This window comes from Schistocerca nitens, chromosome 7 (genome assembly GCF_023898315.1).
Source record: "Schistocerca nitens isolate TAMUIC-IGC-003100 chromosome 7, iqSchNite1.1, whole genome shotgun sequence".
Classification (NCBI taxonomy): domain Eukaryota; kingdom Metazoa; phylum Arthropoda; class Insecta; order Orthoptera; family Acrididae; genus Schistocerca; species Schistocerca nitens.
Window position 1 is genome coordinate 369,835,820 of NC_064620.1, and position 288,358 is coordinate 370,124,177.

Consider the following 288,358-nt stretch of genomic DNA (forward strand, 5'->3'; position numbering starts at 1 on the left):
GCAAAGGAAGCAACTTGTCGCACAACAGAAGTCAACGTTTGAATCACGGGGATGAGCGCTAACAGAAGCAGCATGTTAAATACAAAGTTGATAGCAGTACTACAAGTAAGAAAAATAGACATATTGGAGGTTACCAATCCTGGCGACGAGTGACAGGGAGTGGGTGGCCCAACGGCCTGGCTGAGAACGCTATCTGAATACAAAAACATGGATTTTTAAGGAATCGTGGCGGTGCCTTACTGCTTTCCTTCCACCAATTCACCGGCACTTAACAAGCTTCAGGCGATCTGACGAGTCACTCTGCACCTGCAGGACGCCTCTTGCCAACCACACTTAGATTCCTCCCCTTCTCCTACTAGGTAGGTAGGAATTCTTCTGGACTTTACATTAGCAAACTCCAAGTTTGGTATCAACAGCTGTCAGCTGAAAGCTAAACATCACTACCACTCCTATCATGCCAGAAACGTTTTATGTGACTTGGCCTGCCTCAGTCCTGTGTGAACGCAGTGACGTTGCAGTTCTCAGGAGCAAGTGTGAAGCTTGCTGACTCTGCTACGACTTGCCGATTCGTCGCCAACTTCTACTCTGACGCCGTACAACTGCGTCTGGGAGGTGGATGGAGTTACCAGTGTCACTGAAGTGAAACTTTCCCCTGTTATAACTGCCCTGAGCGTCTGCTGTTCTCGGGGCTCCAGTGTTACTATCCAGCTCCAGTAACCTGAACGCTTTTGTCTGCCCTCTGCATTGTGTCACACATTTCCTGTCTTGGAGTATCTTAGTGGCTTCCAACAGCCTTACGCGTAGCAATAACAAATCATTACGTCGACAGTGTATGACAACAGGCTTGTTTGACTGGCGATAGAATGAGACGGAAATGATAATAAATATTAACGAACAGATATTTCAAGTAAGACGTTGCACATCACGAGAACCCTGCTAGTAAAAATTCGATAATCGTCTGTTAGGGGACAAAATTCGAATAGCCTTCCATCTCAATTAGTGGGAATAAAACTGCAGATAAAGTAAGACATAACAACTTGCACAGAGACGTAGAGTCATTTTTCCAATCCTGCATCTGCAATGGAACGTGAAGGAACCTTCCTACACGAGTGGTATACAGAAATATACCGCTGACACGCACTACATAAAAATTAACGGAGGAAAGGTATAGACAGCCGGTTATGTTGAATGGACTGTTAACGTCAAGAATGGTACATACTTCCTTTGAATATATGAATTTATTCTCATATAAGTTGACATACAATTAAAACATGATATTCAACTCTACACTGCCCAAAATGAATGAAACAGAATTTACGTAACATTTTTTTCATGTTTATTCCCAACAAAATTATGTATTAAAAGTCTTGTGATACGAATACGTTCATTTTGCATTACAGAAAATACAGTAGTTTACCAAAAATATGGGAACACGAAGAAAACAACACATTACTATGCCTGATACAGTTGACATTGAAAACAGCGTTCAGTCTCGGAATATACAGGGCCTGTGAGGTACACAAGGGAATCTTAATCCATTCCTCCTGCAAAACAGTGACAAGATCAGGCAAAGATGATGGAGGTGGACAGCGATCTCTCACCATTTTCTGCCAAGTAGACCACGAAAACTCAACAACATTGAGATCTGGTGACTGCAGTGATCAGAGAATATGCGTTAATTCATCGTCGTGTTCACAAAACCAGTCCTGGACGAATCGAGCTTTGTGAACAGGGGCCCTGTCATCTTGGAACACAGCGTCACCACTAGGGAACAAACACTGTAGCAAGAGATGGAGCCGGCCGCGGTGGCCGAGCGGTTCTAGGCGCTACAGTCTGGAACCGCGCGACCGCTACGGTCGCAGGTTCGAATCCTGCCTCGGTCATGGATGTGTGTGATGTTCTTAGGCTAGTTAGGTTTAAGTAATTCTAAGTTTTGGGGGACTGATGACCATATATAAGTTAAGTCCCATAGTGCTCAGACTCATTTGAACCATTTGAACCAAGGGATGGAACTATTCAGCCCAAGTGGTAACATAAGCCTTGGCAGCAAAGCGACCCTGCAGAGTAACCATGGGGCCGATGGAATACCCTGGTATGGCTGGCAAAATCGTCACGGAACCCCAGCAGTCTGAAAAAGTGTGCAAAAAGACTAATCTTGTCAAATAGAATTCTTCCACTGCTCCATACCCCAGGTATTCCTGTTACGAGCATTTGCATCACTAACGAGTGCTTGTGTAATCCCAGTTCGGTCTGTAATTTCCTGCTCACAGAGCCTTTGTATCGTTATGGTGCCGACAGAGTTCTCAAGATCGGCATTCAGTTCTGCACTGACTTTTGCAGCTGTGGCCCTCTTATCTTTCATCTAATCACGATCATTCAACAGACACATTCGTCCGCGTCGTGTCTTAGCAGATGATGTTTACCGCTTTCCGTATATACAGTATAAATCTTCGATGCTATCTTTTTTACTGTGTCGCCCATCATACCAGCACCAACAATTCGTCCGCGTTCGAATTCAATTATCTGCAACGTAATGCGTCCAGAAATATACAAAACACTGTTCTGATAACGACTGACACTTTCCATGTAATAGGGACATTGCGCTGGTGCAGTTCGTTCTCAAATATTACAGCGCCACCTGCTGTCTTAACTAGCATCAGCATTTACGTTCAAGCATGCATTTCTCGCGGTGTTTTCACATTTTTGTCCAGTCCCTGTAGACATTTTTCAGACGAAAATCTCAATAAGTTATCTAATTTTAACACTTTTCGTTAACTGCTACCCCGCGCATAACATTCGGGGGGACTATTTGTCTAGGAATAAACCTTACGATCCTCAGAATCCTACACGGCGTTTAAAAGAAGTGTCACACATTCCTACAGAAGGTACTGTTGGTTAAAATTAGAACGAAATTTCTTAGAGTGGTAGGTCTGGAAAGTAATTACTGTTGAATATGGACCAAACTATCCTATCATTCCCTACTGTCTGTTGCGCAGAACTAGACACCATAAGCTGTGCTGCATGTTGCTAGTGCTACCTCGCATCCTGACGCGTCCTTCAGCGCTTCTTCGAAGCGAATCACACACTCTTCCAATAACACCTTGTTCGGCTTGGATTGCGTCACACACTCTTTCAATTACACCTTGCTCGGTTCGGATTGCGTCACGCGCGTTGTTCACACGCACCTGTAACGACTGAACATTTTCGGCGCGTTGGGAATACACCAGTGCCTGTAAATGAGCACATAGCCAGAAATCCAACAGATCCAGGTGCGGGTAAAGGTGCAGCAGCATCTCCTCTACCAGTCCAGCGCCCATGAAACTACGAGGGACGATTGAAAAGTCCGTGCAAAGTCCGAGAGATGGCACCACCGGTGCGTATCGAGGTCATGTTTAGTTAGTAGCATCTTTGGAAAGAACGCACACCAAGTTTCAGCCATATTGGTCTATTTCTTTGTGTTTGGCATTCGTGTGAATCAAGGAAGTCGACTGATGTAAAAAAATGGACAAAGAAGAATTCCGTGTGGTGATTAAACATTACTTTAAGAAAGATAAAACACCTCAGGAGACTAAACAGAAGCTTCATAAACATTATGGTGACTCTGCACCCTCCATTATAACATTTTATAAGTGGTTTCAAAATGGGCACAAGTGATGCTGAACGTTCTGGACGCCCTGTGGAGGTTACGACTCCAGAAATCATTGATAAAATCCATGATACGGTGACTGAGAAAGCTATCCGCAAGATGGGTTCTGCGATTGCTCACGCTTGACCAAAAACGGAATTGCTGTTCAGGAAGAATCTGCAGGACTTTAAGTGTCGTTTCGTCACTGTGGATGAAACATGGATACATTACTATACGCCTGAGACCAAACAACAATCTAAACAATGGGTTACCAATGGAGAATCTGCACCAAAAAAGGGGAAGACCAGTCCTTCGGCCGGAAAGGTTATGGCGACTGTCTTTTGGGATTCGCAAGGGATAATCCTCATCGCCTATCCGGAAAAGAGTAAAACTATTGCAGGTGAATATTATTCATCGTTACTGGACCGTTTGAAATCTGAGCTGCAAGAAAAACGCCGGCGATTTGACCGCAAAAAAGTCCTTTTCCATCACGACAATGCACCAGCACACATCTCAGCAGTTGTGGTAGCAAAATTAATGGAAGTAGGTTTCCAACTCGTTCCACATCCCTCCTATTCTCCATACTTGTCTCCCTCGGACTACTATTTGTTCCCCAATTTGAAGAAATGGCTGGTGGGACAAAAATTTTATTAAAATGAGGAGGTGATTGCAGCAACTAATAGCTATTTTGGAGACTTGGACAATTCCTATTATTCGGAAGGGATCAACAAATTAGAACAGCGTTGGACAAAGTGTATAAATCTAAAAGGAGACTATGTCGAAAAATAAAAAAAAGTTTACCCCAAACACGTAGGTAGTTTTTATTTTTGCACGGACTTTTCAAACGCCCCTCGTATGTGATGAGGTTCTGTTGCACTATGAAATGGTGGCCCGTCGTGGATAAGCCAGTCGTTGCCTTTCTGCAAGGGTAATGTTCTCCAACAGCGCTGGTAATTCATCGCGAAGAAATCTGTAATCTGACTGATAAAGTGTTTGGCCGACAGTTCCTGCCCATATACCGATACTGAAGCGATCCTGATGCTTTACCACCATGATTACTCGATGATTTGCATCTGCCCATACGTGCGAATGGCGGTAATTTACTGTTCCGTCCCTTGTAACGGCCTACAAATGTTCAAATGTGTGTGAAATCTTATGGGACTTAACTGCTAAGGTCATCAGTCCCTAAGCTTACACACTACTTAACCTAAAGTCTCCTAAAGACAAACACACACACCCATGCCCGAGGGAGGATTCGAACCTCCGCCGGGAACAGCCTCACAGTCCATGACTGCAGCGCCCGAGACCGCTCGGCTAATCCCGCGCGGCTAACGGCCTACACCACCGAATGGTACACACAAATCGTCACAAGTAAAACGGATTGTATCTACATCTATATGGCGTGTGTCAGAACCCTCCAGTACACGGATTAAATATTACATTGAGTACTTAAGGGTATTCTTTGCATTGTGTAAGTGTCTGCAATTCTCTATGGAAATAAAACAAGCACTCAGATATTGATGGTAACAATCTGAGGGCGAAACATGGGAGCGCGATTCTAAGCACTGCTGTGAGACAAGAGTAAAATTTCAGTAGTGTTGGTCGAGAACTCGGTGACAGATGTGTCACGCTGCCCTCACTTCGGTGATGGCAAATCTTACGACACTCAAGGCCTGATTTCATTTACATGGCCAGGAGAGGTTTAGGTGGCTTAACTACGCTTGAAGATGGAATTCAAAGTAAAATTTTCAAGCATAGCGTATAGCGCAATTTCGGGGTTAGGCTCGTGATTGCTAGTCCGAGTTTGCAATAATCCCATATTTTGCATGTCAGTTAAAGAAGCCTCCTTATCCTCCAAATAATAATAATTATTCTTCACATCTAATTCATAAATATGCTGTAGTTACTAAGTGTTAATATAACTTTGAAACTGAAATAATTTGTAAATCTCGAACTCAGCTATTACTGATACTTACAAATTCACTGTCAGGCCGTTATTAATACTTGCCAAACTTTTATTGGTCATGATGATTTCTGAAGTTTGTAAATGGAGCTAATTTATGAAATCCCTTCTTACTTAATATTTAGTAGTTAATAGGACCCAAGCAAACTCCTTTTTATTATATTCATTCTTAGTAATAATAAGCTTTATCCGTTGCTGCTGCATGCTGCTGTTAATTGCTGTAAACCACTTGGAAAAAGGCAGTCATCTATAGAGATGAGTGCAAAACTTAGGGGCAAAACCAAGACACTGACACACTGCAACATGTCATGTACTCTAATCCAGGCCGGCCGTGGTGGCCGTGCGGTTCTAGGCGCTTCAGTCCGGAACCGCGCTACAGCTACGGTCGTAGGTTCGAATCCTGCCTCGGGCATGGATGTGTGTGATGTTCTTAGGCTAGTTAGGTTTAAGTAATTCTAAGTTTTGTGGGACTGATGACCTCAGATGTTAAGTCTCATAGTCCTCAGAGCCATTTGAACCATTTTGCGCAAACCGGATTCTGTATTACTTGTAAATTTTTATTCAGTTACGCAGTGAGATAACTTATCCAAATGTTAGTTTTAATTTTTTCATGTAACGATCTGTTGAGGGTGTAACCTCCCCACAAAATATATTAAATAAAAAATGAAAATGAGCCAAGTGTAACCTCCCAAAGAATAATAATTAAATGAATTTTAAATATTGTAACCTCTGAACAAAATTGGCTCCCATTTATTGTCTGTGTGCAGAAATACATTCACATTTAATGTTACCACAAAATTCTTTTCTCATTTTATGTCAAGTTCGAAACAGAAAAATTCCTAAACACCAAAAATAATAAAAAATTTAGTAACCTGATAAATTTTATGAGGACAGCAGCGCTGCCCTTCGGCCCTGTATTCTGAATAAAAAAAGCAAAAATTCTTACCTCAAAAAACTGCAATTATATCTGCTCTTAATTAGACATTTTTCGACACAGCTTCGTGCAATGCTGGCGTATATTTTTTTTGATTCTTGGAAGCAATGATAATGCATTGGAAAACTTCTTTAAATTGAAATGAATGCTTTTCTTTAAAAGAGTTACTTTATATTATAAAAATTATTATTGGGGCATTTTTTTTGAACAAATTAAATTACAATTAACATACATTATTAAATATGCGCAAGGCTGCTTCTTTACCTTCTACAACAATACTCATCATCCAGAATCCTGACCAGAGTCGCGAGCAGAGCACACAGCCGACGCATGCCGACACCCGCCGACTCACGCAGACTACACCAGACTACTACTGTCGACTCGCGCAGTCAAGCGCAGACAAGCGACAAGCAAAAACTAACGACAAACTACTCTCTGGTCAGAGATTCTGTCATGCCTCGCCCATCGCCGGCAAAGCATACGTCTTACATAACCCTCCACTGGCAGCGATGGTGAGTCAATTGGACTTACCATGAGCAACAAATTTTTCTTAATTAACTAAGTTTACAATCACAGAATATTTACATATATATAAGTGCAGAACATGAAATAAAATATAGTGCACACGCACTGAGTACAGAACATATCAAGCAAAGACAAAATGTATACACAATGAGTACAAATCAAATGACATAAAGTGCACACGCACTGTAAAACTATCTAGCATTTTTACAACAAATATACATATCAGGGAGTGAAATAAAGTGCACACGCACTGTAGAAGTCTTTAGCATTTTTACATATCATGGAGTAAAATAAAGTGCACACGCACTCTAGAAGTCTTTAGCATTTTTAGGACAACTGATCTTGTTAACAAATGAAATGAAGTGCACACGCACTGTATATGTCTTTATCATTTTACAAGAATTAGGAAAGGAATGGGAAGGATTGCGTCATGGTTGTAGCACTTTAGGTTGCACGCAGCTGCACTGAAAGTCCATATCTTTCTATAGAAGCACAACACCAAGTGAGACAATCTGAAGCTCTTTTCCTTGAAGTATTAATCAGTGTAGCCAAGACACTGAAATGTCGTAGTAATATTCCATGCTATCATTTTGGTAGTACACTAGGTACACCAAACAGTGGGACCATAATAACATCTCCATCGCTCAAGGTGGTGGACAGCATCTCGTGTCAACACCATGTTCTTGTAACGTACACCAACGTAGAATTAGTGCAAAAACCAAATATAGTGCTCCATGATCATGAGGATAGACAGGACAAACGGATATTGCAGTAATTTCTGGTAATTAGGTCAGAAGGTGAAGGACATTAAGTCACATAGTAGTCTTCATTGAGAATTACACTAGTCTAACAACTGATTTGAGTAATTGGTGGCACTCATCGCCCAGTTACTGAACATTTCTGTACCATGTATGTAGTATTAGAATAATGTTCATAAATTATCTGAATATAGTAATTATTGGCACTCATTGGCCAGATACAAAGCATTGTTTTATGCATTATTCAGAAGTCATCATTCAAAATAGGAGCTAATGAATGGCATAGTATTAACATAATTCACTTAGTTATAGTAGTCATTGGCACTCATTGGCCAGTTACAAAGCATTTTTTTATGCATTATTCAGAAGTGATCATTCAAAACAAGAGTCAATTATTGGCATAGCATTTATACATAATTCATCTAATTATAGTAATCATTGGCATCATAGGTCATCTCATTACAATAATCAGTGGCATTCATTGGCCAGTTACAATGCATTTTTTTAATGCATTATTCAGAAGTGATCATTCAAAACAAGAGTTAATTATCGGCATAGCATTTATACATAATTCATCTAATTATAGTAATCATTGGCGTCATAGGTCATCTTATTACAGTAATCAGTGGCATTCATTGGCCAGCTACAAAGCATTTTTTTATGCATTGTTCAGATGTGATCATTCAAAACAAGAGTTAATTATTGGCATAGCATTTATAGAGTATAACAAAAATATTATTTACAGAAATTATGCACATAGTATTTATGCATTATTACAAAGCATCATTCAGTATTATTCAGAAGTCATTATTGAAGTGACATACTATTCAGAGCTGATCAGTATTACTCAGAACTCTCTTAAACTGGTAGCATTATTTGGGACTGGTAATTCCCTTTTTTTTTAATTTTGCTAGCAATGCATTGCGTTGGGATCGATAATTAATTACTGGGGGATAACAATATTTGCTTTTGAGTTATTGCTGCAAATGAAGATGTGTAACGTCATTCGTCATGAGTCAGCTGTAGCAAGGTTATGAAACAAGTAGAGTATATGTGATCACATTCATAAATGACATAGGTTTAATGAACAACTGTTTATAGCACATTAATTTCATGAATAATTTCTCCAGCAAAATATACAAAATGGATTATTAAACTGAAAGAAGAAACGCATATTATGCTGAAAAGCAGTGAACTTCGAATTAACAGGTAGTGAAATGTGTATAAAAAATATATATGTTCTCTAGCTGCCCTTTCCAAAACCTTCAGTCATCATACCATGCAATATAAGACATACTGTCAAAACGAACTGCAACAAATACTTAAATAACTACATAGCATCTCTTAACTAACAGTAAATATATAAACTTCATCATTATTTTCATCTGAAAAGAAGAAACTTCATTATCCATATTATCATAACTCCATTATTATCATCACCTGTAAAGAAAAACTTCATTATCCACAGTAGCATATTCTTCATCATTATTTATCACCATTCATTATCATCTGCAAAAAAGTCACTTCATTATTCATTATACAACTATTCCTTATTTTTAGCATATTTCATCACTAAAACTAAGATGTGTAGTTCTGTCTGACAGCCTGCATCAATCGCCTCGTATTCTGAAAGAAAAAATTAGTTAAGACTGCTATCATACGATTTGTATAGTATATTCTTGTTAATGCTTGTTAATTCTGATCCATTTACTCTTCGTCACGAGGTATTGCATCTTCTTTCGTTCATTCCGAAGGTGAAATTCCCATTTCTGTTTAATTTATTTCGTTTACACGTTATTTCTTTCTGAAAATGATGAACAAAGATTAATGTCTTGCATTTAATTCATATGCCCATTAAATAAAAACTGGTTTATAGTAACATAATTGAGCATACAGCATAGCATGACAGAAAACGTAATATGTCAAAAACATCGACAGTGTTCAGAAGCAAAAATGTACACAGTGTATCACAATGTAGCAGCAAAAAAAAAAAAAAAAAGGTAAAGTAGTCACGATGTTGAGATATCATATGGCAAAAATGTTAAAGTCAACTGGTGTTTGTTATATCTTAACTATTTCATAGTGCATACAAACAAAACAGGAAAACAATCATACATACATAAAAAATGGAAAATATGCACGGTCTGATGTGTAACGACAAAAAAAGCGACCTGCTAACCTTACCTTGCCGGGCACTTGCCAAGAAAAATACGACAATCATCAGTAAGTAGTCACATAAATATAACTGCATAAGTGCTCAAAAAATGTGTAAGTTCATCTGGAAAAATATGCACGGTCTGATGTGTAACGACAAGGAAAGCGACCTGCTAACCTTACCTTGCCGGGCACTTGCCAAGAAAAAGTACGATAATCAATAGTAAGTGTTCATGTGGATATAATTGCATAAGTGGTCATAAAAAATTAGGAAATGGCATTACAGTGTGATAAATCATAAAGTATGTTCATTCAATAAAACGTTTGATGTTCGACATGTGGTGGTTCCCTTTGGTTTTTCTGGTTCTCAAAGTTTCGACGTGTACTACATTGGGGTGAGGAATGCTGCCAATCCAATATGGACCTGCGTATAGAAGCTCAAATTTACTGCATCTACTCTTTCCTCTGTTGGATAAATAGTGTGTAAGTACTAATATCTTCTGTCCAATGTAAAAGTCACGGCGTGTACAAACCTGTTTTTGCTGTCTTCTCCGACGCTCTGCGGCACGTTTCATGTTGTTCAGCGCAATGTCAATTATTTCATGGTGTCGTAGTCGACGAGATGTAGGAAAGGTTACTAATTCTTTAATTTTGTTAGGTGGTTCAACATTTTTCAGTATAACAGACGGAGATAGCATAGTAGATTCATTTGGTATGGAATTAATTACATCCTGGAATGAGAGTATGTATGTGTCCCAATCAATATGTTTTTTATGGCAGTATATTCTACACAGTTTACCAATTTCTTTCATTAATCGTTCACAAGGGTTCGAAGAAGCATGGTACCTAGATGTATAGATCGGAGAAATGTTTCTAGCTCGTAACATACGTGTCCATATAGCAGATCGAAACTGTGATCCATTGTCGGAAATTACTTTCAACACATGCCCTACATGAAATAGAAAATGTTTTACAAATGCTTTCGAAACAGTTTAGCAGTAGCTTTGCGTAACGGAGTGAAGGTAACAAATTTTGAAGTGAGTTCAACAGCGACAAAGATGTAGCAAAAACCTCTATTAGTTCTGGGAATCGGACCAAAAATGTCTACAGCGGCCATATGTCTCAATTTAACAGGTACAATGGGATGTAATGGAGGAATATGTGAAGTCGTATCTGATTTAGCTTTCTGGCAGATTTTACATGACGCTAAAACTCGGCGTATACGTTTCTCCATGTTGGTAAAATAACAGTTCTCTCTCAGTATAAGAAAACATTTTCTAGCTCCGTAATGTGCGTAACTTAAATGAGTATACCAGATTAATTTGTTAACAAGTTCGTCAGGAATGCATAATAACCAATTGTTGCTGTCAGGATGAGAGCGGCGAAACAGAATGTCATTGCGTACAGTGTAATGGTTTCTAATGGTAACATTATTCCTATCTTGCCAAAGGTGTTTAATTTCTTTCCATACGTTGTCTTTACTATGCTCCTGTGCTATGTCTTGTAATGACGACGAAATGAAATTTTCAAATGCAACTTGTTGAATGTACATGACGCTGAGATTTGCTTTGCAGAAGTTGGTTGCGATGTCTTGCAGATTGTTGTTAAGAGAACGGGATAGTGCGTCTGCTACAATATTTTGTGTACCGGGAATGTGAACAATTGTAAAATTAAATTCCTGCAAATAAAGTTTCCATCTGCTTAATCTGTCGTGTGTAAATTTAGCGGAAAGTAAAAATTGTAGCGCTCTATGATCTGTGTAAACGCTAGTGTGTCTTCCATAAAGAAAATGCCTAAATCTGGTAAACCCCCATACAACAAATAATGTTTCAAGTTCTGTAACAGAATAATTTCGTTCAGCAGGTGACAGAATGCGACTTGCAAAAGCGATATTTTTAATTACTGTACAACCATCTTCTTCAATTTCCTGAAAAATATGTACGCCTAAAGCGGTGTCAGAACTGTCGGTGGCAATGGAAAAATTTCTGGTAAGATCTGGGTGCGATAAAAGTGGTGCATTCAACAAGCATGTTTCAAATAACATTCTCGTGAACAAGATTCTGCGTGTCAAAATTATTGCTTGCGTTACTGGAACATGCAACCTGTACTGTGTCTAGTCAAATTCTATGTGACGTGTTATTATTTTCAGGAGGATGCTGTGGCATTTCCACTATTTGTACTGTTCTATTATTTCTTCCTGACGTCTTACGTTCTGGATGATACCTACTGTCTGGTTCATTCATGATAATATGTTGTTGCTAATGTTCTTGCTGCTGATAAGATAGACTGTTATTAAATGTACGCTGAAAATTGTGCTCATTATTTTTACGTCTGTCATGATAGTCATTTCTATACGGCGCATTGAAATAGTCTGTTTTCTGTACGTACTGATTCCCTTGTTGCTGTGCGTTACTATTTGTTGGAGCTGATGCTATACGTGTACGCGGCGAAACATTAAAGCTTGATTGACTTTGTAGACTGCATTGTTGGTTAGGTATGCTAACCGGTTGGTTTTGTTGCTGTTGCGGAGAAAAACCTCTATTATTACTAAAAATGTGGTTCCTGTTGCTGATAATTTTACACATACTGATGATTAAAATTTTGTCTGGTATTAAAGTTCTCATGGTTGTCATTTCTGGAGCGTCTAATGATAAATTGTCACTTTCGGTAAAACTTGTCTCATTGGGTTTTCTTTACTCATTCTTAATCCTAGATAGAGAGATAGTTGAAGAGCTGTTTTGATAGATATAAAGGATAGTAGAAGAGAAGGCAGCAGTGCAGAAAACTAAAGATGAAACGGCACTACTACGGCTCGGGGCCCTGTGCACGTTACGAGACATATTCATTAAAGCGTAATGAATCCCCTGAGGTCTATTACGCGCTGCAAATAAATTTTAGCTTTTGCGTTACAGGCAATGCCGGTGAAAATTCAAAAGTAAATTGTTGTATCCAGTCCAAAGCTAGTTTCTGCATTACACGCAATGGCGGTGAAAGTACAAAAATAAATCGACGTATCCAGTTCAAAGCGTGTACCTGCGCTCTGTCATTTTTAAATACCTTACATTTTTTTTACGGATAAAAATTGCTTATAATCAACGTTCTCGTCACTGAATGTGTGAACAGGTTCACGATTACATAAGAATCTGTTTGTCTGTATCTTTTCGGATTCTAAGTCACGTAGTGTCTGTAAATTACCTAAATTAAACTGGCTGTGTGAGTGTGTCAGATGTTCGGAATGTGGCGTATGCTGTGCCGTGTTAGAGGCTAAAACATTTTTCATTTCTGTTACTTTAATATGTTCGTCAATTTGGCTGATCTGCTGTTCACATTTCTTATCGACTTCCGTATCCAGAGCGTGTGAAAGTTCTGGTGACTTTAAATTAAACTCTTCGTGTAACTGTGTCGCATTTTCTGAACATTGTTCAGTGACTGCATTAATTTCATCTGTGAGTGATTCTGTTGTGCCTACACGTGTACTACTTAATTCTTGTACAACAGATGTAATTTCTTCATTACTGTTCCTAGCATGAGCCTTACTTTCCTCACAAAATTGTTCTTTCATGTCGTGACGTTGCACGGTAACGGCTGTAATCTGTTCACTAAGTTGTTTGTTCTGTTCGTTAAGGTTGTCGTGTTTTTCGTTCGACAGTTTGAAACTTTCATTAATTAGTTCATTAAGTTGTTTGCAATGGTTGTCGGACGGACTGTTTACAATTCTGAGAAAAAAATATTAAACACGAGGGAGATTAGAACCCGGTCGTCCCGCGTTGCAGTTCAACACCGCGACCAGATAACGATGACCCTGCAGCTATTTCTCATGCGCTCAATGTTGCTTGCACCGTTCACTGTTTCGAGTTTTCTTCTTTTTTCTCAGCTCAGCATACCTTCTTCCTGGTGGCTCTGAGCACTATGGGACTTAACAGCTATGGTCATCAGTCCCCTAGAACTTAGAACTACTTAAACCTAACTAACCTAAGGACAACACACAACACCCAGTCATCACGAAGAGAAAATCCCTGACCCCGCCGGGAATCGAACCCGGGACCCCGTGCTCGGGAAGCGAGAACGCTACCGCGAGACCACGAGCTGCGGACCCTTCTTCCTGTTCTCATGCTTCGTCTGTGTACAACTTTTGACAGGCTATGCCCTGGGCCATCTTATCACTAAACTTGAAGTGGGTGCGATAGGGAGGTTCCGTTTTAAGTTCAAATTGGTTCAAATGGCTCTGAGCACTATGGGACTTAAATTCTGAGGTCATCAGTCCCCTAGAACTTAGAACTACTTAAACCTAACTAACCTAAGGACATCACACACTTCCATGCCCTAGGCAAGATTCGAACCTGCGACCGTAGCGGTCGCGTGGTTCCAGACTGTAGCGCCTAGAACCGCTTGGCCACCCCTGCCGGCTCCGTTTTAAGTATGGAGGTATTGTGTCAGCATACTCTTAAAGGAACCTGACTGGTATACAATCCGGACTGGAGACCTTGCCCTTATTGTGTGATTTAAACTGCTTCGCTACACCGAGGATATCTACTTCAAAGGTACTCATGTTGGCAGTTGTTGTAGATTCGAATTATAGAATATTTACTTGGTCTTCTTCGGTGAAGGGGTTTCGGAAAACCGTGTTAAGTAACTCAGGTTTGGTGGCACTGACATCAGTGACATTATTATTGTAATTGAACAGTGAAGGTACTGAATGCATTTTGCAGGTGGTGTGCTTCATTCTCAACATGTATTGGTTTCCAGACGTAAGTATAGGAGATTTTTTTCTAGGTTTGGAAAGTAGTAATTCGTGTAGGAATATGGACACTTGAAAGTCTCTTCGGGATTGCTGCCGGATACTAAAATCAACTCGATTCAATATTTCGGCGATGCAATTGTTGGCCATCTTGAGAAGAATGCTGCTTCTGCTGCTGAGTCCCGTTGAGTTTTCGGCAGGACTCAGCAGCAGAAGCAGCATTCTTCTCAAGATGGTCAACAGTTGGATCGTCGAAATATTGAATCGAGTTGATTTTTGTATCCGGCAGCAAACCCGAAGAGACTTTCAAGACTTGTTACGCCGGGAAAGCGTACTGAGTCACATATGTGACACTTGTTTTTTAAATACCGTGTATAACAAAGGTAATGCGTTACGTCCACACGGGTACCGCTTTCAGTCACCTTTTAATATTAACAACAGCTTTATGAAGTTAGCTGTCAACAATGAATGATAGTTCAAAGAGCCGGACGGAGTGGCCGAGCGGTTCTAGGCGCTTCCGTCTGGAACCGCGCGACCGCTACGGTCGCAGGTTCGAATCCTGACTTGGGCATGGATGTGTGTGATGTCCTTTGGTTAGTTACGTTTCAGTAGTTCTAAGTTCTAGGGGACTGATGACCTCAGATGTTAAGTCCCATAGTGCTCAGAGCCATTTGAACCATTTTTTCTTTTTTTTGATAGTTCAAAGACATAAATATAAAGATATAAATATAATCTTACAAACATAAATACTTACGCCATACGTTATTTGTGCTCAGTAACGCAGAAAGTAATGAAGCACGCATCTAAATGGTGTAACATAATATTGAGTGATGAATTACATTTACATTCTGTTCGACTCAACAGAAGACTTTAACAGCATGTGATGCAGCACGGATGATTTTAGGATGTAGTGAAGTGTGCATAATTAGCCCTAAGAACTATTGTATCAGTCGTCAGCGTGTAGCGAAAATCCACCTGAAAGAAGTGTGATATAATGAATTTGTAACAAACGGATAAATTACACTAAAGAAGCGACAGGCGCGAGTAAGGTCCCTACAACTAGTTATAAACTACAATAAAGTTCACGTTTTGGAGATTTTAGTAAGCGTTAGTTTCCAGTGAGGACTCGGGCGAGCTTCAACTGTACTGCTGCGGACCGAGTAAGTGCGATATCCCGTATCTCCTTTTTTTCTCTTTTTATCGCTGGTTGGCCTCTTACATGACCTTGGTGATACGAGTTACCACAAGGAAGTCTTGCACAATCTGGCACTTAAAGAGCTTCAATCTTTAAACCTAATGCTGGCACATCCTGTGCCACCATGGCCCGTATCATAAGTATCATAATGCCTACATTCCTCTTTATCTTGCTTTCATCTGCACCGTTTATTGAGCCACTGCAGGTGCACAAATGACTGATAACGCGTAATCGTGCTCGGAGCAAAACGACACATGACGTAATACAGCGTGTGCGGCTCACTCAACATACATTTAAGATAATGGAATTTATAGTAACGTGAAGTAACTGGTAAACTGTAGTGTATTTGAAGATATGGAATATTACCAGGATGGGACGTAATCAATACGCTTTGCGGGTCAAATGGATCACTTATCTACCTTAGTCATTCGACCTTTTGTTGTGTGAGTGGACAAGAAAGCGACGTCAAGAAAGCGACGTCCACTGTGTCTTACGTTGTCTGCAAAATACGCCTTGAGGGTGGTAACAACAACAATATGTCGCTGAAGAGAACTTCATTAACTGCAGCAGATGAGAGTATGAGTGATGCTGCATTTATTGTTGAAATTCGCTGAATTCTACGTGTAAGGCTTTTTTCTGATCATCAAGTTTTGGTTTAATGGGACTTGCCACTAATCCCTCTCCTGTGGCAACCTCGTAATCTCAGAGTACCGCTTACTCCCAACGAGTTCCGTTATTTAATAAAGGAAAAGCAGTATATTGTCTCTGTTCTACAGAATTAATTGATTCAAGTTAATAATGCCTTCATCACACTATAAAAGACTGTCGACGCCAAACAAGTTGCAGTGTTTGTAAACAACATCAGAAAAAGATGTTAATCGTCTAGACTGAGGCACAAATTCACGCTAATTGCGATCTTTGAGGGTGTGGTGATAATGCAGTTTAAAACGTAAACAGATGAACAATAAATTAATATGAAGGGAGCAAACAGGACAAATATGAACAATAAACATGAAAGGCAGTGCCTATATAACAGTTTATATTAAATAAACAAGCCCAATAAAACGAAATAAAAATTTATACTTGACGAGACTACTTCAAGAGGCATTGCACGTGGAAAGTGATACAAAAACCAATTAAAATAAAGAATTAACAGCCGTAACAGCAGAATGTATGACGTACATAGGTAATCATAATCAAATAAAAAGAAATGAATAAATACACGAAAATGGAGGAATAGGAAGGAACAGCCAGTGTGGGCAGCAACGGAAAACTGAGTGGATTATGTAAAGCTTAGAAGAGGAGAAGTTAAAAACCATTCAAAAGGCGAGATCTCACAAAATATATTTTTTGTTCAAGACAGCCGGTTTCAACAGATTCAGCTATCATCGTCAGGCCTTAAACAATTTCTTTGTAATACAACATGTTCATTTTACGCTGAACCTCATGCACAAGATGTTAAGTGGATAAAACTCAACACATTATAAACGTTTATCATCACTAAAACATTTAAAAACACGCAGCACCTTCTCCAAAAGGCAATGTCCATATACATATTGCTCACAGATGCTTGTGACATGATACAAATATGGTACACATTAGCACATTTATTGTGTACCATATTTGTATCATGTAAGAAGCATCTGTGAGCAATAAGAGTATAGACGTGGCCTTTTGGACAATGTGCTGTGTGTTTTTAAATATTTTAGGTTGGCAAACGTTTATAACGTGCTGAGTTTCAAACACTTGGCATCTTGTGCATGAGGCTCAGCGTAAAATGAACAGGTTTCATTACAAAAAAATATGTTTAAGTTTTGACGATGACAGCTAAGACTGTTGAAGCCGGTTGTCTTGAATAAGAAATATATTTTGTGTGATCTTGGTTGTGAATGGTTTTTAACAAGTAAAACAGATCGCCCTTCAATACTGTCATAATGAGAAAATTTAAAGAGGGGAAGTATTAAGCTGTGTTTAGACATTTAAGACTAAATGAGGGCTGTGGAGTAGATGTTTGTTGATTTCAAGAGCTCCCAACACGTTGAGGTTCTGGCCTTTGTTTGCTAGGTGAAGGACATGGGGCTGTGGCTGGTAGTTGTGGCCCTCGCTCAGTACATGGTCAGCAAATGCGGAGTCATTCTTCTGCAACAGACGTAAATTTGCATTCATGTTCAGCCGACCTAACTGCTACATCTCTGCTTGAGTGACTAATATAAACCTTATCACAGTGAGGACAAGCAATTTTTGTATATACTACTGTTGACTAGTAATTGGGCTTTATCTTTGGTATCGAAAATACTCTGTACTGTCGTGTTCCTCAAATAGTAGGAAATCCTATAGTTTCAGGACTGCAGTACTTTTGCTACAATCTCTAATACCTCGCCTACGTATGGTATTGTACATCATTTGCTGCATACAGTGGAAAGGACAGCACAGGGAGCACACAGGAGAGGTATAATTTTCAATTTTGTTGTTTCCTATGCAAAATGTGGTCAGTCAAGACAGGCTGAGACAATAAATTTTATTGTGTCTAATTCTGCAGTGATATCTCCTTTGGACATGGGGACAGTTATGAGACAGTGTACCACTGAGTAGAGAGATGTATGCTTGGGTGTTTCTGGGAATTGTGAGCAAGACGTTATTACTGTGTCTATAGTTGCAGTTTTTCTGTAAATTTGGAAACAATGAGTCTGTGCACTGACGTCAGTGGTGAGATGTAGGGGGTTTATAGATTTGCTGCCAATGCCCATTGTGAACGTTAACTGCTTAAATTATGCAGAAATGTGATGAGTTGTTTTGTAATGCCTGTCAACACACATAGCACATCATATACATATCCGAAACAGTATTTCATATTTGCACTGAGAGTTTCTTTATTCAAAAGATGTTGATCAAATGGTCTATAACTATTTCAGCCAGAAGTGGACTTAGAGAGGAATCCATAGCTGAGCCATCTAACTATTTATACACGGTCTCTTGGAAACAGTTTTTTGCTAAGCATATCTCAGTTATTTATTGAATATATTCCAGTCTCTGTCTTCCCTTGCAGTTGCTGCACTCTACAGCTTTCTGAAGTACAATGGAAGATATTTCTTCATGTCTTAACACATATCCTATCATCCTGGTCTTTCATCCAGCAGAATTTCCCACATATTTCTTTCCACGCCGATTCTGCGGAGAACATATTCATTTCTTATCACTCCACCTAATTTTCAATGTCCTTCCATATCACTATCTCAAAAGCTTTCACTTCTTTTCCCTGAGCACCCAGACCTCCTGTACAGACCCATCTTTTGCTTTTCCCTATTTCTAGCTTTCCTACCACGTTCAAACTTCTAATCTTCCATGCTCCGATTCGTGGATTGTAACCCTTTCGTGGGTTACTCAGTCTTTTTGTCATGGTCATATTCCGCTTCGCAGTCCCCTCCCATAGAACTGAATGGGGGACTAATCGGGAATCTTTTACCAAAGAAGAAATCATCATGACATCTTTTTTTAAATTGCAGGTAACATGTCCCGTGGATACACATAATGCATTGATTTCTGTTGCTGTGTGTATATGCTGCCTTCGATCGCTGTTGGTTCTTCCGCCTTTTTAGGGGCAGTTTCCCACCACGTGTTACCCTGAACGTCTCATTGGATTCGCATTCGGGAGGACGACGGTTCAAAGTCGCGTTCGGACATTCTGATTTAGGTTTTCCGTGATTTCCCTGAATCGCTTCAGGCAAATGCCGGGATGGTTCCTTTGAAAAGGCACGGCCGATTTCCTTTCCCATCCTTCCCTCATCCGATGGGACTGACGACCTCACTGCTTGGTCCCTTCCTTCGAATCAACCAACCAACCTGAACGTCTCTCTCTTGTCTTTCACATTCTGCAGCGAGGCCACTGGCAGAACGAGGGAGACTTTTTATACCGGAAGCATTCAGTCACCATTACTGATGATTTTTATTCAAAGTTTATGCAGTGACTTCGTTCGAAACTGACGAATAATATGTGAGGGGCAGTCAAATCAAAACAAAACATATAGAACAAAAATTAAGTAAACTGTTTATTATTTCAAAAGTAAGCGCTATAACTTTAATACATGTATCCCACTCTGAGAGAAGACGGTCAATGCCTTCATGCAAAATCGTTTGCAGTTGCCTCCTCAACCATGATGGTACCCAGGCGTGCATCTCTTGTCCGAAGCAAATCGACGGCCGCATGTCTTTCTTCAGTGCTCCAAAACTATGGAAATCGCGTAACGTGAGATCCGGACTATGTAGAGGATATCAAAGGGCTTCCCAGCAAAACTTCCGCAACGTCCAACAGCGGCCCATATATTTCCATGGATGTTTCGACTATGCTCCAGAAATTTCGCTGAGAAGCCCTTACACATCCTTCATATAGTCCGTACCTCTTCCCACATGAGTTCCGTATGTTTTGAGCCCAGAAGGAAGACATTCGCGGCCGTCGATTTGCTTCAGACGAAGAGGTGCACGCCTAGATACCATCATGGTTCCTGAGGCAACAGCAAATGTTTTTGCATGAAGACAATGATTATCTTGTCTCGTTACGTTTTCCCACCTGTCTCGTTTTCATTTGACAACCTCTTATATACAATACGTATAAAACCAAGGCGGAACGGTAAGAAAAGAATCCAAGAACGAAAGGCTTGAATTAAAAACGGTTTGAGAGAGCCATAAAGTCTTCTCTGTTGTGCCGCAGGATTTCATTGGACTTCGGGGGTTGTGCAAGCGTAGTTCTCTCAGCCAAGTTCAAAAATGGTTCAAATGGCTCTGAGCACTATAGGACTTAACAGCTGTGGTCATCAGTCCCCTAGAACTTAGAAAAACTTAAACCTAACTAACCTAAGGACATCACACACATCCATGCCCGAGGCAGGATTCGAACCTGCGACCGTAGCAGTCGTGCGGTTCCAGACTGTAGCGCCTTTAACCGCTCGGCCACTCCGGCCGGCTCTCAGCCAAGTGCTTTGACTTATTAACATAAAACTTACAATATTTGAGCGCATGCATAGACAAACAAGACAAGTACAGATGTCTTCAAATTATTAGGCTAAAGACATATTTTCCAAAAAACTCCACATACAGATCATATTTGTAATTCAATACTTTGTATGCAAGGTTTTGTTCTTAATCAACATTTTTATCCTGTTTGGCATAGTCTTTATTAACTTTTCACATGACATTTTAACATCGTTGTCATGGTACCAGATTTTCTCTAGTTTCTTCATGAGATTTAGTTTGGTGGTTATTGTAAATTTCCTTATCCTCTGTTTCACAATGGCCCATAACTTTTCAGTTGGGTCCATATCAGGGCTATTCGCTGGCCAGGACAACACTTTCGGTTGCTTTTCTTCCAAGTACTTGAAACACTTTTGGTTTTGTGGCAAGGTGTCCCATCATGCATAAAAATGGCATCTTTATTAGGAAAACACTCATTTATTTGAGGGAAAAGTTCCTTTTAAAGGATTTCTTTATATTGTTCTTGACTCATTGCCCCTTCAATAATTTATAATCTAAATTGTTAAGGCTTTCGTGGCCACTTGTTGACAAATTGCCTGTTGGCCTCTGTCTCGGGTATTTCGGCCGACGTTCGCCTGATGATTTTTCTGACGTTTCGCCAGCACGAGTGAAGGAGAACACTGAGAGGAAGAAGGTATACGTGTTAAGACATAATGGTGTAACTCCCGTGGAACTAGAGGGAGCTGTAGAGGGTAAAATCTGCAGGAGAAGACAGAGATTGGTATACGTCCAACAAATGATTGTGGACATAAGACTATACCTTTCAACTGTTCTCAAACGCGTATTATATGTCGACGAATCCTATACTGAGTTAGCAATGACCAAATAAAGAGCGGTATAGAGTTGAATTCCTTCCCCAATCCTCCATCTCATCGTCGACGCGATGTAAGGCCTACGGTGCCTTTCTTCCGATGAAGGGATACATTCATGAAGAGCTGCCATATGAATGACTCACTGTGAAACATGCTCCCGATTACGTTGGGATGTCCAGTATCACACTCCAGAGCAGTTGTGGCACTCAAATGATGTTAGACATAATTACTGATCATAGCAGGCTCTTCGCTTCCGATATCTTTTCCTTGCAGCGAGTTTCCACTAGCATCACAAAGTTGAAATTTGTAACTACCTGATGTTTGGAGAGTCTCTGCTTTCATGACGAAAGAATTAACATCGTGTTTTTGCTGACGCATCGTGCAAATGTCATTAAAGCGTCGGTAGGCTGATAGGGGTAATTGTCTAGGGCCATACCGACATCGTGGGGACATAGGCCCCTGTCAAGGGTACAGGCAAAGGTGGGGAGCAAAAACAACCCGAACCATTGTATACGAAGGATGTTTAAAAAGTAACTGGTAAGTGTAAATGAGTTCTCATACGCCTATGCTATGAGAAACGGGCGTTAGCCTGCGTCTACAAGCGTACTCTATCGTGATAGTGTTAAGTATCTTTTCGCCCAAGTGGAGCTATAAAGAGAAATGATATTTTGGAAAAGACGTCTACCGCTAACATGGTATTTATGGTAAGTGTGCGCATGGTTCACATACTTGTTGCTTACACGGATCGCTGTTGAACACTATTGAATTTGTTGCTACTGCAGCACTGCGGCATTGTAGGATCTCAGAGGTCGGCGAATGGGTGTTGATTGATATAAGCTCTCTGACCTAAAAATTCTGATTTTTTGTCAATTTCTGAGGACTGGCATGAAAAGCGACGGAGTCGGTATGGGAAGCAACCGAAAAAAGCTGGAGCTGGTATGTAATTTACTTGTCCCTGCAGCCACTACTACAAGAGCATTCAATAAGTAACGCAACAAATCTCTTTTCTCGGCCAATTTCGGTTCAAAAATGCGGAATTTGCTGTGGGACATTGTGGAATACTCTCGCTTCAGCCCCTATAATTTCATGGAGTTCCAGTAGGTGGCGTCAGTATACGTAGCCTTCAAAACGGTGTCTATTCCGGAGGTGCGTTCCAAAAAGAGAGATGTCATTGAGTTCCTTCTGGAGGAGAACCAGAGAATCTCAGTTATCCGTAGCACCCCATCTTCAGGCCACAAGTGGACCAGCGGGACCATCCGACCGCCACGTCATCCTCAGTTGAGGATGCAGATTGGAGGGGCGTGGGGTCAGCGCACTGTTCTCCCGGTCGTTATGACGGTTTTCTTTGACCGGAGCCGCTACTATTCGGTCGAGTAGCTCCTCAGTTGGCATCACGAGGCTGAGTGCACCCCGAAAAATAACAACAGGTCATGGCAGCCTGGATGGTCACCCATCCAAGTGCCATCCACCCCCGACAGCGCTTAACTTCTGTGATCTCACGGGAACAGGTGTATCCACTGCGGCAAGGCCGTTGCCTCAGATATCCATGGGCGCTTGCAGAATGTCAGCGGAGACATGGCAGTAAACAAAAGCGCGGTGAGTCGTTGGACGAGCCGTCAGTCATCATCCCAACAGGGTCGCACAAAACTTCGTATCTTCCGCGTGCAAGCCAGCCGCACACAACTGTGCTACACTCAGGAAACTGAAGAAACGACTTCAGCGTGTTTGTCGCCACAGACAACGCAAAGCCTCACACAAGACTGCGCACCCTAGAGGAGCTCACAAAACTTCATTGGACTGCTCTTCCTCATCCACACTACACCCGGATCTCGCGCCTTCCGACCTGCATCTGTATGGCCCAATCATGGATGCAATTGGCGGGAAGCAAAAGTTGCATGATGGCGAGGTTGTTGATGTTGGTTCTGACGTCGACCGATAGAGTGGTACGATGGGGGCATACGGGCCCTCCTAGTATGGTGGCGTAAGGCCGTCGCACTGGACGAAGAATGTGTTGAAAAATAGGTTTTTTTAGCCAAAAGAGTTGGGAATAATAAGGAATCCTGAATAAAACCGACCTGGTTTCAAAGGAAAATGTGTTCCCTTACTTATTGAACGCCCCTCGTATGTCTGCTCCCAAGTTTCAGATGGTCCAATCTGCTGTATAAATGACAAAGAATTCAATAATAGTCCTTCTGCCGGTGATTAAAAATGTTACTGGAGGTGGAAGTCGTTGTGCCTATACCTTTTCATCTAAGCTGAATTATTCATGGAATCAAGAGCTCTCTGAAACCCGAAGTAGAAAGTTCCGAAATATTTAGGGAAGCATGGGACGTATATCGAAAAGACAAGATCAGACCCCATAGAAACGGAGTCTTCATTGCAGTCGAAGTAAATATAGTGTTTGTCGAGATTAAAACTGAGTCTGACAGTGAAGTTTTCTATACACGAGAAGAAGGCCTAGGTGAATTCAAGTCAATTATTGGATGTTCTTACCGGCCAACTGATTCCGCCGTAACTGTCAAGGAACACGATGTCTACATGGATGCCTGCATCTACTGCTTTCTGGGTCTCGTGGACGAACAGAGTGACCTGGGTTTGACACGAGCGCTGTTTGCGGAACCCATGTTGGTTCCTACAGAAGAGATCTTCGGTCTTCAGAAATGGCATAATACTCGAGGATAAAACACGTTCCAGAATTCTGCAGCTGAGCGACTTCGGGGGTATGGGCCTATTACCTTTGTGCGTCTGTTCGACGACTCACCTTAAAAACGGGAATAATTTGCGTTTTTTTCCAATCATCGGGAGACTTCGCTCCTCTGAAGATGTACTGTGAACGGCTGCTAGGAGACGAATAAGTTCTTTTGCATACTCTATGCAGAATCGTACTGCTGTCCCACCAGGTCTAGTGGCCTTCCCTATCTTAACCGATATACTGGTGTTTTTCTGTCCCAGGGTCCCATTTCTATATCAGCTGTGTTATTCAATGGTTGGTATGTAAATGAAAATGATAATCTTATTTTATTACAGTGAGTAATTACTAAATAATTTTTCTCCCGGCTAAAGATTTGCTCAAGTTGCTAAAGAACTCCAAGTTAACGTTGTGTTAAAGTGTTGTCTGTAAGTTGTGTAAGTGTCACAAAATCACAGTTCATACAACAGATTCTATACTACTATTGATTATGATGGAAACAGTTATCTTCAGCAAAATGATCATTAAAACCACCGAATATCAGCCGCGCACAACACTGACGTATGTTGCCTGAAACAATATTCTTCTCAACTGGTGCGTAATTAATTTCGGCTCCATACATCAGCAAGAAAAGTTTGTTATATGGATCGTGCTATGAGCACTGTTATTTAAAGAACCAATCTGATTCGAATTATTTTCATTGAAGTGAGTTCGGGACCATCGGTGCACATTTATTTTTACACATTTTTTTTACCTTCGGCATTTATGTCTGCAGAGTTGCGTAATTTGAATTTTCCGCTGAGATAATTGTTAAGATGCCGGCAGAAAATTGATAGAGACTTTCTATTGTTAGAGCAAATTTCCTTTTAACAGGATAAGTATTCGAAATGCTTATTAAACTTTTCTTTCATATTGTGCGCTATTTAGACTAATTTTCATCAAGCAAACTTTCGATACTTTCGTAATAAACACAGATAAAAACGCGATACAAATCGCTTTCATCAATGGCTGCGCTTCTTGCAGCGGAAAGAAATAACACAGATAATGCTTATTGAGAGAGGAATTAAAGTTATAAATAATTATTCACTCATATTTATAATAATAATGAACTCTGTTCTCAAGAAAAAATTAACAAATAATTACAATTTCTTAACAGGCCTCAGTTTGATATGCGTCTTGTGCCCGCAACTTACAAAAGCCAACCAACAGTAGGTAAAAACTAAGGAAGACAAACGCAGATCATAAAAGGAATTTACAATATCATTGTCTTTGTATGATACACATCGATATGTCCAATTACATCTTAAAATATTATATAAATAATTAATGTTTATCATCGTTTTATTTCACTGTTTTTTCATATGTCGGATAGATAATGTTTATAACTGTTAGAGGCATAATTTACTCTCGTCACACTGTAGCTAAAATTTTTCTCGTGGATGTTACATCACCTTCCCTCTTTTTCCCCAGAGGAGCGTTTGTTTTTACATTTTCTGCGATATAGACGGTTGCCGTGAGAGGAGCTGCACCCAGCAATTATTGAAAAGATGGCAGATCGTCTGACTATTCAACAGCGAGCACAGATAGCTGCACGTTCTGAAGTGTGCAATTCCGTCGTGCCGGCCGGTGTGGCCGAGCGGTTAAAGGCGCTACAGTCTGGAACCGCACGACCGCTACGGTCGCAGGTTCGAATCCTGCCTCGAGCATGGATGTGTGTGATGTCCTTAGGTTAGTTAGGTTTAAGTAGTTCTAAGTTCTAGGGGACTTATGACCACAGCAGTTGAGTCCCATAGTGCTCAGAGCCATTTGAGCTAATTCCGTCGTCCTGGCATACTGTGAATGGGAAGAATGCCACAATTCGTTCAGGGGCAACGAAGAATTGTCACAGAATTTTAAGAACAACAGGTTCTGTAAAAGATGCAAGAAAAACTGGGTGTGCATCCACGTCTCGATATGATGACAAAGTGGTGACTGTGCAGGAAGAGTTTACACGCAGCCCTTCGAAATCATCATATCAGACATCACGTGAAAGTGGATTTACGTGGTACGCAGTATGCTTCCTCTTCCATACAGAACAGAATTATCGAATCTCGAAACCTTATCACGTGTAAAAGCTGGCACCGGAAAAACTCGATCAGAGCGCTACCTGCAGATGCTTGAAAACTATGTGTGGCTCACAGTGTCTAAGGCGCTGCAGTCATGGACTGTGCAGCAGATCCTGGCGGAGGTTCGAGTCCTCCCTCGGGCATGGGTGTGTGTGTTTGTCCTTAGAATAATTTAGGTTAGGTAGTGTGTAAGCTTAGGGACTGCTGACCTTAGCAGTTAAGTCCCATAAGATTTCACACACATTTGAACATTTTGGCTCACACTGTCTGCAAGGGATAACATTGATGACATTATTTTTATGCAAGATGGCGCGCCACCTCACTTTGCAAATGTCACGCATGCACGTCTGATGACAAGTTTCCAGGACGTTGGCTCGGAAAACACAGACCTCATGAGTGGCCTGCAAGAAGTTGAGACCTGGCATCATGTGACATCTTTTTTATGGGACTGGGAAACCTCGCACGCTCAAGAATTGGATGCACAGATTCGGGACATTTTCAGAAATATCTCTTGCGACTTCCTCCAGAAGACTGTGGATTCCATACCCAGCCGTTTGAGACGACTGGTTGTCGTCACGGGCACCTATATTAAATTGCATTCTCATACAACAACGTATGCATGATATTAATTTCAATAAATTAGCGTTGTCAGTGATAAAATTATTCGTCTTTTTCGATACCGTAGAAACCCCCATGAACCACGGACGTTGCCATTGGTGGGGAGGCTTGCATGGCTCAGCAACACAAATAGCCATACCGTTGGTACAACTACAATGGAGGGGTATGTGTTGAGACAACGTGGGGTTCATGAAGAGGGCACTAACTTTTTCAGTAGTTGCAAGGGCAACAGTCTGGATGATTGATTGAACTGGCCTTGTAACATCAACCAAAACAGCATTGCTGGTCTGGTACTGGGAACAGCTGAAATTAAGAGGGGAACTGCAGCCATAATTTTTCCCGAGGGCTTGCAGCTTTACTGTATTAAATGATGATGGCGTCCTGTTGGGTAAAATATACCTGAAGTGAAATAGTCCCTCATTTGGATCTCCGGACAGGCGCTACTCATGAGGACGTCGTTATCAGGAGAAACCAAACTGGCGTTCTACGAATCAGAGTGTGGAATGTCAGATCCCTTAGTCGGGCAGTTATGTTACAAAAATGGATAGGTTAAAGTTAGATATAGTGAGGATTAGTGAAGTTCGACGGCAGGAGGAACAAGATTTCTGGTCAGTTGAATACAGTGTTATAAATACAAAATCAAATAGGAGTGATTCGGGAGTAGGTATAATAATGTGTGAAAAAAACAGGAGCGCGGATAAGCTACTACGAACAGCGTAGTGAACGCATTATTGTAGCCAAGACAGACACGAAACCCACGCCTACCACAGTAGTACAAATTTATATGCCAATTAGCTCTGTAGATGATGAAGAGATTGAAGAAATGTATGATGAGATAAAAGAAATTATTCAGACAGTTAAGGGAGACAAAAATTTAATAATCATTTGGGTTTTGGATGGGTTTGGGCGGATTCTCCATTTTGCCATCCACATTTCTAGTCTGTGTAGGTAGGTCTGTGTCTTTCGTTGTACGGTTGTCGTCTTCATTTCTGTACACCAGTAGGTGGTGTCGTCAGCGTAAAGTCCTACCGTTTCTGTAGGGGCAGTTGTCGTTGGTACGTCAGCCGTGTAAAGCGCGTACAGAAGCGGGCATTAGGATGCCCCCTCGTAGCACTCCTGCTTGTGTGTGAATTCTTGAGAGGAAGCGCCGCCGACATGTGCCTTGCACTTCCTGTTTGTAATGCATGCCGGCCGGGGTGGCCGAGCGGTTCTAGGCGCTACAGTCTGGTTGCAGACCGCCACGGTTGCAGGTTCGAATCCTGCCTCGGGCATGGATGTGTGTGATGTCCTTAGGTTAGTTAGGTTTAAGTAGTTCTAAGTTCTAGGGGACTGATAACCTCAGAAGTTAAGTCCCATAGTGCTCAGAACCATTTTTTTTTTGTAATGTATGCCAGTATTAGTCGTACAACCTTGGTCGGAAGGCCCAATTTGTCCAGTTTGTAGAGCAGTCCTGTGTGCCAGAGCTTGCTGAAGGCACGCTTTATGTCTAAGAAGACTGCGAGCGTACAGTGTCTTCTGTTAAAACCTTGCGTTATTCCGTTGGTCAGTCTGATTAACGGGTCGTTGGTGGAGTGATTTTGTCGGAAACCTGATTGTGTCAAGGGGAGGATTTCTTTGCGTTCTACGTACGTTTTTATGCGGTCAGTTAGTATCCTTTCGTATGTTTTTCCTATGACGTCGAGTAGAGATGTTGGTCTGTAGGATCTTGGGTCAGTCTTTTGTTTGTCAGTTTTTGGTAACATTATTGTTTTGCTAGTTTTCCAGCTGGTCGGTAGCGTTTCGTTTGTGAGACAGTAGTTGTAGATGAGGGAGAGGATGGGTCTCAGGAGGTGGGTTGGGGCTTTCTGGATGGTTATACGTCTTATGTCATTCTGTCCAGGGGCTGTGTTATGTTCTGAGTAAATGGCATTAATGATTTCTGTATTGGTGATCTCTGCAGTCAGTGTGTTTTCGTCTTCTGTCTCTGTCTTTGGGGTGTTTAGGGTGAGAGGTGGCATGAGCCCCCTCTCATATTTCTATCTTACGTTTCTCCTCTCTAGTTGCATGCGGTGGAGGGTTGCTTTTCCTTAACACGCGTACTTCCCACGCAGCGTCTCTCGTCACCCGGGTGGGCCGGTGACAGGCGGGCTCTGTGGAACTGGAGAGAGTTAAGCCGACGTGTGTGAGGCAGTCGAGTGAATGCTTTTCAGACGCCGACATTGTCAAGAGACACGCCCGCTGGGGTGTGAAGTAGCGGCTGGGCTAGAGGTTCCGTTACTTCAGAGAAACTTTGCGAAAACACTTTCTGGCGGGCTACCAGCGAGGCGTGGGAATGACTTGTGTACCCACGCAGTTGTGGCGGGAAAATTCCCGCACTTTCTGCAAAATCAGCACAGAAATTGGCGCCAAGAATCTCCATTGGTGGAATGGTAGTGCTCCGGCAATGGAGTGGAATTTCCGCCGGTTTTCGAGTTGCTGATTGGAACGTAACCACGGCCACTGTCGTGGGGGCGGGAATGTTCGGTGTTCGGCCTGTACGGGTGCTCTGGGTAGTCGGCAGTCGCCTTTCGGACGAGGACGTCGGAGCAACCAGCCCTCGCCTGCGGTACGCCAGATCGTGTTCTGGGAGATAAGAAGACTGTTGGTAATGTACGTCCGCAGCACCGGCAGATAGGGATTTTCCTAGGTGATAATCAGAGCTCAGCAGAGCGCGCCTGTTCATCCTTTTCTAACTTTGTTCAGTTTCGAGTAGCAGCAATTACTATTGGGTTAGCTGTGTGTCTCTCTTGAGATTTGAGTGGAAAGGAATTGGCTCCACATACCACTACGTCTTAAACCTCACGATCTAAGTTAGGGACAACTTCACCTTTATAGTGTTTGTATGAATCTCCAATTTTAGCCAATTTGATGTTTTATAAATATTTCCTGTATCTCTTTTACTATTCTGCGTTTAATCTTAATAAATCATATTGTTATTTTGGACAGAACTTTCTTTCTGTTAATCAATAGAGCAACCCTATCATTCCTCACTATGCTAATGAAACCTTTGTTTATTTAACTTATTTATCAAATTAAATTATTGCAGGTGCCAAACTCTCTTCTACTCCACTAGCAGGGTTGATTAGAGTCAGTTCGCGTATTTGTTTTATCCTTGTGCAACAGCAAAAGTCGGAGTTAGAATAGGGGGGGCTTAGAGCATGATTTACACATGTGGATTCTAGTAGAATTTAGTGATAAATACACTACTAGCCCCGGCACCTCGCATAATATGGCGACCCTGCCAGGATCTTTCCTGTGAATCTCTGATAAACAAACAGGATTCTTAGTAGGAACATTCAATTTTTTTTCTCTCTATTTTTTTTAATGATTAATACCCAAGTTTTTTTTGGTAGTTCCGCGTTTAGTTTTAAGTAGCGGCGCATGTTTACTGTTTTTGTTTTCAGCGTATATATTTGTTTGTTTGTTCATTGTTTTATATGTTTCTTTGATGTGGTGTCCGTACCACTTCACACTTTGTCGAATTTGTGTGCGGTTTCTGTACCACAACAAATCGTGCGTATAATTACAGCGTTGGAGCGGCGTTGTTGAAATTTTATGTTTATGTGTAAAAATATATGGAGTAGATTAATTTTATTGTGCATTTTAGATAAATTTGTTTTTCATGAATGATAACGAGAAGTAAGGCACGACTATTATCGAGCGCAGCTAAAACAAAAGAGGATAGCATAATGGATAAGGGGCAGCTTACTGACGGGAATAGGTTCGGAGATGACATGGGCACATTTTTAGCAGGGCAGGACGCCAGGGTCATTGATGAGGAAGGTGATTTGGACGCGATCTCAGAGCAGCGTTGCGGCCGTGATTATGATAGTGAAGTAGAGGATGAAACAGAGACAGGCACACAGGTCGAGACGGTAGCAGAAATTTATAATCAAACGAACGAGAGCAGACAGGGGCTAGCTCGGCCACGTCAGAGCTCTAGCGCCCAGGTGTCCAGAGTTACATCTCCCACGTTTGAAGAGGATCAAAAAGATGACGTAAACCCAATACTGAGCTTCCTACGATCCATGAAAGAAGAAGATGAGAAACAGCGTAAGAAGGACACTCAGACTATAATTTCGCATATAGGGGAAATTCGTGGGGAATTATTAACAATAAAGAAAGAATGTGGAGAAGCAAAACAAATGTCAATGGTAGCACAAAAAGTAGCAGGCCTAGCCAAAACTGCAGCAACAGGGGCAATGAAAATCGCAAGAGTAACTCTTAAACTCGCAGGGCGCTTGCGACGTGCGACACAAGTCCACTCGAAATCCCTAGCGGCCTTAAAGACTCAAGGTAATATTGCGGTTACGAACATCACGAAACGAATGAAAGAAGTAGAGAGTCGGATAGCAAAACTAGAGCGAAATGGGCACACGAGCACTGCGCGTTCGGATACCAATGATGGAGCACACAGGATTGTGTCTCCGAGGAAAAGCCCGCCGTGCTCTAGCCCAGTGACAGCGTGCGGAACAAACAATGCACACGCAGAAACAGCGAGTAATAGCTCCAATAATTGCAGCCCACTTAGAAGAGTGAATGCTGAATGCCACTTCCACTGTGATACAGACGTAGCACATCACAGTTATCAGCAAGATAGATCAGGACACTCCGCAGACGTGCAAGTATCGGAAACGTCTGACAACACCAGTGCGAGGATCGGACAGAATTTTGATCACAATCACTTCCTGTCGATACTCAAATTCCAGAAGTTCAAAGATAATGGAGGGTCGATGCATCCGAAGAGCTGGGTGATGCAATTTACTAATTCATTACCGTCGTCATGGCCAACCCAGGCCAAATTAGAATTCATGTGTGGACACATCGAAGGCCAAGCCGCGGAAAAGATGCGGGGCGTGGCAGCGACGTGTCGGACTTATCAGGAATTTGTTGGTGCATTCCTGCGGACCTACTGGTCAAAGGAAACGCAAGACAGGATTAAAGAGGAAATAATATTTTGTCCTGAACTGGAAGTGTCCGGGCATAAGAGCGCAACCAAATTTTTTGATGATTTACTCAAGAAGAATCAGTTTTTAGATAGTCCATACAGCAACGGAGAAATTATTAAATTTTGCTTTTCGAAATTGCCAGTTAGGTATCAACAGACACTTGTCGGGAAGTGTGGATCTGACATAGATGCATTCAAGAGTCTACTGCGCGAACTCGAAGTAGTCTTCGATAAACAAGACGCAAAGGACAGGAAGAAGGCGCAAAATAACAAATACCACGGGCCAGCAAGGGAAGACGACAACAGATCGCATAATCGCACTGGTCAGTTAGGAAACCAGGGTTACCGAGATCAAGGTTACGCTATTCAAGGTTATGGAAACCAGAGACACGGAAACCAGAACGTCAGGGAACAGGGTCAATCCAGACAAGCAATCTGGGACAGGAGGAATGACGAACGGCAAAGCGACCGTAATTGGAGGGAGCGAAATCAAGGACAACAGGAGAGCCAGGAGATTGAAATTAGACCTCCAAATCCTAATGCACGTCAGAGGAGGGGGAGTCTAAGAAGGGATTGACGCTAGTCCATAGGACTCCACCACTTCTCTCACATAAAGGAGTTCGTAGAATAGTAGTAGTGTAAGAAATGTACATAGTAGAATAGGCAAAGATATGAACCTTTTTTTCGGGGAACAATAACCGTTGCATTAATAGATTAAGATTGCTAAAGTGTTAACACGCTGCGTTGTCTTGCATAAGAATTTACTGCTGCTATCCTCTTTTTGTTTATGTTTGCGATCTCCAATGTCGATGGAGTAGGAGACACTACCTTTTCATGAGCAATGTTTTTGTCCTTTCCTATCTGGTGTCCATGTTAAGGGATAAGGATGAGTGACGAGACGTCGCACAAACGGGCGCATACAAGAACGTGCTCTTAGAAGCGTTCTGAGAGGTCGTGATACGCTCCATAGCGGCCACAACCAGTTCGTGAGACGTTCATACCAATGCTTGCAGGCACGCGTCAGTGCACTGCACGATTGTGGTATATTGCGCGATTTCGAGGGTGAATATGGGCAGTATAGTTTTTGCAGAGCTGCGCCGGTATCGTTGTCTTGCAAGTCGGGGTGAACCTGTGAGCATTTGACTCTAATGGTGCCCTAGACGAGAGAAATGAGGGCATAAAAGCCTACCATGCTAATGTGCTGGTTGGGGATTTAGCGTGCTGCTCGTTTTTGTCACAGATGAATCACCAAGGAATTGTACTTGGATATTCGTGACATACTGTGTAGCTGGCGTGTGTTGGGTGTCTGAATCCTCAACAGGAACCAGTCCTGGCTTGGTCATATTACATTGCTTCTGGAAAGGTGTACTTCGATCGCGAAAACCGCTTCACACAGAGAAGGAAGTTGCAACTATAAATTTATTGTCGTGTATAGCCATGGCTAACCCAGTCTCCGGAGTTTCAGTGAGGCGTAATGAAAACTCGGAGGTCATGTCGTACGGCGCGCACATCACTGTCGTCAATAGCGGCGAGCAGCAAGACATCTCAGCGTAACAGGAACTATGTAAGGGTATTGTATAAGGTAAATAAATAAAAAAATAAATAAATAAATAAATAAAATAAAATAAATAAATAAATAAATAAAAGGGAAAGTACGATACTAGGATAAGTTAAACTGTAGGATTTAACAATAACTAGATTAATATTGTGGGGGTTTTCTACCACAAGTGTGGCGCGCGCCTGTTGAGTTGCTATTTTTCAGGTCACCAAACCACAGACCCGAGATGGAGGGACGACGGGCGAGCGAAAGTAGCGTAGTTGCATGTTCTTTATAGCACAGTAAAACTTAGACCTGCATAACAACATAATTTAATTAAAAGACGTAGAATGTAGATCGTTGGGATATGGTAGTTAATTCTTGAAGCATGTCTACTGTCGATCTATATAATTAATAGTAATATTAGTGCGGGCCCGCACATTTAGTTGTTCATCCATTACAAAGCATCAGTTATCACACACCATGTACTTACTGAGATCGGTCTCTACACGTATATCAAAATAAATTATTTCCATGTCTAGATTAGATGTTATAATGATTGCCATAGATTAATAACTATAAAAGTAAAATAAGAGTGTCTGAAATGACAGACCATCAATGTTTCATTAGGTAAATTTATTATAACATAGAAGGTCATGGGAAAAAGTTAGGCATAAGACTTTTGTAAGAATTGTACAGATGACGAGGAACGTGGCAATGCAGAGGCCAGCCAGCGCAAAAACAAGAGGTCTTCGGCTACCTGCTAGAGGGCGAGCGTCCCATCCTACACGCTGACAGTCACCCGGCTGCCTACCTGAGGGATTACACGGGACCCTTGCCCCGCCACAAGCGAAAGTGGGGCTGGCCGTTGACCCTGACACACGACAGCCTGCTAGCTCTCCGGACGCGGCAGCCGCTTGGAGGGATTCCCTGCGGCAGACCACGTTGTCGTGAGTACACGAAGAAGATCACATATCGTGTCAGAACCTGCGCCTCATGTGCCTCAGGACAGAAAGGGACGCTCTATACTCACCTGTTTGGGTTTTTACAACTCACTAGCATTGGCCGATCTGCATACACAAAGCAGTATCGTGCCACACTAACAAATGTATGGTCTCATGTCTTACTTCTCCTCTCTATTAGAGAGCAGTTTTTAACAATAGTCGCTCCTAGTTCGATCCTGTATGGATGACCTCACACACTTGTGGAGTCACTCCACGTGCCATCATCCCTCGTCGAACTGCAATATTGGGAAACATAAAGTTCTGTCCAGCGAGAGAAGAGACCTAGACTAGTGATGTATCCCAACGAGTAGACCTCAGAGACAATTAATCGACGTGAGGAGAGCCTATCACTGTGTCTTCCTACCATACGGCCGTGATCATATGCGTGGGTCTGACTACAATCTCAACAGCGTACTGCAGACACTCCAGAACTCCCTATTGCTGTTGCCACAACGTAGCAACTACAACCGACGTTTAGCCTTATGTGATGTCAGTACAGTGGAATCAGTGAAGTGCCACGGATATTTCTAACAATGTGATTTAGTGCCTCATTCTCAGCACAGTTGTGAACTTTGTGCAATGTGCACGCACAATTTGATGCCCCATGAACCTTGTTTTTTTTGTTTTTCTTAAATTTCTTTCTCTTATGTTGTTTCTGTAATGTATGTTATACCTTGTATGCGTTTGTGTTTTACACTGTAGTTCTTATTACAGATTACTGTATTGTTCTCCACATCATGTTTTTTTTGTATTTTGTGTTTATTGTTGTGTGTATGCTAACAGTGTGCCTGAAGTCCCCATAAACTGAAGCAGATACCACCACTGTCATTGTGAATGGACCATCAGTTCAGGGAACATTTTGTAAAGGTTATTCTTGCTGCAGGGAGACAGAATGAATCGGAGGTTGTAACTAGATTCTGAAAACTCACAAAGAGATTGTTAACTTAAATATTATCATGTGTGAGTGAGGTCAGGTTAGTTTAATGATTAAAATTGTTGTAACATCTTAGGCATTTAATTGCGGAGCACTCCAACTCTGATTGTAAAGAATAAACTGCTCCATATTTGGCTCAGATGCCCGGGCCATGTTTAGAGCGTGAATGTCTGCGTGAATCGGTGTTTGGAAGGGGCTCCCTGGGTATGGATGTGTGATGTGAGTGTTAGTGTTCCATATTAAGAAGGTGAAGTTGGCTACATCATAAATAATCCTCCCTCTATGAGTTGCATTTTTCAGTTGCAATGATCTTTTTTATAGAGTGCGGTATGTGGAGTCACTTTGTAAGATTGTTCTTGGGCGATTGACTCACTACCTTGCTCCTAAGTGAGCCAACCGCTCACCAATTACAATCTAAAATGGCGTAGGGGCAATGAGAGGTGGCATGAGCCCCCTCTCATATTTCTATCTTACGTTTCTCCTCTCTAGCTGCATGCGGTGGAGGGTTGCTTTTCCTTAACACGCGTACTTCCCACGCAGCGTCTCTCGTCACCCGGGTGGGCCGGTGACAGGCGGGCTCTGTGGAACTGGAGAGAGTTAAGCCGACGTGTGTGAGGCAGTCGAGTGAATGCTTTTCAGACGCCGACATTGTCAAGAGACACGCCCGCTGGGGTGTGAAGTAGCGGCTGGGCTAGAGGTTCCGTTACTTCAGAGAAACTTTGCGAAAACACTTTCTGGCGGGCTACCAGCGAGGCGTGGGAATGACTTGTGTACCCACGCAGTTGTGGCGGGAAAATTCCCGCACTTTCTGCAAAATCAGCACAGAAATTGGCGCCAAGAATCTCCATTGGTGGAATGGTAGTGCTCCGGCAATGGAGTGGAATTTCCGCCGGTTTTCGAGTTGCTGATTGGAACGTAACCACGGCCACTGTCGTGGGGGCGGGAATGTTCGGTGTTCGGCCTGTACGGGTGCTCTGGGTAGTCGGCAGTCGCCTTTCGGACGAGGACGTCGGAGCAACCAGCCCTCGCCTGCGGTACGCCAGATCGTGTTCTGGGAGATAAGAAGACTGTTGGTAATGTACGTCCGCAGCACCGGCAGATAGGGATTTTCCTAGGTGATAATCAGAGCTCAGCAGAGCGCGCCTGTTCATCCTTTTCTAACTTTGTTCAGTTTCGAGTAGCAGCAATTACTATTGGGTTAGCTGTGTGTCTCTCTTGAGATTTGAGTGGAAAGGAATTGGCTCCACATACCACTACGTCTTAAACCTCACGATCTAAGTTAGGGACAACTTCACCTTTATAGTGTTTGTATGATTCTCCAATTTTAGCCAATTTGATGTTTTATAAATATTTCCTGTATCTCTTTTACTATTCTGCGTTTAATCTTAATAAATCATATTGTTATTTTGGACAGAACTTTCTTTCTGTTAATCAATAGAGCAACCCTATCATTCCTCACTATGCTAATGAAACCTTTGTTTATTTAACTTATTTATCAAATTAAATTATTGCAGGTGCCAAACTCTCTTCTACTCCACTAGCAGGGTTGATTAGAGTCAGTTCGCGTATTTGTTTTATCCTTGTGCAACAGCAAAAGTCGGAGTTAGAATAGGGGGGGCTTAGAGCATGATTTACACATGTGGATTCTAGTAGAATTTAGTGATAAATACACTACTAGCCCCGGCACCTCGCAAGGGTTATGGTTAGTTGTTGCTCGACGTGTTGTCTGAAGTTGTCGAATTTAGCGTCTTGTGCCGGCCGAAGTGGCCGCGCGGTTCTGGCGCTGCAGTCTGGAACCGCGAGACCGCTACGGTCGCAGGTTCGAATCCTGCCTCGGGCATGGATGTGTGTCATGTCCTTAGGTTAGTTAGGTTTAACTAGTTCTAAGTTCTAGGGGACTAATGACCTCAGCAGTTGAGTCCCATAGTGCTCAGAGCCATTTGAACCATAGCGTCTTGTGGGAAAGAGTATAGGCCCCTACTTGCTGTAGTACTTGTCTAAATGCCTCGGCTTGTTCTGCTTTGTCTGTTGTTGGCTCGTTGTCCACTAGTAGTGTGGTGTTTGTTGACTGTTGTTGTCCCGTTAGTGTTTCAAAGCGTTGCCAGAATTTCCATCCGTCCCTGTAGTTTAGTCTTCTACATGTTTCGTCCCACTATCTTTGTCGGCATTCAAATATGGTTCTTTTAATTCTGGCATTCAGTCTGTTCCATTGTCTTTTCAGTTCTGGGTTGTTGTCGTGTCTGAATTGTCTGTGGAGTTGTTTTTCTTTTTGTCGTATTAGGTTGAGGGCTTCCTGGGGGAGCCGAGCTCGCTGTCGCAGACTGGCGCACCAACGTCGGAGGGCTTCTCCGCGGTCATTTCCGGTGCGGTTCTCCTCTTGCTACCTGCGGCGGTCGTTCGTTGCAGCACAGGAAGCCAGGATCCGTTTACCTTGAGGCTTTCCTCTCTCTTGTAGAAGCTGCTCTCGTGTTTGTGTATTTCTACAGCTTTTCTGAACAAGCGGGTGTGATAGTAATCTGGTGTGTTGCAGACTTGCACCAGTGTACTCTTTCAGAGGTTATTGTGAGCGGTCATGACTACGGCCGTGTTGAAAGGGAGCAGGCAAGCTTCTCAGTCCCAAGTCTCCTACCGTTAATATTGTTCTTGCCTCTAAATAAAACTGTAACTTGATATTTCGAGTGTGCTTTTCTGCTGATAATTTTAAATCTGTTTTGAAAAGGCTTTTAGGAATAAAATTCACATTTGTTAAATTGTGACTTGATATTTCGAGCGTGTTTTTCTGCTTATAATTTTAAATCTGTTTTGAAAGAGCTTTTACGAAAAAATTCACATTTGTTAAAGGTAATTTTCTATCGGTTACTTCATGGCAACTACTTCCACGCTCATCTAGTGTGATTAAATGTGTCAATGTTCTTGATGAATCGCCAGTAAAGAAAGTAAATTCTTTAAGAAAAGAAGGATCCGTTTACCTTGAGGCTTTCCTTTTTCTTGTTGAAGCTGCTCTCGTGTTTGTGTATTTCTACAGCTTCTCTGAAAAAGCGGGTGTGACAGTTCTATAGTTCTTCTCTACAGCCAGAACTTCCGTGTCGGCGAATTTTACTACGTGATCGGTCTCAATAGCATGTGCTCTGCCACGACCTATTTCTCCACCTGCCCCAACCTGCAATGTCGCTTATGTTCTATGATCCTGGTGTTGATTAATCTTGCAGTCATTCCAACATAAACTTTACCGCGTGTGTATATTCCCGACATTACAAGTGGGCCCCTTTTCTCCTTTGCCGATGTGATAGACTCATCTTCTTTGTCGGTTCGTAAATAGCCTTTACGCAGTGTTTGCGCAATATACGGCCGATTCCGTCCGTCACTCTGGGAACGTATGGCAGAAAGGCCGTACCCGATTTTTTTTGTTTGTCACTTCGCCGATCGTTTGTTATACTTCTAATATCACTTGTGGAGTACCCATTGTTCCTTCCAGGTGTTGCATTTCGCGTCTCAGGTGCTGTGGCTCACATATTCGTCTTGCCCGCGCTACGAGCGAATTAATCATGCCTCTCTTCTAGCTTGGGTGATGATTTGATAGTTTGTGCAGGTATCGGTCCGCGTGTGCCGGTTTTCAATAGAGGCTGTGTCCTTGTTTTTCTTCATCCCTTACGATCAGCACATGGCACGTTTTTTTAAATTTTTTCTATGTGATAAACTCCGACGTGTAAGTTCTGGCTGTAGAGAAGAGGTGTCACACCCGTTTGTTCAGAGAAGCTATAGAAATACACAAACACAAACACGGGAATGTCTCCAACAAGAAAGAAGAAAGCCTCAAGATAAAGGGACCCTGGCTTCCAATGCTGCAGCGAATGACCGTCACAGGTAGCAAGAGAGCCACACCCGGAGTGACCGCGGAGGAGCCCTTGGACATTGGCGCGTCAGGTACACACAGTCTGCGATGCAAGCTCGGCTCCAGTTCATTACCAGCAATGGAGGGTGAAACTTAGACAATGCCAGCCACTCGTGCTGGCGAAACGGCAGAAAAGTCATCAGATGGACGTCGTCCGAAGAACCCGAGACAGAAGCCAACAGACAATTTGCCTACGACTTTTCTTAGAAGATAGGTTAAAGAAACTAAGATGGGTGAAGCAGAGAGGATATAAAATGTAGACTGGCGATGACAAGGAAAGCGTTTCTGAAGAAGAGAAATTTGTTAACATCGATGACAGATTTAAGTGTCAGGACGTCTTTTTTGAAAGTATTTGTATGGAGTGTAGCCATGTATGGAAGTGAAACGTGGCGATAAACAGTTTGGACAAGAAGAAAGTAGAAGCTTCTGATATGTGGTGCTACATAAGATTGATGAAGATTAGATGGGTAGATCAGGTAACTACTGAAGGTCCCTTAGTATTTCACTCACACGGAACTAATGAAGACGTACTAAGAAGAATTGAGGGAAAAAAGCAATTTGCGGCATAACTTGGTTAGAAGAAGGGACCGGTTGGTAGGACACGTTCTGAGGCATCAAAGAATCACCAATTTAGTATTGGAGGGAAGCATGGAGGGTAAAAATCGTAGAGGAACACCAAGAGATGAATACACTATGCAGTTTCAGAAGGATGTAGGCTGCAGTAGGTACTGGGAGATGAAGAAGCTAGCACGGGATAGAGTAGCATGGAGAGCTGCATCAAACCAGTCTTTGGACTGAAGATCACAACAACAACACCTATGAACCAGGTGTGAGAGATGCAGTAGCACAAAATTCACCCAAGTCCACCACAAATGAGTCATTTTCTTCCATTGGAGTCCAAGTATCCCATAAAGGCTATTTGGTATTAGAATTGGTTTTATATTAACTAATTTAAGATGAATAATAAATTAGGTCAGTCGCTTAATTGTCCCTTCTCGCTCCTATTAATAATAAAAACTTACTGTAACCATAATTTTCAATTTATCAAAATAAATTATGTTCATATAATGAATGACACATGGCAGAAATTAATTATTTTTTAATGCTTTAAAATAAAAAATAAATAAATGAAATGGATATTTACCGTTTGTTGCCTAGACGTTTCTTGCTTCAGCAAGAAATCAGAATATTATGTCGCTAACAGAAAATGAAAATGGTGCGAAATGTCAACAACAGCACAACTACTAAGTCTAATCAGCCACTAAATATGTCTGTGTTCAAGAAAATAATAGTTAATCTAAATTATATTATAATCACATGTTTCACACATAAAAGAAATTTTACTGAATTTTGTACCTATTCATCCCAATGTCACTTTTCACCTCATTCTACGGTGCCTAGTTACTTTCAAGACACCTGGTACTTCGGCCTTTTTGTATCATTCTCTGTTGCAGTGCCCCTACGGACACAGAGTATCTGAACAGATGGCTTCGGTCCGGTTACTGGTTTAACGTAGACCAAAACTTAGGATTTTCTGTCAAATTGCTACACACAGATTTACTTTCGAACTTGTTGAATGCTTCGCGAATGGCTCTCCTTATGCTGATTTTAATTTTTGTTCGTATGTGGGGTTCTAGACCGTTTAAATTTGCAGTGAAGCTGTCTTTGCTTGTGGTGCAGTTTTCTGACATGACTGTCAAACCGCGGCAGGTCTTGCCATTCCACAGAACGTATCTGTCTGCTGTACATTGGACAATGGTCTTGAACTTCTGTCTATTGATGTTCAGCGTTGTTAGTGCTAGAGATGATATTTTCGTGCTGATCGCTCAGGTGATTTGAAATCTGTTTCTCGTCGCTCTTGCTAAGATGCTAGATCTTCTTACCTTTCTTTGTATTGCTATTTGTAACTGTACTCCGTCATGCTGTAAAAGCCTTGTTGTTGTTGAGGTCTTCAGTAGAGAAACTGGTTTGATGCAGCTCTCCATGCTACTCGGTCCTGTGCCAAACTTCTTCTTCTCCGAGTAACTACTACAACCTACATCCTTCTGAATTTCCTTAGTGTATTCGTCTCTTGTTCTCCCTCTACGATTTTTACCCTCCACACTTTCCTCCAATACTAAATTGGTGGTTCCTTGATGTCTCAGAACGTGTCCTACCAGTTGATCCCTTCTTTTAGTCAGGTTGTGCCACAGATTCCTCATCTCCCCAATTCTGTTTTGCACCTCCTCATTAGTTACGTGGATACCAATCTAATCGTCAGCATTCTTCTGTAGCACCACATTTCGAAAGCTTCTATTCTCTCCTTGTCCAAACTATTTATCGTCCACGTTTCGCTTCCATACATGGCCACACTCTATACAAATACTTACAGAAACGACTTCCTGACACTTATATCTATACTCGTTGTTAACAAATTTCTCTTCTTCTGAAACGCTTTCCTTGCCAGAGCCAGTCTACAGTTTATATTTTCTCTTCTTCGACCATCGTCAGTTGTTCCCCAGACAGCAAAACTTATCCACTACTTTCAGTGACTCATTTCCTAATCTAATTCCCTCACAATCACGTGATTTAATTAGATTACATTCCATTATCCTCGTTTTGCTTTTGTTGATGTTCATCTTATATCCTCCTTTCAAGACACTGTTCATTCTGTTCAACTGCTCTTCCAGATCCTTCGCTGTCTCTGCCAGAATTACAATGTTTTTACTTCTTCTCCATGGATTTCAATTCCTATTCCAAATTTTTCTTCTGTTTCCTTTACTGCTTGTTCAGTATATAGACTGAATAACATCGAGGTTATGCTGCAACCCTGTCTCACTCCCTTCCCAACCACTGCTTCCCTTTCATGCTCCTCGACTCTTATAAAAGACATCTGGTTTCTTTACAAGTTGTAAATAGTCTTTACCTCCCTGTGTTTCACCCCTGCCACCTTCAGAATTTGAACGAGACTATTCCAGTCAACATTGTCAAAAGTTCTCTCTAAGTCTTTCCTTAATATTTCTTCTAAGATAAGTCGTAGGGTCAGTATTGCCTCGCCTGTCCAACATTTCGACGGAATCCAAACTGATCTTCCCCAAGGTCGGCTTCTACCAGTTTTTCCATTCGTCTGTAAAGAATTCGCGTTAGTATTTTGCAGTTGTGACTTATTAAACTGATAGTTCGGTAATTTTCACATCTGTCAACACCTGCTTTCTTTGGGATTGGAATTATTAAATTCTTCTTGAAGTCTGAGGGTATTTCGCCTGTCTCATACATTTTGCTCTCCAGATGGTAGAGTTTTATCAGGACTGGCTCTCCCAAGGCCGTCAGTAGTTCTAATGGAATGTTGTCTGCTCCCAGGGCCTTGTTTCGACTCAGGTCTTTCAGTGCTCTGTCAAACTCTTCACGCAGTATCATATCTCCCATTTCATCTTCATCTACATCCATTCCGTTTCCATAATATTGTCCTCAAGTACATCGCCCTTGTATAGACCATCTATATACTCGTTCCACCTTTCTGCTTTCCCTTCTTTGCTTAGGACTGGTTTTCCATCTGCACTCTTGATATTCATACAGGTTACTTGCAGCCGCTTGCAGTACCAGCACTCCAATGATGTTTTGGTTGATGTTACAAGGCCAGTTCAATCAGTCACCCAGATAGTTCGAGTAAAATGAAACCGCGCGGAAGCACGTACCGCTTTCCGCCTGGCTACAACCACACTCTGTCGGTCCAGAACACAACGTCCTCAAGGGAAGACTCTGTCACTATTACCAACATGACAACCCAGGATTTCTCTTTATAGCGCAGTTTGCAAGGGAGAAAGTGGTAAAATTCTTGGAAATCGCCCACTGTGTGATCCTTGGATGTCTGAAGGTTGGCACACCAATTGCTATCTCGCCGCTCATAGGCGAAAACAAAAATGGCGGAGAAGCGTAAAACGGCAGAGTCGCATACTTCAGTGTCTGGGGGGGGGGGGGGGGGGAGATTCGACACGATAGTGTCCTGCCTGCGAAGTGCCCGCTCTGTCCTGCCGGCAAAGAAAAAGGATCACAGGCATCCTGTGCGTTTCTAGAATTTTGTGGCCTTTGAAAAGCTTAGGGAAAGTGCCCTGTACTCCAAAGCGACCAGGCCTTCCAGGCACAATGCTGACTCGCGCGAACTGTTACACACAAGAAAAAATTGTAACTTGGTTCCTACTACCACTACATGTATTTGTTTCCCCAGCACAGTTAAGGAAACATAGATATTTTTAAACACAATAAAGATCGCGTAACGACATGTAACAGAACAGTTATGTTACACTATTTATTATTATTACTATTAATTCCTTGCTCTGTGTACGTAATTTGGAGCGTAATGGTTATACTATCTATCAACATTTGTAGAATGTTGTAACTCAGTGTTCGTAAGTTCAAATGGCTCTGAGCACTATAGGACTCAACATCTGAGGTCATCAGTCCCCTAGAACTTAGAACTACTTAAACCTAACTAACCTAAGGACATCACACACATCCATGCCCGAGGCAGGATTCGAACCTGCGACCGTAGCGGTCGCGTGGTTCCAGACTGAAGCGCCTAGAACCGCTCGGCCACCAGCGGCCGGCTCTTCGTAAGTGCAATGTGCAATAAAAGATATGTGTATCGTACAAGCCTGGTAACTGTGAAGCCACTAGTTCGATTTTCGTTAGCAGCAACATTATTTTCCTTTTATTTCACTCCTATATTTATTATCAATTCTAAAAAAAAAATGTTCAAATGTGTGTGAAATCTTATGGGACTTAACTGCTAAGGTCATCAGTCCCTAAGCTTACACACTACTTAACCTAAATTATCCTAAGGACAAACACACACGCCCATGCCCGAGGGAGGACTCGAGCCTCCGCCGGGATCAGCCGCACAGTCCATGAGTACAGCGCCTTCGACCGCTCGGCTCAATTCTAAATGCTGAATAACCAATATTGAAAAATAGTTTTAATAAACATAATATCTTTTTCTTTTAATTACTAGTCATATGAAAGGAAATTAAAATTTCATATAGACGTGCAAATCGCCTTATTTTTAAATAAGAAAAATTAGTTATTTATGGGTATCGATAATATTTTTCTGTCGCTGCCGCGTGTAGAAAACTATTTTGTTTTCTGTTTGACATTGCAAAGATGGAGCTCGCCATAGACGTCGGGAATGAAGTTGCGCATCATGCAGCCTATTGCGTATAGTTTGAGTCGTAACACGACGTCCTGTGGCTGCACGAAAAGCGTTATTCAACATGGTGGCGTTGCTGTCAGGGTTCCTCCTAGCTATAATCAGTAGGTAGCGGTCATCCACGGCAGTAATAGCTCTTGGGCGGCCTGAGCGAGGCATGTCATCGACAGTTCCTGTCTCTCTGTATCTCCTCCATGTCCGAACAACATCGCTTTGGTTCACTCGGAGACGCCCGGACACTTCCCTTGTTGAGAGCCTTTCCAGGCACAAAGTAACGATGCGGACGCGATTGAACCGCAGTATTGACCGTCTCGGCATGGTTGAACTACAGACAACACGAGCCGTGTACCTCCTTGCTCATGGGATGACTGAAACTGATCGGCTGTCGGACCGCCTCCGTCTAATAGGCGCTGCTCATCCATGGTTGCTTACATCTTTGGGCGGGTTTAGTGACATCTCTGAATAGTCAGAGAGACTGTGTCTGTGACATAATATCCACAGTCAACGTCTATCTTCAGGAGTTCTGGGAATTGGCTTGAGCAAAACCTTTTTTGATGTGTGTATATTGTATTTATTAAAGAACTTGGTACCTAGATAAACGTCCGGCTTAGAAATGAACGTTGTGTCAAAATTTCAAAGCAGTTCATGAAGAATTTTCGAAAATTAGACTTCGAAGAAACGATCATCTTCGTTAATACTTATATAGAAAACGTAGATGTTCCTAATCGCAAATCTCCGAATGTTTTGAACGAATGCTTTGAAATTTTAACGGAAAGGTGCACTGGAATACTCATGTGTTTTTATATATACCTGTTTTTTTATTAATATATATAATTTTTTATAAATTTAATAATAGGGAAACACTGTTACAGAAACCTCAGAAGGTTCCATAAATATTAAAGAAATAGTGGTACCTAAAAACACGCCTGTAGTAGAATGCAACGTTTTGTCAAAATCTCACAGCAATCGGCCAAGGACTTTCGGAGATATACGATTTTGAACAAATGGACATTTAAATTTTTATTTATATAGATTATCAGCATCAGTAACAATCACTAGTTGTTTACGTAGAAAATGTTAGGAAGTTTATCAATCATTCACCACAATGTTGGCATTACGACAACACAACAAACTTTGAGCTTCGCTAAATAAATGACGTGGACAATGACCGGAAAGTATTCGAAAAAGCGAGAAGCAGTACGATGTGTTACGGTAGATTTTCTAGCGTCTAGACGCAGTCGGCGTTTACACATGATCCACTCGGTAACTATGAGTAGGATACGATAATATTTTCGATTTTCGACTTAATTATGTTCGTTAATATCAGAACCGTATTTCATTAAAATTCACGGAGCTTATTTCTACGTCTACATCTAGTTGATTACTTTACAGCTCTCGCCTGTCTGCCACAGGGTTCACAGAAACACTTTCAGATCTTTTCTCGGCCGTTCCAGTCTCGATTAGCACTTGGAGAAAACGAAGACACAGTTCTTTTCATGTGAGCACTGATTTATCTTATTTTATTGCGATGGTCAATTCCCCCCTTCGGAGGACAAAGTTAGTAATTGAAATTGCGTAAAAAGATCTCTCTGCAACGTAAAACGCTTGTTTGAGTTACTGTTACCACAATTCACGTATCATATCTCTGACACTATCTTCTGTTTTTCCTGATAATACGAAACGAGCTGCCATTCTTTGAACTTTCTGGATGTCTTCTCTTAGTCGTAATAAGTAAGGATGACATATAGAGCAGCAACAATCCAGACGAAGGCGAACAAGCGTAATGTAGACAGTCTCTTTAGTAAACTTGTTGCATATTTTGAGCGTTCTGCCAATAAAACACTATCTTTTTCTTTCAACTTATCCAAAAATTTTCTATGCGATGGTTCCAGTTTAAGTTGTCCCTAACTGTAATCCCTAGATATTTAGCTGAAATGACAGCCTTTCCGTTGCTGTGATTTATAACTTACCGACATTTAACGGATTTTTTAGTACTCACGAGAAGAACGTCACACATTTCATTGTTTAAGGTACACTGTCATTTTCGCAGATATCTTGTCTAAATTTGTTTTGATTTTCTGAAGCTGTTACTAGACGGTAAACGACAGTATCATCTGTAATTAATCTACAAGGAGGAGGAGGAGATTAGTGTTTAACGTCCCGTCGACAACGAAGTCATTAGAGACGGAGCACAAGCTCGGATTAGGGAAGGATAGGGAAGGAAATCGGCCGTGCTCTTTCGAAGGAAAAATCCCGGCATTTGCCTGAAGCGATTTAGGGAAATCACGGAAAACCTAAATCAGGATGGCCGGACGCGGGTTTGAACCGTCGTCCTTCCGCATGCGAGTCCAGTGTGCTGACCACTGCACCACCTCTCTCGGTAATCTGCAAGGGCTGCTCAGATTGTGTCCTAAAATATCTATATACATTAAGAATAACAGAAGCCCTGTAACACATTCTTAGGGAGCCCCACACATCGCTTCTGAGTCACTCGATGACTTCCTAGTAGTTACTACGGATTGTGACCGTTCTGACAGGAAATCGTGGAATCCATCGCACAGCTGTGGCGATACTCCTTGGGCACACTAATTAGAAGTCGCTTTTGAAGAACGGTGTCAAAAGCCTTAAGCGGCTCCGGAACGCCCTATACTTGCAATGTTAAAATAACGCTTATAAATTACATCTTTCCTCACAAAGTATTTGAGGTAGGAAGTTGAACTTTTTACAGATTATTTATTGGAATATGGGCTACAACTTAACACAGGGATTTTACAAAATTTTAGTTCAGTTATTAAAGATGATTTTTTTTCAATTGTAATGAAAATTCACAACATTTTTTTGCAATTTTTTATTTATATATTCAAAAATATACATTTTTTTGGAAAAAGGCTGTGTTAAATTATGCAGAAGGTATTGTGTAACATTTACTGAAAGTTTGAAACAAATATGTTTGGAAGATCCTTAGAAAACATGTAATTAGTATGAGAAAATAAAAGTTTTGGGAATCGAGCGACAAAGATTGGATTAACTTTTTAGTGCATTCCAGGTCCATAGGATGGATTATCTTCATCCTCTGCAAACTCCTCCTGTTTACTCTTGCTTGTATTTCTTGACTCTTTACAGCCCTGTCTGCAGCCCGAAGGCGTTCGTTGTCTAAAGCAAGCATCGCTCGTTGTTGTCTTCGTAGATTTTGCTACCATTTTCTTCAGTTGCAGTTACTGCAACACTGTTCCAAAAGGTGGTCATGTATGAACACTTATCACATTTCAGTTGTATTTCACTAGCAAGTCCTACGTGCTTTATTATGGAGAGTTCCAGACCAACTTCACTACAATGAATACATCTTACACAGTTTGAAAAAATTCCTTTGAGAACCGACATATCAAATATTTCATTCACATCCGATTCGCCCATGAAACATTCATAGTTTTCACTCATTGAACCAAGCTTCTTCTGTGAAGTATTTTCTTTCCCACTTTGACTGCTATGGGCAGGTGTACTTGAGAGGTTAGGTTCGCTCACTTGGTTATCGTCTTTATTGTTTACAGTAATAACACATACCTTTGGCTTTCCAACATTTCTCCTTTTCTTAAAAGCCTTCAGAGGATTTCTAATAACTTTACTTTTACTCATTATTATACTTCAGCAAAACAGACTCAAGAAACAGAATTAATTACGAATATTTTCGAGATAACGACAGAGTAAATAAACATGAAACAATCGACAATCACACCAGCGATATATATTGAACCATCACAGGTTAGCCACAACACATACTTTATCTCACATCACTAAAATGTACCTGATGAACACGGACGTTAATAATAACACCATTTGACAGCAGTTTAACAGCGCCACAGTGGGTCACGCCCATGTAGAACACATTTCAAAAAAAATTTAAAAATAGTTGTAGTCTTCGGAATTGAATAAATTATATATCTATTAAAAGGTAATAGTCTGCAGATTCAGAAAACGCAAAAAAGTAAAAATTGAACTTTTCATGATTTTGAGCCTTTCCAGAGCCCCTTAAGGAAATCTCAAAATATGGAATCAACTTGAGATCTCCTGTCAATTGCACCCATTACATCGTGATGAAGGGCTGATTAAGTTTCACAAGTACGTTATTTCCCGCATCCGTACTGGTAATCTGCCAATAGATCGTTTCCTTCGAGGTATTTTACAATGTTCTAACACATTGTATGTTACAAAGTCCTATGCAGATCCATGCCAATTTGCAATAATATCAGTGTGACAGTAAGCCTGCTTTGGATTTATTAATGGCAGCTACCAGCAATCCTATGATACGTCACACATCATCAGTTCACAGGACGATATCGCTATTGACTGCGAGAACACCATTAGAGCAGGTAGGGGACTTGCATATTCAGGAGATCAATGCAAGGAGTGACTAACATCATCTCGCCTACGTCAGTACAACGGATTTGTCCGAAATGGCCGTACTTTACCACGGTCCCTGCTAAAGAGTGATTTCTAATTAGAAATTGCGAGACTCCGTCCCCTCACCTAGGCTTTACACAAGACTGATATGAACGACCTAATTACGGCAACTGATCACTCATAAGGAGCCAGTGCTGATTAATATACGCAACGGAATTTAATTAACACGATCTGGTACAGGGGGGCCCTAAACGCAGTATCCTGTATGGTCTTATTGGGTCTTCTATCACTCCTTTTTGTGACATGGGATTTACTGTCCGTGAAAGTAAAATCATAGAGTGCAATAGATTCAGATTTTATTTTAGAAACAAAACATTCAAACTTTCAAGGACTGAACATTCATTGTTCATAATCTCACTTCCAATAGTATATGGCTGGTCACACTAGTGACTGTTTATAATTGTGAACAAGACTCAAGAGTTGTACGAGGATGTAAAATTGGTTATGATGATTCGCTATCATGAGTGTAGAATCACGAAGTCGTATGGTAGACATGCTGTGAAGCTGAGTGCGAATGAATACAAACATCCTGTTGGGGCAGAGCGACTGCTAGAGAGTCCATCGCTTCCATCCCTATCAGCGTCCGCCCCGATAGCTGAATGGTCAGCGTGGCGGAATGCCGCCCTAAGGGGCCCGGGTTCGATTCCCGGCTGGGTCATGGATTTTCTCCACTCAGGGACTGGGTGTTGTGTTGTCTTCATCATCATTTCATCCCCACCCGGCACGCAGGTCGCCCAATGTGGCCTCGAATGTAATAAGACCTGTGCCCAGGCGGCCGGACCTGCCCCGTAAGGGACCTCCCCGCAAATGACGCCAAACGCTCATTTCCATCCCTATCAGCAACTTGTCATGCTGGTGCTGCAGTGTAATCTCGCCGTGAGCTCCGATGGTCGAACCACTGGTCAGACATGTGATCCTCTAAAACTGTGTAGAAATGTGGCAGTTTTTCACTCTCAGAGAGCTTTAGCGAGTAGTGTGTGTCATGTAAACAGCGCCGAGAGACGGCTTGCTGGCAGTGTCCGAAGTATGGTAAGATCTCAGATAGTCGCTCGCTACGAGTTTAGTCCTCCAGAAACTATAGAGACATCGTCGTGAGAGCTGAGTGTACCTTGAGAGTGCTGAGCGGCAATATTATGTTCGAGATTTGTGTCTCATTTCACAGTTTGTACACTACCCACACTAGTATCCACTAACAGGCAGTTTTGGATCAAAGTATGAAGAGTATTTCTTCCAGCTCCTTCGTGTCATTCTCGTATAATTTCGATATTGTGGATTTTCAAAATGGTTCAAATGGCTCCGAGCACTATGGGACTTAACTGCTGAGGTTATCAGTCCCCTAGTACTTAGAACTGCTTAAACCTAACTAACGTAAGGACATCACACACATCCATGCCCGAGGCAGGATTCGAACCTGCGACCGTAGCGGTCGCGCGGTTCCAGACTGTAGCGCCTAGAACCGCTAGGCCACTCCGGCCGGCATTGTGGATTTTCAATCGCAAGCTCTACAATGAGATTCTTGCATGCTCCAAAATCGTCTTTCCGGCTAATCCACTCTCTTATCCAACACGAACACGTTCGTCTACGTTTCTTCTTTACCACTAAAAGTATTAAAGTGGAGTTGCAGTTGCAGCCCAACGCTCTTGCATCACAGCCTCTTCCTTCACGCACTGAACTACGATAGAAAAATCTCGCGGAGAGTGATCTCTCAGCTCTCACAGATACTCTCACCCTGCTGTGTGTAATTGCTTCCAACATCTGCTCTCTTAAGACTTCCAGGCACTTGCAGAAAGTACTTGGAAGGAACTATCAGACAGTAACTTTCAGCGAGTACTATCTGAGAGTACCAAACTGCCTGACGCCAAAACATCTCACTAGTATCCCAGCCCTAAGTCCGTCAGACTCTGAGCCTCCAGGTCCTATGCTTTGAATGCCAATCTGAATGTTTCCTACGCCGTGGCCTTAGCCCAGATAGTTGGTACTCGACAGCCCGAGCGCGAACCCGAATGTCTAGAAAGTTTCACTTCCTCACATCTAGCGACAGTTCTTAGCGCACCAGGAATGTGCTAGTCAATCTCCCGTTTTCCCGTCAACATCGGTCAATGTCATAATTTTATAATGTATTCCAACTTGAGGGTAATTACCCCCTGAGGGGTAAAATGAAATTTTCTGTGGGATAAAAACTAAACGATTCGATTATGTTTCAATCACGAAACTAAATTATTTTCAAAGGATCATTACTATTATCTCAATTTTGCAAGACTTTAACATTGCTTTTATAAGTTATCGATAGTTAATTTTTCTCAGTTAGCAGTTTTAATAAGATGGAGGTTACAGCTTCCTCACATAATCCACCCACTAAGAAAATGTCTTCTCCAACTTCTAGAAACTATCTGCAGTAGTCAAGAAATAGCTTCACTACTCGCTTCGAAACAGATAAGGCTACTGGGGACACCACTTCAATTCTGATAACAAATTGATAAGCAAAATAATTAAATTGAACAATTAATTACCCCCATACCACGCCCACCCCCCTTCCCCAGAGGACATTATGTGTTTTCGTCAGACTACACGTGGGTCCCAGCCCCTTTCCCCTCCCCGTCATAGGCTGCAATTATGAATTTTGGTGGTAATTTCGAATTTTTTTCCCAGGACTGTGCTGATGTCTCATCACCCACTCCCACCCCCACCCCCAACCGGAAATTGGCGAGAAATTAAAATATCGGTGCCCTTTCTGGGACTCAAACCCTGGCCCTCCCTTCCACAGACACCTTGAACACAAAATTCCTAGCAATTCCGCTAGGAATTTACAATTGGATTGCTAGTACTATCACATTTAGAATGTATGGCCAGAAAATCACGGAAGTGCAAACATCTTGTATCTCTAGAGTATAAAAGGATGCATGACAGCCGCAACCGATCAGTCTTCTGTGGTAGTTGAAAGCGTCAACACGGATTTCTCCACAGTGCTTAACGTGCCTCAATTATTAGGGAGGAGGATGAGACCAACCGACGAACGCTTTGGTTTATTGTTACTACTGGAGAACCTGGAAATCTTGTTTCTGACATTGCCAACATAAATTATACCGAAAATGATACGCTCCTAAGCAAGAAGAATTTAAATGTACTTACTTCTATTACCGAAACGTTTTGCGATAGCATTATGGTACTTAAAATCTGTCAGGAGCAGTTGGAGAAGTAAGGATCTGTAATGTTACAAAAAGGAGATGTGTGGCTCATTGAAGTATTATCTACGTAGTAAGCTCTCCAAGTTCGTCACTGCAAGACCTGCTGTCAAGACAAAGCTACTATTTCTCCTACGTGGAAGCGACAGTGTGACAGCAAGAGGAATAGTGGATAAAATCAGCAAGAAAGCCCTGGAAATCATTTCGAAGAAATATAAAAATACTGTGGCTATATCATATAAAGTGAATTTAGCCGGTGTTAAATTGGATGTTCTAATGGAAGAGTTGCCTGGAATATTGCAGCAGTTCCTTGTAGACGATTATGGCCTTCTGAATTTAGACATAATCCAAGAATTTTACGGAATTTTTAATAAAATCCAGATGTGCAACTACCCACGACTTCTGCTTGGGTGGAGACCGCCATGGAAGCAGCGGACAGCTGGAATGGGCTGTTTAATGTGGACGAGCTCGAATTGTAAAGATTTATAACAAATTTATAAGTCTACTCACAAGTCCAGGAATAAACAAAGTTATCAGTAACGGTCTTACAGATTTTATAAAGTGTCAGACACGTGACTAAGATAAACTTTTACATCTTCTTTGGGTAAGGAGCATAGCAGTACAAGGCTGCAGGCTACAATATACAACTATATGTTCAATTACGCCTTTAAGTGCAGTCAATTTAGTGTGTGTATAAAAAGGAAAACTGAAAATGGAAGATATCGAGGCCAAAAAACGAAAACTGAAGTATATGGCGAAGACAGCTGTCATAAAGGAAGAACTTAAACTGCAGGCAAGGCTTACATACTGCTTTCAACACAGTGTGTGTGGCGAAATCTGGCCACCACTGAGGAATGTAAAATATCTGCATTTACTGCTAATGGAATGGTAAGTGGCATTATGTTGGAGTCCTCGCGGAAAAGGATGTATTGGAGCACGCGTACTACGTTAAAGGATACACAAAAAACCTCTTTATAAAGCACAGTTCCCACCTGGATCTGCTTAAAAAGGATGGTTACGTTGTATCTATGTGTGCTGGACTGGATGCTGTGCATTTAGCAACAGAACAACCGTTTGCTTAAAACCGACGGCATAAGGATATTTTATGACCACTCATTTGCGAAAGTTGTAAACATGAAGTTCTATACGGAAATTCCACAAAACTGTGCGGCAGAAGATCTGGTAGCATACAACCAGGAATGTGTGGAGTGTTATAACAACAGTATTATGCAAGAACTAAGAGGTAAGATTCGAGAACATTCCTTCTTTGTACCTGTCAAATTACTGGATGGAGAAAGAGTTAGAAGAGTCCAATGTAGATTTAAAGTATAAGATAAAAAATAAGGTAGATGTTATAAAAACCACATCAATCAAAAATAAAGAAAGCACTTTTTTCTGTTTAGAAATGTACGTGTAGAAGCTAATGAAGATTTTGTACAAGAATATTTGCTTTCTAGTTCTCTCTACACTACCACAAAATACAAAGAAAAATACTGGTATTTACGAATATCTGCCTGTAAGGAATATGGGTAGTTGGGCGACCTAATAATTGAAACTAGGTAGTTGAAGGCAAGGTAACCCTTGTTTCTTACCTATATGAGCCAATGGCGTGAAAGATTGTATTCTGTAATCTTATTTCACATGTCTGAAATGTTTGTAATACACTTGTGCATGACAGTTTATTTACAGACACTGATTTGAACGCCAGAGATGCTTCCAGGTCTTGTATTTTGTCCATCAAGCTGAAAGAAATGCTTAACATAGATGTTTTTTCTTCAGAGTTTAAATTCACGCTTTTTTTTACTCTGATGACGGTTTCGAAATAATGACGACATTCTGGGGTGATCGGTAATTTTCGCATCAAAATAGTGGAAGTTTTTTCCCGATTTTATGCAGGGTGTACATGTCTCTGCTGATCATCTGGAATCGGCGGCGGTGCACTTCGTTGGATGTCGCAAAATAATGAGATATGAATTGTGTCCTGCAGTTGAACGTAAAAACTATACCGATTTTGCTCATAAAACTATAAGAAAATAGACTGTGCATGTTTTAGTGGAAAGGAGACATTTTTACCATCGTGATAGTGTTTTCCTTTATAACAGATGCTTGATTATAGAAGATGCACTGATATTATGTACAAAGTTACAATGCAATGCTCAGAATGGCGTGCTGACTGGGCTACTAGAGGCGCGGTGGCCGAGTTCCATTGGAGGTCGCAGCTGTCCTTTTAGACAAACAACCCACAATCAGGATAGCCCTCATTTATCACGGTTTTTTTCTGAGGGATGCCGGAGTTGCACTCTATAGTATGTGTGGCTTTTGTTGGCGTCGATAACGCTGACCGCCCAGCCACATGGTCACGGGGATGTATTGCACTGAACTGTACTGAAGACACTGCAGTGGATGGTTGCTCTGGGGTCTGCAATGGTTTTAGGCAGAAGGCCTCCTGTTTTCCAGGCAGCCGACTTCTGAAAAAGCGATTTGGAGATATCTCCGGAATTTAGTTGTTTTTCCAGAGGGGCCCAGTCGGTCTGAGAAATAAGTTTAAGAGATGGCAGAAAGCATTCTCTTCTTCTTGCCTTTTGTCTATCTGTGACTGATATCCGTAAACTAGCGACAGTATATCAATGTCACCAGAAGGATCCCCTTATGCACCACCAGCAGCAAGATTGAACAGGCATCTATCCCTGCCTACAGCGAGGAGAGGTACGGAGGGAGGGATGAGGTGTGGAACGGAGTAAGATTCACTCTAAACTTGTTAGTTCGTGAGCGCCCATCGAGGAGGACACAGCTGCAAGTTTTTGCGATAGTTGTGCTATTGTTGTTGTTGTTGTGGTCTTCAGTCCTGAGACTGGTTTGATGCAGCTCTCCATGCTACTCTATCCTGTACAAGCCTCTTCATCTCCCAGTACCTTCATCCTTCCTTTTTAAATTTTCTAACCTACCTACCCGATTAAGGGATCTGACATTCCACTCTCCGATCCGTAGAACGCCAGTTTTCTTTCTCCTGATAACGACATCCTCTTGTTATCCCCGCCCGGAGATCCCAATGGGGGACTATTTTACCTCCGGAATATTTTACCCAAGAGGACGCCATCATCATTTAACCATACAGTAAAGCTGCATGCCCCCGGGGAAAATTACGGCAGTACTTTCCCCTTGCTTTCAGCCGTTCGCAGTACCAGCACAGCAAGGCCGTTTTGGTTAGTGTTACAAGGACAGATCAGTCAATCATCCAGACTTTTGCCCTTGCAACTACTGAAAAGGCTGCTGCCTCTCTTCAGGAAAGTGTTGTGTTATTATGACGATTTTTTCCCACTCACTAGTGCATATGCTGCATTATGATCTATTCATTACAAGTGCTGGTTTTTTTCACTATAATTTCGATGTGTAATGATGCATTTTTCATCAGTTTTGGTATCATGTATTGGTCTCGATTAAATGGGCTGCAGAGTGATTGTCGAGCAGGTGTCTGTAGCGAGCTCTGACGTCAAATGGTAATAGATACAGTCCTCAGCTGTGTGCCTACAAGTAATAACTCCTCTCTGTCCAACACCAGCATCTCATCAGTTGAAGATGTTTCCCGTCAAACAGAATAAAGATAGTACCTTACGCCCCAGCCTTTTTCCCGCCAGCTTGTAGGCGAAGGGTAGAGTTCGAGTGTGCCTGTCACTAGTTTCGAGTGGTACTGGGAAATTTTTTCCCAACAGGATAACACCAGTTGTATGATATCGTCAACTTTTGAGCTGTATTGCGATTTTAGGCACTCCTTGTGTAATACTACGCATAAAGTTGTGTAATTAAGTCCAATCTTTATGATTAATTACGTAGTTAGGACCGATCTTTACTTTATTTTCCAGACCAAAATAAATAAAGTACACTAACCTAACCTTTCTCTCCTGCATCTGGACAGTTTCTGTGTGTTGGGGGGGGTGCACTTGGGCTTTCCATGCAGAAGGACCAGGTTTCGAGTCCCAGAAAGGGCACCACCATTTTTTAATTTCCCACCAATGACTAGTGCCTCTCGTGGTATAATTACGTTAGGGATGGTGCACTTGGGCTTTCCATTCAGGAGGACCAGGATTTGAGTCCCAGAAAGGGAACCGTCATTTTTAATTGTGTACCAGCTGCCAGGTGGGAAGCACAGCCCTCTGACAGAGAAATTTCCACCAAAATTCGAATTTCCCGCCGAAATTTGAAATTCCCGCAAAAAATCTATATCCCTCCAATAGTGTAGGTGAGGGAGGGGAAGGCGGAGGGATGGGGAGGGGGCTGGGACCCACGTGCAGGCTGACGGAAACACATGACACCATCTCAGGGTGGGCGAGGGTCTGGTTGGGGGGTAATTAATTGATCAATTTAATTAATTCGCATTTCAATTTGATGTCAAAAGTATTTCAGCACTGCCACTACCCGACTACTCGCACGCACACACACACACACACACACACACACACACACACACACACACACACACAGTCAGACACACACATACACTAAATATCATTCATCTTTCATCATTTAAAAAATAGAAGTGTTCTGGGAAAAGTCTTTCATTCTACAGTTTCGTTAGGCGCTAAAGTTGGTGATATTGTGTGTGTATGTGGCGGGGGGGGGGGGGGGGGACAAAGGGGGACAGGGGTACTAGCTAGTGTCTGATTGCACTCAGGAGAAGTGGTCTAAGAAAGGTTGGGAACCACTGCTGTAGGGCACTCTGGATCACAACAGCGATATGTGAGCGACTGTTATCCTGTTGGAAAAGAGCCCTGGAATGTTGTTCACATATGGCAGCAAAGCAAGTCGAATAACCAGACTGACATACAAATTTGCCGTCAGGGCGCTTGGGATAACCACCTGCTGTCATACGAAATCGCATTCCACACCGTAAGTCTAGATTTCGGTCCAGTATGTCTAACGCACAGGCTGGGTGCAGGACCTCAACTGGCGTCTTCCTAACCGACAAACGGCCATCACTGGCACCGAGGCAGAACCAGCTTTCATCAGAAAACACGACCTCCAGCTCGCCCTCCAACGAGCTCTCGCTTGACATCACTGAAGTCCCAAATGGGGGTGGTTTGGGCTCGGGGGAATGATGCACGGTACAGGGCGTCTGTCTCGGAGTGTCCTTGAAGTAAACGATTTGTAACAAACAGTTTGTTGTGTCACTGTGGTGCTAACTGCTGCTGCAGACGCAATATGCGCCACAAGCATACGTCGAGCACGGTGGTCTTCCCTCGCAGTAGTGCCATGTGGCCGTCTGAAGCCCAGTCTTCTTGCGACCGTACATTGTCGTGACCACTGCTGGCAACGACCGTGTACAGTGGAAACATTCGTGCCACGTCTTTCTGCGATACTGCAGAAGGAACATCCAGCTTCTTGTAGCCTATTACACGACATCGTTTAAACTCACAAGGGGAGGCCGCCAATTGTGAAATTCAGATTCGATTCATACTGCGCATAATAAAAGCTCATGGCCAGAGGTGTAATGTGGCAAAGCACCAAGACGCACTTCTCAGCCGTTGTCGAGAAAATCGACAGTTAAAAGAAACCGCTGCGGTGAAATACCCTCTACGTTTAATACTTTTCTACAGCGTCGTGGCGCAGCGGTAAGCGCTCGAGTTCGTAATCCGAAGGTCACCAGATCGAATCTCGCGCCATGCAACTTTTTTTTTTAGTATTTGTTTTTTGTAATTCAAATGTGTGTATACACACACACACACACACACACACATATATATATATATATATATATATATATATATATATAATTCCCGGCAATCTGTTGCAACAATTATGCATATAATAAGTTGTTGAAAGTCGTTTGTCGTGGAAAAACTGGCGACTTCGAACATCATTACGTTTTCCGCAAACAAAGTTGTATTTCATAAATGTTATTAATTGTCCTCATAATGTTAACCACGTATAGTTAACGGAAGACGTAGAAACGATATTCCGAAACGAATACGTATAGCGTAAGTCAAACGTTCGAATTAGAACAGAGACCCCACGAACACAAATTTGCTGTGGCAGGTATGAAATATAAACTCCGTTACTCGCTTGGCCGAGCGGTTCTGGCGCTACAGTCTAGAACCGCGCGACCGCTACGGTCGCAGGTTCGAATCCTGCCTCGTGCATGGATGTGTGTGTTGTCCTTAGGTTAGTTAGGTTTAAGTAGTTCTAAGTTCTAGGGGACTTATGACCTCAGTAGTTGAGTCCCATAGTGCTCAGAGCCATTTCGTTACTCGCTCGTTACACTTGAAGCACAGATGTTGAATGGGCCGAAACGAGCCGCCGCATAACAGCGTAGTTTCCTGCTAACTTCGAAAGAAGGTAGATGCGGTCCCTAGCGCAACTTATAACATCGTCGAAAATCGGTGCGGACGTGAGAGCTTTGGTACTCCCTGTTAAACAAACGGAAAAATGGAGGCGGTACAATTGGAGAGCGATCCGCCTTCACCAACATGCATAAGCAATTCATAAATAGTATATGTATATTTGAATTTCAAAAAACTAATAATAAAAAAAATTGCATGGCGCGAGATTCGATCCGGCGACCTTTGGATTACGAACCCCAGCGCTTACCTCTGCGCCACGACGCTGTAGAAGATTATTAATCGTAGAGAGTATTTCACTGCAGCGCTTTCGTTTAACTGTCGATTTTCTCGACAACGGCTGAGAAGTGCATCTTGGTGCTTTGCCACATTACACCTCTGGCCATGAGCTTTTATTATGCAGTATGAATCGAATCTGAATTTCACAATTGGCGGCCTCCCCTTGTCAGTGAGGTATTAATAATGGCATCTTTGCCGCCTTAAAGGCATTATTGACTAACGTCAATACACCACGCCCTATCTCAAAGGTAACTAACACTCAAAACCATTACATCGTGTATTTAAATCAAATCTGACCTGCATCCTGCTTCTAACACCACTCTTATGTGACTGGCATGAAATTTTAGTAGTCATCTTTCAGATGTAGAAATATGCCTACCAGCTTTCGTTTTCCTTCTTGGTGTTGCGATATTTTTTCCCGTCACTGTATCTGTCTCCAGGCACCTCAACGTGGCGTAACCGGGTCGGCCAAGTGTGGAACGACACACCGTGATGTAACCCGGTGGCCGGGTCCCAACGATACTGTCTATCTCTGCACGAAGCACGTTTGAGTCGGTGCCTGTCCTTGTAGCACGTCGCGATCAGATGCTTTGCAGGTAGTCAGCGAACACCCGCCACGGCAACAGAAGAAATGGAATGCTACACGGAAGCACCGTCATTCTATACAGACAATATTCCTCACTCATGCCCAGCACCAGAGATCGTGTTCATTAGTTACACCGTAGTAATCATAATCATGAAAGCAGGAGAACTATCGGAAAAACCAAAAGTGAACCATCTAAATGGATTTGCTCGCGTTTTCATATGTGCTAATAATTAACTCTTATTGTATCAACATCGAAATTTAAAGGCTGTGGTGACTGAAACTGGTACAGTTAACCGTTCTTTGCAGCCGCCATGCCAAAAGTGAAATTGGTATCTGGAAGCTCATTATCCGCTAATTGGCTGTACATGTGAAAAAGTTATACTGTTGTGACATTATTTTTAATTTTTCTTACACTACTGGCCATTAAAATTGCTACACCAAGAACGGGTATTCATTGGACAAATATATTATACTAGAACTGACATGTGATTACATTTTCACGCAATTTGCGTGCATAGATGCTGAGAATCTATACCCAGAACTACCACCTCAGGCCGTAATAACGGCCTTGATACGCCTGGGCATTGAGCCAAACAGAGATTGGATGGCGTGTACAGGTACAGCTGCCCATGCAGCTTCAACACGGTACCACAGTTCATCAAGAGTAGTCACTGGCATATTGTGACGAGCCAGTTGCTCGGCAACCATTAACCAGAAGTTTTCAATTGGTGAGAGATCTGGAGAATGTGCTGACCAGGGCAGCAGTCGAACATTTTCTGTATCCAGAAAGGCCCGTACAGGACCTGCAACATGCGGTAGTGCATTATCCTGCTGAAATGTAGGGTTTCGCAGGGATCAAATGAAGGGTAGAGCCACGGGTCGTAACACACCTGCAATGTAACGTCCACTGTTCAAAGTACTGTCAATGCGAACAAGAGGCGACCGAGACGTGTAACCAGTGGTACCCCATACCATCAGGCCTGGTGATACGCCAGTATGGCGATGACGAATAACGCTTCCAATGTGCGTTCACCGCGATATCGCCAAACTCGGATCCGACCATCATGATACTGTAACAGAACCTGGATTCATCCGAAAAAAATGACGTTTTGCCATTCGTGCACCCAGGTTCGTCGTTGAGTACACCATCGCAGGCGCTCCTGTCTGTGATGCAGCATCAAGGGTAACCGCAGCCATGGTCCGCGAGCTGATAGTCCATGCTGCTGCAAACGTCGTCGAACTGTTCGTGCAGATGGTTGTTGTCTTGCAAACGTCCCCATCTGTTGACTCAGGGATCGAGACGTAGCTGCACGATCCGTTACAGCCATGCAGATAAGATGCCTGTCATCTCGACTGCTAGTGATACGAGGCCGTTTGGATCCAGCACGGCGTTCCGTATTACCCTCCTGAATCCACCGATTCCATATTCTGCTAACAGTCATTGGATCTTGACCAACGCGAGCAGCAATTTCTCGATGCGATAAACCGCAATCGCTATACGCTACAATCCGCCCTTTATCAAACTCGGAAACGTGATGGTACGCATTTCTCCTCCTTACACGAGGCATCACAACAACGTTTCACCAGGCAACGCCGGTCAACTGCTGTTTGTGTATGAGAAATCGGTTGGAAACTTTCTTCATGTCAGCACGTCGTAGGTGTCGCCACCGGCGCCAACCTTGTGTGAATGCTCTGAAAATCATTTGCATATCACAGCTTCTTCTTCATGTCGGTTAAATTTCGCGTCTGTAGCACGTCATCTTCGTGGTGTAGCAATTTTAATGGCCAATAGTGTACTTTTAGGTCGATTTGAAAAGTCCCCTTAGAAAACTTAATGAATTACTGTGCTGCTAAACCCCTTACGTTATTTGGTTTTCAAACAGTTGATCAGAACTGAATGTACTCAAACATCTCTGTCTTTACTTATTCTGATCAACACTAAACTGACACACAATATTTTTGGCGCAACGCTATCTGACTTTCAAAAATCCCTACAAAAGAATGGCCCTGACTAACATTAACCTACACGTTTCACAAATCACTTACCTCACAAAAATCCTCGTTACTCGAACTACTGCAACACAGCGAGCGTCAATACTGCTAGCTAAATAAGAGGTTCTAACTACTGAAGGCACTAACTACTGATAGGCATAGTTAGCAAATGAAAGATTTTGATAGAGAACAAGCAATGTATTTACCTTAATAGTGTTCAAAAGTCGTAATGTATATATCAGTCCATGATATCCAATATTACAAATTTACTCTTTCTGATGGACACACGTCCAGATCGTCCGCTCTCAAAATACCGCCATCTCTCTCCCCACATCCACCACTGCTGGCGGCTCACCTCCAACTGCGCAACGCTATGCGCTGTTAACAGCCAACTGCCCAACACTACAATGACGAATATTACTCCAACAATGCAAACCAACCACAGCCTTCACACAGCACAGTCAGTGATTTTCATATAGAGCGCTACGTGGCGTTACCAATAAAAAAAAAACCTAAACAGCCTACTTACAAATTGTAGCTGAGCTATTACAATAATGTGCGAAGGTATTTCAAAAATTAAGTAAATTTTGTTGAATGATGCACTACACTTTAAAGTGACATACATACGTGATACTGCCGGCCGTTGTGGCCGAGCGGTTCTAGGCGCTTCAGTCTGGAACCGCGCGACCGCTATGGTCGCAGGTTTGAATCCTGCCTCGGGAATGGATGTGTGTGATGTCCTTAGGTTAGATGGTTTAAGTAGTTCTAAGTTCTAGGGGACTGATGACCTCAGATTTTAAGGCCCATAGTGCTCAGAACCATATGAACCATTTTGAACCATACGTGATACTATTTTTCAACACAATAACCAAGTCTCTGTAAACAACGATCAGAACGTTCTATCGATCGCTCAATTCCTAAACGATAGAAATCCGCTCCTCGGTCACTCGAGAACCGTTATGTGAACGTCCACATCGTCGAAATTTTTTTTTCACCCCCTCCCTTCCCCCTGTCCCAGCTGTTCTTTCAGCTTGCCGAAAAGATGGAAATCGCATAGCGCAACATTTGGACAATATGGTGCATACTTCAACCTCCTATCCAAAGTGTTGAAGCAAAGTTAGCGTTGTGCGCGCCTGCAGGGTGATGCATTGTCGTGCAGGTGAAGAATGCGTTTGCTTAATTTTCCACGCCCTTTATTCTTTGTTGTGTTGTGCAGAGATATAAATGTTTCATATTGAAGGTTGTGCCCTTTGTCATCAACCATGTGTACACAATCCTCCATAGTCGAGAAAACGGTGGCCATTACTTTCCCTGCCAAATACAAAGAACAGCTATACGTCTTCAGAGGCCTGATAGGCTACCTGTCAAAGATATCGAGCATGCTATTGTATCTTCCTGATGCTTGAAGGAGGCAATGTGTCAAGAAAGGATTGGACCATTATCTGTTAAATTTTTCGTATGTTTAGTCCTAATGTCGTTCATCAATTTGTATACTGGGAAGTAGTGCGAGCTTATGCACTGACGAAAAAAAATCGCAGTACGAAAAAATAACTAATGCAGAGTAATGATATTTCGGGACTACATTTGTCTAGGTAACATATTTAAATGATTAACATTCCAATATCACAGGTTAATGTAAGCATAAATGTAAAAATGGGTCTGAAACCGCGCGACCACTATGGTCTCAGGTTCAAATCCTGCCTCGGGCATGGATGTGTGTGATGTTCTTAGGTTAGTTAGGTTTAATTAGTTCTAAGTTGTAGGGGACTGATGACCTCAGCTGTTAAGTCCCATAGTGCTCAGAGCCATTTGAACCAATTTTTGTGAAATGGCTCTGAACACTATGGGACTTAACATCGGAGGTCATCAATCCCCTACAACTTAGAACTACTTAAACCTAACTAACCTAAGGACATCACACACATACATGCCCTGAGGCAGGATTCGAACCTGCGACTGTAGCGATAAATGTAAAATTCTGGTGCAATAATAACCGGTGTAACCGCCAGAATGTTGAATGCAAGCATACAAACGTGCATGCATTTGCTGTACAAGTGCCAGATGTCAGCTTGTGGAATGCAGTCCCATGGTTGTTGCACTTGGTCGGTCAATACAGGGATGGTTAATGCTGGTTGTGGATGATGCTGGAGTTGTCTGCGAATGTCCCATATGTGCTCGATTGGAGACAGATCTGGTGTTCGCGCAGGCAGAGGCAACAGGTCGACACTTTGTAGAGCATACTGGGTACAACAGCAGTACGTGTGTGTGCGTTATCCTATTGGGGAAAAAAAAACATGGATTGCTGTTCATGAATGGCAACACAGCAGATCGAATCAGAACATCGACGAACAAATTTGCAGTCAAGGTGCATGGGGTAACCAGAGAGTACTCCTGCTGCCATACGAAAACGCACTACACAGCATAATTCCAGATGTGGGTCCAGTTTGTCTATCATGCAGACAGGTTTGTTGCCAGAACTCAACATACCATCTAACCAACACAAGGCCATCACTGGCAGCGAGACAGAACCAGCTGTCATCGAAAATATAAAAGACTTTCACTCTTCCCTGAAATGAGATTTCGGTTGACACCAATGAAGTCGCAAATAGCGGTGGTTTGGGGTCAGTGGAATACACGGCACAGAGCGTCTGTCTAGGAGCTGTCCTTGAAGTAAACGATTTGAAACATTTCGTTGTGTCACTGTGGTGCCGACTGCTGCTCAGATTCCTACTACAGATGCAGTGCTACGCGCCAAAGCCATATGTTGGACACGATGGTCTCCTCTCTCGGCAGTGCCACGCGGCCGTCCGAAACCCGGGCTTCTTGACACCGTACATTCCCGCGACCTCCGCCGCCAGTAATCATGTACGGTGGCTATATCCGTGCCAAGTCTTTCTGCGATAGCGCAGAAGGAACACCCAGTTTCTCGTAACCCTAAAGCACGACCCCGTGCAAACTCTGTCAGACTCGTAAACTGACATACGGCAGGGAGAGCGGCGTGCTGACCACATGCCCCTCCATCTCCGCATCCAGTGAGGCCTGTAGTCTGAGGATGACGCGGCGGCCGGTCGGTACCATTGGGTCTTTCAAGCCCTGTTCGGACGGAGTTTAAGTTGGAACTGTGTGAGGTGTTGATAATGCTTTGTCTTCTTAAAGGCATTCTTAATTAACATCAACTCACCACATCGAGCTTCAAAAACAATTAACGCTCACAACCGTTACAGCATGTACAGGAAGCAAACCTGATTGGCATCTTCATAACAGCGTTACTAACGCCACTATTATGCAACTGGTGCGATATTCTAATAGATATCATCTATCAGTTGTATTAACACAGCTACCAACTTTTGTTTACGACACACAACTTTTCTGTGTTGCGATCTTTTTTTCCGTCATCGTATGTTGACCACTTGTTCAAGACGTCTTTTCCAGTAACGACTCCTTGAATTGGGATAAATAACTGTTATATTTTATTTCGGTTTGTACACGCTGCGGAAGACTGTAGTTTTAACGGAATATCTGGTAATGGCTGGAATCGATATTCTGGGATAATGGGCTACACTACTACGCACCGTATGTCTATAGTTTCAGTTATTAAATTGGATATTTATATCACGAACAACGATATTGACAGTTGTTTTGTAAACTGTCTAAAGATGTATGAGGGGCAGTCAAATGAAAACCGAACGCCAACCACAACGGGATCACGGAATGGTTCTAATCAAAAGTAATCAAAATGGTTCTGAGCACTATGCGACTGAACTTCTGAGGTCATCAGTCGACTAGAACTTAGAACTAATTAAACCTAACTAACCTAAGGACATCACATACATCCATGCCCGAGGCAGGATTCGAACCTGCGACCGTAGCGGTCACGCGGTTCCAGACTGGAGCGCCTAGAATCGCACGGCCACACCGGCCGGCCAAAGGTAATCACTTCAACCGTTAATACATTTATTCCACAGGGAGACGAGATGTCTTTGCAATGTTGATAAAAGGAAAGTGTTTTGTGAACAGCTAAATAACGAAACAATTGTTTGAGCAATTAACGACACAATTCGATTTCTGAGTGGTAGACAGCAGCTGCTTTCGAATGATACAGTGCGTGGGGTGAGGTCTTCCATGACAATCGCTTCGACTTGTACGAAAATACGTACGAATTTTCCGGTTCAGCCAGGTTTTACAATATAATAACTGAGTAAAACCTGAAATGGTCGTAACATTGTTAGTGCATTTAAGAGAATAGATGTTTGTTGATTTCTACAGTAATAACAATTCTAAAATACACTCAGACAAAAAAAAGACACATCACAGAGGAATTATCGGAACGGGATGGAAATCGGTTGATGTGATGTACTGGTAGATGCAAATGAATGATTACAGTTTCAGAACAATTGGATTATTTATTCAAGAGAATGAGCTTCACAAATAGAGCAAGTCGTTGGTCCACCTCTGGCCCTTATGTAAGCAATTAATTGGGTGTTGCTGGACGTCCTTCTGACGAATATCGTGTCAAATTCTGTCCAATTGACGCTTTAAATCGCCAAAATTCCGAGCTGGCTGTAGGGCACTGCCCATAATGAACCAAACGCTCTCAATCACGCAGATATCCGGCGACATTCCTAGCCAAGATAGGAATCACTAAGACAAGTCCTAGAAACTCCTGTTGTGTGCGGGCGGGTATTATCTTGCTGAAATATAAGCCCAGGATGACTTCCAATGAAGGGCAACAAATCGAGGCATAGAATATCGTCGATGTATCGCTTTGCTGTTAAGGGTGCCGCGGATGATAACCTAAGGAGTCTCGCTATGAAAAGAAATGGCAAAATGGCAATCCAGAACTTCGCTACTGGTTGTCGGCCGTAGGGCGGGCGACAGTCAGGTTGGTATCGCACCACTGTCTGGGGCGTCTCCAGACACGTCTTCGGCCTGGAGTCACATTGACTGGAGTAGAATTATCTTCAGTGGTGAGTTTCGCTTTCAACTGAGCGCCGACGACCAACGAAGACGTGTCTGGAAACGCCCTGGACAGCGATGGAATACCAACCTGACTGACGCCTGACATACGGCGCAGCAGCCAGGAGTGATGGCAGGGGGAGCCCTTTGGTTGTCATCCGAGCCACCCTTACAGCACAGCGGCACATCGACGACCTTTTGCGCCCCTTTTTGCTGCCTTTCATGGGAAGTCAACCTGGGCTTACATTTCAGCAAGATAATGCCCGACCACGCAGGGTGAGAGTTTCTGTTTCTTATCTTCGTGTTCCCCAGACCCTATCTTGGCCAGCAAATCAATGGGTCTCTCCTCAATTGAGAGCATCTGGAGCATTACAGGCAGGGCCGTCCAACCATCTCGGGATACTGACGACCTAAGGCGTCAGTTGACCCGCATTTGGCACGATATTCCTCAGTAGGATATCAAATAACTATCAATACAAACCCAAATAACTGCTTATATAAGGGCCACAGATGGACCAGTGCCTTGTTGACTTGCTCAACTTGCGAAGTTCTTTCTCTCGAGTTTTATAATGAAAATGTGATTATTTGCTTGTACATGTACTTCTCATCTACTGATTTCTACATCTAAATCATGCTCCGAAAGCCACCTAATGGTGTGTGGCGGAGGGTACTTTCGATACCACTATCTGAGCCCTCCAACCCTGTTCCAGTCGCGAATAGTGCGTGGAAAGAATGATTGTCGGTAAGCCTCTGTATTGGCTCTAATTTCTCGAATTTTCTCCTCGTGCTCAATACGTGAGATGTACGTGGGGGGAAGTAATATGTTGTCCGACTCCTCCTGAAAAGTGCTGTCCTGAAACTTCAATAGTAACTCTCTCCGTGACACACTACGCCTTTTTTGTAACGTCTGCCAGTGGAGTTTGTTTACCATCTCCGTAACGCTCTCTCGCCAGCTAAACGATCCCGTGACGAAAAGCGCCGCTCTTCTTTGGATCTTCTCTACCTCCTCTATCAGTCCTGCCTGATAGGGATCCCAGATAGATGAACAATACTCAAGAATCGGGCAAACAAGCGCCTTATAAGCCACTTCTTTCGTGGATGAGTTACATTTCCTTAAGGTTCTTCCCATGAATCTGGGTCTGGTGTCTGCTTTTCCTATCTGTTTTATGAGGTCATTACACTTAAGGTCGCTCTGGATAGTTACGCCTAGATATTTTGCGGCAGACGCTGTCTCCAGCTGTTTGCCATCAATAGGATAGCTGTACAGTAGTGGATTTCTTTTCCTATGTATGCGCAATATGCTACATTTATTTACGTTCAGGATCAACTGCCAGAGCCTGCATCATTCATCAATTCTCTGCAGGTCGTTCTGCAAATTCTTAGTCTCTTCTGGCTTTGCTACTTTAGTATAGGCAACTGCATCATTTGCGAATAGCCTTAAAGAGCATCCAGCGCTCTCTACTAGATCATATATATATATATATATATATATATATATATATATATATATATATATATATATTGTAAGCAGCAACGGTCCTCTCACACTACTCCGGATATTACCTTTACATGTGTCGAATTCCGTTAAGAGCGACGTGTTGAGTTCTATCTGCAAGAAAGTCTTGAATCCAATCGCAGGTCTCCTCCTATACTCCGTAAGCTCGTATTTTTTTCATTAAACGGCAATGCGGGACGATGTCAAATGCCTTACTGAAATCAAGGAACACGGCATCAGCCTGAGCACCGTTGTCCACTGCGCTGTGGATCTCATCCATTTCGACGTTCGCACGACGATTGAAAAGAGGGACAGTGTTACGATCTTCTGCGGCGAAACTACTTCGGAAGACCGAATTCAGTATTTCGTCCTTCTCTGTGTTATGTTCCGCTTCGGTGTCGGTATGGTCGCTGAGACCCATTTGATTTTGACCCACCTGCTGATTTTACATATGACCAAAATCTCTTAGGGTTTTTGCTCAGGTCGGTTGATAACGTCTTACTTTCAAAATCATTGAAGGCTTCTCTCATTTCCTTACGCTCATTCTCGCTTCGTTCAGCTTTGCTTTGTCGGCTAGGTTTTTACTTTTCTTGAATCTGTGATGAATTGTTCTTTATTTACGTCGCGCTTTTCTAACATGGCTATTACACCATGGTGAATCTTTCCCATCCCTTAAAACCTTACTCGGAACATATTTTTCTAGGTCATATTTAACGATGCCTTTGAATTTTTTCCACTTGTTCTCCACGTCTTCGTCCTCATCACCAAATATTTGATACTGACTGCTGAGGTATTCTGAATTTGTATCCTGTCACCCATGCTGAGCAAATATATTTTCCTACCTTTCTTAACATTCCTTGTAGAACCCCATACGGATAATTCCTTCGCGTTGCTTCGTTTTTATTTTATTTTCTTGTTCTTCGCGGATGGATCACTTAGGACCACGCGTAATCAACATTTGTTGGCCTTCCTTTTCGCCCAGTATTCCTTCATACACAACGAATGGGCTAGCTTTCGTTGCGTAGACCACGTATGTCTGTCCTCTTCCTCAAAACCCCGTGTGTTTGTGATTTTTCTGATTTCATTTCTGTCATGTAGATTTGGAGATCATAATTCTCCCAGGTCTTTTTCAATCTGTTTGTGCCAGTTCGGTCTTGTACTTTTGTTCTTTAGAAATGTATGGATTTTGTGCGTTAACCTCTTTGAGTCCATTCTTTCTAAATGCCCCATGAATTGGATTCTTCTCATGCGCGTTGTGTCTGTTATTTTGGAGATATTTTTATATATTTCTGCTTTGGGTTTTGGATAATGCACACCATCTTTAGTTCTTGGTCCTAGGATTTTCCTCATTATTTTACGTTATTTCACTTCCAATTCCCCTTTTAGTGTTCTGTGTTGAAGATTTAGTGTCTCAGATGCGTAGAGAGCTTCAGGTTTAATTACTGTTGTGTAATGTGGTATTTTGCAATACGACGAGAGACTCTTAGTGGTAAACGCTTTTTGTTAAATGAAACGCAGTCTCCATTTTCTGGGCTCTTGATGTGACAGATTTCTTTTTATTACATTTTTGTGCAATCCATTCACCTAAATATTTAAATTCTTTTACTCGAGAGAAGTAGTTGTTACCAGTTTTGAGATCAGAAGATGCATCTTTGATGTCAGACAAAAAGTTTGTTTATTCAAATGAAATTTCTGATCCTATTTTTGCTGCCTGCTCTTTTAATAATTCTAGCTGTTTCTGTGCATCCGTAATGTCGGGCGATCAGAGCCAAGTCGTCAGCAAATGCTAAACAGTGTAATTCTCTACCCTTATGTTTTGGTCCCACTCTGTGTGCTGGTGCACCTGATGTTCTCCATTCTCGAACAACTTTTTCAAGAGAACAATTGAAGAACACCGGGGGCAGTCCATCCCCTTGTCGTAATCCTGTGTCTGTTTCAATTCTGTGCTCAATTCTCCCATAAATTTTACCTTGGATTTGGTCTCCGTGAGTATTTCTTTTATTATTTTTGTTGTCTTTTGATCTAGTCCGAATTCTGCTAACACTTCAAAAACGGATTCTCGGTCTATACTATCATATCCTTTTTCAAAGTCGATAAACGTGATGACATAACTTTTGTTTGAAGTGCTATGCAAATATTTCATCGAGTTTTTCTAGTTAAAGATTTGTTCTACGCATGATCGACCTTTCCTGAATCCACCTTGGTATTCACCTAGTTTTGAATCCAGCTGAGGTTCTGCTCGGTTTAGTAGGGCTTTAGACAGAATTTTGTATGTTATTGACAATAAAGAGATTCCACGATATTTGTTGGGGTCTGTTTTACTTCCTGTTTTGTACAGAGGATGATTGCTGTCTTCCAATCTGTGGGGATTTTTTTCAGTTTTCCAGATTTCATCTATAATTTCTTTGAGTTTTGCAATAAGATTTTCTCCTGCATTTTTCCATAATGCTGCGATGATTTGGTCTTCTCCTGATGCTTTGTTATTTTTCAGTGACTGAATAATCTCTTTAATCTCCTGTAAACTTGGTGGCTTTGAGCCTGGGTTTCGTTGTGTATGACGGAACTCAAATTTTTCTGCAGGCTTTCCACAATTCAGTAATTTAGAAAAGTATTTTGCAAGAATTTCACAGCTTTCGGTGTTGGTATGGGCAATTTCCCCATGTTCATTTCGGAATTGGAGTGATGAAGGAGAGTACTTTGTTAATTTTTGTTTGAATACTCTGTAGAAATTTCTGGAATTGTTTTTCTTGAAATAATTTTCTGTGTCTTGCAATTTTTTATCTTCATGTTGTTTACGGACTGTTCGTATTGCTTTTGTGGCTGTTTTACTGGTATCTTTGAGATCTTCCAGGGTATTCTGATTTTTGTTGCAAAAAAATTTTTCCACGCCTGTTGTCTGAGATTTATCAGTTGCTCACACTCACGTGTCCAGCATGGGTGTTTACGTGTTCTTGTTTGCGATGCTACAGTTTCAGCGGCTTTTAAAAGTCCTACTTGCAGTTGTTGTCAATTTTGTTTCTTTTATAAAATCTTCATTACCATTTCATCTTTTGTACATCATACTTACGGTGTGGAGATTTCTTAGTGAAAATTCTTTTTTCTGCAATGACATCTAGGGAGAATTTTGTTGGGTAATGGTCGGAATGTAGGTCTAGTCCGTTAAGGACTTTAAGTGCCATGATTTCTACTGTATTTACGTGGGAGATCATTACCTGATCCAACTGATATTCACCTAGTAATGGATTAGGTGAGATCCAAGTTTTGGCTTTAGAGGTTCTTTTCTTGAAAAATAGGTCGTGGTTTTTGCAGACCATTTACCTACCCAATATCGATATTTCTTTTCTTTACCAATTTGTGCATTGAAATCGCCCATAAGGATTTTGACATGGTTATCTGGGATATTTAGGATAATATTATCTAATTGGTTCCAGAATTCTTCTACTTCTTCTACTTTGTTTTTGTTAGTGATGTTAGTTGGTGCATGTCCGTCGATTAGAGCGTGTATCTTATTAGCTGACTTTATTGTCATCGTAGAGAGCCGACCCGAGTAAGATTTGAAAGTCGTGACTGAATCAAGTATTGATGTTTCTACTATAAATCCAGTTCCAAATTGTGGACAATTTGCCATGCCTCGTTTTCCAGGTTTTCCTTTGTATATCCTGTATCCTTCTGAATCAAAAGGATTTTCATTTGTATATCATGATTTCTGAAATGCGATAATTTTGATTTTACATTCTCTGGATTTGTCCAGGATGTTTTCTACTTTTCCCATTTTTAAGGGAGAATTTACATTAAATTTCATTAGCCAAATTCTCGATTTTGGTTTGATTTTGTTATTACGGGGTTTTGAGGCACTCCGAATTACCTCCACGCACACTTCTGTGGTCTCCACAGAATCCGAAAAGACCACGTGCGGCTTTTCAACCGTGGGATTTGAACCACTGGGGTAATTTGTCTTTGAAGGTGTTGTATCCATGTTGATGTATTTGGATTGTTTTTGTGACTGAAATTGAGATTTCAGTCTGGTTAAGCTCAGAGATCCACTTCTGAGTTTTATAGATCAGCCGCCACTAACATGTGGAACAGACGCTCTATGGGTACCGCCAGTAACCTGTGGGCCGGCCGAAGTGGCCGCGCGGTTCTGGCGCTGCAGTCTGGAGCCGCGAGACCGCTACTGTCGCAGGTTCGAATCCTGCCTCGGGCATGGATGTGTGTGATGTCCTTAGGTTAGTTAGGTTTAACTAGTTCTAAGTTCTAGGGGACTAACGACCTCAGCAGTTGAGTCCCATAGTGCTCAGAGCCATTTGAACCATTTAGTAACCTGTGGAGCTGGCGTGCCCTTTGTCCGAATAACTTTGAACGATAGCTTTTATAGTATCCCAAAAAGCAAGGTCGCCTCTTCCGCCAGTTCCGCCGTACCGATGATCTTCATCTCCGCCTTCACTGCCGTTGAGGTCTTCACCGTGTCCCTGGCAAAGGGCCCTCGCGAGGTACTATCACCCGGGCCATTTATTTTATTTCATTTTATTTTGACTCTGTGTGCACATTACCAAGTGTGAATTAGCATGATCAGACATGTTAGGTGGGAACAGAGTCGACATAACTCTTCAGTTCGTGCTAGAGAAAAGTTCACTGGTCGACTGCAACACACTCGTAGACAGAGTCGACAGAGGGCAGACTTATCACCAGCCGCGTTGATAAGAGTGCTGCCAGGTGGCATACCTAAGACGGCCACACATGCCCAGTGAGATTCTCCAGCCTCCTGCTATCAGACCATAACTCAGTCCGTTATCGGTGGGTCCGTTCACTTGAGCGTTTCGAACGGAAATGTAGGAAACCAAGGAGTATTCGGAAAATCGACAAACAGGGCTCAAATAATGGAAACGGAGGTGATTAAAACTGTGCATATAGTTTGTAGTGGAATGAATCAACGCAATAGAAAAGATCGTTGGAATATAGCAATGCTTTAGATGAGGTGATGGAATTTGACATTTTATTTTATCCGGAACAGGAAGAGAATAGCATGGGCATACTTTTGAGGTCCAAAACGGAGACAGAACGTGGCGTAAATCAAGTGTATTGTGAGTTCTCATAAGGTAGGATTCAGTAAAGGCAAATTTTGTTCAGGTGGTGTTTCATTAGAAAGGAATATCTGTGAAGGCAGTGCAGATACGATCTTGTCGGCAGTATATAATTAATCGCCGGTAAAAAGGCAGTTGTTTGGATGAATTGTATATTGTGACAGCGGATGTTAGTGAAGGTGTTTGTAGATATGTTTATGTTATATCGGCATGTAATGAATTGTTAAAGGGAGATGAAGATGATCTTGTAAGTGTTCTAGTTAATCCTTTCGTGGTCACATTTTTCTGAGCTTATTACAGGTGAGAGTTTGTGGTTCAGTGACATGCTATGAACCACCTATGCCATACCACGCATCTACATCTACATTTACGTGATTACTCTGCTATTCACAATAAAGTGCTCTACGCAAAATATTATCTATGTGATCGTTCCAATTTAGGTTATTCGTAATTGTAATCCGTAAGTATTCTGTTGAATTTACAGCCTTAAGATTTGTGTGACTTATCGCGTAATCGAAATTTAGCAGATTTCTTTTAGTACTCATGTGCCACTTTTCGCACTTCAAAAATGGCTCTGAGCACTATGGGACTCAACTGCTGTGGTCATCAGTCCCCTAGAACTTAGAACTACTTAAACCTAACTAACCTAAGGACACCACACACATCCATGCCCGAGGCAGGATTCGAACCTGCGACCGTAGCAGTCGCACGGTTCCGGACTGCGCGCCTAGAACCGCGAGACCACCGCGGCCGGCTTTTTCGCACTATACAGATATTTATCTAAATCATTTTGCAATTCGTTTTGGTCATCTGATGACTTTACAAGACAGTAAATGACAGCATCGTCTGCAAACAATCTAATAGGGCTACTCAGATTGTTTCCTATGTCGTTAATATAGATCAGGAATAACAGAGGGCCTATAACACTTCCCTGGAGAACACCAGATATTACTTCTGTTTTGCTCGATGACTTTCCGTCTCTTACAACGAACTGTGACCTTTCTGACAGGAAATCACAAATCTAGTCGCACAACTGAGGCGATATTCCATAGACACGCAGTTTAGTTAGAAGACGCTTGTGAGGAACCGTGACGAAAGACTTCTGGAAATCTGAAAATATGGAATCAATTTGAGATCCCCTTCATGAGTATAAAGAGCTAGTTGTGTTTCACCAGAACGATGTTTTCTGAATCCGTGCTGACTATGTGTTAATAAATCGTTTTCTTCGTGGTAATTCATAATGTTCGAACACAGTTAATGTTCCAAAACACTACTGCAAATCGCCGTTAGTGGTATGGATCTGCAATTCAGCGAATTATTCCTATTTCCCTTTTTGGGTTTTGGTGTGACTTGAGCAATTTTCCAGTATTTAGATATGGAACTTTCTATGAGCGAGCGGTTGTACATAACTGTTAAATATGGAGCTATTGTATCAGCATACTCTGAAAGTAACTTGACTCGTATACAACCTGGACCGGAGGCCTTGTCGTTATTAAGTGATTTAAGCTGCTTCGCTACACCGAGGATATCTACTTCTATGTTTATCGAATGGTTCAAATGGCTCTGAGCATCATAGGACTAAACTTCTAAGGTCATCAGTCCCCTAGAACTTAGCACTACTTAAACCTAACTAACCTAAGGACATCACACACATACATGCCCGAGGCAAGGCCGTAGCAGTCGCGCGGTTCCAGTCTGTAGGATTCGAATTCAGTAATACAGGGTGTTTCAAAATAAATATATGGGTTTTAAGGCTTTGTAGCATTTATTACAGTCAACTTACAGTGTCAAATAATACGTCAAATGGAAAACAAACTCAAACAGTTTTTCTTGAAGTGTTCATTGTGAGCACATTCGTCACATATCGAGCTGATAGGCGAGTTCTTTCCAAACCTTGATCAACATGTCTGGAGTAATTGTTGCAACAATGCTGTTTATAAAGTCGTGTAGAATAGCTGGTGGCGGAGACATATAAACACGGTCCTTTCTGAACCCCCGAAGGTAAAAATTGCATGGCATCAGACTGCATGTAAAAGGCCAATCCAGTGGTTGGGTTTAGCGTCTTTTAACCACTCGCGTACTGAGTTCACGAGGTGGCGCACCATCTTGCTGCCAAATAAAGTTCTGTTGTTCAACTTCTTCCAGTTGAGGAGGCAAGAAACACCAGATACAGTCGCTTCGCTGAAAAGGAAGGGCCCCTAAACTTTTCACCGGGATATGGCACACAAAACATTCACTTCACATTATGTGTGTACACATTTCAGCTTTGGCGAAATGTCTATTCATCAATGTAGACGACACGATCCAGAAAATCTTTATCGTCTTGCAGCAACATTTCGTTTGCAAAGTTGGAACGCAAACCGTACTCGGTAGGCGTTAAAGCTTGTAACAACTGCAAACGACAAAAACATGGTTGTAAACATCTCCTTCAAAGGCTCAACACAGACGTTACTAGAGTTGATAATTCACGACTAGCCTTCCGAACTCATTTCTTGGGGCTACGCCAACTCGTTCTTTTGTCACTCTTGGTCGTTCCCTTTGCTCGCAGCTGTACAAACAAAACTGTCTGAGTTCCTGTTTAATCTGATGTATTGTTATAATTATAAGCTGAATTTAATAAATGTTACAAAATCTTAAAACCCGTATATTCATTTTGAAACACCCCGTATTTACTTCGTCTTCTTTGGTGAAGGAGTTTCGGAAAATCGTGTTTAATAACTCTGCTTTAGTACCACTGTCATCAGTGACTTCACCCCGTTTGTGTTGATTGCGTCTGCAAAAACAAAAAAAATTTAGGCACCCATGTTTTTTTAAAATTTAAGGGGGGCGGTGGCTTCCCATGGACAAGAATTTTTTTATTGTTAATATTGACACTGAAAAACAAAATAAAAATATACATCATTCGTAGATTATCTTTTACTCACAAAATATTAACAAAAATTCAGTTACTGGATGTTATGGGAACAGTCTGAAACATGGATCTACACACAAAGCAGCATTGCAATTTGAGCATATTACTATCGTTCTTTTTTCTTCTTTTCTTGTACTGCACATAGACGACGTCTATACTTCACAATTTTCTTCGGCAGATGTTCACCCACATTTGAAAATCTGAGTTCATCAGGAACACCAATGCTGTCTGCTTTTTTTTTTTTTTTTTTAATGAGTATAGGTGGACGTCCACGTCGTTTCCGTGATGAGAATCCTGACAGTAATTCTCTTACCAACTGTAAACGGAGTGTTAGCTGCTCTCCATTTCCTCTGACTGCCGTGTGCATTATAAATGCATTCGCAATGGCAGCATCAAATAGAAAAGAAAAAATTCTGTGCCACCATTTTAGCTATCGCCGTCCAACTTCATATCGTTCTCACGTCTGGTCAAAGAGATCCACACCGCCCATTGCACTGTTGTACAAACGTATGACAGTTGGACAAGCAATGCTACATATGGAACCATCTCTTACTTTTCTGGAAACGAATGTTATATCCTTCGATGATGTTACTGTAGACAAAACTGTCACTGCCTTTGTGTCTTACCACTTTATCGCAAAGACTGAAGTTTTTATCTGCGCCTTAGACTCGCCTCGTGGAAATTTGTCATTTTTCTTCATCATTTCTTGAACACCTTTTCTGTTGACTCTGACAGTCCCTACAGAATATATTCCATTATCCAGAAGTGTTTTCATTAGCGCTTACAATGTGAAATAGTTGTCAAATGCAACAATAAGTGTGCTGTTTTTAAAGATGTACACAAATCAAGTACAACCCTTTCCCCAAGAGGAATGTTTGCAATATTATCTTCCCCTTTTCCACAATAGACCTGGAACTTCAGTAGACAGCCTGTCTTAGCATCAGCCAGGCACCAGACCTTGTACCCTCTTTTTATAGGCTTCGTGGGCATATATTGTTTTATGCTCGATCTTCCCTTGAAAGATATCATAGCTTCATCAACAGATAATCTGCCTGAATGATTATATGCCTCTAAGAAATTAGCATTTAGGGCATCAGTCAAGGACATCACTTCACATAGCTTATCATATCCATAAACACCCTTCCCCCTGCCTTCAAATTATCGTTCAGATGAAGGTTTTCTAAAATTTTTTGAACCGTTTTGGAGTCACCAGTTTCGACACTGATTCAACATGCAGAAGGGTAACTGAACTCCAGAAATTTGATAAATGTGGCAATTTATGGATGCCCCTAATGATAAGCAACCCAATAAATGCTTTTATTTCATAGTCTGTCGTGTCCACCCAGTTCAATGTTCTTACAAGTATTTCAGAGCTCCGTCGAAAATTGTGTCGTGCTTGAGATGCATACAAGTTTGTTTGTTCGAAAATATACTGAACGATATTTTCATTGAAGATCTCAAGAAAATACTCATATGGACGATTCGTTTTAGAGAATGCTTTCTTTGGCAATGCTAAGCTTTTTCTAACAGAATCTAAGTCTAAACACTGAGGCAGTGTTTCATCCCAATCAGTTTCAGTACTGTCATCACTACCACTCAAAGCTGGAAATTTTTTCAACTGTGTGGAAGAACTTGCAGAGACTGAACACCCTCCATGGTCTGAAACATTCTCTCCTACTAAAGGCACTTCTTGTTGAAAAGTAAAAAAAATGGTTCAAATGGCTCTGAGCACTAGGGGACTTAACTTCTGAGGTCATCAGTCCCCTAGAACTTAGAACTACTTAAACCTAACTAACCTAAGGACATTACACACATCCATGCCGAAGGCAGGATTCGAACCTGCGACCGTAGCGGTCGGGCGGTTCCAGACCGTAGCGCCTAGATCCACTCGGCCACAACGGCCGGCTGTTGAAAAGTAGCAGTTGAAATAGTGTCTGATTTACTGTCGGAAACTGACTCATCTAAAGAAGTAAGAAGAGATATTCTAGCACGTCTTCCTCTCTGGTAAAGTAATTCTGCAATGAGAAATACCTTAGCTAAGTGAATATGCCTAATAACACGTCAGTAAACAGGCCTAATGTCTACACTAAAAGTTTGAAACAGTGCCAGACGTATGACCAACTTGGGTCGTGGGAGCAAATATTCCCACAAGTTTACAACATATTTTTGATGTGTTAGAATCGACTAGAAAATTTCTCTCATTAGTTAATATGAAGACAATTGCATAAAATATCGAGTAAGTACCGCAGAGTTACTTACAAATGCCATTGTCTGAAGATATACAAACAAAATCACGAAATTACATCAAAATGACCTCTACTTGCCACTAGATTGAGCACAACAGACATATAACACACTGTCAGTTGTTGCCAGAACGACTGCTGGCAGCTGCGGGGATTTTCATATGTTTCTAATTCTAGTCTACAGATGGCAGCATCAGATAGACGTGGGAATGTCAAGTCCTTTGGCCCTTGGAGGACGTCAAAGTATTTGGGAGATTTATTCCCACTGCCCATGAAAGGTTTAAGCGTGAGAGTGTTGGAGCTATTGAAATCGTTAGGCTGGAAGAAGGAATAAGTGTGCCTATTTCCAAAGAGGAAGGTGAGCTGATGGCTCTTGACGCAGACGTCAACTCTAAGTGAACGTTGGAAGTGGGTGATTATAGGGTGGTTGAATGCAGGTCGTGTTCTGCAAAGTAGAAAGAATCCATTGCTGATTTCTGGAAGATGAGAGATGAAATGGCAAGGGAGCTTGAAAGGTGAGAAGATGATACGGGGCCGAAGAACACACTGAGCAGCCAGAACATTATGACCAGCACCTAATAGCGGTATGTCCACCTTTGGCGCGGATAACAGCGGCGAAGCGTCGTGGCATGAAAGCCGTGAGGCCTTGTTAGGTCGCTGGAGTGAGATGGCACACAGAGGTCATCTGATTTCCGTAAATTCCCGGAAGAGGGGTGATGAGCCCTGACGCCACATTCAGTCACCTCCCAAATGAGTTCGACTGGATTCAGATCTGACGAGTTGAGGGAGCCAGCACATCAGTTGGAAACCGCCACTGTGTTCCTCGAACCACTGCATCAGGCTCTTGGCCACGTGGCAAGACGCATTATCTTTTTGCAAGATGCCACTGCCGTCGGGAAATATGATCGTCATGAAGGGGTGTACGTCGTCTGCAAGCAGTGTACGATACCCTTTGGCCGTCACGGTGCCTTGCACGACTTCCTCCGCTGGACCCATGGATGCAAACGTGAATGTTCCCCAGAGAATAATGGACCTGCCGCCAGCTTGTCTCTGTCCCGCAGTACAGTTGTCAAGAGCTGTTCCATTGTACGACGATGGATTTGCACCCCCCCCCCCCCCCCCCCCGCCCAAAGGCATGATGATGAAGGCATCGGGATTCATCAGACCATGCAGGTATTTTTCTCTGCGCCAACGTCCAGTGCTGAAGGTCACGTGCAAATTTCGGTCGTAGTTGCCGAGGTCGTGGCGTCAACATTGGCACATGGATGTGTCGTCGGCTGCGGAGGCCCAACGTTAGAAGTTTCCGATACACTGTGTGTTCAGACACACTTGTACACTGCCCAGCATTAAAGTCTGATGTTAGTTCTGCCACAGTTCGCCGCCTGTCCTGTTTTACCAGTCTGCCCAGCCTACGGCGTCCGACATCTGTAATGTGGGGTGGCCGCCCAATGGCGCGATGTCTGGTCGTGCTTTCACCTTGGTTTCACCAAGTGTTGAAGACACTGCCCACAGCACTCCTCGAACACACGACAAGCTGTGTCGAGCCTCCGGATCGTCACAATCTGCCCTCTGTCAAACTCAGATAGATCGCTCGCCTTCCCCATCCTGCACACGGATAGCACGCTCACTGATACTCCATACACCGTTCTTGTGTCTGATTAGCAGTCATTCCTCACCAGGTGACGCAGCTGTTGCCTGGACGTATTGATCAGTGTATATTTTCAATGTTCTTAAGGAAAATGGTGATGTTGAAGAATTATCTGTCAACGTATGTTATTAATGCTGAAAATACAGGAAGAGAGACAGTAGTCATTATGACGAGACAGAAATGTTTACGGAGGAAAGAAACTAGAAGTATACAATCAATCGTAGAAACCAATATTTCTGAAGAAAGGGAGCGTGCACTTCTCAATTCCAAATGTGGTATTCCATAAGCATTTAAAAAATTGTTAGTGTGAATATACGAACTCATTGTGTGCTAGGAACCAGGCCCGGAATTTGAGCCGGTGAAAAAGTGGAAAAAGGTGATATTCAAAAGATGGAAAAAGATAGGAAATCGTTTGTGGCGCAGTAGCTTGTTATGAGTTGGATCGTGATGTTTGAAGTGTAAAAATAAGAACAATAACGTACTTGAACACAAAATGAATAAAATTTTGGTGGGATATTTTATGTTTAGTAATATTACGAAAACTGATAATACTGCAAGGTTCAAAAATAATAAAATGACACACAAAACTGTGTATGGAGGTAGCGAAAACAGTCCGCATATTTTTATTTACGAAGGCCAACAGACCGTGATGTGTTGTTTGTTAGTTATAAAAGTAAAGTTTAAATTATTGTGCAGAGTATAAGCAAATGTTCGAGGGCAGTTTTATTGGAGTAACTTTACTTGATCACGAGTATTATATTATAAAGTGTTTTACGCAAAAACGTATGAAAAAAAAAATGGTTCAAATGGCTCTGAGCACTATGGGACTTAACATCTGTGGTCATCAGTCCCCTAGAACTTAGAACTACTTAAACCTAACTAACCTAAGGACATCACACACATCCATGCCCGAGGCAGGATTCGAACCTGCGACCGTAGAAGTCGCGCGGTTCCGGACTGCGCGCCTAGAACCGCTAGACCACCGCGGCCGGCAAAAGTATGAAAGTTAACACGGGAATAGCTATAATGCATAATATTCGAAGGGGAAGTTGTTTTGGGGGTAAAAAATTAATTGTATCGATGAGAGTACGTACAGATCTGTTAGAGAACATAGTGAGAAGAATCCTGGACAAAATCATATATTTAAAGTTTTGATGGTAATCGTTGGAAAATTTCTTGCCAGCTACATCTGACGGGTTCCTCTGGCAGAAAGTCATATACTTTAGTGGAAGCGTGGAAGGAATGTTGGAAGAAGTCTCGCAATAAATCAAGGGTATTTTGCCAATGTATTAGGCCAGAATTCATTGCTATTTATCCTGTGGATGTATCTAGTTGGGGATGGCGTTCAGAATCTGTTCTATGGGGATTCGTTGTAGAAAATCGTGACTGGGAGCTGTACCATAGTTTTCACTCTTCACTCCTGATGGTTGCTGTGAATCGACACATATACGGGTGTAGTACCTGTCTGCTAGATCCATGGAAATCGATAATATCTTCTGGAGCACTAACGATAATGAACGCTACTGACCAGTGCAAGCGTGTAAAAGTGCCTGGTCTGTTGTGTGTGACTAATACAATGGCACCATTTGCAACATAATGGAAGACGACTACCTCCAAATACTTAATAATTCTGTAATAATTCGATGTCTCACCGTAGCAGAAATCCAATCACATAATCGCAGCCACGTCACTGAGATGCATTTGTTAAGACTTTAATAATGAAACTGTCACAGAAGGTACACAGTAAACATATGCTCATACAGTAACTACTGAAAAATATTACATTGAACAATTCATGTGATTGTAACAAATAAGGTGTTGGATGATAGCCTAACACAACAACTGTCATCACAGAGAATGAACACTTCCGCACATACTTTATCTGTGGCATTAATATGTAGTTTAAACATTTTTATTATGTAAATATCTCGCTGCTTGCAGAGACGGTTTCAGGCAAGGAATATCAGAGGACTCTATAATTAAATTTGCGAAAAGGCAGTTGGAAAATGTTACTCAGTCCCGGGTAGTTTATTGAGTACCTCGTTAGCCAACTGAGATATTTTCGATAAATGTTTCTGAACAAATTCTAGAGTGAAGCAAAATAAACGCGACTTCAGAATGGATTCTTAAACGTATCGTTTTACAGGAACAGCGTTGCTTCACTGCGGGAATGTTATGTGCGTGGCTGGCATAATTAACGCATCACAAACCGGCGGTTGGGCATGTTGTTTGTTGTAGTTGTTGTGGTCTTCAGTCCTGCGATTGGTTTGATGCAGCTCTCCATGCTACCCTATCCTGTGCAAGCATCTTCATCTCCCAGTACTTACTGCAACCTACATCCTTCTGAATCTGCTTAGTGTATTCATCTCTTGGTCTCCCTCTACGATTTTTACCCTCCACGCTGCCCTCCAATGCGAAATTTGTGATACATTGATGCCTCAGAACATGTCCGACCAACCGGTCCCTTCTTCTCGCCAAGTTGTGCCACAAACTCCTCTTCTGCACAATTCTATTCAGTACCTAATCATTAGTTAAGTGATCTACCCATCTAATCTTCAGCATTCTTCTGTAGAACCACATTTCGAAAGCTTCTATTCTCTTCTTGTCCAAACTACACTCCTGGAAATTGAAATAAGAACACCGTGAATTCATTGTCCCAGGAAGGGGAAACTTTTATTGACACATTCCTGGGGTCAGATACATCACATGATCACACTGACAGAACCACAGGCACATAGACACAGGCAACAGAGCATGCACAATGTCGGCACTAGTACAGTGTATATCCACCTTTCGCAGCAATGCAGGCTGCTATTCTCCCATGGAGACGATCGTAGAGATGCTGGATGTAGTCCTGTGGAACGGCTTGCCATGCCATTTCCACCTGGCGCCTCAGTTGGACCAGCGTTCGTGCTGGACGTGCAGACCGCGTGAGACGACGCTTCATCCAGTCCCAAACATGCTCAATGGGGGACAGATCCGGAGATCTTGCTGGCCAGGGTAGTTGACTTACACCTTCTAGAGCACGTTGGGTGGCACGGGATACATGCGGACGTGCATTGTCCTGTTGGAACAGCAAGTTCCCTTGCCGGTCTAGGAATGGTAGAACGATGGGATCGATGACGGTTTGGATGTACCGTGCACTATTCAGTGTCCCCTCGACGATCACCAGTGGTGTACGGCCAGTGTAGGAGATCGCTCCCCACACCATGATGCCGGGTGTTGGCCCTGTGTGCCTCGGTCGTATGCAGTCCTGATTGTGGCGCTCACCTGCACGGCGCCAAACACGCATACGACCATCATTGGCACCAAGGCAGAAGCGACTCTCATCGCTGAAGACGACACGTCTCCATTCGTCCCTCCATTCACGCCTGTCGCGACACCACTGGAGGCGGGCTGCACGATGTTGGGGCGTGAGCGGAAGACGGCCTAACGGTGTGCGGGACCGTAGCCCAGCTTCATGGAGACGGTTGCGAATGGTCCTCGCCGATACCCCAGGAGCAACAGTGTCCCTAATTTGCTGGGAAGTGGCGGTGCGGTCCCCTACGGCACTGCGTAGGATCCTACGGTCTTGGCGTGCATCCGTGCGTCGCTGCGGTCCGGTCCCAGGTCGACGGGCACGTGCACCTTCCGCCGACCACTGGCGACAACATCGATGTACTGTGGAGACCTCACGCCCCACGTGTTGAGCAATTCGGCGGTACGTCCACCCGGCCTCCCGCATGCCCACTATACGCCCTCGCTCAAAGTCCGTCAACTGCACATACGGTTCACGTCCACGCTGTCGCGGCATGCTACCAGTGTTAAAGACTGCGATGGAGCTCCGTATGCCACGGCAAACTGGCTGACACTGACGGCGGCGGTGCACAAATGCTGCGCAGCTAGCGCCATTCGACGGCCAACACCGCGGTTCCTGGTGTGTCCGCAGTGCCGTGCGTGTGATCATTGCTTGTACAGCCCTCTCGCAGTGTCCGGAGCAAGTATGGTGGGTCTGACACACCGGTGTCAATGTGTTCTTTTTTCCATTTCCAGGAGTGTATTTATCGTCCATATTTCACTTCCATACATGGGAATATTAATGGAAATTACGACTCCAGAAACGGTTGCCGGATGTTCTACACTGGGGCCTGGTATATAGTCTAAGCAATTCAACAGGGGAATTTTTAAACTTCATTTGGAAGCTGACAAAGGCAGTAAAATAGAAGCCACAAAATGTTACTAACCGACAGGGAAATGGGAACCAGATCATAAATTGGGATAACTATCATGAATGTAATCACAATAACAATTTTCGTAGAAATAAAAATGGTAACAATTATCAGAGGGGTAATACTCATAACGGAAATTTTCGAAATCAAATGGTTTGAGGGACTGACAAGTAGCGGACGGCAGAATCGAGACAAGAGGCCAGAGAACTAGGGTCAGCTGTATCTCAGGTCTGGGTTTAGCTGAAAAGAAAAACAAAGAAAAGAGGCAGTAAAATGGATGCAATATGTAGTATTTATGAAATATCGATACATCTAAATTTATTCCCGAAATATCGATACATGTCGTAAGTACTACTAGCCACATACATCGATATATCTACACCGAAATAATAATACGGAGAGCCGATATTTTTATTTTATGATATTTTTTCGCAATTTTCGGTAGATATTAAAAATTCTCTTTTTGAAATAGTAGTAGAGAGGATATACAATGTAGACTGGAAATGGCAAGGATAGCGTTTCTGAAGAAGAGAACTTTGGTAACATCGAGTATTGATTTAAGTGTCAGGAAGTCGTTTCTGAAAGTATTTGTTTGGAGTGTAGCCATGTATGGAAGTGAAACATGGACGATAAATAGTTTAGACAAGAAGAGAATATAAGCTTTCGAAATGTGGTGCTACAGAAGAATGCAGAAGATTAGATGGGTAGATCACATAACTGATGAGGAGGTATTGAATAGAATTGGGGAGAAGAGGAGTTAGTGGCACAACTTCACGAATTTAGTACTGGAGGGCAGCATGGAGGGTAAAAATCGTAGAGGGAGACCAAGAGATGAATACACTAAGTGGATTCAGAAGGATGTAAGCTGCAGCAGGTACTGGGAGATGAACAGGCTTGCACAGGATAGAGTAACTTGGAGAGCTGCATCAAGCCAGTCTCAGGACTGAAGACCACAACAACAACAACAACAACAGTAGAAGAAAATTTTATTTTCATTTGTCAGGGAGTTTACAACTTTTTGATAGTTTATAACGTGCAGTCTTCCTCTTTGTGTGAAGCAAGTATAAGTTTCACAAAGAAAAAGTCTAATTAGACTGGGGGGAGGGGAAGGGGGGTTGGCGGTGTGATTAGAATTAGCCCCATGTGAAGAAATATCACACCCGTTGCGTTAAAAAAAAAGCAACTAGTGTGCTATTTCTTCAGTTCTTCAAATACAGTTGCTGATAACGATGGACAAAAATCTTGAGAGGTGGCATGAGCCCCCTCTCATATTTCTATCTTACGATTCTCCTCTCTAGTTGCATGCGGTGGAGGGTTGCTTTTCCTTAACACGCGTACTTCCCACGCAGCGTCTCTCGTCACCCGGGTGGGCCGGTGACAGGCGGGCTCTGTGGAACAGGAGAGAGTTAAGCCGACGTGTGTGAGGCAGTCGAGTGAATGCTTTTCAGACGCCGACATTGTCAAGAGACACGCCCGCTGGGGTGTGAAGTAGCGGCTGGGCTAGAGGTTCCGTTACTTCAGAGAAACCTTGCGAAAACACTTTCTGGCGGGCTACCAGCGAGGCGTGGGAATGACTTGTGTACCCACGCAGTTGTGGCGGGAAAATTCCCGCACTTTCTGCAAAATCAGCACAGAAATTGGCGCCAAGAATCTCCATTGGTGGAATGGTAGTGCTCCGGCAATGGAGTGGAATTTCCGCCGGTTTTCGAGTTGCTGATTGGAACGTAACCACGGCCACTGTCGTGGGGGCGGGAATGTTCGGTGTTCGGCCTGTGCGGGTGCTCTGGGTAGTCGGCAGTCGCCTTTAGGTCGAGGACGTGGGAGCAACCAGCCCTCGCCTGCGGTACGCCAGATCGTGTTCTGGGAGATAAGAAGACTGTTGGTAATGTACGTCCGCAGCACCGGCAGATAGGGATTTTCCTAGGTGATAATCAGAGCTCAGCAGAGCGCGCCTGTTCATCCTTTTCTAACTTTGTTCAGTTTCGAGTAGCAGCAATTACTATTGGGTTAGCTGTGTGTCTCTCTTGAGATTTGAGTGGAAAGGAATTGGCTCCACATACCACTTAGTCTTAAACCTCACGATCTAAGTTAGGGACAACTTCACCTTTACTGTGTTTGTATGAATCTCCAATTTTAGCCAATTTGATGTTTTACATTTCCTGTGTCTCTTCTACTATTCTGCGTTTAATCTTAATAAATCATATTGTTATTTTGGACAGAACTTTCTTTCTGTTAATCAATAGAGCAACCCTATCATTCCTCACTATGCTAATGAAACCTTTGTTTATTTAACTTATTTATCAAATTAAATTATTGCAGGTGCCAAACTCTCTTCTACTCCACTAGCGGGGTTGATTAGAGTCAGTTCGCGTATTTGTTTTATCCTTGTGCAACAGCAAAAGTCGGAGTTAGAATAGGGGGGGCTTAGAGCATGATTTACACATGTGGATTCTAGTAGAATTTAGTGATAAATACACTACTAGCCCCGGCACCTCGCATAATATGGCGACCCTTGGCCTCGGATCTTTCCTGTGAATCTCTGATAAACAAACAGGATTCTTAGTAGGAACATTCAATTTTTTTTCTCTCTATTTTTTTTAATGATTAATACCCAAGTTTTTTTTGGTAGTTCCGCGTTTAGTTTTAAGTAGCGGCGCATGACTACAGTTTTTGTTTTCAGTGTATATATTTTTTTTGTTCATTGTTTTTTTTTGTGTTTCGCTGATGTGGTGTCTGTACCGCATCGCACTTTGTCGGATTTGTGTGCGGTTTATGTACCACATCAAATTGTGTTTGTGATTACAGCGTTGGAACAGCGTTGTTGAAATTTTATGTTTATGTGTAAAAAAAAATATGGAGTAGATTAATTTTATTGTGCATTTTAGATGAATTTGTTTTTATGAATGATAACGAGAAGTAAGGCACGACTATTATCGGGCGAAGCTAAAACAAAAGAGGATAGCATAATGGATAAGGGGCAGTTTACTGACGGGAATAGGTTCGGAGATGAGATGGGCACATTTTTAGCAGGACAGGACGCCAGGGGCATTGATGAGGAAGGTGATTTGGACGCGATCTCAGAGCAGCGTTGCGGCCGTGATTATGATAGTGAAGTAGAGGATGAAACAGAGACAGGCACACAGGTCGAGACGGTAGCAGAAGTTTATAGTCAAACGAACGAGTGCAGACAGAGGCCAGCTCGGTCACGTCAGAGCTCTAGCGCCCAGGTGTCCAGAGTTACATCGCCCATGTTTGAAGAGGATCAAGAAGATGACGTAAACCCAATACTGAGCTTCCTACGATCAATGAAAGAAGAAGCTGACGAACAACGTAAGAAGGAGAAGGAAGAAGCTGACGAACAGCGTAAGAGGGAGAAGGAAGAAGAGGAGAAACAACGTAAGAAGGAGAAGGAAGAAGCTGACGAACAGCGTAAGAGGGAGAAGGAAGAAGAGGAGAAACAACGTAAGAAGGAGAAGGAAGAAGCTGACGAACAGCGTAAGAAGGAGAAGGAAGAAGAGGAGAAACAACGTAAGAAGGAGAAGGAAGAAGCTGACGAACAGCGTAAGAGGGAGAAGGAAGAAGAGGAGAAACAACGTAAGAAGGAGAAGGAAGAAGCTGACGAACAGTGTAAGAAGGAGAAGGAAGAAGAGGAGAAACAACGTAAGAAGGAGAAGGAAGAAGCTGACGAACAGCGTAAGAAGGAGAAGGAAGAAGAGGAGAAACAACGTAAGAAGGAGAAGGAAGAAGAGGAGAAACAACGTAAGAAGGAGAAGGAAGAAGCTGACGAACAGCGTAAGAAGGACACGGAGGCAATAATTTCGCATATAGGGGAAATTCGTGGGGAATTATTAACAATAAAGAAAGAATGTGGAGAAGCAAAACAAATGTCAACGGTAGCACAAAAAGTAGCAGGCCTTGCCAAAACTGCAGCAACAGGGGCAATGAAAGTCGCGGAAGCAACTTCTAAACTCGCAGGGCGCTTGCGACGTACAACACAATCCCACTCAAAATCCCTAGCATTCTTAAAAACTCAAGGTAATATCGCGGTTGCGAACTCCACGAAACGAATGGAAAAAGTAGAGAGTCGGATAGCAAAACTAGAGCAAAACGGGCACACGAGCACTGCGCGTTCGGATACCCATGATGGAGTACACAGAATTGTGTCTCCGAGGAAAAGCCCGCCGTGCTCTAGCCCAGTGACAGAGTGCGGAACTAACAATGCACACGCAGAAACAGCAAGTAATAGCTCCAATAATTATAGCCCACTTAGGAGAGTGAATTCTGAGTGCCACTTCCACTGTGATACAGAGGTTGCACATCACAGTTATCAGCAAGATAGAACAGGACACTCAGCAGACGTGCAAGTATCGGAAACGAGTGACAGCACCAGTGCGAGGATCAGACAGGATTTTGATCACAATCACTTCCTGTCGATACTGAAATTCCAGAAGTTCAAAGAAAATGGAGGGTCGATGCATCCGAAGAGCTGGGTGATGCAGTTTACAAATTCATTACCGGCATCATGGCCAACCCAGGCAAAATTAGAATTCATGTGTGGACACATCGAAGGCCAAGCCGCGGAAAAGATGCGGGGTGTGGCAGTGACGTGTCGGACTTATCAGGAATTTGTTGGTGCATTCCTGCGGACCTACTGGTCAAAGGAGACGCAAGATAGGATTAAAGAGGAAATAATATTTTGTCCTGAACTGGAAGTGTCCGGGCATAGGAGCGCAACCAAATTTCTTGATGATTTACTCAAGAAGAATCAATTTTTAGATAGTCCATATAGTAACGGAGAAATCATTAAATTTTGCTTTTCCAAATTGCCAGTTAGGTACCAACAGACACTTGTCGGCAAGTGTGGAGCTGACATAGAAGCATTCAAGATTCTATTGCGCGAACTCGAAGTAGTCTTTGATAAACAAGACGCAAAGGACAGGAAGAAGGGGCAAAGTAACAAATACCACCGGCCAGGAACAGAAGACGACAGCAGATTGCATAATCGCACTGGTCAGTTAGGAAACCAGGGTTACGGAAGTCAAGGTTACGCTATTCAAGGTTATGGAAACCAAAGACACGGAAACCAGAACGTCAGGGAGCAGGGTCAATCTAGACAAGGAATCTGGGATAGAAGGAATAACGAACGGCAAAGCGACCGTAATTGGAGAGAGCGAAACCAAGGACAACGGTGGAACCAGGAGATTGAAACCAGACCCGCAAATCCTAATGCACGTCAGAGGAGGGGGAGCCTAACTAGGGATTGACGCCAGACTAGTGCGAACACAGGCCGCCGGAATTTCGCACGTAATCTCGGACCTGGCCAACTACGGATGATACATTACGAAGATTTATCAGAAATCCTGCTCGAGGAACATAAAGCAACTCCTCGACATGATCGGCAGCCTCTTATCACAGTAGCAATAGCTGAAAAGAGTCTGAATGCGATAATAGATAGTGGAAGCTACATAACAGCAATATCTGAGGCAGCATACAAGAGGTGCTCTCAAGAGATGGACTGGCCTGTCCTATCGGTTAAGAAAACCAAAATAAAAGGGGCATTAGCGGGTAAATGTACGGAGGTCACCCAACAAACAAGACTGGAATTCTCCTGCCAAGGACACAAAATAGAGTCTAACTTCTGGATCGTGCCAAATCTGGCGATCGACATGATAATAGGAACGGACTTCCTAAATGAACATGAAGCGATAGTTGATCTAGGACGAGGTGAAGTGGTTTTGAGGAAAGGGAATCCCGTCCACATTAAGTTCGACGATCAGCTGATCCCAGCTCAACTACCGTCTAACTGTGTTCGGATAAACTATGCGTGTCTGAAAGACAGAAAGGAAGAACAGGACGACGTTGCGGATAGGGGAGAGGACACGGATGAGAATGAAGTCGGAATAATGGGAGAAATAAAGGAGAAAATAGGAGAAAAAGTGGAAGCAATAAAGAATATAAGGGGCGAACACCGCAAAGAACTTCATAAATTACTAGTAGAACATGCGGAGGTCTTCCTTCCCAAGACAGGATCAATAAAGAACTTCCAATATGAATTTCGTGTACGTCCGCACAACCAGTTTCGTGTGCCACCCTATCCAATCCCCTTGGCATATCGACAGAAAGTAGCAGCTGAAATTACGCGAATGCTGAGTGAAGGAATAATAGAACCTACGGCTTCAGCCTATAATAACCCGTTAAGAGTAGTCGAGAAGGCAGATGGTAGTATTCGTTTAGTCTTGGACTCGCGACAAATTAATACCATAATAGAACCCGAAACAGACAGACCGGAACGATTAGAGGAACTCTTACAAAACTTCCATGGAATATCAATCTTCTCATCAGTTGATCTAAAATCGAGTTTCTGGCAGATCGAGCTCCATCCAAATTGCAGACAGTACACAGCCTTTTTAGCATTTGGAAGATGTTACCGGTTTCGTCGTCTACCATTTGGTTTGAACGTTTCATCTGCCGCATTCATTCGGGGGCTGGACGGCATACTAAGCGATAATTTGAAACGTCATGTCACCAGCTATGTGGACGATTTGCTGATCGCGGAGAAATCTTGGGGAGAGCACAATGCGGTCCTCGGTGAACTCCTAGCGACATTCAAGGAATACGGTGTGACTATCAATATCGAAAAATCGAATTTTGGGACGTCCTCTGTGAAATTTCTAGGACATATCATCACGGGTGAGGGCATTGCGCCAAATCCCGAAAAGATCGAAGCGATTGAAAAGTTTCCCATTCCTACGACAAAGAAGCAGTTAAGGGGGTTCTTGGGGATCATAAATTTTTACAACCGCTTTATACATGTCAAAACTCAGAGCAGTCCTCGGTTGCATCAACTTACAGGAAAGAAGATTCCTTGGGAATGGGATGAGGCGGCCGAATCCGAATGGAAAACATTAAAATTCGCATTATTACAAGCACCCATCCTATCACACCCTAATTTAGCTGAAGAGCTTTGCATAGTAACGGACAGTTCATACTCCGGTCTGGGTGTCATGGTGTTCCAAGACTATGTACATGAAGGAAACAGGGTGTGGAAGACAATTGCGTTTGCTAGCAGAGTACTAGCCAAGAGTGAGAGGAATTACTCAGTAACCGAGTTAGAGGCGCTGGCTATTGTATGGGCGTTTGAAAAATTCAGATACCTTCTGTTTGGTCGCAAGACGAGGGTCTACACAGACCACAAGGCACTCGAGTTCTTGATGACTGCAAAGCTTAATCACAGGCGGCTCATTAGGTGGGCATCGTATCTACAGCAGTACAATTTTTCGATAGAATATATCCCCGGCAGTCAGAACATCATTGCAGACGCCTTATCACGGTCACCGATCGGATTTGAGCACAACATGGAAGAAGATCTGGAGGAAAATCACTACTGCCTTTACTATATGCAGAAAGTAGCCTTTGAAAATTTTATTACCTGTAGTATGCAGGACATCAAGGAGGAGCAAGACAAGGACCCTGCCCTGGTGTTATTGAAACAGAAATGGATAGACAGAAGACACGCCACCATCAGGCAGTTCTACCTCTTGCGGAAAGGCATAATTTTCCACCGAAATTATACCAATGACACTGAATGGGGGGTATGCATCCCTGAACACCTAATAAACAAGGTTATATGGCATACTCACCTCAGCTATGGACACTTCGGACCACGCAAGTGCAATCTCAAGCTAAGGACCATGTGTTACTTTCGAAACATGGAGCGTCGAATTCGGAGGGTACTGTCGGTGTGTAAAGACTGCCAAAAGGCTAAGCACACTACTGTGAGCATGCAGGCACCATTATACCCAATCGTACCGACCAAATTAAGACAATTAGCAGCAACAGATTTGATGGGACCTTTGCCAAGAACAAGAAGAGGATATACTTACGTATTAGTGTTTGTTGAACTAACGTCCAAATACGTTACCTTTACGCCACTGAAGAGGGCGACAGGACGAACTGTATCACGAGCCCTCATCCGGGATTTCCTACCACAGGTTGGTCATGTGAGTAGAATCATTTCTGATAACGGGCCACAGTTTAAGTCAAAAACATGGAAGGAGACGTTGCGTCGATGTAAAATTGATCCCATTTTTATATCTTCACACCATCCGAGCTCGAATGCTGCAGAACGGGTTATCAAAGAACTCGGAAACTTGTGCCGGTTGTACTGTAACAAACAGCACACGACATGGGACGTTTTCCTTAAAGACTTCCAGGAGGTGATCAATGAGGCACCCCATGGGATAACAAAATTGGCACCCATTACAGTACTGAAAAACCGGATTCCTAAGGACTTGATAACCAAGGTCGTAAACTTCCCACCAAGGGCGCGAACGCAGCACCAAGCCATAGTGGATTTGGCTCTCAAGAGGATACGGGCTGCAGCAGAGGTCAGGAAGAGACGTGCCGACAGGGGAGCTCGTCTACGACACTTCCAAATTGGACAAAAGGTGCTCGTTAAGTCTTTCCGACTTTCGAACAAACAAAAAATGAAATGCCAAAAATTCTATTCTGTTTACAACGGCCCGTACCGTATAAGGAGAGCAGCTCACCACAATGCTTATGAATTGGAGACGCTGAAAGGAAAGAAGTCCATAGGACTCCACCACATATCTCACATAAAGGAGTTCGTAGAATAGTAGTAGTGTAAGAAATGTACATAGTAGAATAGGCAAATATATGAACCTTTGTTCGGGGAACAATAATCGTTACATTAATAGATTAAGATTGCTAAAGTATTAACACGCTGCGTTGTCTTGCATAAGAATTTACTGCTGCTATCCTCTTTTTGTTTATGTTTGCGATCTCCAATGTCAATGGAGTAGGAGACACTACCTTTTCATGAGCAATGTTTTTGTCCTTTCCTATCTGGTGTCCATGTTAAGGGATAAGGATGAGTGACGAGACGTCGCACAAACGGGCGCATACAAGAACGTGCTCTTAGAAGCGTTCTGAGAGGTCGTGATACGCTCCATAGCGGCCACAACCAGTTCGTGAGACGTTCATACCAATGCTTGCAGGCACGCGTCAGTGCACTGCACGATTGTGGTATATTGCGCGATTTCGAGGGTGAATATGGGCAGTATAGTTTTTGCAGAGCTGCGCCGGTATCGTTGTCTTGCAAGTCGGGGTGAACCTGTGAGCATTTGACTCTAATGGTGCCCTAGACGAGAGAAATGAGGGCATAAAAGCCTACCATGTTAATGTGCTGGTTGGGGATTTAGCGTGCTGCTCGTTTTTGTCACAGATGAATCACCAAGGAATTGTACTTGGATATTCGTGACATACTGTGTAGCTGGCGTGTGTTGGGTGTCTGAATCCTCAACAGGAACCAGTCCTGGCTTGGTCATATTACATTGCTTCTGGAAAGGTGTACTTCGATCGCGAAAACCGCTTCACATAGAGAAGGAAGTTGCAACTATAAATTTATTGTCGTGTATAGCCATGGCTAACCCAGTCTCTGGAGTTTCAGTGAGGCGTAATGAAAACTCGGAGGTCATGTCGTACGGCGCGCACATCACTGTCGTCAATAGCGGCGAGCAGCAAGACATCTCAGCGTAACAGGAACTATGTAAGGGTATTGTATAAGGTAAATAAAAAAATAAATAAATAAATAAATAAATAAATAAATAAAATAAAATAAATAAATAAATAAATAAAAGGGAAAGTACGATACTAGGATAAGTTAAACTGTAGGATTTAACAATAACTAGATTAATATTGTGGGGGTTTTCTACCACAAGTGTGGCGCGCGCCTGTTGAGTTGCTATTTTTCAGGTCACCAAACCACAGACCCGAGATGGAGGGACGACGGGCGAGCGAAAGTAGCGTAGTTGCATGTTCTTTATAGCACAGTAAAACTTAGACCTGCATAACAACATAATTTAATTAAAAGACGTAGAATGTAGATCGTTGGGATATGGTAGTTAATTCTGGAAGCATGTCTACTGTCGATCTATATAATTAATAGTAATATTAGTGCGGGCCCGCACATTTAGTTGTTCATCCATTACAAAGCATCAGTTATCACACACCATGTACATACTGAGATCGGTCTCTACACATATATCAAAATAAATTATTTCCATGTCTAGATTAGATGTTATAATGATTGCCATAGATTAATAACTATAAAAGTAAAATAAGAGTGTCTGAAATGACAGACCATCAATGTTTCATTATGTAAATTTATTATAACATAGAAGGTCATGGGAAAAAGTTAGGCATAAGACTTTTGTAAGAATTGTACAGATGACGAGGAACGTGGCAATGCAGAGGCCAGCCAGCGCAAAAACAAGAGGTCTTCGGCTACCTGCTAGAGGGCGAGCGTCCCGTCCTACACGCTGACAGTCACCCGGCTGCCTACCTGAGGGATTACACGGGACCCTCGCCCCGCCACAAGCGAAAGTGGGGCTGGCCGTTGACCCTGACACGCGACAGCCTGCTAGCTCTCCGGACGCGGCAGCCGCTTGGAGGGATTCCCTGCGGCAGACCACGTTGTCGTGAGTACACGAAGAAGATCACATATCGTGTCAGAACCTGCGCCTCATGTGCCTCAGGACAGAAAGGGACGCTCTATACTCACCTGTTTGGGTTTTTACAACTCACTAGCATTGGCCGATCTGCATACACAAAGCAGTATCGTGCCACACCAACAAATGTATGGTCTCATGTCTTACTTCTCCTCTCTATTAGAGAGCAGTTTTTAACAATAGTCGCTCCTAGTTCGATCCTGTATGGATGACCTCACACACTTGTGGAGTCACTCCACGTGCCATCATCCCTCGTCGAACTGCAATATTGGGAAACGTAAAGTTCTGTCCAGCGAGAGAAGAGACCTAGACTAGTGATGTATCCCAACAAGGAGATCTCAGAGACAATTAATCGACGTGAGGAGAACCTATCACTGTGTCTTCCTACCGTACTGCCGTGATCATATGCGTGGGTCTGACTACAATCTCAACAGCGTACTGCAGACACTCCAGAACTCCCTATTGCTGTTGCCACAACGTAGCAACTACAACCGACGTTTAGCCTTATATGATGTCAGTACAGTGGAATCAGTGAAGTGCCACGGATATTTCTAACAATGTGACTTAGTGCCTCATTCTCAGCACAGTCGTGAACTTTGTGCAATGTGCACGCACAATTTGATGCCCCATGAACCTTGTTTTTTTTGTTTTTCTTAAATTTCTTTCTCTTATGTTGTTTCTGTAATGTATGTTATACCTTGTATGCGTTTGTGTTTTACACTGTAATTCTTATTACAGATTACTGTATTGTTCTCCACATCATGTTTTTTTTGTATTTTGTGTTTATTGTTGTGTGTATGCTAACAGTGTGCCTGAAGTCCCCATAAACTGAAGCAGATACCACCACTGTCATTGTGAATGGACCATCAGTTCAGGGAACATTTTGTAAAGGTTATTCTTGCTGCAGGGAGACAGAATGAATCGGAGGTTGTAACTAGATTCTGAAAACTCACAAAGAGATTGTTAACTTAAATATTATCATGTGTGAATGAGGTCAGGTTAGTTTAATGATTAAAATTGTTGTAACATCTTGGGCATTTAATTGCGGAGCACTCCAACTCTGATTGTAAAGAATAAACTGCTCCATATTTGGCTCAGATGCCCGGGCCATGTTTAGAGCATGAATGTCTGCGTGAATCGGTGTTTGGAAGGGGCTCCCTGGGTATGGATGTGTGATGTGAGTGTTAGTGTTCCATATTAAGAAGGTGAAGTTGGCTACATCATAAATAATCCTCCCTCTATGAGTTGCATTTTTCAGTTGCAATGATCTTTTTTATAGAGTGCGGTATGTGGAGTCACTTTGTAAGATTGTTCTTGGGCGATTGACTCACTACCTTGCTCCTAAGTGAGCCAACCGCTCACCAATTACAATCTAAAATGGCGTAGGGGCAATGAGAGGTGGCATGAGCCCCCTCTCATATTTCTATCTTACGATTCTCCTCTCTAGTTGCATGCGGTGGAGGGTTGCTTTTCCTTAACACGCGTACTTCCCACGCAGCGTCTCTCGTCACCCGGGTGGGCCGGTGACAGGCGGGCTCTGTGGAACAGGAGAGAGTTAAGCCGACGTGTGTGAGGCAGTCGAGTGAATGCTTTTCAGACGCCGACATTGTCAAGAGACACGCCCGCTGGGGTGTGAAGTAGCGGCTGGGCTAGAGGTTCCGTTACTTCAGAGAAACCTTGCGAAAACACTTTCTGGCGGGCTACCAGCGAGGCGTGGGAATGACTTGTGTACCCACGCAGTTGTGGCGGGAAAATTCCCGCACTTTCTGCAAAATCAGCACAGAAATTGGCGCCAAGAATCTCCATTGGTGGAATGGTAGTGCTCCGGCAATGGAGTGGAATTTCCGCCGGTTTTCGAGTTGCTGATTGGAACGTAACCACGGCCACTGTCGTGGGGGCGGGAATGTTCGGTGTTCGGCCTGTGCGGGTGCTCTGGGTAGTCGGCAGTCGCCTTTAGGTCGAGGACGTGGGAGCAACCAGCCCTCGCCTGCGGTACGCCAGATCGTGTTCTGGGAGATAAGAAGACTGTTGGTAATGTACGTCCGCAGCACCGGCAGATAGGGATTTTCCTAGGTGATAATCAGAGCTCAGCAGAGCGCGCCTGTTCATCCTTTTCTAACTTTGTTCAGTTTCGAGTAGCAGCAATTACTATTGGGTTAGCTGTGTGTCTCTCTTGAGATTTGAGTGGAAAGGAATTGGCTCCACATACCACTTAGTCTTAAACCTCACGATCTAAGTTAGGGACAACTTCACCTTTACTGTGTTTGTATGAATCTCCAATTTTAGCCAATTTGATGTTTTACATTTCCTGTGTCTCTTCTACTATTCTGCGTTTAATCTTAATAAATCATATTGTTATTTTGGACAGAACTTTCTTTCTGTTAATCAATAGAGCAACCCTATCATTCCTCACTATGCTAATGAAACCTTTGTTTATTTAACTTATTTATCAAATTAAATTATTGCAGGTGCCAAACTCTCTTCTACTCCACTAGCGGGGTTGATTAGAGTCAGTTCGCGTATTTGTTTTATCCTTGTGCAACAGCAAAAGTCGGAGTTAGAATAGGGGGGGCTTAGAGCATGATTTACACATGTGGATTCTAGTAGAATTTAGTGATAAATACACTACTAGCCCCGGCACCTCGCAATCTAAATGACAAGACTGGTCATTGTGGTGGGCGGAGACATGTGAGGGGAAGTGGTGACGTAATCGGCGCTCGGCGCTACCAACAGAAACTGCAACGTTCAACTTCACCACGCAATTTTGACCCTACAACTGCTTGGTCGCTGGCAATGGCAGAACTGAAAAACACTGGGAAGTCGACATGAAGTGTTCCGGACAATTTCGATATGTGGAGAAACCGAACGGCAGGTACCTTTTATTGTGCCACCTACATGCACTTACCATTGGTAGCAAAGTGGTTATCGCCAAGTGTGAACGTGCAACGCTTTTCTTTCAGTTCTTGCTCTAAGAAGGGCAGGCACACTGCTAGCCTGTTGATGTACAGAATATTTAATAACAAATCATTACTTAGATATACAGCTCTAAAATAGGAATTATATTTACAATGTGCGGCCGATAAAAATGGAAATGAGCGTATGGCATCGTTGGCGGGGAGGTCCCTATTCGGGGAAATCCGGCCGCCAAGTGCAAGTCTTTATTTCGTTCGACGCCACGTTGGGCGACTTGCGGATGAGGATGAAATGATGATGAAGACCACACATCACCCAGTCCCCGAGCGAAGAAAATCTCCAACTCGGCCGGGAATCGAACCTGGGCCCTCTTGCAGGGGAGGCGAGCACGTTGTCACCCAGCTAAGTAGGCGGACTGTGCAGCCGATATTTTTATACAACGGTACGTCGATATTTTCTGCATAGACATATCGACACATTTTTCCAATGTGTCGAGAGCCGATAACGATACAGTTTTAAACATCGATATATCGTATTCACGATATTTTTAAAAATATCAATAGCCCTAATATGTAACAAATCCAAGAGAATTCGAAAAATTGGCAAAATGGGCTCAAATAATGAAAATGGAGATGATTAAAAGTGCATTTAAAATTTGGAGCAATGTGAAGTAACACGAAAGAAGAGAGTGCGCTAATGAAGAGGAAATGAGCTAGATATTTTGTTTTATTCGGAACAGAGTAGGGTGTGCAAAATTCTGGGGACGACTCCTTTTGTTCAAACGGGGACAGAAGTAGACCCAGACGTGGCGGAATTAGAACGTCTTGTGAATTCTGATAAGACGCGATTGAGTAGACGCAAATCTATTTGTGAAGGTGGTGGTTTGTTAGAAAGGAGTATCTGTGAAGGCGGCAGTAGATATTGTACATAGCAATGGAAATAAGAGGAAATGTATTTGATGAATTTTATAGTGTTTATGTTTTATCAGCAGAAGTAAGCAATGAATTATTAAAGAGAGAAGAGAATGATGTTTTAAGTGATGTAATTAAGTGCGAGGATATTGCAGCTGCTGAAGTCGATACCTTGCAAGAAGGAATCAATGTATTTATTTCTAAATGGCTTATTTATGGGAGAAGAAAAGAGATGAAGTGGCAACTGAGCTTTAAGGGCGAGAAGATGATACAAAGCGAAGAATGTATTAGTTGACGTGTTTAAAGGATATGGTGATTTGAAGAATTGTCTGTAATCAATATGTGTGTTATTAATACTGAAAATACAGGAAGAGAGGCAGCACTCAGTATGGTGAGAGTGAAATGTCTGGGAAGCGAAAATTTGAAAGTATGCGGCCAGTCATAGAAATCAATGTTTGTGAAGAAAGGAAACGTGCATTTCTCAATTTAAAACGTGGCTACCAGCAGGTGAAAAAGCGGAAATAGTGATACTCAGAAGATACATTGGAGAGAAAAGTGTTTTGAACGGCAACAGTGGTGCTGTAGTTTTTTGTGAGATGAATCGTGATTTATGAGGTGTAAAAATAGGTATTATCATACCAGAATGAGATTTTCACTCTGCAGCGGAGTGTGCGCTGATATGAAACTTCCTGGCAGATTAAAACTGTGTGCCGGACCGAGACTCGAACTCGGTAGAGTTGTAGAGCACTTGCCCGCGAAAAGCAAAGGTCCCGAGTTCGAGTCTCGGTCCGGCACACAGTTTTAATCTGCCAGGAAGTTTCAGGTATTATCATAAATGTATAAGGTATAAAATTTTCGTGCGCATTTCCTGTTTTGTTATATTGTGATAACTGGTAGTACTACAAGGTACGAAAATAATAAGGAGGCACGGAAAATTGGTGGCACACATAGCGAAAACAATCGGCGCATTTTTTACTCATGGGCATCGACAGATCGTGAAATTTCATCTGTCATAAAAGAAAAGTTTAATTCTGTGTGGAATGTAAGTAAACGTTTGAGAGCAATTTTATTGAAGTAACTTTAATTAATAATGTGTATTGTTTTGTAAGGTGTTTTTAATATACGGGGTGAATCACGTGAAACATAACACTCCTTTTATTTCGTGAACGTTTCCACCTATCGAAACGAGGTTTTCGGCAAGTGATACGGGCGTGTACTTCGCTATGTGATGAAGTATCTTAACTCCTGTATCTATCGAGATATTGAAGCAAGTATGATTTTTTAAATGTAATGATATACTTTTTTAGCGGCACCCAAAAGAGCTTGTCAAGACGAGTACAGCGCTACAATACTTGTTAATGATGAAGTTGAAACTCTTTGCAAAAGAATCCGAGAAATGTACTAAAATTGGAAATAATGTGGCCAGATCAGGTATTGTCGCGTAAACAATGCCAAACAGAGTAGTTACATCCAGCAATACAGGCATAAGCTACTACGATAAAAATTCATTTCTTATACGAGATAGATACAGGGTTAGCTATGATTTTTGTTTATGAGACTACGGCATGTGTCAGCTTCTGACGCATCTGATGGGGGCAGAGCCCTCATGCGAGGCCCCGTTGTTCTATGCATCAACACAGGCCTAAGCTACTAAGATAAAACCTCGTTTCCTACACGAGACAGATAGAGGGTCAGCTGTGATTTTTGCGTATGCAACTGTGAAACAGGCATGTCCTAGCTTCTGCCGCATCAGATGATGCTTTCGAGGCTTTTCTGGAAAAGACTACAGTATCGTCCGAGTGCTTGCTTGTCAAAATCGAAACAGGAATGTCGGTCACTTAGACTTCCCAATGATATACAGTCCTGTTCAAGGGAAAAGAAAACTGCTGTATTAACTTTCTTATATTTGGAAAAAAAAACTGTTTTGTCTTTGCCTGGAGACGCCCGAACGATTCTTAAAGTAAACTACCTGCTGCTCGACGAATGTGTCTGTAAATATTACTCGAAACTGTAATTAGACGGCATACGCTTTAAATAAACTAAACAGTTTATTCAGAATGTCTACGACGTGCAACCACTCGCCGTATAGAAGTAGCAGGTGTAACTTGTCCTCACTAGTCTACATGTCTGCGTGCAAGGAATGCTGAAGCAGAAATGACCTGCTGTCAGACGACAGGAAGGAAAAAGGAAGGAAGAAAGATTGGGTTTAACGTCCCGTCGATATCGAGATCATTAGAGACGGAGAACAAGCTTAGACTGTGGCAAGGATGGGGAAGGAAATCGGCCGTACCTTTTGACAGGAACCACCCCGGCGTTTGCCTGGAGTGATTTAGGGAAATCACAGAAAACCTAAATCTGGACGGTCGGACGGGGTTTCGAACCGTTGCAATGTAAACGTGCGAAACTGCGGTTAGACGACTGGCAATAATGTTAAGTAAAACAACAGAGTACATATTTGAGGGCAAAATTTCAGTGGTTAAATGCATTATTACTACCCGTGATCTAATTCCTTGCCATCGCAAAAGCTTACATTTAAAATGACCAAGTTTAGAATTCAAACTGATGCTAAGTTCTTTAACATCCGATTGCTTACGTTTAATCTGGCATTGAATTAACTTGCCACGTTTTTTTTTGTAGGTAACCTTATATTTATTGCGTCTTTACGTATGTTAGGTTAAGTGCACGTCGTACCAAGCGACTTTCGTGGTGCTTCATACACCACTACAACATTATTACATACAACTGATCTTACGCAAAGAGAGGGTACATTTAGTTTTAAGTCAAATGTACCAATTTAGCTATCTGAATGCCACATTAAATGGAGGCGGGTAACGTTACTCATACGCTTGCGAGATATGAGCCAGATAACACGTTTAGAGACGTAGAATTTAAGTTTCATTTGGTTAAGAGGGCCGAGGCGAGAAATGATGGTTAGGGCTTTCGTGGCAGGCCACGTGCTCGTCAACAAATGAGTGACTAATCGGCGGTTTTTCTCCAAAAACAGGAAGTGGCTGGGTGACAGCAAGCCTGGTCTGGCGTGTCTTACTTGTACAATAGCGGCATTTACAACGTGATGGAAGATGGCTACTAGAAAATGCTTCATAATTCTGTAATAATTCACCGTCTAATCGTAGCAAAATCCCATCATATTAGCGTACCACGGGCACTGAGTGCATTTAGGTGACAGTTATTGAACTATATGAAATAAAATCGTCATAACTTCTGAATGGTTTGGGTTTGGACGTCCAAACTGCAAAGTGCAGGATGGGAATTCGTATGTGCATGCTTGGTTTGGTTTAGCGACGAATGACACTTTCAAAAAATGGCTCAAATGGCATTGAGCACTATGGGACTCAACTTCTGAGGTCATCAGTCCCCTAGAACTTACAACTACCTAAACCTAACTAACCTAAGGACATCACACACTTCCATGCCCGAGGCAGGATTCGAACCTGCGACCGTTGCGGTCGCACGGTTCCAGACTGCAGCGCCTAGAACTGCTCGGCCACTCCGGCCGGCAAGGCCACTTTCATTTGGGTGCGTTCGTCAATAAGCAAAACTGGCGCATTTGGGGGACGGAGAACCCACATTTTGCGATCGAGAAGTCTCTTCACCTTCAACGGGTGACTGCGTTGTGTGGAACGTACAGTCACGGAATAATCGGTGCGATATTCCTTGATGGCACGGTGACTAACGGACGATACGTGAAGGTTTTGGAAGAAGATTTCATCCCCATTTCCAAAGGGACCTGATTTCGACAAGATGTGGTTCATGCAAGACGGAGCTCGACCCCATCGATGTCCTGGAGGAGCACTTCGGAGACCGCATTCTTCCTCTGGGGTATCCAGTGGCCACTGGCATGGGCCTCGATTGGTCGCTATATTCTCCTGATCTGAACATATGCGACTCTTTTTTGTGGGACTCTTTTACCGACAAGGTGTACAGAAATCACCCAAAAACCATTGCTGAGCTGAAAACAGCGATTCAGGAGGTCATCGACAGCATCGATGTTCCGACACTTCAGCGGGTCTCGCAGAATTTCGTTATTCGTCTGCGCCACATCATCGTCCATGATAGCAGGCATATTGAACATGTCATAGCCTAAATCCGAGTATCTGTAGTGACAGTTACATGATGAATAAAGTGTGTGCACACTGCAGTTTGTAACTAATTCACTTTTTTCATATAGTTCAATAATTGTCATCCTGTATTACGACTTTAATATTAAAATTTTCACAGAAACTCCAGAAGTTTGGTGATCACACTAAATGAATTCTCTTATAATAATCACTAAAATGATTAAGTATTGAAGAAAACATATGATTGTAAGAAACAAGCTCAACAGCTATCAACACAGACACACATTTCCACATTATTTATTTATTGCGTTATTACGTAGTTTAAATATTTTCAGTACATAAAAGTGCCAGATCATCATTGATCATATCTCTCCATGCGTAACCACGCTGCATTTGTCTAGTTTATTAATCGTTTTCCGATTTATTTAACTAAACCTTAATTTGGCCAGTATTAAAAACACTAGTAGCATAGAAATGATAAGTTATTCGTAACATTTGATACCATCAATAGTCTGAGTCTGAAAAGGTGCATTACTTGAGAAGACGAAGTTTATTATTTCGTATATTTTAATGCATATTCTTTGTTATTTGTCCTAGGCATGAATAAACTAGATCCATGATTAATTATTTATGACTAAATTTTTATGTCTGCAATATAGTGTTTGGTCTCAACAGAACCAGAAGAGATAGATCTTTTATTTAAGTCATATATCTGATTTGTATTTCTGTTGTTATGTAAATGGTGGTCCAGTTTTTTGTACTTTTAAGTAAGTTTTTGGATTTTGCGTTTCGGAAATTGTAATGAGCCAAATGAAAGCCTGGTCCTTACAAGCTAGTTTGTCACTTCAACATGTTCCAAAATACTGGTGTTATTGTAAAAATATTTTATTTAATACGCTTGTTAGTAACGGATATCTTATTTATAACATGTTTATAGGAACCAGGGGAAATTGACGTGATTTCTGTACTCTGTGTCTGTAAATCGCTCAAAAGAGGAAAGGCCGCTGGACCTGATGGGATACCAGTTCGATTTGACACAGAGTACGCGAAGGAACTTGGCCCCTTTCTTGCAGCGGTGTACCGTAGGTCTCTAGAAGTTTCCAAGAAGGGACGTCGAACAGATGTGCAGAACTATAGACCTATATCTCTAACGTCGATCAGTTGTAGAATTTTGGAACATGTATTATGTTCGAGTATAATGACTTTTCTCGAGACTAGAAATCTACTCTGTAGGAATCAGCATGGGTTTCGAAAAAGACGATCGTGTGAAGCCCAGCTCGCGCTATTCGTCCACGAGACTCAGAGGGCCATAGACCCTTCAAAACATTGTAAAAATATTTTATTTAATACGCTTGTTAGTAACGGATATCTTATTTACAACAGGTAGATGCCGTGTTTCTTGACTTTCGCAAGGCGTTCGATACAGTTCCCCACAGTCGTTTAATGAACAAAGTAAGAGCATATGGACTATCAGACCAATTGTGTGCTTGGATTGAAGAGTTCCTAGATAACAGAACGCAGCATGTCATTCTCAATGGAGAGAAGCCTTCAGAAGTAAGAGTGATTTCAGGTGTGCCGTAGGGGAGTGTCGTAGGACTGTTGCTATTCACAGTATACATAAATGACCTTGTGGATGACATCGGAAGTTCACTGAGGCTTTTTGTGGATGATGCTTTGGTATATCGAGAGGTTGTAAGAATGGAAAATTGTATTGAAATGCAGGAGGATCTGCAGCGAATTGACGCATGGTGCAGGGAATGGCAATTGAATCTCAATGTAGACAAGTGTAATCTGCTGCGCATACATAGAAAGAAAGATCCCTTATCATTTAGCTACAACATAGCAGGTCAGCAACTGGAAGCAGTTAATTCCATGAATTATCTGCGAGTACTCATTAGGAGTGATTTAAAATGGAATGATCATATAAAGTTGATCATCCGTAAAGCAGATGTCAGACTGAGATTCATTGGAGGAATCCTAAGGAAATGCAATCCGAAAACAAAGGAAGTAGGTTACAGTACGCTTGTTCGCCCACTGCTTGAATACTGCTCAGCAGTGTGAGATCTGTACCAGATAGGGTTGATAGAAGAGATAGAGAAGATCCAACGGAGAGCAGCGCGCTTCGTTACAGGATCATTTAGTAATCGCTAAAGCGTTACGGAGATGATAGATAAACTCCAGTGGAAGACTCTGCAGGAGAGACGCTAAGTAGCTCGGTACGGGGTTTTGTTGAAGTTTCGAGAACATACGTTCACCGAGGAGTCAAGCAGTATATTACTCCCTCCTACGTATATCTCGCGAAGAGACCATGAGGATAAAATCAGACAGATTAGAGCCCACACAGAGCATACCGACAGTGTTCTTTCCACGAACAATACGAGACTGGAATAGAAGGGAGAACCGATAGAGGTGCTCAAGGTACCCTCCGCCAAAGACCGTCAGGTAGCTTGCGGATTATGGATGTAGATGTAGATGTAGTAGTGTTGCTTTAAACTGAATAAACCAGTGGTTATTTGTTAGAAGGAAAACAGACCCGTGTTCTAAAAAACTAAAATTTGGATCCCTATCTACCCATACCTTACCCCTAAAATAAACCTACTAAAGATAGGAACGTCTGTATATGGCAGTGTAATGAGAAAAGTTATGATGAAACCAAAGGAAAAAGAACTGCTGGAAAATATCTGAAAGTTTCTGTCTGTAAGAACAGTAAATATACTTTTTTTATTTTTCTCAAATACAGAAAAATACCTTGCATTTATGATAATTATATTCATAAATACCAGCAAAGGTATAGTTGATTCACGATGAGAGAAATCTTAACTTTAAATAACAAAACTTGTAGCTTTACGTATCAAATAGCATGAGGTCAAATAATCTAAAGTAATAACCAAAAAAGGAAAATCACATTAGTATTAATATTTTTTAAAGAAAGGAACAACTGGAACAATACAACTTTTTTCAGACCTATATGTGTGAGGATAAGGAACGTAGCAATAATTACTAAGATAGTGGCAGATATTGTTGTTCACTGTGGCGGGTACAAGGAACACGTCTGCTCGATAATGGTGTATTTATTTCATTCAAAGAAACAAACTGCGTTTAAACATAGGAAAAAACTAAGATATTCCTTTGAGACGGGGAGTAAGCTGCGACTACAAAGCAATTACATCTACGTACCACCTACAAGGCAGTGAAAACAATCATTCTGTTTAATTGCTAATAAAAGTTGACCTGTAAAAGATACTATTGTGGTGTGTTAACGAGAGCTCTGATTATCTGTTGTAACATACTATACCAATAATTAAGCGGAAAGATACTCACGTTAAACCCTAGGTGGAAGAAAATATATTTATTTTGTTGTAGTGAGAGGTGGCATGAGCCCCCTCTCATATTTCTGTCTTACTCTGAGTAATTCGGTTTTCCTCTCTAATTGCGTTCGGTGAAAAGTTGCTATTCCTTCACACACGGACTTCCCACGCAGTGTCTCTCGTCACCTGGGTGGTCCGGTGACAGGCGGGTTCTGCTGATCTTGAAAGGGTTAAGCCGACGGGTATGAGGGAGTCGAGTGGATGCTTTCCAGACACTGGCATTGTCATAAGAGCAGCGGCGACACGCCCACAGGGGCCTGACGGAGCGGCTGGGCTAGAGATTCCGTTACTTCGCAGAAACTTAGTGAAAACACTTTCCGGGCAAATTCTCGCGTTTTCTGCAAAATCATAACTGTGATTGGCTTGCTCAGGGGATAGCTCCGTGACATAGCAAAATCGGCGTAGAAATTGGCGCCAAGGATCTCCATTCGTGGAATAGTAGTGCGCCGACAATAGAGTGGAATTTTCCGCCGGTTTTCGAGTTACTGATTGGAACGTTTAACCACGACCACTGTCGTGGGGGCGGGAATGTGCTGTGTTCGGCTTGTACAGGTGCTCTTGAGTGAGTCAGCTCTCGCCTTTCGGTCGGGGTAGGTTACAAGACTGAGCTCTCGCTGCTCTGGACAGCCTGCCTTCCGTTAGCTCTCTAATACACTTTCATTTAATTGTAACAGTTTGACGAAGTTGCTGAAGTTTCGACTTCAACATAACTTTCCGAGTACAGTTGGCAATTGAGCGTTCTGCGTATAAGCGGCCTATGTTGTCCGTCTTGAGCAGTTTTGGCTAAAGTTGACTGTATCGGAATTACTGTGTGACTTCGCTTGTTAAAATCAGTCACTGTACCGTCAGTGATTGTGTGGCGGGCCTTCTTCGTCTCCCTCAGAAGCGCATTTGTATTGCTAGGAAGTCTTTAAAAAAATGGCTCTGAGCACTATGGGACTTAACAGCTATGGTCATCAGTCCCCTAGAACTTAGAACTACTTAAACCTAACTAACCGAAGGACATCACACAGCACCCAGTAGGAAGTCTTTAGTCTGGAACAACCAGACCAGGATAATTTGTTTCAGGCTATACTCGTGACATTATCATCACCATGATGGGACGTCGAAGCAACCAGCCATCGCCTCCGGTACGCCAGATCATGTCCTTGCAGTTAAGAAGACAGCTTGGTAATGTATGTCCGCAGCACCGGCAGATTAGGGAATTTTGCTCTGCGATAATCAGAGCTCAGCAGAGCGCGCCTGTTCATCTTTTCTAACTTTGTTCTGTCTTGGGTGTTCATTGTCTGAGTTCTCACTACTGTAGCAGCAATTAATGTTGGGTTGGCTGGGTGTTTCTCGTAAGATTTGAGTTTCAAGGAATTGGCTCCACATACCACTTGGTCATAAATGTGACAGTCTAGTTTATGGACAACCTCACCTTCACAGCATTTATTTGAGTATCCAATTTGATGTATTGTAAATGTTTCATGTGTTTTGTTTATTATTTTGAGTGTAGTCATAATAAATTAAATTGTTATTTTGGACAGAACTTTCATTCTGTTAATCGGTAGAGCAACCCTTTCATTTCTCACTACATTCAAGAAACTTTCCTTTATCTAATTAATTTATATCAAATTAAATTATTGCAGGTGTCAAACTCTTTTCTACTACACTTGCAGGGTCGATTACAGTCAGTTCGCGTTTCTTCTTAATCCATTTGCAACAGCAAAAGTCGGAGTTAGAAAAGGGGGGGCTTAGAGCATCATTTCCATATGAAAATTCTAGAAGAATTTAGTGTTAAATACACTGCTAGCCCCGCCACCTCGCAGTAGTATACCTTTATGAGTGTATAGTGCATACCTGTTTTTGGTTTCACCAGCTGAAGACACTGCAGAGCTATAAATACAAAATCCAAGTATCTAAAATTAGAGTGGATGTTGAATTTTTTTTTTCCTTCCGAGTCGAGCAAATAGTACACGTGAAATAAAGCGTATGTTGGTATTTTCTCACTTACAAAACAACGACGGTTAACGAGTCGCTAATACTTATATGAAATGTGTAATAATCTAAAGTTCAGATAGATAATAACCAAACTATTTTTGGAATTTTATTTTTACTGTGAATAGACAGCAGCTACTCTCTCGTGTGACTATACTACAGTATTCTGGCTAAAACATACAGAATTTAATAAAACGTAAAGAACCTAGTCCTGAATCGAGATATACAGACAGTCCGTTGGGGGAATAATCTGTTACTCTTTCTTGAACTAGTGCTAATCCCTGTTTCTCGGTATTCTGAGCTGTGTATTTTGCTAAGTGTGATAGGCTACCGAGAAACAATTCACTCGGAGCTAAAAAAATAGCTGGAGACAACCCACTTGTCCTCTACTAAATAAACAAACTTTGAGTGAATGTTGAAAGCAAATACCTCCTAGACACAGGGCCAACGGTGTGCGGAAACTCATTTTATCTTAGTGGTCAGCTCATCTGGACCTAGGGGAGGGGGAGGGGAGGTTGTCTCTTTTGTCAACAGTGCAGAAGATACACTGAGACTTAGTAGCCATGTAACAAGGCATTTCTTTTCCAAAACAGTGTACTAACTTTTCGACCAATATTGGTAGTGTGAGCATAGCAACATTGTCCGCTATCACGACATTCCACCCAGGTAAGGCACAGACACGATGTTTATATACATATTCCACGACTTCTAAAATAACAAAATTTTAAAATAAAATTAAATAATATTATTAAAACAGTCTCCTGCATCATTTTCACTTTCTGGCTTCTTCGCATAACTAGCAATCCTTTGAATCGATTAAAAGCAGGTGGATCACATGGTGTCCATTCTAATCTCAGTTTCATACATCAACTCATCGATTTTGTCAACTGGAAAATCGACAATTTCTGATTTCAGTTGTATTTGATTTATGTAGGATATTTACCCAATTATTTGAATTTTGAAAATGGCAACTTTCTTATAATCTATATACACTTGTAGTTAATGGAAATGAGTAAGTGTCATGAGAAAGAGAGTTTTGATTACAAACGTCGTATGAGATTTCATTTTAAAAAGTTCTGCTATAATTTTTATTAGTTTTTCTAAAACTTGGTTATTATGGGGCACGGACGTAACCAGTGGGAGGGTCTACATAAACCACATTCGCATCCTGCCCTGCGGCACCAACGTTTCAATTCAATATCAGCAAGATGTGGGGCGGAACGTGTGAGGGATACTGACTAGTAGTTGGTATAACCAGAAACATTTCGTGTGAAACTTCAAAACTATTTCGCGGTTCACGTCATTGCCAATGAATAACTGGTCACCACCTCTTGACCATTATAAATAACTGGTTTCCACATGCTGACAAATTAACTGTTACTGTTTTAATTTACAAAATCCGTCAGTTCGAATTTTGGGAATTTTTTTCCACCTGTACTAATAACTGGAGAACAGCTTTATTTTCAAAATGATTCGCTGCCATGTCGTGGTAAGTGTGAAGATGTGTCAGAACAGTGAGTTCTGCATGTCAGTACATCTACATCTACATCTCATAACGACGATTTAAGACACACAGGTTTTCTCTGGATTATACACTAACGGAAAAAAATGAAAGTTTCAGCCATATTGGTCTATTTATTTGTGTTTGGCATTCGTGTGAATCAAGGTAGTCGAGTGAATGTCAAAAAATGGCCGAAAAAGAATTTCGTGTGCTGATTAAACATTACTTTATGAAAGGCAAAACGCCTCAGGAGACTAAAGAGAAGCTTGATAAACATTATGGTGAATCTGCACCTTCGATTAGAACAGTTTGTAAGTGGTTTCAAACTTTTCGGGGTGGCCATACGGGCACAAATGATACTGAACATTCTGGACGCCCTGTGGAGGTTACGACTCCAGAAATCATTGATAAAATCCATGATATGGTGATGGATGACAGAAGAGTTAAGGTGCGTGAGATTGCTAGTGCTGTGGGCATCTCGAATGAACGGGTACATAATATTTTGCGTAAACATTTGGACACGAGAAAGCTATCTGCAAGATGGGTTCCGCGATTGCTCACGCTTGACCAAAAACGGAATCGTGTGAAGTGTTGCAAGGATGGTTTGCAGCTGTTCACGAAGATTCCACAGGACTTTAAGCGTCGTTTCGTCACTGTGGATGAAACATGGATGCATTACTATACTCCTGATATCAAACAACAATCTAAACAATAGGTTATCAAGGTAGAAACTGCACCAAAAAAGGCGAAGCCCATTCCTTCGGCTGGAAAGGTTATGGCGACTGTCTTTTGAGATTCGCAAGGGATAATCCTCATCGGTTATTTGGAAAAGGGTAAAACCATTACATTCCCGGGGGGGTCAGGGATCTTCTCTGCCTCGTGATGGCTGGGTGTTGTGTGCTGTACTTAGGTTAGTTAGGTTTAAGTAGTTCTAAGTTCTAGGGGACTGATGACCATAGATGTTGAGTCCCATAGTGCTCAGAGCCATTTGAACCATTTTTTAAAACCATTACAGGTGCATATTATTCATCGTTATAGGACCATTTGAAAACTGAGCTGCAAGAAAAGCCGACGATTGGACCGCAAAAAAGTCCTTTTCCATCAGTTGTGGTCGCAAAATTAATGGAAATAGGATTCCAACTCGTTTCACATCCCCCCTATTCTTCAGCATTGGCTCCCTCGGACTTCTATTTGTTCCCCAATTTCAAGAAATGGTTGGCGCGACAAAGATTTTATTCAAATGAGGAGGTGATTGCAGTTACTAATGGCTATTTTGCAGACTTGGACAATTCCTATTTATTCGGAAGGGATCAACAAATTAGAACAGCGTTGGACGAAGTGTGTAAAAGGAGACTATGCCGAAAAATAACAAATGTTTAGCCCAAACACGTAAGTAATTTTTATGTTTGCACGAACTTTTCAAACGCCCTGTCGTGGGATACGTTATGACACTCCTGCTCGACCTGTTCACGCAGTCATGTAAGAGTTGTTGATTGACGAGTCACACAAGTCATTTCTCGTCCTATCATATCCCACACGTGCTCGATTGGAGACAAGTCTAGAGATCGTGCCGGCCCAGGTAGTTGCTGCACCTCTTGCAGAGCACGTTGTGTTTCACTGGTAGTGTGTGATCGAGCATTATTCTGTTGGAACAACGCATCACCTTCCTGTTGCAAGTTTGGCAAAAGAACGAGTCGAACAACATTCTGCACGCAATGAGCGGTAGTTAGCGTCCCCTCTAGAAACACCAGAGGTGAACTAGAGTTGTAGCTTATCACGTCCCAGACCAAAAGGCCTGAGGTGGGACCATCACATCTCGGACGAATGCAATCTACGAGACAGCGCCCACCAGATCTACGTCGTACGCGCAAACGATCATCAATAGAATGCAAGCAGAACATGGTTTCATCGCTGAAGGTTCTGTGGCGATGCTATGGCGTGAATGGAAAACGGGTTAGAGGTGTGTGTACCCATAGTCCCCCTTTTAATAATCGGTTTGCAACAGTTCGTGTTGACATGTTTGGGCTCACAAGGCCTCTTACCTGTGCTGTGGTAGCTGTACGATCTGCCACTGCTGCTCTTACAATAGGGCGCTCCTGGTGGGCTTCCGTGCTACGTCGACGTCCGTAACCTCGTCTATGGGTGTGAGAATTTTCACTTGACCACTGATACGAACGACGTTGCACAATCGATTCAGCACGTCCAACTTGTGTGGCAGCTCTCTGAAAGGACTGTCCCGCCACTCGGTAGGCCACAATTTTGCCCCTTTCAAACTCGCTCAGTTGGCTGTAGGAAGCACGAGTGCGCTCTCCTTGGTATGGTTGCCTGCTTGCTTCACACGTTTGTAACACACTGAACGTTCTGGCTGTGAGCTTCCCTATTAAACGATAGATACAGATGGCGCTCTGGTAGCTATGCCACTACACTACCTGTTGGCGGACGACGCTGAAACCATTATCAGTACATCTACTGAAACTTTCTGGCAGATTAAAACTGTGTGCCGGACCGAGACTCGAACTCGGGACCTTTGCCTTTCGCGGGCAAGTGCACTACAACAATTGTGGACGGGTCGTGAGTCGTGCTTGGGTAACTCTGTTGGTAGAGCACTTGCTCACGAAAGGCAAGTCCCGAGTTCGAGTCTCGGTCCAGCACACAGTTTTAATCTGCCAGGAAGATTCATATCAGCGCACACTCCGCTGCACACTCCGCAATATCCTTTCTTCCAGGAGTGCTACTTCTGCAAGGTTCGCAGAAGAGCTTCTCTGAAGTTTGGAAAGTAGGAGACGAGGTACTGGCAGAATTGAAGCTGTGAGGACGGATCCTGAGTCGTGCTTAGGTAGCTCAGTTTGTAAATTACTTGTCCGCGAAAGGCAAAGGTCCCGTGTTGGAGTCTCGGTCCGGCACACAGTTTTAATCTGCCAGGAAGTTTCATACCAGCGCACACTCAGCTGCAGAGTGAAAATCTCATTCAGTGTATCTACTGTTCCCCAAGTGGAATATGCTGTCATCGGATCAAAAGCGACGTCGTCCTTCCACGTGTACTATTTTTTTTTCTGCCAGTTTAGTTTCGATACACATCTCCTGCTTCTAATCTGCAAAAAATTATACACAAAATCAAACTAAATCGTGATTTCCTGGAATTCTAACGTTTTTTCGAGAGCCCGTGTTACGTAGTCTAATGCTTCTTCATGCTATATTTACGGTGTTCGGAAACGCCCTATTAGAGCCCCACCGGTCAAACTGGAAATATATTCGAAATTGTGAGGATCTGATGTCACTGGTTTTGGTAAAATTTAAGTTGTTTTTACGTAAGTTTCCTTGCCAAACTGTATTTCAGCTCAACTGCGCCATCGTCACATGTTCTGACACATGGCCTCACAAGAAAACCAACGAAGTAGCAACATGCTTTTTTACAAAAATCGGCTCAAACCGATGCTATAACTTAATCTACAAACTCGGTTGCCGTAGGAGCACCAAAAATTAAATTGATTTTGGACATTTTCTCTTGAGTTAAACGTCGCATAAATTAGTTTTATTCGTGTGCAAGGGGATATACTTATATGCTGCTGTTGTCGGGGCGGTAAGATTTCAAGTGTACTATCACTGAAGAATGAACTGCATCCAGCTTTGTTATTGAATGATTTCCTTCAGAGTAAGTAGTTTCGGGTTTAGGTCCAGCGTCACACAGGCAGCGAGGATTTCTAAGTGTTATTCCGGTCGCGGGGATAAATTACAGTGGTAAGGAACATGCAAATAGTACCGACAGACGACGCTAGATGCGGGACTAGGGATAGTTCGAGAATTTGACTGAGTCGTGATTGCGATTTTCTTAGTTTTGCTGTGCAACAATCCGTGTTTCAGTTATTAAGATCCCTAGTGCGTTAACAAAACTTATGGCAAAATTTGTGTAGGGATGATGGGTATACGTTGGTGTGTGCGCACCAAGGTATTTAGCGCCAGTAGCACAATTTTATGACAGGAGCGATTGTATAATCTTGAGTTGTTAGGCCGCATCATATTCCTCTTCAAACTTCAATGTTCGACGTTTCGATCCCTCTATTGGGATTCTTCTTCAGGGTTCCAATCGTGGCCCTCGATGACTAAACTCTGTCGCAAGACAGTGTCGCATTCATCTGTAAAGGGTTGTTTTGCCACATTATTCCGAAGAAATGACGTTATTGGGTAAAAGTCTTCAGGCTCCTGTTGGCTAAATATTGAAATTAGATGTTAAAAAGAGGAGGAATCCAAAATGTTGTGCCGTGTCGGTCGTTTGCTGGTAGCTGTGTATGTTCCTCGCTCGCCGTGACTGGGTGTTTACTTCCGTGATATCGGGTAGCCACGAATGCGGAAATCTGTATCCGGCATCGCTGTTGAAACTGTACTCATATCTCGATGCTTCAGCTGCTTCACAGACTTTTCTTCTATAAACATTACTTTCTCTGGCTATTATTTGTATATTCTTAAAACCCATTAACTGGTTACATTTTTCGCGATGCTCCGCTGCCGCTCGTTTAACGTCTAGCGTTAAACGTTTGTTGCGTATGTGTTCTTTCATGCGTTCTTTTCTTGTACTTCCAGTTTCACCAATATATACTTTGCCATAACCACACGTCAGTCCATATACTCCCGTAGTGTGAAGGCGCCAGCCATGTCCTTTGTAGGTCGAAGAAGTCTTTTATCTAGAGCTGACTGAAAAATAATGTACTCCTTATATCACTTTTACGAAGGATTCGGCCTAAGCGGTAGCTTACTATCGAAAACAATGGTCAGGGAAGACTATACTTAGGGAATAGTGGTGACACGAGTTTGGTAATTATTTTCGTAAGATCTACGGAAACGTGTGCACCGTTCCGTCTCTGACAATAATGGAATTCTGATTGAAAACACAAAGAAACATAAATGAGAACAAAAATTAATTACTGTTCCTACGAATTGTAAACAAATCAATTCTCAACTATCTGACTGCGAGATTTAAGAAAAAAGTGCTCTAAAGTCTCTTATAAACTGTTCTGCAATGTACCTGCGCGAAACGGACAACTTACTTCGTGTTGCCGCTGCAACTGAGTGATCAGCAACACGCTACAATATTTCAAAAGTAATACTGCGATTCATGCAGAGTGCTATCCATGGACTAATTGCAACAATCACCGTCATATTTTTATACATCGAAGTTGAATGATCAGGAGGGGTTTGGCCAACTAACCGTAAACGGCGTAAAGGAAAATGAAAGAGACCAATAAAGTCTACAGCCTATTATACTTGCAATATATTATTTATACTCTAATAAACTTTACATAGACTTTTAACTATTCCACAATGTCCAAACTCAATAAACACATTTCTGCCTACAACAAAGATACAAGTATTACTCACGATACATGCATACTCAAAACTGACAAAATCCCTCCACTGCACAAGCTACTAACAACTATGTGCAGCGAAAAGACAGATTACCAAAAAATCTGTGGTGCTGTACCAGTTCGAAAACAGGGTCACGATGCAACCTCATACCTGTCCACGCCACTCGGGCAGTTGTGTGTGGTAAATTCGAGGTCACTATGTAACCTTGATAACAAGTTAAGGCCCCCCTTCATCCACCCACGCCTGTAGGCAAATTGATGACATAAAAACGGCGGAAAATGAAAGTCTCGCATTCACTGTGCCAGTACGAGGACACAATTCAGAGTCATCCTCTGTCTTTGATCTATGCCAATAAGATTACACATTTACACAGCCCCCGTTCACCCCAGTGATCTATGGCCCATGGTTAGACTTGTAAGACTACTGTAGGCTGCCATAGACTATCTTAGGTAAGTGTAGACAATATTAGTTTTTCTAGTAGCTTTGGTTAATTAATTAAGATCGCAACTGCATTGCTTATATGTTAGGTGTGTTGCATACCTGTCAGGCGTTAACTCATTTTGATCGCTTTGGTTGCATATGCGATCAGTAACGTAGTACATTCCCCTAGAAATCGGAAGAGGTGAATTGTGTAGAAGCTGAGGGGGATATATAAACGTTCGCGTAACCTATGGAACATTTTTGTTCTGTATAGTTATCCTATAGACAGATACGAAGCCCACACCCATCACAGCCGTGCAAGTTTATATGCCACCTAGCTCCACAGATGACGAAGAGATTGAAGAAGTACACGATGAAACAACAGAAATTGTTCAGATAGTTAAGGGAGAAAATTTAATAATCATGTGGGACTTGAATTCGATAGCAAAAAAGGAAGAGAAGGGAAAATAGTAAGTGAATATGGACGGAGGGAAAGGACTGAAAGAGGAAGCCTCCTGGTGGAATTTTGCACAAAGCGTAATTTAATCATAGTTAATATTTGGTTCAAGAATCATGAAGGAATGTTGTATATGTGGAAGAGACCTGGAGACACTGGAAGGTTTCAGACTGATTTTATAATGGTAAGACAGAGATAACAGAACCAGATTTTAACCTTTACATGGTCAGAAATGGACACTGACCACAATTTATTGGTTATGAACTGTAGATTAAAACTAAAGAAACTGCAACAAGGCAGGACTAAGGAGATGCGCCTGGATAAACTGAAAGAACCACAGATCGTACAGATTTTCAGAGAGTGCATTAGGGACCAATTGACAAGAACAGGGGAAAGGAATACTGTAGAAGAAGAATGGGTAGCTTTGAGAGATGAAATACTGAAGGCAGCGGAGGATGAAGGAGATAAAAAGATGAGGGCTAGTAGAAATCCTTCAGTAACACAAGAGATACTGAATTTATCTGATGAAAGGAGAAAACATGAAAATTCCGCAAATGAAGAAGGCAACAGGAATACAGACGTCTCAAAAATGCTATTGCCTGGGAGTGCAAAATGGGTAAACAGGAATGGCCAGAGGACAAATGTAAGGATTTATAAGTACACTCCTGGAAATTGAAATAAGAACACCGTGAATTCATTGTCCCAGGAAGGGGAAACTTTATTGACACATTCCTGGGGTCAGATACATCACATGATCACACTGACAGAACCACAGGCACATAGACACAGGCAACAGAGCATGCACAATGTCGGCACTAGTACAGTGTATATCCACCTTTCGCAGCAATGCAGGCTGCTATTCTCCCATGGAGACGATCGTAGAGATGCTGGATGTAGTCCTGTGGAACGGCTTGCCATGCCATTTCCACCTGGCGCCTCAGTTGGACCAGCGTTCGTGCTGGACGTGCAGACCGCGTGAGACGACGCTTCATCCAGTCCCAAACATGCTCAATGGGGGACAGATCCGGAGATCTTGCTGGCCAGGGTAGTTGACTTACACCTTCTAGAGCACGTTGGGTGGCACGGGATACATGCGGACGTGCATTGTCCTGTTGGAACAGCAAGTTCCCTTGCCGGTCTAGGAATGGTAGAACGATGGGTTCGATGACGGTTTGGATGTACTGTGCACTATTCAGTGTCCCCTCGACGATCACCAGTGATGTACGGCCAGTGTAGGAGATCGCTCCCCACACCATGATGCCGGGTGTTGGCCCTGTGTGCCTCGGTCGTATGCAGTCCTGATTGTGGCGCTCACCTGCACGGCGCCAAACACGCATACGACCATCATTGGCACCAAGGCAGAAGCGACTCTCATCGCTGAAGACGACACGTCTCCATTCGTCCCTCCATTCACGCCTGTCGCGACACCACTGGAGGCGGGCTGCACGATGTTGGGGCGTGAGCGGAAGACGGCCTAACGGTGTGCGGGACCGTAGCCCAGCTTCATGGAGACGGTTGCGAATGGTCCTCGCCGATACCCCAGGAGCAACAGTGTCCCTAATTTGCTGGGAAGTGGCGGTGCGGTCCCCTACGGCACTGCGTAGGATCCTACGGTCTTGGCGTGCATCCGTGCGTCGCTGCGGTCCGGTCCCAGGTCGACGGGCACGTGCACCTTCCGCCGACCACTGGCGACAACATCGATGTACTGTGGAGACCTCACGCCCCACGTGTTGAGCAATTCGGCGGTACGTCCACCCGGCCTCCCGCATGCCCACTATACGCCCTCGCTCAAAGTCCGTCAACTGCACATACGGTTCACGTCCACGCTGTCGCGGCTTGCTACCAGTGTTAAAGACTGCGATGGAGCTCCGTATGCCACGGCAAACTGGCTGACACTGACGGCGGCGGTGCACAAATGCTGCGCAGCTAGCGCCATTCGACGGCCAACACCGCGGTTCCTGGTGTGTCCGCTGTGCCGTGCGTGTGATCATTGCTTGTACAGCCCTCTCGCAGTGTCCGGAGCAAGTATGGTGGGTCTGACACACCGGAGTCAATGTGTTCTTTTTTCCATTTCCAGGAGTGTATATATTACTCGGGGAAAGATAGATGCCGCCTACATAAACGTTAATGAGACCTTTGGAGAAAAGAGAACCACCTGTAAGAATAAGAAGAGCTCAGAAGGAAACCAGTCCTACGCAAAGAAGAGAAATCAGAACTCTGAAACAAGTGTATAGAGGGTCTACACAAGGGAGATGTAACAAGTTCGTTTGCGCGGCCATCCTCCGCAGCAAGCACAGCAACATCTGTTTTCTAAATAAAAGCACCTTTTCTTGCTGCACTGTAATTTATTTTTCCCAGACGCGTTTCGTCTTTTTTACTCTAAGGCATCTTCAGTGTGATCTAGAACGATAGAGTTTTGTTTTGATATGTGTTATTTTTAGATTATCAAACAGTCACGTCGCGTTTTTTTATGTAAATAAGTAATTACATACAGTTTGTTGGCATCTGCGTTTCTTCTCATCTGATCTGGAGGTCGCACTACCACTTCATTTCCGAAACATAAGCACATTTTTATATTCCGAACTTTTTCATTCCCACTGTTCACCATGTTTACGCTTTTTTTTTTTTTTAGTACTATTACTCTTTTACCACTGTTTATATAGATATTAGTTCGAAAACTGTACTTCTAAAGACATAAATATTGTGAGTTCATTATGTGTTTCCTCTTGTTTGGTTTGTTTACCTACATGTTGTCAGCCCAACGAAGTATATGTTCAAAACTAACATCTATTCATGATGTTTATATCTGTGTGTGTGTGTGTGTGTGTGTGTGTGTGTGTGTGTGTGTGTGTGTGTGTGTGTGTGTGCTGTCAGAGAGTGGTTGAAAGCCATGGTGATCAGGTGATTTGGGTTTGGGTTTAAAAGTTCTGTGGAGGGGTTCACGGACAAGTGAATGGAAAGGTGTCGGATGGTATTATTGTTGTGATAATCCTCTTTCGGAGTGTTACCTATTATTTCATCTATTCGTGTAAACAATGAATTCTTTGGCATGTGTACTTGATCATTCAACAGGGTTTTCGTCTCTGTTTTCGTTTTCTGTGTGTGGTAATTTTCTTGCAAGGTTAGGAGGTGTTTTCTTTGTTGATTCTAATTAATTCATGTTTTCTTCTGTAGTGGTCGGTTTGTGATTATGTTCTGTTAGGTGTTGTGCAAATATGGAACGGTTTGTCCAGTACTTCCAATCCCTCATGTGTTCTTTGTACCTGACATCAAATGTTCTGTCTGTTTGTCCTCTGTACCTGCCATCACAAGTGTTACACGATAGTTGATATGTATCTGCTTTTTTGTCTGTTTTGGGGTGTATTTTTGTTATTGTGTATGCTATGTATTTTTCTATTGTGTATGCTATGTTTATTCCATGTGTTTTGAAAATGTTGGTGATGTTTAAGTGTGAGTTTGTGTTTGTATGTCATTGTGTACCATCTTGTGTTTTCTTTCACTTCTTTCACATTTTTCTGATTATTCTGTAAAGTCGTTACGATCCTGTTTGTTTGGTTCTGTCGTGCTGTTGTCTGTGGTTTGTTGCTTTCACCTTCTATTTTATTTTTAATTTTGTTGTTCAGCATTGTGACTATGTTATTATCGTAACCATTGTTTTGAGCTATCTGCATTATTATGTCAAGTTCTTTTTCGTAGTTTTCTTTGGTGAGTGGCACTGTGTTGAGTCTATTGAGCATGTGTACTTGAGGACAATTTTATGGAAATGGAGGAGGACGTAGATGAAGCTGAGATGGGAGACATGAACTGCGTGAAGAATTTGATAGAGCACTGAAAGACCCAAGTCGAAACAAAGCCCTGGGAGTAGACAACCTTCGGTTACAACTACTGATAGCCTTGGGAGAGCCAGTCACGAGAAAACTCTTCCATCTGCTGAGCAAGTTGTATGAGACAGGCGAAATACCCTCAGACTTCAAGAAGAATGTAATAGTTCCAATATCAAAGAAAGCAAGTGCTCACAGATGTGAAAATTACCGAACAATCAGTTTCATAAGTGACGGTTGCAAAATACTACCACATATTCTTTACAGAAGAATGTAAAAATTGGCAGAAGTCGACCATGAGGAAGATAAATTTGGATTCCGGCGTCATGTAAGAACAGTGAGGCAATACTGGTCCTACGACTTCTCATAGAAAGTAGTTTAAGAAGAGACAAACCTACGTTTATAGCTGTTGTAGACTTAGAGAAAGCTTCTGACAATGTTGTCTGGAATACTCACTTTCAAATTCTGAAGGTGGCTGGGGTAAAATACATGGAGCGAAAGGCTATTTACAATCTGTACAGAAACTAGATGGCAGTTATAAGAGTCGAGGGGCGAGAAAGGGGAAATAGTGACTGAAAAGGGAGTGAGGCAGGGTTGTAGCTTATCCCCGATATTATTCAATCTGTGCATTGAGCGAGCAGTAACGAAAACAAAAGAAAAATTGGTTGCAAGAATTAAAGTCCACGAAGAAAAAATGAAAACATTGAGGTTTGCCGATAACACTGTAATTCTGTCAGAGACAGTAATGGACATGGAAGAGCAGTTGAACGGAATGAACACCGTCTTGAAAGGAGCAAATAAGATGAACATCAACAAAAGCAAAACGTGGATAATGGAATGTAGTCGAATTAAATCAGATGATGCTGAGGGAATTAGATTGGGAAATGAGACACTTGAAGTAGTAGATGAGTTTTTCAATCGGGGCAGCAAAATAACTGATGATGTTCACAGTAGAGAGGGTACAATATGTAGACTGGCAAGAAAAGCATTTCTGAAAAAGATAAATTTGCTAATATAGAGCATAGATATAAGTCGTTTCTAAAAGTATTTGTATGGAGTTTGGCCATGCATGGAAGTGAAACATGGACGATTTATTTATTTAATCGTATGGCTGGGGCCCCCGTCGGGCAGACCGTTCGCCGGGTGCCGGTCTTTCAGTTTGACGCCACTTCGGCGACCTGTAGTCGATGAGGATGATAGGATGATGATGAGGACAGCAAAACACCCAGTTCCTGGGCGGAGAAAATTCCCCGACCCAGCCGGGAATCGAACCCAGGCCCAGAGGATTGACAATCCGTCACGCTGATCATTCAGCTACCGGGGGCGGACGACAGGGATGATAAACAGTTTAGACAAGAACAGAATAGAAGGTTTTGAAATGTGGTGCTACAGAACAACGCTGTAAATGATCACGTAACTAATGAGGAGGTACTGAATAGAGCTGGGGAGAAAAGAAATTTGTAGCACAACCTGAATAAAAGAAGGGATCAGTTGGTAGGACACATTGTGAGACATCAAGGGATCACCAATTTAGTACTGGAGAGAAGCATGAGGGATACAAATCGTAGGAGAGGCCAAGAGGTGAACACGGCGACGAGATTGAGAAGGATGTAGGTTACAGTAGTTACTCAGAGATGCCGAGGAATGCGCAGGATAGAGTAGAACGGAGAGCTGTATCATACCAATCTTCAGGCAGAAGACCACAACAACAGAAACGTAGTTAACCTCCTGTCTGTTATCTAAAAATAAACAGTATTTATAGCAAAATTGAAACTGTCAATGTTTAATTCTCGTTTTATTCGAAAATTGTTGATTTGTAACGTGAAACAGAGGGGTGTTGTAAAAATAAAAGAAAAACAACAGATTTATCATATCGCTCAAGAAAACGCAATTTCCTTAAAAATGGTAAAATTTTGAAAAAAGTAGAATATAAATGTATCAAACATTGTTGAGGTTATATAAAACATTTTCTGTTATTGCTAAGCAACTTTCGCACTTATCAGTAACAACAGGAAACTCTTGCCCTTGATCAGGATGAAGGAAGTTTTGTTGAGTACAAAATAACAACAATAATTATATTGATTTTTCGTGCTTGTGCATGTGAACTTCACTTGTACCAAAAGTAATTATTTTGTTTTCATAAAAGCGCATCTAGTTTTTATTAGCTGTAAAATAAATTTATAATTTTTATGAATACAAAATACACGAAGAACTAACACTGAACGATGTGTGGCTCTACACAGCTGCAAAACAAACAAGGGAACAAACAAAAAACAAAGAGAAATCGTCGGCTCTCATTTCCTGTCCCACACATTCTTTTATGTTTCTTTCCCCATTAAAGCTACCATTCACTTCGTCATTTACGTACTATACCAAAACTACCGAACCATAGTTTCGGTAGAGCGCAACTCTACCCATGGTGTACCACTGCTGCTTCGGCGCGGGTTTTCGATAGTGCCATTTTGCCACATGCGGTAGTATACTTCAACCATGGCATCACAGACTTAGCCGTTTCGGAAATGCTTCCACCCTCTGCCCGAAAGCCAATGATCGTGCCCTGTTGGATGTCACATAAATCGCACCGTTTCCGCATTACCATAAAGACTGCATTGTCCCCCCCACCCCCCTCCCTTCTACACAGTTTTTATACCTTCGAAATATGCTATTTCTGAAATATGCTTTAGACAACCGATTCATTTCTGTTTCCATTATTCTTTATCCGGTCTATGAGTTTTTAACGAGCTAGTGGTCTTAGTTGTCTGGTGCTTCAATCTCCTCCGTTGCCCTGCGCTTGTAGTCCAATCCTCTCACCCATAAAATAGAACTGGTACTGCTATCACATTACAGAATTTTACTACTGTCTCTTCCCTAAATTTTTTCAGTGTAGTACGGTTTGCAGTACCTACCAGCTGTTGAAATTTTTGCGGTGTGTATTCTTGATCATTGTATATAATATGAGACCTCATACCCCAGTTATTTGTAAGCATTTAATTTTCTAGTGGTTTATCATCAATTATTATTTCTGCTCTTAAATGTTCCTTTTCATGCAATGTCGTTATCTCAGTTTTATATCTGAACATTTTCATATTACAGTCATTTACTACTTGGTGCAAGGGCCAAACTGCCCTCTGTAACTTATCTTCCGAGTGTGCTAAGATTATTTGGCAATCTGCAAACAGGAGTGTATTTATAACTTCATTATTAAGTTTATAATGGGGCAGCACTTTATTCTTTCATGTCTTTAAGGTGTCATCTATGTATAATATTAAATAAGGTGGGTGATGAAGAACATCCTCGTCTCACTCATTCCTGAAATGGTTCTTGCAGACGGACTTCCGTTTTCTAATTTGATTTTGTTGTGTATGCACATACTTAGTATTACACTTATTAGATGCCGAGGTATACCACTCTTTTCTAAAATATACCTTCGTTTATCTCTGTTAACTTTCTGAAAAGCTTTCTCAGAGTCGCTAAAGGTGATGGATGTGGGATGACTGTATTCTCTGCGTGTATCGATAATTTGTCAGACTGAAAAAACGCACTCCAGGCAAGATCTTCCCACCCGAAACCGATTCTGTTCTTCAGTAAGAGATGTTTCTGAAAGCATCTTTGTTCTGTTTATTATCAGTTTCTCATATATCTCATATCCAGAGTTTAAAAGACTAAGACCTCATAACTGCCGCACATCTGGCAATCCCTTTTGGTATAACAACTGCAGTTTGCGTATCTTCTGGTATATTGCAGTATTTCCAACAAGTATTTACGCAATTTAATAGCTTTAAAATTTATGATTCTGAAGCATATGTAAACAATTATACATTGAGCTTGTCTTCCCCTGACGACTGGATGTCTTTGACACATTCTTTAGTTCTTCCACTGACATAATATCAAAATGCTTGTCACTAACTCCAGTTTTCACATTGTCCTCGCCTCCTGACCATAACAAATTTTTTTAAAAAGTATTCTTTATTCAAGCGTATGAACACCGATAGCTGTGTTTTGTCTCTGCGCTGACTAAACCATTTCAGTAAGAATTCTTCAAGATGCGGTAACCTCACCTGGTCTGCTTTCCCATATTTACGATACTTTTCAGCAATCTTTTCTTTCTGCTTCAGGATTGCCACCAGCGTAGATGACGGGAATCCTAAAACGTTTATTTACATTCTACTTTTTCCACTCCCCATCCCACGGATTCAATAACCGCTTCTTTTCTGCGAAAATCGAATACTTTTACTTCCTTGAAGCCATTACCACAACTTATTTATATACTGCGCCAAGTTTCTCATTGGTGAGAAAATAATGGAATGTTGCGAAAAGTTGCATGGCGAAACAGTTATCTGAACAACTGACGAAATCATATTACTTATCCATTGCTAGATTCCAGCTGATTTGAATTATAGGGTATTTTTGCTGACCTTGCCTTGAAAATCGCTTAAATTTATGAGCTGTACTAGAACACAACGGACTGACAACAAGTATGATTTATGGAGAAATTCGATTTAAGGTGTACTGTGAATACACGAAAGAGGTATGCGCCTATTTTTTTCCGTAATTTGAAGGTTGTATCGGTGCCATCCACAGTTTTGCATTGTCTTGGATAAAACAGATGACTCATTAAAATCATCCATTAAGAGAGAGATGAACTATACATTTGCGACACAGTTTAGGACTGTCAGGGAAATCTCATCCGTAAGACACTCTCCCGATGTTTCTCAAAGGCATTTACTCCGAATGCGGAAAGGAAGGAATGCCCCCAGCTACCTACAGCTACAGCTTTACCAACGCCCATTGGCCGAGCGGTTCTAGGTGCTACAGTCTGGAACGGCGCGACCGCTACGGTCGCAGGTTCGAATCCTGCCTCGGGCATGGATGTGTGTGCTGTCCTTAGGTTAGTTAGGTTTAAGTAGTTCTAAGTTCTAGGGGACTGGTGACCTCAGAAGTTAAGTCCCATAGTGCTCAGAGCCATTGAACCATTTCGTTGAGTTGAAGGAATCGTTAAGTGTGATGATCAACTGTAATCTCTGACGACTGAGGTAAGTCAATCTACTAGTTCCTTCATTATATTGCTGAAAGTGACAGTAGTAGTATTACGATTTCATTTTTTATCATATTCACTTTAAACCACACTCGTCATTTGTCGTCTAAGTTTTTACCGCCACGTTCGTCATTTGTCATTTGAGTTGACAAACGCAAAGCGATATCCAAACCTGCCGCCTCAACAGTCGAATGTTCGATATAATCGCTCACATTGTGGCCAAGGCCTCTTATAAATTACCAGATCCTGGAACTACTGTACGTAGAATTTCAGCATCCACCAAAGTCAGCCGTCCAGCATTTTGTAGGTCGTAATAGCAAAGCGCTTGCAGAAGTGCTGTGTTTCACAGTACCAAGAGTAACAAGTGCTCATAGCTATTAAGGTATGTATTTTAGAGTCAATGTTTCCTGACACTTTGTTCCCTGTTTTGGTTCATACTACAACCTCTTAAACTATGAATTTTTAAAACTACATTTATATAAACCTAGCACGTTTCAGCGCCTTTGTGCCATCGTCAACAGGTATTCTTTATTCAGTTCTTAATTTTTTTCTAAACTTTTAGGTTACATAGGACACTTTGTACATTACTATATACTGGTAGCTTCTCACAGCTAGCAATTATATAATTATTTCTCAACTCAACATCCCTTTTTCTCAACACATACTAATCGTGCAGGTGTGAAATGGCTCTCTAACCGGCTTCTGACGCTGCGTACCAATTTTACGCAGAAACTTACTATTAATGGAAAATTTTAACATAAAAGAGACTTCTAACTATCATAGACAAAAGGGCGCCATGGATGCCCAGATTCATGCCCACATTTTACAAAGCTACTTTATTAATCACGAATATGGGAATCCCTTTTCACATTATCTTATTACAAATACAATTCTGTTTGTTGTAAAGTATTTATTAACTGAATAATTTGTATACAGCATTTTCATAGATAATAACCGTGACGAGTGCGGCAGTCCATTATATCTGCCCGTCGTACAAGGCGACGTTTTTAAACGAATATACTTTCCGAAACGACAAACATATTTGTCATCGTCGCCTCGAACTGTGATCTACCCGTTGCTACTATAGCCTAGCGGCTTACTGTAACTGGAAATGTTTGTCTAGTTAAAGTTATATAGTCTATGGGTCGTACTGTCAGTCCCTGCTCTCTGCTCGTAGTAAAAGACGAGACAAACAGTCCGAATACAAAACACGCTTTTGGTCACACGGAAGTATCATAAATTCATGATTATTATTTCAAGTCGCGCATTTTTAAAGATGTTTTCTCTTCATTCCCCCAGTGACTACACTTATCCCAAATGGTGCCATTACATTTAAAACTATAAAAGTGTGGAAGTTTCACACGGGTCCCCTGGTATGGAGTAATGTAGAGCCCTGCATAACCCAACACCGTAGAAAAACTTAAGAACTGAATGAAGATTACCCAGTGTCGATGGCACGAATGTGCTGAAACATGCTGGGTTCATACAGGGTGTTACAAAAAGGTACGGCCGAACTTTCTGGAAACATTCCTCACACACAAATAAAGAAAAGATGTTATGTGGACATGTGTCTGGAAACGCTTAATTTCCATGTTAGAGCTCGTTTTAGTTTCGTCAGTATGTTGTATCACGTTGGAATGAAGCCTCACCCGTAAAAAGAACATTTGCACTGAAATGAGGATCGACACATTGTTGGATGAACGATTCGCAGAAGTGTACCCGTGGAGACCAATCAGCTGCTGATAGTGCCTGCACACGCCGTACATGGTACGGAAACAACTGGTTCTCCCGTAGCACTCTCCATACAGTGAAGTGGTCAACGTTACTTTGTACAGCAGCAACTTCTCTGACGCTGACATTAGGGTTATCGTCAACTGCACGAAGAATTGCCTCGTCTATTGCAGGTGTCCTCGTCGTTCTAGGTCTTCCCCAGTCGCGAGTCATAGGCTGGAATGTTCCGTGCTCCCTAAGACGCCGATCAATTGCTTCGAACGTCTTCCTGTCGGGACACCTTCGTTCTGGAAATCTGTCTCGATACAAACGTACCGCGCCACGGCTATTGCCCCGTGCTAATGCATACATCAAATGGGCATCTGCCAACTCCGCATTTGGAAACATTGCACTGACTGCAAAACCACGTTCGTGATGAACACTAACCTGTTGATGCTACGTACTGATGTGCTTGATGCTAGTACTGTAGAGCAATGAGTCGCATGTCAACACAAGCACCGAAGTCAACATTACCTTCCTTCAATTGGGCCAACTGGCGGTGAATCGAGTCAGTACAGTACATACTGACGAAACTAAAATGAGCTCTAACATGGAAATTAAACGTTTCCGGACACATGTCCACATAACATCTTTTCTTTATTTGTTTGTGAGGAATGTTTCCTGAAAGTTTGGCCGTACCTTTTTGTAACACCCTGTATATAAAATACAGATGTTTACACAACAGCAGAACCTGAAATCCAATAATTTTATCTGCAAACACGTCCACTTCAAGAGCTCCAAAACCAAATTATGGATAATGAGATGCTACGACAATTTTGTACTGGGAGGGGGGAGAGGGAGGGTGATGGTGAGTGAAACGCTTACAAGACTCGGGCTGTTTGGAAGAGAAATAAATGAACGGAGAATTTCCCTAGCCCTTTTCTCGCCAAAAAAAGAAGGACTTTATAAAGATTCACTGAGGGGGAAGAAAGACGTGAGGGTGCGAAGGCTGCTGCAGCCGGCGCCGGCTCTAGGCGACCTCCAGGGATGAAAGTTTCTTCCTCCCCACTATCGACCAGCGCGGGGAGCTGCGCCATTGGCTGGCATCGGCGATCCCCTTAGCTCCGCCGGATGGAAGGAAGGAGCAGAGGATACGAAAGAACGGGCAGAGCGCGAAGCGAAGAGAAGACTCAAAGGGCTTTATCGAGTTGAAGTTGAAAGATTGCTCTCGTCTCCAAGCAATTCCAATTCATTTTGTTACATTGCTATAAAAAAAGAGGGGGGAACAGAATTGGGCCGGCGAGGGTATATGCCCGCACTGTCGGAAAATTAATGGTGCCATAAAGGGGCGCCTCGGCCGTTACCTAGCAACAGGCGCTGAACTCACATCGAACAGGGGGACTGGCGCGCCCTCTCTCCAGGCAAATAGCTGCTCCATTCCTGATACCAACGGACCTCCACCTCAAAGGTACGACTAATTAGAACTCCGGCAAATGTTTCAGTCACTTATTTACAGAAAACAGTTGTGTGCCACACTCGAAGGACCTTCTATAGTTTTTCATTATTCACATCTCTAGGATTTATTTCCCTGCACGGTACGCGTAGGTAATTTCCAAGAATGATTGCCTATCGAAGTCGCGGGGTCCAAACGATACATATCGAACATTCGATCGTAAATCGTTCATGCGACTCTGGTGGCAGGCGTTGTGATCAATTATTTGTGATCGTCATTTTTATCTCTTTTCCGTCATTCCCTTAGTTGCTCTAAATTACATATCTCTGTGAATTATTTGTGAGTTGGTAGGGAATCCCAGACGATTTGTGTCGTTTGTGAGTCTGGTGTTCTTGGACATTTCGTGGGCGGATCCTCTCACATGTAAAAATGTAAGTCCATGTTTATCCAGTGTAGAAAATTGTTCGACTTTTTGTCGCAAATATGGAGTACTAACAGACGAGGAAAGAAGGCACTATGTAGAATGTGGTGGTGCGAAGTGTCTAAAATATCGTAAGAACAGTTTCTATGCTGAAAAACCGTTTACAATATCATTGCGGATAGTGCGGAAAACGAACGAGTACCAGGAAGAAAACATGGTTTGACTCTTCCAAATTATCCATTCAGTCCACAGTAATGGACTTCCACGTGATGACAACATCGACGACGAGTAGGGAAGTCGTCTCCTTTGCAATTACAAGTATTTTTGTAACGGTCTTCTATTGTTGTTGATGTAGCGACCACTGTAAACTTACCCATAACGCCTGCCACCAGGGTCGCATGATCGATTTACGATCGCACGTCCGTATGTATCGTTTGGACCCCCCGACTTCGATAGGCAATCTTTCTTAGAAATTACCGTAATTTCTTCGAAACTCAGTACGGATTCAGGAAAGATCAGTTGTGTGGACTCACTGATTTCTTTATTCATGTACGACGTGTTGCAAACAGGAGACGTCGGCGAACAAGAAGAGTCCGTCTACCAAGATTTACGAAAGGCGTTCGACACTGTACCACACGGTCCCGTGGCGTTTTCACAGATATGCGACTACCTTCAAGAATTTTTTCGGATGTTCAGCAGAAGCGAAAGTGATATCGGATGAATCTCAAGAGAGCTAACAAAACGTGGTCCTATAATGTCCTCAATATACAAAAACTATTTATCAATTAGGAACAGAAACACTGTCAGATTGTTCGATGGAGTTACTGTTGTCTAAAGCAAACTTTAGTTGTTGCACGACCGGAAGAAAACACAGAAAAACTTGGACGAAATTTCTTCTTGGTGTAATGAATAGCAGACAATTCTCTTTAAATATGGATAATTGTTTTTTTGTGACTTTGTCCCGTATCGGCGCCGATTCGGGATGGTTATTGGCGTATTTGGTATGGTTAATTTTAAGGAGTGGCCGGATGCTAGTTCTGTCGCCACCCTGTTACCAACAGAAATTGAATATGTATACCCCAGCTGCCTGCGTGTAGTGTTATTCATGGGAAAGTGAGCGAAAGTTTCCTAAATGTCTGCGAATCGTGTAACCGAGGCAGGACTTCAGTAACAGTCCGGTATTCACCTAGTGGGCTGAGGGAAACCGCCTAAAAACTACATGCAGGCTGGCTGGCACACCGACTCTCGTGGTTAAACGGCCGGACGGATTTGATCTGGGGGCGGCAGAGCTCCCTGTTACGGAAATGGCGCGTTAATACGTAAGACTATCCGGGCGGGTTCTCTTTAAAGGTGGATAAATGCAAGATAGAACAAACAACGAAGGGGAAAGAACCGTATAATATATGATTACAAGGGCAGTAGTCAACATATGGAGCCAGTCAAATCGTTTAAATATTTAGGAGCAATACTAAGAAGTGATGTGAAACACGAAAGTGTTGCAGGGTTCCGGGAAAATTCAGTGCATCTATAAAGGGAATCGATATAAGACACTGTGACCGCTTGTAGAAACTTGTTCCAACATTTGGAGTCCTTTTGAAGGAAGCAAGACAGCAGACTTCGAACCGATCGAGGGATGTGGTGCTATACCCCAACAGGTCGACATAGTCTCTACAAATAGGTGAAACCGATGCTCCGAGACTTCATAACAGGCGACGTTGTTCTCATGAAACCATGTTGGATAAATTTAGAGATTCGGTATTCGAAGAAGTCTGTACGACATTCTTGATAGCAACATCGTTTATATCGCGAAGACATCGCGAGAATAAGTTAAGAGGTAGTAGGGCTCGTAAAAAGAGGCATATTATTGTAATTTTTCACTCGCTCAATACGCGAATGGTACAGGGCGTACTAATATTAGTACGAAGTACTTTTTGCTATACGCTGCACAGTCCCTTGTAGTGTACACTGGGTGATTCCGTGATGATGTTACAGACTTTCAGATGATGGAGAAGGGTAAATGTATCAATCTGGGTTCAGGGACACTGGTCCGGAAACGACCGAGTCAAAAATTAGAAACAAAAATCGTGTTCATACCTCTGACAGTGGAATTCATGCACCGGTACTGTTGTTGCTAAAACTGTAGGTTAGACAACTTTCAGAGGTGGTAGTATGGACCAAAACGAGGAAACAGTGTATAGTAAACAAGGCCTCTAATATGCGTACCTTAAGAGCTTTGAGCGATTGTTCATCCTCGATACTGTATAAGGCATCTCTTTTACTGCAAGCTCTTTGGTTTCCATGTTTTTAGAGGGGGTAGTATGTACCAAAACAAGTAAAAAATATTCAGTCAAAATATTCAGTCAATATGCGCATAGCTTAAGACCTATGTGCACTTGTTCAGTAGAAGACAATTGTTCCATAGTATCGAAGATGAACATGTGCTCATAGCGCTTAAAGTATGCACTTTAGAGCTTATGTTCGCTAGATATTTTTTCCTTGTTTTGGTCCACACTACCACCTTGGAAGTTTCCTACCTTGCAGTCTTAGCAACAAGAGTATCGGTACTTGTATTCCACCATCAGAGATACGACAGCGATTTTCGCTTATAAACTTCGACTCGGTTGTTTCCTGTCCAGTGTCCTTGAACGCAGATTGATACATCTACCCTTCCCCTTCATCCCAGAAAGTTTGTAACATCATCACGGAATCATCCTTAATATGCCTATGCACTTCTAATCGTGCCAAGTTCGCATCCCACTGCTCCGAGGTTCTGTATCCTAACATTCTTTCATACGGCCCGTCACTGACAGAACTAAAACATTCACTTACGAGGTTTGTTCCATAAGTAATGGGAATTTTGAACTTTAGCCTGTTATACTAGTCCGAGTCGCAAGATTGTTTCATTGTTGAACTGGTAAACTTCTCTGAAAAGTATCAACGTTAGCCATGTGTCAGGTGACAAAGGTCTTATATGTGTTTTGGGATTGTGTCCATTATTTATTTAGCAGAAAAATTTAACGACTAATTTGCATCAAATGTTGCTATAAAAAAGGAATAAATTGCAGCAAAGCCCTAGAAACACGAGGGCTATTCAGAAAATAGGGAGCGTTTCCGCCTGACGCCTCTTGGAGCGCGTCGATCGCGTATCTTTTGGCATATGTGTGCTCGGCAGCTCAGTCGGCATCCATCCGTGACAGCGGGAACGTCTCTGCGCATTTGGTTTTTTCGATATTCGAATTTGAAATGTGCACTGCAATCGAAAATCCGGCCAGATGTGATGTGCGGTCTGTGATACGGTTTTTGTTTTTTGGCAAAAAACCTAAAACCCATAGAAATTTTTCGTGGACTGTGGGAAGTGTACGGAAACAACCTAATGAGTGGATATTCCGTCCGGAAATGGTGCTTCGGTTTAAAAATGGCCGAACCAACGTTCATGATGAAGAGAAGAGTGGACGCCCGAGCATTGTGACTGACGATCTTGTCGCTAAAGTAGATGAAACCATTCGTGAAAGCCATCGCTTCACAATAACGGAGCTTTCGCTTTCTTTTCCACAAGTTTCACGAACTTTGTTGTTTGAAATTGTCACTCAAAAGCTAGGCTTCCACAAATTTTGTGCATGATGGGTGCCCAAAATGCTTATAGAGCACCATAATGAACAGTGAATGGGGGCAACGTTGACATCTCTGGAGGCGTACCACAAACATGGTGATTCATTACTGGATCGAATCGTAACCGGTGTCGAGACTTGGGTGAAACACGTCAATTGCGAGACAAAATTACCGTCCATGGAGTTGGGGCACACTAGGTTCCCCCCAAAAAACCAAGAAAATGTTTGCAAACCTTGTCAGCAAGGAAGCTGATGGCGACAGTGTTTTGGTATGGGCAACGTGTGCTTCTTATTGATTTTCTCGGACGGGGAGCAACCATAAATTCTGCCCGATACTGTCAAACTTTCCACAGCCTTAGAAGAGCAGTTCAAAACAAACGCCGAGGAAAGCTTACGTCCAAAATTTTGTTTTTGCCCGACAATGCCCGTCCTCACACGGCAAACCGTACTAAAGAACACCTTAATTCATTCAAACGGGAAATTTTCCCTCATCCGCCCTACAGCCCCGATCTTGCACCAAGCTACTTCCGCTTGTTTCCCAAGATGAAGAACTGGCTTGCAACGCAGCGCTTTGATGACGACGCGGAACTCCAGGCGGCGTGACTCACTGGCTGAAGTCTCAGGCGGCAGAATTTTACGACGAAGGACTTTCAAAGCTTGTCCACCGCTATGATGAGTGCCTCAATGTGTTTGGTGACTATGTGCAGAAGTAGTATGTCAGTCGCTCTTTCAGATGTCTATAATAAAATGTATTTCTTGTGCTTAGTTTTCTTTTAATGCCAAAGTGTTCCCTACTTTCTGACTAGCCGTCGTACTATTGTTTTTGATGAGTCTACTACGACTAAAAGAAGGGCTTACGAATGGTATAAGCGTTTCGAAGATAGCCAATAAGACGTTGTAGGTGACGACGCCCAGGAACACATTCAACCAATGAAATCTTGGAAAAAGTGAAAGACATTATTATGAACTTTCGCTGAATCGCAATCAGAGCTGTCGCTGTCGATGATGGAGTTTCAGTTGGCTCCCGCCATGAATTTTTTTGAATTTTCTGGGTTCCACAATTGTTGAATTTCGAACAAAAATAGTCACTGTGTTCTTCGATTTTAACGACGTAGTATACCATGAACGAATAATCAATAAGGTCTCGTACTTTGAAGTTAAATGTCGTTTGTGGGAAGCAATCAGACGAAAACACATGGGTTTATAGTGAAATAGTTCGTGGCTTTTTCACCACGATTCTGTTGTTGTCAACAACCTACTCCTCGTGTAAGGACCGCGTAAGCACGGTTAGAGAAGCGACGGCTCGTACGGTAGGGTATAGATACTCCCTTTTGTGTTACACACCCGCTTATCCTTCACTGGCTGTGCGTGAACTTTTGGCCAAAAACTATAGTTTACTGATTCTATATCTACCACATACATCAGATATGATGCCTTGTGACTTTTTTCTGTTCCCAAAACTAAAGAAAATATTAAAGGGCCGTCAATTTACAAGCATTAATTTCATCAAAGAGCTAAAAGCTGTTCCAAACATTTAGTTCCAGAAGTGTTTGGGAGAACATACACTCCTGGAAATTGAAATAAGAACACCGTGAATTCATTGTCCCAGGAAGGGGAAACTTTATTGACACATTCCTGGGGTCAGATACATCACATGATCACACTGACAGAACCACAGGCACATAGACACAGGCAACAGAGCATGCACAATGTCGGCACTAGTACAGTGAATATCCACCTTTCGCAGCAATGCAGGCTGCTATTCTCCCATGGAGACGATCGTAGAGATGCTGGATGTAGTCCTGTGGAACGGCTTGCCATGCCATTTCCACCTGGCGCCTCAGTTGGACCAGCGTTCGTGCTGGACGTGCAGACCGCGTGAGACGACGCTTCATCCAGTCCCAAACATGCTCAATGGGGGACAGATCCGGAGATCTTGCTGGCCAGGGTAGTTGACTTACACCTTCTAGAGCACGTTGGGTGGCACGGGATACGTGCGGACGTGCATTGTCCTGTTGGAACAGCAAGTTCCCTTGCCGGTCTAGGAATGGTAGAACGATGGGTTCGATGACGGTTTGGATGTACCGTGCACTATTCAGTGTCCCCTCGACGATCACCAGTGGTGTACGGCCAGTGTAGGAGATCGCTCCCCACACCATGATGCCGGGTGTTGGCCCTGTGTGCCTCGGTCGTATGCAGTCCTGATTGTGGCGCTCACCTGCACGGCGCCAAACACGCATACGACCATCATTGGCACCAAGGCAGAAGCGACTCTCATCGCTGAAGACGACACGTCTCCATTCGTCCCTCCATTCACGCCTGTCGCGACACCACTGGAGGCGGGCTGCACGATGTTGGGGCGTGAGCGGAAGACGGCCTAACGGTGTGCGGGACCGTAGCCCAGCTTCATGGAGACGGTTGCGAATGGTCCTCGCCGATACCCCAGGAGCAACAGTGTCCCTAATTTGCTGGGAAGTGGCGGTGCGGTCCCCTACGGCACTGCGTAGGATCCTACGGTCTTGGCGTGCATCCGTGCGTCGCTGTGGTCCGGTCCCAGGTCGACGGGCACGTGCACCTTCCGCCGACCACTGGCGACAACATCGATGTACTGTGGAGACCTCACGCCCCACGTGTTGAGCAATTCGGCGGTACGTCCACCCGGCCTCCCGCATGCCCACTATACGCCCTCGCTCAAAGTCCGTCAACTGCACATACGGTTCACGTCCACGCTGTCGCGGCATGCTACCAGTGTTAAAGACTGCGATGGAGCTCCGTATGCCACGGCAAACTGGCTGACACTGACGGCGGCGGTGCACAAATGCTGCTCAGCTAGCGCTATTCGACGGCCAACACCGCGGTTCCTGGTGTGTCCGCTGTGCCGTGCGTGTGATCATTGCTTGTACAGCCCTCTCGCAGTGTCCGGAGCAAGTATGGTGGGTCTGACACACCGGTGTCAATGTGTTCTTTTTTCCATTTCCAGGAGTGTACATTGCGACTTCAATAATCGGTTGAAAATCGAGTGACCGAGTTTGGTCCTCGTTGTCTGTGCTAGGGATGATGCAATCTTCACCTAATATTGATCACTCTTTAGATAAAAATATAAAATAATGAACTTGCCTCCAATATATTAATCCAATAAACAGATTAATGTGAGCTTGATTGTAGGTTGATCTAATCTAAGTAATGCTCCCCATCTACAACTACTTAATAAAGAATTTTTGTTGTTCATAAAATTCTCACAGTAATTCGTGGGCTGGTGATAAGTTATTAGGTGATTCAGCAAAATGAAATTAGCTGCAGATGCCAGTATAGTGGTTAGCAAACACACTACATAATAATAAAATAAATAAAATATTTGGAAAACACAGATGGTGTTCACAGTTAAAAATTAATCGAAACTTAACTCCACACTAACAAAAACAAACAGAAGCGTAATCGACACGTGATGTATACATTCTAAGTGCCTTTGAAAAATAATCAAAGTCTCCGCTGGCAAATTCAGTTAAAATCAGACTCAGTGCAACCAATTCAGAATCCAAATTAACTACAAACGTAAAATTACGAGTTCCACTGGAATCCGGTGAAGATAAAACAGAGTCCTAACCTCTGCAGAATAACTCAAAGTCCCTAATGAACATCCACAAAATATTTTAGAGTGTCCCGAATAACTCTGAGAAAAATTTCTCTCGCTGAAAAGCGTGCTGCTGGATTACCTGGCAGACCAGCATAGATCTTGCCTCTTCAAATCCAACCCGAATGGTGCTAAAGGGGAAGATTGCCGCCGTCCTTTTAAGGCCTCAGCTCCCCCCTCCATAGAAATATCCTGCATCCATGTCACTTAATGACTTCATATTATCACCAGCCTCATTTACAACTTTCTGAAAATAAATTTATCAGAAATATGACTGCTGTGTGCTAAAATTCTACACAAAATTATTAACTCACACGCAATTATTGTTGCAGCGCTAAGATAAGTTCATGATTAATGTGCCATCAGTTATTGCATTATGAATATGACTGTATTCCTCCTCTTTCTACTGTCACAAACAAAATTAATACACTTTTTGATTTTCAGCATGCTGGGTTAATACCAGGACAGCAACTTGTGTTAGGCAGTTTGATGTAGAAAACATCCAAACCTCCGAAATTCAGTTCTTTTTATTTAATTGATTACCGGTTTCGGGTGTCAGAAGCCATTCTGAAATCATGCAAACGGAATAATGTGTATTCTGTGACAGCAGAAATGTTGGTCCTGTCAATTGTCACCGAAAAACTTGATTTAGACAGAAGTGTGTACAGTATTAACATTGTTTGCGTACTATCAAGGAATACACTTTTTTCTGTTTGGATGAAGTGAGAATGCGTTCTGATACCCAAAACCGTTCAAAAGTTGCATGAAAAGAAATGAATTTCGCAACTTTGTTTTCTGCATCAAAAATTAATGTAGCTGTAATTGTTTTTGAATTATGGCCAAAACTAAGCCTATTAATAAATAATTAATGAAGAACAACAAAAACATGTCTTAAGAACTAAACGTTGTATCAGATGTATTACATCTGCCAACACCCATTGCACTGCTAATTGTGTAGTTCTCTAATATTAACTGTGATGCTAATATTTAATTAAAGTTTAATTGTATAGTGCTTCACAGGTTAATTAATTGCTCACAAGACATATAAGCAATGCAGTCGATGCGCTATAATTTGATCAGGGCTTGATCTCTTTTGCATCATAAATATTGTAAATGTTATTAATTCCAGTTAGATTAATCTCCTCGGCACTGTGAATTCCGCCCCACATCAGTTAAAAAACATATCTGCATATCAGCATAATCGTGTTCAGATCCTCTTTAATCTGACACATCTTACTCCTCTCTGAGAGATAAAATAAAACAATTATCTGCGTCAATCACTCTTTTTATTTCATCCCACGACGCGTTTCGGGAGTTTGCACTGTCATCTTCTGGTGGGACAATGATGTTATGTTACATTTTTGTTATCTAGATGACCGCTACAGTCCCAGGTACGAATCCTGCCTCGGGAATGGATGTGTGTGATATCCTTAGGTTAGTTAGGTTTAAGTAGTTCTAAGTTCTAGGGGACTGATGACCTCAGAAGTTAAGTCCCATAGTGCTCAGAGCCATTTGAACCATTTTTTGTTATCTAGATGCAAAAAACATGGGTAGAACACACCAAATCAAAAATCTGAGACAGTGTCAATGAACTCCTTTAAGAGCTTCGCAGGCATACTAGATGATGTACTATATAACTCTTCTCACTTTGCACTCCCTGAGTGACCTAAATAAGATATAATTCCGAAAGCGCCATACAGAAAGAAAAAGAATTAGATTATTTGATACTAAGACTGCAAGTTTTTTTATATATTTTTATTTTATCGTTGTTTATTTCTTTACTGTTGGGTATTTGCAATAGTAATACTTTTAACAAGTTGTTGTAAAGAATAAAACGATTTTAATATATACACAATGTAAGGTTGTAATGGATGATCACTGGATCATTGAGGCAAGGCCTATATCTTTACATCGTTATAATCTTTGGTTTGTTTATTGTTTCAGGTTCTGTCAGACAAGGTAAGTTAAAAACTTGTATTTACGATGAACCGCAAGGTTCTGTGCGCTGAACAGGTTGTAAGTAACTCTATAACCGTTTAAAAATTGTAGTATTAGTACCATATTACACTAACAAATGCCTGTTATAACTTTCTGTAGCAAAATGAAAGCACAACCAACAACTTGTAGAATCCGGCTAGTAAAAATTTAACCTATCGTTGTTCCACCTGATGATGAGAGTGTAAACTGTCGAAACGCGTCGTGGGACGAAATAAAAAGAGTGACAGACGCAGGTAATTGTTTTATTTGAGGTCTTGTCATAAACAGTCGCAGGTCCTTATAACAGTCCACCATGGACGACATTAGGTCACTCCTCTGTACTTGTAACAAACTGCGTTGTAGGTGTGCAAAGGTGTCAAATATGAATCACGTCTTTGTGCTCGTGGACGGCAGAATTGACGTCACGTCCGCTCGTCTGCGTTTGACAGAAGGACATGGCCGGCCCGGCAGCTGCCACGCCAGTCAGCCAGGCTTCTTGGCAGGCCACCAACACGCCAATCACCCTGGCTGGAGCCGTGCCTGCCCCGCCTCCTCACGGCACAGCGCGTTCAAACCGAACGTCGCTTGCGACCAAACTCAGTCTAAAAAATGGTTCAAATGGCTCTGAGCACTATGGGACTCAACTGCTGTGGTCATTAGTCCCCTAGAACTTAGAACTACTTAAACCTAACTAACCTAAGGACATCACACACATCCATGCCCGAGGCAGGATTCGAACCTGCGACCGTAGCAGTCGCACGGTTCCGGACTGCGCGCCTAGAACCGCGAGACCACCGCGGCCGGCAAAACTCAGTCTCCCGCGCTTATACACTCCTGGAAATTGAAATAAGAACACCGTGAATTCATTGTCCCAGGAAGGGGAAACTTTATTGACACATTCCTGGGGTCAGATACATCACATGATCACACTGACAGAACCACAGGCACATAGACACAGGCAACAGAGCATGCACAATGTCGGCACTAGTACAGTGTATATCCACCTTTCGCAGCAATGCAGGCTGCTATTCTCCCATGGAGACGATCGTAGAGATGCTGGATGTAGTCCTGTGGAACGGCTTGTCATGCCATTTCCACCTGGCGCCTCAGTTGGACCAGCGTTCATGCCGAACGTGCAGACCTCGTGAGACGACGCTTCATCCAGTCCCAAACATGCTCAATGGGGGACAGATCCGGAGATCTTGCTGGCCAGGGTAGTTGACTTACACCTTCTAGAGCACGTTGGGTGGCACGGGATACATGCGGACGTGCATTGTCCTGTTGGAACAGCAAGTTCCCTTGCCGGTCTAGGAATGGTAGAACGATGGGTTCGATGACGGTTTGGATGTACCGTGCACTATTCAGTGTCCCCTCGACGATCACCAGTGGTGTACGGCCAGTGTAGGAGATCGCTCCCCACACCATGATGCCGGGTGTTGGCCCTGTGTGCCTCGGTCGTATGCAGTCCTGATTGTGGCGCTCACCTGCACGGCGCCAAACACGCATACGACCATCATTGGCACCAAGGCAGAAGCGACTCTCATCGCTGAAGACGACACGTCTCCATTCGTCCCTCCATTCACGCCTGTCGCGACACCACTGGAGGCGGGCTGCACGATGTTGGGGCGTGAGCGGAAGACGGCCTAACGGTGTGCGGGACCGTAGCCCAGCTTCATGGAGACGGTTGCGAATGGTCCTCGCCGATACCCCAGGAGCAACAGTGTCCCTAATTTGCTGGGAAGTGGCGGTGCGGTCCCCTACGGCACTGCGTAGGATCCTACGGTCTTGGCGTGCATCCGTGCGTCGCTGCGGTCCGGTCCCAGGTCGACGGGCACGTGCACCTTCCGCCGACCACTGGCGACAACATCGATGTACTGTGGAGACCTCACGCCCCACGTGTTGAGCAATTCGGCGGTACGTCCACCCGGCCTCCCGCATGTCCACTATACGCCCTCGCTCAAAGTCCGTCAACTGCACATACGGTTCACGTCCACGCTGTCGCGGCATGCTACCAGTGTTAAAGACTGCGATGGAGCTCCGTATGCCACGGCAAACTGGCTGACACTGACGGCGGCGGTGCACAAATGCTGCGCAGCTAGCGCCATTCGACGGCCAACACCGCGGTTCCTGGTGTGTCCGCTGTGCCGTGCGTGTGATCATTGCTTGTACAACCCTCTCGCAGTGTCCGGAGCAAGTATGGTGGGTCTGACACACCGGTGTCAATGTGTTCTTTTTTCCATTTCCAGGAGTGTATATAGTACGGCATGTCACAACTACTTACTCTGTTTCCATTACTGCACAGTTCCGGCTGTGCAGGACGCTCATACAAACGTTTTAAAACGGTTTCACGCCTGAATCTATCCAGTAGTGCAAACAAAATAACAGATATTTTGGATAAAATATTTTTGGGTATTGGGTCGCGTCATTGTAACTACTAAAACAACTAAACTGCGCATGTTTCGACCGACTTGCTGCCGTCCTCTTCAGGGCGGTTCGCTGCCGTATACCAGTGAATGTCTTCTTTCATATACCTCCATTTTCGATTCTCTGGTGGCTACCGACAGCACATATCTGAGATATCAATGAACAGTTTGAAGAGGTTGTTATGGAGGGGGTGGCTGTACGGTAGAATACTGCCTCTGCTACATCTACATCTACATCTACATACTCCGCAAGCACCTGACGGTGTGTGGCGGAGGGTAAATGAGTATCTCTATCGGTTCTCGCTTCTATTCCAGTCTCGTATTGTTCGTGGGAAGAAAAATTGTCGGTATGCTTCTGTGTGGGCTCTAATCTCTCTGATTTTATCCTCATGGTCTCTTCGCGAGATATACGTAGGAGGGGGCAATATACTGCTTGACTCCTCGGTGAAAGAATGTTCTTGAAACCTCAACAAAAGTCCGTACCGAGTTACTGAGCGTCTCTACTGCAGAGTTTTCCACTGGAGTTTATCTGTCATCTCGGTAACGCTTTCGCGATTACTAAATGATCCTGTAACGAAGCGCGCTGCTCTCCCTTGGATCTTCTTTATCTCTTCTATCAACCGTATCTCGTACGGATCCCACACCGGTGAGCAGTATTCAAGCAGTGAGCGAACAAGTGTACTGTAACCTACTTCCTTTCTTTTCGGACTGCATTTCCTTAGGATTCTTCCAATGAATCTCAGTCTGGCATCTGCTTTACCGACGATTAATTTTATGTGGTCATTCCATTTTAAATCACTCCTAATACTAACTCTCAGATAATTTATGGAATTAACTGCTATATTGTAGCTAAATGATAAAGGATTTTTCTTTCTATGTATTCGCTGCACATTACGCTTGTCTACATTGAGATTCATTTGCCATTCTCTGCACCATGCGCCATTTCGTTGCAGATCCTCCTGCATTTCAGTACAATTTTCCATTGTTACAACCTGTCGATATACTACAGCATCATCCGCAAAAAGCCTAAGTGAACTTCCGATGTTATCCACAAGGTCATTTATATATACTGTGAATAGCAGCGGTCCTACGACACTCCCCTATGGCACATCTGAAATCACCCTTACTTCGGAAGACTTCTCTCCATTGAGAATGACATGCTGTGTTCTGTTATCTAGGAACTCTTAAATCCAATCACACAATTGGTCTGGTAGTCCATATACTCTTACTTTGTTCATTAAACGACTGTGGGGAACTGTATCAAACGCCTTGCGGAAGTCAAGAAACATGGCATCTACCTGGGAACCCGTGTCTATTGCCATCTGAGTCTCGTGGACGAATAGCGCGAGCTGGGTTTCACACGTTCGTCTCTTTCGAAACCCATGCTGATTCCTACAGAGTAGATTTCTCGTCTCCAGAAAAGTCATTATACTCGAACATAATACGTGTTCCAAAATTGTACAACTGATCGACGTTAGAGATATAGGTCTATAGCTCTGCACATCTGTTCGACGTCCCTGGGATTGGAGGCAACTCTAGTAGGTGACTGGTAGAAAGTAGCGTATCGGTTGTCTGTTGCCTGTGCCACTGTGGTCACGTGGCTGCAATCCCTGGTTGGTAACTGGAAGGCAGCTTGTATCCAGGGGGTAGTGTTTTCCTGCGGCGGGGTGTTAAACCCGCACGGCAATTCTCTCGTCGCCGCTGGCTGGCGAACACATACAATCCGTAGAGTTGGAATCCTTGTTACCAAGCCATAGATAACCTGTTAGGACGTTTATATATTTCAATAGCCTTTCTTCTTTTGCGTGGCTGCATCTACGGCTTCCAAGCAAAGAGACAAGGTTCTTGAAAACTGATAGGACGGGTACATTCCTGGAGTGTTCTGCTGCAACTGATTTGTTGTTCTGTCCCAATCGTACGTAATGTTCATTTTCGGAAATGCGGGTGCTAATGGGTCTCCAGATTTCTCTAATGTAGATTTGGCCGAATTCACACCTAAGTTCGTAGACACCTTCAGTGTGGAAAGCTTTCACGGGACCCTTAGTAGCCCTGAACAAATCTCTGATCTTGCGTCCACTCTGACACAGAACCTTACCAACACGGTCGCTGACGCCTCTCACATAAGGTGTGCGAGCAACAGAAAGAGTATCTCCTGTACTTTTGTTTCTTTTGTTTTCGCTGCACCTCATAGCTTGTTGTATATCTCTGTTGTATCCATTCGCACGATATGTTGTCTTGAACCCGTTCAGCTCATGTTGTATGTGGCTGGCCTCATTAATCCAATGAGCTCGGAATGTCAGCGTACGTAGCACAGTGTTATTTTGTGCTGAATGGAAGTATGAATCCGCGTGTAGGTACACTATGTGATCAAAACTATCCGGACACCCCCAGAAACATTCATTTGTCATATTAGGTTCATTGTGCTGCCACCTACTGCGAAGTACTCCATATCAGCAACCTCAGTAGTCATTAGACATCGTGAGAGAGAAGAATGGGGCGCTCCGCGGAACTCACGGACTTCGAAAGTGGTCAGGTGACCGGGCGTCAGTTGGAAAATTTGGAACTGTGGTAAGATCTTATGGGACCAAACTGCTTAGGTCATCGGTCCCTAAGCTTACACACTATTTAATCTAACTTAAACTGACTTACACTAAGGACAACACACACACCCATGCCCGAGGGAGGACTCGAACTTCCGACGGAGGGAGCCGCGCGGACCGTGACGAGACGCCTCAGACAACGCGCCTACCCCGCGCGGCTGGTCTCAAATGTGTCATTCGTCTGTACGCGAGATTTGCACACTCCTAAACATCCCTAGGTACACTGTTTCCGACGTGATAGTGAAGTGGAAACGTGAAGGGACGCGTACAGCACAAAAGCGTACAGACCGACCTCGTCTGTAGTCTGACAGAAACCGCCGACAGTTGAAGAGGGTCATAATGTGTAATAAGCAGACATCTGTCTAGACCATCACACAGGAATTCCAAACTGTATCAGGCTCCACTGCAAGTACTTTGACAGTTAGGCGGGCGGTGAAAAAACTTGGATTTCATGGTCGAGCGGCTGCTCAAAAAGCACACATCACGCCGGTAAATGCCAAACGACGCCTCGATTGGTGTAAGGAGCGTAAACATTGGACGGTTGAACAGTGGAAAAACGTTGTGTGACGAATCACGGTACACAGTGTGGCGATGCGATGGCATGGCGAATGCCCGGTGAACGTCATGTGCCAGCTTGTTTAGTGCCAACAGTACAATTCGGAGTGCCAACAGTACAATTCGGAGTCGGTAGTCTTATGGTGTGGTCATGTTTTTCATGGAGGGGGCTTGCACTCCTTGTTGTTTTACGTGTTACTATCACAGCAAGCAATTCGGAGATGGTGATTGCATCTTTCAACACGATTCAGCACCTGTTCATAATGCACGGCCTGTGGCGGAGTGGTTACACGACAATAACATTCCTGTAATGGACTGGCCTGCACAGAGTGCTGACCTGAAACCTACGGAACACCTTTTGGATATTTTGGATCGCCGACTTCATGCCAGGCCTCACCGACCGACATCGATACCTCTCTTCAGTGCTGCATTCCGCAAGAAACGTTCCAGAACCTGATTGAACGCATGCCTGCGAGAGTGGAGGCTGTCATCGAGGCTAAGGGTGGGCCAAAACCATATTGAATTCCAGCATTACCGATGGAGTACGCCACTAACTTGTAAGTCATTTTCATCCAGGTGTCCGGATACTTTTGATCACATAGTGTACGTACAGTTGCACGTCGGCTTCCTGTAGACTTCGGACCTAGTTTGCCGCTAGATGTTCTGTAGACCTCCCGATCCAGAAAAGGAATTGCTCTGTTGTTTTCCGCTTCTAGCGTAAACTGCATTTTCTTGTGTAAGCTGTTGAGGTGCTCACGAATCTACGTAGTTCTGCTGCCCCATGCGGAAATTGACGAACGAGTAGCGCACTTACCTCAGCCAGCAGCTTCGGTGCAGTGGCGTGGAATTTAGCACTTTTGTTCGAAGGCTTCCATGAATATGTCAGCTGCTATAGCTGAGAGGGGGAGCCCATGGCCATAACAGAATGCTTTAGGTCAATGACATCCAGTCTGGCGGAAAGTTACAATTCAGACAAGCTGTCGTAGCTGTGTGTGCTGCTGTATTTGTTTCCTAGCTTAGCTACATCTATATACACTCCTGGAAATGGAAAAAAGAACACATTGACACCGGTGTGTCAGACCCACCATACTTGCTCCGGACACTGCGAGAGGGCTGTACAAGCAATGATCACACGCACGGCACAGCGGACACACCAGGAACCGCGGTGTTGGCCGTCGAATGGCGCTAGCTGCGCAGCATTTGTGCACCGCCGCCGTCAGTGTCAGCCAGTTTGCCGTGGCATACGGAGCTCCATCGCAGTCTTTAACACTGGTAGCATGCCGCGACAGCGTGGACGTGAACCGTATGTGCAGTTGACGGACTTTGAGCGAGGGCGTATAGTGGGCATGCGGGAGGCCGGGTGGACGTACCGCCGAATTGCTCAACACGTGGGGCGTGAGGTCTCCACAGTACATCGATGTTGTCGCCAGTGGTCGGCGGAAGGTGCACGTGCCCGTCGACCTGGGACCGGACCGCAGCGACGCACGGATGCACGCCAAGACCGTAGGATCCTACGCAGTGCCGTAGGGGACCGCACCGCCACTTCCCAGCAAATTAGGGACACTGTTGCTCCTGGGGTATCGGCGAGGACCATTCGCAACCGTCTCCATGAAGCTGGGCTACGGTCCCGCACACCGTTAGGCCGTCTTCCGCTCACGCCCCAACATCGTGCAGCCCGCCTCCAGTGGTGTCGCGACAGGCGTGAATGGAGGGACGAATGGAGACGTGTCGTCTTCAGCGATGAGAGTCGCTTCTGCCTTGGTGCCAATGATGGTCGTATGCGTGTTTGGCGCCGTGCAGGTGAGCGCCACAATCAGGACTGCATACGACCGAGGCACACAGGGCCAACACCCGGCATCATGGTGTGGGGAGCGATCTCCTACACTGGCCGTACACCACTGGTGATCGTCGAGGGGACACTGTATAGTGCACGGTACATCCAAACCGTCATCGAACTCATCGTTCTACCATTCCTAGACCGGCAAGGGAACTTGCTGTTCCAACAGGACAATGCACGTCCGCATGTATCCCGTGCCACCCAACGTGCTCTAGAAGGTGTAAGTCAACTACCCTGGCCAGCACGATCTCCGGATCTGTCCCCCATTGAGCATGTTTGGGACTGGATGAAGCGTCGTCTCACGCGGTCTGCACGTCCAGCACGAACGCTGGTCCAACTGAGGCGCCAGGTGGAAATGGCATGGCAAGCCGTTCCACAGGACTACATCCAGCATCTCTACGATCGTCTCCATGGGAGAATAGCAGCCTGCATTGCTGCGAAAGGTGGATATACACTGTACTAGTGCCGACATTGTGCATGCTCTGTTGCCTGTGTCTATGTGCCTGTGGTTTTGTCAGTGTGATCATTTGATGTATCTGACCCCAGGAATGTGTCAATAAAGTTTCCCCTTCCTGGGACAATGAATTCACGGTGTTCTTATTTCAATTTGGTTCAAATGGTTCAAATGGCTCTGAGCACTATGGGACTCAACTGCTGTGGTCATAAGTCCCCTAGAACTTGGAACTACTTAAACCTAACTAACCTAAGGACAGCACACAACACCCAACCACCACGAGGCAGAGAAAATCCCTGACCCCGCCGGGAATCGAACCCGGGAACACGGGCGTGGGAAGCGAGAACGCTACCGCACGACCACGAGATGCTGGCTATTTCAATTTCCAGGAGTGTATATTCTCCATACGGCGCATGGCGAAGGGCACCTTGTACCACTATTACCCATTCTCTTTAGTGTTCCATTCGCAAATGCAATGAGGTGAAAATGAGTTTCCATATGTTTCTACACAAACCATTTCTTTTACCAAGTAAAGCGGCGTAGTGGTTAGCGCACTGGGCTCACGTTCAGGAAGACAATGGTTCAAATTCCCGTCTGGCCATCCAGATTTACGTTTTTCGTGATTTTCGAACGTCGCTCTAGGGAAATGTTGGTCTGATTTCTTTGAAGAGGATACAGCCTATTTCCTTCCCCATCCTTCTGTAATCCGAGCTTGTGTCCATCTCTAATGACGCTGTCGACTTCATGTTAATCTTCCTTCCTTTTGATTGCCCTTATCTTGTCTTCACTAAATCTAGGTCGGCAGTGGTAGAATCGTTCGTTTTTCTAAATTTTCTCATCACTATTTCGCGTTTTGTGTTCACAGATCAGTTCTGTAACACTCGCTTGTTGATCGACCCTACTGGTAGAAAGCTATAAGTATGCCTTCACATTGCTTTGGTGTCTTCTTTTAATCTGACCTGGTGGGGATCCCAAACACTCGAGCAGTACTCGGGAAAGTGGTCACACTAGTGTTTATGTACGGTGTCCTCCTCCCCCAGAAATGTTTCAACTCCCTCGAGGGACTGTAGAAGGTGTCTTGAGGAACAAATCGAGAATAGGAACCCATATCCGGAAACGTCATCCAACAACGCTACAGAGCATCGAAATTATAGGTGCCAGCTCCTGCCACCAGGCCACCCCTTCGGCAGCAAACGTGACTTTTCACGCTGACGGACCATAGGCGGAACGTCTCGCAATGTTGTTTATCATCCAGTGATCGCAACTGATTGCCACGATGAGATGCTCTGTTGGCTTGGCGGAGGACGGTTTCGAACACAGGTTTTCATCCACAGTTTATGTTTCTCCTGGATCCCTCCAAATTTTCCACTGTTTTTGGTATGCAGGAGAAAAATAAACTACAGATGGAAAACCGTGTCCGATACCGTTATCCTCTGAGGCAACAGAGCATCTCATTCATAGGAGACAAGGCCTGTCTGTGCAGCACATGGCTCCATTTTCTCCACTGGCGATCGTGGAAATCAGTCGCGATCACCGAATAACAAACATCATTGTGAGATGTCCTGCCTACGGTTCGTCAGCGTGCCAAGTCACGTTGCTGCCGAAGGGGTGTCCTAGTTGCAGACAGCGGCACCAATAAAGTCGACCGCTTTTCCTAGAACCAACCTTACATGCTCGCTCCATTTCATGTGGATCTGAAAGTGTTACTAGTGGATATTTAATTGATGTGACTCTGTCAAGCAGTATTCGAACGTTACAGGATTGTTTTTCTTACTCATCAGCATTAGCCCCCAATTTTGCACATCTGTAGCAAGTTGCCATTCTCCACACCATGCAGACACTCTATCCACTTGATTATGTATGCATTTACAGTCACTGAATGACGATACGCTCCTCTACACTATAGCATCCTCAGCAAACAGTCACAGATTGCTTCTCACGCCATCCAGCAGATCGTTTAGGCATGTAGAGAACAAATGCAGACCTTTCCCACTTACCTAGTCCACTAGTCCACTCTAACACTGCACTTCAGGAACACCCACAATCCAGGACAAGGTACTGAGTACTACTTAAGAAGCTTTCGAGCCATTCACATATTGGGGAACCTATTCCAAATGCTAGGATTTGCGTGAATAGTCTGTGAAATTATAACATATTTTAAGTGATAACCCAGGAAAATTAAGCCCAAAGACAGTTGTTGATGTCATGACCTTCATTTGAAAATGGTTCAAATGGCTCTGAGCACTATGGGACTCAACATCTTAGGTCATAAGTCCCCTAGAACTGAGAACTACTTGAACCTAACTAACCTAAGGACATCACACACACCCATGCCCGAGGCAGGATTCGAACCTGCGACCGTAGCAGTCCCGCGGTTCCGGACTGCAGCGCCAGAACCGCTAGCTTCATTTGACATTGCACGGTTATCCAGAACTCTCACTATATTACCATGTACCGGTAGCTTGTCATCTGCAACTAAATGATGGTATTGTGAATTTGGACGGCAGGTTGACACAGCACTTTATATTTAAACTATTTGTGTCAAGATATTGCACGCCTATATTTATTGTTACTTATGTTATTGTAGCGTAAAGTCAAGTGCTGGCATACCAGTCAGGAATGACAAAGCAGAGAAGGCTGTGAGAAGAAGTCAGCCAATAGCACACTGACCGACCGCTTCCAGGACGACAACGCGACAGCAGCGGCCCCTACGTGAAGAGTACATAAGCGCCACGACCGACTAGTGACGGCCCAGCTGAATAGCAGCTTCAAGATTAGGCACTTGTATAGCAGCGTGAACTCTAGTCACTTCGCTTGTACTCTCTATGTAGCACAGACTTGGGACTGTTTGTACTGAAGAAGATTTATTATTTTGTATGTCGCCCTTTGCGTGCGACACATCTGTGTGTTTGCCAAAGTGAAGTATTGTAGTTTTCTTTTTGTAATGAAAGTCATTAATACCATTTGTTTGAATGTTAGTCTAGCAAACAGACGATGCAGGTTTCCTAGACACCACAACTTATGTCTATCCTTGGAAAATTATTTTACAATTGCTTTCTCATCAGTTACTGAGAACCACACGCAATGCTGCTCATATTTTGCATAATTTCAAATGGTGATCTTTTTTTGTCAGTCATTAATTAATGTTTTTGAAAGGATTGTTGCAAGAATTGTGACCATAACACTTTTCGCTTTGCCAAAACGGAGTTGGAAAGGACCCCCCACCCCACCCCACCCCTCCCCCAAAAAACGGTAACACACACACACACACACACACACACACAAAGACATTACACAACACAGAACAACACAACACAAAGTCTATGATCACATGCAAGAGACGAAAGATCGACAACATACACACATAAAACTATACAACACACACTCACCTGCAATAACAAAATAGTTCATAGAATAGGCAGCATATTAAAGGAACACAGATTTCAAATAGGCTACAGGACCGATAACACAACACAGAAGAAACTCAGAACATAGGAAAGACCCACAGATAAATTCAACAGATCGGGCGTATATCAACTCAAATGCAACAGTTGTCAGTCATATACATAGGACAGACATACAGGAGCTTTAAAACGAGATACTGCCAATACATCAGAGCTCTAAAAAGTTACAGCTCCAATAGCACATCTACTGACCACCTAAAGGGCCAGAAGTACCTATCTGAAATAGAAACAAATTTAAAAGTTCTAGCGTCCAGCCATAACCTACAACATAAACTAACAAAAGAAGAAAACTTCCATATACATAAGGCTTTAGCAGAAGGAAAAGAAACCAAAAATGAATACCCTACACTATGCAAATGTGCACCATTCCACGCATTAGAAGAACTTTATAGGTAAGACGACACAAACAGCAAAAAAGACACACACACACAGAGACAGAGAGAGAGACAGAAAGTCAACAAAATTCAGATTTGGTCACAAACTCATTTGAGCAGAAGTGAACCCCAACTGGGACTGGGTACACAATAGCAATGTTTACATCGTGTCTCAACAAAATTCTACAAAAAATGTATATTTGTGTGCGGTTCTCAGCAATTCAAGAGAACGCAAATGAAAAAGGATTTGCGAAAGAGTAACTTCAGTAATAGCAAAATAGGCGCAAAATATCGCGACACAACAAACATACTTTTAGATATACGGGTACACTAAGTTGACGAAAGTAATGGGATAGCAATATCCACATTTACAGAAGGCGGTAGTATTGCGTATACAAGGTATAAAAGGGGCTGTGCATTGGTGAAACTGTCACTTGTACTCAGGTGATTCATGTGAAGAGGTTTGCGACGTGATTATGCCCGCACGACGGGAAGTAACAGACTTTGATCGCGGAATGGTAGTTGGAGCTGGACGCATGCCACATTCCATTTCGGAAATCGTTAGGGAATTCAGTGTTCGGAGATCCACGGTATCAAGAGCGTGGCGAGAATACCAAATTTCAGGCATTACCTCTCACTACACACAACGCCGTGGCCGACGGCCTTCACTTGACCGAGAGCACCGGCGTTTACGTAGAGTTTCAGTGCTAACAGAAGAGCAACGCTGCGTCAAATAATCGCAGAAATCACCGTTCGACGTACGACGAACGTATACGTTAGAACAGTGCGCCGAAATTTGGCGTTAATGGGCTATGGGAGCAGACGATCGACGTCGGTGCCTTTGCTAACAGCACGACATCGTCTGCAGCGCCTTTACATCTACATCTACATCTACATTTATACTCCGCAAGCCACCCAGCGGTGTGTGGCGGAGGGCACTTTACGTGCCACTGTCATTACCTCCCTTTCCTGTTCCAGTCGCGTATGGTTCGCGGGAAGAACGACTGTCTGAAAGCCTCCGTGCGCGCTCTAATCTCTCTAATTTTACATTCGTGATCTCCTCGGGAGGTATAAGTAGGGGGAAGCAATATATTCGATACCTCATCCAGAAACGCACCCTCTCGAAACCTGGCGAGCAAGCTACACCGCGATGCAGAGCGCCTCTCTTGCAGAATCTGCCACTTGAGTTTGCTAAACATCTCCGTAACGCTATCACGGTTACCAAATAACCCTGTGACGAACGCGCCGCTCTTCTTTGGATCTTCTCTATCTCCTCCGTCAACCCGATCTGGTACGGATCCCACACTGTTGAGCAATACTCAAGTATAGGTCGAACGAGTGTTTTGTAAACCACCTCCTTTGTTGATGGACTACATTTTCTAAGGACTCTCCCAATGAATCTCAACCTGGCACCCACCCGCCTTACCAACAATTAATTTTATATGATCATTCCACTTCAAATCGTTCCGCACGCATACTCCCAGATATTTTACAGAAGTAACTGCTACCAGTTTTTGTTCCGCTATCATATAATCATACAATAAAGGATCCTTGTTTCTATGTATTCGCAATACATTACATTTGTCTATGTTAAGGGTCAGTTGCCACTCCCTGCACCAAGTGCCTATCCGCTGCAGATCTTCCTGCATTTCGCTACAATTTTCTAATGCTGCAACTTCTCTGTATACTACAGCATCATCCGCGGAAAGCCGGGCTCGTGACCGTATCAGTTGGATGTAGACGACTGGAAAACCGTGGCCTGGTCAGACGAGTCTCGATTTCAGTTGGTAACAGCTGACGGTAGGGTTCGAGTGTGGCGTAGGCCTCACGAAGCCGTGGACCCAAGAACACTTTCGCAGTTATGGACGTCTGTAGAGGCAGCATGGCTCAAATATTTTTACTCCCAACGACTTCTTGTGTCCATGCCAGGTCAAGTTGCTGCACTACGCCGATCAAAAGGAGGACCGACACGATACTACGAGGTATCCCATGACTTCCGTCACCTCAGTGTGAAGTGATGTGTTAACTCGCCAATAAGATTCACATTAAGTTCATTCAGCTCCAGATGTATAGGGGGTCCTACAAAACAAAGCAACGTAAAATTAAGGCAGTCATAACAACAAATAAAAACCATCTTTAGTTATCACTTCATGTATTTCACAGATTTGAATAAAGAAAACTTACTGATTATGGCACGAAGTTGCACGAACGTACTTGTGTTTTTCCATAACGGGTGGGAATTGTATCCAATATTTTTTATCCGTAAACACGGACACTGCAAGAGCAGCAAATATAGATGATGAATAAATCTAATGGTACACACGTTCTCCGCATGGTATTATAAGAGAGTGGCGGGGAGTACCCTCTACCTGCAGTAGTCATTCCCTTTCCTGTTCCGCTGTAAATGCAACGAGCTGATTCGTAGACAGAAGTTCTTCTCGCTCAAAAAGTTTTATTATACTCGAATTTCGGATGTGCTCAAGAACTTCGCCACAAACTGGCGCAAAGGATGTTGTTCATTAATTTTGTGGGTCAGTTTTTTTTACCTTTATTATACACGCGAGTCACTTTCGCAGTTTTCCAGACTGTGGCCGAGCGGTTCTAGGCGCTTCAGTCTGGAACCGCACGACCGCTACGGTCGCAGGTTCGGATCCTGCCTCGGACATGGATGTGTGTGATGTCCTTAGGTTAGTTAGGTTTAAGTAGTTCTAAGTTCTAGGGGACTGATGACCTCAGATGTTAAGTCCCACAGTGCTCAGAGCCATTTGAACCCAACGCGAGCAGCAATTTCTTGAAACGATAAACCGCAATCGCTATACGCTACAATCCGACCTTTAAGTCGCAGCGCCGGTCAACTGCTGTTTGTGTATGAGAAATTGGTTGGAAACTTTCCTAATGTCAGCACGTTGTAGGTGTCGCCACCGGCGCCAACCTTGTGTGAATGCTCTGAAAAGCTAAACATTTGCATATCACAGCATCTTCTTCCTGTCGGTTAAATTTCGCGTCTGTAGCACATCTTCGTGGTGTAGCAGTTTTAATGGCCAGTAGTGTAATTCTCCGAACATCGCCTCATTCAATTCGACTATATTCCATTACCCCTGCTTTTCTGTTGCTCATATTCATCTCATAACTTCTTTTCAAGACGCTTTCTGTGCCGTTCTACTGATCTTCCAGGCCCTTTTAATAAAAGTTTTGTAGGAGGGCCATCCCTATAACGTCCGCATATGAAGTAACGATAATACATAGATACCCTTTCATTATTCAGAAAGGTGTCGACGCAATTGCAGGTCCTGTAAAGTCTTGTTCCAGATTACGGAATGGCACCCTGTTGTTAGAAACAAACAGTGCCCTCCAGGCACAAAAATTGCTGCGTACTTCTCTGCTCCACACCTTCCCTGTCCGGGTGGAACCGCACCGTACCTTAAATTCGTCGCGTGGAGTCGTTTATACACGCTCCCTCGATGGATTGTCTGACGAAGAAATTCAGCACTACCTGTCTGACCAGGACGTAACAGCTGTTCATAGAGTTACGAAAAGGGTTGACACGAACATCATTCCAACCCGCACTGTCTTCTTGACATTTGACAAACTCCCATCGAAAATCAAAGCAGGCTATGAGATAATTTCCGTTCGCCCTTACGTCCCAAACCCTACGCGTTGCTATCGATGTCAGCGGTTCAATCACACCAGCCAGTCCTGTTCCAATCCGGCCAAATGTGTTACGTGTGGCAAGGATGCCCATGAGGGTGCTTGTCCACCTCCATCCCCTCGCTGCATCAACTGTATGGGTGACCACGCTGCTTCCTCTCGAGATTGCCCCGTTTTTAAGGACGAAAAGCTCATCCAGGAAATTAGAGTGAAGGAAAAGGTGTCGACCTTTGCTGCTCGAAAATTATTCGCCAGTCGACAGCCCACCGTGCCTCAGACAGGCAAATACAGCACTGTCCTTGCTTCTCCTCGGCCAACAAAGGAGGCGGCCACGCAGACTTGCGACCTCACCTTTAGTGCCACGGTCGTCAGATCGGCCAGCGAAAAGATCGCCCGTTCAACCTCACCACTTTCGCCTGCCCACTCTATGGCTCACCCTTCGTCGGGTTCTGCTAAATCTCGAGCCCAAAAGTCAGACACCAAGTCTTCGAAAAAAGAGCATACTCGTGAAGAGTTTTTACGTACCGCAATTTCCCAACCATCGGTTCCTCCTTCATCTAAACATCATACTTCCAAGAAGGCTACAAAGAAACCCAGTTCCTCTCCTTCTCCGCCAAGGCGTGTCCCATCTACAGCGCCACCTGGCGGAAATCGCCCTCGGCCGTCTTCTGTGTCGCCGAGGCGCACTGCTGGTGGCCGGTCAACCGGCCGATTGCTGGTGGCAGGAGCTGCTCCTGACCAACCTATGGATCTTCTGCCTTCGGCTGAATGCCATTCCATGCTGTCGGTCGCAAGCTCTGAGCAGTCGTTGAGTTGACAGCACCCTTGGTCACAATCCTCCATTTTCTGTTCACCCTATGTCCATTATCCACTGGAATATCCGCGGCATTCGAGCCAATCGGGATGAATTGTCGATCCTCTTACGATCCTACTCGCCGGTCATCTTCTGTCTTCAGGAAACAAAGCTGTGTCCCCATGACCGCTTTGTTCTCCCTCATTTTCAGTCCGTCCGATATGACCTCCCCTCTGTTGAAGGCACTCCAGCCCATGGAGGACTCATGATTCTTCTCCATGATACTCTCCATTATCTCCCAATTCCCTTAAAGAGTTCCTTCCAAGCTGTCGCCGTCCGTCTTTCCCTTTCCGGATACACGTTCTCTCTTTGTACTGTATACATTCCATCGTCCACACCAATGGCACGAGCTGATCTCCTTCATCTTCTTGGTCAGCTTCCACCCCCCTATTTGCTGGTTGGGGACTTCAATGCCCACCACCCGCTTTGGGGATCTCCACATCCTTGTCCACGTGGCTCCCTATTGCTAGACGTCTTCCACCAAGCGGATCTAGTTTGCCTCAACACTGGGGTCCCCACATTTTTGTCTGCCTCCACGACAAATTTATCTCATTTGGACCTTGCGATCGGTACTGTTCCGCTCGCTCGGCGCTTCGAATGGTTCGCCCTTGATGATACACACGCGAGTGACCACTTCCCATGTGTCCTTAGACTGCAGCCTCAACTGCCATATATGCGCCCGCGACGCTGGAAGTTTGCCCAAGCTGATTGGACACTTTTTTCGTCTCTAGCGACATTCGATGACCGTCGCTTTCCCAGCGTCGACGATGAGGTCACACATATTACCGACGTTATTCTTACAGCTGCGGAACGTTCAATACCACGCACCTCCGAATTGTCCAGGCGCCCCCCAGTTCCTTGGTGGAACGAGGCATGCCGTGACGCAATACGTGAGCGGCGACGTGCTCTTCGCATTTTCCGTCACCATCCTACTTTGGCCAACTGTATCCGCTATAAGCAGCTCCGTGCGCGATGCCGTCGCGTCATCCGCGATAGCAAGAAGGCAAGCTGGAAATTCTTTATTAGCTCATTTAACACCTTCACTCCCTCCTCGGAAGTTTGGAGTCGGCTTAGACGGTTCTCAGGTGCGCCTAGTTTCTCCCCGGTCTCTGGGCTCACTGTCGCGCATGATACCTTAGTGGACCCCGTCGCAATTTCTAACTCACTGGGTCAGCACTTTGCTGAGATTTCGAGCTCTTCAAATTACCCGCCAGCGTTTCTCCCGAAGAAACGTGCAGCGGAAGTGCGACATCTTGCTTTCTCCTCTCAAAATCACGAAAGCTACAATACTGTTTTCTCCATGCGGGAACTCCAATATGCCCTCTCTTCTTCTCGCTCCTCCGCCCCAGGACCGGATGGTATCCATGTCCAAATGTTGCTGCATTTATCAACCCATAGTCTGCGTTACCTCCTTCGCCTTTATAATCGAATTTGGACCGACAGTACTTTTCCCAGACGATGGCGGGAAGCTATCGTCGTTCCCGTTCCGAAACCTGGAAAGGACAAACATCTCCCCTCTAGCTATCGCCCCATTTCTCTCACGAGTAGTGTCTGTAAGGTTTTGGAGCGTATGGTGAATTACCGGTTAGCTTGGTGGCTGGAATCCCGCAGTCTTTTAACACCTGCCCAATGCGGATTCCGAAAGCATCGTTCTGCAGTTGACCATCTTGTTGCTCTCTCCACTTATATCATGAACAATTTTCTCCGGAAACGCCAAACGGTAGCAATATTTTTTGATCTGGAGAGAGCATACGATACCTGTTGGAGGACAGGCATCCTCCGCACACTGTTCTCTTGGGGCTTTCGAGGCCGGCTGCCCCTTTTTCTTCGCGAATTTATGGCAGAGCGCACATTTAGGGTGCGGGTGAACACTACTCTCTCCCGCACTTTCTCCCAAGAAAACGGGGTACCCCAGGGCTCCGTGCTGAGTGTTGTACTGTTTGCCATCGCTATAAATCCAATTATGGATTGTCTCCTTCCTGATGTCTCGGGCTCCCTCTTTGTGGACGATTTTGCGATCTACTACAGCTCTCAACGGACCAGCCTTCTTGAACGACGTCTTCAAGGATGTCTCGATCGCCTCCACTCTTGGAGCATCGAAACCGGCTTCCGTTTCTCTCCCAGTAAGACCGTTTGTGTTAATTTTTGGCGACGTAAGGAGTTTCTTCCGCCCTCCTTACATCTAGGTCCTGTCAACCTTCCGTTTTCAGACGTCGCTAAATTCTTGGGTCTTATGTTTGACAGAAAACTGTGCTGGTCCTCCCACGTTTCCTATCTTTCGGCTCGCTGTCTGCGATCGCTTAACACCCTCCGTGTCCTGAATGGTACCTCCTGGGGAGCGGACCGAGTGGTACTTCTCCGCCTCTATCGCGCCTTAGTGCGCTCGAAATTGGATTATGGAAGCATAGTCTACTCCTCTGCTCGGCCGTCTATTCTTCGGCGTCTCGACTATCCACCACCGTGGATTACGTTTAGTGTCTGGAGCTTTTTACACTAACCCTGTGGAAAGCCTTTATGCTGAGACTGCTGAACCTCCGCTGTCCAATAGGCGAGCAGTCCTTCTGAGTCGTTATGCTAGCCATCTGTCTTCCATGCCTGCTAATCCAGCCCATGACCTTTTTTTCGACGCCTCCTTTGATGTAGGGTATGCAGGCCGCTCCTCCTCCCTACTACCCCCGGGAGTCCGCTTCCGTCAACTGCTCCATTCTCTTTCCTTCCGCTTTCCTAAAACCTTCTTGACAACTTGGGGTACAGCACCGCCTTGGCTCCGTCCCCGGATCTGCCTGCTCCGTGACCTTTGTCGATTTCCCAAGGATGGTACCCCTACAGTTGTTTATCGTCGGGCATTTGCTGCTCTATGTGCACAAATGACGGACGCCACATTTATTTACACCGACGGCTCGAAAACATCGTTAGGTGTAGGGAGTGCCTATATTGTTGGCGACACCCCAAATCAATTTCGGCTTCCCGACCAGTGTTCGGTGTATACTGCGGAGCTTTACGCTGTTCTCCAGGCTGTCCACTACATCCGCCGCCATCGGCGGATACAGTACGTTATCTGCTCAGATTCTCTCAGCTCTCTCCTCAGTCTCCAAGCTCTTTATCCTGTGCACCCTCTGGTGCACCGGATTCAGGACTGTCTGCGCTTGCTCCACCTGGGGGGGCGTCTCAGTGGCGTTCCTCTGGCTCCCGGGACACGTTGGTATCTATGGAAATGAGGCGGCCGATATTGCAGCCAAGGCTGCAGTCTCTCTTCCTCGGCCAGCTATTCCATCGATTCCTTTCTGCGATCTACGGAGCGTTTTATGTCGTCGTGTTGTTCATTTATGGCACGCGCATTGGTCAACACTTCCCAATAATAAATTGCGGGAAGTGAAAGCTGTTCCTTGCGCTTGGACTTCTTCCTCCCGAACGCGTCGTCGGGAGGAGGTAATTTTAACTAGACTCCGGATAGGGCACTGTCTTTTTAGCCATCGACATCTTTTAAGCGGCGATCCTCCCCCACTCTGTCCCCACTGCTCTCAGCTGTGGACGGTAAGACACCTTTTAATTGAATGCCCCTATTTTAATCCGTTACGCGCCCGTCTACAGCTATCGCCTGATCTATCGTCGATTTTAGCAGATGACACGCGCTCAGCCGACCGCGTTCTCCAGTTTATTAGTGCCAGTGAAATAACGTCAGTCATTTGAAGCTTTTTTTGGGGACAACCAACCCCTTTCTGTAGTGGATTTTTAAGCCTTCCTTCTGCTTTTAGTTTCTCCAATTTTATGACTTTGTTCCCATTGCTGCTGGTTTTCAATTTCGGTTTTTTTTACTGTTTCCTAAGTCACGGGCTGGGCGCTAATGACCATAGCAATTTTGTGCCCTAAAACCAAAACAAACAAACAAACAAACAGACGCAGATGAACGATTGTACAAATTCAGTTAATTTAAGTAGATTGACTTTTCGTAAGTCTCAGAGAGCTCCAAGAAAATTTTTCTTTCTGTTTTACTCGAAATGAAAAGGAAAATATTTACACAGTTAACGAAGAGAGACTATGTCGTTTTATAGGTGTGTATGTCTGTGTGTGCGTTTGCATGTGTGTTAGCTGGTGCGTGTTAGAGCTGTCGTGTGTGCTTGTGAAACAACGTAAGATAAAAAGTTGTGCCAGGCACCGCCTTCATTCATGTTTTTGATGCACCGTCTCTTATCGATCCGTCATCCAATTATTTTATCCATCATGTATTCACTCGAAAGCTGTTCTCTTAACGTCGCTCCACCTCAGTACACAGCACCCTCGCAGATGGATTTTACTCCCTTACTTTATTGTTGCGTTTGTTTTGTTGCCTCGTCCGCTCATCGCACGTGGAAGGCGGCTGTCTTTCTCTCCTGAAGCAACAGGATACGTGTTTGTCGAACGCACGGCAAACTACGAGCCGGCTCTGTTCCTCTTCCACCCTCCCACACCTACCCAGTTGTCACTATGTCTCACGTCCCTTGACAGCAAAATCATTACGGGGGATCTAACCGGCAGTGGGGAGCAAGGTGAACTGGGGAGCCGCAGCAGCCTGGCAAGTGGAAAGGCGAAAACTGAGAGCGGGTCCAGTGTATAACAGACTGGTCACTATTCTCTTAAGTTTTAGTTCGTGGCTCTTGCCTCTGAGGTAGTTACATTGTCGAGAATTGACTTCAGTTCTCAGTTTTCGGTTCTCGCTTCTTACAAGGGAACCTCCCCATCGCACCCCCCTCAGATTTAGTTATAAGTTGGCACAGTGGATAGGCCTTGAAAAACTGAACACAGATCAGTCGAGAAAACAGGAAGAAGTTGTGTGGGACTATGAAAAAACTAAGCAAAATATACAAACTGAGTATTCTATGTGCAAGATATGCCACAACATTGACAATGTGAACTCGGGAGCGCCGTGGTTCCGTGGCTAGCGTGAGTAACTGCGGAACGAAAGGTTCTTGGTTCAAGTCGTCCCTCAACCGAAAATTTTACATTCTTTATTTTCGCAAAGTTATGATCTGTCCGTTCGTCCATTGACGTCTGTGTTCACTGTAATAAGTTTAGTGTCTGTGTTTTGCGACCACACCGCAAAACCGTGCGATTAGTAGACGAAAGGACGTGCCTCTCCAATGGGAACCGAAAACATTTGATCGCAAGGTCATAGGTCAACCGATTCCTCCACAGGAAAACACGTCTGATATATTCTATACGACACTGGTGACGGCATGTGCGTCACATGACAGGAATATGTTGTCGACACACCTAACTTGTACACTTGGTGAATGGGCAAAAAGATTCTTCTACCTTGCCCAATTTAGGTTTTGTTGTGGATGTGATAATCACTCCCAAAAAAGTGTGAAAACATAAGAGTTTGTCACATTAACTGCAACAAATGAATGTAACAGTTTCACAGTCGAACAGTTTTCCCTGTGCTCTGTCAAAACATATGTTTTTAACGTTTTCAAATTTTTCCGTGTGTAGACCGTCAAATCCTGCATATGTCCAAGCAAATCTGAACATCTCCTGGAATTTTGGAGAGCGAAGTTGATAATTGTCTGAAAACAAAAAATTAACTGGATGTTGCCTATGTTACACATGGACTACTCATTTGTATATTTTGCTTATTTTTTCATAGTTCCACACAACTTCTTCCTGTTTTCTCGATTGATCTGTGTTCAGTTTTTCAAGGCCTATCCACTGCACCAACTTATAACTAATTCTGAGGGGGGTGCGATGGGGAGGTTCCCTTGTTAGTTCTCACTTTCAGTTATCCATCGGGTTTGTATTCGTTTCCGTTGACCAATGCGAGACCAAAGTTCTCTGTTTTCGGATATGAATTTCCTTTTGTCCTTGCTGCTGCTTACTACAGGATATCTGTCAATGACACTGATTTGTACACTTACTATACAAAGTAGAGCGTTGTGCTGAGAGAGATGTAAAAATATGTAATGTACAGGCGAGTCAAAATTATTTGAACTCTCTTTGACAGAACGCATTTACCCAGCGTTTGCGTTACACCGAGTCTCATCTTGAACACTAGCACGAGTAATGCACTCAAAGCAATGTTCAACAGAACAATTTAGAGCCCGAACGCACATTTCTGGGGAAATGTTGGATGTCACACCTTTTATTCTGTCACTGAGTTCTTCGAAGTCCTTCATTTTTGTACTACACATGCGCTCCTTTATCGTACCCCATAACTAGAAGACACAGGGTGTGAGATCCGAAGATTGGGGAGGCCTTAACAACAGTCTGTCGCCACTAATCCAACGGTTTGAAAACATTTGATCAGGACAATCACGAACGGAACGAGCAAAATGGAGCGGTATACCATCATGTTGGAAATAACCTTCTTGTGTGAGTTGTGGGGGCATGTTATCAATGGCAGACTCTTTCAGAATTTGTAAGTAGTAACGTGCATTCACCGTTGGGTTTGTAAACGAAGATGGGCCAAGTACACCAGTAGCAGTCACGGCACACCACACATTTATATTCGAAGATGCCCGTTCATGCTCGTGGATTTTCAGTATCCCAGAAAATTATGTTATGATGATTAACACGACCACTCGTATGGCAAATATGAAGATGTTACCTGTTCTTTCGGAATGTCCGAAAGAACAGATATCATCTTCATATAGTTAAGGCTAACCGGCCATTGACCTTCTTCTTCTGTGCGGATGCACACGTATTGCCCGAACTCTTACGGGACTCGGTAAGATTGTCTGCCGCGAGTAATGAGTGTAATGGGCAGGGGCATTACGAATGTAGTGTATGGACATTAAGTTGGGAATGTGGGTCTATGGCTAAAAATGGTTCAAATGGCTCTGAGCACTATGGGACTCAACTACTGAGGTCATTAGTCCCCTAGAACTTAGAACTAGTTAAACCTAACTAACCTAAGGACATCACAAACATCCATGCCCGAGGCAGGATTCGAACCTGCGACCGCAGCGGTCTTGCGGTTCCAGACTGCAGCGCCTTTAACCGCACGGCCACTTCGGCCGGCCATGTGGGTCTCACGGGGAGCGTGCAACGGATAAATCCCTGCAGTCACACTATGCTCTGTGCCCTCGGTCGCTCAGATGAATAGAGTGTCTGCCATGTAAGCAGGAGATTCCAGGTTCGAGTCCCGATCGGGGCACACATTTTCAGCTGTCCCCGTTGATGTATATCAACGCCTGTCGACAGCGTAGGGTCTTGATTTAATAATTATTTCACTCCTATGGCAGATAGCTTCGTCATAGCTTCGCCACTGGAAATCATTTACCTGACAATGCCCGGCTACATCCGTGCCGTTTCTGCCAGATCTCGCAGCATTCTACTTGTACCTGTTATAACACCCCAACAACCCACTTAAAGTCAATTAAGACAGAATATCATAATATGAAGTAGGGAAGAGTTATCTTGGCAAATACGACATCTTTGCCGATAAGCTAACACCAAGAAGTTTTGATAACAACAACATTATACATCACTGAGAGTTGTTGTTATGAAAAGAGGAGGAAGAAACCTCAGATTTAATTAATGGACAAATATCCAAGTGATAATTGCAATTAATATCTAGAAAGCTAACTCCAAGGTGATGTTAGTCAGAGATAACTTTTATGTGGAAGAGAGTTGTAAGCGCAACGAAGAAATTCAATGCGCCTACAATACTCTTTCACAGAAGAAGTCGCTTGCTGGCTCTCGTCCTGTAAAGACGTGCGAGAAAATTCTTGTCTTAGTTATTGAGAGCGCGGAACGCGACGAGATTGTTTTGCGTTCAGAAGTGTTTCTTGCGTGACGTGATTCACTAACTTCGGAAACTGATTTTCTAACCAGAAACAGGAACTGATGGACGCGTTTAACCGTGCATAACGGGTTAATTGAACTTTATTGACGAAACTAGTGAATATTGGAGTTGACTTTCAAATAGTTGGAACTAAAAGAAGTGTGGATAGTATATCAAAGGACTACACTCAATTAGTCTCGAGTAGGACACAATTACACGACTTCACGAAGATAACACAATTACGCTGAAGAGTCAAGTTGTCGTAATTGTCAAGTAACTTAATTTTAATAGAACTGACTTTACCAACCAACTGCGTGTACATGTGGTGCGAAAGTTATAAAGTATTTAGTGGCCAAGGAACAATGAACTGTTCGTTCCAAGTGAAATATCAATGATTAAGTGATTTCATCAATGATAGTTAACCAGCGACTGTTCAGCAGGGATAATTTAATCTGAATATCAAAGTACCTACTTCATTAATTGAAAAGAGAACGTTTGAACTATTTTTTTTTTTTTTTTTTTTTTTTTTTACTTTACGGCGTAGGTTCACTCAGACGTGATCAAAGAGTATCTGTGGATCTCGCTTCATACAGGTTCAACAACTCCATAGCAACGAGCTAACAACGTACGAGAGGACTGATAATTACAATGTTTCCTCGCAATTGGTGGAGTGTACGATGCGGTTGAGATAAGATTTAACAACTACTGCATATCCGGGCAATGAATAATTCAATCGTAAATCAGAAGAAGCATCCATTGTACGAGTTCGCATTTCTGCCTCCCGTTCACCAACGGGGACCTACGTCATCGCGCATCGTGTCTCAACTCCACTGCGAGAGCTGTGGCAGCAGCTGCTCTACGGCGTCGACAATATCAACACGCGGTTGGAGTGCGGGGACGCCACACACTGTTTCTGCTGAGAAGTCAAACCTTGATCGATTTGTAGGTGATATGGTGGCATGCCAAGGTCCTTGGACAGAATTCGTTCACTGTTATCTGTGGAATCCGCGTTTCCACACTGCAACGTCTTTTCGATTTCGATGAACTACGCAGTAAGGCTCAAGCACTATAACAACGTTCAGTTCACTTGTACTAGTTCCAGGCGCCTCGCATTTCCATGATAATTGTCTGCTACTGATCCAGTTGCCACAGATTTCTGGGGTCTAGTGAACCAGGGGATACAACCCGTCGGCTTTGACCAATGACGTCATACATTAGTCATAGATAGTAATGTCTTCACTTCGAGGCATAGATAATAAAACAGTTGTGTGTTCCGGATAAGCGCTATCATTGTACATTAAAATTATTTGCAATGATATTGAGGTAATTTGGAGTATTAGTTTGTTATTGTAGCATAATTTATACTGTCTTATTTTCGTTTATAGGAATGGATTTGTCTGTTTGTGGGTATGTAATTTTCGTTACTGTCTCTCTAGGCCAGCTTCGGTTTTTCCTCGATATTTCCGTGTGGTAAGTTCACTTTTCCATTTGCTTCTTTCACTGTATTTCACTATTTTGACACATTTCACTGTCTTAGTCCACCAATATGTGAAGTATGTAATAGAAATTTCTCAGCTGTCGATCTTCTTTCGTTTCCCAGCACTAGTATCAGTACGACATTTTCGAATGTGTACTTGCTATATCACAGGCGAAACCCCTTGACACAACTAAAATTTGTATCCCGTCCTTCACTTCGCCTTTACACAGACGACACAACTAAAATTTGTATCCCGTCCTTCACTTCGCCTTCACACCGACTCTATATATGTCAGTTGGCGAGCAAGATACAAAGGTTGCGTATAGCTATATAGCTCAAGTAACGAATGGGATACTATTCGCGTCCAAGGCAACAAGAAAACTGTAACCCATAGTGAAGTACGGGATACAAATTCTACATGTGTCGTCTTCTTGTCTCCGTGTACAGTTGTGGTACAGGTTGCAAATGTAACTTACGCCTATTTCCACCTTTTCGTTACCAGTGTACATATATAGAGGTCAACGGAAGTCTGGTATACATATATTACATACGTAGGTCCTTCTGCCATCAGTAGTACTGATATGTACGTAAGAAAGGACTGTTAGTAATAGCGGAGACGAAATAAAAAACACATCTACAATTTCTATCCCGTGTTCCACTTACGGTTTACTGAAGCGGAGGATACATCGTTCAAGTGAAGAACAGGACAGTAATGCTAGTGAAAACGGAGAAATGGACTTAACGACAAACTCGTATTCCGTACTGTACTTAACCAACACACTTCGAGTGATCTTTTAATTTGTATCTGGTGTTTCATTTACGGTTTAGTGAAGCAGGGGATACATTGTTCAGGTGAACAACAGGACAGCAATGCTAGCTGAAACCAAGAAATCGACATACGCTGAAGTTGTATCCCGTACTGCAGTTATGCAATACAGTTCTAAAGTGTTTCGAGATTCAACTGACATACATGTAACGTGATGTATTCTTTGCTAGTAATATATTTCATTCATTTCTTTCCGTTGTATTTTGCGGAGAAATACTAAGATACAAACACGCGATATCGTTAACGTGAAAATACTTCTGGCTTTTATATATGTGAAGTACAGTTTTTCTCTCTTGCACTCCTTTGTTTCTCAACATTCTTCTCAGCTCTTTCATCTTTGTAATACATGGTCTCTGGCCAATTCTGACGTCATTGGTCAAAGCTGACCGGTTGTATCCCCTGCTAAACTAGACCCCTGGTAAATGCGATAAACGACTCAGTGGCCGTCTGTCTGGAAACCGTTCTGCAGACCTTCGACGTACTTCTGTCGCAGACTGCACAACTTCCATTAAGCTTGCAAACACTCTTGTTAGAAAGCATCGCTCCTGCGAAACGCAACTCGCCCTTTTTTCACAAGATATCTTGCGAAGCATGGATGAAGGGTATCAGACGGATGCCATTCCTCGACTTCGGAAAGCGTTTGACTCGGTGCCCCACTGCAGACTCCCAACTAAGGTACGAGCATATGGGACTGGATCCCAAATATGTGAGTGGCTCGAAGACTTCTTAAGTAATAGAACCCAGTACGTTGCCCTCGATGGTAAGTGTTCATCGGAGGTGAGGGTATCATCTGGAGCGCCCCAGGGAAGTGTGGTAGGTCCGCTGTTGTTTTCTATCTACATAAATGATCTTTTGGATAGGGTGGATAGCAATGTGCGGTAGGTTTGATCATCAAGCGAGTGTTACGGAAATGCTTCAGGAACTCGGGTGGGAGTCTCTCGAGGAAAGGAGGCGTTCTTTTCGTGAATCGCTACTGTGGAAATTTAGAGAACCAGCATTTGAGGCTGACTGCAGTACAATTTTACTGCCGCCAACTTACATTTCGCGGAAAGACCACAAAGATAAGATAAGAGACATTAGGGTTCGTACAGAGGCATATAGGCAGTCATTTTTCCCTCGTTCTGTTTTGGAGTGGAACAGGGAGAGAAGATGCTAGTTGTGGTACGAGGTACCTCCGCCACGCACCGTATGGTAGATTGCGGAGTATGTATGTAGATGTAGATGTAGACTCCTTCAATATGAGCCTGCAGCCGTGGGTACTAACAACCTGGAATAGAAAACGAAAAAAAATGGCTCTGAGCACTATGGGACTTAACATCTATGGTCATCAGTCCCCTAGAACTTAGAACTACTTAAACCTAACTAACCTAAGGACATCACACAACACACAGTCATTACGAGGCAGAGAAAATCCCTGACCCCGCCGGGAATCGAACCCGGGAACCCGGGCTAAAACGAAACAAAATTAAGATTGTTCACATAATTTTGACTCACCCTGTACTATATTTGCAGTAACAACCACGTACCAATACCTTACGAAATGTTCTGTTAACTTTCAGAAGTACTAGGAAATCAATTACTGATGAAAATTTTGAGGTTTTTTTATGTTTAATAGTATGGGAAGCGGCAATACTTGTGACCGCCGCTCGGAAAATACGGTGACAGGGAACGTCGCTGTGGATGGTTTGCTGTCTGCCAAGGCGTGGTAAGCCGTCAAAGATAGTTGGCTTCTGTGGCTTCGAGGTAGCCTCAGGAACCATTATAGCGGAAGGTGTGTGTTCGAATCATGTTCACAAGTGAGTTTTAATATGTGGGCCATTCCATGAAAAGTGAACCCTAGAAGGTTAAATTTGAAATTTAGATATCAAACTGTATTCTTTTGAGCCGTCCATAGTGGCCGTGCGGTTCTAGGCTCTACAGTGGGGAACAGCGTGACCGCTACGGTCGCAGGTTCGAATCCTGCCTCGGGCATGGATGTGTGTGATGTCCTTAGGTTAGCTAGGTTTAAGTAGTTCTAAGTTCAAGGAGGCTGATGACCTCATAAGTTAAGTCCCATAGTGCTCTGAGCCATTTGATTTGTATTCTTTTGACACAGAAAATGTCCCTCTTTCATAGAATGAATGGAATTTGGTTGACAATACTGCAATTACATAGTCAAATAGTCAGAAAAACAAGATGGTTAACACTGCCTGAAGGAGATTTATTTTCTTGTCGTTTAGTAGATGATCATTTACAGGATAAGTTTTGGGCCTTTTTTATTAGTTTGTTTTATTAGTTTTGTTTCTAAGTAAAGCTTGAAGGGTTCGTCATCAATGTTAGACATTTATATGATGACATAAACACGCAAATAAATGTATGACTATTTTAAGTAGAAGTAATTTTTTGTCCCGTTCCATCACAAAATCCTGTATTTATTTTCACAAGCTGCGACATGGTTGCGAATAAAATAGTTACCCGAATATAGAATAAATTTCCTTTACTTTACGTCTACCGTCACAAATTTTTCGGCATCAGACCACCGGTTTCGGTCTACAATGACCATCTCCAGGTATGCAGCAAAATATGGAAAAACATAAAAAAACTGGAAGATTGTATGCAGCTTAAAACAATAAAATAGACCATTATAAAAAGTACTACTAACATACATGTGCATTTGTGCGCTTCAAGTGTGAAGAAGCATGTCTGTTTTATAAAAACCTGTCCTAATGTACTGGAGCCATAGCGGCATCGTCAAATGATAAACACAAAATCAGCACCAGCATCGTCAAATATATATAAATAACGGCATATGCAAGAGTCCCTGGTAGAATTTTGCACAGAGCAGAACTTAATCATAGCTAACACTTGGTTCAAGAATCATGAAAGAAGGTTGTATACATGGAAGAACCCTGGAGATACTAGAAGGTTTCAGATAGATTATATAATGGTAAGACAGAGACTTAGAACCAGGTTTTAAATTGTAAGACATTTCCAGGGGCAGATGTGGACTCTGACCACAACCTATCGGTTATGAACTGTAGACTAAAACTGAAGAAACTGCAAAAAGGTGGGAATTTAAGGAGATGGGACCTGGATAAACTGAAAGAACCAGAGGTTGTACAGAGTTTCAGGGAGAGCATAAGGGAATGGGGGAAAGAAGTACAGTAGAAGAAGAATGGGTAGCTTTGAGGGATGAAATAGTGAAGGCAGCAGAGGATCAAGTAGGTAAAAAGATGAGGGCTAGTAGAAATCCTTGGGTAACAGAAGAGATACTGAATTTAATTGGTGGAAAGGAGAAAATACAAAAACGCAGTAAATGAAGCAGGCAAAAAGGAATAGAAACGTCTCAAAAATGAGATCGACAGGAAGTGCAAAATGGCTAAGCAGGGATGGCTAGAGGACAAATGTAAGGATGTAGAGGCTTATCTCACTAGGGGTAAGATAGATACTGCCTACAGGAAAATTAAAGAGACCTTTGGAGATAAGAGAACGACTTGTATGAATATCAAGAGCTCAGATGGAAACCCAGTTCTAAGAAAGGAAGGGAGAGCAGAAAGGTGGAAGGAGTATATAGAGGGTCTATACAAGGGCGAAGTACTTGAGGACAATATTATGGAAATGGAAGAGGGTGTAGATGAAGATGAAATGGGAGATATGATACTGCGTGAGGAGTTTGACAGGGCACTGAAAGACCTGAGTCGAAACAAGGCCCCAGGAGTAGACAACATTCCATTACAACTACTGACGGCCTTGGGAGAGCCTGTCCTGACAAAACTCTACCATCTGGTGAGCAAGATGTATGAGACAGGCGGAATACCCTCAGACTTCAAGAAGAATATAATAATTCTAATCCCAAAGAAAGCAGGTGTTGACAGATGTGAAAATTACCGAACTATCAGTTTAATGTCACAGCTGCAAAATACTAACGCGAATTCTTTACAGACGAATGGAAAAACTGGTAGAAGCGGACCTCGGGGAAGATCAGTTTGGATTCCGTAGAAATGTTGGAACACGTGAGGCAATACTGACCCTACGACTTATCTTAGAAGAAAGATTAAGGAAAGGCAAACCTACGTTTCTGGCATTTGTAGGCTTAGAGAAAGCTTTTGACAATGTTGACTGGAATACTCTCTTTCAACTTGTAACATCCACGTGATAAATTTTTGGTTACAGTGCGACGAGAGGAAATTATGCCTCTAACAGTTATAATCATTATGTATTCGACGTATGAAAAAACACTGAAAACTTATAAATATTAATTATTTATATAATATTCTATGATGTAATTAGACATATACTGTAGATGTGTATCATACAAAGACAATGATAATTATAAATTCCTTTTATGATATGCGTTTGTCTTCCTTTGTTTTTGCCTTTTGTTGGTTGGCTTTTGCAAGTTGCGGACGCATATCAAACTGAGGTCTGTTAAGAAATTGTAATTATTTGTTAATTATTACTTGAAAATAGAGTTCATTATTATTATAAACATGAGTGAATCATTATTTGTAACTTTAATTCCTCTCTCAGTAAACTTTATCTGTACTAATTATTTCTTTCCGTTGCAAGGAGCGCAGCCATTGATGATAGCGATTTGTATCGTGTTTTTGTCTGTGTTTTCCTTAGAAACAAATCAAATGTTTGCTTGATGAAGTCTAAATAGTGCACAATACGAAAGTAGATTTTATAGCCTTTAATAAGCATTTTAAATATTTACTTATTTGCTCTAACAATAGAAAGTCTCTATCAATTGTCTGCCGCCATCTTAACAATTATCTCAGCGGCAAATTCAAATTCGAATTACGCAACTGTGCAGCCATAAATGCCGAACGTAATACAAATGTGTGAAAATACATGTGCACCGGTGGTCCCGAACTCATTTTAATGAAAATAATCCGAATCAGATTGGTTCTTTAAAAACAGTGCTCATAGCACGATCCTTATAAGAAACATTTCTAGCTGGTGTATGGAGCCGAAATTAATTACGCACAAGTTGCGAAGAATATTGTTTCAGGTAAGATACGTCAGTGTTGTGCGCGGATGATATTCGGTGGTTTTAATGATCATTTTGCTGAAGATAACTGCTTCCATCTTAATAGTTGTATTGAATCTATTTTATTTATTTATTTATTTTATTTATGCATTTATTTTACCTGGCAAGATTAGGGCCTTCAGGCCCTCTCTTACACCTAACCAGGCATACTCAGATTCAACAAATTTCAGTTTCTACAGAACATTAAGGACATATTACATGTTATACAGTATTAATGTTAAGAAAAAAAATAGAGATTATAAACGTAGTACAATGATAATTATAACAATCAAAAATTAATTATAACAATCAAGAATAATAATAATAGTAATAATAATAATAATAATGACTATGTATATGAAAGTAAACATATTTTTCTTTTATGAATGTCAGTCCTGTTGCTAGTTGGGAATTTTCTCGTTATATTCTTGCAGCTTGTGAGTTATTCTCATCAAGCAGAGACATAAGACGATAGAATGGGGTGAAAGAGATATAGAAGAGGTAGATAGGTTAGAGGAAGAGAAATAGAATGGTAAAATTCGAAGCTATGATGGAGAGGAGAAAGAAAGAGATGAGAGGGGCCCAAAAATGGTGGCTATACCGTCCCTAATATGTAAGTCTTGAGTTCACTCTTGAATGTTGAGTGGTTCCGGATAAGACGCAGATCACAGGGGAGCGCGTTCCATAGTCGTATGGCTGAGATGGAGAATGACATGGAGAAAGATTTTGTGTTATGTAAAGGTACAGCCAAGATGCTAGACGTATCCGATCTGGTATTGCGGTTGTGGAATGATGATAGGTGTTTAATGTGAGAAGATAAGTATTGGGGGCACCAGTGGCTAAGAAATCGATGAAGTAAGCACATCGTGTGGAGATCGCGTGCCTTATGTGGGCGTATCCAACCTAGCTGGGAGTATGAAGGACTGATATGATCATACAACCGTATATTGCATACGTATCTAACGCAAGCGTTCATCACTAGCTCGAGGCGTCTCGAATTTTCACTATTTGTGCCGTGTTGAACTACATCACAGTAGTAAAGATTAGGCAAGACTAGTGTTTGGACTAATTTTTGTTTAACATGGGTTGGAAATATTTTTCTAAATTTCTGAATTGCATGTAGGGAGGAGAGCGATTTCCGGCAAGCTGTAACTGTTTGTTCTTCCCAGTTTAGGTGTTCATCCAAGATTATTCCAAGGTCTTTTACTGTTTTTTGGTATGGTAGTTGGGTACCATTGAGGTGTATTTGAGGGACTGTTTCGTGAAAGTGCCGACTGATTAACTTTGGATGAGATATAAGTATGACCTGGGATTTCTTGGGGTTTAGTTTCAGACCTAGGTTCTGTGCCCATCGAGAAACAGAGCAAAGATCCGCGTTCATACTGTTGTATGAACTGTGATTTAGTGACACTTACACAACTTACAGACAACACTTTAACACAACGTTAACTTGGAGTTCTTTAGCAACTTAATCAAATCTTTAGCCGGGAGAAAAATTATTTAGTAATTACTCAATGTAATAAAATAAGATTATCATTTCCATTTACAAATTAGTTAAATACCAAACCACTGAATAACACAGCGAAAGCCACAAACTTCTGAAGGTGGCACGGGTAAAATATAGGGAGCGAAAGGCTATTTACAATTTGTATAGAAACCAAATGGCAGTTATAAGAGTCGAGGGGCATGAAAGGGACGCAGTGGTTGGGAAGGGAGTGAGACAGGGTTGTAGCCTCTCCCCGATGTTATTCAATCTGTATATTGAGCAAGCAGTAAAGGAAACAAAAGAAAAGTTCGGAGTAGGTATTAAAATCCTTGGAGAAGAAATAAAAACTTTGAGGTTCGCCGATGACATTGTAATTCTGTCAGAGACAGCAAAGGACTTGGAAGAGCAGTTGAACGGAATGGACAGTGTCTTGAAAGGAGGGTATAAGATGAACATCAACAAAAGCAAAACGAGGATAGTGGAATGTAGGCGAATGACGTCAGGTGATGTTGAGGGAATTAGATTAGCAAATGAGACACTTAAAGTTGTAAAGGAGTTTTGCTATTTGGGGAGCAAAATAACTGATGATGGTCGAAGTAGAGAGGATATAAAATGTAGACTGGCAATGGCAAGGAAAGCGTTCCTGAAGAAGAAAAATTTAACATCGAGTATAGATTTAAATGTCTGGAAGTCGTTTCTGAAAGTATTTGTACGGAGTGTAGCCATATATGGAAGTGAAACATGGACGATAAATAGTTTAGGCAAGAAGAGAATAGAAGCTTTCGAAATGTGGTGCTACAGAAGAATGCTGAAGATTAGATGGGTAGATCACATAACTAATGAGGAGGTATTGAATAGAATTGGGGAGAAGAGTAGTTTGTGGCACAACTTGACAAGATGAAGGGACCGGTTGGTAGGACATGTTCTGAGGCATCAAGGGATCACAAATTTAGCATTGGAGGGCAGCGTGGAGGGAAAAAATCGTAGAGGGAGATCAAGAGATAAATACACTAAGCAGATTCAGAAGGATGTAGGCTGCAGAGGTACTGCGAGATGAAGAAGTGTTTTCAATTGGTGAGAGATCTAGAGACTGTACTGGCCAGGGCAGCTGTCGAACATGTTCTGTATCCAGAAAGGCCCGTACAGAACATGCAACATGCGGTCGTGCATTATCCCGCTGAAATGTATGGTTTCGCAGGGATCGACTGAAGGGTAGACCCACGGGTCGTAACACATCTGAAATGTAACGTCAACTGTTCAAAGTGCCGTCAATGATAACAAGAGGTGACCGAGACGTGTAACCAGTGGCACTATACCATCACGCCGGGTGATACGACAGTATGGCGATGACGAATACACGCTTCCAATGTGCGTTCATCATGATGTCGCCAAAGACGGATGCGACCATAATGATGCTGTAAACAGAACCTGGATTCATCTGAAAAAATGACGTTTTGCCATTCGTGCACCCCAGGTTCGTCGTTGAGTACACCATCGCAGGCGCTCCTGTCTGTGATGCAGCGTCAAGGGTACCGGCAGTCGTGGTCTCCGAGCTGATAGTCCATGCTGCTGCAAAAGTCGAAGTGTTCGTGCAGATGGTTGTTGTCTTGTAAACGTCCCCATCTTTTGACTCAGGGATCGAGACGTGGCTATATGATCCGTTACAGCCATGCGAATAAGATGCCTGTCATCTCGAATACTAGTGATACGAGGCCATTGGGATCCAGCACGGCGTTCCGTATTACCCTCCTGAACCCACCGATTCCATATTCTGCTAACAGTCATTGGATCTCGACCAACGCGAGCAGCAATGTCGGCATACGATGAACCGCAATCGCGATAGGCTACAATCCGACCTTTATCAAAGTTGGAAACGTGTTGCTACGCATTTCTCCTCCTTACACGAGTCATCACAACAACGTTTTACCAGGCAACGCCGGTCAACTGCTGTTTGTGTATGAGAAATCGGTTGGAAACTTTCCTCATTTCAGCTCGTTGTAGGTGTCGCCACCGGCGCCAACCTTATGTGAATCCTCTGAAAAGCTAATCATTTGCACGTCACAGCATCATCTTCCCGTCGGTTAAATTTCGCGTGTCTAACACGTCAACTTCGTGGTGTAGCAATTTTAAAGGCCAGTGGTGTATTTTAATTCACTTTATCCTCCAACTTCAATGGCAGCAGTGAATCCTAAAAATGCGCTAAATATTTATTTATCAAGTTAATAGCAAAATAATCATGTCACTGGAAAATTAATGAGGCGTTATTCGTTTTTAATACATAGAGGTTGATGTTTTTTTGATGAGCGTTAGAGTGCGATCTATTATGTAAACCACTGTAATTAATGTTAGCCAGTTGGCTCAAAACTGTGAAAAATATTGCAACAGTCATGCACATTTGTAGGGTAAAGTGGCATGGTAGGGATGAGACGAAAGCGTGAGCCAATGAAAGCGAACTGAAAGAAATAGTGAGGAGAGGCTAACAGAAGCTTAGCGTGGTTGCGAAGACGTGAGGAGAATTTATTCAAGGGCCAGGAACTTCGAGCTGACACTCGAAAGATGAAGGGGCTGTGTCGCCAGGGGAACTTTGTGTTTAAAATCGAAAGGGCAAGGACCGGTGTCTCCAGGAAACTTTGTGATTGATTTCCGAGCGACAAGTGGGCCACGTAGTGGTTGAGTTTTCGGACTCTGAAAAATTCACGAGTAGAAATTTTCAGCGAGTGTGGATGTAGACTAACTGTAAAACTTTAAAAGGAAGCGTGTTAATGCAAATTAACACTTTAAACAGTTAATCGTGTATTGCAGCAGGTGGATTGAGTCTGCTTTGTGAACTCGACTGTCTGCTAGAGCTTGATGAATTTAACAAGTGCCAGTAGTGTAAAAACAACTGAAGTTTTAAGAAATTCATTGTATCGCCTAGCTTATTTTTTATAACAACTCCACCTACTTTCTTTTGCTTAAAATGCATTTAACAAGCCTACATCTACATATATACTCCGCTAGCCACCAAGCGGTTTGTGGCGGAGGGCACAATTCGCGCCAAAGTCATATTCCCGCCCCCTCTCTGTTCCACTCGTGGATCGCGCGAGGAAAAAACAACTGTCTGAACGCCTCAGTACGAGCTCTAATTTCCCTTATTTTTGAATGGTGATCATTGCGCGATTTGAAAGTTGGTGGTAATAATATATGCTCTACATCCTCGACGAAGATCGTATTTCGGAATTTAGTGAGCAGCCCCTTCCGTTTAGCGTGTTGTCTATCTGCAAGTGTGTCCCACATCAAACTTTCAATGAGATCTGTGACGCGCTAAATGTACCAGCCACTAATCTTGCAGCTCTTCTTTGGACCTTCTCAATCTCTTGAATCAGACCCAACTGGTAAGGGTCCCATAGAGACGAAAAATACTATAAGACTACACGAACTAACGTATTGTAAGCAATTCCCTTTGTTGAAGGACTGCATGGCTTCAAGATTCTACTAATAAACCGCAATCTAGAGTCCGCCTTGCCCGTTACTTGTGTAATCTGATAATTCCATTTGACATCATTTCGAATAGTCACACCCAGATACTTGACGGATGTTACCGTTTCCAAAGACTGGGCATTTATTTTGTACTCGTACATCAATGGGGAGTTTCGCCTTGTTATACGCAGTAGGTTACACTTACTAATATTGAGAGATAACTGCCAGTCATTACACCATGCATTTATTTTCTGCAAATCCTCATTGATTTGTTCACAACGTTCGTGTGATACTGCCTTCCTGTAGACTATAGCATCATCGACAAACAATCTAATGCCGCTGTCAGTACCATCAACCAGATCGTTTATGTAAATCGTGAAAAGCAATGGACCTATTACGCTGCCCTGGGGCACACCTGAAGTTACGCTCGTTTCTGTTGAAGTCACCCCATTCAGGACGACATACTGCTCTCTGTCTGTTAGAAAACTTTCTATCCAACTGCATATGTCATCGGATAGACCGTAAGCGCGCACTTTTTGGAGCAAGCGACAGTGCGGAACTGAGTCGAACGCCTTTCGAAAGTCGAGAAATATGGCATCAACCTCGGAGCCGGTAACTAGAGCCTGCTGTATATCATGCACAAAGAGGGCCACTGTGTCTCGCATGACCGCTGTTTCCTAAAACCGTGCTGGTTTCGGGAGATGAGCTTCGCAGAGTCTAGAAAGGTCATTATGTCTGAACACAAAATATGTTCCATGTTACTACTACTCTGAGAGATAATAAACTTGTGATCTTTTTAAACAGGAACTGTTTTAGAGTGGTGTGCAGCCGGTCAGTAGACCACATCTGACGAGCCAATACCAGGTACATCCGATCGTACAAGTAGCTTCCCCTTCCGAGATACTTGTATCAAATGGTTCAAATGGCTCTGAGCACTATGGGACTTAACATCTGAGGTCATCAGTCCCCTAGAACTTAGAACTACTTAAACCTAACTAACCTAAGCACATCACACACATCCATGCCCGAGGCAGGATTCGAACCTGCGAGCGTAGCAGTCACGCGGTTTCGGACTGAAGCGCCTAGAAGCGCACGGCCACCGCGGCCGGCTACTTGTATCAAATGGTTCAAATGGTTCTGAGCACTATGGGACTTATCACCTGTGGTCATCAGTCCCCGAGAACTTAGAACTACTTAAACCTAACTAACCTAAGGACATCACACACATCCATGCCCGAGGCAGGATTCGAACCTGCGACCTACTTGTATCAAAACGGGCTGGTAGCTAGCAGTCTCTTTTGACGTTGGTTCTTCCTGAGTATACTCTTAAACTTCGGTTTCTCTTCATCATTACTAAACTTTAGTCTGTTTTTATTTCTGAGTACGCTCCTAACATCCCATTATCTGATTTCAGAGTCTCTGTCTGGTCACGACGTAATATAGTTGTTATCTTTCTGTATCTTTAGGCCATTTCCAAGTATACCTCCTCCTCTGGTGACTTTTTAACTGTGTATTCGCTATTACCACTTCAAGTTTACTACAAGAAATGTGTTAATATTTTTCGTCTCTCATTCCTACTATCGAGCCCATATTCTCGCGTAACCCACTCTCCTATCCTTCCCGCTACTACCGTGTTCCAATTGCCCGTGATTTTTAGATTTTTCATCTCCATTTAAGTGCTAAATTACACATTCAGTAGCTCCATCTGTTCTCTCTGTTTCCTCACTTTCTGCCTGTGACGTCGGCATTTATATTTCAACTATTTCTGTTGGCGTTCGTTTGCTATCGACTCTGATCAGAACAATCCTGTCACTCAGTTGTACAAAGTAACTCACTCTCTGCCCTACCTTTCTATTCATAACGAATCCGACACAAGATTACCGTTTCCTGCTGCTGTAGATATTACCCTATATTTGTCTGACCAGAAATTCTTATTTTCTATCCATTCCACTTCACTGATGTCCGCCCCGACAGCTGAATGGTCGCCGGCATGGTAGCTCAGTGTGTTCGGTCAGAGAGCTGGTTGGCCTCTGTGATAAAAAACTGAGTGGAGGTATCAACAAACGAACTTTAACGGATGTCATGTGACGTCCGCACCGACCAAACACAACGATCAACAACGAATAAATTAAAGAAAAAAAGAAAAAAGAAAAAAAATGGTCCGAGTGCCGGACTGCCGTCCCAAGGGGCCCGGGTTCGATTCCCGGCTGGGTCGGGGATTTTCTCCGCTCAGGGACTGGGTGTCGTGTTGTCTTCATCATCATCATCTTCTCTTCCCCATCCGGCGCGCAGGTTGTCCAATGTTTTTTTTTTTTAGAAAGAGCTGCACCAAGGCGGCCGGACCTGCCTCGTAAGGGGCCTCCCGGCCAATGACGCCAAACGCTCATTTCCATTTACTTCACTGGTCCCCACTACATGTAGACTGAGCCTTCGGATTTCCCTTTTCAGATTCTCTCGCTTCCTTACCATGTTGAAATTTCTGACATTCCACTCTCCGACTGACTCATAGAACGTTACCTTTTCGTTTACTATTCAATCTTCTTCTCGCGTTCATTATGCGAGGTGTAATTTGGAGGAAATATTACGTTTCTTGACTCATATTAGAGGTTGCGTTCGGGGAATTTAGATTTACGTAGTTCTCTAAAATTAAAAAAAAATGGATTGTAATGAAAATAAAAGAAAGTATTTTAGTTTCTTTATGTGTGGGTCCACAGCCTCGATGTAATTTCTGAATGCTAAAACCATTTTAAATGTTCTCTGCTGGCTGTCAGATATTTTTCTAGAGATGGACGTTATTAAATCATATACTATATTACTCGGCAATTTCGGCCTATGACAATTTCCAAATACAGTCGCGTCGTTTTTATTTTTTTTTTTAGAAAATGTAAGTAGCGTATAGCATGCGTTTTTAGAATCTTAGTTTGTCTTGGTCTTGGAAACTATGCAGGAATCTCGCATTTGTTGGGATGAAATGGCTAGAAGACAAATGTAAGGATTCAGAAGCGTATATCACTAGGGGAAAGATGGGTAGTGACTATAAGAAAATTAAAGAGGTCATTGCAGATAACAGATGCAGTGGTACGAATATCAAGAGCTCAGATGGAAAACCAGTCGAAACCAAAGAAGGGAAAGCTGAAAGGTGGAAAGAGTGTATAGATATACAAGGGAGATGAACTAGCAGGCAATATTATAGAAATGGAAAGGGCGCAGGTGAAGATGAGATTGGAGACGTGATATTGCGAGAAGAATTTCACAGAGCATGGAAAGAACTACGTCGAAACAAGGTTCCAGGCGTAGACGACATTCCGTCAGACCTACTGATACCTTGGGAGACAAATTTACTCCATCTGGTATGCAAGATGTATGAGACAGGAGAAATAACCTCAGACTTCAAGAAGAATGTATTATCTCAAATTTCAAGAAAAAGCTGGCACTGACAGTTGTGAATGTTACCGATCTATTAGTTTAATAAGTCATGGTTGCCCAGTATTAACCAAGATTTCTTACAGAAGAATGGAAAGCTGGTAGAAGCAAACCTTGGGGAAGATCAGTTTGGATTCCGGAGAAATGTGCGCACAGGCGAGGCAATATTGACATTACGATTTAATGTAGAAGATAGGTTAAGGAAAGTGAAACCTACGGTTACAGCATTTGTAGACTTACAGAAAGCTTTCGACAGTGTTGACTGGAATACTCTCTTTGAAATTCTGAAGTTATTAGGGGTAAAATCCAGGGATCGAAAGGTTATTTGCAACCTGTACAGAAACCAAATGGTAATTATAAGAGTTGAGGGGCAAGAAAAGGAAGCAATGATTGAGAAGGGAGTGAGACACGGTTGTAACCTATTTCCGATATTGTTCAATCTGTACATTGAGCAAGTAGCGAAGACTTTCGGGCCGGCCGCGGTGGTCTCGCGGTTCTAGGCGCGCAGTCCGGAACCGTGCGACTGCTACGGTCGCAGGTTCGAATCCTGCCTCGGGCATGGATGTGTGTAATGTCCTTAGGTTAGTTAGGTTTAAGTAGTTCTAAGTTCTAGGGGACTGATAACCACGGCAGTTGAGTCCCATAGTGCTCAGAGCCATTTGAACCATTTGAAGACTTTCGAAAAGGAATTAGACTTCACGGAGATGAAATAAAAATTTTGAGGTTTGCTCATGACATTGCAATTCTGTCAGAGACAGTAAAGGATTTGGAAGAGCAGCTGAACGGAATGGATACCGTCTTGAAAGGTGGATATAAGATGAACATCAACAAAAGCAAAACAAGGATAATGGACCAAAATCAGGTGAAGCTGAGGGAGTTAGATTATGAAACAAAGCACTTACAGTACTAGATGAGGTTTGCTTCTTGGAAAGTAAAATAACGCATGATGGTGAAGTAGAGAGGATATAAACTGTAGACAGGCAGAGGCAAAAAAAGGATTTCTGAAGAAGAGAAATTTGTTAACATCGAGTATTTATTTAAGTGTCAGGAAGTACTTTCTGAAAGAATTTATATGGAGTGTAGCCATGTATGGAAGTGAAAGACGGACTATAAATAGTTTAGACAAGAAGAAAATAGAAACTTTTGAAATGTGGTGATACAGATGAATGCTGAAGATTAGATGGGTAAATCACGTAACTAATGAGGACGTACTGAATACAATTAGGGAGAAGAGAATTTTGTGGTACAACCTGACCAAAAGAAGAGATCGGTTGATAGTACACATTCTGACATCAAGGGATCACCAATTTAGTACTGGAGGGAAGCGTGTGGACTAAAAATCACAGAGGGATGATAAGAGATGAATACAGTACGTAGATTCAGAGGGATGTAGGTTGCAGTAGTTGCTTGGAGATGATGAGGCTTGCACAGGATAGAGCAGCATAGAGAGCTGCATCAAACCAGTCTTCTGACCGAAGACCACAACAAGAACAACAACCAGTGGTGGTAGACGTAGTAGTAGAAACTAGGGACTTCAGTTATATATACGGAAACTAATGAACTATTATTTCTCGTTATTATAATATCCACTTTCCGTAGTTGCAATTAATGTTGTCTATCGATTTAGGAGCGCTCGAGGCTACTTCATCACATATACACAGTGACGATCAGCATATTGTGCACACATAACTGCAAAACTTATGATTTCATGAGCCATACCTACTAACGACCCATGGTGATGAAATATTATATTTTGCGAGTGTGCAGAATATTGATAGTCACGAAGACTGCCTGATAATGGAGCTTCGAGCACTGTTAAATCGATAGCGATTAATAAACAGTATCTATCACTACTGTGAGATGTGAATATCATTATAAAGAGAATAAATAGTTCATTACTCTCCGCAGCAAACAACAGATGTGAACACTGCTGCTAACCCAAGGATAAGGTCTCTGTTGGTGTGTGAGCTGGCATGTAGTTCTTTCCAGAACACTCACATAACCATCGAGAAACTGTACGTTAGCTTCCTTTTTTAATTTATTGTTATTATTATTATTATTATTTTATTATTATTATTATTATTATTATTATTATACGAATACCAAGTTTGATATTAATTTTCGTTTTCTGACTATGTTTTGTCAATCCTTAGTGTAATAACCTCTTTTTTCTCCTATCTTTTAGAACTTTTATCTGCAAAATGATTTTTAAAGATACAAAGCAACTTATATAATGTCCAGTTCTGGAACATATGATGTCCAGTGCAATCAGTTTTAAATAAAAAAGCGGCAGGTTTAACAAATAAAGCAATAAATAAAATAAAAAAATGTTTTATTGCTGTTTCTAGTATTATTTGGCTTAAACTATCAGACCATGCTTTATGAGAAAATTGACTTAATCTGACAAAAATACTCTCAGCAGTGTCGATAAAAGGTAACGACAATGTCATAAAGATATGTTTGTCAGTTCGAAAGGCACCTTTAAATGAAATTTGCTAAAAATATGATAGATATGACAAATAATGCATCTAATAAAACCAGTTTAACTTTCTTTTACTGCCTACAGTTTTCTGACAGAAAAATCACATAAGGATACTAAAGGCTACAGTTTGTGGGTTTTTATGTTCTGGGCTTCTAATGCATCATCTGCACAACAAAACAAACAAAAGATTCCAAATTTTTCTTTTGTAATTGTTATTGTTTCTAGTTCTGAAGTCTTTGTGTAGTGAACTACTATGAGATAAGCAATTTGTTAAGTTATTGAGCTTCTGAACTTCCTTTAAAAAAAGGGAGAGTTTCCAAGATAAATATATTGCTTTCTGAATTTTGATGCACTTGACTCCATAAATGCAGTAAGTATGATTACTGATGCTGTTGTTGTTGTGGTCTTCAGTCCAAAGACTGGTATGATGCAACTACCCACACTGCCCTATCCTGTGCAAGCCTCTTCATATTCAAGTAACTTCTGCAACCTACATCTTTCTGAATCTGCTTAATGTATTCATCTCTGGCCTCCCTATACAGTTTTACCCTCCACACTTTCCTCAAGTACTAAACTGGTGATCTCTTGATGCCTCAAAGTGTCCTACCAACCAATCTTCTAGTCAGTTTGTACCACAAATTTCTCTTCTCCCCAGTTCTATCCAGTACCTCTTCATTAGTTACCCACCTATGTAATCTTGAGCATTCTTCTGTAGCACCACATTTTACTGTCTAAACTGTTTAGTGTCCATGTTTCACTTCCATACATGGCTACACTCCATACAAATACTTTCTGAAAGGACTTCCTGACACTTAAATTTATACTAGATGGTAATAAATTTCTCTTTTTTAGAAACGATTTTCTTCCCATTGCCAGTCTACATTTTATATCTTCCCTACTTCGACCATCACCAGTTATTTTGCTCCCCAAATAGCAAAACTCATGTACTACTTTACGAGCTTCATTTCCTAATCTGATTCTTTCAGCTTCACCTGATTTATTTGGGCTACATTCCATTGTCCTCGTTTTGCTTTTGATGATAATCTTGTATCATATTTTCAAGACACTATCCATTTCGTTGAACTGCTCTTGCAAGTCCTGTGCTGTCTCAAACAGAATTACAGTGTCATCAGTAAACCTCAAAGTTTTTATTTCTTCTCCCTGGATTTTAATTCCTAATGGAAATTTTTCTTTTGTTTCCTTTACTGCTTGCTCAATATACAGATGTTTGTGTATTACTAGCAATATAGCTAACACATTAGACAGACATGATAACAGAAGCTTCTAGTATTAAAATTTTTGTCAGATGTTTCTCAGAAATGAGTGTTCTACAATCCCTGTTTGTAGTGCTTATTTCGGAAATTACTTTCATTTTTGTTCTTATACCAGACTTTCGTAACATAAGATCTCATACTTTAAAGATTTAACACAGGTACAAATATTAAAACAAAATTTCAGTCAAGATCAATATTTTTGTCATTGTTATTTTTTAGGCATATACTAAAAATACTACAAATAGCAGTCTTAGAAACATTATGAGTACTCTTGTGCATTTATATTTCCAAAATTCCTCATTTTTCTCACAGGAACTTCATCGCTAACATCTGTCTTCAACATTCAGTAACATAGTTTTTACAGTATTCGTGTAGTTCTGATTTATTTCTGTTTTCTCCCTAGAAAGTTTTCAGCGACAGACCTTAAAGCAATTCACACATCTATTTCACAAACATTCACTGTATCATCAAATTCGTGGTCCATCATCAATTTGTGAACTTAGGGGCCAATGAAAATTTCATCTTTAAATGCTTCTTTATTGACGAAGGAAGTTTCATATAAACAGACTAGAAGGTGGATCCGTCTTGCGGAAGAGCCCCTATAAAGTGCTTCAGTCCCAGTTTGGTATGGAAGCAACAATTTGTTGTGGTCTGCAAATGCTTCAAGCAAGAAGTTTTTAAACCCAGGTACAAAATTTCTTCGATTTGGCCAAACGTTGACAGTCCAATGCTTTCTACTTTTGTCAGCAACCTCATACACTTAAAAACTAGAGCATTTTCGTGTACTCAGCTTTCTGTCTTAAAAAATTCCTATAACTAAAATAAATTAATTCCATTTTGAAAAACTGTACATGATAAAAGGTAACTAAGAACACTTTCGAAATCGGCATAAAAACGTTATTATTTCCTATCACCTGATATAATCCAGACTGGTGTAATCAGTAAGGGAATCAAGATAAATCACCGTCAAACGAGGATAAACAGATCATTTATTCAGTATTCGGTTACGCCAGAGGTTTGATCCACTGAAGATGTACTGGTAAGTAGGGAAGCAAGGCAGCCTTTTGCACAACCCCATGATTTGAGCTGTTTAGATTAGATTAGATTTACTTTCATTCCAATTGGTTCGTAGTGAGCAGGACCTCCAGGATGTAGAACATGTCAGAAAAACAACAACACATGACAAATATTTACAGCTGAAACGAATAAGCTAATGGACCTTCTGGGGTGTCACCGCCAGACACCACACTTGCTAGGTGGTAGCTTAAGTCGGCCGCGGTCCATTAGTACATGTCGGACTCGCGTGTCGCCACTGGCAGTGATCGCAGACTGAGCGCCACCACACGGCAGGTCTCGAGAGACTTACTAGCACTCGCCCCAGTTGTACGGACGACATTGCTAGCGACTACACGTACGAAGCCTTTCTCTCAATTACCGAGAGACAGTTAGAATAGCCTTCAGCTAAGTCCATGGCTACGACCTGCCAAGGCGCATTAACCATATCTAGAGAGAGTCTCACTTGTATTATCAAGAGAAATGTACCACAAAGAATTAAAGTTAAGTATACGAGAAGCTCCGTTCTTTTCTTTATAGCTTTCATCACGTATCCTGTTTCAGACTTAACGCAAGATGGCTTGAGTTGACGCGTGCCCTTTCGGCTACCTCCCTTGTGTCTAGACTGTCTTGTCTGGACACAGCACCTTCCACAGGTCGTCGTTTTTTTAATGAACACTATATGAAAGAATCATTTTACAAACACTCATTTAGTAAGATCGCATTAATGCACTGAATTTAAAATTAAAAAAAGTTTTTTTTATTTATAAGGTAATAAAAATATAATAGAACTACTACAATACTTATTTACAATGAACACATTACTGCACTGAAATGGTGCAGAAGTTAGATTGTAGTGTCTACTACGGTATTCTGGATTCAGCTTCCTATGGGGGCAACTTTGCTAATAATGGATGATGGATACTTCACTTCCTATCGATAGATTAGAAGGAGTAAATTACAATTATGACAGATTTTTTCCTCTTATGGAGGAAGAAGGACTGTTCGGGAGTGTGTCAATGACGCACTTGGCTGCCATGGGCTCAGGAAAGTTTTCTGTTTTGTGGGAGGGGATGCCAGGAGAAGGGACTTCTTAAGGCAATGAATTGTGAATTTAGCTGAAGGGGATTAGCGGGGACAGCTTCGCAGAGGTGTGTGCGTTGATTTGAATCTTCCTAGCGGACCAGGACTCAAATCTAGATCGTTTGCCTTTCGCGGGCAAGTGCACACGGTTTTAATCTGCTCGGAAGCTTCAGATCAGAGAACACTCCTCTGTAGAGTACAATTTGTTCCGGAAACAACCCATAGGCTGTGGCTAAGTCGTTTTTCCGCAGTATCCTTTCTTGCAGGGGCGCCAGTCCCGCTAGATATGCAGAAGAACTGTGGAGTTCGGAAGGTACGGTAGGAGAAGAGGTAGTGGCGGAAGTAAGGCTGTGAGGACAGGGCGCGAATTGCGCTTCGATAGCTTAGTCGGTAGAGTATTTGGTCCTGAAAGTCAAAGTTCCCAGGTTCGAGTCCCGATCTGATATACAATTTTAACCTGCCACGACGTTTCAGCTCTGGCATTAACCTTACAGCAGGCGAATTTCTCTGACAAATCTGGTCAGTGTGATTATTCTAGCAACAACAAAATAAAGTGACTGTAATTTGACACAATGATAAAAAACAAGTTGGGCTTTTATCAAATACGTAGCAATTCCCACAAGTCAAACACAGTTGTGCAAGAGACCTGGTAAACTAGATAGAATGTGATGTCGTGTAGGCATTTAACAAGTATAGTGTCACGAAGGGTAAGAAGTGGTGAAGAGGAGAGGGAGGGCGGATATGACAAGACAAGCGTAGCATAATATGTGCGCAGCTGTGTGCATGTTTGCAATTCTTAGTTCACGTGAGGAGATAACGGAAGATACGACGCGCCACACGCGTGCTTCTGCTCACTTCCCATCTGTCGGACACAACAAGAAACGAGTAAACTTCTCACTAGGGAAGCTTATAACTGGAGCCATGCGTCTTGAGGCGTCTACAATATATTCATGGAGTTTATTGCACCTGTGCATCATCTCTCATGGGCTTGTCGCATAGATTTTATAACGATGTCTGTGTGTTTAGTTTTCTTTTGCGATCGAATGCGATCTCTCGTTGTCAGTTTCCACACTCCAAGATAAAACGTCACGTAACAGTTTCGTGAACCGTCACATTTTGTGGTCGCCTGACTGAATACATTCAAATACATTTTCCTAGCGGACAGTTAAGTCTTTAATTTCATTTTCGGCAGACATTCCTAGTCTCTCAACGGGAAAGAGCTCATAGTGAATCTGTTTGTATCTGTTTTCACGCCTTAACCAGAAACCTAACATGACTGTTGAACCCTTACCTACGTACAAACTTAACGGACAAAAAATAGACACCCCAAGAGACTTCACGCTGTAGCCTCAATAATAGCCTCTGTTCGGCGCTGGAAAGAGTCCATACATTTTTTTCGGATAAGCCATTTGGAGCTGCAGCCACTAATTGATGATTAGAATGCGCAGAGCTACCGAATCGCAGGGAGGCAGGTTGTAACGTTGCACACGCTTTTCCTAATAGTCCCAGACATTTTCTGTAGAACTAAGTTCGTGTAATTTTGGGAGCCATTCGAGGTGCCGTAGGTTCATTAAACAAGGAGCATATGCGTGCAGTCCAGTGAACACCTGTTGTTATCTAGGAAGACGTGACTTCCACAGCATTATCGCTATGAGGCTGTAGAAGAGAGGGCAACACTTACTCAGCTAGTATGTTGAATCAAACATTCTGATTCATGATCGCCGTGCGGAGTGACTGCGCGGTTTGAGGCGTCCCGTCACAGACTGCGCGGCCCCTCCCGCCGGAGGTTCGAGTCCTCCCTCGGGCATGGGGGTGTGTGTTGTTCTTAGCATAAGTTAGTTTAAGTTCATTTAAGTACTGTGTAAGCCTAGGGACCGATGACCTCAGCAGTTTGGTCCCTTGGAATTCACACACATTTGAACAAAAAATGGTTCAAATGGCTCTAAGCACTATGGGACTTAACATCTGAGGTCATCAATCCCCTAGAACTTAGAACTAATTAAACCTAACTAACCTAAGGACATCACACACATCCATGGCCGAGGCAGGATTCGAGCCCGCGACCATAGCAGCAGCGCGGTTCTGGACTGAAGCGCCTACAACCGCTCGGTCACAGCGGCCGGCCACATCTGAACACTTTTGATTCATATTCACAGTAACTGGAATGAGTGGGCCCAAGTCATACCACGTAAAACACCCCCAAACCAATACAGAACTACATCCAACACATTGGATCATCTGTGCAATCGGTGCCTTGCATTATTTGCAAAGAGACGAAATTGGGAATCGCAGGGCTATAGATCAACTACAAGCCTCCAGCCAGCTACTGTTAACGTTCTGTGTTATTTGTCCCACTGAACAAGTGTCGCTTTATACGCCAATGTGGGCAATGGCCCATTGCGAGGCACCCAATTCCAAATGTCCAAGCCGGCCGAAGTGGCCGTGCGGTTAAAGGCGCTGCAGTCTGGAACCGCAAGACCGCTACGGTCGCAGGTTCGAATCCTGCCTCGGGCATGGATGTTTGTGATGTCCTTAGGTTAGTTAGGTTTAACTAGTTCTGAGTTCTAGGGGACTAATGACCTCAGCAGTTGAGTCCCATAGTGCTCAGAGCCATTTGAACCATTTGAACCAAATGTCCAAATACCCATTGCATGCATGCAAATGATCCTTCTCAATGTTAGCTCGGAAACTGGTTGAGGTGGCAATGCATTCACTGACAGTAGCAGTTCCTGGTGGTTTTGAATCCCTGTCGTTGACAAGACACAACACCCGTCTCAGGTCCCTGCCGGGATTTTTTTTTGGAAACACCGTCCTTACACCATGCTATGTGGCTGTGAATGGTACAATATTCCTTACCTCGATGGTAAGGCAACAAATGTGACAACATACGGTGTGGCCAACGGCACCTCGAAACACAATGGCCCCTCTTTGCCGTTCTGTTAGGTCTCCACGTCGAACCATCTTGCTGCACTGATTCCGTACAACCGACCGACACACAGGCAACACTTCACTGTCATGACCGACGTCAGCGGTGAGGGTCAATAATCGCCAGCTACAAGTTCTACACCGTATGAAGCGCTTGAAAGCGACCGGGGTGCGCTTTTAAGGGGTTGACTAAGATTTCGACCGGTATGCTTACTAAACGACTTAATCACTTGTGCGGGCCGCTTCTACTCTTCCCAACACCAGGTTGACCTGCCGTCACACCGATGCAGGCATATCTTAAAACAATGGTCTACAATTACGTGATCCGCAATTTTAACGGTATTAATAGTCCACGTTTCTGTCACCCTTCATTCGCCAATGTTATATAGAAAATTCCTGTTGAACAGTATATCTCGACTAGGAGCGACGGGTACACTTACGACTTTCTAACATTGTTGCACCTGTTGATGAGGCTTTAGGCCGCGAAACCGGTTGTGTATCAATAAAAGAACAACATTACAGGCTGTCAGAGGAATTCTTCTTAATATCAAACATTCTTAAGGCCCAATTCTTACATTATTTTAGATCATATCCCAAGCTCGAACGACATAATGTTTCTTGCAGGAAAGAAAATCCCCTGAAAAAGACAGCACGGGGCGAGGAGAAACTGTTGAGTGAAACACAGCTGTATTTTTTTACACATGTCCTGAGAATAGTGGAGGCTAATTTACAGGCAATTCCTTCATTCTAGATTCCCCAAGGCATCCAACATTGTACATAAATATTGACTATTCGGCAAGAAGTGATGATACAGAGTATTTCACGAATACGTTTATTAACAGATCCCAGTACGTACCAGTGATCTGCGAACTTTCAAAAGAGACGAAAGTGATCTTAGATGCGCTGTAATTAAGCGTGAAACAACCACCAACGTACACACATACGCGAACTAGCTGATAGGGCCAGCAACAATCTGAAATTGTTCGGTTACGATGCTGCTGACTAGATTTTTGTAAGAAGGTGCAAAACGACTTACACAGTATGCACGTTTGGCGGACAGAACGGCAACTCCCCTTAAATGTCGACAAATCCAAGGATACAAGGGAATACAGACTTTATCGACAAATTTCCTTTATGAAACATTCTCGAGTTACCAGTGGATTCGTCTTGTCGCAACGTTTCGGCGAGTTACCAACCCGTCATTTTCAGGCGAAGTCGCTACGTCTATCCGAAACTGCAATCAAAGGCAGTACTGCATCTCACAGCACTGTTAAGAACGTGTGAAGAGCCTTAGTCTCGGCCAAACCGACAAGTCTACGGTGGCAGAGCACAGCAAGCGAAGGAGTGTACAAATGCTGTTTACTTAAAATAATCCGTGAGAAGAAATTAAGCTCTAGACACAATAAGGCCTATGTCAGATTCTATTTGGAATATTGGCCCCATACTAACCCAGGATCGAGCCGTACATGTCTGCTTCCATGCCCAACAGATAAACTCCCTGTAAAAAGAATGTTATCCTGTGATCTTTTGTTTAAAGTTTATCTAAGCATCAGCAAGTAATGTGAGTTTAAACAAATATAAAATGCATTACAATTAATAATTAGTAAAGCGGTACAATAGGTTAACTCCTCCTGAATCATTGATGTAGCCCACAGCAAAACGTATACATTGTGATGAAATGATGATTTATTCGATCAGTTAAAGCACACACGCAGTAAAATGGTGGCCCTACAAATGTAGTTTAGCGATTAAAGCAGAATTATAAAAATATTAAATGCAATAAAGTTTCCATCTATAGAAGATTCCTATAGACTGTTTAATAATAATTCCAGATTTTCAACAGAAGTTAATCGAAGTTCAATACTCGCATCACCTAATATTCTCAAAATGTTAAAGCTGCAGCTCACTCATTGTTTTCTATGTCTCATTTGATTCAAGATTTTCGTAAGTTTTAACAGATATTAAAGTATTCGAGCAGCTGATTGCTGCCGCAAAATCAATCACTTCACAATTCTCAAAACCACACTACCATCTCCCCAACATACAAGTTGCTCCCAAGTCCCATTCACAAAGCCTGGCCACATGACTCAGTATGACATTGAGCCACTGCTTGCTTACCCTTACTATAAGCCTTCAGCTGTCCCATCAAGTATCATAGCAAATATAAAATGTAGAAAATGGACCGCCACTTAAAATATATACGACGTATAGTTAAGACATATATACCAAATGGAAGTCTTTCTCTTCCAGTCCCCACTCAGGCTATAGACATAGCCCTATATCTGATATTTTATGCATAATTAAATAAAACATGAAATATTACAAATAAATTGTTGTTTAAACATAAATAATAAAGGCAGTATGTTGAAAGAAGGGTTTATTTGTGCTGTATCCAATGGTGGTTAATTTAAATTATCACTTTCAAGTGATAAGAGTTTTTAACAAGACCAAATTTAATATTTAATTAAATAAACTAGAACTCACATAAGTTGTACATATGACACTCATCTGCCAACGATATGGTACAAGGAATGCCATGCTGCATTCATGTCCCATGAAAGGGTGGAGAATATGATAATACGATGATCTGGTATACTTATGTAATTAAAAATACACAAAACAAATAATAGTTGAATTATCTCTCTCTCTCTCTCTCTCTCTCTCTCTCTCTCTGTGTGTGTGTGTGTGTGTGTGTGAGAGAGAGAGAGATGAAGCATTCAATTGCTATTGACTGGTATTTATTTTTATAAGAATATTCATTTACTGTTACGATCTAACTCCAGTAGTTCTTGTGATATACTCATATATAATATTACTGTCTCAATATACGCACCTCAGTGCTATGATTACTTTGATGTGATTTGTTTTGATATACTCAAAACTATGAATTACTGTTTAAACTGAAAGTATTTCTAAGCAGTCACCGTTTGCTATATTGCAGCAACCATCTCTTTGGTGCCTGCTTCTTCATACATTTTATGTCCTATCCATATGACTAACCACCTTCCGCTCTAGCTCCAGAAGCCTGGGAAAAAACACTTGACTACTCGTTGCTTGTAGGCAGCTGCATCGCTACCGAAGCTTTACCAGCTGCTAGCCCTCATCTCGGCCCCTCAGTGAAGTCAAAACTTACAACTCCAAGATTCCAGTTACATAATGTGGCAAATTAGCTTTCTAGCATATGTTATACAACTCCACTTACTGTGGCATTTAGCTTGCTAATTTGAGAAATTATGTAGCACTAAAATTGAATTTGTCAACCACAGTATACAATGTACACGTCATTTGTGTCAGACCAAAAGTGTGAACACATTGTGGTGGTGTATGAAGCAGCACGGACTTTGTGGGATGTGCAATGGACATAAATTTACTTACCTGATGACATAATAAATATTAAAGGAAAATTAACAAAATACATAATACATCAATTAAATTCTAAAGAAAAACAAAAGAAATCAAATGTTAAGGAAAAATGATAAAAATTCATTACAAATTCTGTCATTTGCGCTGTTGTAGTCTTTTTAAATGTAATTAATGTTGAGTATGGGAGGCTGGGAGCGCTTTAGCTGCCAAAATACGAACATTTACTATTTATTCGAGTTGCTCTCAGTTATTCAATTTGTTGTATTATTTAACATTTTAGAGTGTCGTTTCACTGCACTTTCGCACGATTACACCACACTATAACAGTGTTCTGGCATCAATTTCTAATATTGTTCGTTCTCCAGATGCCTCTGTTGGTTTGTGTGGTCCGAACAGCCACGTACTGCCTACATACTTGTCGGTCCACAGGCGCCAGCAGGATTGGAGAGTTTTAGCTGTTTCCAGTAATAGAATGCCACTGCAAATCCCAATTGGTCAGGCTCTGATCGCCTTCCACAGGGGAATCGAGACATTTACAAGACAGTGTAGCAAAGCAAAACTGACTTAACTCATTGTCAAAATACACTTGTTTTAGTGTGAAATTCCCTCCAACATTCCTTTCATGTTCCCACAAGAAAACATGGCTTTCACCGTTAGTGAGATTCGCTGGACTCAGTAAGGAGTCAGTTAATGTTAGTCAATATTAAATAGTCAATATTTGTTGCCTTTGTAAGGAGTCAGTCAATATTAGTCAATATTAAATAGTCAATATTAAATAGGCACAAACCCAGAACACATGATAGACTAAAACTAGCCCAGTGAAATTGATCACCAAAAAATTTAACTCATACATGGCACAGAATCAAACCTCTCTGTTACAAACAAATAGAACTATCTCGATCTGTCGACATCTGCACACTAAAATTACGCCGACTGTATTCCCCACTTTCACGCATAAAATTTGAGATTCCTTATTATTCACATACATCAAGATGCCATCAATATTCACAACTCCCATGAAAACATAGCATATGTCATCAAAAACCTTACAGTCTACACATGATATACATTTTTCTAAATATTCTTGATTTTATAGGCATCACAAATTTCTGTTGTTTATGTACAATCACAGCTCAGTTACATTCTGTAGCAGCATTAGCTTTCCAAACATAGAATATCATTATATAGACGGAACAATTCTTTGAACTCCCTGTCTATGTCACTCGCTTTCTCTTTAGTTTTCATTAACATTTTCCCCAACTTTGTGCTCTTTTGGCTTATATTATCTATCATGCCTCTTCTCTCTTTCTGCTGCCGTATTCCTCATGCAAGCCATCACCACCTTTACTTTTTCAGTTGCTGCATTTCTTATTCACTGGGAAATTAATGAGTTCTGTTACCAGAAATTTTTGCTTACAATCCATCCTCACTTCATATAGAAAGAAACCCATGGCATTACCCTTTACACTAGTAAGCACATCCTCAAATGAGTGCAAAAATTCTGTCCATTTCGAGTGTTTGGTGCTTGCGCTCTGCTCAGGTGACCGATTTCCTGCATGTAATACTCAGCAAGGCTACTACCTGATTGCTCAACGGATATGTTAATGTGCTTGATGCATCATTTATTCACAAACACGTTCCACATATTTGAGATGAACTGAGATCCCTTATCAGAATAATGGCCTCTCTTCTTTTATCACCTTTAAAAAGTATCCTTTTCCAGTTTGGGGAATCATTGTTTTGCTTTTGATTTCAGTGTCGAATACAGTTTACTGAATTTAGAAAACACATCCATTGCTACAGATACGTATTTCATTTCACCACAACTGGTTGGAAGAGGTCAAGTGGTATCCACAACCAACAATTCTCTTGCTTTGCTGGGGATGATGTCTTGTATGTCTCCCTGTCCCTGGTGAGATAAAGTGCAATAGTGCAATGTTTCACACAGTTGCATTTGTCATATGTGGACAGCTGTTTGCGTACCTGTCTAGCTAAGCTATTTGTGTGCACATATTCATGTAAAACTCAATACACCTTTGTACTCCATAATGCCCAAGACTTAGGTGTACTTAGTCTTATATACTCAACATATTTCCCTGGAAAATATAGTCTCTGAAGTTACGTCTTCTTGTTCTTTCTTCGAAACAGAACATCCTTACAAATCCTGTAACCGAGTTTTTTTCATTCTTTACTGCTGAAGTTTATTTTAACTGATTTCAGTCCAGTGTCTTCATTCGGCATACAGTACAAATCTCCTTTCCCCACTCTACTCCTTTCATACACAGAAGTTTAAACTCTTGGAAGTTAAGAGACTTATGCACGAAAAGTACAGTCACCTTGCAACCCTCCACATATGGAACTTCTGAAAGCTGCGAATGATTGCATGTAACTGTCTTTCAGATACACTGTAACCACACTTCAAATACAATTCAGTGCTCCAGCCTCTCTCCCACCAGTTTCTCCTGAAAGACCGGCGTCCAACACTAGTCTGAACTGTCCAACGTAAGACAGAATGGCGGCGAGATAGTGGGATAATACAACAGTTTGCTGTTATAAAATGTCCTTTATTGTATTAAATTCTTGTTCACTCTCGTCGCTCCATATCCATGCCGAATTCTTTTTCAATAGTTTGAGTAGTGTTCATGCCCCCACCTTCCAGAGATTTTCGATAGTAAGTGCACTTGCCTAGATATAATTTCAGTTGCTTTTTTGAAGATGGTCGCTTGCATTCAGCTGCAGCTTTAAGCTTTAAGTTGCAGTGCTAGGCATTATATCCTATGACATGGGCTTTTCATCTAAAAACTTAATTTCAGCCGTGACAAATTCACACTTTGCAAGTAAGTATTATACCTACCCTTCTCAAGCTCAAGGACATCTCATCCAACAATCTGTAATGATCATGCCAAGATTTAGTCGTTAGTAAAATAGTATCAACATAGACCACAAACTTATGCCTTAAATCAGCTCCTAAAATATTAGTGCCCTCATGAATACCACAACCAAGATAGTTATACCAAATGGTACAATTTTCAGTCTGTAGTTTTGCCCTCCAAATAATAAAACTGTATATCATCTACTTTCTTCCAACAGCCTTTCCAAAAGCATGACGTGAAATGTATTCTGACATCAGTTCACACTTGTAAGATTTTGTAAGAGGTCCTCTATATTGCCTGGATGTTGACGTTCTTTTAGAATTATCTAGTTGAATTTATGAGCACATAAAACTATCTTTACAGAATTCTCTTTCTCCTTAACTATTACGAAGTGTTGCAATAATCATTCCTAAACTGCTCCACAACATCCCATTCCAGAATTTCTTCTAATGTAACCCACCTACACAGGTTCTCTAAAGACACTTGCAATAGGATAATGTTTTACTTTGATAAGCTCATCAGATATTACCTTATTTGAGTACTCAAAATCAACCATCATGGCTGGTTTGTCTGAAAAGACATCCCCATAAGAACACAACAAATCGCATAGTTTGTCTTTTTGTATCACTGAAATGTTTCCCTGTATCTCAGTATCGTTTCTTATCTGCTCACTTACGGATTCCAGTACACACAACCTTCTGTCACGCCAGTATGGGCAATTTGTTGTTTACTAACCTATCTTTGAACTTTATCTTTCGTCTCTTACGCTCTTGTTAAAGCTCAAGGCATTAGCTCGCTAACTATAAGACATCTCATACAGAAATGACACCCATCACAGTCAAATTCTAATAAAAGTTCATTTCTTATTGGATTACTTGATTTATCCACGGCAGTTTTAATTTTGACATCAGTGACTGGAAAAATTACCAGTTTTTTATTCTTATTCCTATTTACAAAATTTTCCAATACAGCCAATATATTATTCCCAGAATCGATAAGTGCACATACATTCTCATCAAGTGTATTGATATCTACAAATGGCATCATCATTTTCAATGTCTTCTTTCTCCAAAAACATTTCTCATAGCAGGTCGTTCTCAGTGTCCTTACCCTTACCTTCCACATTTGACGGGGTTAAAGCCGAAGTGGTGTAAGTCACGTTTTTAAAATTATTGACTTAAGTGCTGCAATACAATTTTGAAATATAGATCTGTTAAATGGAAGAATGGTGTAACCCACAGTTTTGTCCTTACCCCCATAGATGGCGTTATCAGTTTGACTTGTGAATGAAACGGCCGCTTTGTTTACAGGCATTGCGGTGCAAGTCTGACTTACGCCATTATTCCTCTAAGTGCTTCTAAGGGGTGCTTTCGTACTGTGTAGTTTACGTGTTTTGGTGAAGATGGATCCTCAATTTGATGAAGACGCAAGTAGTGAACCCAGTATATTGCAAAATGCAGGATCTAGTGATGATTATGATCCTTCAGAGAATGAAATGTTTGGTTCTTCAGGTAAGTTTAACTCACGTAGTCTATCATTTGGCCAATTACGTTAGTAACACATTATCATGTCTTTGAAGTTTTACAATGACGTAGTTTCACTGAAAATAATAGCAAACGTGGTGCGCGAGCTGAACGATGTAGCACAATATCTGCAAAACGATTCGTAAAAATAATAACAGTCTTGATACACAACCTCAGAACGTCGTAGCATAACATTCGGAAAATAATTATGCGTGTTTGTTTGGTTGTAGAGGAAGAAGTGGAAATAACACAACATGAATTACCAAATCGAAGTAGAAAGAGGCAAAAAAGGGGGAGTACGAAGCAGGAAAGAAATAAAAAAATAAATTTGGATCAGGCATATGAAACTAAGGAAGGGAGAAAGGTTCCTGAAAAGACGTTCTCAAACATAAATTGTAACTGCAGATTAAAATGTATAGATAAGCTATCAGAAGTGGCACGCAGAAGTTAATTCGAAACATTTTGGAATTTAGGTTCTTTTTCCTGTCAGAATGCTTTTCTATGAGGGTTAATTAAGCAAATAAGTCCTCAACACAGGCGTCCGAGAGATGGGTCAAGATTTCCAAAGTCAACCAGCAATCAATTTTATACTCAAGTTGATGGAACTAGTGTTAAAGTATGCAAAAAATATTTCCTTCAAACATTCCAAATATCAGATGGGCGGATGACCAGAGCTGTACAAAAGTTGAAAATGGGAGAGCAATCAGGATCGGACAAACGAGGAAGTGGGATACCCCTGAACAAAATCTCTGATGAAAGAATGGATATTGTCCGGAAGCATATTTCATCATTCCCCTCATACCAGTCTCATTATACAAGAGCTCAAAATCCAAACAGAAAATATTTATCCCCTGACCTTAATGTACATCTTATGTATAACTTATACAGAGAGTACTACAAAGAGAAAAAAATCTTACCTGTTAAAGAGCCCATTTATCGCAGATGTTTCAGTCATAACTTCTACTTGCACTTTCATGCTCCACGTAAAGATACCTGTGTGAAGTGTGACAAGTACCAAATTCAGATGTCCACTTTAGAAGATGCAATAGAAAGAAAGAACGTGGAAGTAGAACACGAACTTCATCTTCAAAAGGCGGAGGTTGCTAGAACATCCATGAAATTAGATAAAGAAAAGTCACAGAAAGATAAATTGTATTATGCCTTTGCAGAAAGCTCTACTATTCCCCAAACTGACCACTTCTGTGGCCTATTATAAAAGAAACATGTACTTATACAATCTTGGCTGTCATGAGCTGTCAACTGATATTGGCTTTATGTACACATGGGATGAGATAATGGCCTCACGTGGGTCACAAGAAATAGTTTCTTGTGTTACAAAACATATTACTACAAGAGCTTCAGCTTCAAAACATGTTGTCATGTATAGTGACACTTGTACGGGGCAAAATAAGAATTTGAAATTTGCATTGTGTCTCATGAAATTGCTTCACACCAGAGTTAATATCGACATTATGCACCATAAATTTATGGTTAGTGGCCACTCCTTTCTCCCTAATGATTCAGATTTTGGATCTATAGAATCCTATGTAAGAGGTAAAACAGTTTATGTTCCTGCTGATTGGTGCTCCATAATCGCAAAACCAAGAAGAAAGAAAGCTTTTATTGCTATGCAAATGCCACGTGAAGACTTCAAGTCTACGAAGAATTTTGAACAAGCTATTACAAGGAGAAAACAAAATGTCGCTAAAAAAGCCAGTGTTGTGGCTTAATATGCAGTGGATTCGTTTACTGAAGAACGAACCTTTTATGCACTATTACAAGGAGACTCTTAATGAGAATTTTCCATTCTCCGCTCTATGTCTAAAGCCAGCCAGACCAGGAAGGTCAGTTTCACTTGGACATATTGCTATGGAAAACCTATACCATGGACCAAGACCTGTAACCAAGGAAAAGAAAAGGGACATGCTATATCTTCTACCATACATTCCATCCATCAACCATGCTTACTTCCAGGGACTTACAACAGCTGAAGCAACAATAGATGATGCAGGCCCGCTGGATGTTGTTGATACTGAACGTGACTGAACATTGTCATAGCTAAGAAAGGATATTTCGTTGTACTGCTCTTAGTTATTTCTGAAATATATCATTTGTCATTAAAAATACCTTTTGGTTTCATTTAAATTTACTGCAAATACAAGATTGGTTAAAGGCAAAATGGTGTAAGTCATTTGGGCCCTTCAAAAGACACATAATTTTGTATTAAACCGTTTTCAGTTATGAACACATTGAAACAATGACACCTTCCTGTGATGTAAAACACAAAAAAAGTGGTATTGATTTCTTGTTGAATTTATTATAATGCTTCTCACAAAACCTTCTGTTTCTCAAAATGCATGAAACATGACTTACACCACTTTGGCTTTAACCCCCTCATTTATGACATCCATTTTTGTTTCAAACAATCCCTCCTTATCATAATTTCCATCAAATAAACAAACATATAATTCCCTTCAAGTCCCCTCATTCCTATAAATTTTGACCTTCCCAACCACTGAGGTAACTATTGCTCCTTGAGAAACCATTCTGCATTAATGTCAGCTTCTAGAATGAAAGATTTCCCGTAGCCTATTACCGTGTGCCCTTAATCTGTTTCTCAAATGCCTTTAGAAATTATGTCTTTGTCTAAAGCCGTCAGCTCATCTGCCTCTATGCAAATGAATGTAGTGATTCCTTCCTCAGATAAATCGATTTCAGCAGCTGCAACATCCTCACTCTTAACTATAACACTTAAAACATCATCTTCATCGCCCTGTAACAGAAGCTTACTTATTTGCAGTGATACATGATACATTCCTCCACAAACATGCTTATTAGCATCCGCTGATACAAAATTTATCTTCAGCTGATGAGATCATAGTTATAGCATGTTCACCAATATTGTTCCCTAATAAATCACCACATATCTCACAAAAGTAGCTGCTAATGCACAACACCCCATCAGAATTTACAAAATATTCAATTTCTGCCAAGTTTGGATTCATTTTTACTTCCGTTTTGGACACCAAACTTCTCCTCCCCATTCCACCACCCCCAGAATTTTACCCACATTATCCTTACCATACTCTGAATAAAACAAAATGTCCAGCTTCACATTCTCTCCATCTAATCGGTTATTATACTTTTATAATTTTAGTCTGCTCTCGTTTCTGTTGCCCTGCCCTACACTCCAAATTTTATCAGCAGTTTCAGTTGCCTCCATATTCAGTATTTAAGTCTGATTTGCCATATTTTCTGCATCGTCATGTACAACTAAATTGTCAACATCAAGCGTCCTTTTCCTCGCTGATTTGTTTTCCCATTTCCAGATATGAGCTGTGGCACAACTCAATTTCCCAATCTCCTACCCCGATTTTGCGGTCTTTGAATTGCCAGTTCCTTAAACCTTTAATCCATATTGTGACTTCCATTCTGAAAAATTACCATTGTTATTATTTCCTACTTGCAAATTATTGCTGTATCTGTGATAGTTAAAAATACAATGGTTTTATTTTAACAGAGTCTGTGTTCTATATTATGATTCTCATTTCCCTGTTAGTTATTGAAAGTGTGAGGTTTGAATTTTGGTGCATATTCCAGCTTCATAATGAAATCTAAAAATTCGTCTATCCAACTGATTGGACTATCAACTAGGTCCCACTGTAAGAGATCTCTCAAACTTTTTTTCAGTACTGTAATTTCCAATAACAGACCCAATGGCGGGTTTATGAGGACTAACTTTTCCAATTCACACCCGCAAAACTCCCACACTGAAACATTGCCATTCCTGTGATTCGATCCAATTAATAATTCATTCTGAGTTGTGTTTGCTTTGGTTTGCCCCAAAATTTGTTCATTAAATGTTTGCCGAACACATTATAAGTGCTGAACGAATTCTGGATTAAATTTGCACAGTATTGTGCATCACCTTCCAAATGTCACATTAAAATTTCTTCTTCATTTCGTCTGACAATCCTAACATGAAACGATCTCTACATGCTGTGAGAAAATTTAGAGGATGGTATTTTCCGTCATTCACAAAATATTTCATATTTCCTATCCCAACCCACGGTAATTAATCACAGTGGCTGCCTGACGAACTACTAAAGAAGTTAGGTCATGTTGCATTTGTTTCATCTTCTGCTCGTGCTGTGTAACTTTTTCATCAATATCATTTCAAAACTATGCCAATTTTTTGCAGCGTTTTCTGACACGCTACATTTCTCCTAGACAAACACTTGAATATCTTGTTAGTCTCCTCTGCGACCATTTTTTCCCTATTCACAGTCCCTCACATTGAAACTCAGCTGTATGTCTTCAGTCCTTTCCCACATTGACTACTCAACTCTGTCACTGACAACATCAGTATTTCTCAAATTTCTTTCTACTTCTGTACTCCCTAAATTACTCTCAGTTATTTCCTCAACCTCAGTTTTATCTTTCCCAACTTCTGATTTTGCTTTGTAATGTTGGATTCTACACTTTCAAATTTGTTCATTTAATTTTATTATTTTAATTTAATTCCAAATGTGTCTGTTCATCTTCGCCTTAAGTTCCGAATTTACTTCCCCCATACCAAATCTTAATTCAGAACTTTCCTTTTTCATCTCAGAATTTAAATTTGTAAAAACTTGCCTTTAACATGACACTGGATCTTCTGTAAAGTTGGTTACCGTCATTGAGTTTGGATTACCTGCTCTGCTATCATTCTCTGGTCTGCATCATCTTGGTGAGTGGTTAATCGTACCACCCAACATCTCTGACAGCAAATCTGCATATCCACATACATTTTATCTATCAACATCACTACTTAACTTATCACTCATGTCGGCTCCCTCTGCCCTGCTGCTGCCATAAATCGTGAAGCCGACGCCAGTGCTAAAGTTGCAGACTGAAGATCCCTGTGCATTTCTTTACAGTTGGGCCCCGTGCTATAGGTGATGTCTACACCGTTGTCGGAATTTCCATTGTAGGCTGCTGAAGTCATGTATTCAGCAAACCACCAAGCTGCCACCTGACGTCACCTTCATGTGTCAGAACTTCGATCTGTATCTAGCGTCCAGTGCCTAGTTTCTGGTACTCACATGCGACATGCACACGCAACTTTAAATCATTCGCTCAGAGCCCACCACACAAAATTGCCTTCTGTGCTTTAGATTCACGAACTACATAATTCTAATCTCATTTGTAGTTGCAAAGAGATAGAATTCATATCCCCAACCACAAAACCCCAATTGCGATGGATCCATAGTAATGCTATTTAATTGAAATAATCCCTGAGGTGAGATTAAGCTCTAGACACAGTTAGGCCGATGTGAGCTTTATTGGGAATACTGGCTCGGCATTGTCATATGGTCGAGCCGTACATGTCAGCTTTCATGTCCAGCAACTAAACTCGCAGCAAAAATAGTATTGATGAATTCTTCTTGGGTTATCAGCCGAATGATGGCGTCGTCTTGTCGCAACGTTTCAATGAGTTTTGTACCGATCATCTTCTGGCGAAGAAGATGATGGGTACGAAACTCATTGAAAAATGACAATTTTATTGTTTTTTAATTTTGATAATTACAGATTTTAACCTTGACATCTACATATTTTAATTAAGTATTTTTGGAGATAAAAGTTAATAAAAAAAATCTACTGAATACAGTATGTGCAAATGGGATGTAACAAATGTACCAGACGCCACCTGTCGGTAATAGTGTTATAATTAATATAAATGACGTGCATTCTGCCAATCAATTTTATGTGACGCAGCATGTGAAAGTTGCTGGATTTGGACGGGTTACTCCTGTAACTGAAATATCAGGTACGTTCTGGTACATTTGATGTTGATTAGATAGGATGAAAAAGATTTGCTTCCGTGAAATAGTAAATTAGTATCATTATCGTTACAGATCTGAAGATGGTTCTGAATGAACCGAAACCGGTCATATGAATAAAAAAATTTTGCAATCAAGACGGATAATAAGTAACATTATACAATCACTGATTGCTGCTATCCCATCAGACATTATGTCTGTTTTTGCAAAATTTTAATAACGCTGAATTCCTTCCCATTTGCCATTTCGTTATGCCCTGTTTACTGCATACACGTCAGAACCTGCAGCCAGTGGAGAAGAAACCAAAAGGGGTTCATTAATTCTAGCACAGCTTTTTCATGGGAAGTGTTGTATTCATGAACGCACTGTGTAGCATTTGAGGGTAAAAATTTGCATCTTCCGGGAATTGTACCTGGAGTACCCTCGTTAATACTTTACACCCACTCCACCACACTGAAGCAACCTCCCACTACCAGCAGCAACATCTCTCCCGGAGACCAAGATTTACCCACCGGCCGGGTTCTCGGCAGAAGAGTTTGCCGTCCAGCGGCTAGAAAAGAATGAACCTGACATCAGCCCAACACTTCGCCTGCAAATGAATTAGGAAACTCGTCAAAACGTTACGACCACACGACAACACGACGCCGTATCTCGGCTGATACACCGAGAAGATATCGTCACTGGGAGAATATATATATATATATATATATATATATATATATATATATATACTCTGCAATCACTGTAAAATGCCTGACAGACGGTACTTAGCACGGTACGACATGTTAGAGTCTCTTCTCGTTCCAATCGTGTATGGAGAACAGGAAGAATGATTACGAGGGGCGTTTGAAAAGTCCGTGCAAAGTCCGAGAGATGGCACCACCGGCGCGTATCGAGGTCATGTCTAGTTAGTAGCATCTTCGGAAAGAACGCACACCAAGTTTCAGCCATATTAGTCTATTTCTTTGTGTTTGGTATTCGTGTGAATCAAGGAAGTCGAGTGACTGTCAAAAAAAGGACGAAAAAGAATTTGGTGTGGTAATTAAACATTACTTTATGAAAAGCAAAACGCCTCAGGAGACTAAAGAGAAGCATAATAAACATTATGGTGACTCTGCACCTTCGATTAAACAGTTTATAAGTGGTTTCAAAATTTTCGGAACAGATGCTGAACGTTCTGGGCGCCCTGTGGAGGTTACGACTCCAGAAATCATTGATAAAATCCATGATATGATGGTGGTGGATGACAGAAGAGTTAAGGTGTGTGAGATTGCTAGTGCTGTGGGCATCTCGAATGAACAGGTACATAATATTTTGCATCAACATTTGAACATGAGAAAACTATCCGCAAGATGGGTTCCCCGATTGCTCACGCTTGACCAAAAACGGAATCGTGTGAAGTGTTGCAAGGATGGTTTGCAGCTGTTCAGGAAGAATCCACAGGACTTTAAGCGTCGTTTCGTCACTGTGGATGAAACATGGATGCATTACTATACTCCTGAGACCAAACAACAATCTAAACAATGGGTTACCAAGGGAGAATCTGCACCAAAACAGACGAAGACCATTCCTTCGGCCGGAAAGTTTATAGCGACTGTCTTTTGTGATTCGCAAGGGATAATCCTCATCGACTATCTAGAAAAGGGTAAAACTATTACAGGTGATTAGATTAGATTAGATTAGTTTTTCGTTCCATAGATTCGTGCTGAGGAGATCCTCGTGGATATGGAACATGTCAATAAAGAGGTTTCCACAGGACGTCCGTGAATTTACTCCACAAATAATACGTATTACACGCTTTTGGACTCTGAAAACTTTTGTTTGACTTGAAGAGTTACCCCAAAATATTATACCATATGACATTATGGAATGATGGTAGGCAAAGTATGCAAGCTTTTTCATTTTTATGTCACCTGTCAGCTAACACTCGAATATTATTTATCGTTATTGGACAGTTTGAAAACCGAGCTGCAAGAAAAACGCCGGCTATTGGATCGCAAAAAGTCCTTTTCCATAACGACAATGCACCAGCACACATCTCAGCAGCTGTGGCCGCAAAATTAATGGAAATAGGATTCCAACTCGGTCCACATCCCCCCTGTTCTCCAGACTTGGCTCCCTCGGATTACTATTTGTCCCCCAATTTGAAGAAATGGCTGGCAGGACAGATTTTATTCAAAAGAGGAGGTGATTGCAGCAACTAACAGCTATTTTGCTGACTTGGACAATTCCTATTTATTCGGAAGGGGTCAACAAATTAAAACAGCGTTGGACGAAGTGTACAAGTCTAAAAGCAGACTATGTCGAAAAATAAAAAAGGTTTACGCAAACACGTAAGTAGTTTTTATTTTTGCGCGGACTTTACAAACGCCCCTTACTTAAATGTCTTTGTGAGTGCTGTACTTAGTATAATTTTGTCTCCAAAGTCCCCATCGGAGCTTTAGGAAGGGGGCTGCAGATTATGTCTAGATTCTTCTCTTAATAGTGCTTCTGGAAATGTTGTAAGTAGACTTCTGTGGGATAATTTGCGTCTGTCCCCAAGAGTCTACGCATACAGGTTTTTAACATCTTTGTGATGCTCTCCCGTGAGTCAAACAAACTTGTAACCATTTGCGTTCGCCTTTTTTATGTTCAGTATCCCCAGTTTGTCCAAATTCGTTTTGGTGTCAAACACTCGAGCAGTAGTCTAAGAGTGGACGCACCAGTGGTTTGTGAGCAGTCTCCTGTCTTGACTGACTGCATTTTCCCAATATTATGCCAAAGGCCGAAGCCTCCTACCTTCCTAACATACGACTGGGTCTATATGATCATTCCGTTTCATGTTCTTGCAAATTTTACACCCTTGTAGGAGCTGACTGATTCTAATTGTGAATAGTTCACAATGCAGTCACAGGAAACAACGCTTTTTTCGTTTTGTGAAACGCACAATTTTACATATCATTACATTTAAAGCAAGACGTCTACCATTGCACAATTTTGAAATCTTGTATAGGTCGTACTGAAGATTTCTGCAAATTTCTTCAATAGAACTTCATTATAGATAACCCCATCGTCTGCGCATAGCCTGAAGTTGCTGATAATATTCTCTATCAAGTCATTAATATAGAACACGAACAAAGGTTGACACAATACACGTCGCTGCGTGTGAAGTCGATGATTCTCCATTCAAGATAAAATGCTGCGTCCTCCCTACCACGAAGGCATCTGTCATGTCACTAATTTTGTGTGATGTAGTAGTTATTCAGAGATGAGGAGGCCTTCAAACATCGTCTAGCTGGGGTAGCCGCATCAAACCAATCTTTGGTCTGAAGACAACAACAACATACCAAAGAACAAGGGAGTAAGTAAAGGACTGTCTCAGCGCGTTTGTCACGGACAGAGATTCGGCAGGATATAAATCACTGATGACGTAACAATGATCGCAGAAGAGAACAGCAAATGGCTCGGGTACATAAAGAAATAGAGGGTGTGCTAGTTGATAGCAACAACATGCACATAACTAAGATAACAGTTCACAGTGGGTGTAGATGCTAGAGAGCTAAATACTGAACTTTGAAAAGAGACTCCTGGACAGTTTGATGGGTTTTGCTATCTCGGAAGCAGAAAAGCTAAGGAGAGTAGTAGAAGTTAATGAAAACTGCGTCTGGAAGACAGCCTTGTTTGGTTGTGATGCATGGATTATGCAGATGATAGAAATGAAACGATAAAAAAAACCTTTGAAACTCTTCAGTTTCGATTTTAAAGCGCTTGGGTTACTGCTAAGATATTTGAATTCGAGTGGTAGCTTACTGAAAATGGATGCAGCAGTATACTGCGCACCTTTCTGCACAAGAGTTAAGGAAGTTCGATCCAAATGCAGGTTTGATTTCTGCCGAGTATTAACTGAGTGAAAGCTGCTTATTCTTGGGAATAAGCTAATATTGTTAACAAGAAATGACAGTAAGGAATATATATATATTGAGAGGCAAACGTCAAAATACCCAGACTCGTGAACAGGGGTCGACAAGAGGTTCGTGAACTTGCGCCACTTATTGCCCGAACCGCCCGTTTCTGAGGCAAGAATATGCTTTTAGGATGGGACGTTACCCCAAAATATAATACCATACGACATAAGCGAATGAAAATAAGCAAAATAGACTAATTTTCGTGTCGAACGATCACTCACTTCAGGTACCGTTCGAATAGTAAAAATGGCAGTATTAATCTTTGAACAAGATCCTGAACTTGGGAGTTCCACGACAACTTACTATCTATCTCAACACCTAGGAATTTGAACTGTTCAGTTTCACTAATCATATGCCCGTTCTGTGAAATTAAAACGTCAGGTTTTGTTGAATTGTGTGTTAGAAACTGTAAAAACTGAGTCTTACTGTGATTTAGCGTTAGTTTATTTTCTACAAGCCATGAACTTAGGTCATGTACTGCACTACTTGAAACCGAGCCAATGTTGCACACAACATCCTTTACTAGCAAGCCAGTATCATCAGTAAATAGAAATATTTTAGAGTTACTCGTAATACTAGAGGGCATATCATTTATATAAATAAGGAACACGAGTGGCCCCAACACTGATACCTGGGGCACCCCCCACTTGACAGTAGCCCACTCAGACCCCACATCACAGCCATTATCAACATTGTGAAGATTGACGTTTTTCTGCCTGTTGCTAAAGTAAGAGGTGAACCAATTGTGAGCTAGTCCCCGTATTCCTTAATGGTCAGACTTTTGAAACAATATTTTGTGATCAACACAATCAAATGCCTTAGTTAAATCAAAAATATGCCAAGCATTCGAAACTTTTTGTTTAACCCATCCAGTATCTCGCAGTGAAAGTACATCTGATAGCAAATCGTGTGGTATAAAATGATCAATTATCCTTACATACGCAGCCTTTTCAATAACTTTTGCAAACACTGATGGCATAGAAATAGGTCTAAAATTATCTACATCATCCCATTCTCCCTTTTTATGAAGCGGCTTTACTACTGAGTACTTTAATCAGTCAGGAATCTGACCATTCCTAAAGGAAAAATTACAAATATGGCTAAATACAGGGCTAAAATGTGCAGCACAGTACTTCTGCTAGACACCCAACATAACCATGAGAGTCGTTAGTCTTCAGTAATATAATTATTAACTCAATCTCCCTCTTGTCTCTATCACAGAGCAGTATTTCAGACATCTTGAAAAGGCATTTGCCAAGAAAGTTATATGATTCCCTGAAAAAGTAAATTTTTATTTAATTCACCGGCAATGCTACTACCACCACCACCCACTACACTGTCACCTACAAGCTTAGTCAGCCTCCCCTTCCCATATCTATTGAGTAGGCCATGCCTAGTTAAACCCCATCTACTGATAGACCCAATTGGCATCACTGAGATGTGATCCATGCCCCCTGCCATCAGCGCCCTCCCCAGCCCCATGTTAAGGAGCCTAACAACCTCATTAACGTGAGCACGATCATGAAGCTGAAACAGTTCCACGAAAGGCACGTTAGTGCCGCCAGTCTGAGTAGCTATCTTTACCAGGTCACCATCTACACCAAATTTCCCTTCCCTATCAAGACTGTTCCCTGTTCCACCCATTATCACTACCTGATCCTCCTTCGTAAAATTCCTACATAACTCCCCTATGCTGTCAGTCACTTGAGCCAACCCTGCACTAGGCTTCACAATGCTGGTGACCTGATACTCACTCCCCCAACACTTCCTGCAACTGCTGGCCCACACCTCTACCGTGCGAACGCTAGCAGCAGAACCTTCTTTCTGCTAGACTTTGCAACTAACCGAGGCATCCTAATTGCTGAGGACTGCTGCATGTTCCCTACAACTACAGCTACAAGAGGCTCCTCTCCTCTCAACTCTGAAAGTTGGTCAAATCTATTGCATATACGCAAAGTAAAATTGTCTGAATACCTCCTCTTCCTAGCTGCCTTCTTGCTAACTGCCAGTTTCCATTCCCCACCACCATTCACCCTCCTCAACCTAACGAGTTCCTCCATTGCACGTTGCAACTGCACCTGAAGGGCACAGGTCTTACGCTCCTGCTCCTCTATCAACTTATTTCTACTACAGATTCTACATTCCCAGGAGAGGATCTCACTAGAATGCCCACTGGCTTCCCACTGCATTCCCCCGATGAAAATACTTTGAACGCTTCCAAAAGTTTATTAAATCGTTATTTCGCCAAAAACGGCACGTTCGGTATGTATCGTTTGGACACCGCAACTTCAATAGGCAATCATTCTTCGAAATTACCCTGAAAACTATTAAATTTAATAACTGTATAACAGTGCACATATAAGTTTGTCAGTACTTAGCTTTATAACCGCTGCAGTGCACGCCGCAAAATGTAAACGCATGACTGAGGCGTGAGGCTTAGACGAACGAATAATAAACCACCCGAGTCAATAACACAGGAAGAAAGACTGAGATTAATGAAAATCCACTAATAAGTTACTTGTACACCAAATATTAACACAGATAAACTTTAAAATAAGTAAATGAAGACTAAAACTTTATAAAATATAACGTGTAATTTCAACAGCAGTGCAGCACACGTGACGTCACACCAAAAACGTCTTATTAATGAATTTTGTAGTACATAAATTTTGTTATTGATTATGCACTTTGCTTCAGTCTACGTAAAAATGAATAGATCTGTATGTATAACTTGGACTGTTGACTTCCCGTGTTTGATTAAAATTGCTGCAAATTCTTCCACTGATGTCATTTTCCCAATGTATATTTAGTTCTCCAGAGACGTTCATTGATATTCTTACGACTTTTCTTCAAATTTTTTTTTTATTTTTATTTTCCAATGCTAGAAGCCGGATGTGCTGTGAACACGACCTGTTGCTCATCAGGTGTTCCATGGGTATGCAGATGAGACTGGTGCTGGATCTGTCGCCCAGATTATATAAAATGATGGAGTCCCGCCATAAGCTAATAGGACACTTGAAAAACTCAACTGCCGCGCACACTGAAAAACGTTATTTGATAGGGGCCTCGCCTATTGCTTATGCTTGGAGGAACTGGGCATTTTAATGGAAAAATTTACTTTAACGGTTGCTGAATGATAAAGTTTGATCTAACAGAATAATATGTATTCAAACAGTGTATAATAATCACTCAGGACACATAAAAATTATAAAGCAATTTTAAAATGAACTTACATAATTAAAATAGAACAGTGATAAGAGTATGAATAACGACTGTACTGGTGCCCAGACACATAAATTATAGAAATTACGTTTTCAACCGTGATTGCAAAATTATGTAATTATACAAAAAAGGTATGAATTCGAATAGAAGCACATAAAATATCAGTGGAAGAGGCAAGAATGGTTGGAATGGCTCTGAGCACTATGGGACTTAACATTTGAGGTCATTAGTCCCCTAGAACTTAGCACTACTTAAACCGAACTAACCTAAGGACATCACATACATCCATGCCCGAGGCAGGATTCGAACCTGCGACCGTAGCTGTCGCGCGGTTCCAGACTGAAGCGCCTAGAACCTCTCGGCCACGCCGGCCGGCGGAAGAGGCAAGAATCACAAATAACCGTCACTAGGCGGGTGAGATCCAATGAGATAACTTGATTACGAAACAAAACATGAGTGGTTACGAAAAGAATCTCCTTTGACGCAAGAGTCAGATTGCAGGAAAAACTTGCATAACTGTCCGTGAAGCGCGTAGATCAAGTTAGGAAGACCAGAAAATAATTCCTCTTCCTTCAGTATATGGGGATTTCTGAAATCGGAAGAGTGCACTGCAAACGCGATCTTACCCGTGACAGCCATTGAGGTAGTTGCCGACAAGTCTTATTAGGCGGAGCCGATGTGATGAGACTGCGAATCGTGGATCTCCTCCTGATTACTCGCAACGGGTGCGCATAAGTTCAGAGTGGAACTTCAAACAATAGGCAGAGAGCCGAAATCAAGAAAAACATATACGACAGCGGAGTTCAGGGTAGCATCACCAAGTAGAAGTTCGAATCAGAAAACCCGTGCCAATCCGAATACAAATACGAATGCCTCTCTCAGTTTTTGGTAGCCTTTCAGATCTCGGAAAGGCACCCCGCACAATCTTTTCTAACCAGTCCCAGAAAGCGCCAAATACTCCTCTCATAAGGGATCTGGAAGTCCATTTCTTGGCTCCCACCGTCAAGTTACAAATGTATCCGCTTATGAGATATTTGTATAAGCAAATGGGAAACGAGTGTCGCCCCGTTCCCACGTACAGATTTTTTTGTAGGAAATTCTGGAAACTTTATTGGGCGTCACACAGCTTCCCTATGGGAAGACCAAAGTTTGGAAATTTTCAGACGCAAGAGTGGCTATTTATTTTGCTTGAAGAAACTTGTCAGGAGACCACACCCAGCAGAATAACGGCAGGTGGACAGCTGAGGACTCCACTCACAGGTTAATAACAAGCTGGGTTCTCACTCCTTCCACCAGTGGTTTCCTGTGCTACTACAGAGGATAGCAGTCTTCCATTCCGCGGTTCTGCAGAGGCTGAGCAAGGAGGACAATCCCTAAAAAGCTCGCCTGACAGTCCGTGTGGTCTGCTAGCGCATGAGCTGCCTTCTGAGTGGACGGCAGCTCTTCCAAAACGTGTGAAATTTCCTCCTGTTTTCATTCGAACGAAAACGAGTTCCTCTGGACTTTTTTTTTTTTTACTTTATTGTTATTTTAAAACCTGTACAAATCAGGTAGGCTGGCAGCGGCACACTACGCCGCTCTTCAGCCATAGCGTTTTACAATAGTATAAAAACGGAGAATGATAATGAACAAAGTGACGGGCAAAAGAGAGAGGTCACAGAGACACAAAAAACACGGAGTCGTTCACACGTGACGATAACAACACTGGAAACACGTTGGCACGGCGCACAGAACACTGACGAATCCGACGGCACAAGTGAACGTAGTAGTGGGACGGCGGACACCAAAAACACTAAACGACGTCACACACACGAGACACAGAAGGCGATGATCTCCGGCGCGCGAATGTTCACTATGCGTGTGCGAGTCCGGGGACCTGCCAAGAGAGGAGGAGGAGGAAGGGGAGTGGGAGAGCGAGAGGGGAGAGCAGAGATGCCACGGGCAAAGTAAAGAGGGGGAGGGAGGAAGGGGGAGGGGAAGCCCGGTGGAGAGGGGAGGAGGGAGGGGGGAAAGGAAAGAGAAGGGAAGGGAAGGGAAGGGAGGGAGGGAGGGTGCCTAAAGGATAGGACACAGGAGGCGGGGGGAGGATCAAAGTTGATAGGAGGGGTAGATGCAGGGAAGGAGGACATCATCAGGGAGGGGGAGCTGGCGGAAGCCACCTTGGGAGAGCGTAAGGAGGGTGGAGAGATGGAGACCAGGCGGGACGTGGGAATACAGGCGCGGCAGCGGGCGGGGGTGGGAGAGGATCCGGGAGACGAGCGGGTGAGGAGGGTCGAGTTTACGGGAGGTGTACAGGATCCGTATCCTTTCAAGGAAAAGGAGGAGGTGGGGGAAGGGGATGAGGTCATACAGGATCTGCGTGGGGGAGGGGAGACGGATGCGATAGGCGAGGCGGAGAGCATGGCGTTCAAGGATTTGGAGGGATTTATAAAAGGAAGGGGGGGCGGAGATCCAAGCTGGATGGGCATAACGAAGGATAGGGCGGATGAGGGACTTATAGGTGTGGAGGATGGTGGAGGGGTCCAGACCCCACGTACGGTCGGAAAGGAGCTTGAGGAGACGGAGTCGGGAGCGTGCCTTGGCTTGGATTGTCTGGAGATGGGGCGTCCAGGAGAGGCGACGGTCGAGGGTGACGCCAAGGTACTTAAGGGTGGGAGCGAGGGCGATAGGACGGCCATAGACGGTGAGATAGAAATCAAGGAGGCGGAAGGAAGGGGTGGTTTTGCCTACAATGATCGCCTGGGTTTTGGAAGGATTGACCTTGAGTAACCACTGGTTGCACCAAGCGGTGAATCGGTCAAGATGGGATTGGAGAAGGTGTTGGGAGCGTTGCAGGGTGGGGGCAAGGGCAAGGAAGGCGCTGTCATCGGCAAACTGGAGAAGGTGGACGGGGGGTAACGGCGGCGGCATGTCCGCCGTGTACAACAGGTACAGAAGGGGGGAGAGGACGGAGTTCCTCTGGACAAGACCAGATGTATTTAATAGTAAAAAACTACTACAAGATTGAAATGTTAGCTTAGGTACTGAGAGGTGGGTACCCACTGTTGTTACCGCTCATGTAATCAGCGTGCAACACCGGTGAAAATTTGACAAGTAGAAACTGAATCGGAAAGTAAATGAAGCGAGAGAGTTTGGTATGTAAATTTAGTATATGTTGTGTACATAGTTCCGCGTAGTCAGCGCGTACACAACTTTCCCACTAGAGCGCGCCCCGCTAAGCACAACAGCGCAGGCGCAGCGCTCGTCCGTCTCCGCACTACGAGATGGCGCTGTTTCAGAGACGGACCAAATTCTGCTTCCGCCTATCTGCGTATTAATATGTAACGCGGCCAATGAGATTGCTGCTAACGTAGAACCTTTTCTCCTCGCGGATCACACTCGCGCAGTGCTACCTGAACGCGCGAGGTATTATAACGAGTGTACAGACCTCCGATTAGTCCGTCTGCATTAATCTGCATTTGTCTGCATTAGTCTGTACCAGTTTGCATTTATCTGTACCAGTCTGCATTAGTCTATAGTCAAGCTTCAGTCTGCGCCTAATAAGATTATCATATTCCTGTACATAGCCATGAAGAGAAATGTATAGACACTTTGTCAAGTATCAGATATATGTGAGAATAAGATTAACGTACCAAGACCAAAGGAACTTCAGATTGTCAATTGTAAACAGCATCCAGAATCAAGTTATGTAATATCTATGCTTTTCGTTGTTTTAATAAATGTGTGTTAAAATTAATCAAGTTCTGTTTAAAGTTGGTCACCGCCAATCTGCTACTCTAAGCGTGCAAGTGTCATTTCTATCGTCTGACCTAACGGCAGAAGATAAACATGCCACGATAAGACCACGAGACACATTGCTGACACTCGCCTACTTCGTTACAGCGACAAGTCAAATAATCTGATGGTGTGTGTACCAAAGGTCTTACAGTACGCACACCACAATATGCAAATAGGAAAAATGTGAGGTGAAAGACCTGAAACAGGCCGCCGCCTCACTCAACAAATATTTCACTCGTTGCATTTAGCAAAAAAGTTTTGGGAATGAATTTCATTACATTCTTCACAGGAATTCACACACACACACACACACACACACACACACACAATATATCACAAAACTTTCTGCTGTAATACAATGTAATAGTCTCAATGCTGTGAACAGCTTAGAAAATAAAACTTTACAGCTGGGCAGATGGACATAGATTAACTTACTTGACCTACATTTGATCCGTTTGGAATAATATGTTCATTTTTGGTAACAGTGTACAATAACAAAATCTGATACATGGCTGCGAAACAGCAACTGTGTAAATCTGAAGGGCACTACTTCTGAAGAAGATATTTTTACAGATATCGAAACCATGGTCAAGGGCTAATAAACCTTTATTTGCAACTGGTTGGCTGATTTTTCAACTACTTCAAACGTGCAGTAAGTAAATACCAGAAACACAGACGAGTGGCGTCTTCTCTCGCGAACTGCTAGGTTCCCCACGACCGGTGCTAATCAGACCTGTTACAAGGGAAGTTCTGGACGCCGGTCTCCTCTGCTCTCACTCGGTAGCGTACAGCAGACAAAAATGAACACAATTACGTAGTTCCATTTGCCACTTTGAACAAATACATTAAAGGCATTGCTTAAAAGTAGTACAAATTCACTCAGCTCTTCAGGAAAGGAGTGGGCCAAAAAGTTTGGCACACTACAAAACGTGATGTTATAGCAGACTACTGCACTGGTCCAATAAGGGATGAAGAAATCTCAGTGGAGCGAAGTCTTCCGAAGTAAGAGTCATTTCAGGTGTGCCGCAGGGGAGTGTCGTAGGACCGTAGCTATTCACAATATACAGGGCTATTACAAATGATTGAAGCGATTTCATAAATTCACTGTAGCTCCATTCATTGACATATGGTCACGACACACTACAGATACGTAGAAAAACTCATAAAGTTTTGTTTGGCTGAAGCCGCACTTCAGGTTTCTGCCGCCAGAGCGCTCGAGAGGGCAGTGAGACAAAATGGCGACAGGATGCACTCACATCAGTCAGTCATAACACTGCAACGACACTTCAGGACGAAGTTCATCAAAGATCCACCAACTGCTAACTCCATTCGGCGATGATATGCGCAGTTTAAAACTTCTGGATGCCTCTGTAAGGGGAAATCAACGGGTCGGCCTGCAGTGAGCGAAGAAACGGTTGAACGCGTGCGGGCAAGTTTCACGCATAGTGATGTGAAAGATTCAGTGTTTAAACCTCCTCTACCAAGAAACGTGCCAGAACTGCGAGCTCGCATCAACAATGCTTTCGAACTCATTGATGGGGACATGCTGCGCCGAGTGTGGGAGGACCTTGATTATCGGCTTGATGTCTGCCGAATCACTAAAGGGGTACATATCGAACATTTGTGAATGCCTAAAAAAACTTTTTGAGTTTTTGTATGTGTGTGCAAAGCATTGTGAAAATATCTCAAATAATAAAGTTATTGTAGAGCTGTGAAATCGCTTCAGTCATTTGTAATAACCCTGTATATAAATAACCTTGTGGATAACATCGGAAGTTCACTGAGGCTTTTTGCGGATGATGGTGTAGTATATCGAGAGGTTGTAACAATGGAAAATTGTAATGAAATGCAGGAGGATCTGCAACGAATTGACGAATGGTGCAGGGAACGGCAATTGAATGTCAATGTAGACAAGTGTAATGTGCAGCGAATACATAGAAAGAAAGATCCTTTATCATTTAGCTACAATATAGCAGGTCAGCAACTGGAAGCAGGTTAATTCCATAAATTATCTGGGAGTAGGCATTACGAGTGATTTAAAATGGAATGACCACATAAAATTAATCGTCGGTAAAGCAGATACCAGACAGATTCATTGGAAGAAGCCTAAGGAAATTCAGTCCGAAAACAAAGGAAGTAGGTTACGGTACACTTGTTCGCCCACTGCTTGAATACTGCTCACTGGTGTGGAATCCTTATCAGATAGGGTTGACAGAAGATATCCAACGGAGAGCAGTGTGCTTCGTTACAGGATCATATAGTAATCGCGAAAGCGTTACGGAGATGATAGATAAACTCCAGTGGAAGATTGTGCAAGAGAGACGCTCAGTAGCTCGGTACGGGCTTTTGTTGAAGTTTCGAGAACATACCTTCACCGAGGAGTCAAGCAGTATATTTCTCCCTCCTACGTATATCTCGCGAAGAGACCATGAGGATAAAATCAGAGAGATTAGAGCCCACACAGAGGCATACCGACAATCTTTCTTTCCACGAACAATACGAGACTGGGAAAGAAAGGGAGAACCGATAGAGGTACTCAAGGTACCCTCCGCCACATACCGTCAGGTGGCTTGCGAAGTATGGATGTAGATGTAGATATAGAATCTGGCAACAAAGCAACGAGAAAAATTCGTCATTAGGGACGTAATGAAGCGAAGAGATAGAACAATAGACATATTACTAAATGAGTCGTTGCTAAAAACTGCAGCTCAAGGGATGACGGAAGAAAAAAATTCACAGGTGCAGGTCGAGGGACGGGTACATAGGGCAGGTCTTTGGGACAATATAGGATGCAGCAATTTGCTGGAATGAAGGTGATAAGTTAGCAAGTGACAGGATTGGAAAACTCAATTAAACATATCTTCATGCTGACGAACGAAACAACAATCGCAAATGAAATAACTGCGTGATGATCTAAATACGTGATCTGCGGTAAGGTTTCAGGTCGTTGTACAATATGAGTGAGAAAGCTTACAAGACAGTGAGGTTTCGAGGCTTGTCTGTTAACACCAGACTCGTCCCAGATGGAAACGAAACTTCTTTTTAAATCTAAAAGTCATGGAAGACTATCGTTATTTTCCCAATAGAACATGGAACATATCTGACTTCGTCCGCAACGTCTACATCAAACATTCTGTATGGCATATAGAGTTGTTACTTGTTCGCTAAAAGATCGTTGCACAGACAGATTTGGCAACTGCTGCAAGCTGATGGATGTTCTCACAAATGCCAGACGCCCTAAATTTGAAATTTATCCCGGAATCGTTTATGACCTGATCATATTTTTCGCGTGTTTCTACAAAATTTCTCCTTCTAGAATTCCCCACCTCTCCCCTTCCATCACATCCTCTTCTCGTTTCCCTCTTCCTCTATCATTAACCCCCCACCTCTCACTCTAGCTCTCACTCCATCCCCCCCTTTCTCTCTCTCTCTCTCTCTCTCTCGTTCTCTTTTAGCTTTGCAAAGACTCGTTTATGTGTGTGTGTGTGTGTGTGTGTGTGTGTGTGTGTGTGTGTGTGTTGGTGGGTGGGTGTGCGGAATTCATTGTGCGTCAGCCGCAGCGGACCGCGCTGAGCGCTAGGGCTGCGTTCTACCGTATGAAACAGCCACCAAACAACCCTCCCTGCTCCCCCTCGCCACCACCGTGCTCTCAGAGCCCTATTACGGCCCCGTCGATGGTGCTAAACTCAGCGCATGTGCAGCACCTCCAAGCGGGTCATTGCTCCCCATACATACCCCTCGGAGCACTGCCTGTTCTGCTTCGCAATACTCAACAATCTTTTCATAGGTTCAGTTTCCGATATTCAGTAGATCTGAAAACACGAGAAGGGACAAACAGCAACTGGAGATTAGGATGCTGGCGAAATTAATGTTATCACACTACAAATGTTTATGAAACAGATGTGAACTATTAAAGATTAAAAAATAAATAAAAGGAGATTTCCATACATAATTAATTCCGTTTACAAAATTCTTTTATGGATAAAGGGCAGTACTCAATGACCGTGGAACAACCGTAACATTCACTACTGGCCTTAAAATTGCTACACCACGAAGATGACGTGCTAAAGACGAGAAATTTAACCGACAGGAAGAAGATGCTGTGATACGCAAATGATTAGCTTTTCAGAGCATTCACCCAAGGTTGGTGCCGGTAGCGACACCAACAACGTGCTGACATGAGGAGAGTTTCCAACCGATTTCTCATGCACAAACAGCAGTTGACCGGCGTTGCCTGGTGAAACGTTGTTGTGATGCCTCGTGTAAGGACGAGAAATGCGTACCATCACGTTTACGACTTTGATAAAGGTCGGATTGTAGCCTATAGCGATTGCGGTTTATCGTATTGCTGCTCACATTGCTCGAGATCCAATGACTGTTAGCAGAATCTGAAATAGGTGGGTTCAGGAAGGTAATAAGGAACGCCGTGCTGGATCCCAACGGTCGCGTATCACTAGCAGTCGAAATGACAGGCATCTTATCCGCATGGCTGTAAAGTGTAACGGATCGTGCAGCCACGTCTCGATCCCTGAGTCAACAGATGGGGACGTTTGCAAGACAACAACCATCTGCACGAACAGTTCGACGACGTTTGCAGCAGCATGGACTATCAGCTCGGAGACCATGGCTGCGGTTACCCTTGACGCTGCATCACAGACAGGAGCACCTGCGATCGTGTACTCGACGACGAACCTGGGTGCACGAATGGCAAAACGTCATTTTTTTCGGATGAATCCAGGTTCTGTTTACAGCATCATGACGGTCGCATCCGTGTTTGGCGACATCGCGGTGAACGCACATTGGAAGCGTGTATTCGTCATCGCCGTACTGGCGTATCACCTGGCGTGATGGTATGGGGTGCCATTGGTTAAACGTCTCGGTCACCTCTTGTTCGCATTGACGGCACTTTGAACAGTGGACGTCACATTTCAGAAGTGTTACGACCCGTGGCTCTACCCTTCATTCGATCCATGCGAAACGCTACATTTCAGCAGGATAATGCACGAACGCATGTTGCAGGTCCTGTACGGGCCTTTCTGGATACAGAAAACGTTCGACTGTTGCCCTGGCCACCACATTCGCCAGATCTCTCACCAATTGAAAACGTCTGGTCAATGGTGGTCGAGCAACTCGCTCGTCACAATACGCCAGTCACTACTGTGGTATCGTGTTGAAGCTGCATGGGCAGCTGTACATGTACACGCCATCCAAGCTCTGTTTGATAAATTCCCAGGCGTATCAAGGCCGTTATTACGGCCAGAGGTGGTTGTTCTGGGTACTGATTTCTCAGGATCATGCACCCAAATTGTGTGAAAGTGTAATCACATGTGTAACATATCTGTCCAATGAATACCCGTTTATCATCTGCATTTCTTCTTGGTGCAGCAATTTTAATGGCCAGTAGTGTATGTAACGAGTGGCAGAAGGACGCGGAAAGAATTGAAGTATCTCTCGGAGAAGTAAAGAAAATGAAATTACGCGTTTTATTGACGAAAGTAAACAGTAAACTACTTGACGTTACGTGTGGCTACAAAACAAAGTTTTCCAAACGCCCCCCCCCCCCCCCCCCACCGCCACCACCTTAATTTCTTCTAGCGGAAGTCCCTACCATTGCTTAGCTTTTGTAATTCTTTGTAGAGGTCTCCTCATCAGAATGTGAACACGTTAAACCATCGACCTGAATGATTCGCATCAAATGTCTTTTGTTTATTTCCAAAGTAAGTATTCATGTTCTGTCTTAGGTTCAATATCTCCAATTACTGTTTGTCTTAAAGCTAATCCTTGACTCACAACTTTCTGTGGAGGACAACCGCATCTCGTAAACATGATGAAAACAACATTCTGCACTCGATAACCACTCAAATTACCAAAAAATTACAACAATTAAAAAGTCAAGAGTTACGTAGCGGTATAAAGGTGTCTTATTCGCAATAATAATAGTTATTATATAATAGTTGTTGTTGTTGTTGTGGTCTTCAGTCCTGAGACTGGTTTGATGCAGCTCTCCATGCTACTTCATCCTGTGCAAGCTTCTTCATCTCCCAGCACTTACTGCAACTTACATCCTTCTGAATCTGCTTAGTGTATTCATCTCTTGGTCTCCCTCTACGATTTTTACCCTCCACGCTGCCCTCCAATGCTAAATTTGTGATCACCTGATGCCTCAGAACATGTCCTACCAACCGGTCCCTTCTTCTTGTCAAGTTGTGCCACAAACTCCTCTTCTCCCCAATTCTATTCAATACCTCCTCATTAATTATGTGATCTACCCATCTAATCTTCAGCATTCTTCTGTAGCACCACATTTCGAAAGCTTCTATTCTATTCTTGTCCAAACTATTTATCGTCCATGTTTCACTTCCATACATGGCTACACTCCATACAAATACTTTCAGAAACGACTTCCTGACACATAAATCTATGCTCGATGTTAACAAATTTCTCTTCTTCAGAAACGCTTTCCTTGCCATTTCCAGTCTACATTTTATATCCTCTCTACTTCGATCATCATCAGTTATTTTATCCCCAAATAGCAAAACCCCTTTACTACTTTAAGTGTCTCATTTCCTAATCTAATTCCCTCAGCGTCACCCGATTTAATTCGACTACATTCCATTATCCTTGTTTTGCTTTTGTTCATGTTCGTCTTATATCCAACTTTCAAGACACTGTCCATTCCGTTCAACTGCTCTTCCAAGTCCTTTGCTGTCTCTGACAGAATTACAATGTCATCGGCGAACGTCAAAGTTTTTATTTCTTCTCCATGGATTTTAATACCTATTCCGAATTTTTCTTTTGTTTCCTTTACTGCTTGCTCACACAGATTGAGTAACATCTGGGAGAGGCTACAACCCTGTCTCACACCCTTCCCAACCACTGCTTCCCTTTCGTGCTCCTCGACTCTTTATAACAGCCATCTGGTTTCTGTACAAATTGTAAATAACCTATGTTAGATGTCCATAATGTAGATGAACAATTATGGAGTCCCAGCTTTCAGGATGTGATCCACGGTACAACTCGAACCCCGCTGATGGGTTGCCACAATAAAATTTAGTACACCCAAAAGATGCTTGTCAAAATGAAATTTACAAAGAATGACTGGTGAATGGGCCAGACATGAAAACACCCCGGTAGAGTATAAGATCCGTTACGCGCCAGCTGTATAAAATCAATCAAGTAAAAGTTAAAATCCTTCATAATATGTGTACTTCCACCGTTTTGCTGAAAGGCTGTGGAGACTCGCAGTACACTGGCTTTACTTTATTATTTTTATACAGCTGGTGTCTACCAGATCTTAAAATATATTCAATGGTTGTTATCCGGCCTGGCTCATTCGGCAGCCATTCTTTGTAGATTTTGAAAAGCATCTTTTTGGCGTTTTCATTTTTATTATGACAACCCGCCAGTGTGGTTTGACTCGTAACTTGGATAACTTCCCGAAATCTGGGGCGTCCATCTACGTTATGGACATATAACCATTATAAATATGAAGACGCCTCTGCACTAGCGTGAAACCAATAATTGCGAATAAATGGCTCTGAGCACTATGGGACTTAACTGCTGAGGTCATCAGTCCCTAGAACTTAGAACTACTTAAACCTAACTAACCTAAGGACACCACACATATATGTCCAAGGCAGGATTCGAACCTGCGACCGTAGCGGTCGCGTGGTTCCAAACTGTAGCGCCTAGAACCGCTCGGCCTCTCCGGCCGGCCGCAAATAAATCATCGTCATACAGCTATGCAGCATTTGGAAACACACCATCCTTCTTCAGTTTCTAATTGTTAATTTTTTTCATAATTTGAATAGCTATTGAATGTTGTTTTTGTTTCCCATGTGCTCCTTAAGTGCCTCCCTGCTCTGGTTATCGTAGTAAAACTCCACAATAGAATTAGATTTATTTGGTCTTCGTCTTTTCGCCGCATTTTCGATATCTCTACTGTATACCATAGGTCTTGCAACCTATCTTACTGTTGTAGAGCTCTGCACTTCATTGCCCATAAATAAGATGTAGTCGGCATTCGTAAGCTGTGTGGTCAAGGTGTCTGCCACGTGGAGACCGAGGATCAATACCAAGTACTGCCAGGGTTTATTCCGTAATGGGAAGACAGGAGCGGGGAGCGCTGTCTCTTGAGAGCAATTGAGAAGCTACTTTAACGAGAAGTAGCGGCTCCAAAGCTGGAAATGCCGCAGCGGCTGGGAAGCGGTGTGCTGACCCCATGCACCTCCATACCGCATCCAACGACTGAGGATGACATGACGAACGGCCTCAAACAACTCCACTCGTCATTACTGGCGGAAACGTGGTGGTGTGGCTTGGTAGCAGATAGACATTTTAAGCTGACGTTGCAGATGAACATCTACACTATACGGCGCGAATGTTAATTCCACTAGCATTGCATCTTCTGTAGATTTATCTCTTATGGAGAAGATGCCTCATGGTCGTAGCTCTGTTGATGGCAATGACTTTCACTTCGATGACGATTACTACAATGACTAATAGGATTCTTAGCTATTGGCAGTGAGAATCAAACATATCTTACGGATGCGTCTCAGGAAAACTGTTCTCGTGGGGTGGTTACCACTCGCATTCGCAAACTTTCAATAACAATCACACACAACCGAAGTAAAACATAATTAAAATCCGTACTCCGTGCGACTGCTACGGTCGCCGGTTCGAATCCTGCCTCGGGCATGGATGTGTGTGATGTCCTTAGATTAGTTAGGTTTAAGTAGTTCTAAGTTCTAGGGGACTTATGACCACAGCAGTTGAGTCCCATAGTGCTCAGAGCCATTTGAACCATAAATCCGTACTATTCACAGCACACGCCCAAACTTTGTAGGTTTTTCTTCGTGCACGTTTACCGTAGCTAGCCACACCTTCGCGCTTTGGCCGTTTGCAGTCCGTATTCTCGAATAACAGCCAATCAGAGGCTAGAAATAAACAACGCTCCCTTATATGGGTGTGTCCTGGACAACCAATGTTAGCGTTTCACTCACCCAGTAGACAGCATCCCATACATGACTGTCTTCCCAAGAAACCAACATTATGTTTCAGACTTGATAGGTTTCGGCACAGGGCCCAATAATCAAAAAAATTACAAGTCATCACACTCAGGTTCTCTGTGCTTGTCCGCAGAGTTACGTGTAAAAAGAAAAATTCTGCGTGAAAAATATTAGGTTCTGTTTCTACGACTGAGTCTATTTAGCCAAACTTCGTGTAGCAAGTTGCGGGCGCAGAGGTAGCTGGGTGTGCTCCATGTTGTGACGCCGCTGCCTGAATTCCCTTAGTCCACCGTTCCCAGTTTTCTTTCATCTGGACAGTAGTACCGACGTCCAAGAGACTCGCTCGTGGCAGTAGGGCTTCAAACAATCCTACCCATGGTAACTTGCTTGACAGGGTCTGAGGAGTTTGTCGAGACCCGTGAATAGTGTCACAATGCCCCAATGCTATGTCCACAGCAGTCTAAACCCATACCAGAGTGCTCGTCAGTCACAGAGCCTGGGATCAAAACGACCAGTTCACATACCGATCATGTACCTGCAGAGCCGTCACGTCTTCTGTCTGTATGATAATTTACAACCAGTGAATCTCTGTGTCACCAGTAATGCTCTAGTTCGAGAGGGGAGAAGACTTTGAATCACCACGCTGTCAGCGGGGCCACGCGGTGACTCCTTTTTTTAGATGAAAAAAGAAATTCTGAACGTAGGGAACAATCTTATCGCTTTTGGCCGCAGTTTGCGTCAACTTAAAAAGTAGCATTGATCTTTACTTTTCGTATATAACACATCTACTTGGTGGGAGTTTTACAGGGCTTCAGGCTTGCCGGCCGGTGTGGCCGTGCGGTTCTAGGCGTTTCAGTCCGGAACCGCGTGACCGCTACGGTCACAGGTTCGAATCCTGCCTCGGGCATGGATGTGTGTGATGTCCTTAGGTTAGTTAGGTTTAAGTAGTTCTAAGTTCTAGGGGACTGATGGCCACAGATGTTAAGCCCCATAGTGCTCAGGGCCATTTGAACCATTTTTTGCTTCAGGCTTAAGGGACTGCCTATATTTTACGGTTGCACTCTATACCGCACTTTTGCTATAATAGAGAAAAGTAATTTGTAAATGTGTCTTAAAGAATTATTTTAACGATGTAATGTTATTTTTTGAATCCGGGCACTTCGTTCTTGGTCGTCCACTCTTGTACATATATTACCTGACTCTCCATATAACTTACCCCTATTTTTCTCAGAATTTCGAGCATTTTGTTACATTTTACATTGTTGGATGCTTTTTCCAGATCAACAAATCCTATGAAAGTATCTTGATTTTTCTTTAGTCTTGATTTCATTATCAACCTCAACGTGAGAATTGCCTCTTTGGTGCCTTTACCTGTCCTAAATCCAAACTGATCGTTATCTAACACATCCTCAGTTTCCTTTTCCATTCTTCCGTACATTATTCTTGTCGTTAACTTGAATACATGAACTATTAAGCTGACTGTGCCATAATTCTCATGCTTGTCAGCTCTTGCAGTTTTCAGAATAGTGTGGATGATATTTTTCCGGTAGTCAGATGGTACGTCGCCAGACACATACATTCTACACAAGAACTTGAATAGTCGTTTTGTTGCCACTTCCCGTAATGATTTTAGAAATCCTGATGGAATGTTATCTATCCCTTCTGCCTTATTTGTTCTTAGATCCTCTAAACCTCTCTTAAATTCTGATTCTAATACTGGATCCCCATCTCTTCTATATCGACCCCGCCTTCAGTGTATTCTTTCCACCTATCCACTCTCCCCTCTGCATTTAACAGTGGCATTCCCGTTTCACTCTTAATGTTACCATCATTCCTTTTAATTTCTCCGAAGGTTGTTTTGATTTTTCTATATGCTGAGTCAGTCCTTCCAACAATCATTTCTTTTTCGATTTATTCACATCTTTCATGCAGTAATTTCGTCTTCGCTTCCCTGCACTTCCTACTTATTTCGTTCCTCAGTGACTTGTATTTCGGTATTCGTGAACCTTCCTGAACATTTTTGTACTTCCTTTTTCCATCGATCAATTGAAGTAATTTTCTGTTACCCATGGTTTCTTCGCAGTTACCTTCTTTGTACCTATGTTTTTCTTTCCAGCTTCTGTGATTGCTCTTTTTAGAGATGTCCATTCCTCTTCAACTGTACTGCCTCCTGAGCTATTCCTTATTGCTGTATCTATAGCCTCAGAGAACTTCAAACGTATTTCGTCATTCCTTAGTACTTCAGTATCCCACTTCTTTGTGTATTGATTCTTCCTGACTAATCACTTAAACTTCAGCCTACTCTTCATCACCACTACATTATGATTTGAGTCTATATCTGCTCCTGTTTACGCCTTACAATCCAGTACCTGATTTCGGAATGTCTGCAGACTGTGATGTGACTGACTGAAATATTCCCGTATCATTCGAACTTTTTCGAGTATACTTCCTCCTCTTGAACCGAGTATTCGCTATTACTAACTGAAATTTCTTACAGAACTCAATTAGCCTGTCTCCTCTCTCATTCCTTGTCCCAAGCCCATATTCTCCTATAATTTTTTCTTCTATTCCTTCCCGTACAATTGCACTACAGTCCCCAATGGCTATAAGATTTTTATCTCCCTTCACATACTGTATTACCCTTTCAGTATCCTCATATACTTTTCCTGTCTCTTCATCTTCAGCTTGCAATGCTGGCATGTTTACCTGAACCATTGATTTGCTATCGATTCTGATAAGAACAACCCCATCACTGAAACTGTTCATAGAAACTCGCTCTCTGCCCTACCTTCCTATTCGTTACGAATCCCACTCCCGTCATACAATTTTCTGCTGTTATTGATGTTACCCCTATACTCAAAAATGGTTCAATTGGCTCTGAGAACTATGGGACTTAGAACTACTTAAACCTAACTCACCTAAGGACATCACACACATCCATGCCCGAGGCAGGATTCGAACCTGCCACCGTAGCGGTCACGCGGTTCCAGACTGAAGCGCCTAGAACCTCTCGGCCACACCGACCGGCCCCTGTACTCATCTGACCAGAAATTCTTGTATTCTTCCCATTTCACTTTTCTGATCTCGCCCGCATCTCGTGGTCGTGCGGTAGCGTTCTCGCTTCCCACGCCCGGGTTCCCGGGTTCGATTCCCGGCGGGGTCAGGGATTTTCTCTGCCTCGTGATGGCTGGGTGTTGTGTGCTGTCCTTAGGTTAGTTAGGTTTAAGTAGTTCTAAGTTCTAGGGGACTGATGACCATAGATGTTAAGTCCCATAGTGCTCAGAGCCATTTGAACCATTTTTTTCTGATCTCGATTACACCTCGGTTGAGCTTTTGCATTTCTCTTTTCAGATTTCTAGCGTCCCTACCACGTTCAGAGTATTGACATACCACGCCCCGCCTCGTAGAACGTTAGGCTTTTCTTTGGTTATTCAATCTTCATCATTGCCACCTTCCCCTTAGTACTAGTCCGGAAACTTCTGCCACAGGAGAGATCATCGCGACACTCTTTCAATTACAGCCACAGGTCGTATGTCTTGTGGATACACTTATGTGTCTTTAATGCAGTGGTTTCCATTGCCTTCTGCATCCTCTTGACGTTGATCATTGCTTATTCATCTGCGTTTTTGGGGCAGTTTACCAACCCAAGGGCAAGAGAGTGACCTGAATTTCTCTCCACTCCTCTGCCGTCTTTGACAAGGCCGTTGGCAGAACGAGGGTGACTTCTTAAGCCGGAAGTCTTCGGCTTCCATTGCGGACGATTTTTATTCAAAATTTAAGCAGTCGCGAGGTTTGAACCCAGGGCAGAGAACGTTCTGATTACTACGAAAAGGCGCTAACTCTAGCCCAAAGGTGACGGCGAGCGTTACAACATGAATAGCAACAAAAGAAAAATAAGGATAATGGAATATAGTCTAGTGAAATCAGGTGATGCTGAGGAAATTAGTAGCAAATGAAAATGAGACACTATTAAGAGTTGGTGAGTATTTTATTTGAGCATCGCAATAAGAGACGATGACCAAAACATAGAGGATGTAAAATGGAGACTGGCAACAGCTAGAAAAGCATCCGAGAAAATTGTCTCCATCGAGATATAAATTTAAAAGTTAGGAATTCTTGTGGAGAGATATTTGTCTGGAGTGTAGCCTTGTACAAAAGTGACAGGTGAATGACAATCAGTTCGTAAAGAAAGAGAATACCAAAGAAGCTTTTAAATTTGGTGCTACAGAAAACTGACGAAGATTATATGGGTAGATCGTATAAATAATAAGGAGGTGCTGACTCGAACTAGTGAAAGACTAAATTTGTGGCAGAACTTGACTACAAGAAGGGGTCGGTTATCGTGACACTCCTCTACGCATCCAAGGCTTGGCGGTCTAGAGATGAAGCGCGTGACTGGACAGCAGGAGGTTGCGGGATCGAATCTTACTCGAGTCAAAGAAATTTTTGTCCGTTTTTAACCCAGCTCTCCTCTGAAAGATGTGAATATACACCAAGAGCGACATGTGGTTCGGGTTCCTCGCTAAACTGTAGGTCCCCGTTCCATGGTAGGATTACTGAAGGAGGTCAGGAATACGCAAGCCGCCGCAGTGATGTCCAATTAAAAGACTTGGACAACACCGTTGAGTCACACCAAATTATTATTAAGAATTCGTCAGTTTGCTAGTGGAGCGAGAGACCAAGGCTTCACGGCAGCAAACACGTTCAAAATTATGTAGGTTGCAGTACTTACGAAGAGGTGAAAAGTCTTGCATAGGACAGACTGGACAGCTGCGTCAGATCAGTCTTTGAAGTGAAGGCCACAGTAACTGCAACAAACTCATAGTCTGACACTTACCATCATTCTCAGCCAACAAGCCACATTGTCTATATCAACGCACACCACCGAAACGAACACTTTTTCTGCGAACAAAACCTTTAAATTCTCGTGTTTTGAGCAGAATTCTGCTGGTGACGTTTTATCGGCAGCCTAATAACCAGTGCGGGAACTAGGCAAAGAACAATAGATCACTGGCGAGGGAGACGTTCAAGTCCTGTTCGGAAGTCTTCGGAGGTACGGCAGCAGCGCTGAGCAGCTACGAAGTTCCGCAGGCCCTGCAACAGCGCAGGCTTGCGGCAACCACTGACCTCGTTTTGCAACTGCCGCAGGAACTTTCTCCCGCTAGCAAAGGCTTCCAGTTCATCCACGCCGGCGGGTACTGAGTGTAGACAGAACTGCAACAGAATCCAGCGGGGAGCATTCTGTGCCGCTGGGTTAGGCAGTGGTACGGACTGTAGCTGTGGAAGTAGACGGGGAATCCCAGCAGTGTGGAGGGGAAGCAGGCACGCGGCGATAGGTGTGACGTAACAGGCACTGCCTCAGCACGCCGCCAGTGCAGGGGCCGGCGGGAATTCATCTGCGCGGAGCGGCGAATTACAGACTCGGTTGTTCTGTTCAGTAGACGCGTCATTGTCATCGGATGCCGATCTCAGCAGCCAAGTAAGTGGAATACAGTACAGCGTCCGGGATGGATCTGTGCGTAGACGAGGTACACTCTCGCGTATAATAGGGCGCCGAGAGGAAAGGGGGCGCCCACGGGTCTCGATCGTCGCTCATATTTTCGGTGCACTTGATCAAAAAAAAGTGTATGTACACACATAAAAAAAAGTTTTGCACCACCTCAGTTCCGAGAGTTGCGGAACCTGTATAGAAAATTGGAATAGAGATCAACATAAAAATCATTTCCGCCCTTTTTATTTCTCATGAAAACCACACATTGCATGTTGTAGCACCGTACAGTGAGACCTTTAGAGATGGTGGTCCAGACTGCTGTACACATCGGTACCTCTAATACCCAGCAGCACGACCTCTTGTATTGATGTTTGCCTGTATTCGACGTGGCATACTATCCACAAGTTCATCAAGGCAGTGTTGGTCCAGATTGGACCACCCCTCAACGACGATTCGGCGTAGAGCCATCAGAGTGGTTGGTGGGTCACATCGTCCATAAAAAGGCATTTTCGATAGGGTTCACGTTTGGAGAACATGCTGGCCACTCTAGTCGAGCTATGTCGTTATCGTAAAGGAAGTCATTCACAAGATGTGCACGGTTGGCGTGCGAATTGTCGTCCATGAAGACGAATGTCTCGCCAAGATGCTGCCGATATGGTTGCACTATCTGTCGGAGGATGGCATTCACATACCGTAAAACTGTTACGGTGCCTTCCATGACCACCAGCAGCGTATGTCGGCCCCACATAATGCCATCCCAAAACAGCAGGAAACCTCCACCTTGCTGCAGTCGCTGGATAGTGTGTCTAAAGCGTTCAGCCTGGCCGGGTTGCCTCCAAACACGTCTCCGACGATTGTCTGATTGAAAGTATGTGCGACACTCATCGGTGAAGAGAACGTGATGCCAGTCCTGAGTGGTCCATTCGGCATGTTGCTGGGCCCATTTGTACCCCGCTGCATGGTGTCATGATTGCAATGATGGACCTCACCATGGATGTCAGGAGTGCAGTTGCGCATCGTGCAGTCTCTTGCGCACAGTTTGAGTCGTAACACGACGTCCTGTGGCTACACGAAAAGCACTATTCAACATGGTGACGTTGCTGTCAGGGTTCCTCCGAGCCATAATCCATAGGTAACAGTCATCCACTTCAGTAGTAGCCCTTGGTCGGACTGAGCAAGGCATGTCATCGACAGTTCCGGTCTCTCTGTAACTCCTCCACGTCCGAGCAACGTCGCTTTGGTTCACTCCGAGACGCCTGGACACTTCCCTTGTTGAGAGCCATTCCTGGCACAAAGTAACAATGCGGACGCGATAGAACAGCGGTATTGACCTTCTAGACATGGTTGAACTACGGACAACAAGAACCGTGTACCTCCTTCCTGGTTGAATGACTGGAACTGATCGGGTGTCGAAACCCCTGCGTCTAATAGGCGCTGCTCATGCATGGTTGTTTACAGCTTTCGGCGGGTTTAGTGCCATCTCTGAACAGTCAGAGGGACTGTGTCTGTGGTACAATATCCACGGTCAACATCTATCTTCAGGAGTTCAGAGAACCGAGGTGGCCGGCCGCTGGTGGCCGAGCGGTTCTGGCGCTACAGTCTGGAACTGCGCGACCGCTACGGTCGCAGGTTCGAATCCTGCCTCGGGCATGGATGTGTGTGTTGTCCTTAGGTTAGTTAGGTTTAAGTAGTTCTAAGTTCTAGGGGACTTATGACCTCAGCAGTTGAGTCCCATAGTGCTCAGAGCCATTTGAACCATTTGAACCAAGAACCGAGGTGATGCAAAACTTTTTTTGATGTGTGTAATTTGAACGCACAGAAGGCAAACCAACAACACTATCGCTGGCGTATCATTTCATTGACTGTTGAGTTCTGTTGGAGAGCGAGTTTTAACACATTATGTTTATAAAAATCATTTTATATCTGTATGTGCAAAGGCTATATAAAAATTTGGTAACACCTCGAGCTTGCTTGAACATAAATGCAGGTGCTAGCCAAATCTGCAGGTTGCGCTAAGTGTCATTCGTGGTCAGGACTGTATTGTGTATAGTTTTGATCGCAGTACGTCGGAGCTAAATGAATTCCAAAGTGGGGAAATTGTTTGTGATGGTGTAGTGGGTGCTTCCATAAGCCAGGTATCTTGTTTTTCAAGAGGCACTGTATCGAGGATTTATACCGCATACAAGGAAAGCGGAAAAACATTTTCCGCTAAGTAGCAACGCGAGTGAAACAGTGGTTTGAGTGATCGTGACACACGGTGATTGAAGAGGGTTGTGACGAGAAATAAGAGGATGACAGCGGCGAAGGTCTCTGCTGGTCTGAATGTTGCACTCGCGAACCCTGTGCTGTTCATTTTTGTAACACAACCTACGACAAGCTTAGAGACAGAAGTGATGACACTTTCTGCAGGACCTGACCATCATTTTCCAGGACAATGCTCAAGCACGTACAGTACAAGCTGTTACTGATTTGTTTGACTGATGGAGTTGCTAAGTGCTCTACCTCCTACTGCACTCCCCAGACTTAAGCCTTCGCGAGTTCAACTCGATTTCTAAACTGAAGGAAAGCAATTCACGGCATTCGCTTCAGAAATGCTACGAATTCGTTGGGCAATAGACCGCGCCGCTCGAACTGTCAATCATAACTGGCACTGCTAAGAGTATCCTACGACTTCCACATCGCTGGCAACGGGTTATACACAATACTGGTGACTACTTTGAAGGTCAGTAGAACTTTGAAATACGTATATATTTTGTACGAGCTGTAAATAAATAGTTGCCACTATTTAAGTTCCAATCCTCGTATATAATATATGTGTGTTTGTGTGTGTGCGTTTTAGACACGTCGCTTGAGTTCCTTCTAAATAAGTTATATCGTCGATACTAGCCGGGTGGGTGTGCTTAATAGTACACGTAAAAAATAGTGAATTAATAGTGAATAATATAGCTGAAACGTCTTTTTTGAAATCACCCGTAGCATCAGTATCATTGATAAATATTTTCCGTGACTACAAATACGTGCGCTTTGTTCAATGAATGACGGAGAAAGATCTCATACGCTGAAATTTCGTCAAAGAAATTTCATCAAAGAAAGTCAACGACAATAACGTACGCAGCCCGTGGTCTTGCGGTAACGTTCTCGCTTCCCGCTCCCGTAGTCCCGGGTTCGATTCCCGGCGGGGTTAGGGATTTTCTCTGCCTCGTGATGACAGGGTGTTGTGTGTTTTTTTTTATCATCATTGACTCGCAAGTCGCCGAAGTGGTGTCAACTAAAAAGGACTTGCAATACGGCGGCCGAACTTCCCCGCGTGCGGCCTCCAGGCCAACAATGCCATACGATCATTTCATTTCATTTCAACGACAACAGTTTCTTTGGATAAAAATTACAGAAGTGACAGACTGATCGTACCTAATTTTGTATCCCACCTGGAAGGCGGCGCGTGGTTCTGCACCTGTAAACTGAAGGGTAGGCCGAATGTAGGAAGTGAGTAGGAGCAGGTGAGGTAAGATTCTCGGTACAGGTTTTTACTTGAAAGTACATTTAATTATTAGTCAATGACGTACGTAACTTTACAATGAAGAGCCCATAGGTGCGACTGGATAGGCATCAACGTTAATAGCCACTAGTAGTAGGACAAACTATCATTGCAGTAGAAACAATGTTGGTTGGTCGTCTCGTCGGAAACAAATGGACTGAATCCGGAGCGATGCTCGTAGAGCTCCACAGCGCCGGCTAGAGGGCGCTGTCGTCGGTGTCTGTCGTAGTGCCAACTTACGAACTTGCACCTACACCGTGGCATCGTAGCTATCGATACCACACCTAATTCTCAACGTCAAATGAATAAAGTCTCGAAAAATTATGACAATAAAAAGTATAATACCAACTGATTCCTGCCGCTAAGGGAGGGAAGTGTACAGGGATCCCCATAGCGGCAGCAATCAATCGGTACGATTACATGTTTTACATTTTACTACTCTTTGCCATAATTGTAAATAGCCTTTCGCTCCCTGTATTTTACCGTTGCCACCTTAAGAATTTGGAAGAGAGTATTCCAGTCAACATTGTCAAAAGCTTTCTGTAAGTCTACAAATGCTAGAAACGTAAGTTTGCCTTTCCTTAACCTTTCTCCTAAGATAAGTCGTAAGGTCAGTATTGCCTCACGTGTTCCAAAATGTCTACGGAATCCAAACTGATCTTCCCGAGGTCGGCTTCTACCAGTTTTTCCATTCGTCTGTAAAGAATTCGCATTACTATTTTGCAGCTGTGATTTATTAAACTGATAGTTCGGTAATTTTCACATCTGTCAACACCTGCTTTCTTTGGGATTGAAAAGCAGTAAAGGAAACAAAAGAAACATTCGGAGTAGGTATTAATATCCGTGGAGAAGAAATAAAAACTTTGAGGTTCGCCGATGACATTGTAATTCTGTCAGAGACAGCAAAGGACTTGGAAGAGCAGCTGAACGGAATGGACAGTGTCTTGAAAGGAGGATATAAGATGGACATCAACAAAAGCAAAACGAGGATAATGGAATGTAGTCGAATTAAGTCGGGTGATGCTGAGGGAATTAGATTAGGAAATGAGACACTTGAAGTAGTAAAGGAGTTTTGCTATTTGGGGAGCAAAATAACTGATGATGGTCGAAGTAGAGAAGATATAAAATGTAGACTTGATGATGGTCGAAGTAGAGAAGATATAAAATGTAGACTGGCAATGGCAAGGAAAATGTTTCTGAAGAAGAGAAATTTGTTAACATCGAGTATAGAATTAAGTGTAAGGAAGTCGTTTCTGAAAGTATTTGTATTGAGTGTAGCCATGTATGGAAGTGAAACGTGGACGATAAATAGTGTAGACAAGAAGAGAATAGAAGCTTTCGAAATGTGGTGCTACAGAAGAATGCTGAAGATTAGATGGGTAGATCACATAACTAATGAGGAGGTATTGAATAGAATTGGGGAGAAGAGGAGTTTGTGGCACAACTTGACAAGAAGAAGGGATTGATTGGTAGGGCATATTCTGAGGCATCAAGGGATCACAAATTTAGCATTGGAGGGCAGCGTGGAGGGAAAAAATCTTAGAGGGAGACCAAGAGATGAATACACTAAGCAGATTCAGAAGGATGTAAGTTGCAGTAAGTTCTGGGAGATGAAGAAGCTTGCACAGGATAGAGTAGCTTGGAGAGCTGCATCAAACCAGTCTCTGGACTGAAGACCACAACAACCACAAGAACATTGCCATAATTTCATCTCTGACATGAGTATGACGATTAAACAAATTCTTTCGTCCATAATTTTAAAGGAAAGATTTAGATCATACATTACCATTATTCTTTCTATTTTGTACGTAAATGTTTAATCGATTCGAATGTATTGCTTTTCTTCCTGTTTTACAAGTTAGAGTTTGAAGTAATTGTACTTATAGGCTTCAAGCAATGACTTTTAAATCAAAATTTATAATTTTTCATCCCGATACTTCATATTAGTGATGTCATACAAACATAAACTACATTTAAATATGGTTTCCTGAAAAATGAGAACAGAGAATAGGATTGAGTATCGATAGCAACGATGCCACGGCATAGGTTCATAAGTTGGCACTACGAGACACCGACGACAGCGCACTCTAGCCGGAGTGGGAGAGCTCTACGAGCTTCGCCCTAGATTCTGCCCATTTGATCAAGTGCAGACAGCCAGGAAACATCGCTTCAGCTTAGTTTGCTATTGAGACTTCGCATCAGTTACGATGGGTCTACGACAGTATAGGAACAGGGCCGGTACCATTCCAAAATACCGTTATCCATGATGGCGGCCATGACGTCACCCCCCCCCCCCCCCGCCTACGTATACGCGCTAGACGTGAAATGTTGTCATTATGAAATGTTTTCATAACACCGTCACCATTCCAAAGCATCGTTAGTCGACAAGGTCGCACGCAGTGTATCCGGCAGTGTTGACTCTCTAGTCTTTATTACCGTAGCGGGTTGTGACAGAGAGTTAGCGCCATCTCTCTCTATGTCACAACCCCGCGCTTACATACACGCGCTAGGCAGGACCTATACAAATCAGTGCCCGGCCCACCTCACTCTCACACTGCTCGTATACTTCGTTCGTCCAGTACTTGTCACGTCTTCGTAATTAAACGTGCAAAAAATGAAGTGTTCAAGTGTAACTGCACTCACTAAGGATACGATATTACTTATTGCCTAATCCACTTCCTCTTACGTCATCACGTACAATACATTACAATTATTTTACAGAAATACATTTCTTAAACAAAATTTTCAAAACAAAATTATAAAAACAATCATGATGATCTGTTCCTGTGGATAAAATAAACGTTTATTAATTTAGTCATCCCATCACCACATGGTCTCTAACTACTAATTTCTCTATTTCTACTTTCTACAGTTGACGTCAACATGCTACTACTACTACATGCCGTGACCTTTTATAGTAAACTCCTTTCCCTGGCGTCGCTCAGTTGCTGCTATTATCTGCGAACAATTAAAAACATTTGTTGCACATTATTGTAGGTTACTATAACTCCGAATTTCTCCGATACCCCTTTGATGTTACGCTTGTTTGACTGGTTATGGCATTGGTCTTCCGCTCCTAGTCTGCTTCTGTCTGTAACGGTAGGCTCAATTCAACGTCATGCTTATCTGTTGAACAAAACAAGAGTTAGTTTTGCACGTTACAGCAAGTAAAAATCAGTGATAGTGGTCAAGGTTCATGGCTGGACTTGAGAGCAGCTATCTTTTGTGGTGACCTTCATTATCATCCTTTAAACGGACTGGAGTGTTGTTTTAGCGTCTCTGCTTAACTCAAATAGTTAAGCCCAGACTCGGCTAGCGTCTCTACAACACTCCTACGATCCAAATCATCAATAAGCTCTGTCGATCACGCTATTGCGTGCGACAAACCACCTGATTTATGTCTTTCTATGAAGGCTCAAAACTCGCCTTTTCACACAACATCCTCATCGCACCCATTACGAATTATCCATGTTTGGTGCGTCCCTATCGCCTAATTTCGATTGACTGGCCACCGGATAGTCGTTTTGATCACCGTACCCACACTATCAACACAGTTGAGATAACAGGTGCGTCTCGAACACTACTGCGTCGGAGAGACCACCTCATAATTATCACCCGAAACACCCACAATCGCCATACGCCGATAACGCAACGGGTGGGTCCTGAACACTACCGCGTCGGACATCATACCCTGCACTCGTCTCAAGAAACGCAACACATTCGGTGGGACGCAATATCCACCTACCACATCACAACACGCTCAACACACCCCAAATCCATCCACCACAGATCCAATTTTATCCTGAAAGCTCTCCTGTCCAATAGCCTTGCCATAAAATTTTGTATAGGAAGTTATCTACATAAGATAACCCCTTCTATAATTAATCTAATACTTCTAAATATTGTTTGTGTCATAGCTGAAGCAAATTTTCTATACTAAGCGACCCAGTGGCCCCCATACAACAAAATTTAACATCAAACACATAATATACACACAATCCATACCAAAATAAGACAAGCACATGAAAATAGGAAAATAAATACACACAACATAAAACAAATAATCACAAAACAAAAATAAAACACTGCCTATACTAATACAAATAAACATCGCCAACAAATCACAAAAATCTAATCTAATTATACACTACTTTGTTCCCGGCCGCGTTCTTCCGCTGCCGAGTGTGCCGCCCTAGTCATTCTTGTCTGTTTTGCGCAGTTTGCGTACGGCAAGTGTTAGCCGGACGTATTTTGATTATTTGTGTAGGTTCTGGATTGAGGTCTTCACTCGCTCTCCAGTTCTGCACTGGTTGATCCCTTCCATTTTTATTGGCTAGTTTCCAGTTATTATTACCCTGGTTCCACCTACGTTCCTGTGGCGGATAATGTTTGTCCTCTATTATCGCACCACTGTGGGTTGTTTCCCCTATTGTTACCGTTACCGGCATAGTTATTCCTCATCTGGTTTCTGTTTCTCTCTATATTCGCGTCTTGGCCTTCCTCGTGCGGTCCCCTTTGCTTCTTCTTCTCACACACCTGCTGGTCGTTATAGGCAAACTCCAGTTCCCTAAGAATGCCCTTAAATGCTTCTACTTCATTTCCGCATCTGCCAGCTAGCGTCTGCTGATATGTAAGTGGCAACTTCATATAGCATACGCGTATAATCTCCCCAAGGCTGCACGGTTCGTCCAGATACTGATTCTTTTTCAGCATGTTCTATAAAAATTTCACAACACTTCGGAAACCTGAGCTCTCGAAGTCGCGTGTCATGAGAATTTCTTGTTTAATTCTGTTTTGGGTCTCCTTTGACCAATATCTGCTCATAAATGCGTCGCGGAACTCTTGGTATGTTCTGCAACCTTTAGCAACACTACGCATACTTTCCGCTGATGCACCTTCCAAGTGCGCACACACAAAGTCAAGTTTGTACATTAACGGCCACTGTGGTGGTAACGTTAGATCAAACTGTCCAATGAACGTTTTTGGATGTAACGTATTATTATCATCCATATAGTGCTGGAACTTGTGTACCGACAGAAAGTGTTTATAATCAAACTGACTAGTTTCATCTTTATGCTGTGACGTTTCGATGTTTTCATAAACTACCTCCGTGTGCGCCTCCTGGATATCCTGTGGCTCTTGCAAGTGCGAGGTGGATCGCCTAAACGGGTAGCAATTGCTTGGGCCAGTTGTTCTGCTACTGAACTCCGCCTCCGGCAAATCACTTACTACACGTGGTACCTCCGTACGTGTGCCTCGCGGTTCATAGCTGCCATGACGTTCTAACGGTCTGGTTTCCAGCATGCATGCTTCATTATCACGTCGGTTCACAACTCCTGTGACAGATACTGTGTCCCGTTGACGTACTTCCGAGGTTACCTCTTCCGTGGATACTGTCTGAATATCGGCTCCAGTTTGTCCTGTATTTGTAGAAGTTCTGTCGACTGACAGTGCCTCTACCCTGCTCTCGATTTGTCGTTTAAATTCGGCAAATTCTGCCATCAGTGGTGCCTCTCCGGCTTCCTCCTTCCTGCTCGACACGGTTTCTTCAATCTTTTTCACTCGTGTCTGCAGCATATTTATAACAGTTTTGCCGACCTTGGTCTTGTTCTGTATGTCCTCCTTCGTTTCTCTCGATATTCTCTTGGCTCCCCGCGCAATTAATTTCGCCTCATTGGCGGTTCTTTTCGCTTCGGCTATCTCTCGCTCTAACTTCATCCTTCACACCGCATGTTTCACGCTTTATGATGGCAAGCTGTGCCCGGGTTTCCTTTCTACACTCCTGTATGCTGCTGTGTGTTTCTTCTTTCCAGACTAGCTTGCCTCTCCTTTCTACACGTTTAAATTCTTTCCTGCATCACTTTCGTACTAGCGTCTATCTTCTGCATCATACGCTCCAAGAATCCAGCGATGCCTGAACCGTCTACCGCCAAGTCTCCCCTTTCCGCATGATAACTACTGTCATGACTTGCAGGTGATCCCCTGCTCATTCTTCCGTCTCCTGTCGAGTAAGGTCCAAACCCCGCTCGGTACGACAGTGTCGGACTGCAGTCTTCGACATCTCCACAGCAACAAAGTTTCCATTGAAGATGGTGGCACGCTTAAAATTTGGCCTGGCTATACATTTTCTCACGCCATAACGCCCTTCCCATGCGGTTCTAATAACAATATCACGTTCATTTCTTACATTTTGCATAGTTTTCCCGAAAATGGAATTATTCATTAATTTATAAAAGTCTTTTTCAAAATCATTACTCGCGACCGCCCTCTTTTCAGTATTTAGTTCAATATACTCCTTCAACCAGGGGGATTGCTTGAAGGAGATTGCCCGGGTGATTTTAATGAGCTCCATTCCTAATCTGAGGCACTGCTGGAAGTTACGATAATGAATAATATACCTCTGCTTATCCCCAACAGTGGCCAGCAGTTTAGGGCTGGTGCTTCCTCGTGGAATTTGTTGCTCTGAACATAACGGCAAGTCGCTTGTCTCTCCATGCAAATTATTAGGGTACGCGATGTCTGCCTCAAGCACATACCCTACATCAGAATCGGCCGCAAGACCCATTATCTGTCCACCTAATCCCTTCAATTCGTCTTCTGGCACCCATTGGAACCCGGCAACCGGCAGCGGTTGCTTCATAGCATGCCCATATAAATTGTTAACATCTAAGTACAAAATGTAACTAGAATCAAGGGATGCGTTGTACTCGACACCCATCCGCGGGTTATTTGCCTTGGCGTGCCTGTGAACACATTGACAAAGTCCGCCGCGGATCCCTCGCTCAAAAATAGAAGCATCGAAGCATCAGTCAAAAGTTCAATGTTGCAATCCGTTTTTTTGAGCATAGCGTCCCAGGACAACCCAGGTGCCGTGTAATAAAAGGCAGGGTCCAGAGAGTACGTGGTCATACATACACTCCGGAACTTTTCGAAAACATCTGCAAGCAAACGAACGTCCGTGTCCATGTATAACCTTGCATATTGCCGGCCGGTGTGGCCGTGCGGTTAAAGGCGCTTCAGTCTGGAACCGCGTGACCGCTACGGTCGCAGGTTCGAATCCTGCCTCGGGCATGGATGTGTGTGATGTCCTTAGGTTAGTTAGGTTTAATTAGTTCTAAGTTCTAGGCGACTGATGACCTCAGAAGTTGAGTCGCATAGTGCTCAGAGCCACCTTGCATATTCTCCCAAATTGGGGATGTTGAATTCCTGCCAGACATTAACGGCATGCTCATAATCTGTGATAGTTATGGTATCGCCTGTGAGAGTACTGGTTAAAGAAGTTATTTCGGGAAGCCTTGTTTCATTGAGTTTTGCCATACTATCAAGATACTCGTACGGGAAAACTCCTTTCCTCGTCGCAAGTTGAAACTTTTCCTCATCGGTAAATCCAGATCGAGTGATATGCATATCATTCCGAGGTAAAGTCTCAACCAGTTTCTGGAGCGAAGTCTGCATAAATCGTAGAGAGTCAAGGAAGCGGTTCGTAATTTTCGGCGTCATTCGTTTTGAAAAAGAAATGTACTTTTCAACACTTTCAGGCAGGATACTGAGCTGATCATTCTTCATACCGAACTTAGCCAAGTGCTCAACGAGAAAATGAGCGTCATACCCGCTCAGATTATGAAAAAAGACGGGTATGTGTGTAGGTAACTGATACTTCAAGTTGCATGCTTTGTGGGCTGCACCGCGGAACTTACCCGTAAGATGACAATGGTTTCTACGAGGAGTCTCCGCTTTTCTATCTAAGGCCAGCCCGCAAATATGACAATTAACAGCCTTTTCATACAAGTCGTCATTTTCCTTTGATTTGGTCATGGGAATATTGATGCTGTAGAGCTTGTGAACTTGCCATGAAAGTTTTTCAAGCTCAGTGAGAAGCCAAACCGCCGGATCGTCCCCTACATAAGACTGATAGCTATTAAGTTTACAATCATACGCGCATACAACTTGGAACGCTGCCGCATAAGGTACGTGTTTTTGTGTGAAGGTTGTGTGTGAGGCTAAGGGGTTCCCTTCACAACGAGTAATAGGAGCCAGCAAGCATTCAAAATCGGCGTACACAACAAAAGGACAACGCTGCTGGTGGTGAGCATTTTTAAATTTAATGAAGTTATTTTCCTCAGCGGGCATAACAACACGTACCGGGTCCTTGCATGCACAATCTAATAGATGTGTCGCTAATAACTCTTGAGATGAAAAATAATTCAAACACCTTATACAAATATGTTGTTTATGTTCATTTTTACTTAACTGGGAGGAAATGAGTCGGGACATGTCTTTGATCCAGACGTAGTGATAATTATCACGTTCGGAGAAGAGCAGCATGTTGACATGCAACTCTCGCTCACCTGCAAATTTTGAGAAATGGAGGGGGCCTTCTACTGTATGCTTGTTCTGCTCATCTGACTTGCTTTTCTTCTCCAGGCCATAAACGTGGACCGATATGGCGGTATTCTGAACCTCAAACTTAGGTATGTCCTGGATTCTTAAAGGGAACTCTATTCCGTCAAAGTTATACTATCTCTTAATATCTTTGACTTTGTAACTGCTGGGACGCTCGGGATGATGGTTGTAATTGTAATTTCTCTCGCAAGCCAGGGCTGACCATGCAAAACACGCATTATCATAGTTATTTTGAACATTAATGCACGACTGTTTTTTCTCAATATCTATAGGGAGTTTAATATAACTGGACCCTCCATTCATTGGATCATAGACATGTATATGGATGTCGAGGTGCGGTATACTGCTGAGCGCTTTAGCGGATCCACGTACTTCCATTTCGGAAAATCGAGCCATAATAGCGCTCAAGGTGGATTCTCGGTACCACTCAGCAATCGATGTGCTCCGAGAAATAACGCCATTGTCACCCCATATATAATGCAGAGTAGCCGTCTGATGTTTAGGGGGGTGACTCAGTTCACAGCATAACACCGCACTGCATTTAATGGCGTTAAATTCCGGATCATCTAAGAGTTTGAGGAGCTCGGTCTCCAAGACGGGGAGGCACGCCTCCAAAAACCTTACAGGATCGCGATACCTCCCGCCTGGATTCTCAATTCTGGTGAAAGAGATTCGCCCCTCAAACGCTCTAGCAACTGCTGAGTATTCTAAGGGAGTCATTACGCCGTCATTCTGATCGAATTCATTATCGATAGGACGGGGGAGAGAACTACCGCTAGCCATAGGGAAATTACTATTATTACTATTGCTACAACTAGGAGTCCACCCGATAGATGAAGGGGCTGGTGATGAGGGATCGTAATCATCATCATTTGCGGGGAGAGGTATACGTCTCCGAACGCATACCTTGCGTGGGCGGCGGCGGCGGCGAGCTGCTGCTTCCGGAGGATGAGGGGGTGACAGCCGGCTTGAAGGGCCAGGCTGTGGCGACGGCGGACGGGTGCATCGTTAGTCGACAAGGTAGCACGCAGTGTACCCGGCACGTGTTGACTCTCTAGTCTTTATTACCGTAGCGGGTTGTGACATAGAGAGAGAGAGAGTTAGCGCCATCTCTCTCTATGTCACAACCCCGCGCTTACATACACGCGTTAGGCAGGACCTATACAAATCAGAGCCCGGCCCACCTCACTCTCACACTGCTCGTATACTTCGTTCGTCCAGTACTTGTCACGTCTTCGTAATTAAACGTGCAAAAAATGAAGCGTTCATGGGCCGGGCACTGATTTGTATAGGTCCTGCCTAGCGCGTGTATGTAAGCGCGGGGTTGTGACATAGAGAGAGATGGCGCTAACTCTCTCTCTCTTTGTCACAACCCGCTACGGTAATAAAGACTAGAGAGTCAACACGTGCCGGATACACTGCGTGCGACCTTGTCGACTAACGATGCACCCGTCCGCCGTCGCCACAGCCTGGCCCTTCAAGCCGGCTGTCACCCCCTCATCCTCCGGAAGCAGCAGCTCGCCGCCGCCGCCGCCCACGCAAGGTATGCGTTCGGAGACGTATACCTCTCCCCGCAAATGATGATGATTACGATCCCTCATCACCAGCCCCTTCATCTATCGGGTGGACTCCTAGTTGTAGCAATAGTAATAATAGTAATTTCCCTATGGCTAGCGGTAGTTCTCTCCCCCGTCCTATCGATAATGAATTCGATCAGAATGACGGCGTAATGACTCCCTTAGAATACTCAGCAGTTGCTAGAGCGTTTGAGGGGCGAATCTCTTTCACCAGAATTGAGAATCCAGGCGGGAGGTATCGCGATCCTGTAAGGTTTTTGGAGGCGTGCCTCCCCGTCTTGGAGACCGAGCTCCTCAAACTCTTAGATGATCCGGAATTTAACGCCATTAAATGCAGTGCGGTGTTATGCTGTGAACTGAGTCACCCCCCTAAACATCAGACGGCTACTCTGCATTATATATGGGGTGACAATGGCGTTATTTCTCGGAGCACATCGATTGCTGAGTGGTACCGAGAATCCACCTTGAGCGCTATTATGGCTCGATTTTCCGAAATGGAAGTACGTGGATCCGCTAAAGCGCTCAGCAGTATACCGCACCTCGACATCCATATACATGTCTATGATCCAATGAATGGAGGGTCCAGTTATATTAAACTCCCTATAGATATTGAGAAAAAACAGTCGTGCATTAATGTTCAAAATAACTATGATAATGCGTGTTTTGCATGGTCAGCCCTGGCTTGCGAGAGAAATTACAATTACAACCATCATCCCGAGCGTCCCAGCAGTTACAAAGTCAAAGATATTAAGAGATAGTATAACTTTGACGGAATAGAGTTCCCTTTAAGAATCCAGGACATACCTAAGTTTGAGGTTCAGAATACCGCCATATCGGTCCACGTTTATGGCCTGGAGAAGAAAAGCAAGTCAGATGAGCAGAACAAGCATACAGTAGTAGGCCCCCTCCATTTCTCAAAATTTGCAGGTGAGCGAGAGTTGCATGTCAACATGCTGCTCTTCTCCGAACGTGATAATTATCACTACGTCTGGATCAAAGACATGTCCCGACTCATTTCCTCCCAGTTAAGTAAAAATGAACATAAACAACATATTTGTATAAGGTGTTTGAATTATTTTTCATCTCAAGAGTTATTAGCGACACATCTATTAGATTGTGCATGCAAGGACCCGGTACGTGTTGTTATGCCCGCTGAGGAAAATAACTTCATTAAATTTAAAAATGCTCACCACCAGCAGCGTTGTCCTTTTGTTGTGTACGCCGATTTTGAATGCTTGCTGGCTCCTATTACTCGTTGTGAAGGGAACCCCTTAGCCTCACACACAACCTTCACACAAAAACACGTACCTTATGCGGCGGCGTTCCAAGTTGTATGCGCGTATGATTGTAAACTTAATAGCTATCAGTCTTATGTAGGGGACGATCCGGCGGTTTGGCTTCTCACTGAGCTTGAAAAACTTTCATGGCAAGTTCACAAGCTCTACAGCATCAATATTCCCATGACCAAATCAAAGGAAAATGACGACTTGTATGAAAAGGCTGTTAATTGTCATATTTGCGGGCTGGCCTTAGATAGAAAAGCGGAGACTCCTCGTAGAAACCATTGTCATCTTACGGGTAAGTTCCGCGGTGCAGCCCACAAAGCATGCAACTTGAAGTATCAGTTACCTACACACATACCCGTCTTTTTTCATAATCTGAGCGGGTATGACGCTCATTTTCTCGTTGAGCACTTGGCTAAGTTCGGTATGAAGAATGATCAGCTCAGTATCCTGCCTGAAAGTGTTGAAAAGTACATTTCTTTTTCAAAACGAATGACGCCGAAAATTACGAACCGCTTCCTTGACTCTCTACGATTTATGCAGACTTCGCTCCAGAAACTGGTTGAGACTTTACCTCGGAATGATATGCATATCACTCGATCTGGATTTACCGATGAGGAAAAGTTTCAACTTGCGACGAGGAAAGGAGTTTTCCCGTACGAGTATCTTGATAGTATGGCAAAACTCAATGAAACAAGGCTTCCCGAAATAACTTCTTTTACCAGTACTCTCACAGGCGATACCATAACTATCACAGATTATGAGCATGCCGTTAATGTCTGACAGGAATTCAACATCCCCAATTTGGGAGAATATGCAGGGTTATACATGGACACGGACGTTCGTTTGCTTGCAGATGTTTTCGAAAAGTTCCGGAGTGTATGTATGACCACGTACTCTCTGGACCCTGCCTTTTATTACACGGCACCTGGGTTGTCCTGGGACGCTATGCTCAAAAAAACGGATTGCAACATTGAACTTTTGACTGATGCTTCGATGCTTCTATTTTTGAGCGAGGGATCCGCGGCGGACTTTGTCAATGTGTTCACAGGCACGCCAAGGCAAATAACCCGCGGATGGGTGTCGAGTACAACGCATCCCTTGATTCTAGTTACATTTTGTACTTAGATGTTAACAATTTATATGGGCATGCTATGAAGCAACCGCTGCCGGTTGCCGGGTTCCAATGGGTGCCAGAAGACGAATTGAAGGGATTAGGTGGACAGATAATGGGTCTTGCGGCCGATTCTGATGTAGGGTATGTGCTTGAGGCAGACATCGCGTACCCTAATAATTTGCATGGAGAGACAAGCGACTTGCCGTTATGTTCAGAGCAACAAATTCCACGAGGAAGCACCAGCCCTAAACTGCTGGCCACTGTTGGGGATAAGCAGAGGTATATTATTCATTATCGTAACTTCCAGCAGTGCCTCAGATTAGGAATGGAGCTCATTAAAATCACCCGGGCAATCTCCTTCAAGCAATCCCCCTGGTTGAAGGAGTATATTGAACTAAATACTGAAAAGAGGGCGGTCGCGAGTAATGATTTTGAAAAAGACTTTTATAAATTAATGAATAATTCCATTTTCGGGAAAACTATGCAAAATGTAAGAAATGAACGTGATATTGTTATTAGAACCGCATGGGAAGGGCGTTATGGCGTGAGAAAATGTATAGCCAGGCCAAATTTTAAGCGTGCCACCATCTTCAATGGAAACTTTGTTGCTGTGGAGATGTCGAAGACTGCAGTCCGACACTGTCGTACCGAGCGGGGTTTGGACCTTACTCGACAGGAGACGGAAGAATGAGCAGGGGATCACCTGCAAGTCATGACAGTAGTTATCATGCGGAAAGGGGAGACTTGGCGGTAGACGGTTCAGGCATCGCTGGATTCTTGGAGCGTATGATGCAGAAGATAGACGCTAGTACGAAAGTGATGCAGGAAAGAATTTAAACGTGTAGAAAGGAGAGGCAAGCTAGTCTGGAAAGAAGAAACACACAGCAGCATACAGGAGTGTAGAAAGGAAACCCGGGCACAGCTTGCCATCATAAAGCGTGAAACATGCGGTGTGAAGGATGAAGTTAGAGCGAGAGATAGCCGAAGCGAAAAGAACCGCCAATGAGGCGAAATTAATTGCGCGGGGAGCCAAGAGAATATCGAGAGAAACGAAGGAGGACATACAGAACAAGACCAAGGTCGGCAAAACTGTTATAAATATGCTGCAGACACGAGTGAGAAAGATTGAAGAAACCGTGTCGAGCAGGAAGGAGGAAGCCGGAGAGGCACCACTGATGGCAGAATTTGCCGAATTTAAACGACAAATCGAGAGCAGGGTAGAGGCACTGTCAGTCGACAGAACTTCTACAAATACAGGACAAACTGGAGCCGATATTCAGACAGTATCCACGGAAGAGGTAACCTCGGAAGTACGTCAACGGGACACAGTATCTGTCACAGGAGTTGTGAACCGACGTGATAATGAAGCATGCATGCTGGAAACCAGACCGTTAGAACGTCATGGCAGCTATGAACCGCGAGGCACACGTACGGAGGTACCACGTGTAGTAAGTGATTTGCCGGAGGCGGAGTTCAGTAGCAGAACAACTGGCGCAAGCAATTGCTACCCGTTTAGGCGATCCACCTCGCACTTGCAAGAGCCACAGGATATCCAGGAGGCGCACACGGAGGTAGTTTATGAAAACATCGAAACGTCACAGCATAAAGATGAAACTAGTCAGTTTGATTATAAACACTTTCTGTCGGTACACAAGTTCCAGCACTATATGGATGATAATAATACGTTACATCCAAAAACGTTCATTGGACAGTTTGATCTAACGTTACCACCACAGTGGCCGTTAATGTACAAACTTGACTTTGTGTGTGCGCACTTGGAAGGTGCATCAGCGGAAAGTATGCGTAGTGTTGCTAAAGGTTGCAGAACATACCAAGAGTTCCGCGACGCATTTATGAGCAGATATTGGTCAAAGGAGACCCAAAACAGAATTAAACAAGAAATTCTCATGACACGCGACTTCGAGAGCTCAGGTTTCCGAAGTGTTGTGAAATTTTTATAGAACATGCTGAAAAAGAATCAGTATCTGGACGAACCGTGCAGCCTTGGGGAGATTATACGCGTATGCTATATGAAGTTGCCACTTACATATCAGCAGACGCTAGCTGGCAGATGCGGAAATGAAGTAGAAGCATTTAAGGGCATTCTTAGGGAACTGGAGTTTGCCTATAACGACCAGCAGGTGTGTGAGAAGAAGAAGCAAAGGGGACCGCACGAGGAAGGCCAAGACGCGAATATAGAGAGAAACAGAAACCAGATGAGGAATAACTATGCCGGTAACGGTAACAATAGGGGAAACAACCCACAGTGGTGCGATAATAGAGGACAAACATTATCCGCCACAGGAACGTAGGTGGAACCAGGGTAATAATAACTGGAAACTAGCCAATAAAAATGGAAGGGATCAACCAGTGCAGAACTGGAGAGCGAGTGAAGACCTCAATCCAGAACCTACACAAATAATCAAAATACGTCCGGCTAACACTTGCCGTACGCAAACTGCGCAAAACAGACAAGAATGACTAGGGCGGCACACTCGGCAGCGGAAGAACGCGGCCGGGAACAAAGTAGTGTATAATTAGATTAGATTTTTGTGATTTGTTGGCGATGTTTATTTGTATTAGTATAGGCAGTGTTTTATTTTTGTTTTGTGATTATTTGTTTTATGTTGTGTGTATTTATTTTCCTATTTTCATGTGCTTGTCTTATTTTGGTATGGATTGTGTGTATATTATGTGTTTGATGTTAAATTTTGTTGTATGGGGGCCACTGGGTCGCTTAGTATAGAAAATTTGCTTCAGCTATGACACAAACAATATTTAGAAGTATTAGATTAATTATAGAAGGAGTTATCTTATGTAGATAACTTCCTATACAAAATTTTATGGCAAGGCTATTGGACAGGAGAGCTTTCAGGATAAAATTGGATCTGTGGTGGATGGATTTGGGGTGTGTTGAGCGTGTTGTGATGTGGTAGGTGGATATTGCGTCCCACCGAATGTGTTGCGTTTCTTGAGACGAGTGCAGGGTATGATGTCCGACGCGGTAGTGTTCAGGACCCACCCGTTGCGTTATCGGCGTATGGCGATTGTGGGTGTTTCGGGTGATAATTATGAGGTGGTCTCTCCGACGCAGTAGTGTTCGAGACGCACCTGTTATCTCAACTGTGTTGATAGTGTGAGTACGGTGATCAAAACGACTATCCGGTGGCCAGTCAATCGAAATTAGGCGATAGGGACGCACCAAACATGGATAATTCGTAATGGGTGCGATGAGGATGTTGTGTGAAAAGGCGAGTTTTGAGCCTTCATAGAAAGACATAAATCAGGTGGTTTGTCGCACGCAATAGCGTGATCGACAGAGCTTATTGATGATTTGGGTCGTAGGAGTGTTGTAGAGACGCTAGCCGAGTCTGGGCTTAACTATTTGAGTTAAGCAGAGACGCTAAAACAACACGCCAGTCCGTTTAAAGGATGATAATGAAGGTCACCACAAAAGATAGCTGCTCTCAAGTCCAGCCATGAACCTTGACCACTATCACTGATTTTTACTTGCTGTAACGTGCAAAACTAACTCTTGTTTTGTTCAACAGATAAGCATGACGTTGAATTGAGCCTACCGTTACAGACAGAAGCAGACTAGGAGCGGAAGACCAATGCCATAACCAGTCAAACAAGCGTAACATCAAAGGGGTATCGGAGAAATTCGGAGTTACAGTAACCTACAATAATGTGCAACAAATGTTTTTAATTGTTCGCAGATAATAGCAGCAACTGAGCGACGCCAGGGAAAGGAGTTTACTATAAAAGGTCACGGCATGTAGTAGTAGTAGCATGTTGACGTCAACTGTAGAAAGTAGAAATAGAGAAATTAGTAGTTAGAGACCATGTGGTGATGGGATGACTAAATTAATAAACGTTTATTTTATCCACAGGAACAGATCATCATGATTGTTTTTATAATTTTGTTTTGAAAATTTTGTTTAAGAAATGTATTTCTGTAAAATAATTGTAATGTATTGTACGTGATGACGTAAGAGGAAGTGGATTAGGCAATAAGTAATATCGTATCCTTAGTGAGTGCAGTTACACTTGAACGCTTCATTTTTTGCACGTTTAATTACGAAGACGTGACAAGTACTGGACGAACGAAGTATACGAGCAGTGTGAGAGTGAGGTGGGCCGGGCACTGATTTGTATAGGTCCTGCCTAGCGCGTGTATGTAAGCGCGGGGTTGTGACATAGAGAGAGATGGCGCTACTCTCTGTCACAACCCGCTACGGTAATAAAGACTAGAGAGTCAACACGTGCCGGATACACTGCGTGCGACCTTGTCGACCAACGATGCTTTGGAATGGTGACGGTGTTATGAAAACATTTCATACTGACAACATTTCATGTCTAGCGCGTATACGTAGGCGGGGGGGGGGGGGGGGGGGAGGGTGACGTCATGGCCGCCATCATGGATAACGGTATTTTGGAATGGTACCGGCCCTGTTCCTATACTTACGACGTCGCACCTATATGCTCATCACCTAAAGTTATGTAATATGTTTGCATATGTTTATACACTAGTAAAGGTGCTTCAACTGTATTTGCAGTACCAACGTGTTTTACCTTTAACTGCTGCTACTCACTTCCTACAGGAGCAGACCCACGCGCCGCCTTCCAGACGGGACACAAAAAGGATTGTTATAGGAACAAACGTTTTTACCATATTTTCGATACAAAATATTTCTTTCAATTGATTTCTTTTCTGCCAAGGTTTTCTTCCCCCGATGGAAATTCGGCTGAGAGTCACTGGAAAACACGGTCGGAAAACTATCCTTGGGATGAAAAATGTTTTGAGACTAACAATTTTATAATGCGATAAATATATTCGCAACTGTGAATATGATCAGAACGTAGCTGCACAATGTATTGGTTACAATAAAACTTTATACCTGGCAGGCCGGCCGGAGTGGCCGAGCGGTTCTAGGTGCTACAGTCTGGAACTGGGCGATCGCTACGGTCGCAGGTTCGAATCCTGCCTCGGGCATGGATGTTTGTAATGTCCTTAGGTTAGTTAGGTTTAAGTAGTTCTAAGTTCTAGGGGACTAATGACCACAGCAGTTGAGTCCCATAGTGCTCAGAGCCATTTGAACCATTTTGTCCTTAGGTTAGTTAGGTTTAAGTAGTTCTAAGTTGTAGGGGACTGCTGACCTCAGAAATTAAGTCCCATAGTGCTCAGAGCCATTTGAACCATTATACCTGGCGGGAATCGAATCTGCGCTTCCGCTTTAACCGAGCGGTCGCCTTAGTAGTCTCGGCCACCCGAGCGCGATTCCAGGACCGATGCGAACTTCGGTATGTCACCGTGTGTCTACGTCCTGTACCCGCACAGTTGCTGTGATTCCCACACAGGGAGAGACTTACGATTATTGTCGCGGCCTTGTCTTGACGTGAAATTTTATACTGCAGTGCCTGTGCTTTCACGATGTACTCTGCAATGTTCTTCACATGTGCATGCATGTCTGAAGGACATTGCAGAGTACGTCGTAGAAACACAGGTCTGAAGGACGTCGTAAAAACGCAGATACTGCAGTACAGAATTTTACACTGAAGCGCAAAGAAACTGGTACAGCCATTCGTATTCAAATACAGAGATATGTAAACAGGCAGAATACGGCGCAGCGGTCGGCAACGCCTAGATAACACAAGGGTCTGGCGCAGTTGTTAGATGCTACAATGGCAGGTTATCAAGATTTAACTGAGTCTGAACGTGGTGTTACAGTCGGCGCACAAGTGATGGGACACAGCACCTCCGAGGGAGCGCTGAAGTGGGGATTTTGCCGCGCGGCCATTTCGCTAGTGTACCGTGAATATCATGAATCCGGTAAAACATCAAATCGCCGACATCGCTGCGGCCGGAAAAAGACACCGCAAGAACGGGACCAACGACGACTGAAGAGAATCGTTCAACGTGACAGAAGTGCAACCTTTCTGCAAATTGTTGCAGATTTCAATGCTGGGCCATCAACGACTGTCAGAGCGGGAACAATTCAACGGAACATCATCGATACGGGCTTTCGGAGCCGAAGGTCCACTCGTGTACCCTTGATGACTGTACGACACAAAGCTTTACGCGTCGCCTGGATCCGTCAACACCGACATTTGATTGTTGATGACTGGAAATGTGTTGTCTAGTCGGACGAGTCTCGTTTCAGATCATATCGAGCAGATGAACGTGTACTCGTAGGGAGACAACCTCATGAATGCATGGACCAGGGGACGGTTCGAGCTGGTGGAGACTCAGTGCAGTTGGAGTGATATGGGATCCCTGATACGACTAGATACGATGTGACAGGTGACACGTACGTAAGCATCCTGTCTGATCACCTGCATCCATTCGTGTCCATTGTGCATTCCGGCGGACTTCGGACAATTCCAGCAAGACAATAAGACACCCCACACGTCCAGAATTGCTACAGAGTGGCTTCAGGAACACTCTTCTGAGATTAAACACTTCCGCTGGCCACCAAACTCCCCAGACATGAACATTATTGAGCATATCTTGGATGCCTTGCAACGCGCTGTTCAAAAGAGATCTCCACCCCCTGTATTCTTACTGATTTATGGACAGTCCTGCAGGATTCGTGGTGTCAGTTCCCCCAGCACTACTTCAGTCGTGTCCATGCCACGTCGTGTTGCGGCACTTCTGCGTGCTCCTGGGGGCCTTGCACTATATCTGATAGGTGTACAAGTTTCTTTGGCTTTTCAGTGTATAATGAGTGCGAAAGGTTAACGACTTCCTGCTCCACGGATATGCGACGTGGATACTCGTCTAGTTGGTTGAGACAGTACAAAAATGGTTCAAATGGTGCATGGGGGCTTAATTAAATATAATGCAAATATTTTTAATTTTATTCGCTGTATGTCCGGTTACGAAGTCTCGTAACCGGTTGGCCCTGAGTAGTATTAGTGCGCAATCTGACTGCATAGAATAACAACAAAGAATGAAAGGAAATTTCCGTTAACACAATTAATTAAGTCCCCAGCAACTATAAAAGCTACGAAACAACAAAGCACAAGTGTAACTGTTCTGTGTGTGGAAGTGTGATTCAACGTACACATCTGGCACGGTTCTTCCTCAGTAAGACAAGGTATTTTAAGCACCATTTACACTGAAGTAATTTTTAAAAAAAACAGAAATACTATAATTGCACATATAAACCAGAATTACACTCTACTACATGAACACAAGCCAGATGCTTTGTTGACTGAGCCTGTGACCAAGAGACATTGTTAGTTAGGATAGACATGATCCAGCGAAAAGCAGCGCGATTCGTCATGGGGACATTTAGTCAGCGCGAGAGCGTTACGGAGATGCTGAACAAGCTCCAGTGGCGGACACTTCAAGAAAGGCGTTACGCAATACGGAGAGGTTTATTATCGAAATTACGAGAGAGCACATTCCGGGAAGAGATGGGCAACATATTACTACCGCCCACATATATCTCGCGTAATGATCACAACGAAAAGATCCGAGAAATTAGAGCAAATACGGAGACTTACAAGCAGTCGTTCTTCCCACGCACAATTCGTGAATGGAACAGGGAAGGGGGGATCAGATAGTGGTACAATAAGTACCCTCCGCCACACACCGTAAGGTGGCTCGCGGAGTATAGATGTAGATGTAGATGTAGATTTGAAATAAAAAAAAAATTTTTTTACCTTCATATATATTGACGAAAAATACACTCTGATCATTACAACATCCCCATTCGAACAGCATCGGAAGTCTAGCCCATCAGAACAACTGCACACGACATGCTCACAACAAGCACTGACTACTGCAACCTCAGAACTACTTCTGCCCACAGCAACTTCTGAACAAGCACTGCCAGTGGAGGCGGCGGAATAAAACTCTTTGGCGCAATCTCTGGCGCTGTGACTCAGTGTAGCCACCTTTCATATGCCCCTCCTCCACGGCTAGAATTTGATGGTATTTTTGCCAGAATTGGTGGTGAAAATACCACCAAATTCGTCAAAAAAAATACAGACAAAAATAAAAGATAATATTAATAAGTAAATGTCACATAACTAGATAAATTTTGGCTTTGCACTGACCCTTCAATAACCTAATATATAAAATACAGTAAGGAATACAAATGCTTTCATACATGTGATTTTACATAATAGTTTACACAAGTATTATTAATCAATAGCACCAGCAATGACGAATATGTGCAGGTAAGAGTCTCATAACATTTCATAAACAGTAAATACACAAAAAATCTGTTTATACAATTATCACATAAAATCTTGTCAATAGTTCAACAAACAAGTAGCACTCCTCAGAGTAGTTGACAGTTCCAACAGTAGCACCCAGCAATGGCGAGCAGGCGCAGACACCAACACGTCACATTATTTCAGTAGAAGCAGTTCCATCAGTATCACCCAGTAATGTTGACAGGTGCAGACACCAACAAGTGACATTATTTCAGTAGAAGCAGTTCCATCGGTGGCATCCAGCAATGTTGAACAGGTGCAGACACCAACAAGTGACATTATGTCAGCAGAAGCAGTTCAATCAGTGGCAGCCAGCAACGTTGAACAGGTACAGACAGCAACAAGTGACCTCATCAGTAGTAGCAGTTCCATTCGTGGCACCCAGTAATGTTGACAGGTGCAGACACCAACAAGTGACATCATTTCAGTCGAAGCAGTTCCATTAGTGGCACCCAGCAATGTTGAAAAGGTGCAGACAGCAACAAGTGACATCATTTCAGTAGAATCAGTTCCATCAGTGGCACCCAGCAATGTTGAGCAGGTGCAGACACCAACAAGTGACATGATTTCAGTAGAAGCAGTTCCAACAGTGGCACCCAGAAATGTTGAACAGGTGCAGACAGCAACAAGTGACATTATCTCAGTAGAAGCGGTTCCATCAGTGGCACCCAGCAATGTTGAACAGGTGCAGGTAACAGTCCATAATATTCACTATCGCTAATTAGACAGTTCATCAGAGTCCATCAGCATAAATTAAACATTTCCAAGTGGCACCCATCAATGTTGAACAAGTGCTGGTAACAGTCCATAATATTCACTATCACTAATCAGACAGTTCATCAGAGTTCATTAGCACAAATTAAACATTTCCAAGTGGCACCCACCAATGTTAATACGTGTAAGCACGTGAATGCACACACAATTGCTTTTACAAAATTATTATCAATGCTCTTACACTAAACATACAAATTATAATAAACACACAAATGATATCAGATAATTGTCATATTAAATATTACAAATACATAAATGTCAGTAAACCTATAATATTTCTGGGTGTCAGTGCAAGCCACAACAAACAAGTAAAATAATATTTAGGAGATAGGTCGGTACCAATTATTTTGGATTAGGAAAGGAAAACACACAAAACACACTCACTCATCCTTCATCCACATTAAGTACTACTGTGTAATTGAATAGTGTTAACTGTGTAAATGCAATTCTGTCAAAATTTGATGTTCAACATGTGTATGGCTCTGGCTCTGAGCACTATGCGACTTAACTTCTGAGGTCATCAGTCGCCTGGAACTTAGAACTAAGTAAACCTAACTAACCTAAGGACATCACACACATCCATGCCCGAGGCAGGATTCGAACCTGCGACCGTAGCGGTCACGCGGTTCCAGACTGAAGCGCCCAGAACCGCACGGCCACTCCGGCCGGCGTTCAACATGTGTATCAAGTAGTAGTGGCAGCAATGTATAACAGTCAATAATATTTAGTCAATGTCATAGTCATCATGTCAAGACCAATGTTTGCCAAGCCAAATCAAAATGTACGGTTGCTGAACAACTGTCAGTGTGCCAAGATATGCAAATGCTTCCTCTCTCCAAAAAAAAAAAAAGTATATACTGCTTAGTGATTTAACAAAATGTGTGTGTAGACAATCTTCCTTCCACTTGAGTGTTCTAGTCTGCCATCTTCATCCTCCTTGTTCCATATAAACCAACAAAAAAAATATGCTCCTCACTTACTTTACCTCTTATCCACCAAAACTCCAATAATCATCAGCATCACATAATCTTAATACTTCAATAATACCTCTTACGTCGATACATATACATTTATCATCAATGTGATTTACAAGACCTCTTGTCCACCAAAACTCCAATAATCATCAACTTCACACAATCTCAATACCTCAATAATACCTCTTCAATACGTCGACACGTAAAAACCTTATCGCCAATATCATTTCACTTCCATAACAACTCTTTCCTCTAGTCAGTCTCCTCGAACAAGTACAGATAAAATCCTAGTGCAAACTTCAATTCATCATCCCACACAATCCGAAGACACAATGTCCACACACAACCTCTGTGTAATCCATCTGACCCAAATCTTCTACTCATTATGAATTATAAAATACATTTTGGTTACCTTGTCCATCATTAAATAAAAGAAATGCATACATGACCTCTAACAGCCTTTAGTTTGAATAACTCTCAGTAAGTAAGTACGAGTACGGAGTGTGAATGATCGTAATATTTCACAATGTGTACACCACTTCAAGAATCATAGCAAAACAGAAGCAAACATGTGGAGTATTTCTTGTGTCAAGTGTCACTTACTATTTCAATTGCTCACGAAGAATGCAGTGTAATAACTGTCAATAGTCTAAACCTAGTGTTAGTATGTCATGTCGTTAGCTTCCTTCCTATTAGCATAAATTTATACAGCTTCCATAAAACCTCCAGCTCATGTGACTTCAATGAAGTTTCTTGTACCAACGTCGTTCGTAGAAATAGCAGTTCATTTTCTTATCTTAAAAATATAAGGCACTGAGCGTAAGCAAAACATACAATAGAGAGTAAATATACCAGTAGAGAACAGAATGTCAACAAGTGGATGCAGCACAATCCCTACAACGAGGCTCTGCCAAGCAAACAATCTATAATTAATACCATAGTGTAACCTAAACTCTATGTTCGTAGACAGTATATCAGCATTTCTATATACCAAATTAAAGAGTAGTTATGACAACAAACAGAAATGTGTAAATATGCAATCCATACGCAAAGCAGCAAATACATATCTTACATAATAAACAGGTCATTAGCATCATATCAGCATAAGCAAATAAATGTTCATATGTAATCTTAATAAGTAAACATGAAGGCGCAAGCAGATAAATCACAAAGTATAACTTACATACATAACCATATCAGCACAATTAATCATGTGACAATTATAATTTAAATAAATAAGCACAGCAGGCACATAAAAAAAAAGACATCAGTGAAAAAGCAGTGCAGCCAAGCGATGCATAATATACACAAGTAACAACCCTGTTCATTAATCAATCATCGTCAAAATCAGTTAATGTACGCAAGCACGTCGCTTCACAAGTAAATTCATAGAACATGAAATTTAGCACAAAGTATGAATCACGTAATCGCGAGCAGCAAATTACATCTAAAGTACGTACCTAAGTGGAAGTATGTTACCTGAAAAATAAACTCAATTAATAGTTACCTTTTTAGTTTATTAGTTTCTTCTTCGAAATTACATTCTTCCTGAAAATTTCTCGATAGCAAGTCCTCTTAACGTCGGACACACACAGAATTTACCTGACGTTCTTAAATATTTTATACAACCGTTTCCTGAAAAATACTGGACGTTAATTACATAATTTATCAAGTCACTATAGCTTTATACCGAATTTAATCAGAGAAAATAGACTGTGTATTTCTTTACGGCTGTCAGTGCATTCGCACTGAGCGCTCGATCAGCTGTAGGTACGCGTGACGTAGGAAGTAATTGTTTGCGGTCAGCGACTGCCTTGTGCGGCGCGCAGACTTGACTGTTGCTTTGCGTATGTGCTGCCGCCATAACACGGCGCGGTATCCTTGTTCTCTCCGTGTGTTTGCGTATAACTGTTAATTTCTCAAAAGTATGTCATTCCACAAAAATTTTAACGTTCGGTATATGATGTATTCCCTTAGAGCGCCGAGATTTAAGAGTTTCTACTTTGACAGTGTTATCATGAATAATTTTGCGAACTCTATATGGACCGTTATAAAGCAGAAAAAATTGCGACACAAGCCTTTTCCTTTGTGAGACAAACGATGAGACTTAATTAACACCTTTTGACCAACGGACAAGGTTTTTAAACGACCAGGACGTTTAGCTGATTTCTCTCTTCTAGCAGCCGCAGATGCAATATTTTGCAGAGCCAGGTTCACAACTTCAGAATGCCGCAGTTTCCGTGTAGGCGGAAAAGGAACGATTTCAGAAATGCGATTTGTCGGTGCTTTATTTTTTAATATCAATATAGGCGGTAAAGAAGTTGAATCATTAGGGAGTTCATTAAGAATGTTTTGAAAAATATGAAGATACTGATCCCACGTTCTGTGATTCTGATGACAATAAAGTCGACACAATTTAATGATTTCCTTCATCCATCTCTCTGAAGCGTTAGATTGAGGGTGAAAAAGTGGAATGAAAATTGGTTTAATCTTACGACGCCATAGAGTACGAAGCCAAATTTTAGAGCGAAACTGTGATCCATTATCTGATATAACCTTATCAACATGACCCACTTCTTTAAGAAAATGTTTGATGAAAGAATTAGATACTGAACGAGCTGTTGCTTTGCGTAAAGGTGTAAAACACACATATTTTGATGTCAATTCCACTGCTACGAAAATGTACGCAAAACCATTAGTAGAATGAACCACTGGACCGAACAAATCGACTGCAGCCATCTCCTTTAATTTCGCTGGAATGATAGGAAACAACGGTGCTCTGTGAGAAATAGTTGGCGGCTTAGCCTTTCGACATAATTTGCATTTGGCAAGAACAGATCGAATACGTTTTTCCATATTACTGAAGTAGCAATTTTCTCGTAATTTACGAAAGCATTTTCTGGGACCAAAGTGTGCATAACTGAAATGTGTATACCAAATCAAATTATTAACCCACTCATCAGGAATGCAAACTAACCAAACAGAGTTGTCGACCGATTTTCGTTTAAAAAGAATATCATTGCGAACTAAATAATGCTGTCTAATCGCTACGCTTTCCTTTCTCCTCCACTTCTCCTTAATGTCCTTCCAGATTGGATCCTTATTTTGCTCCTTAGCGATGTCCTGGAGCGAAGACGAAATAAAGTTCTCAAACGCAACACCTTGAATGTACATCAAACAATAATGGTTTTCTTTGCAGTCCTCTTCAACACTTTGTTTCAAACCCATAGGTGCACGTGATAAAGCATCAGCAACAATATTTGAAGATCCCTGTATGTAAACAATACTAAAATCAAATTCCTGTAGGTACAACGCCCATCGTGACAATCTGCCATGAGTTAATTTTGTCGACATAAGAAATTCCAGAGCTCGATGATCGGTGTAAACCTTAGTATGTCTGCCAAACAAAAATGTGCGAAATTTTGTAAAAGCCCAAACAACAGCCAAAGCTTCAAGTTCCGTAATCGAATAATTCTTTTCGGATTTAGAGAGAACACGACTTCCAAATGCAATAGTTTTCTGTACTACAACGCCGTTTTCTTCTATCTCTTGAAATAAATATGCACCTAGGCCTTTGTATGATGAGTCCGTCGCCAAACCAAAAACTTTTAGATAAATCCGGATGTGAAAGAAGTGGAGCAGCAATTAAAGCATCACAAAGTTGTTCAAATTCTGACTGAGCTTCCTCATCCCAACACCAATTAGAATTCTTTCCAGATAGTTCACATAAACGAGGTGTGGCCAAATTATCCAATCTAACAAAGCGTCTAAGAAAATTACAGATACCAAGGAAACTACGAACATCACGTTTTGTGGTAGGAACAGCATAATTACGAATAGCGTCTAGTTTCTCTGGATCAGGAAGAATACCTTCTGTATAATATGACCAAGAAATTTCACCTGACAACGACCAAATTCAGATTTTTCCAAGTTCACTATAGTGCCAACTCTTGCAAAAATACGTAATAATGAATCCAAAATTTTGTTATGCTCACTCCAAGAACGTTTAGCAATAAGAATATCGTCAACATATGAAGTAATATTGTCACGAAGATAAACAGGTAAAATTTCGTTTAAACTACGAATGAATGCTGCAGAAGATACAGTAAGCCCAAACGGTAATTTCCGAAATTGATAACAGTTACCAAAGGCTAAAAAGGCAGTGTATTTTCTACAATCAGAGTGGAGTTTTATTTGCCAAAAACTTGCGCGCATATCAATCGTGGATAAAACTTTAATTCCATGGAAATGTTGAAGAAGTTCATCTAAATTTTGTGGACCGTCAGTTTCAGGAATGATGATATTATTTATCTGTCTGGAATCCAGAACCAAACGAATTGACCCATCCTTTTTAAGAACGAAGTGTAATGGGCTGGTATAAGGACTGACTGCTGGCTCAATAATGCCTTGATCTAACATGTATTGAAGTTCACTCTTAACCTTGTCTCTGTAAGCCAAAGGAATAGCATACGTTTTTCCTCGAAATGGTGTGTGTACTTTTACTTTAAACAAATATTGTAAGCCTTCTATAGTTCCTGTGTGATGACTAAATACTGTAGCATGTGAACTCAAAATTTGGTGCAGTTCTTCTCTTGCAACGTCATCTGGCACTTCAGCTTTGTTAACGTTTTCATTAATTAATTTTCGCTATTAATTATATCATCCATCCCGTCTCTGTATCTATTGTCGTTGTCATGAATGAACACATTGTCGTCATAATGCTCAGCGAAAACATCAGAAGTAAGAAACCTTAAACAATTTGTGTCTGATTCAGATTTCGTTAAACACTCGAAAAACTTCAAACATATCGGTATTCCGGCAACAGTCAAGTTCACTCTTCCTTCCTTAAAGTTTAAAATTGCCTTATGTGTGTTAAGAAACTTCATACCTAATATAATTTGTGCAATGAGTAATGGAACAATAATAAAATTAGCAGAAAATTCATATCCTTGACAAATGAAATTTAAGTTGGTCTGTTGTTTGACTTCCACACTTTTTCCAGAAATAGCTCCTCGAATTGTAGTTTTAGAAACAGGTAACACAGGACAAGCAATAGTTCTTACACACATACGAAAAACTGATTCACTAATAACATTCAATGGGCTCCCAGAATCTAAAACCGCAGTGAACTTATTCTTACCCACACATACTTCAACAACAGGATGTAAAAATGCGTCTACATCATTTTCCTTTTCATCTAGCAAAATGTCTCTCATGTCTTCCAGGCGTACGTAGTGTAAAGTCGTAGTGTCATTACTTTCTGAACCGTCTATATTGCTGCCAGAAGCCGGAGCTACAAGTCATTGTCGATTGTTTGCGTCACGTCTTTGATTATTCGCGTCATTTCGCGAATCAATTTCTACGATTTGCACTTGTCTCTCGGAATTTCTGTCACGCGGAGGATGCCAATTAGGTCCCTCCTGTCTGTTAGATGTAAATTCTTGGTTGTGTCTGTTATTAGAATTTCTATTTTCCTGTCTATCTGCATGACTGCTTCCTGTGTAATTTCGACTGTCACTTCTGAAATTATTGTTATATCTACTACCCTGGTTATTTCTGTAGTAAGAATTTCTATTATTGTATGAATAATTTGTCTTGATGATACCGATTACTGTTTCCGTATGATTGATCATTCCGCTAGGAATTTCCGTTATTATAATTGTCTGTGTAATTTCTGTTAGAACGTCTGTTATTGTCATAAGGCTGGTATCTATTGTCCTGTCTATTTCGTCTGTCATTCTCAAAATTACCCATATAACGTCCGTTCCGATCATTATCCCTTCTCTCTGAAAATCTATTGTGATTACCGTTACTGAAAAAGTTACAAGAAGTCCCGTCGTCGTTGTCATACTCAAGTTCTTGTAGCAAAGTCTTAAAAGCCTCAATGTCGTCTTTACATCTTCCGGCTAAAGCAATTTGTCTTATGGATTGTGGCAGCTTAGTTAAACAAATGCGAATTAATTCAGTCGGGCTATAAGGGTTGGAAAGGAACTGATTCTTTCGAATCATGTCTTCAAAGTATTCTGCTGGCGTGCGGAACTCAGACTGTTTAAAATTACGCTGCATAGTAAGACTGTGTTTGACCCTGTCTTGCGTGTTTTCGGACCAATATGCCGATAGAAATGCATGATAAAAATCATTTAAATTATTACAATCTAATAAGTGCGCGCATCCGCGTCGCCAGTTCGCTTTCTAAATATCCACACATAAATTCCAGTTTGTGACTCAGTGGCCAGTTTGGTGGAAGTGCGTACATAAATTGATCTAACCATGAACATGGATGTATGTCATTCTTAGAATTGCGAAAGATCTTAAATTTCCGAACAGTTAAAAAGTGTTTATAGTCAAAGTTTTCGCCTCGTGGCGACAAAGACCTACCGCGTCTGTCCCAGTCCGAATGTCGATTATTGTTAAGTTCGCGCGCCTGGCGCTCTCTTGTTGCATCTCGTAAATGAAACAAATTATTTTCTTCAAAACCCGCTGCTATCTGTGATTCTAAATTTCTTCTACTGTCTTTTCCTACGATTTCGCCTTCAATTTGTTTGACTTGCTTTCGTAATGCCTCAAATTCCCTTTTAACGCGTGCATTAAATTTTCCCTGATTTTCAACATGTTTATTTATGTTCTGGCACTCTTCGGTTTCTACAAATGGCAATGGAGCTGTATCATCTGAATCTCTGTCCCCATTTAAACTAACATTTGTCAATTTATCTGAAATCTCCTCAACTCTTTCCGATAAGTCACCTATTTTTTCTTTCTGTTTATTTACGTCTTCCGTAAGTGTCGCGACTCGGGTTTCAGTATTGACACATTTAGAAGTTAACTGTTCATACTGTTGTGTTAGGTTATTTATTCTGTCATTTGGTACGGATTCCTCGATTCTTTCAAATATTTCTTCCTTATCGTGTGCACGTTGTAAATTTAACTCTGAAAATTTTTGTACTATCACGCGATCTCTTTCTTCCTGTTCTCTATCCTGATCCTTTTGTCTGATTTCTATTGAAATTAATCTATTATTGTGAGCACTCAAAATTGGTTGTACTTCTTCTCTAACTTCTTTCTTTAATTCATCTTTCATGTTTTTAAAACATGTCCCTATTCGTGAGTCTAACCGTGTTTCCATTGTTCCCATATCAGCTTTAATTTTAGATCGTAACTGTGATCCCACTGTTTTTAATTCAGATCCCAAATTAAATATTGCACTCATCAACTGCTCCATATTAACTGGTTCGAAATTCTTTTCACCCCTAACATTTCCCGCAAAGCCAACTTCTTCCGTCAAAGCTGTAAAGCTATCTGTGTTCCATACTATTCCAGAGTCTTCTGTCGTTAATCTCGTATTCTGAAAATTTTTTAATTGTGAAAAATTTTGAACTGGTTCCGGCCTATTTTCCCGACTTATTAAATTGTTTTCAACTTCATTATTCATGATACTGTTCTCCTGTGTTGGCGAGTTCGCCATGTCAACAATTTCGTCATTCTGACTATCCATCATTTTTGCCTTTTTCATCGATCGCGTAATCATTTACAAAACATACAAAACTCGTCACTATACGAAAATTACACACAATGACACTTTATCTCCAACAATACTATTCACACGAAATGCTTTCCGACAAACACGATTAACGAACAATTGAAATCTTCATAATTGCACAAAATTGTCAAACCCGTATACAAGACATCAAAAATTAAATTCTGCAAAAATACCATTAGAAGAATGACAAGACAACTACAAATGTTCAATTACCAAATCTACACATGCAATATAGACTACAATTACTAAACTACGAATTACTACAACAATATTACTGTCTGCTATTTTTACTATCAAAAGAATTCCAAAGGACGATCCGAAGCAGCGGTCGCCACGTGCATGGGGGCTTAATTAAATGTAATGCAAATATTTTTAATTTTAGTCGCTGTATTCCGGTTACGAAGTCTCGTAACCGGTTGGCCCTGACTAGTATTAGTACGCAATCTGACTGCATAGAATAACAACAAAGAATGAAAGGAAATTTCCGTTAACACAATTAATTAATTAAGTCCCCAGCAACTATAAAAGCTACGAAACAAAAACTACAAAACAACAAAGCACAAGTGTAACTGTTCTGTGTGTGGAAGTGTGATTCAACGTACACATCTGGCACGGTTCTTCCTCAATAAGACAAGGTATTTTAAGCACCATTTACACTGAAGTAATTAAAAAAAAAACAGAAATACTATAATTGCACATAGAAACCAGAATTACACTGTACTACATGAACACAAGCCAGATGCTTTGTTGACTGAACCTGTGACCAAGAGACATTGTTAGTTAGGAAATTTGAAATAAAAAAAAATGTTTTTTTTACCTTCATATATATTGACGAAAAATACACTCTGATCATTACATCTCCATTCGAACAGCATCGGCTGTCTAGCCCATCAGAACAACTGCACACGACATGCTCACAACAAGCACTGACTACTGCAACCTCAGAACTACTTCTGCCCACAGCAACTTCTGAACAAGCACTGCCAGTGGAGGCGGCGGAATAAAACTCTTTGGCGCAATCTCTGGCGCTGTGACTCAGTGTAGCCACCTTTCAATGGCTCTGAGCACTATGGGACCTAACATCTGAGGTCATCAGTCCCCTAGAACTTAGAACTACTTAAACCTAACTGACATAAGGACATCACACACATCCATGCCCGAGGTAGGATTCGAACCTAGGGCCGTAGCGGTCGCGCGTTCCAGACTGAAGGGCCTAGAATCGCTCGACCACACCGGCAGGCGAGACAGTACAACGTAAATGTTATTATCTTACAGTATAAATCAATTACATGCTCCGCCTGGAAGAAATACGCCGTTAGCGTCAATACACATACACTGAACAGAAAAATTGAAAAAAAGCGTTCAGATTGAAAGAAGTATATACACTCCCTTATAGAAAATACAGGGACTCCTACTAGAAGATACTGATACGTGGTATGTTCATCGTTCACTTTTATGACGGACTGCACTCAGCAGGAGACATTTTCAATTAAGTGTCTGCATCTCTGTTGAGGAAAGCCAGCACATTATTTTTCACAAACCACTGCCTCACAGATGCTGCTTTGAGAGGGTGCATTGTCATGCTGATAGAAACAATCACCGTCTACGAACCGTTCCTCCACTTTACACAATACATAGTATTGCAAAATATGTTTTATCACTGAAAATTTAGCGTTTTATAGGTGCAATAAGGGGACCACACACTAACCCCGAAAACACTCCCATCCCTAACACCGTCTCCTCCGTACTCCACTGTTGGAACTCTAGATGATGGTATGTAACGTTCTCCAGGAATTCGTTAAACCCGAACCCGTTCATCGGAATACCACAGGGTATAGCGTGATTCATCACTCCACATCACTGGCTTCCAGTCACTCACTGTCCAGTCTTTAATCACTTCAACAAGAGTCGCTTAGAGTTGACTAAAGAAACGTTCCTCTTATGAGGAGCTGTTCGATCGTTGTACCTCATTCTTTTTAACTTCAAACGCACAGTCATTGGGCTAGCTGGATTCCTGGCAGCATTTCAAAACTCATGTGTGATTCCTTCCGCTGATTCCATGCGATCTCCTACAGTCACCTTCCCCAACGCTCGACGATCCCTATCCGTCTGTACATGGGATCTGCCCGGTCTTTGTATAGCTACGGTTGATCTTCACGCTTCCATTTCACAATCACAACAGCAACAGCCGATTTGGGCAGCTTTAGAGTGGCTGAAATGTCCATTATAGGTCTGTTACTCAAGTGACGTCCGAAGACTAGTCCACGTTATTAGTCACTGACGTCTTCTGACCGATCCATTCTGGTGTTAGGAGTTCTCTGCTAACAACACAAAACTCCCCACTTCGTTTATACTGGTGGGACACCTCTCGTGGCGTCTGTTGGTCAGTTCCGCATTGTACAGGGGTGTCCGGATATTTTTGATCAGATGGTGCACAAAACAAAAATTAAAACTAAACCATCTTATACCGGTTCCCGTCAGATCACCGAAGTTAGGCGCTGTCGGGCGTGGCCGGCACTTGGATGGGTGACCATCCGGATTGCCATGTGCTGTGGCCATTTTCCGGGGTGCACTCAGCCTCGTGATGCCAATTGAGGAGCTACTCGACTGAACAGTAGCGGCTCCGGTCAAAGAAAACCCATCATAACGACCGGGAGAGCGGTGCGCTGACCACACGCCCCTCCTATCCGCATCCTCATCTGAGGGTGACACGGCAGTCGGATGGTCCCGATGGGCCACTTGTGGCCTGATGACGGAGTGCTGCCATATATATAATCCGTCATATGCTCACTGAGTAGAGCAACGCGTTGAGCGGAACCTATTTAATGACAGGACACACACATCCCATTCCAAATAATATTGTTTGATTTCCTCCTAAGTATTTATATCATCAGTACTAGGAGCCCGTCAACTGTAACCATAAACATAAAAAGTGGAGGGTTAATAGTATATAATTTAGTCGCGACGCCTTTTTGTCCTCAACAGTTTTTCTTTCCTCAATATACATCCTCTATATGATGATACTAAACATATTGCACCAGTATCTTCTTCATGGTCCGTTGAACCTTATCATGATGTACATGAAATGTATTCGCAGTTGCGAATGTGAACAACTATCAGCTGAATAATGGAATGATAATAATCAAACTTTGTACCGGACCTGGACTCGAACCCAGATTTCCGTCTTATCGCCAGCGGTCGCCTTTTCTTTTTTCTTTTTTTTGATCGTTGGGTTTGGTCGTTGCGGACGTCACATGACATCCGTTAAAGTTCGTTTGTTGATCCTTCCACTCAGTTGCCGGCCGCTGTGGCCGAGCGGTTCTTAGGCGCTTCAGTACGAAACCGCGTTGCTACTACGGTCGCAGGTTCGCATCCTGCCTCGGTCATGGATGTGTGTGTTGTTCTTAGGTTAGTTAGGTTTAAGTAGTTCTAAGTCTAGGGGACTGATGACCTCAAATGTTAAGTCCGATAGTGCTTAGAGCCATTTCCACTCAGTTTTTTTATTACAGAGGCCAACCGGCTCTCTGACCGAACACGCTGAGCTACCGTGCCGGCGTCATTAGGCTAACCGAGTGCTACTCTCGGCCACACTAAACTTCCATACGTCGTCAGCCATGTGTCTACAACCAGTACTCGTAAGCTATTACGTACAGGGTGATTATAATTAAAGTAAAACTTTCAAAACGCTGTAGAAATACCACCACTGGTCAGAATGACGTCAACTTGCAACGGAATATTATCGAAGAAGGGGAAACGTATGGGAGAAGAAAAAAAACTTGTGTGAAAATTGATCAATAGATGGCGATGTATGTGTCAGAATACGTAAATGAAAACACCTGTCATGCGCATGACAATTGAAGTTGGTATAAACACGCCAGGTACACGGCTTTTCCTTGTTTCGCGTCTGCGATGTTCAGCATGACTGTCTCAATGTAGTATCGCGCTCTGCTTGTAAAGCTGTATTACAAGAATGGTGACTGTGCACACGTCGCTCTGCAGAAGTTCCGGACACTGAAGGGTCTGAAAAAAGGCGTTGGTCCGGTTACTGCCGTGGGTCTGGAGAAAATGATTCGGAAATTCGAAAAGACAGGTTCTTTTGGTGTGAAACCTGGTAGAGGGAGGAAACGAACTGTTTCGACGTCAGTGGAAGCAGTGGCCACAGCGATGCAGGAGGAGACGAGTGATGGTGTGCAAACGTGTAGTGCACGGAGAATTGCCCGAACATTGGACATACCTGTGAGCAAGGTGCGTAAAATCCTACGAAACATCATTCTTTGCTATCCACTGAAAATTACCCATATGCTCGAGTTGCTTCCTGTCGACCTGCCAGCAAGAGAGACCTTTGCTTTAGAATTTGTTGCTCGCGTGGAAGTGGACAATGATTGGCTGTCGAAGATTTTGTGGACAGACGAAACCCACTTTCATGTGACAGGATATGTCAACACACAGAATTGTCGAATGTGGGTAACAGAAAATCCACACGCAAATCAACCTGAAAAGATCACTGTGTGGTGCGGGTTTACGGCATCATTTATCATAGGGCCATATATTTTTGAAGAGACGAGTGCTTCCGGTCCTGCTACCTGTACCGTCACTGGTAATCGCTTTGAGTGTTTTTTGCGCAACCACGTCATTCCAGCTCTCCAATAGCGTGGATGTGTGGATGGGATCATTTTTATGCAAGCTGCCGCTCCTCCGCACATTGCAAATCCAGTTAAGCAGCTGCTGAAGCGCCATTTCGGAAATGCTAGAATTATCAGTCGCCATTTCCCTACAGCCTGGCCGTCCCGATCACCTGATCTTAACCGTGTGACTTCTGGCTGTGCGGTTATCTGAAAGATGATGTGTTCAGTGCACCGATTGCAAACTTAGCTACACTGAAAGCTCGCATTGCGCGACACATTCTGAACGTGATCCCGGAAACACTTCGATCAGTTGTTGAACATGCTGTTTCTCGATTACAATTTGTTGCATAAAACGGTGGACAGCATATTGAACATGTTTTGCGCCAGTCACACGGAAATTAATACCCCGATTTCATTGTGATTGGTGCTTTTTATGCGGTTTTTGGCCTCAGAGTAATTAAAAACCGATGTGATTGATGCCTTTTAAGCAGTTTTTGGCCTCAGGACAATTAAAAACTGATTTTTCCCATCCGATGTGATTTGACCTTGTTGTGGTGGATGGGCTTACGTAACAAACAGTATCACACCTGTACACCCATACACACTGAGTGAGTAGTATAGTTTGTTTAATGTCAAAACTACACTCCTGGAAATGGAAAAAAGAACACATTGACACCGGTGTGTCAGACCCACCATACTTGCTCCGGACACTGCGAGAGGGCTGTACAAGCAATGATCACACGCACGGCACAGCGGACACACCAGGAACCGCGGTGTTGGCCGTCGAATGGCGCTAGCTGCGCAGCATTTGTGCACCGCCGCCGTCAGTGTCAGCCAGTTTGCCGTGGCATACGGAGCTCCATCGCAGTCTTTAACACTGGTAGCATGCCGCGACAGCGTGGACGTGAACCGTATGTGCAGTTGACGGACTTTGAGCGAGGGCGTATAGTGGGCATGCGGGAGACCGGGTGGACGTACCGCCGAATTGCTCAACACGTGGGGCGTGAGGTCTCCACAGTACATCGATGTTGTCGCCAGTGGTCGGCGGAAGGTGCACGTGCCCGTCGACCTGGGACCGGACCGCAGCGACGCACGGATCGTCGAGGGGACACTGAATAGTGCACAGTACATCCAAACCGTCATCGAACCCATCGTTCTACCATTCCTAGACCGGCAAGGGAACTTGCTGTTCCAACAGGACAATGCACGTCCGCATGTATCCCGTGCCACCCAACGTGCTCTAGAAGGTGTAAGTCAACTACCCTGGCCAGCAAGATCTCCGGATCTGTCCCCCATTGAGCATGTTTGGGACTGGATGAAGCGTCGTCTCACGCGGTCTGCACGTCCAGCACGAACGCTGGTCCAACTGAGGCGCCAGGTGGAAATGGCATGGCAAGCCGTTCCACAGGACTACATCCAGCATCTCTACGATCGTCTCCATGGGAGAATAGCAGCCTGCATTGCTGCGAAAGGTGGATATACACTGTACTAGTGCCGACATTGTGCATGCTCTGTTGCCTGTGTCTATGTGCCTGTGGTTCTGTCAGTGTGATCATGTGATGTATCTGACCCCAGGAATGTGTCAATAAAGTTTCCCCTTCCTGGGACAATGAATTCACGGTGTTCTTATTTCAATTTCCAGGAGTGTACATCCCGCCTCTCCCCCCCCCCCCCCCCCCCTCATTGTTGTATGCTTCTTTTGTCATTTGTAGTCGGCCACTATTAAATTATGATTCTTACAGCGCCATCTATTGCTACATTTTGTAACTATTTATATTTCTTCTAGAGCATACGTTTTCCCCCTTCTACGATAATATTCCGTTGCAATTTCCCTTCATTCTGACCAAAGGTGTTATTTCTACAGTGGTTTCAAAGTTTAATTTTAATTATAATCACCCTGTATATTCCCGTACAGGGCAGACATTTTAATTGAAAGTCGCTTGCCTGCTGTCAGCTGATAAATACGATACTGCAAATGCCTGTGTTATTCTGAAGTATGATGCAATATTCCTTCGGACATGTACGCAGGTCCCGGTCTGGCACAAATTTTCATTGCCATCATTCCATTATACAGCTGATGGTAGGTCATACTCGCAACTGCGAATACATTTCATGTATTTTATAACGTCCGTAGTCGCCGTAGCGCCTGTTCCTTTGGACACGCACGGATGTCTGAAGAAATATTGCATCGTACTTCAGAATAACAGAGGCACTGCAATATCGTATTTATCGCGTCGACGCGCTACATGGCAGGAGGGTGCTCAAGGACAGGGCGAACCACCCGCCCACTGCACAGAAAGGCACCACTGCGGACGCCTCGAAGCTTACGAGATGACCGAAACTGTAGGTGTTCCCGAAGTTCTCTAGCGCACAATGTCCTCCCAGCAGCTTCGGTTACATGAGTGTGTCACAACTTCCAAATTAAAGCTGACATTACTTTGGTTGTCAGTCGTCACCACTCCGCATTGACAATACAGCTCGACGAAAGGTGTCGGATGCTGAGCCGAGCGCAAAACGAAAAAATGAATTATTCAACTAAAAAAGAACGATGCGGTCCAAGCTAAAAGATATGGCGAATATTTTTCTAAACACGAAATTCCAAATATAAACCACCCAATCGGTAGTAGTAATATTAACGGTCAAGATTAACATTTGACATCTTCTAATCAATGCTTTGATGTCGGTGAAATGTATGACAACAGTGATGAAATTACGAGCAGAAGCGACATCATTATCGGTGCTCATACTGAAGAGGTATTAAAGACGAAAAGTTTTGTGTGTATAGTGCTAATTTTCTAGCTTGCATCTACATCTGTATTCCACAAGCCATCATAAGGTATGTGGTGGAGGCTACTTCTTGTACTACTATCTGCACTCTCCTTCCCTGTTCCTGTCGCCAATGGCGCGTGGGAAGAATGATCGTCGGTAAACCTCGGTGTGATCTACAATTCCTCAAATTTTCTCTTGTAGTCACTTCGTAAGACGTATGTAAGAGAAAGTAATATGATCGACTCTTCCAGTGACGCACTCTCTCGGAATTACAATAGCAACTCTCTCAGTGATGCACAACGCCTCTTGTAGCGTCAGCCGTAAAGTTTGTTGATAATGCCTGTAGTGCTGCTACGCCGACTAAACGATCACATGACGAAACGCACCGCTCTCCATCAGATTTTCTCTCTCTCTCTCTCTCTCTCTCCTCTATTAATCCAATCTGGTAAAGGTCCCAGAATACTGAGCGATACTCAAGAACCGTTCGAACAACTGTTTTGTAAGTCACTTCTTTCCGCGAATGAATTATACACTGAAGTGGCAAAACTCATAGAATACCTCCTGGCATTGTGTCGGACCTCCTTTTGCCCAGTCTAGTCCACCACCTCGCCGAGACATGGACTCAACAAGTCGTTGGAAGTGCCCTGTAGAAAAATTGAGCAATGTTGCCTCTATCGCCGTCCATAATTGCGAAAGTGTTGCCGGTACAGGAACTGACCTCTCAATTATGTCCCATAAATGTTCGAGGGGATTTATGTCGGAAGATTTTGGAGGCCAAATCATTTGCTCGCATTGTCCAGGATGTTCTTCAAACCAATCGCAGATAATTGTGGCCCAGTGATATGGTGCATTGGTGTCTGGGAACATCAAGTTCATGAATGGCGGCAGATGATCTCCAATTGGCTGAACATAACCATTTCCAGTCAATGGCTGGTTCAGTTGGACAAGAGGCCACAATCCATCCCATGTAAACACAGCCCACACCATTATGGAGCCACAACCAGCTTGCACTGTGACTTCTTGACAACTTTGGTCTATGGCTTCCTGGGGGTGCATCACACTCGAACCCTACCACCAGCTCTTACCAACTGAAATAGGGGCTAATCTGACCAACCCACGGTTTCCCAGGCGTCTAGGGTCCAACCGATATGGCCGAGCCCAGAAGAGGTGCAGGGGATTTCGTGCTGATACCAAAGGCACTCACGTCGGTCGACCACTGCCACAGCTTATCATCGCCAAATTTCGCTTCACTGTCCTAACGGATACATTCATTCAAATGGTTCAAATGGCTCTGAGCACTATGGAACATAACATCTGAGGTCATCAGTCCCCTAGACTTAGAACTACTCAAAACTAACTAACCTAAGGACATCACACACATCCATGCCTGAGGCAGGATTTGAATCTGCGACCGTAGCGGTCGCGCGATTCCAGACTGAAGCACCTAGAACCGCTCGGCCACACCGGCCGGCGATACATTCGTCGTACCTCCCACATGGATCACTACGCTTATTTCGCGCAGTGTTGCTTCTCTGTTAGCACTTACAACTCTATGCAAACGCTGCTGTTTTCGATCTTTAAAGTGACGGCTGCCAGCCAATGCGTCGTTCGTGATGACACATAATGCCTGAAATTTGTTATTCTCGGCACACTCTTGACACCGTAGGTGTCGGAATATCGAATGCCCTAACGATTTCCAAAATGGAATGCCCCATCCCTCTAGCTCCAAGTACCACTTACCTTCTCATAGACAGCTGCATCATTTACGGACAGCCTCGTGGTGCTTCCGAAACTATCCACTCAGTAATTTATACAAGGTTATTACGCTGCCCCTACCACTTGATTTTATGCAGCCCACAATGCCTTCAAATATCATGTGCAAGATTTTCAAATTCTCTCGCGGCTACACTCGTACTATACGTACTACAGATAAAATGATCAGGAACTTCTTGTAGGAAATTTAAGTAGTTAAATGTTGTGCATGCCACAATTTTAGAGTCATTCACGAAAAACGGTTTCTAAGGTCACTTTTTGTCATTTCTCTTTAATAATTCCAAAACTACAGCGTCTAACGAAAAGGCATCCCAGTTGTTGTTGTTGTTGTGGCCTTCAGTCCTGAGACTGGTTTGATGCTGCTCTCCATGCTACTCTATACTGTGCAAGCTTCTTCATCTCCCAGTACCTACTGCAACCTACATCCTTCTGAATCTGCTTGGTGTATTCATCTCTTGGTCTCCCTATACGATTTTTACCCTCCACGCTGCCCTCCAATACTAAATTGGTGATCCCTTGATGCCTCAGAACATGTCCTACCAACCGATCCCTTCTTCTAGTCAAGTTGTGCCACAAACTTCTCTTCTCCCCAATCCTATTCAGCACCTCCTCATTAGTTATGTGATCTACCCATCTAATCTTCAGCATTCTTCTGTAGCACCACATTTCGAAAGCTTCTATGCTCTTCTTGTCTAGACTATTTATCGTCCATGTTTCACTTCCATACATGGCTACACTCCATACAAATACTTTCAGAAAGGACTTCCTGATACTTAAATCTATACTCGATGTTAATAAATTTCTCTTTTTTTGAAACGATTTTCTTCGCGTTGCCAGTCTACATTTTATATCATCCCTACTTCGACCATCATTAGTTATTTTGCTCCCCAAATAGCAAAACCCCTTTACTACTATAAGTGTCTCATTTCCTAATCTAATACCCTCAACATCACCCAATTTAGTTCGACTACATTCCATTACCCTCGTTTTGCTTTTGTTGATGTTCATCTTATATCCTCCGTTCAAGACACCATCCATTCCGTTCAACTGCTCTTCCAAGTCCTTTGCTGTCTCTGACAGAATTACAATGTCATCGGCGAACCTCAAAGTTTTTATTTCTTCTCCATCGATTTTAATACCTACACCGAATTTTACTTTTATTTCCTTGACTGCTTGCTCAATATACAGATTGAATAACATCGGGGAGAGGCTACAACCCTGCCTCACTCCCTTCCCAACCACTGCTTCCCTTTCATGCCCCTCAACTCTTATAACTGCCATTTGGTTTCTATACAAATTGTAAATAGCCTTTCGCTCCCTATATTTTACCCCTGCCACCTTCAGAATTTGAAAGAGAGTATTCCAGTCAACATTATCAAAAGCTTTCTCTAAGTCTACAATGCTAGAAACGTAGGTTTGCCTTTCCTTAATCTGGCTTCTAAGATAAGCCGTAGGGTCAGTATTGCCTCACGTGTTCCAATACGAGGTGCATTCAAGTTCTAAGGCCTCCGATTTTTTTTCTCCAGACTGGAAAGATATAGAAACATGGCGTTGTTTTAAAATAAGGCCGCATTCATTGTCAATATGTCTCAGAGATGGCAGCACAGTACGGCAGATGGAATTTTACGACCAGCGGCGAGAATGAGAACTGTTTAAATACTTAAAATGGCGACGTTTTCCTTACTTGAACAGCGTGCAATCATTCGTTTTCTGAATTTGCGTGGTGTGAAACCAATTGAAATTCATCGACAGTTGAAGGAGACATGTGGTGATGGAGTTATGGATGTGTCGAAAGTGTGTTTGTGGGTGTGACAGTTTAATGAAGGCAGAACATCATGTGACAACAAACCGAAACAACCTTGGGCTCGCACAAGCCGGTCTGACGACATGATCGAGAAAGTGGAGAGAATTGTTTTGGGGGATCGCCGAATGACTGTTGAACAGATCGCCTCTAGAGTTGGCATTTCTGTGGGTTCTGTGCACACAGTCCTGCATGACGACCTGAAAATACGAAAAGTGTCATCCAGGTGGGTGCCACGAATGCTGACGGACGACCATATGGCTGCCCGTGTGGCATGTTGCCAAGCAATGTTGACGCGCAACGACAGCATGAATGGGACTTTCTTTTCGTCGGTTGTGACAATGGATGAGACGTGGATGCCATTTTTCAATCCAGAAACAAAGCGCCAGTCAGCTCAATGGAAGGACACAGATTCACCGCCACCAAAAAAATTTCGGGTAACCGCCAGTGCTGAAAAAATGATGGTGTCCATGTTCTGGGACAGCGAGGGCGTAATCCTTACCCATTGCGTTCCAAAGGGCACTACGGTAACAGGTGCATCCTACGAAAATATTTTGAAGAACAAATTCCTTCCTGCACAGCAACAAAAACGTCCGGGAAGGGCTGCGCGTGTGCTGTTTCACCAAGACAATGCACCCGCACATCGAGCTAACGTTACGCAACAGTTTCTTCGTGATAACGACTTTGAAGTGATTCCTCATGCTCCCTACTCACCTGACCTGGCTCCTAGTGACTTTTGGCTTTTTCCAACAATGAAAGACACTCTCCGTGGCCGCACATTCACCAGCCGTGCTGCTATTGCCTCAGCGATTTTCCAGTGGTCAAAACAGACTCCTAAAGAAGCCTTCGCCGCTGCCATGGAATCATGGCGTCAGCGTTGTGAAAAATGTGTACGTCTGCAGGGCGATTACGTCGAGAAGTAACGCCAGTTTCATCGATTTCGGGTGAGTAGTTAATTAGAAAAAAAATCGGAGGCCTTAGAACTTGAATGCACCTCGTATTTCTACGGAATCCAAACTGATCTTCCCCAAGGTCGGCTTCTACAAGTTTTTCCATTCGTCTGTAAAGAATTCGCGTTAGTATTTTGCAGCCGTGACTTATTAAACTGATAGTTCGGTAATTTTCACATCTGTCAACACCTGCTTTCTTTGGGATTGGAATTATTATATTCTTCTTGAAGTCTGAGGGTATTTCGCCTGTCTCATACATCTTGCTCACCAGATGGTAGAGTTTTGTCAGTACTGGCTCTCCCAAGGCCGTCAGTAGTTCTAATGGAATGTTGTCTACTCCGGGGGCCTTGTTTCGACTCAGGTCTTTCAGCACCCTGTCAAACTCTTCACGCAGTATCATATCTCCCATTTCATCTTCATCTACATCCTCTTCCATTTCCATAATATTGTCCTCAAGTACATCGCCCTTGTATAGACCCTCTATATACTCCTTCCACCTTTCTGCTTTCCCTTCTTTGCTTAGAACTGGGTTTCCATCTGAGCTCTTGATATTCATACAAGTGGTTCTCTTTTCTCCAAAGGTCTCTTTAATTTTCCTGTATACAGTATCTACCTTACCCCTAGTGAGAAAAGCCTCTACATCCTTACATTTATCTTCTAGCCATCCCTGCTTAGCCATTTTGCACTTCCTGTCGATCTCATTTTTGAGGCGTTTGTATTCCTTTTTGCCTGCTTCATTTACTGTATTTTTATATTTTCTCCTTTCATCAATTAAATTCAATATTTCTTCTGTTACCCAAGGATTTCTACTAGCCCTCGTCTTTTTACCTACTTGATCCTCTGCTGCCTTCACTACTTCATCCCTCAAAGCTACCCATTCTTCTTCTACTGTATTTCTTTCCCCATTTCCTGCCATTTGTTCCCTTATGCATCCCAGTATAAAGTTTAATACTAAATTTCCTACAAAAGTCCTGTTCATTTTTTCTGCAGCACTAATAGTTTGCGTGTAACCAGCAAGAGAATATGTAAATCTTGCAGAAGGTATTTGAAAGCGTTGCAAATTGCATGAAAACCCAGGGATAGGGGCAGCTGAATCACCCACATGTATTGTAAACATTAACGGACCTATCATACACTATCATACACTAATGGCCATTAAAATTGCTATACCACGAAGATGACGTGCTACAGATGCGAAATTTAACCGACAGAAAGAAGAAGCTGTGATATGCAAATGATTAGCTTTTCAGAGCATTCACACAAGGTTGGCGCCGGTGGCGACACCTACAACGTGTTGACATGAGGAAAGTTTCCAACCGATTTCTCATACACAAACAGCAGTTGACCGGCGTTGCCTGGTGAAACGTTACTGTGATGCCTCGTGTAAGGAGGAGAAATGCGTACCATCACGTTTCCGACTTTGATAGAGGTCGGATTGTAGCCTATCCCGATTGCGGTTTATCGTATCGCGACATTGCTGCTCGCCCTGGTTGATATCCAATGACTGTTAGTAGAATATGGAATCGGCGGGTTCAGGAGGGTAATTCGGAACACCGTGCTGGATCCCAACGGCCTCGTATCACAAGCAGTCGAGATGACAGGCATCTTATCCGCCACGTCTCGATCCCTGAGTCAACAGATGGGGACGTTTGTAAGACAACAACCATCTGCACGAACAGTTCGACGACGTTTGCAGCAGCATGGACAATCAACTCGGAGGCCATGGCTGCGGTTACCCTTGACGCTGCATCACAGACAAGAGCGCCTGCGATGGTGTACTCAACGACGAACCTGGGTGCACGAATGGCAAAACGTCATTTTTTCGAATGAATCCAGGTTCTGTTTACAGCATCGTGATGGTCGCATCCGTGTTTGGCGACATCGCGGTGAACGCACATTGGAAGCGTGTATTGGTCATCGCCATACTGGCGTATCACCCAGCGTAATGGTATGGGGTGCGATTGGTTACACGTCTCGGTCACCTCTTGTTCTCATTGACGGCACTTTGAACAGTGGACGTTACATTTCAGATGTGTTACGACCCGTGGCTCTACCCTTCATTCGATCCCTACAAAACCCTACATTTCAGCAGGATAATGCACGACCGCATGTTGCAGCTCCTGTACGGGCCTTTCTGGATACAGAAAATGTTCGACTGCTGCCCTGGCTAGCACATTCTCCAGATCTCTCATCAATTGAAAACGTCTGGTTAATGGTGGCCGAGCAACTGGCTCGTCACAATACACCAGTCACTATGGATGAACTGTGGTATCGTGTTGAAGCTGTACACGCCATCGAAGCTCTGTTTGACTCAATGCTCAGGCGTATCAATGCCGTTATTACGACCAAAGGTGGTTGTTCTGGGTACTGATTCCTCAGGATCTATGGACCCAAATTGCGTGAAAATGTAATCACATGTCAGTTCTAGTAAAATATATTTGTCCAATGAATACCCGTTTCTCATCTGCATTTCGTCTTGGTGTAGCAATTTTAATGGACAGTAGTGTAAATTTCATCTATCGCTTATGTTCCGTTAAGAGCGACATGTTAGTTGTACTTATAAGTAGGTCCTGAATCCACTCACAAATCTGCTCGAATGCTCGGTAACCTCATGTTTCATTCACAAAACGACAGCGGGAAACTGTTTCAAATGCCTTTCTGAGGTCGACGACGTAGGCATCATGCTGAGCGACGATGGTACTGCGCTCGGGATGTTATGGAAGAATAGAGAGAGCTGAGTTACGCATGATTTTTTGATATATTTATCTTCATGACTGCGCATCAACATGCATTTCCTTCTTTTATTTCCGTGAATAAACCACATCTGTCTGTTCTTTGAGGTTTCGGGATTGCAGCCGGATCATGTTGACTTCTTGTCACAATATTTCGCCTGGCAACCGATCGCCAGATTCAGGTGTCCGCCACTGGAGACTGCTAGGTTTTTTTTTTTTTTTTTTTCTTTATTATAATTTCATTTCCCACCCTCAATGGGCTGCACAGTCCGCCGCTCTTCAGTCAAGAGACAATACAGTGATTAAAAGAGATGTAACAAAACATAGAAAGGCGCTAAAAAGGGGAACATAAGGAAATAATAAGGAGGGAGAGAATGGGGGTTAAAATATACGCTTACACGGAAACGTTCATTTCGTGAAGGATAAAAAAGGTCCACATAAAGATAAAAACACAACTAGCGATGCGCGTAGCACGAAAAATACACAGAAGTCGCAGGCACAAGAAAAACGTTGGCCACAGTATTAAAAACACACAAGAACGACGACACTTTAAAACTACTGTACGAGACGAAGCACACACGACGAAGAGTAAAAACATTGGGAGGGATGTGCCGAGGGAGGGGCCGCCTGAGGGGAAGGAAAAGAGGGTTGAGGAGGGGGCAACGGTGGAGGGGCGCTGGAGAGGGTGGGATGTAAAAAAGGGGTCGGGTGGCGCACCAAGAGGCAGGAGATGGACGGGGCGGGAGAGGGAAGGTAAGCCAGAAGAGAGCTCAGAGACGTGGAAGGGGTTCGCTGGAAAGGTAAGGAGCGTAGGAGGCTGGAAAAACCGCTCAGAAGAAGGGAAAAGAAGTGCAGAGGGAGCCCTGAGGAGGGGGGGGAGGAAGGTGGGCTTAGAGTTGGCAGGAGCTGGAGACTGCTAGTTCACGGTGTCCGCTTTATAGCAAAAATTGGCGCAGAGACGCATGTGCATCGGTGGCTGTCACAGGAGCGTCCTCTACCGAAATCCGCGCCTTATGCAAATATTGGTTGGTTGATTTGGGGGAGCCGGCCGAAGTGGCCGTGCGGTTAAAGGCGCTGCAGTCTGGAACCGCAAGACCGCTACCGTCGCAGGTTCGAATCCTGCCTCGGGCATGGATGTTTGTGATGTCCGTAGGTTAGTTAGGTTTAACTAGTTCTAAGTTCTAGGGGACTAATGACCTCAGAAGTTGAGTCCCATAGTGCTCAGAGCCATTTGAACCATTTTTTTTTATTTGGGGGAGGGGACCAAACAGCGAAGTCATCGGTACCATCGGATTAGGAAAGGATGGGGAAGGAACTCGGCCGTACCCTTTCAAAGGAACCAGTCCAGCATTTGCCTCCAGCGATTCAGGGAAATCAAGGAAAACCTAAATCAGAATGGCCGAAAGCGGGTTTGGACTGTCGTCCTCCAGAATGCGAAAATAGAATTACATTAATACCTTCAGCTGATAACTGGCGTTGATATATATCAACGGGGACAGGTGAAAATTTGTGCCCCGAACGGGGCTCGAACCGGTATCTCCTGCTTACATGGCAGACACTCTATCCATCTTTGCCACCGAGGGCACAGAGGACAGCGCGACTGCATGGACTATCTCGCTCACGCCTCCCGCGAGATCCACATTCTCACCTTGTATGTCCACACACTACATTCGTAGTGCCCCACCTCAACACACTCATTACTCATGGAAGACATTCTTACCAAGTCCCATAAGAGTTCAGGGAATATGTGGGCATCCGCACAGAAGAAGAAGGTCATGGCCGGTGTTGCCAGAACTATATACTTATATGGATATGGCGTCTGTTCTTTCGGACATGTCCGAAAGAACAGACACCATATCCATAGAAGCATCCAGAATCCGAGTCCAGTGTGCTAACCACTGTGCCACCTCGCTCGGTATGCATCTGCCATCTCTGGCGCGTAGGCGCATGCGTAAAGGTGAAACTACATGTCAATCCTCTGTCGGAGGGTGCGCTCACGACGTTAAAAACAAACGTCATATGTCGCCAGACGTGCCATTATGAATCAAATGTTTTCTCTCAGAAGAAATTAAAGAGATCATCGGGCCCCAAGCCTTGTCCAGTTGAAAGCCGCTGTCACGAATTATAAGATCTTGTGCTTGGCATCGGTCTGATTTGTTTTCTGTTATTCTAAGGTGTAAATGGCTGTTTCTTTTCCCTCTTACGTAGCCCCTTTCCAACTGGACATCACGTATGTCGCACTTGTTCCTTCCCCCACTTTGGTACAATTTTCACAACTGTAAGCAGAAAGATAACAAGTAGGGAGTCCATGCTGTGTTGCTTTTAAGGAATTCCAATATTCATCTCCTATAGTTCCATTAATGATTACACTTTTTGTACTTACTTTACTTACTTTTATTTGACGATTAAAAAAAGTAAACTGAAAGCGTCGGAAATAAACTAGTGAAAGATGGGGAGGCGGAGGTGGATGATGGAAAAAATTAAGGACAGAGGGGAGGGGTGATAGGATAACCGATTTTTCAAGTAACCAGTTGTTGCTAGTGTACTTTCCTTGCTAGTCACCCAAGCTCCTATTGGCACCATGTCATCATTCTTCAAATCAATGCTTTTCCGTGCTTGCTGAATTTGTTTTCTCTTATTGTCCTTGAACAGAACACTCAAAAATGGCTCTGAGGACTACGGGACTTAACTTCTGAGGTCATTCCCCTAGAACTTAGAACTACTTAAACCTAACTAACCTAAGGACATCACACACATCCATGCCCGAGGCAGGATTCGAACCTGCGACCATAGCGGTCGCGCGGTTCCAGACTGAAGCGCCTAGAACCGCTCGGTCACACCCGCCGGCGAACAGAACACTATACACAGCAATACCTTTCTGTAATAACGTTAGGAACTTACGCGTTAACTGATTCGTCTGTCACTTCTTGGTAGAAGAACATAATTTTAATTGAAAAGCACAATATTGCACACGTTCTATGTTCTTCTATAATATAAACAATATTGGCATTTACAGTTATAACTAGAAGCGTTCAATGACGCCATGGTCCATCGCCTGTTTGACTGAAGTAATAGCAGGAGACAGAACAATTACTTTAAACCTACTGTTCTTTGCATCAAGTGGAAGGTTCGAAGAATGACTTGGGGCGTTGTAAGTCAACAACTAGGAAACGCTTAAAGATAATAGCCATTCAGTAACTATTTTCTATGTCTGTGAGGGTGGGACCGGCCGCTGTGGCCGAGCGGATCTAGGCGCTTCAATCTGGAACCGCGCGACCGCTGCGGTCGCAGGTTCGAGTCCTGCCTCGGGCATGGATGTGTGTAATGTCCATAGGTTAGTTAGGTTTAAGTAGTTCTAAGTCTAGGGGACTGATAACCTCAGATGTTAAGTCCCATAGTGCTCAGAGCCATCTGAACCATTTGTAAGAAGGGTGGGAGGTCCAGCTTTCGCCTCTCAGCAAACCATACAAATTTGATATTAATATAAGGTCCGTGAAATATTTTAAAAAAATCTGTATCACTGCATGGAAATTTTTTCCTAGCGCAGTGTCGGCATGTTAGCTTGAAAAACCGCCAACAGGGGCACCACCGACCGTAGTTACAGAAAATTTTGGCGATTCAAGCAGAGAAAGCATGTTGTGCGCTAAAATTTGCCCGTTGTCAGTCGGTAGCGACTGTGCTTTCCGTAGCATGTTTCGAAAGACACCGCCCGTTTACAACAACATAGTGAAGTGATACAAGACTTTCGAGGATGATGGTTGTTAGTGCGATGCAAAAGGTTCGGGTCGACCGGATGTGTCAGAACACACAATGGATCATGTGAGGCCGTGACGTTTCGAAGTCCTAGAAAGTAGACATATCGACTGGGGCAAAACTGAAAATCCATAAACCAACAGTGTGAAAAATATGGCTCTGACCACTATGCGACTTAACTTCGGAGGTCATCAGTCGCCTAGAACTTAGAACTAATTAAACCTAACTAACCTAATGACATCACACACATCCATGCCCGAGGCAGGATTCGAACCTGCGACCGTAGCGGTCGCTCGGCTCCAGACTGCAGCGCCTAGAACCGCACGGCCATTCCGGCCGGCGAAAAATATGTTATAAGCAATTAAGAGTAAAGCTGTACAAATTTCAAATCCTGGAAGCCACAAACCATGATGACAAATTGCGCAGTCTGCAGTTCTCCATTGACTTGCAGTACTGTCTTGACAATAAAGCAGTTTAACTTTCAGTGGCGAAGCACTTTTCGTCCTTTACGAAAGTTGAACCTACACAACACACGCATGTAGGAGGCACGGAAAGTTAACGTTTGCTGAGAACAAATGTCTACGACGTCATCTACCTTGAAATTTTGCAAATTTGGCTCATGACACAACTTGAAACGGATTGTAGGGATTACATCTTTCAACAAGACGGCGCCCTTCCACATTTCCGCAGTTGTGTACGAAATTGCCTGAACGAGACGTTGCCACATCGCTGGGTAGTCTGTGATGCGGTCGACGACCTGGCGCTACTCGAGTGAACGTCACGGTCGCTGGACTTCACGCGTACCGAGTTTCACAGACCCTCGAAGACTCACGACATCACATCACAGGAGCTGTTCTTACCATCACTTCTGGTAAGCTGCGCGCGGGGTAGCCATGCGGTCTGAGGTGCTTTGTCACGGTTCGCGCGACTCCCTTTGTCGGAGGTTCGAGTCCTCCATCGGACATGGGTGTGTCTGTATTTTCCTTAGCGTGAGTTAGTTCAAGTTAGATTAAGTAGTGTGTAACCTCAGCAGTTCGGTGCCATAGGAACTTACCACCATCACCACTTCTGGTAGGCTGTGTCGGGTATCGGCAGAATTAGGTTACTAATTAGATTTATCCTTTGTGACAAAGCGTGGCCACGTAGAACATTTATAAGCATTGTAAAAAAAAAATATACGAATGCACGGTTTCCGCGGCGATAAGTACTGATAAAATTCTCCCGAGCTTCCTGCCGCGTCAAGTGGTTTAAAATTCACGAGCTTTCGGCCGAGTACGACATGACCGTCGTCAAGTGACTGTTTTCTGGTTCCGTCCGTTGTTGATCCCATGGACGTAAAAATCTGGGGGAATTTTTGGTCCTCGTCAGCAATCTGTGGTTGCAGGTGATTTTAAATCTCCCTTCTTCTCTCCTCTTTCAATTCAGAGTTTCCCGCTGTCCTGATGAAATCGAATTTATCGTGTGGATTGATGTATATACTTTGAAGTACACCAGCACAGTGCTTCATTTCTATAATTTTCACTCTAGCCAGCATATTCGCCTTGTGAGACACGGCAACTGTATTGATTTCTAAGATAATTCTCGTTTATTGTTGTGTCTCAGTTGCACATTTTTAATTAGATTATATGTTTCGATCACTCAGGATCATCTTCAGATCAAAGTAGTTGCGTTAGCAACCTCTCTTATATGCTCAGAACCACATACCACAGTGCTCTGATATGTGGTTCTGAATTGTTGACCGTACCCATATTTAACCGCATTGCCTTATGTGACGTCACTGGAGCTCGCTCCAGCGCCATAATGTTTTCTTACAGATTCGCAGAACATTTGGACAGCCTCCTTACTCCACACGTTGGTCACTGTGTGCACTGTATCAAGAAGACGGTCGTCTTTATCACTCGAATTAAATGTTTACGTCTTGGAGAAGGAGACATTATAGTCACACGTTCCCATCAGAGACTCTATGAAACTTATCTCACAGTTATCTCAAGACACTGTCATCAGTTTATGTAAGCATACTCTGACATCATATTTTTTGTGTGATGGAGAATACCGGGTGATCAAAAAGTCAGTATAAATTTGAAAACTGAATAAATCACGAATAATGTAGATAGAGAGGTACAAATTGACACACATGCTTGGAATGACATGGGCTCTTATTAGAACCAAAAAAAAAAAAAATACAAAGTTCAAAAAATGTCCGACAGATGGCGCTTTATCTGATCAGAATAGCAATAATTAGCATAACAAAGTAAGACAAAGCAAAGATAATGTTCTTTACAGGAAATACTCAATATGTCCACCATCAGTCCTCAACAATAGCTGTAGACGATGGATAATGTTGTGAACAGCATTGTAAAGCATGTCCGGAGTTATGGTGAGGCATTGGCGTCGGATGCTGTCTTTCAGCATCCCTAGAGATGTCGGTCGATCACGATACACCTGTAACTTCAGGTAACCCCAAAGCCAATAATCGTACGGACTGAGGTCTGGGGACCTGGGAGGCCAAGCATGACGAAAGTGGCGGCTGAGCACACGATCATCACCAAACGACGCGCGCAAGAGATCTTTCACGCGTCTAGCAATATGGGGTGGAGCGTTATCCTGCATAAACATCGTACGTTCCAGCAGGTGTTTATCAGCCGGGTTGGGGATGATGCGATTCTGTAACATATCGGCGTACCTCTCACCCATCACGGTAGCAGTTACTGACCTTTTGCTGTCCAGCGCCATCTGTCGGACATTTTGTGAACTTTATATATTTTTGGTTCTAATAAAACCCCATGTCATTCCAAGCATGTGTGTCAATTTTTACCTCTCTGTCTACATTATTCCGTGGTTTATTAAGTTTTCAAATTTATACTGACTTTTTGATCACCCTGTATTTTAAACAGGTGGACGATTTCGTGATGGGAAGCCCATTAGTTCCAGTTACAGCCAATCTGTTTATGGAGTACTCTGATGACATCGCCCTGGACAGAGCTCCTGCAAAGCCTGAAAATTTGGGGGAATTTTTGGACCTCACCAACAATATACATGACAACGTCAAGTTCACGATGTGGGTAGAGAGAGATGTTGTGTGGCCGTTACTTGACATCTTCATCCGGCGTAAGGCAAATGAGTCTGTCAGCCACAGTGTTTACTGCAAAACCCAACCACACGAATCGATATCTGCACGCTAACTGCTATCACCATCCGTCGCAGAAAAGGTATGTTCTGAGGACTTTGGTGCATCGAGCAAAAGTCGTCCCAGACGCTGAAAACCTGGCGAAGGAACTAAGCCACTTACGGAAATTATTCAAGGAAAATGGTTACAACAATCGCCAGATTTCGAAAGTCATTTTTTCAAAAGCACGTAAACAGAAGGACCCCGAAGACGACACGAAGAAGCTTGTATTTTTGCCATTCTCTGGTATAGTAACAGGAAAGTTTAGCCAGCCCCTAAGGAGGCATAAAATCAGTTCGGTCTTCAGGGCTAAAACAAAAACTCGAAAACTCATGAGGCATGTGAAAGACCACATAAGTTTCAGAATGCCAGGAATATACAAAATACCGTGTGGGTGTGGACAGTTTCAATCGGACAGTGTGTGCACTGGAACGATCTGAATACATTAGTAGAGCTATTAGTTTTCTTGCTGACTCCAAAATGGTAGGCAATAACTCACATGATAATGAAATAATACATATTAAAGATGAACTTCGAGAAGCATCAATTATTGCTTCAATTTTACACTGTGTTGAGGAAAACAAAGTGGAGGACTCAACGGTCGAATACGAAGTTGCTTATGAGAACATTCCCTCAGTTGGAACATCCACAAATGGTGCACTGCACAAATTTGAAAAATTAGGAAACAGTTCAGATAATTATAGCGTAGGATTTTGCATGTCAAATGGCACACAATGGATCGTGAGAGCAGATGGGAGTGTGATCATTTTTCCTCGGCAGGAAATTATGTATAAATACGTGGCAATTACTAGCAAAAGTAGGTCATGGCTAACTGCCACTATCCTCTGTGTGTAAATCATCGAATTAGAAAAAATGTAAGTCTATTGTGCGCCACTACTAATATTATTTGTATTTTCTTATCAATTACTTGTCATAAACCAAGAAAGCAGGGATCTTTCTGCTTCCACATTAAAGAACTTGAAACATCTGGGTGATGGAAGCACAATGTGCACCGAATGTCAACATCGGAGAAGGGAGAAAGATGCCCAATCTTGAGTGCAAGACACTTCAACTCTAAATTTGATGTATCATCAAGATTTTTCACTGTCAGTGAATATTCTCAATAGTGGCAGCTTCTGCATATAGGTCTTGGAAGAGTGAACAGTATAGATACAGCTGATTTCGAAAATAGTTATATGAACTTCTGTATTTATTTTTTCATGTGTGCCTAGTGAAAATTTGTGTGTAAAGACTCCAGTTCCTATTGGTAAGATACCACATAGTGGAAATATAAAAGATTTTAATATTCGCTCTCCACTGAGCGACTGTTGTGACTCCATGTTAAATTTGCGACTGTTTCGTTCTCACACACAAATCAATTGGTTATGGTTCTATCTAAACACTTTTTCAGAAGTGAATGTGGAAAAAAAGCAGTTGCTTAAGAGGGAGTCTCTACACTTTCTCAACAGTTTGTGATGGATACAAATGTATTTATTATATTGAAGTGATTCTGTTTTAATGTAACGAACTGATTGTAAGAATGCTAGAGTATTCTTGTACTGTGAAAAAAGGAAAACAAAAACATTAAATGTGTGAAAAAATGTAAAAGAAACGAATGTATAAAAACAGTAAAATTTAAACTCTGAATATCCCTTTTCACATAAAAATGCGCACGGGCAACTAAATGTACATCTAACTTCTTTAGAGTGCAATCTTTTTTTACAATTAATTTAATACCTAGAGTATTGTTTGTTTGAGTTTCCTTTCCCATTCCCTCTGAAATATATTACAAAAACAGAGATGAACTTTGTGGATGATTAGACAGTACAGTATTTGACATAAAACACACTGATTATGTCGCAGTACAGTACTTCGCGTAAACATTAGTTGAGTATAAAACAGATGAGATTAACTGCCAAAAGAGCATAGTATTTAACATAAACGTTAAGTATGAAAACAGGGAGCATGTAACACAACATGAGATGAAATTTACAGTACAATATTTGACATAAACGTTTGTCTGTGTGTGTGTGTGTGTGTGTGTGTGTGTGTCAGTGTTTATATGTTTACGAAATTTTGTTTGATAAATAATGGAATACTTCGGCACGTGAAGAAACTTTTGGAAATACTGTACATACATTTAAAACTGATGGAGTGGCTTATGCGACTTTTTTAATGTGGGCATAGTGTAGTATAATTGAACATAATGCAAAAAATAGTGCACAGTCATTGGCTGTAAAAATTTTCTCACCACCACCATCTTGCAGTGCGACTGGGTGAAAATATTTCGCACTGGCGCCATCTCTAGTTTTTAAATTTCCCACTCTCCACTATATTTAATTTTTAAGCTTGCCACCATTTTTAATTTTTAAATATGACAGCCACCATCATCTTTATTTTCAAATTTCCTGCCATCTACCATCTTGAAGCAATCATCGAAAAGGAATGTGGCTTGTCGTGTCACAATGACGACATCATAGATAATGAGGCGTGACACGTGATATAAAAAGAAGTAAACAAACTAAATCTTTTTGACTAGGTGTGCTAGAACATGCATAGCATTTATACTTACCAGAAGAGAGGGATTCCTAAAAACAAGTGTCTTATTTGGTTCGAAGAAGTTAGTACAAGTGAGTAGCTCTTATGGATCTTGACCAGAGGGTAAAACGATATAGGCCAAGGTGTGATGAAGCAGAACATCAAAGCAGAATTCAGAAAATGCTAGTGCACTTAACATGGAGAAATGTAATACCACTGCAGTAAAGAAAACACTAAAAATATGAGTGCAAAATGCATCGAAGGTCAGTCTGTTGGATGTACGTTGTAACTTTTTACTCTGACTTCGGTAAAATTCTTCATTTGTCTCCACAATCCAACAGTGATGATGAGACAATGGAATGATTAATATTTCTATTGATGTTGTCATCTTATCACGTCTCTCTCTTTTAGTAAAGATTTTTGCGTCATTAATGCTTTTAATTAGTGGAAAGTAATAAAAAACAGGTGAATAAGTGATGTTTCATACCCATGCCTGATGACGCTGTGGAGAACACCGCATCTGACAGCAAATTAAATACATTTGTTCTTCGTACATGGTCATACATGTCAGTTCTTGTAGATAACTTGCAAGTTTTTTTCTTCCCTTAAAGCACTGCGGCTTTAGACATCCCTGTGATTAGCGACCATAGCCTGTGTGTTCTTGTACGAGCTTAAGAGATTTACATTAGTTCAGGAGGAAATCAGGTGCGTGGTTACACATGTATCCATCAAGTAATCAGAGCATAAGTGTAGCAGAATTTAAGACTGAATTACAGAATTTTCTGCTGGGCAACATCCCATGCTCCACTGAAAAGCGTCTTCACACAAAGTCATATATTTAAACAAGAACTAAATTTTCACTCTGCCTAGGATTGTGCACTGATAGGAAACCTGGCAGATTATTATTATTATTATTATTATTATTATTATTATTGTGTGTGTGTGTGTGTGTGTGTGTGTGTGTGTGTGTGTGTGTGTGTGTGTGTGTGTGTCGGACTGGGACTCGAACCCAGAACCTTTGCCTTTCGCAGTCAAGTGTTCTGGTGACTGAGCTACCTGAGCACAACTCACAACCTGTGCTCACAGTTTCATTTCCGTTAGAACCTGCTCACCTACCTTCCAAACTTCACAGAAGGTCTACTGCATAACCAGCAGGGCTAGCAGTCCTGGAAGAAACTGCAGAGTCATGGCTTACCCTCAGTTGTGCCTAGTACAGTACTGTGATGTCATGTGACTGTATTGCACTTACAAAAATAAAACGGTCGTCTCTGACTTCTTTCCACATTCTAGAGACCACTCTCCGTGGGATCCATGGAATACGACTAATGTAATATTCCAGCAACGTTTCTACCTACCACAGCAGTGATGCATATTTACGTGGCTTAAAAACAAATGTTGATGCTTCTTTCTGTTGCCACGATCTGTCACAAGTAGGGGTTCAGACGTCAACACATACTTTATAAGCCATCCAAAAATTTTCGGCGTTCAATATCCGTTGATAACGTGTACTGTACTTCCTTCAGATTCTGAAGCTGTAAGCTGTATTACAGAAACGATATTTAATAACTAATCGATGTAATAGTGTATTTATTTCTGACTGTTTATAACTGATTGTAATTATAATGAAAATATTGTAAACTGCTGGGTAATAGCCAAGGGAACTTTATTTAAATGTATCGATAGCAACGACGAAATTGCGGTATCTGTGCCGTTGTTTATCTTTGCATATGGGGATTGTCGCACTGCGAGCAGAGAGGAAGCACAGCAATTTGAGTCATGAAATAGTGCGGAAGTGTGTGTCGGCGCTCCCGCGAGTAGGAGTGGACAGACAGATGAAGCTGCAATTCAAACTATTGCCTGTCCTGTAGTTATCTGTGGCTCTGGAGACGACTTGGAGTTCTCAAACAGCAGCAACAGCCGCAGCTCAGCATTGTCGTCGGCTACATTCTTCGTCGTCTGCACAGCTACAACATCGTAAGACTTAACTGACAGACACAGGAATGCAGAGGCTTTATCCAGTTACCTTTCTTTCACAACGTATAACTGACTTGAATAATAACTTACAACAGTTAAAACTTGTAGGGAACCTGTGTTGTCATTGTCCTCAAGCATTATTACCACGCAGGATCCCTTTCCTTTCCATGCAATCACAGAGTGTCGTAAGAATATGAAAATTGATAAACTATTTACTGCCAGTTTTGTGTGTTTGCTAATGACCAGTTTCAGTCGAAATTTCCTGCCTCAGCAACTGTTCATTCTTGTATTTCATAACTGGGCTTTACAGTTTTGAGTATTAACTTCATTCACTTAGTGGCGTAAAATTTCACTAGCAAAACTAATAACTAAAGATACAGCACAAATTAAGAGAGCACAATTTCATTTATTCTGTATTTAGATTAGCGAGTGACTTCTGCTTGCTTGGTATGTATTTTATTGTTATTTTAAAAGTGAAATCAGTTGCTCATATGCTCAAAGTAAATTCAATTTAATCTTTCAATAATCAAAAGTAAATTCCTTGCCTTTTTCTAAATTTTGCATTACGTTACGCTGAGGTTACTAAAAGTCATTTTTCGCATAATAAAGTTTAAGTCAGTCATTTATTTAACCAGTAACTACATTTAATTTTACTTTCGAAATTTAATATTTCAGAATAAGTATCTGCAAACTTAGTGCTTTCTCATTCATTTATTTTCTATTAAACTGGTGTGTTGTGAAAAAGCGTGACAACTTTCTGTTGCCACGCCAGTGATTATTTGCTTAAATTTCTTTGTCATTACCTCTCTTAAGATTCTGCAGACTCATTACCCAAGTGGGCTGGCGTCCGTTTAATTGTCCCCTTTTTAGCTAGTCGGTGTTTTCCTTGTTTATCAGTAAAATTTGTAGTAAATATTACATGGCATACCCTGTGTGGTTCGTGAGCGATTGCACTATATTCCACCCACTTCAAAATTATCATTAGTATTTAGCTTACGTTTAGAATAGATTCTTCCTTCAGAAGAGTCTGTCTACACTTTCGTCCATCCAACTGGTGTTATTTTGCCTCGGCAACGGTAGCTTTACTCACTGTAGAATTTCATTAGGCATATGCGATCACGGTCAGTTATATCGCAATCCAGTAGGCCGATTAGGAAGGAGGAGGTTACAGGTTGAAACAGCATAACGAGCCAGCCAAGCGCGTGAATTTGAATAGTATGCATAGAACGCTTTCGGTTAACCGAAGTTTCGGTTCGTCAGTCTTTAGATAATCGATGACCTACTGCAATTCTGTTGAATACACTTCATTTTGGACTCTGTACAAGCACTGGTATGCCTTGTAAGCTGTAAGTTAGTAATGTTGAAGAGTAGGTTGAAGTTTAAGAGAATTGTCTCCAGGGACCAGTCCTGAAAGAAGTGACTTACTTAAATACTTAGGAATGATGACGAACGTTTGTAGTTTTCTAACACTATAGATACTGAATACCACAATCGGCATTTCAATTGAAGAGGAATGGACGTCTCTAAAAATGGCTCCAAAGATACAACCAAGGGAAAAGAAACGTTGAATAACATAAGAAATGCTACAACTGATCGACATAAAAAAAGGAAATAAAAAAATTACAGGCTTATAGTAATACACGTCACTTAGACATGAAATAAATAGAAAGTGTAGGGTAGCTAAAGTGCAATGCTTACGGGGAAAATATGAAGAAATCGCAAAAGAAAAGGTGATCAGAAGGACAGATTCGGCTTACACAAAAGTCTAATCGATCTACGGTGAAATTAAAAGCAAAGGTTTTAACACTAAGAGAAAAAGAGGAATTCCACTCACAAATGCAGAGGAAAGAGCGGATGAGTTGAAGTAAAACAATGAAGACTCTGCAAGTGGCAGAAACTGTCTGATGACGTGGGAAGAAGAAATGGGAATCGATACAGAAATAATAGGGGATCAAGTATCTGAGTCAGAATGACTTGAGATCGGATAAGGTGGGAGGAAATCGATAACATTTCGTTGTAACTATTAAAATCAATGAGGAAGTAGCAGCAGAACTACTACTCAAGTTGGTTTGTAGAATTTATGAAACTGGAGATGTACCATCAGACATTTGGAGATATATCATCCACATGATCCCGAACATATCAAGGGCAGATAAGTGTGAAAACCATCATATAATCACCTTAAAAGATCATGTATGAAAGTTACTGACAAAAGTAATGCACAGAAGAGCGGAAAAGAAATTGAGGCCCCCTGGGTGGAGAACAGTTTTGCTTTAGAAAAGGTAAAGGGACCAGGGAGGCAGTTCGGACGTTGTGTTTGATAATGGGAGCAAGATTAAGAAAAATCAAGTTATGTTTACATGGCTCGTTTACCTAGAAAAGCGTTTGACAATGTTAGATAAAGCAAGATGTCCGAAATTCTATGAAAAATTCGAGTAAGCTATCGGAAAATGAGGGCATTATACAGTAAGCACCAAGAGGGAACGATAAAAAGGGAAGACCATGAACGAACTGCTCGAATTAAAAAGGGGGTGAGACAGAAACGCAGTCTTCCGCCACTACTGTGCAGTCTATATATTGAAGAAGCAATGACGGAAATGAAAGGTTCTGGAGCAGGATTGAAATTCAAGGTGAAGGAATATCAGTAAGATTAGCTGATGACGTTGCTGTCTTCAGTGAAAGTGAAGATGAATTACAGAACCTGTTGGTGGCAATGAACAGTCTAATGATTACAGAATACGGATTGAGAGTAAACGGAAGAAACACGAAAACAATGAGCACAAGCAGAAATGAGACTAGTGCAAAATATGACATGATAGATAGTGACCGAGAATTAGAAGTGAAGGAATTCTGCTACAGTATCTTGAATGCAAAATACCACTCGACGGAGGGAGCAAAGAGCACTTCTAGAACATAGCAGCACAGGTGAAGAGGCCATTCTTGGCCAAGAGAAGTATACTAGTATAAAATATTGGCCATATTTTGGGGAAGAAATTGCAGAGGATGTACGTTTGGAGCACAGCAATGTAAGGAAGTGTATCATGGTCTGTGGGAAAACCATACTTGGGTTTCTTCCCATTCCATTCACGTACGGAGTGCAGGAAGAATGATCGTTTGAATGTCTTTGTAGGTGCAGTAATTATTCCAACCTTATCCTCAAGATCCTTGAGGGAGCGACACGTGGGGGGTTGTAGTATATTCCTGGAGTCACCATTTAAAGCTGGTTCTTGAAACTTCATTAATAGTCTTTCTCGAGGATAGTTTACGTCTGTCTGTCTCCAATAGTCTTCAAGTTCAGTTTATTCAGTATCTCTGTGACACTCCAACGGAACAAACAAACCTGTGACCGATCGTGCTGCCCTTCTCTCTATTTGGTATGAGCCCCACATACCGGGGCAATATTCTAGAACCAGTCGCACGAGTTATTTGTAAGCAATCTCCTTTGCAGACTGACTGCACTTTCCCAATATTCTATCACTAAACCGTAGTCTGTCACCGGCTTTACCTACAACTCAGCCTATTTGATCACTCCATTCCATATCCCGAGGTTCAAAAAAATGGCTCTGAGCACTATGGGACTCAACTGCTGAGGTCATTAGTCCCCTAGAACTTAGAACTAGTTAAACCTAACTAACCTAAGGACATCACAAACATCCATGCCCGAGGCAGGATTCGAACCTGCGACCGAGCGGTCTTGCGGTTCCAGACTGCAGCGCCTTTAACCGCACGGCCACTTCGGCCGGCCATATCCCGAGAAGAAAATGTTACACTCAGGTATTTGCATGAATTGGCTGATTCCAGCAATGAGTCAGAATGCCACTTTGAAACGTCCCCTTAGAAAAATTATAAATGACTGTGCTTAAACTGACGCACAATATTTTTAGCGCAACGCAATCTGACTTTCAAAAATCCCTACAAAACAATGACCCTGACTAACATTAACCTATACCTTTCAAGAATCACTTACCTCACAAAAACATTCGTTACTCGAACTACTGCAATGCAGCGAGCGCCACTACTGCCAGCTAAATAAAAGATTCTAACTACTGAAGGCACTAACTACTGATAGGCATAGTCAGCAAATGAAAGATTTTGATAGAGAGCAAACAATGTATTTACCTTAATAGTGTTCAAAAGTCATAATATATGTAGCAGCT